The sequence below is a fragment of the Macrotis lagotis genome, chromosome 3 (genome assembly GCF_037893015.1).
Source record: "Macrotis lagotis isolate mMagLag1 chromosome 3, bilby.v1.9.chrom.fasta, whole genome shotgun sequence".
Taxonomy (NCBI): domain Eukaryota; kingdom Metazoa; phylum Chordata; class Mammalia; order Peramelemorphia; family Peramelidae; genus Macrotis; species Macrotis lagotis.
In genome coordinates, this window is record NC_133660.1 from 125,687,980 (window position 1) to 125,976,337 (window position 288,358).

A 288,358-nucleotide genomic window follows, 5' to 3' on the forward strand; every position below is an offset into this window, starting at 1 on the left:
CCCCCCCGCTACTGGTCACTCTCCGAGGCCCTCGGGGTCCTCGAGGCCGCTAATGGCGGCCGAAGCCGCGCCGCCGTCCCTGCCCCCCGCCCCCGCCGTGCGGGCCGGCTGTGGCCTCCAACCGCCTCGGTCCGACAGCCCCCGGGGCAGCCTGGAGCGGCGCAGCTGCCGAGGCGCGGGCCGGCCCGGGGGGCTGCTTGGCGGGCCTCGCTTGTCCCCGCCCCGGCCTGGACGGAGGCCCTGGCCCCCTTCCGGCCTGCCCCTCCCCTCCCCCAATAAAACTGCGAGGCTGGGGGGGCATCCAGTGACATCCAGCGGGCGGCTCTGGAAGGGGCAAGGGGAGAGGGGCGCGCTGGAAGGCAGCTCGGAACTGACCCGAACTGGACCTGAAGATGCCATTTTTTTTATTTTTAATGATTTTATTTGTTTTGAGTTTTACAATTTTTCTCCCAATCTTTCTTCGCCCCCCCACAGAAAGCAATCTGCCAGTCTTTACTTTGTTTCCATGTTGTGCATTGATCCAAATTCAGTGATGGGAGAGAAATCACATCCTTAAGGAAAAAGCAAAGTATAGGAGATCAGACAATAAGATATTTGTTTTTTTTTCCCCTGAATTAACAAATTTCAAGATGCCATTTTTTTGCATATTCCCCCCAAAAGGTAAAAATGAATGATCCCTCGCAAATAGTGGAAGCATCTCTTTTTATTGGAGTAAAGACCTTACAGATCTGCCCTTCAATAGAAGTATAGTCACCTGAATGTGATATTCCTATGACGGAACCATGGATTCAAAGAAGCGCCAGTTCTATAATACAGTCCGCCAGGGATCATAAATCTAGAGCTAAAAAGGGCCTTGGATGCCATCAAATCGAATTGTGTTTTACAAATAATCAGAGGGGCAGAAAGATTAAATGGTGTGTGGGGCCGCTAGGCGGCTAAATAATTAGATTCAAGGTGATTTGGGAAGGGAAGGAGTTAATAGTGGGTAGAGAGATCCCAGAAAAAGCCACAAGTTAGCCCTTAAAGTGAGCTTTGAAGAAAGCAAGAGACTTCTTTAAAGAGTTGAAGAAATGCATTCCAGGCATGAGGGCAAGCCTGTTCAAAGACAAGAAATCGGATAGTGTAGATGAGACAATGTATATATCAGTTTAATTGGACTGTAGAGTTCTAGAATGAGAATGGCATGTAATAAGCCACAGACTGAAGACAGGTTGGTAAAAGTGATCAGAATTTTGATTCATTCTAGAAAAGAATAGGGAGCCCCTGGAGCTTCTTTAGCTAGAGAGTGACAATTCAATCTATACTTCTGAAGTATCACTTAGCAAGTGGTTAGAATATGAAATGGAAAGGTGAGATCTTTGAGGCAGGGAGAACAAGGAAGTTATGTTATAGGACCAGTGAGACTAGATGAGATCCTAAACTAAGGTGGTCATATGAGCTGGAGTAAAGAGGTTATGGAGATGTTTGTCCTTTATCCGTGACATCAGAGAGATGATGCCATGACAAGCACATGAATTGGACTGGGGGTGAGGGGGAGTGTACCTTTCTAAATCACTAGCTTCACTTTGTCCTCTGGAGCCATCTGATCCAGTGTCCTGTTATGAATCTGGACGACTGGAAATGGCTTTGCAACTTGTCCAGGGTCACACAACTAGTATCTGAGGCTGGATTTGGTCAGTGCTCTATCCACTGCACCACCTAGCTGCCCCTATTTATAGACAAAGAATCAACAAAACTTGACAACTGTTTACATGTGAGGGTTAGAGGAAATGCAGTCAAGTGGCAATTGTTTATGTATGAAGATAAAAGGAAATAAAGTCCATGATGCTCCTAGTAGACTAGGAATATCTGCATTATAGTGTTAGCTAGCTGAAGCAATTGGGGTGGGGGGGGGTGGGAAGGGAGAAGAGGCTGGCTCTGGACCTTGGATAAGTCAGCCTCTTATCTGCCTCAGTCTCCTCAACTGTAAAATAGAATAATACACCTATATGATGACAGGGTGGTTGTAAGGATCAAATGAGATTTTAGTTCTTAGTACAATGCCCACATAGGAGGCACTAAGTAAAAATGCTTGTTGCTTTTCATCTAGATCCCACCCCTTTAGCTCTATCATTAACTAGTTTGACCCTAAGCAAGTTATCCACCAAATCTTTGGATTTCATCTATAAAATGAGCATCAGAAGTGAACAAGTAAGTTGTCCCTCCCCATCTGCCATACTCCCAAATTCTTAAAAGAATCAGATTAAAATGTAATTGGAAAACGTTTAATAATAGATATTAATATATGGCCAGCAGGGAGCCTTCTGTATGGTTTAGTGACCCCTATTTCTATTGGAATCTGATACCCCTGAACTAGATTATTATACTTTCAAAATCAAACATTGTATAATTCCCTTACCCTAAAAAACTGAATAAATGTTTTAATATATATTATGTCTTGTCTTTGACCTTTTTTGTAAAAGATAACTGCTTAGTATTTGGTCAGTATTTGTATCTGCTGTTACAAAAAATATTTGTCATCACATTACATTTCTTTTTTCTCCCTGGAAACTTAACCTAGATATATCCTCCAGGTTGAGATGAACAAAAAGTAGTTCCATCCAGGAATCTAGATTTTAAAGAATCTTAACACCCTCTTAGACAGTGTCCTAAAAGACAGACTTATGCTGCTTGCTTTCATAGGAAAAAGATGTCATTCCTGATTCAGAGAGATTTAAACCAGAGTTGTCAAACTCCAAGACCAGATAACTAACATAAGGATCCCTGCAGCCTGCATATTGACCTAGAAAAACATGAACATAATCTTGTATTTTTATTTCATTAAATGTTTCCTAATTTTAATCTGGTTCAAGCCCAACTCAGGAGTATTGCCAACCACAATGCAGCTTAGTGGCTGTGTTTGACACTTCTAATGAGCATTTCATACCTTGTGTACAATACATCCAAGAAAGAGGGAGAGAGATTTTTAGATGGAGTAGTTCTTAAAGGCAAGGACATATCAGTACCTAGTCATATGAGGGAGTGTTATTTTCCAAACAAAGGCATTAATGTTCAGTTAGTTGACAAATTAATAACATGAAGTATTCATCCCCAAAAAGGAATTAGAAAACTACCCAAGATAAAGGACTATCCAGAACAACTGTAATCAAAAAGTCAAGACCTGAAAACTAAAAGAAGAGAAAAGGAGGTGGGATTGGGGCTTGGAACAAACCTAAGGGTCAATCCTCTAGTCTCTTATTTCCCAAACTCTGTTACATACAATGCAAATTTAGGATCCATGACACATAGTTGATATTATCCCTTAAGGAAATTAAATCTCAAGTACATGTCAGAAATATCAAGTTTGGGGCATGAAAAATATCTTCCTCTATTTGGAACTCAAATTTTCCTAACTTGTGTTTTCTCAGTAGTATTTTTACCTTCCCCAACTAATCTTTGTGTTTTCTCAATTCTTTTCAGAACATCCAAAGTCTTTCATGGCTACTTTAGTTTGAAAAACTTTGGTTTGATGCTTTAAACCTGTGCTAAGGTATTAAGGAATATACTGTATCTCAACTGTATGTAGTTATATTTTCTCGCTTTGTAATAGATCTCAGCTGTTGACTTTTACAACTATATTCTGGACTGAAATGATCTAAATTAAAGGAAGGACTATAAATGGAGAGAAGAAAGGGTTGAGAAAGTCCTGATACCGGGAGTCTGATATTTGACAGAAAAATTTTCTTCTGGGGGGTGGCAGTAAAAAGTGAATAAGGGATGACTCTGTGGGAGGGAAAAGGGTAAGATTAGAGGGAGAAATATCAGCAATGAAAAATAAAAATTTCAAAGAATTTGAGAATTACTGGGAAAGGATGAAGGTTTCATTCCTCATTTAACAAGTGTCAAACTAACCCTGTGGAAGATTAGAAACCTTCATAAAAATAGAATTTTAGAGCTAGAGAGGACTTTGGAGATTATAGTTTACCCTGATTAATATTGTAATACATTATGGGATTTGGACAGGAAAATGCAACACTGTATCTGAAAACACTGTGTGCTCTAAAAATACTGTGTACTGTTAAAAGGCTTTCTGTACCAGGCAGCAATTTTTGCAATTTTCATTCTTTTTCTCTTAAAAGGAAAATTGAACCAATGTAAAAGGATTTTAACCTAATAAGAATTAAGATTCTGTCCTTCAATGTAACTTTTAATAACTTGTAGTTTAAGTATTTTCCCTTCTCTATTTCCTTAATCCATAATTTGATCTGAATATGCCTTAAATCATCTTACTTTTTATCTTTTGCTGTTAAATAGAATTTTTGCCACCATTTGCTTCAGGTAAGATATTCTTACAATTCAATATATCATATTCCCAAAATTTTGATCACCCAAACCTCTAATACTACAAAACTGATAATTAAGCAAATTTCTATTTCAAGAAGTTCCCTTTATAAATAATAAACAAAAATCTAAATATAAAAAAATGTAATTGTCAATGTCTGTTAAATGAATTTTTCAACTACTCTATTGAAAGTATCCTTTGAATTTGGGTTGTAAAATGATATGTTTTTTTTTAAGTGTTACAAAAAGGTCTTTATTTGTTCTACATTGCTCTAATTTAGGATGAATCTAGAAGACTTAGGAGATTTGGAACTGGGAAGGGACCTCCGAGGCCTTCATTTTACACATGAAATTGAGACTCAGGGAGATTAAGTAATGTATCCAAGGTCACAGGGTAGGAAGCATCAGGGTGGGATTTAAACCTAGGTCCTCTGTGTCTTGAGCTGATGGGAGTTCTTTCATTGTACCTTGCTGCCTCCCTAAAGTATAAACTGTTAACAATAATCATAGTAAGTTGCTCCCCACAGGTAACTTGAAGCAAGAAGAGAGTCCCTAAGTGCAACATTATCATGTATTCCCATTTGTAACATGAGTAAGGGGTCCTGATGACTAATAATAATAATAATAATAATAATAATAATAATAATAATAATAATAATAATAATAATAATAAGGATATAGCCTCCCTGGAAAGGTCTGGGGAACTAGGTTTATTTAGACACTAGAAATCCTTCCAGCTTAAAGCAGCTCTGCCTCAGCAACATACAACACCTGTTCCCCAGTCCTCTCCCTGCCTAAGACTTTTATTTCCTTGGCAACTTGGATTAGTCTAGGACAGGAGATTTTTTGTTTGTTTTTGTTTGTTTGGGGTAGTTTTTATTATAAGAATGTTTACTTTTACAGATGGAATATTGTAACTCACAATGATGAAAAGAAACAAAGCTTTATAAAAAAATGTTACATAAAAATCAATTTTTTGCCTGAAACTTTGAATTCTGGTTAATGCAGCATGCCAAAAACACAACAGCATCTCAAAAGGGTTTTTTTTTTTGTAAATAGTATTTTATATTTCCAAATTACATGAAAAGATAGTTATCAACATTAATTTTTGAGTGGCCCTTCCTGCCCCCTATATCACCAAATAATCTGATATATGTTATACATATGCAATTTCAGAAACATTTCCACATTAGCCATATTATGAAAGAAATAGGACAAAAGAGAAAAGTCACAAAAACACCAAAAAGTGAAAATCTTCATTTTGCATTCAGAAGCAATACTTTCTCTGGATGTGAATATCATTTTCTGTCATGAGTCTTGGAATTGTTTTGGATCATTGTATTGCTAAGAACTTAATTATAGTTGATCATCCTGCAATGTATCTGTTGCTGACTATGATGTTCTGTTCTATTCCACTAAGCATCAATTCATGTAAGTTATTACTACAGGTTTTTTCCTGAAGTCCACCTGTTCATTTCTCATGACACAATAGTATTCCATTACATTCATATATCACAACTTGTTCAGTCATTCCCCATTGGATGAGCATTCCCTAAATTTCCAATTCTTTGCCATCACAGAGTTGCTAGATTTTTGTCTATGTGAGTCCTCTTGCCTTTTTGATCTCTTTAGGATATAGATTTAGGATATAGCCTTTTAACAGTACACAATATTTTTAGAGCACACAGTGTTTTCAGATACTGTGCTGCACTTTCCTATCCAAATCCCATAATGTATTACAATATTAATCAGGGTAAACCATAACCATCTCCCCCCACAGGTCCAGTAGTAGTGGTCTTGCTGGATCAAATTGTATGCATAGTTTGATTGTTCTTTGGACATAGGGCAGGAGTTCTTAACCTGGGATCACTGAATCTGCAAATGTGGATGGAAAAAAATTTACATCTTTATTTCAATTTTATTGATTTTCCTGTGTAACCCTATTTATTTTATGCCTTAAAAAAATTATTCAGAGCAGGGGGTCCTTAGGCTTCTCAAGACTGCCAAAGGGGACCATGACACATTCAAAAGGATTAAGACTCCTTGGTCTAGGAGGTAATTGTTTAGATTTATGTGCTATCTTGCTTAATGGAAATCCAAATGGGCTGGGAAAAAAAAATAGTGCTGAAAGGGGGAGTGTGTCTATTTTCCATCTCTTCAAAGCAACAAAAATTCTTCCAAACCTCTATTTGCTCCAATTGCATGCAAAAAAGGCTTCAAGTGGGTGGACACTAACTTTTGTCAATAAAGCATTAAAAGTCTACTGTACTTTAGGGACCATACACTTGATATCAAACACATGAACGGTAAAAGAGTACAAAGTACAGTCAAGAAATAAAAGAACCCTGGCTAGCCCACCAGAGGGACAGAGCTTTTCTGCCTCATCTTCTTCATTTCAGACTGAGAAGGAAGTGAAGTGGATCCAAAAGAAAAGACTCCCATTTGTGGGGAATAGTCTGACCTATCAGCCTCCCCCACCCTCACCCTCACCCCTGACTCTTGGTCAGTCTAATTTAAAACCATTTTTGAAATTCTGAACTTAAATACCAAATAAAATGAGTATTTCCATATAGATTGTACATTCGACTATGGGTCTCTTTTATGTACATTACCTTAATTTTTTTTTTAGATTTTTTTCAAGGCAACGGGGTTAAATGGCTTGCCCAAGGGGTAATTATTAAATGTCTGAGGTTGGATTTGAACCCAGGTACTCCTGACTCCAAGGCCGGTGCTCTATCCACTGAGCCACATAGCTACCCTACATTACCTTAATTTTAAAAAATTAGAAGAGCAATAATAACCTGTCTATAGCACTCACTCTGTCAGGTACTCTGCTAAACACTTTAAAATTATTTCATTTGAGTCTCACAACCTGTAGGGATTAATATTATCTCCATTTTACAAAGATTAAGTGACTTACTAAGTATACAAAATAAGTATCTGAGGACACATTTGAATTCAGACCTAACCTGAATCTCAATGCACTATCCATTGTACCATCCAGCTGCTGCAATTATATTAATTCAATATGTAACTTCTTAAAAAAGTTTTTGAGATTTTTATTGATACTTTATTGGTATTTATTGGTATGTACTTCACCATAGTTTCCTATGCATCCCCTCCCTAAGAAGTTTCTCATATGACAAATAGAAATTTTTTTAGGGAGGAAAAGAGAAAATCATCACAACTGATTGATACATTGAAAAAAAAATCTAAAAACATATAATTCCTCTGGACCTCCCAACTCTAGAAAAAATAGGTTGGACCACCTTGTGTCTTTTTAGTTCAGTCCCACTTGATCCTCATAATTTTGTTATTTTTAACTTAGATTGTTTGTAGGTGGTTATACTTTTCAACTTCATTGTTGTAGTTATGATTGTACTGTTTTCTTGGCTCTGCTTACTTTACTCTGCATCAGTTCATATGGAGTTTTCCATGCTTCTCTGTATTCCTCATGCATATTTACAAAGTGTGAGGTGAAATCTCAGGTTAATCTGAAATTTCAAAGTTTTCCTACTTGTCTGTTATTTCTTTCTACTCCCCAGAAATCTTGACAAGAGGGTTGATTCTTAGCTTCCTTCCACTAGCCTCTAAATAAAAAAAAACTTGAAGTGTTTTTTTTTTGTTGTTGTTGTTTGGGGGTGAGAGGTGGGGGTGGAACGAAGTAGAGAAGTATCCTTGGGACCAAAGCCCAGGACCACAGCTGACCTCTGGCACAGTGTACAAGTGGATTTTCAGGCTGCTTCTCTTTCCCAGAAATCTCTCACACCACAAAAAGTTCCACTTCATCAAACTGGTGAATTCTGGGACAGTTTCCTTAGTTACTTCCTAAGTCTGATGTCTCCATGGCAATGTTCACAGCTCAGTGGCCCTGGAGATAAAGAGTTACGCCATATTACAAATCCTTTTCTATTTTATATGTCAAGTGTCTGTTAGAGAGGAATACAAAAGACAAAATAGATACTTTTGAATTTCTAAAATTAAAAAGCAAACAAAGGAAGGGACCACTGAAGGACTGCCTCACTGGGGCCCCACTTGGGTCTTGATCTGAAGGAGGACTCTGGGGGTTGGGAGTATATTAGAGTTAATTCTTGAGAGCTTTGGATTTATAAATAAATTCTTTTATTTGTGTCCAGGTATTTGGAGGATTTCCCCTTTAACTTAACATTTTTGTTTATTTTCTCTTCTTCACACACACCCTCCTACCAGTGTGAAAAAGGAAAAGGAAAAAAGAAAAACAAATGACAAAGATGGATAGTCAAGCAAAAACAAAAAACAAAAACAAAAACCCACCGCAACTGTAATATATAAAAATATATGACCCATTCTATACTTAAGAGTCCTTGCCAGAAGGTAAGGTGGGCAACAAGCATTATCTTAGCTCTAAAGCCCCTCCCCATTCTTCCAGTATACAGAAGGGATCTCTGACAAGCAGGAAAGGAGGAGAGGGATGAAGGCACAAGAGCTGGGGGTGGAGTAGAGAAGTCCTTAATCCTCTGGAATGAGGGATGGCCACAGCCTTCATCAGTCCTGACACCTTTTAAAGCTCCTTGTCTTCAGAGGGTTGATGGTAGCCTGTAAATTGTTCTCCTGTTTGCTCCCATTTTTCCTGTAATCCTGTTTGTCATTTCCTACATCACAAAAGAATTCTGCTACATTCATGTACTGTCTGCACTTCTTTGTCACCACAAAATGAACTATGATAAATATGTGTCTTTTCCCTCCTTCTTTGATCTCTTTGGGATTCAGGCCTAGAAGTAGTATCATAGAGCAAAGTGTATACATGGTTTAGTAACTTTTAGGGAACAGTTCCAAATTGCTTTTCACAATGATTGACCAATTCACAGCTAGCAACTCCTACAATATGTGTCCTATTCCCTTTTTCTTTGTCAGTTTTGCTATTCTATTGCTACTTTACAGAATTTTAAGGAAAATGTTTTATAAACTATGAAGATCCATCACATATCAACTACAGTCAAATTTTGCTCTGTTACTACCCTGCTTTGTGATCTTGAGTAAATTATTTCAAATCCTTGAGTCTCAACTTCCTCATCTTTAAAATTGGATTTAATTATTCTAAATGTCCCTTTTAGTTCTTATATTTTGTGTCTTTCAGCCTCATAATGTTACTGTGATAAAGTGCCCAAGAAAGATGATGATGAATCTCACTTTGATATTTTCTAATTAAAAGCACCATATAATTAAGCACTCTGTGAGAACCTTTTACCTAGAATGTAAAGAGCTTTTTTAAAAAACTGTTGTCTGTGTAACTAGTCGTAAAAGCTGTCAGATATATTTAAAGGTGCTTTGTATTTGTTTTCTTAACAAGAAGACAGGGAAAATTTGTGACTAAGTGTTCTGTTTTTCAGTTTGTCAAGAAAAGAGAAAAATCATACTGAATGTCTGTGGAATGGGAAACCAATCCTTGGAGGCCTGTCAGAAGAAAAGAAAATGGGGAATTAGGAAACATCCTGGGGTTTGGCCCCAACACCAGCCTCTCTCTCTTTTTCTAACATTATTAGATCCCTAGACTTTGCTCTACTGGAGCTTAGTCCAAGACCAGGAAATCTATGCCAGTGGCTCAGAGCTTTATGATCTCATCAGCTCCCATGGGTTCAATTATCATCTTTAATACTGATCATTATAAAAATCTACTTTATCCTGCCCTAACCTGTCTGCTGACCTCTAGTTTCACATCTCCAACTACCTCTAGGACTTTTGAATGCAATATCCTATAGACATCTTAAACTTTATATATTCAAAAGATAACCAGAACTTATTATTTTCCCTCATCAAAATACCCCTCCCCTTTTCCATACTTTCCTATGGAGTTCAAGTTCACCCCCATCTTCCCAGTCAGTGATACTCTCAACCAAGGTGTTACCTACTGACACCCCAAATCCAATCTGTTGCCAAGGCTTGTCAACATTTTTCCAAAGAAAAAAATCCCTTCTCTGCTCTGATCCTTTTGCATTTCTAAAATTAAAATACAAATGAAGAGAACACTAAGGCTTCTTTCATCCTTGGGGTCAGCTCTGCAGAGGACTTTGGGGGGAAAGGGGTACACTAGAGTGTCTTAATCCTTGAGAGTTTGGAATTAAATCTTTTCATTTATAAATAAATTCTCTTTTTTGTGTCCGGGTACTTGTAGGTTTTTTTCTCTTTAACTTAAAAATTTTTGTTTACTTATTTTCTCTTCTTCATACACGCCAAGGTGAAGTTCCCAGGGCTCGGAGCAGGGTCCTCATCACCTCATCCCTAGTCCTCCTGCCTCCAGCCCCTCCCACCTGTGCACCCCCCCTTCAGCTGCCAAAGGGCTCTCCCTAAAGGAGTGTCCCCCCCACAAGCAAGTCAGCTCTGGGAGCTTCCCTCAGCCGCCCCCCTCTCCAGGAGTCTCCCCCTCCTCATTTCCACCTCTGGTCTCCCCGGCTTCCTTGGCTCCCGGCCAAAGCCTCCTCTTCCAGCAGAAGCCTTTCCTGATCCTCTCTAATGCTAACACCCTTGCTTATCTCCAATTAGCCCCAGAGGCCCTGGTTGGGGCTCGGTGGTTTTCCAGGCGCCTCCCCCCCACCCCCACCTTGGCTTGTCTCCCATCTCCGGAGCCTACCTGTACCTGTCCCAGAACAAGCTCTTCAGAAAGGGGATGCTTGGGGCGGCTAGGTGTTGCAGTGCATAGAGGACCAGTCCTGGAGTCGGTAGTACCTGAGTTCTAATCCAACCTCAGATACTTAATAATTACCTAGCTTTTTGGCCTTGGGCAAGACACTTAACCCATTAGAGGCTGCGAACTCCTTGAGAAAGAGGTTGTTTTTCTCATTTTATATCTATCAACCCTTGAAAAGTTCCTTAAACAGAGTAGGTGTTTAACAAATATTTGTTTAATTTATTGTTGACTATCCTCCCCTCAGCTTTCCTGGACTGATTTTTGGCAGGCATTTAGATTAGATGAATTCTAAGTTGTCTTCCAGTTCCAACTTTTGAATGCAAAGAGCATCATTCCTTAAGAATGTGTGATTTAGAAAATTTTTTTATTGCTACCTTTTGTTTTATATCTTCGTCACTCCTGGGCATATTGTGCCTCTTCTCCCATACCTTCAGTCTTAATGAGCCTTTCCTCATAATAAAGGAAAACAGTAAAACAAAACTAAATCTCTTTCTGATTATACATTCTGTACCTGGGGCAGATGGAAGAGAGGAGTTTCATCTCTTCTCAGGAGTTAAGATTGGTCAGGATATTTACTCAGTATTTTAGCTTCCACATAATACAGAACAAATGTTCCTAGTTGAAAGCGCATATACACATAATATAAAATAGTTTCTCCACATTCTTAATATATAAATTTACTTCAAAATGCATTAGTAGCTATATTTTTCTTCTCAGCTAAGTTAATTCTTTTCTAACTCAGAAAAAACTCTGATAGAAAAACAGAGATAGGAACTGGATTGATGAAATTACTAATTCAGTGCCCATAGGAGCACTAAATTTAGATTCAAGAATCTACTTCCTCTAGAATTTAAAACTAAGATTATGTTGAAAGAGCAGAAATAGATGTCACAAGTATAAGATTCTAATGAAATTTGTGAAAGGAGAATTAGAATATGAAGAGGAAGAAAGAACCAAGGATAAGATATAAAGGACTTTGATTAAAGATAACACAAAATTTTGGAACTGGACATATATTTTGGTAAATATTTGTGAATATAATTAGATTGTGTTCAATGTCTAGAAACATAAAGTACAATCAAGGAAACACATGATTAGCTAGGAAGTCAAAACACAGGCCAAAAATCCGAGTTTCATTCATCTGGAATTTTTTAAGCTGGTTTGAAAAAAAAAAATCACCAGTACTGGAATTAAACTCTTTTTAATATATCCATTTTCAATTTTTTTCTTTTCATTCTTTTCATAGTATTTGCTTCTAATCTTATTTTTCTTCTTTACTCCTCTCCCACCCACCCTAGTCTCTTGGAATCAGCATCATTAGGACAATCATCCAAAAAACTGGCTAGTCACTGAGGAAGCAGAGTTCCACTTATGGCAATGGATTAAACAATCAGGTGACAGAAGGCAGACAATATAGGATGTATAGTGAAAATAAGTTTTATATATATATATGTATATATATATATGTGTGTGTGTGTATATATATATATATGTCTATATTTATGTCTTTGACATGTTACTATATCATTATGATGAGGTTCATAAATCCACAAACATTAAAACTGGACCTTAGAGATTATTTAGTCTAATACCTTTACCTACTAATCATGCACACTATTCTTCCTGTTGCAACACTAAGGTTTGTTCAGCTCTAAAACATTAAAGACTGTGAGGAGAATGATGACCCAACCATCAACTGTTTCTCAGGAGAATTAATCAGGAGAATTAATATTATAGCAGCAAATTAATATTATAGTAGCTTTTTGAGATCTCAATTCTACTTAATTGTAAACATGTTTCAGTTCCATTTTAATATAATCCAGGACACAATTCTTGTATTTGTACAAATGCTCCTCATTAGTGGACTTAGTCATGATTCCATTCTAATAATTTGCATCAGGGGCAGAGTTGCCAAGAACTTGGGGATGAAAGAGCCTGTTCTTTGGCTTCCAACTTTGGAGAGAAGACAGGGTACTTCTAGATTATTCAGGGAGAGGTGCCTGGAAGGAGAGAAGGACTTCAGGAAGAAAGCAGCTTATGGAGAAACTGCCGTTCTCTCCATGGATGAGGAAAGTCTTATTAAATACCAGGCTGACACCCACAAGGTTGCATTAATTCAAAAATGTTTTTTAGCATCTAAAATAAATACAGACAACAAGACAGAAATGTTTCAAAAGGGATGAAAAACATGAAGAAAACAAGAAAATAAATATGAGAGAGGATGAATGAATGAATGATTAAACAAAGTTCTGTGCTAAATGCTGGTGATGAATAGAAAAGCAAGATAGTCCCTGCACTCAATCACATTCTTTCAGACTACACATATGAAAAAAACAGTCAGATGGAAAGGTCCCACATTCATTAGGGTACAACAGCAAGCAGATGGTAATACTTCTTCTTTAGTGTCATTTCCACTATAAAATCATACCAACTTATGATGTCAAATGATTTAATAGTGCCAAGGATTTTGGTGATAAAACTTCTTTTTCTGGCTCTTCAGCTATTGTGGCATAGAGCTAATAGAAGCAGTTCCCAGATAACATCTCAGGATGTTCACTGAGAACCCTGGAGTGGAAACATTGCTATTTCTAAAACTCTTGGATCCAAGGTCTTTGACTGTCTCCATCAGGAGTGAAAGCTCAAACCTGAAGAGAAAAAGGAAGCCTTTACCAAGATGTTTCATTCTACAAAGACAGGTATGGGGGGGGAATCAGTGTGGTATATATAAATGGAAAAAGCATAAACTCTGCAGTTAAAGGAACTGTGTCCAAATTCTATCTAAATGTCTGTGGGCAAGGCACTTGACTTAGGCCTCAGTCTCCTCTAGCTATGGAAGTGGAACCACTTTAATATTATTTGATTTTCATGATATGATAATCATTTTATCATTTTAGATATATAAGGTGGTTACAAATTCCAGAAATTCAATATGTAACTTGATCTTTTTTCCCTCTTTGGACAAACCACCCTTGTTTCATTTTTTTTTTTTTTTTTTTTTTTTTTAGTTTTTGCAAGACAAATGGGGTTAAGTGGCTTGGCCAAGGGCCCACAGCTAGGTAATTATTAAGTATCTGAGGCTGGATTTGAACTCAGGTACTCCTGATTCCAGGGCTGGTGCTCTATCCACTGTACCACCTAGCTGCCCACCTTGGTTCATTTTTAAAGTTTTGCAATTTTATTTCTTTTTTTAAGTTATAATTTTTAATTATTTATTTATTTACTTTTTTTTTTTTTTTTTTTTTTTTTTTTTTTTAGGGTTTTTGCAAGGCAATGGGGTTAAGTGGCTTGCCCAAGGCCACACAGCTAGTGTCTGAGGACAAATTTGAACTCAGTTACTCCTGACTCCAGGGCCAGTGCTCTATCTACTGCAACACCTAGCCACCCCCCAATTTTTAATTATTTTAAACAAATATAAAACAAGAAAAGGAACAACATTGCCATATACACAGCAGAACATAAAGGAATTTGATAGAGAATGATAAATTCCATTTCAAGAAAATCTATATAATAACTACTACTTATTGTTTTCAGGGCTACTCAGTTTTTCTTTGCTACTTTGTAGGTTTTCTTTTATTCTCTGTGATATATTTTTATTTATTTTTTTTCTCCTCCCTCTAAAGAAGGCTACAATTTTAAAAATATTTTATTTGTTTTCCAATTATATACAAAAGTAGTTTCTACCTATCATTTTTGTAAGTTTTTATATTTTACAATACCCCCTCTTCCTTCCCTCCCCACCCCCACAGAAGGCATTTTGATAATCTTTACATTGTTTCCATGCTATACATTGATTGAAATTCAATATGCTGAAAGAAAAATCGTATCCTTGAGGAGAAAACAAAATATTAGAGATAGCAAAATTATAAGACACTTTAAAAAAATGGAAGGAAATAGACTTTGGTCTTTGTTTAAACTCCACAGTTCTTTCTCTGGATACAGATGGTATTCTCCATCACAGGTGCTCTAAAATTGTCCCTGATTATTGCATTTATGGAAAGAGCAAGTCCATTAAGGTTGATCATCATCCCCATGTTGCTGTTAGGGTGTACAATGTTCTGGTTCTGCTCATCACACCCAACATTGGTTCAGGCAAGTCTTTCCAGGCTTCTTGGAATTTCCAGCCCTCTTGGTTTCTAATAGAACAATAGTGTTCCATAACATACATATACCACACTTTGTCATTCCCCAAATGATGGACATTCATTCAATTTCCAATTCTTTGACACCACAAACAGGGCTGTTATGAACATTTTTGTACAAGTGATGTTTTTACCCTTTTTCATCATCTCTTCAGGGTATAGACCCAGTAGCAGCATAGTTGGATCAAAGGGCATGCACATTTTTGACTCCCTTTGGGCATAATTCCAGATTGCTCTCCAGAAAAGCTGGATCAGTTCACAGGTCCACCAACACTGTATTAGCATTCCAGATTTCTCATATCCCTTCCAACATTGAACATTGTCCTTTCTAGTCATATTGACCAATCTGATAGGTGTGAGATTGTACCTTAGAGCTGCTATAATCTGCATTTCTCTAATTAATAACAATTTAGAGCAATTTTTCATATGACTATGGATCACTTTGATTTCCTCATCCTCATTTGTCAATTGGGGAATGGCTTGTTTTGGGTTTTTTTTTTTTTTAACAAATTTGACTCAGTTCTCTATATATTTTAGAAATGAGTCCTTTGTCAGAAATACTAGTTGATACACCCAAAGGGAAACAAAAATGTGCATACCCTTTGATCTAGCAATACCACTACTGGATCTATACCCTGAAGTGGTATATATATATATATATATATATATACCTTTAATTTATAAAAAAAACTGATATCTTATTGTCTGATCTTGCTATCTCTTATACTTTATATTTCTTCCTTAAGGATATGATTTCTCTCTCATCACATTCAATTTGGATCAATACATAACAATGTAAAGACTGGCAAATTGCCTTCTATGGGTGGTGGGGGGAGGGAGGTAAGATTAGGGGAAAAATTGTAAAACTCAAATAAAATCTTTAAGTACAAAAAAAGAAATACTAGTTGAAAATTGTTTCTAATTTACTGCATTTCTTTTGATCTTAGTTACAGTGGTTTTGTTTGTGCAAAAGCTTTTTAATTTAATGTAATCAAAATTATCTAATTTGTTTTTCATTTTTAAAAATTTAATTAATTTTTTTTGCAAGGCAATGGAGTTAAGTGGCTTGCCCAAGGCTACATAGGTAGGTAATTATTAAGTGTCTGAGATCAGATTTGAACTCAGGTACTCCTGACTCCAGGGCCAATGCTCTATCCACTTTGCCATCTAGCTGCCCCCTAATTTGTTTTTAATGATGTTCTCCATCCCTTCCTTGGTCAATTTCATTTATTTTCAAATTAAATTTATGTAAGAAATATAAAAAAATAAGAAATATAAAAAGATGTAATTATGCACAGAATATGTATGACATGACCATCATGCAAATATTTCTTTAAATGCAAACTTTTTGTTATTAACTCTTAGTAAAGTCAGCATTTAATATTACCACAACTACTCAAAAAATTTTTTGGCTATAATTACCTTTTTTTAATTGAAATTTTATTTTATTTTTCAGATTACATGCAGAGGTAGTTTTCAACATTCATTCATTTGCAAATTTATGAGTTCCACATTATTCTATCATTCTTCCTTCCCTGCCCCCTTTCCACCACAGCAAAAATCTGGTGAAAATTGTATATGTACAATCGTGATTAACATAATTTTATATTAGTTATGTTGTGAAAAAGGAATTAGAACTAAGGGGAAAGAAAAAGCATATTACTACCGTTTTGAATGACGTTTATGTTACTGATTGATTGAGACCCCAAAGTTCTGTGCTATATGGCCCAGAAGAGGGAATTTTAACCTTAATCATTGTATTTTTACAATCAGTCAATCATGGGAAAAGCCTTTTAAAAGTACCATGATTTCTAAAAAGAAATTATTTTGAAGATTTGTGCATTAGGAATATTCTTCACTATAACAATTTAGTGAAAAAGTCAACAAAGAAAAACAAACAGTGCAGAAAACCCTGCAGGCCAGGAGAACTCTCTCACCCAAATGCCTCAGGTCTGGGTCTCTAGTTCAGGCTAAGCCATGGAGGAGACTGGTCTCTAAAGAAGGGATCAACAAAATACCTTAGGCAAAGGTAGTCATTGTACAAGAATGATCAGTGTCCTTTGACTATTTTGATGTGTTTAGCTTGTAGAGAAGCAAGAATTTGTATCTCTTACATTTCTTTCCCACTCCTCCCTTCTCTTGCCGGGAAGGAAAGGAAGAAATTTGGAGCAGATTCAGGCAGAGAGTGAGAGAGAGAGAGAGAGAGAGAGAGAGAGAGAGAGAGAGAGAGAGAGAGAGAGAGAGAACCAGGTTAGAATATATCTATTTGCTCCCTTAAATATTATTAGTCTAGGAAATATAAATTTTAGATTCAAACTAAACTGCTAATCATTCTGCTTTGATAGGGAAAGGGAATCCCAAGTTCTATGTTCAAGGTTTGAAACCTTCATGTTAGATGCCAATTTCACAGTAAAATAATATAAGAAAGAAAAGAAATTCACATATTCAAAGAAATAGAAAAATAGAAATCCCTGAAAATATACTTAGGAATCTATCTATCTATCTATCTATCTATCTATCTATCTATCTATCTATCTATCTATCCACACACACACATATATTTGCATACATACATCAGACAATATAGAATAAAGGATCTCTCCCACTGGGAGCAAGGTAACTCAGTGAGAGAGAGAGAAAGAGAGAGAGAGAGAGAGAGAGGTACTTCATTTAAGATCTAATGCTTTGGGGCAGCTAGGCGGTGCAGTGGATAGAGCACTGGCCCTGGAGTTCGGAGGAACTGAGTTCAAATCTTGCCTTAGACATTTAACAATTGCCTATGTGACCTTGGGCAAGTCATTTAACCCTATTGCCTTAAATAAATAAAATTAAAAAAAAAAACTAATGTTCTTCCTAGCTCAATGACCAAAAGGACTAGGATAATCAAGAAGGATAACAAAACAAAAACTTTTGGTTGTTGACATCCTTGAGCAAGAAGCCAGAACCCTTGTCCCATATCCCACCAGGAAAAAAGCATATGTTCCAAGGGAATTGCTTTTATTTTATACATAAACATATATTCACATACATATACTCTCATGATGAAATGTCCCTTAAATACATAGCTTGTTTCACTTTTTCTCTGTATCCTTAGCACTTAGTACAGTTGATTAAAAGAGAGAAACTAGGAGAGACATTATCAAAATATTAGAAGTTTTGAAGCTCAGATTCTGCAGAATACTACTGCAGTGAATGAAGCAGGCACTTAAGTATGATAACAATGGACAGAGCTCAGGTCTTGACATCTGAAGAACTAGGTTTGGATTCTGGCTCTGCTGAGTTGGGAAAGACTTCCTGCAAAGACTGAATTTTAATTGGAACTTAAAGAAAGCTAGGGAGGTCAGAAGTTGAAACAGAAGAGCACTCCAGGCTTGGGGTGGGGAAAGGGGAGCCAGAGGAAATGCCTGGAGCCCAGACTTGGTACATATTGTCCAAGGAATAGCCAGGAGACCAGAGTCAAAAGGACCTGGATCAAAAAGTACCTGGGAGCAAGGTATAAGAATCCTGGAGAGGTAGGAAAGAGGTTAGGTACAAATGACTTTGAAAGACCAAGTATTTTCTATTTGATGCTAGAGGCAATAGGGAGCCATTGGGGCATATTTGAGTAGGGGATGAGCAGAGTTTTGCATTTGCTTTCCCTTAGTCTGTCTCTGGTGATAGTCATTTCAGTTCCCTGATATTACATGGGAGTATGGCCTTAGTATTGTACATGTGGATTTCATCTGCATGAACATCTTAGAGTCCCCTCCTGTAAGGAAATAGTAATTAAAAATTGAGGCACCAAGACCTTTCTGAAATAAATTAGTGTAATTTTTCCTGTAGGAGCAGAGAAATCTTTAATACATCATCTGACTACTAATGAATGGTCTCCTAGGTCCACACTGTTATACTTTGTGCTACTTATGATATTATTTTCATCATTTTTCAACTTTCAGACTTGCAGAGTTTATGCCTGAGTTTTATTCAGAACTTAAAAGAACTGAACCTGAGATTTCAGAATGATGCCACCAGATGGCAGCAATAAGTGCAGTCATGGACTAAAACTACTATAGTGAATGTAGGATCATGGGATTTAAAGGATAGAAGAGGCAATAAAGACAATGCTGTCCAATCCCTTGAATTTAAAGATGAGACCAAGAGAAATAAACTGTCGAGGTAACTGAGACATAGTATCAATCTTTTCCCATGATTGACTGATTGTAAAAATACAATGATTAAGGTTAAAATTCCCTTTTCTGGGCTATATAGTACAGAGCTTTGGGGTCTCAATCAATCAGTAACAACTTGAAAAATTCAAAATACCTTTCTGAAAAAAACTACATATTTGTAGCATAAATGATAGCCACGTCAAAGAGCCCGTTCTTTGGGGACAAGTACACAAACCTAGTGCTTTAATTTCCCTGGCAAAATGTATTTGTCTCCTTCTCATATGACATTTGAGATTCATGGCTCTTGTTTTAATTTCATTTTAAATGAGAACACAGACAAAAGGTGGCAGATTAATATAGTGGAAAGAGCATCAGTTATTGCTGAAGAATTGATTATATTTCTTAAAGCCATCCTAAAATTACAAAGGCCATGAGAGGTCATTTCTTTGATATTACCAAGTGAAAGATTAAATATCTTAAATCACAGTGGTGATGAGTTAGAAATATTGGTCAGAGTCTCTATTTAAAAGTTACTTAGAATTTTGGATGGCATGGATTGCATGATCAAAGTAGGGGGTGAAAAATACTTTGGGAATTTTTTAAAAGGTAGACACAATCTGATCTTAGAGGTATAAGGCTAGATTAGATGTCCCTTTGAAGACTCTCTTAGGTTTATGATTCTATGACCAAATAAGAGTACTGCTTGAGTTTATTTCATTTTCTCAGTCATTAATCTCATGTAGTCTGGTTTCTAGAGCTTCTACATTACATGGGCACAAGAGGGAGCTCTCCACTAAGCAACAATATTCTCTCAAAGATGAGAAAAGTGCCATATTAGTAGTTTATTTTATGTCTTGAATTTTTTCTATTATACTATGACTATCATTGCTTTAACCTCTATATGTATATAGTCATATGTTATTAGAGCTCAGAATGACCTTAATTTAGGCAATTTCCTATTTTACAATGAGGAAATTGAGCCCTTGTTCTACCCAGGTTTTAGTGGCTTATGCAAGATCACATAGCTAGCCAGTAATAAAGGAAGGTCAACTCATTATCTTCAAGAAAGCAAACTAATGAGAAATAATAATAAAAATGTAAAGAAAAGACTTTTTGGATCCTAAAGCTAAGTAGATCAAATTGGGTTTCTTATCCATCTGAAATCTTGTCTTTATGTGTGCCAGCTGTTCTCCGTGTTGAGAATGTATTCTCTCCTCCTCTCCCTTCTGGAATCCCTTGTTTCATTCAAGAATTAGTTGGATCAACTTTCTAGAGCAGTTCCAGCAAATGGCAACCTAGCTCCGGGGGGGGTGTGTGTGTGCCCCAATGCCTGTTTTTTGAAGGCCCATAAGATAAGAATGGTTTTTAAATTTTTTTTAAAGAGTTGAAAAAAGTCAAAAGAAGAATAATTTTTCATGAAATTAAAATTTCAGGGTTCATAAATAAAATTTTATTGGAACACAGTCATGCTCATTCATTTATGTATCGTCTATGACTGCTTCCTACTAAAACAGTAAAATTGAGCAGGATAGAGACTGTATGTGGCTCTCTCTCATTTCACATAGATGTTCATGAAACATGCAATTATAATCCAACAGGATTTATCTCCAAACTGCAGCATTTTATTTAATTTTTATTTTTAGTACATATCCATTATGTCAAAACAAGAGGGGGGGGGGGAAGTTTGTTTTTTAAAGCTCATGGCTGAGATTGCAATTTTTCTTCCTCAACCACTATCTAAAATTGAATGACTTTGGAAATCAGTTATTGCTGAAGAATTTATTATATTTCTTAATAAAGCCATCCTAAAATTACAAAGCAAAGCAATATTTCTATGCGAAAATTAAATTGTAGTAAGTCAATTTAATGACAGTTAACTTTGTTTAATCACAAATAAATGTCAAGTTTATTTATGCACTTAAAACAAGAAATGAGTTCTCTATTCCCACACAAATTTATATAGTATATATATATCTTCTGATCTCAAACTATAGTTTTAGCAGAATTTTTCAGAGCTCAGTTTAAAGAAATTGTCATATTTCAAAATACATTTAATTGTGCAAATGAGGAACTTCTATCCAGTCTTCAAATGGAAGTTATTAATCTGCTATATAATGACATACTAAAGGGCAAATATTGAAGAAAAGCATCTAATGGAATTTTATGAATGCCTGATAAGAGACAAATATGTTCAATTAAAATCAAAAGCTCTTAGATATATATCTGTCCATGTGAAGATCCTTTCAAAGATGAAACATAAAATCTCACTACAGATCAGCATTAACAAATGAACATTTGCAATTGATTTTGTTAATAGAAAACACTGACTTTGAACCCTAATTAAGCAAAATGTTATTCCCTTCCCAACATAATTTGATTCTTCTCATTATTAGACCTGTATTATCAAAACTTATACTTCATTATTACTCTTATTATACTTTGAATTTCAATAAGTAAATAATAAAAATTATATCAATAAAATTGTGGAAAATTCATTTTCTCTCCTGTTATATACACCATATTTCCCCATGTATAAGACGTACCTTAATTTTGGGGCCTGAAATTTGAAAAAAAATTACATAAAGTTATTGACCTCAAGTTTTATTCATGACAAAATTCATGAAACTCTTCATCACTGTCAAAATAATCATCCATTAGCTCATCCTCATCTGTGTTGGATGCTGAATCCAAGTGCCACATTAGTAGTTTATTTTATGTCTTGATTTTTTTTCTATTATACTATGACTATCATTGCTTCAATCTCTGTATGTATATAGTCATATGTTATTAGAGCTCAGAATGACCTTAATTTAGGTAATTTCCTATTTTACAATGAGGAAATTGAGCCCCTGTTCTACCCAGGTTTTAGTGGCTTATGCAAGATCACATAGCTAGCCAGTCTTGGCAGAGGCTCTGACTGCTCTCCTGCCTGGACTCTGGTCTGTGGCTGACCACAAACACTCCCTGGGCAAGTCTGGTGCGTGGACACATGCTTAGTCCATTTTGTTTCATGAACCTGAAGCACCGATTGTGTCTCCTTTGAAACCAGTTGCTTCTTTTTCATCAGCAATTCTTCTTACCTCATACTGAACCATCTTTGGGGACACAGGATTTCCAATGACTCTTTGCTCTTCAATCTATCTCTTCAATTCCCTCTCTAACTCAGGCCATTTGAATGACTTGCCTCTCATGGTCTTCTGCCATGTTTTCAAGAGGGTTTTTTCTTTCCATAGCCAGTCTCAGGTTGTTTTCTCAGCTGGAGATCAAATTGATGTTCAGTAGCTTAATTTCCATTCACTTTTGCAAACTGGATCGCTTTGAACTTGAATTCAGCACTGTACAAAAATCTTTTCTGAACCATTTCTGGGCAGAACATGGCAAAACATCATCTAATGTACTGGTAACAAATACAAAGCGATAAGTGCAAAGACAACAAGCCCCCCAAAGCGGGAAATGACTAAAAAAATATACAACCACTGTATAAGATGCTTCTAGTTTTTAGATCCCCAATTTTTCAAAATCAGGTGTATCTTATACATGGGGAAATACAGTTAAGTACCTACATAGTATCCTCAATTTTGTCTCTTGTCCCACAAAACCTAAAATAATTACTATCTGGTCCTTTACAACAAAAGTTTGCTGATCCTTATTCTAGATGATGCTTTTCCTAATTTCCCATCTATAAGTGCTCTCTATTCCCCAGTTATCTTTATCTTTATATTTCTTTGTATTTTATATTATATATGTGTGTGTGTGTGTGTGTGTGTGTGTGTGTGTGTGTGTGTGTATGTATATATGTATGTATATACAGATTGTTTTCCCCAATAGAACATAAGAATCTTGAAGTCAGGGAATTTCATTTTTGGTTTTGAATCATTGGCATAGAGCCCAATATCTGAAACATAATAGAGATTTGATAAATACTGACTCTGTGAGAAGATTGATAAATCAGTTTTTGACTCCTCCCCATTCATGCTAATAGTAGTATTGTATTTAATGGGAGGCAACTGAACAAATCTGTAGAGGATCAGTGTTGGAGTCAACAGATTTAAGTTCAAGTCCCACTTATGACTTGGACAAATAACCCTTTTCCAAGTTCTTGGTATCTAAAATTATTACAACCCAATTGCCCATTTTGAGGAAGAACCCCAGCCAAATTGCATTCCCTACATGTCTCTGCTCCAGACTCTCCAGATTTCCCTTCCATGCCCACCCTCCCACATCTAGCCTTTATCAGTTCTCCTTTGCATGTTATCTTTCTCCATTAGAATCTGGGATCCCTGAAGGAATTGTCTTCCTTTTTGCTCATGTTTGGATTCGCATGACCTGGTGAATAGTATTTCATATATGCTTGTTGACGACTGGTGGAGGGAATTTTCACAGAGTATTCTCTTATTCTGGTGAAATTGTTGATCTCAACCAAAAAGCCAAAATCAAATAATTGCCCTGCCCCAAACATTCTTCTAAATAACTCAGAACAATCCCATTAATGATTTATTCTTACAAAAAGTCTATGAGATAGATAACAGAAAGATATCAGCATTTTTACAAAAAAAAAATTGTCCTAGTGCCATGAAAAATTTCAGAAAGGAATTGGTTTCTTCAATTAGTGTATTTACCCCAACAAAAATAATTTGTTCTGCAAATACTGTTGTGTTATTATGTAAATATCTTTACCCTTTGAGGGATAAGAACCAAAACCAAAACTAAGACAGACTCCTCAAGGAATTTACTCATCCGTTGGGGGAGACCCAACTGGTATTATATTAGGTAGATATGAGAAGTGCACCAGAGATAAGGTTTAGGGAAATTCTGAGCATCCTTGATTGTCAGGAAGCATCGTATTCAATGAAGGGATTCCAGAAGCCAGACAAACAATCAGAGCTAGATTTCAGGAGTATTTCACGTATAAGATAGAGCAGGGTGGACTGAATGGATAAAGGGCAGAGAAGTCAGACGTGAGAGGATGAGAAGGCTGCTGAGGTAGTCTAAGGAAGAAATAATAATTACTAAATTACTATTAAATAAAATAGCCATTATTATCATTATTATTATTGCTACCATTTATCTCATTATACTAAAAACTTTATAATTATTACCTCATTTTCTCCTCCCAACAACCCTGAGAGGTAGGTGCTGTTATTTTCCTTATTTTACAGATAAGGAAACTGAGGCAACCAGAGGTGAAGGCTTGCGCAGGGTCTCATAGTAGCATTTTCTTTTAGATTTTTCAAGGCAATGGGGTTAAATGGCTTGCCCAAGACCACACAGCTAGGTAATTATTAAGTATCTGAGGTTGGATTTGAACTCAGGTATTCCTGACTCCAAGGCCAGTGCTGTATCCACTCTGCCACCTAGCCGCCCCCCATAGTAGTATTTGAGATTGCATTTGAACCCAGGTCCTCCTGACTCCAGACTTGATGCTGTAGCCACTGTGCCAGGAAGTGGCCATGCCTGCCCATAGAGGTCTCCCATTGCATCCAGAGTCATCCCCAGTTGTCCTGGTTCATATCTGGTCACTGTTTTCAAATAGCTTTGAAGGAAAAAGTGAGGTTAGTGATCCTGAACAATGCCCCCCACCCCCAACTCACCTCTTGTTGCAGATGACAATTATTATTGTCATCTTAGAGATAATCGTCATCTTAGAGATAATCCATAGTAGAATGACTTGCCCTAGCTCTTTCAGCTTGCTGCAGGCACAGAAACCTGGTCAGAACAGGATGATGGACTGTTTCAACTCCTCTGATCAGCTTTCAATGAATTCTAACCCTTGGCCTCCCCTTGTCCAAATCTATTTCTGAATAGTTCTCAAAATATACTCTCTCTCCCCCCTCTGATCAGACTCTTCACCCCTCTTGAGAGTATGCCCTCTCCTGGAAAGCCTCTCCTTCATACACCCCAATCCAGGCAATGTAGTGGGGCAATGAAAACTGACCTTGCAATCAAAAGGAGCCTTGTGGTCTAGACCTAGCTCTGTTCTAAGCCTGTTATGAAGATAAAAAGGAGGCAATTCAGTATATATGAGACCTACTTCATGAACTATAAAGCCTTATATACATTAAACTTGTTGTTCTGACTTAATTTTGAAATCTGAGATCCAGTCCTTTCTCCTCTGTGATACCTTACTGCTACCTTTCCTTGTTGAGCTGCCTGTCATCTGAACTTCCTCAATAGATGTAGTCTCTACTTGATACCTGTAAAGCCTTATAGAAAGGATAGCGGTTATTGGAGCACAATCTGATGTCTCTGCATAGTTCATCATTCCTTACCAGAAAATGTAGACTGCATCACATCCTTGCTTTCTCATCTAATACAATTCTTGTCTCTGCCTTTCAGGACTGACAGAGGCTTGATCCAAATATTTTAGGACACTTCTTTTAGAATTAGTGGATACCAGTGACTTGCCTTTTATCTTTGATTCTTTGCTGTGAGCCTAAGAGTGACTTCACTGGGTCAAAGTGTATGCACATGTAATAGTGTCAAAATCCACCAGAATTCCCCCTTCTCTCCACCTCCTTCCCTGTTCCTGTCAAAGATAAGCAAGTTCTTTACCCAAAAGGCAGGAAGTTATCCTTGAGAGTTGATTGGTCAAGAAGCCTACTCAAGCTACATCTCCCTTGAAGCATCTCATTTGACTAGCATCCTCATTGCTTCATCATATTGACAGAGCTTAGCACTGGCCCTGGAGTCAGGAGTACCTGGATTCAATTCCAGTCTCAGACACTTAATTATCTAGCCATGTGGCCTTGGGCAATCCACTTAACCCCATTGCCTTGCAAAAAACCTTAAAAAAAAACATACTGGGGCATCTAGGTGGCACAATGGATAAAGCACCGGCTCTGGAGTCAGGAGTACCTGGGTTCAAATCCGGTCTCAAACACTTAATAATTGCCTAGCTGTGTGGCCTTGGGCAAGCCACTTAACCCCATTTGCCTTGCAAAAACCTAATAAAAACCCCATATTGACAGAGCTTTCTGGTCACCTAAGAACCTACTTACAAATAGTCAGGTTCCATCAGTAGATATCTCAAGGCTGTGGAGCTACCCCAGCTGCCCCGTTGAATAGATGTTTCCCCATGGAGAGACAAGGGAATCACATCTACCCCACTGCAGTTCTTTATAGAACATCCTTTCTATGATACTGTTAAGTATACTTTCTTTTAATAACTACTAAACAACCTACAAATGTTTCATTTTCTTCTAATATAGGACCTAAATAGAGGATTGGTTTGGGTCAAGGTTGCCTACTACAACACAATTGAGTGACATAATTCCAAAACACTTTATGGAATGGTTGAACCATTTCTTAACTCCAAAAAGAGTGTTTATATGTATTCATTCTCCCATGGCACTCCACAATCGCCACTTTCACTAATATGAAGGGCATGAGCTGGGTCATCAGAGGAGTTCTAATGTTTATTTCTCTAATGGGGCATTGTTTTTAAGTGACTATTGACAGCTAGAGCTTCATTCCTTAATTGGTAATTTATATACTTTGATCATTTAATTATTGGAGATTAGCCTTCCTCTTTTGCATATTTGAATCAGTTCCCTCTTTAAACTTTTAGAAATTTGCTGCAAGGATTTTTTTCTTAGTTAATCTTTTTCATTCTAATTTTATTTCTATTGATTTTGTTTGGGCAGGTTTTCAGCCACAATTGTCATTTTATCTTCAGGGTCCCTATCTCTTGTTTGGTCAAGAATTCTTCCCATATCCACAGCTGAAACAGGTATAAATCTTCTTTGAGTCTCTAGTTTATTTATAATGATCTTTTATATCTAATATGATCTTTTATATATAAGTAATGTATATGTTTGATGTTCATTGTAATATATGATGAGAAGTTGGTCTAAACCTCATTTTTGCTTGACTACTTTCTAATTTTTCCAATAATTTTTGTCAAATAGTGAGACTTAGAGAAGTAATTGGGGTCTTTAACTCTTTGCCATTATGTTTATTTCTGTATCTTATGTACCTATTTTCTACTTTTAAACCCCAGTACCAAATATTTTGATGATTAGTGTTGTGTAGTATAGTTTGATATTTGGGATTACAAATGAACTGTTTTCCCTTACATTCATTTACATGACTGGCTTACATTCTTTTCTGATCATACATTTCCTGGATGCTTTCTATGCCACTTTAGGATGTGAAAGTATTGGTAAGTTACTTCAGTATTTATAATCATAAAGTATCTATATTCTGGGTCAGGGAACAGTTTTAGATTGTTAAAAATATTATACAATACATTATCCACACACTGCTAACTCAAGATGAATTAAATGAGAATGTGATAGGGAGGACAAGAGACATTCTTCATCTTCATTTGGTTTCTCTGGATTGATAGACTTGGAGTGAAGCTTGGCCTCCTTGAGAAGGAGTTTGGATACCATTGGGCTAATTGCACTAAGCCTTGGGATTTTAGAGAGCCTTCTCAAGGAGAGCAAGTTTCACTCCAAGTCTAACACAGATGATTTGGAATCAGGTCTTCAGACAACAAATTCAGTGCCCTTTCTATATACCTCCCTGCTCTCTGTTACAATGAGAATCATAAGACCTTTTATGCCTACAGATGACTGATTTCCCTTTAAGCACATCATTTTCTCATAGGATATTTCCCCTTCAATGCTTTCCTCCTGGAAGAAAGTATTATAGCAAAAGCCTGAAGTTGCTTCCAGCAGAAAGCATGATGGATTTGGAATCAGAAGACCTGGCTTTGAATTCTACTCCTTCCTGTGTGACCCTTCATATTATCTTCTATGGGTCTCAGTTTCTTCAACTGTGAAATGAAGGGGTTGAACAATAGGGCTTCTAAGTTCTCTGCCAGCTTTCAACCTATGATAATATAGGAAACGCACCCAATTATTTCTTAATATTGAGAAAACACAATAAATAACAACACAATTTTGCAATTATTGCTCCTAAAAATTTTTAAATCATATTTGGAAACCTATACAAAATATGAGAAAATATACAAATATATGAGAAAAATGGACCATTATGTTTTCTACATGACTGATTATACAATTTGACACACACACACACACACACACACACACATACTCCACTTACTGAGTCATACCAAAATATCTTGTAACACACATAGATCTGGGAATCAGGCACAGAAAGATAATTTTGTTCATCATTGTTGGCAAGAAGATCAAGTTATCCACACTGATATTCATAACTTCTATCAGATGAGTCAGGCAGCCTCTCACAAAGAGTAAGAACCATCAGAAGAATAAAATCCATCACTCTTCCCAATAGTCAAACTATCTCATGGAAACACATGGAAGTCACACAAACCAACCCTCAGGATCCTGAACAAGTCCACATTCATGCTTCTAAAGTGCTATTTTAGTGTAAAAATTGGATGTTTAGAATCCCTCTAAACCAGTACATACAAGTGTAATTTGTCAGAGGCAGCAATTTAATAAAACAAGAGTAGTAAAATAAAAAATTTAAAAACCTGCTCTTTGTCCAAACACAGATTAGAGAAACAAGCTTAGAAACTTTGTTTTGAGTTTTTTACAGTTTTCCATTTATTTTAATAATCTTTAAGAAAAATAATTTTGCTTAGTGTTAAAATGGCTAAGTTTAGGGAAGTATTACCAGATTAGCTCAACAATAAGGAATTTTAATCTGTCACTCAACCACCTTTTAAAATATATAACATTCTGAAGTTGCAGTACTCCCATATTTCAGTGAACAGGCTAGTTCTCCATGAGATTTCTCTCAACAAAATAGCAATCAGAAGTTTTGTTTCTACATCACAATCAGGAAAGATTTATTTCTTATCACAAAACATATTTACATTTGAATGCCTAGAATATTCATGAATTACATGGCCTAACTTTACCTTCAGAAATATAGAAAAGGAGAGAGAATTTTGGAAGTAAATTGTTGCTACATTCTACTTCCCAACTTTTTAAGGTTTATCTTACAGAGCGCAATCACACCTCCCTACAAACCAACAACCCTCAGAGATACTGAGACAAAATAATGAACTGAACAGGCTATTGGCCTTCTTCAGAATGGCAATCCTTATATAGATTTTTATGGAGGTAATGTTGATACATCTGTAAATATATCTATATGGTTAAAGCAAAAATGCCAAATTTTGTTAGTAAATTGGGTCAAAGTTCATCGTATCATAGCTGTGAAATGCAATTTTTCTGATATCATTAACAGTAGCTGTTAAGGGAAATTATATGTATATATAAATATATGAAATTATATTTATATACACATGTAAATACATGTACATACACATATATTTATACATTTGATTTGTTCATTCACATTCATATTACTCATCACTACTTGGTAGGCCTTCTCTTCCACTGTCAATGGTCAAGTCATAAAACTAGAACCATCATCCCAGCTCTCTTGTTTCTGAACATTAAAGGTTTTGCACAATTCTATAAAATACTTATTTCAGCACTTTCAAGGAGGAAAAATAAGGAGTGATTAAGTATGTTTAAAAGAGTTGGGTTCATTCTACTTCATGTCCTAGATATATTATGTAGCCATGAAATCTTTTAAGATTCAACAGAATACAAAGGGAGAAGCATGGTAACTTGGGAATAAAATTGATGTTATATTTTCAACTTCCTAAAATCCACAAATATTAACGTCTTTCAAAAAATCCCTCTAACTTCATTTTCCCTATGAAGGTAAAAAATACCAGGTCAGGGAGAATTTTGATAAGAGCTATGCCCTGTGTCAAAGTAAATCTGGTCTGTTATTATTTCTGTTGTGTGTAGTTTTTTTTTAATCAGAAGTCACAGGTGCCTAAATACATACATATATGTATATGTATGTATATATAAAATTATCTATGTACCTCAGAGTATCTGCGTAGTATTCTCTATTCTGCTCACAGTTGTTCATTTGGTATTGATAGATTTATATGTAAGTGTATTTGGCTAGAATACAGAGAAAAAACATTACCAACAGCTTAAAAACTGTACTAAGAGATACCCACTATGGGTTCAAATAGCTTAAATCCTTTGAAAGTCAGGAGAATAAAAAAAAATTTGAATTTAAAGGAAAATAAAAATTAAGTTTTGAAACACTAGACTCCTTCATGAAGTGTAGTAGTTGCTTAGAAAGCAAGATGCTAACAAAATTATTTTTAATGTTTAAAATACATATTTAACATTTTATGAACACCAATCATATGGAAAAAAAAGACAGCTCAGATACCCAAAGCCAGCACAGTGTTCTTGGACTTCCACAATACCACTGTTTGATTTAGCACCAGACTCACTTTCCAGGAGAATTTCATCTGTTTTTCATTTAATATTGGCAAGAAAATTTTCAGTGAATGTTAATTTCCTACAGCAAGCTGTCTTTCTAAAATATTTCAAGTACCAAGTGTTCATTCTGCATGATGGGAAAACCTCAGAACTACAACCTGCTGGGAGAGCTCCACTCCTAGGGGAAGCAATGAATAACTTGTCAAAGTTATGCAGAAAAGAAACTATCATATTTTTTCACCATAGCTTGAGATACTAGATACAATTAAAAAAAAATAACCTACAGTTCCAATTTCTCAGTTATCTTTAACATCTCCTTGAAAATCTACCAAGCAACACAATTTAGCATTGACACAGACCAACTAACTATGCTTGGGCAGTTTAGGCACATTTTAGAGCACTTAGCCTTTATTTTATATTCCATGTCAAAACAGCTTAACACATCACTCTTGAACAATCTGATTTATTTTTTAAAATAATGATATAAAATATGTCCTGGTTTTAGTTTTTTGTGTTTTTTTCCCAAAAAGAAGCAAACATTGAAAACATCAAAATGTTACTAGTTCTACAAGCCACCTTATTAGGATAATTTATACACCATGGATGGGGGGGATCCACTAAAATGATTAAGGCCAACATGCTAAAAATCAGGACACAATAGTTTAAGTAGGCAACTGTCAGAGGTCTATCTGGCTGTCAGAAGGGAGAGAATTCTTACAAGTGGGGATTTAGTCTTCTTCCTTCCTCTATGTTAGTACATTTTATTTCATATCTACTAGGCCTTATATACATTGTTAGATAAAGATTGGTAGTTTCTTCCTGATAACTAAATCATGTTTCTAGACCACGGCAGATTAATACATTGTAGTCTGATTTTAATACCACCATCTTGGTCCAAGACCAAGTTTAAGATGAGAGACAGTATTATTCCAAAGTTCTTCTGAACTTTGCTCTCAAGAACACATCTAGTTATGGATGATCAAAGCTGAATTCCCCATTCTAGCAAGTCATGTTAGATTGAAGCTCCAAGTGTATCTGGAATTGGGGCAGTGAATAAAAAATCACAGTACAAAAAACCTTTACATACTCTACTGGAACAGCAACAGGTGTCACACATGGCAATTACTAACATAAACAGCATCTGTTCTTTTAAAAAATGTATATATATATAATATATATATATATATGAAATATCAGTTGCATAGGGATTTAAATATAAGGCCAAGAAGAAGATTAAGTAAAATAAAAATTCATAGAAAGGGCACTATGGTGTCAAAACATAGTTATTTCCATTCATAGAATAATAAATCTGTATTACTGTATAATTAAAAAAAATCACAGTATGTTACTAGTACTAACAGTGAATGTCAATCGTCCCATTAATTTCAAGTTGGAAACCAAATACCAGAACTTCTAAGTAAGACTAAAAGCTCACTGTCTAAACCTGATGAGTGTGATTAGCACAGCAGTGCTCCGTACGTACCTGATTATTTATATATTTTCTACCTTTTGTAAATAATGTAAAGATCAATACATGTTAATAAATGTGAATCACAACATTACTACATGCCCTCAGTGGTCTTCAGGCTAACTTGATAGTTAATTATTGAGTCTTTTAAAAGTGCAAGATCCTACCCTGCAGAATCTTCACCCATGAACCCCAAACACTGCCATTAACAAAAACAAAAACAAACAAAAAAAAAAACAACAGAAACTTCACTGCTAAACTAAATGTGTCTAAGGAAGAATAGTAGGTCCTAAACCCAGAATGGTCTGTTATTATTAACTTGTAGCATATGTGTTAGGAGGGCAAATGGTAAGCCCCAATTATGCTTTGGATTAAATTAAGAAAAACAATAGCAAACTACTTAGTTTCATGTAGTCAATTAAGCTGTGAATCTACTTCTAATGCACTTTAAAATGGACAAGTGAAGTTTAGACACCAATTTCCACTCTATTTGTAGCTTAATTAGCCTAGGATTGTTATTTAATTGAGAAAAAATGAGAACTCCCAAAAGAACTGCATTAAGTTACATTATTTGGGAATACCTGAACCCATATTTTAACTGAAAAAGTGCATAAATATAGTAATACTACAAATGTATTAACTGGAGAACAAATGTTTCTCTGGGAGCTAAACAATACTATTTTTCTATGTTATTTACATCTTGTAATTTGTTCAGATACCACAAAGCACCATTTGGGGTAATCAACTGCTTGATTCTATCTGAAATGTCCATTGACTTCAACTCCATTCATTTCAAGCATTTATCCAGAGTCGAACAGTCAAGTTCTCTTCAGTCCAACACTGCTGTGGATGTGGCTCTGTACCATCTGTTACCAGGAATTATCTTGAGAATTCTACTTTCTTCTGTTCTTGGAAGCCAGCTGGAGGAGTGTCTTCATTTGACGCTCTTGGTTGGAGTTTCAGATTCTGTAGACTGTCTCCCATCGGTCCAGGCTTCTCGGGTGCTCTTCAGTGCCAGCGTCTTCTGTTGGTCAACCACAACATAGTCTACTCTTTCATCAGCTACACTGCTACCGGAGCCACTGTTCTTTTGCTATAAGGCAGAGAAAGAAAAATAATGAGAAAGAGAAAGGTGAGGGCCTAACAAATAAACACTGAGGCAAAGAGCAAAACAGGGTCATCCAATAGAGAGCCTGCTTTAAGAAATGAGACAAATTACTATAGGAAGACTAAATACATTCTATAAAGGCACTGATCCCAAGCAGTTTGTCCTGGGCTCTTCTCCATATTTATCAAATGACCTTCTCTATCTCTCTCTTAGATACCCCCTTACTACTAGAGTTATAGGAATTCAATTACATCCAACAAAAATTTGTTACATATTTACTAGGTGTAAGGTACAGCAACAAAATTCTGGTGATATAAAGCTAAAAATAAATATCCCTTATCCTCAAGGACCTGGAAAGGGAGGGGAAAAAGGGAGAGAATAATGACTGGAATACCTGACCATCTACCTATATCAAATACTTATAATTTTTATCAATCAATTAACAAATATTTATTAAGCACATACTATATATCAGGCAATGCATCAAAATCAAATATGAAATTTCTAATAAAAAATAGATGGACAAAAGCACACACATATTTAACCCATCTTATGCTCATTGTTAACAATATCCCTTCAAGAGAAATGTGTCTCTTTTTTTCAGTTTTGCAAATTTTCTTCTTACTAGTATATCAGCTTCATTTACCTTCCGTGGTGGTGTTGATTTTCCAGAATCTAAATCTAGGTCTAGGTATTCCACTTGTTTGTCTCCTTTAGGCTTTACCATTGGACTGCTTCCTCCATCCAGGCTATTGCTGCCAAACAAATTCTGAAATTAAAACAAAAAAATCATTAACCTTAAGCTATTTTAATGAACTCTAACTTAGTATAAATGATTTGTTCTAAGGAGAAAAAGATGAAAGAATCATCTTGGTAATCCACATACATTTTAAAAGCTTCTCATTGATGAAGCAAGATGTTATAAACTTCAAAATAATAATAATAATAATAATAATAATAATAAATAAACAACAAGGTAATTTCATTAATATGTGCTTGTGACAATGACAAAGAGAAATTTAAAATTCAATCTCAGTTCATACTTATGTTGGCATATCAAACTGCAATCTCTGATGTCTCATCCTCCTTTTGGTTTTGTTTTTGGTCCATATCTGGGTATTTTATCACTGTCAGAAATTCTCTGTGTCGAACTCCTTTTTTTTTAAAGGTTTTTGCAAGGCAATGGGGTTCAGTGGCTTGCCCAAGGCCCCACAGCTAGGTAATTATTAAGTGACTGAGGTCAGATTTGAACTCAGGTACTCCTGACTCCAGGACCTGTGCTCCATCCACTCTGCCACCTAGCTGCCCCTCAGTATGGAACTCTTAACACCACCTCCTCCTACATCTCAACCTCCTGCTAATGATGATGATGATGATGATGATGATGATTAGCAACTTATTTGTTACTTATTGTCCTGGTGTTATCTGGGGCTACTGAAAGGTTAAATAGCTGGCCCGTTGTCACATGGTGGTAGGTTTCACAGAAAAAAATAAAATATAAGCCTTCTTGTACCACACTGTTCCCTATCCTTTCTTAACATTAATGTTATGCAAAATAATTTTAGTGAGGGGTTGTGCCCATCAACTAGGAATGGCTGAACAAGTTGTGGTATGTTTGTAATAGAATACAATTGTGCTATAAGAAATGATGAAGAGGCTGTTTTCAGAAAAACCTGGAAAGACTTATAGGAGCTGATGTAAAATGAAGTTAGCAGAACCAGAAGAACATTGGATATAGTAACAGCAATACTATATGATAATCAACTGTGAATGACTTAGTCTCAGCAATATAATGACTCAAGTCAGTTCCAAACAATTCACAATTAAAAGTGCTATCCAAATCAAGAGAAACTGATGGGATCTGAATATATATTGAAACATTTTTTTCATGGTTTTTCTGCTGTTTTAACTTCATGGCTAATATAGAAATATGTCTTGCATGACTATATATATGTATAATTATATATTTAATTGCTTGCTTTCTGAGGGAGTGAGGAAGAGAAGGAGGGAAGAAAACAATTAAAACATGAATGTTAAAAATTGCCTTTATATGTAATTGGGGAGAAATATTATTTTAACAAAAAGTAATATAAAATTTAGCCACACTTCTTTGGATCATGATTTAATTCTGAAAAGGACCTAATAAAGCATGTATTATAATCCATTCTATAGTTGAGGAACTAAAGTACAGAAGTGAAGCAAGTTGGCTGAAGACACAATAGCAGAACACTTAGGCTCAGTCTCCAAATCTAGACTCTATTCTGTCTCTTATGGATTTGTCAGCATTTAAGAGCTAAGAGACCTGAGAGAAATTAACCCAAATTTCATAGGAGAATCAGTGAAGACTAGGAGCAGGATATAATGGGAAGAATATTAAGACTTTGAGCCAGGGGACTTAGGTTGAAGTCTTGGAGCTGCTACTTATTTTGTGACCATATTCAGGACTTTTAATCTCTCTGGCCTCAGTTTCCTCATTTGTAAAATGAAGGGCTTGTATAAGATGACCGACCTCTGAAGCCTCTTCCAGCTCCAAACTCTGGCTTTGACTAGACCATGGGTCTGCTAACTCCTACTCTAATTCTCATTTATACTACTGTCAGATTATATTGCATTTAGTTTTGATGCTTGCAAAGTAAATGATGATAACAAAAATAAGAAAATCTGTAGAATTTTGGTGAGTGAGTTTGTGCAAAGGGCTATTTTCTCTATTTGTTGTTTCCTTTGCATAATATTGCATTCTTGCATAATATTGCTTGAGGAAATGTAATATTCCAACTGATCACTGAAAGAATTTATGCTCTGAGCTTATTTGATGGAGAATATTTAGATTCACAGTATTCCATAGTCGAAGAGAGACCAATTCAATTTAAAAGGAAGTGAAAAAAAGAGTATGAGTGCCTTCAATCTACAAGGAATTGCAAGGTTTTGTAATACAAAGATAAAACAGGGTAAAGTCTTGACTTCAAGAATCTTTTAGCTCAATATATAGTTCATTTAGTGAATTCCTCTGTCTTTTAATCAGTTCTATACCCCCCCAAATCATATACTTTTTTTTACTCTGGTGGAATATATTTACTATTTTAAAAGGTATGGGTGTTCTGTGTTTAATAACAATCTATCATACTTGGAAAAGTTTTAATTGATAAGTAATGTTATTCTGTGAGAAAAGCATTGGATTTTAGTTTGGAGGGCCAGGATTACAATCCCAGCTCTACCTTTAGTAGTCATGTTAGTGACTTTGGGCCTCACTTTCTAAATATATAAATTGAGGAGGTTGTAAGTAAGGAGATTGGATTTAAATGTGAGTCTTGTTCCAGGCTTGTTCCCAGTCCAATAGAATAAGATCCTATGTGCTCTACAAACTGAATTATTGGGAAGAAAATAAAATTACTAAAAAGGATCTGTTACACATGGTCAACTAATCAAAAATTTAAGGATAATCAAATAATAAAGGATGCAAAAATTCATAATTGTATGCTGTTTGCCTAAGTCCAGACCAGCTCCCAGATGAATCTCTGGGAAGAGATGTAGTAGGAATACAGTGGGAAATACAATAAAATCTAAAGATATCAATAAAAACTTATTTTCATAGAACATCCTAATTTCCTGCTGCTTCTATCTTGATGTTCTGTATAATGTTACAGGGCCTCATTTCTCATTGTTTACTCCCACAATAGGAGTTTGTATTATATTGAGGCTCCAAACACATGTTAATTTTCTTTTATGGAGGGGCAGGGGTCAGAACTGTGATTTCATTATCATAGAGAAGACTTGGTATGGAAACTCCCTCCATCCCCCATCCCCACACTTCAGCAATTTCTCTGTAACTTCACAGAATGGAAGATTTAGAGCTGGAAGAGGTCTTAGAAACCATCTAGTCCAAACCCCTGATTTTTCAAATGAGGAAACTGAGGTACAGAGAAGTTAGATGATTTGTCCAGCATCACACAGGGAGTAAAAACTGAGATTTGAACTTAGATCTCTAGCTTCAAATCCAGTATTTTTCTACAGCACCATGTTGGAGACAAAAATTGACCTCAAAAGTAAATTAATTTGGGGTAGCTAGGTGGTGCAATGGATAGAGCACGGGCCCTGGAGTCAGGAGGACCTGAGTTCAAATTCGACCTCAGCCACTTAATAATTACTTAACTATGTGAACTTGGGCAAGTCACTTAACACCCCCCCTATTGCCTTGATAAATTAAAAACAAAAACAAAAATAAATTAATTTGAGTGGACAGCTCAAGTTTGAGCATAGTGTTAATGAGATGCTAAAAATTATTGTTCTAGTTTAAGAAGAATGAATTCAAGGTCATATATTTGATCTAATGATGAGATTTGGGGTGGGAAGTGAGTTGAGGAGGGGGAAAGAGAGAAATTTACACATCCAATATCAGATTGACAAGAAAAGATATAATAAAAATCTCCTTTAAATTGTTTCCTTCATTCACTTAAGTTGGTATATAAAATGCAGAATTAGAATGGGAATGAGGCCTGAAATTAATTCATTATATATATATGGTTTTCACATCCCAATATATGACTGCTCTGATAAACAAAACATCCCCCTCCTTTTTCCCCTCTCCAGAGATTATAGTTTAAGTAAACTATAAAGATATATTTTGAACCCCCAATATATCACAAGGAGAGTATGTTACCTTGGTAAAAGCACTTACTTTCTTTAACTTTATTGAGAAAATATCCTGCTATTGATATAATTTGTATCTGGAATATTACATTGAATTTATCATTAAATATAAAATTTAATCCTAAAAGATGAAATTCAGAGAGAAGGGGAGAATTTTAATGAATTGCCTTTTCCCTTATATATAATGAAAGGATGTAGGATTAAGTTTGCAGCCTGGGAGAAATGAGTCTTACTTCAATCTGAATGCATTACAAGCAGCACTTATGTGAGAAGAGCTGAGTTCACATGCAGATTTTACTTACTGGGTCTTCACTGGATAAATTTGGATTCATGGGCACATAATTCTCTTCACTGTCATGGGAGTCACTGCTTGAAGTTGTGCTATGAACTGAATCCGGTCTGGGAGACATAGGGAACCTGGAGGAGCTAATCACCAAGAATTATTTTAATAAGAAATATAAATTGAAATAAAATTGCTAAAGAAAAGGAATAAAAATTTTAGGTGTGAACTTCAACTTTTTTGTCCCTGGTTATATTCATCAGAGTTTTATTTATGATCAGTTTTATTTATGATCTCATAAATCTTATGATTTATTTTTAATCCATTAAAATATATAATGAATCTATAGAGTTTAATCTTTAATTAGCCATCTTTCTTTTCACGCACAGAGCTATTTTATGTGGGAACCAAATTATAGGATCATCAGACTGCTGCTGTAAAACTGAGGACCCTAGAAAGGGACCCTAGAAAGTCACTGAGTCCAATACCTCTCTTGACAGTTGAGGAAACTGAGGTACAGGAGTTAAGAGACTTAATTAAGGTTACACAGTTACTAAATCTCTGAGGTAGTACTTGAATCCAGGTCTATCCACTTTGATATGGTGCTTCTATTAATGAAAATTAATAGGAAATATCTACCTGATGCCATATTAACACAACTTCAGTTAAAAAAAAAGGATATTTGTATATTCCTTTAAAAAAAATCCAGCCTATGAAATGTGTGCCTACAGGATATTTGGCTGGGGAAAAAAAAAAGATGAACTGGCCATGTATTGGGAGCAAAAGACAACTAGTGAAATAACTAGATACTCAATTGGAATTCACAAGGGTTTTTAACCAGGGTCCATGGATATATGGAAGGAGGCCCAATAAATTTGGATGGGAAAAAATGACAACTTTTTTTGACTATTTTCTAACTGGAATTTCAATTCCTTTCCATTTTGAATGTAGCCAACAAAACCCTATTCTGAGAAGTGGTCCATAGGATTTCACCAGTTGATCAATGAGGGCAATGACAAAAAAAAGTCAAGGATTCCTGATCTAGAGGAAGACCCTCCAGCTCATTAGATGTTACCCATGTAGGAGGTTTAAGGGAGATACACAGGTTGTATAGACATGGCTGAACTGTACCTCATCACTGGAGGAAATACCAACATCAATGGGACCACAGATTTTTGGAGTGGTAGAATATATTGACAAACCCTTTCAAAAACCTGAACTATGTCAGGTGTAAATGCACCCTTACTTAGTGGTATTTAGTCACACACATATATACACAATCAACAGACAATTCTTTCCAGTATGCCTGCACACATATACAGAGAAATGAATATTTTCATATACACAATCCCTGTGCAATGCTTTTCCTTATTCCCACTTTTAAAGAAGAGCTATTTAACTCTTCTCTCTTCTTCCCATTGTATGCCTGCCTGCTTCTTGGGCACTCCACAGCTTCTAAAAATTACTCATGATCATGAACAATGGAAATTATTCAAAGTAATGCAAATAAACCAAAGACTTACTCTCTAGCAAAACTCCTAGTAATAGGAGATCTCACAGGGGCTTGGAGCTCTTCCCATTCTGGCAATGGTTTGATTTCCAGTGGTGCTGGCTTTACTATATGAGAAACACAAAGAAAGAAAGACAGACAGAAACCTAAGGCAGGGTAATGTAAAACACAGATGGTATTGTAATATTGGAGTATATGTTTTATACTGCATTATACTTCTTAATTAAGCTTTTTCTTCATCAGTTGATGCCAAATACTACACTTGCATTATGGAAGGTTTATTTTTCTTTCTCTTTTAATATATATTTAAAAGTATATTCCTTCCAGAATTTAGAAACTACAATACTAGCTCATTTTTACACCACTTCAAAGCTTTATAATGCACTTTTCTCACAACAGCCCTGTGAGGTGGGTATTATAAGTTTTATTATTCTCATTTTATAGATAAGGAACAGCCTCAGAGAGGGGGAGAGATCAACCAAGACTCAAAGGTGTTAAAATGCAAAGACAGGATTTAAACTTATATACTCTGACCCCAAATCCTAGGGTTCTTTCTCTTATAGAACAATGTATCCAAAACCCAACAGTAATCAAACAACTCTCTCCACTGTATTTTGAAAAGAAACAAAGATTAAGGTTTTAAAATATCACTTTAAAATAGAAGATCTTATTCTGGAGTTCATAAACCTGTTTTTAAAAATATATATATATATTTGTAATTGCATTGCAATAATTTCTTCTGCATTATATTTTATGTATTCAGAAACATTATTTTGAGAAGAGATCTAAAGACTTCATCAGAGTGTCAATGGGGTTTACAGCACCAAAAAAAGGTTAAGAATCTGTTTTAAAAAATCTCAATGAATATAAAATTAATTTATATCTAATCTAAAAAATTAGTGATTCCACTTTAAAGAAGTCAAAGATGTAAAAAATTATTCATCCTTTTCTTGGCTACAAACATTTATCTTAAAACAAATTCACTTTATGAGACATAATAAATTTGCCCACTGTTTTCCATTGTTGAATTATAATGAAATCAATAAATGACAACTTAAGAAAATTAGTTTGATTTATGGGGGATCCTGATTTGCTCAGTAAATCAGAATTCTAGATGGTCTGAAAAACCAATTGACACAGTATGACAGTTTAGAGACTTAATTTGGACATTGCCTCCCTTAGATGATGAAGTCCTCTTTGAATTACAAACAGTTCTTGGTCCCCATCACCAAAATCTTTTCTTACAGTTTTAAAACAAAATGTTGTTTTATTTTTCTTCCAGAAATGATGGGTTAAAAAAAAGAGCACTCAATTGATTCTAATCAGCTATTACTATAAATAATGCCATAGTTCATAAAGTATGATTATGTCAGATGCTCAAATGGGTTCCATAAAGCACATGACTAAGGGTGCTGGGCGAGATGACAAGAAATGAACTATGAATTGCTTCATTAAAATTTTTGAGATAATGGGATAATTTTGCTGATTGCTGTATCTGTAGTAACTTCTGACCTTGTCTTGGCTGAACCTTGCCTTGGCTGAACTTGCCTTCTGAAATCATAATTCCCTCTTAAAAACCTAGATATTGTTATCAAATGAAACCCAGTCATTTTTCAAATACAAAACTCATTAACTCATGGAAGTTGGTTACATTTATGGCATTCTCTAAAGTGTGGCAAATATTAGCAAGAGACACCATTTGCAACAACACATACCATCCACAAGCTTGAGGACAAAAATGTGACTGAAGAAATGAAAAGTAGCACAACCAAATATATCCACTTATTTACTTTTTCAAAACATCAGCCTTGAGCTTTTTGTTTTTGTTTGCAAGACATGAGGGATCATGGATTTAGAGCTGGTGGGGATACTAGAGGTCAATGAGTCAAATCCCCTGGTTTCATAGGTGAGGAAACTGAGGCAGACAAGTTAAGTGACTTGCCTAGGATCATGAAGCTTGAAAGTGTCTGAGGCTGGATTTGAACCAGATCTTCTGAACTATAAATAACCTATCCAATATACCAGGAGTAGTATTTCCTTTATTTTATTATTATTTTTTTAGGTTTTTGCAAGGCAAACAGGGTTAAGTGGCTTGCCCAAGGCCACACAGCTAGGTAATTATTAAGTGTCTGAGACCGGATTTGAACCCAGGTACTCCTGACTCCAAGGCCGGTGCTTTATCCACTACGCCACCTAGTCGCCCCAGTAGTATTTCCTTTTAAGAGAAATTTTTACTCCCTCCCAAAGTTAAATGTAAATAGTTATGTTTCATTTGCAATAGCAGTAATCATAAAAACCTTACCCCCCCATTTTTCCTTTAATGTAATTTTTTTTTCCTTTTAAATCCCAAAGTCCCATACAACATGCGGTGCTAAAGTACATACCCTTTCTTCTTGTAGCAAAGTCACCTATGGTTTGTGAATCAGTTCGCTCTAAACCATGGGGTTTAGGTCTTAAAATTTTGGGACTTTGACCTAATTGGTAGAAAGAAGACTTTCTTAATATGTTGTTCTTTTTTAATGGGAAAGTTGGAATTCTGTAAATAAGCAACAGAACCCTATGCAGAGAGGTTAAATTTCAAAAATATAAGCCCATGGAGAATCTTGCAATCCAGCCATGTCTCATGCTAGGGTAGAGGAAACACCACAACTGAAAGGGGTAATAAGATGCATGCAAAAAAATACATAAAAAGCAAAGGTTATAATAGATGAAGGCTTTTTCATAGACTGGTTAGGTTATTTTAAAGAATTTTGTGGAAAAACCCAACCCCTTTCATGTTAGAAGCTTGTCTGCTAACATGATAAAAAAAGACCCATCACCCAAATAAAACTTCTCAGGGATAATGTAAACACATTTCAATGTCATCATTCCCCTGAAGTTTCATATCTTAAATAAACATACACACACAACATACACAAACATACAACACAAATGCACACAATTCACAAAATCATATATCTAGAGCTAGAAGAGATCTTCAAGGACTTCCAGTAGTACACTCTTTTTTACAAAATGAGATCCTACTCTTCTTACATGTCCCAATTACCCACACTTAGATTCATTTGTTCATTTATTCAATAATCATACCTGTTGTATATAGAACATCATGCAAATGCTATGGGACAGAAACAAAGTTTCAACAAGAGAATCCTTTTCTTCATGGACCTTTCAGGTCAGTAAGGGCCAGATAAAGCTCAATGAACAGACACAACACCAAATTGCTAAAGTGAGTCCAGGAATGAATGTCAATACTGATCAAATATAAAGAAGGTAGGATTGGAGTTAGACATAAAGGATGGAAAGTAACAGTGGCTGTTCTGAAAACTTCATCTGATTATATCTCTTTAACCTGAGTTGGCATTTTTAACCATTACTGTCCCTAGCTTCCCAACCAATGAACTATGTACTTTTGGTGGCCTAACATGAAAGATTCTGAATTCTCCTATTTGGCTTCTACCTAGTAGAAAGTGGATTAAGAGTGGATTCCCCCCCCCCCCCCAGATAACATGACCATATTCTGCAGGGACTCTGTATTTGGTTCATTCATTTGGATCTACTGCTGATAGTTCTCTTTGCTACTTTAGCCACATAAAATTAGCACTGGGACTACCATCATTTCCTCATTTAACTTCTTCCAAGAACCCTGGAGTGAATACCACATGGCCTTGCATTGATTGACACCAAACTTTCTCTATCATGACCTGATGTTGTAAAACAGGGGATTCAAGTCAGTCAGATAAACAAGGATAAATAAGGAAAACTATGAGGCTGAGAAAGTATGAGGAAGAATTGGAAGGGGCAAGTCATATGAATGCCTTCAAGGATAGAACAGGTCAAGACTGTTATATCTATGGCTTCTAAATGTCCCTCTTAAATTTTAGTGATATCATTTCCTTGTCAAAAATCAAGTTTAAAAAAAAACCCTCAAATTTTTCACTGATTTCTATCACATTAAAGATGCATTTCTACAAATAAACAAACTTCCCCAGGATACTGAGTCAAAATTCTGAATAAAGATGGTGACTAGCCATATGGCATACAAGGTTATAAAATTACTGTCATCCCCACATGGCAGTTTATTTTTTTTTACATCATTGTCCCCCCAACTGTTAGATTTCCCCTCTAACAGACACACAGAAGATTTTATGGAATTCTGAGATTCCACATGAAATGTCCACTGACCTTTCATCCTTTTGAGTGTGTGTTTGTGCTTGTGTTTGTGTGTGTGTGTGTGTTTGTGTGTGTGTGTGTAGTTGTCAGGAAAGAGCTAAAAAATCAAACTTTGCTCACACCTAATATTAACTGCAGCTTAAAAATCCCTACAAAAAAAGTTTTGTTTTATCAATTTATGCAACACTTAAGTGATTTGCTCAAGGTCCTAGAAGTTATCTCAGAAGTAAAGATAAGATTTAAGCTCAGTTTCTCTGATGCTAAAATCTGTTCCGTCCAGTATATCACATTGCCTAGGATCTGGAAAATAACAGAGATGGATAAGCACGAAATCAGGACCAGTCTCTATTAAAATCTGATCTAGTTTATCAGTCCCATTTGTTGTGAAATCACACTGCTGTCTTCTTTTAGGTAGGAAAACACTGTTTAGGTTTAAAAATCTAACTCACAATTAGTTTTAAGATCTTAAGCAACAAGGGGCGGCTAGGTGGCACAGTGGATAAAGTACAAGCGTCCCAGACACTTAATAATTACCTAGGTGTGTGGCCTTGGGCAAGCCACTTAACCCCATTTGCCTTGCAAAAAAACCTAAAAAAAAAGATCTTAAGCAACAAAACAGCAATTGATTTCCAATGTACATTATTTTTCCTTTTTCACTAGCAAATAGCACAAAGAATCCTAAAGTAGACAAAGATACTGAAAAATTTGCATCATTTTGCACATATATTTTCAACAGGAGTCAATTACATGACCAAGTATGGGCGAAATGATGCAACATCAAGATTCAAGAGGAGATAAGTGAATTTCAGGCTTTATATAGACTAGATCCTCTGAAGGATGGTCACAGGTTAATCTGGATATGATTATAATTGCTTTTCCACTGAGTCTTTGTGTGTGTGTGTGTGTGTGTGTGTGTGTGTGTTTCTCTCCTTGCCCCTATTACTAAGAAATCTGAAATGTCTTGTCTTCCTATTTACCCCTTCACCAAAATGTTCTATGATATAGGTGAAAATTCAACAGGACAAAGAACAGTAAGATAAGAGGAAAACTGAAAAAACTCTAGTGAGATGTGTGCCACTGACTCCAATGGTGACAACATGTCAAGGAAACTCGGGGGAACTCCCAGAAAGAAGCCTTAACCAGCTGCAGCCTGGCCTAGATGTGATGATGCTGAAGACTGTCTCTGCATTCTGCCTAGTCATGTTTTCCAGATTGGATTTCAGTAAAGAATATATATATATATTACAATGAAAACCAGCTGCTATGCAAAATTGTTATTTTTCAGATCCGTGATTTTGGCTCAGACCTGACCTTCAGTTAGATGTTAGGTGGTAACCAGCTACCAAAAGGAGGAGGCATAAAATCCACAAGTACTCATGAAATCTCAGATAGTAATAAGCCACAGTGACAAATTTAGAACTTGAAGGGATTTTAGAGACCATTTAACCCATACCCTTCATTTTCTGATTAAGAAAACTGAGCTACCAAAGTGACCTGCCCAGGGCCACACAGATAACGAGCTAGGATTTGAATCAGGCAAATCCAGGGTTTTTTCCTACTTCTCTATTTTGGTTCACAAACTAGGCCTCACTTTAAAGGAAATGTACTTGAGCTGACAAAGTGTAACCTTGACCCTAATAAATGAATCTACTAACAGTAATTTTCTATTCCATGAAAGCCCTAGTTTGTCTTTAATTGAAGAAAATAAAATTTGAAGGCAGAGAAGTGCTCTAATTTTAGAAAAGAGAAAGGACCATGGATGGAATGAGGTGGGGGGGAGGAGAAAGGGAGAGAGATTGAGACAGAGACAGAAGCATGTATACATATGTACAAGGGGAGTGGGGTGGGGGGAACAGAACAGAGACGGTTATGATGAAGAAATTTCCACTTGCTCCCTCCTCTGGTATCTTTGATGGAGAACCAGAACAAATCTGAGTCCCAGAAGTCATCCTTTACATTTTGACATATCACATAAGATAACATCAATATGGAAAAGTAAATACAAATGCAATCACAAATCTCATCCATAAAATTCTCATAACTCTGTGAAGATGATACAAATAATCTTCTCATGTTAAAGAAGAAGAAAATAAAGTTCAGACTGGTTACATTTTTTTTTTTGCCCAGGGTCACATAGTAACAATCTATAACAGGGTCTTTAAAGTTAAAGCGGAATGAAAAAAAGAGAAAAGGATAGAAAAGGCTCCTCAAAATAGAAGGTACCCAAATATCTTGTTGAAAATACTGATGATCAGGGCAGCTAGATGGAGCAGTGGATAGAATACTTCCTGAAGTCATGAAGACCTGAGTTCAAATCTGATCTCAGACATTTAATAATTGCCTAGCTGTGTGACCTTGGGCAAGTCATTTAATCTCATTGACTTAAATAAATAAAATTCAAAAAAAGGAATAGTGATGGGGGTGGCTAGGTAGTACAGTGGATAGAGCACTGGCCCTGGAGTCAGGAGTACCTGAATTCAAATCTGGCCTCAGACACTTAATAATTACCTAGCTGTGTGGCCTTGGGCAAGCCACTTAACCCCATTTGCCCTGCAAAAACCTTAAAAAAAAAAGAATAGTGATGAACAAGGAGACACCAAACCTCCTTTATGATTCATTTTAAAGGGGTCTGCTGAGGTTAGCTAATACAAGAATAATTAATTACCTATCACCTAAATCTCTACACTTGAATAGCTGGCAAAACATATGCCAAACATCCAGGGTTATTCGTAGATTATCTTCAATAACTTTATGAATAAAGGAATTATCCCCTGGTGGAAACTAAGAGATAAAATTTTTCTCTAATGAAAGATGGTTCCCTAAACCCTAACTGACAGAATTAAGTAATGGATAATCTGTCTTAAAGGGAAAATACTATATACTAGAAGTAAGAGTTAGTTTAGTATACATCATACTTGTTTTCAACTTGAGAATCATAGATTTTTAGATTTAGAAGGATCATTGTAGAGTCACCTAGCTCAAACTTCCTTGTGTGCAAAGAGGGGAAAAAAACTTCAGGGAGAGGAGATCAATGGTTTGCTCATGGTTCAGTCTGCTATTAATAATGCTAGGACTAGCATCTGGGTCTCCTGCCTCTAGTCTCATACCCCTGTCACTCTATTCCATTTCTATTATCTGGGAAATTGAGTTGGACCTGTAATCTCATGAATTTGGATATACTCTTGGAAAGTGCAGGTTCCACATCATCACCAGAAAAAGCAAAGCAATTATTTAAAAATAATCAGAGAATAATAATCCTTATATGCTAAGACTGTGGCCTTATGATTAGTTTTAAGTACTATCTTTCACCAGAAATAATCCCAAAGTAAAATAGTTTTTGAATTATGGTGCTGAAGAAGACATTTTTAAAAATTTTTTTGCAAGGCAGTAAGGTTAAGTGACTTGCCCAAGATCACATAGCCAGTTATTAAGTGTCTGAAGCTCGATTTGAATTAAGGTACTCCTGATTCCAGGGCCGGTGCTTTATTCCCTGTGCCATCTAGCTGCCCCTGTAGAAGGCCTTTGAGAATTCCTTGGATAGCAAGGAGATCAATCAATCAATATTTAAAGAAATTAAGTCTGACTATTCATTGGAAGGACAAATACTGAAGCTAAAAATTAAATACTTCGGCAGTCCACTTTATAAGCCCAAATGAAAAGACTCATTGGAAAAAACCCTGATGCTGGGAAAGATTGAAGGTAAAAGGAGAAGGTGATTCTTAGTAGAGGATGAGATGGATAGATAGTGACACAGAAGCAATAAATATGAGTTTGGACAGATTTGGAGAGATAGAGGAACGGAAGTGCCTGGTGTTCTTTGGTCCTTGGTGTCATGGATAGTCAGACACAGCTGACAAAAACAAGATAGCTCTCAATTTTGCAATTTTAATAGGCTAGAGCAGAAATAAGCAGAAAACCCTTCTATTTTTTTTTTGGTTTTGCAAGGCAGAGGGGTTAAGTGACTTGGCCAAGGTCACACAACCAAGTGTGTCTGCAGCTGAATTTGAACTCAGATCATCCTGACTCCAAGGCCAGTGCTCTAACCATTGTGTCACCTAGCTGCCCCCAGACTACTTCTCTTAAAGGTTTAAAAACACTTTGGATGTTTACTTCAAATCGAGCTAAGAGCATCAAACTGAATTAAAAAGGAAACCCCACATATATAGACTTCCCTGTTTTGATTCTCTGAAAGTAACAACCTGGCCTGAATGCAAAGGCATGTGCTCTCCAGGTCTACCAAAGAGATTCCTCAAAGATTCCAGAAAACCCTGAAAGACCCTCCAAGTGGAGGGACTGCTGTGAGTCAGGAAAGGGAATAAACACTGCTATATAGTGTATACAAATAGCATATGCTATATACAATCTCTCACCCTAAATCATCCACTTTGACACCAGGCTTCCAGAATCCAGCAACTTAGAAAATAATAGGTCAGTGCATCAATAAAACTTTTCTAGGGATAGTGATGAATAAAGTTCTACATCATGTTACATTAAAAAAAACCCCACAGTTTTTATCTTAATAGCTGCAAAAGACTATTTTTTAAAAAAAAATTTAATTATGGCAATAGAGTTAAGTGTCTTGCCCAAGGTCGCACAGCTAGGGAATTATTAAGTGTCTGAGGCTGGATTTGAATTCGGGTCCTCCTGACTCCAGAGCCGGTGCTCTATCTACTGCGCCACCTAGCTGCCCCTTCAAAAGACTTTAAGGGAGAAAAACAAACTGAGTAAACAAAACACTGACTAATAGTAACTTGTTTGTCTATGTGTCTATGTGTCTGTGTGTGTGTGTGTATACATGTGCACGCTGCAGAGGTCACTTAAAGGTTTCCAAAGAATTTTATAAATATTAACTCATTTTATCTTCAAAACAACCCTGGGAGATAGATGCAATTGTTAAGCCCATTTTATAGATGAGGAAAGGAAGGCAGGAAGAAGTGGATTAATTTGCCCAGGAACACCTAGCCAGTAAATATCTGAGGCTCCATTTGAAGACCAACCTTTAGCTTCAGTATTTGGCCTTCCAATGAATAGTCGGAGTTAATTTCTTTAAATATTGATTGATTGGTCTCCTTGCTCTCCAAGGAATCCTCAAAAATCTTCTACAGGGACAGCTAGGTGGCACAGTAAATAGAGCACTGGCCCTGGAGTCAGGAGGACATGAATTCAAATCCAATTTCAGACACTTAATAATTACCTTGCTGTGTGGCCTTGGGCAAGTCACTTAACCCTTTTGCCTTGCAATAGGGTCCTTCTGACTCTAAGCCCTATCCACTAAGCCATCTAGCTGCTAATCAAAAGGAGATGAATATATTTAGATATATCAAGAAGGACCTTTAGTTTCTAATTTAAACAGTAATGTAGAGAGGTGAAATATCTTGCCCAAAGTCAAGAAGGTACTAATTAACAAAATGAGCCAGAATTTAAACCCAGGTTTCTCTGATTCCAAATCTAGTATTTCTGATACTACTTCATGATTTTTGAGGTTCTTTTTGTTTGGGAAGAACTGTTCCCTGAGTGGGCAAGAAGACCAGAGAGAGGCATTTCAAATGAGCACATCCACATCTTTTAAAAGGGGTCAACTGTCCCTTAGTGGTTTTTTTATCCTAGGATGTTTACAAAATTCCACAAGATTGGTCACTGTGAAAATATGTCACTAACCCAGGAAAATTCCATCAGAAAAGACCTTTCCTCTGTATTATATTATCTACGATGCCAAATATTCAGCTGATTAAACCACCAGCTATTTCTAGTGGGCATTCCAAAAATCAAGAGTGAAGAATAACAGTTGTCAATCTGAAGTAAAAGAAAATCTAAAAAATGAAAACTGAAAACCCACTTATGTGTTCAATTAGGGGTTTTGTTGTGCTGTCATTTTTCAGTCCTGTTAAATCCTTCATGACCCCACTTGGGGTTTTCTTGGCATTTTGTTTGCCATTTCCTTTTCCAGCTATTTTGATATATGAGGAAACAGAGGTCAACAGAGTTAAAGTGACTGCCCAGCGACACACACCTAGTAAGTATCTGGGACTGGATTTGAACCTGGGAGGATGATTCTTCCTGACTGCAGCATGGGTCTGCTGCCCACCTGGCTGCCCTGAATTAGGGGACATGGTCTTAAAAAATGCTCATCATGAACTGATGTTGAATGAAGGGAACAGAAACAGGAGAATAGTGTGCGCATTAACAGAGCAATTATGATGGACTTAGTTCCTCTCATCAGTTCAGTGATCAAGGATAATTTTAAAAGACTTGTAATGGAAAATACCCTCCACAATCAGAGGGAAAAACTATGAAGCCTGAATGCAGACCAAAGCATACTATTTTCACTTTTAAAATTTTTATGATTTCTTTTTCTCATGGTTTTTTCCCCCCTTTAGTTCTTATTCTTTCACAACATGACTAATATGGAAATATGTTTAATAAGTTTGGTACATGTATCAAATTCCTCACTGTCATGGAGAGGGGGGGAGATAGAAAAATGTGGAACTTAAAACAGTACAAAATCTGAATGTGGAAAATTATCTTTGCATGTAATTGAAAAAATTAAATAAAATAATATTAGAAAACAGCAAAATTTCTCCAAACTATAACTACTTTCCACTTTAAAACCTGATTTTAAAACTTCTAAATATAAAATTCTCATTTTATTTACTGTGGTAAAGAGAGGAGGGAAATGAAATGTTCTAACCTATGATTTTATCACTGTGAGGAGCACTTTGTGCCAAGGCAGAAGAGCCAGTTACTCTGCAGTTCTTAGACAGTTGCCTGGGTCGCTCTGAGATTAAGTAGTTTGCCCAGAATCACACAGTCAGTAAAAATCTGGGGCAGGATTTGAACCTGGAGCTTACTGATTCCAAGTTGGAGCACTAGCAATTACTCTATGTTGACTATCAAAAGTATCATTTTCTAATAAAAAAGTTAATTTGAATTCAATAGTTTTAATATACATTCTCCTCAATATTTGTCCTAGAACAAATTTTTATATCAAAGTTAAGCTAATATTATAAAATAACTACCAAAAATTCAGAAGATTCCAAAACAAAAGCTTCCTCATACCTTATTTTATAACACTAAAGCCTAAATATCAATTGAGTTAAAGTTTACATCTGATATAATATTTAGAATAATATGCCATCAGAAAATAAAAACTGGAGGCTAGAAACTCTCTAGACTAGGTTTTTTGATCTATATATTATACAGAAGGATAAAAGGAGTTCAGCTTCCTTTGTTTCTTTGCACACATTTTCCAATTATTTCTGTATCTTTTTTTCAACTGAAGGAATAAGAAGACAAGGATTATTTTGTTTCTGTCATAGTATTCTCAAGATTCAACACATGCTTGATTAGCAAATGACAGATAAATGCTGTAAGAACTCTTCAGACATCCTGATAATCTCATAAATGAGTATGACTAAGAAACAACACCAGTGGACCCAGGCAAAGAGAGTTATCACAGGACAGATGCTACCTCCTGTTAGCTATCTGGAAAGCTGGGGCTCATCACTAGGTCTCAATATTTTGGGCTGTAATATCCTAACCAAAGTTACCAAACCCTGACTAAACACATTTCGTCTTGCATCAAAAATTTTAGTCTCTTTCATAATTTGCAGGATTTTTTTTGTCAGAAAATAATATCTCCAAAATATTTTTCTTCCAATTCAATGCCAGGCAACAGAAACACAGGGTAAAAATCCTCAAAAAAAGTCCTATACCATGGTTGGAGGGGAAAGGAAAACATATACTCTATAAGACACTCATTGATAAAGTTATGCTTAAATCTAGGAAGTTTTAAAACTTTTGTGCTCTCTTCTGGATACAATCACTTCACAAGTATTCTAAAAACTCATTTGCACTATATACTGTAGCAGCTGACTTCTACTGTCCTAAGTAAGCCTGGTGTGTTCCTTTTTGTTAGCTCTTCATAATAAGGGGATAGGAGAGTCATTCACTGAAAATTATATCATGACCAACAGTAACTGCTTCAATGGGTTTCCATTAAATGGGAACTTGGATCACACTTGTTTTCATAGAATAAAGACACTGCCCATACATTTCCACAAAATCAAACTCTGAGTTGTCAGATCTACTTTGCATATTTTTGGATTTGTCAGCTTGGTATTTGTGCTGTATATATATTTGCTTATGGGCGTACTCTCTCCCCTACTGGAGCACAAACTCCTTTTGAGTCGCCATTGTTTCAGACTTCATATTATTTGTTTCTCCAGACCTGGCACCTTTGTTCAATCAGTCTGTCTGACTCTTCATGATCCCACTTGGGGGTTTCTTGGCAAAGATGCTTGAGTGGTTTTGCCATCTCCTTCTCCAGTTCTTTTGATAAATGATGAAACTAAGGCCAATAGCATTGATTTTGCCAGGGTTCCACAGTTATAAATCTCTGAGATCAGTAAGATGACTCCATCTTTCTGATTCCAGGTCCAGCTCTCTGTTCACTGCCCCATGGTTCACAGACAATGCTTCCTAAATGCTTACTCCAATAAGCTTGCCCAAATTTTTTCCATAAATGATAATGAGTAGATTACATAATAAGATTTATGAATCTACCATTTAAAATTTTTTTTCTATCAATGTGTACTTTGTTTCAGAATGTGTTTGGTAACAAATTTTATAAAAGCCTTATTTTAAAATTTCATTCAGTGACAGTCAGCTGTTACTTTCATCATATTTTTCTAGCTCTAAACAGTTAAAATGAAGAGCCATATTTTGGTTTTAGTAGGATAATGATAGCAAAGTTTACTAGATAGAAGTTCAACCCTGGAAACAGGGTGAAGTCTGACCTCTGACATAGTCATACTCATTATAAGACTATAGTAATTAATCTCTAATAAGACTAAAAGTTAAAGGCAAATTGTTGATCTTCATTGGAGTTCCTCACATTGATGTGGAAGACACATCTCTACCAAAATCAAATTTTTTTAGAATTATATAGGAAGACTGTTTAATACTTTGCTAAGTATATTCTATATTCTACTGGCAACTACAGAATAGGCTTTCTGAGTTTTCTTACTATAGAATTTCTGAAATCTATGCAGATGTTTTTAAAATAAAGATAAATATACACATGGGCAAGAAAATTAGAACTCATTTTTTATCAGTTGAATCAATCTGAAAAGGTTAAAAACTTTTTTAAAGAAAGATCAATTTCTGTAATCCCATACTATAAGGGGAAAAGACCTTTGAAGAATAATCTATTCAGCACATCAAGGAGCTACAGTCATTCACTGAATCAGAGAAGCATCCCATTCTCTCCAGTAATATCAGCAAGTGGAATGTGTATAGCCCTTTAAAAGTTTTCCAAGCACTTTAAACACATTAAATAAAATCTGCAGTCCTTACCCTGCAGGAGTTTCAATACAAACACATAAGTAAACACAAAGTAATAAAATGTCATAAAGGGAAACAGCAGCCTCCAGTATGATTGATGCTGATGAGTAAGGCACCTGGACTTAAAGCTTAGAAAGCCTCTTGGGGTACTTGAGACAGTGTCTTGTCTATGATGCCATAGCTATTAAAAGCTGTAAGTAAAACTTAAACACAGGTCTCCCAGCTCTAAGTCCATTCCTCCATCCATTACTTCATACTCCCTCTCCTGTATGATCATGGACATACCCCTCAGCCCTGATTGCCTCAGTTTCCTCATTTGTAAAATAAACTGGAGAAGGAAATGGTGAACACTGGTATCTCTGCCTGGAAAAACCCAATAGGGGGTCGGACGTAACTGAAAAAGAAGGACCAACAAAAACCTCTACCCAGTGCAGCTAATTCCTTGACAAAGTAATTAAAATATGAAACAATGCAGCACACAATGAATGTTTGTAGAGTTCCTGAGTTCTTGGCTAGATTTTAGGGAGATAAGACACAGAACAAAGATCCCTTCATTATTGTCATGGTCAGCATAATAATAGTGGCTAACCTCTATGGAGTACTTCAAATGAAAGCACTTTACATTTACTATCTCAGTGGACCCTCCCAATAGTCCCTCAAGCAAGTGGTACTATTATGTTCCCGTTACAGCTGAAGAAATTGAGACTGGGGTGAACCCAGGTCTCCCTAACTCCAGGTCTAGAATTCTATGATGTCCTTTAGCTGCCTCAGAAAACCATTTTTTTTAAACTTTAAGGGGCTTCAGAAGCTATTTAGTCCAACCTCCTTGTCAAACAAATGAGGAAAATGAATCAGACAAGAGACTAAGTGATTAGCACTAGCACATGGTTGAACAACTTCCTCATCAAGGCCATGTTTTAAACTTAAGAGAATTTCTTTTGTTGTTTTCTTTTAGGTTTTTTTTTTGGCAAGGCAATGGGGTTAGGTGACTTGCCCAAGGCCACACAGCTAGGTAATTATTAAGTGTCTGAGGCCAGATTTGAACTCAGGTACTCCTGATTCCAGGGCCAGTGCTCTATCCACTGCACCCCCTAGTCGCCCGATTTGTTTTTTTGCAAGGCAAAAGTAACTTGCCCAGGGTCACACAACCAGGTCTGAGGTCAGCATTTGAACTCAGATCCTCTTGACTCCAGAGTCAGGGCTCTATCCACTGTACCACCTAGCTACAGCTTTTGTGAATTTTTTTTTTTTATCAAAATTGCTGCAATGATTTGAGTGTTTTTCAAATGTGTTTTACACGTCTAGGTCAAAAGTCAGAATGAAAGAAAAGCTTTCCACCTGTAACACCAACGCAGGCAAAAACAAACAAATAAAAGAACCTTACTATAGTAACAGTTTACCTGATAGGGTTTTAAAAATGATAAAAAATAACATTAAATTATAAATATATTTCTCACTATGATTAGATTCTATACTGGGTTATAGAAAAATGATCTGTAAGTGAATGAAACACTATACCAAGAAATGAATGATCTTTAAATAATTATGAAATTACTTAATTTCAGCCAATCTCAGAGCACACACACACACACACATACACACACACACTCTTCAGGCATTTTCTGTCTATCTTCACTTGAGACATTATCACAGAAATTCAATGCTATTTATAACCACATTAAAAAAGAAGAAGAAGAAGACCATTGCATGCTCTCCTCACCTTTCCTGTCTGGCTTGAGGTTCCTATCAACAGGGGGGGGCTCACAATCTGCCACAGGAACTGGCCTTCTGGGAGGGGTCTTTGGGCTTGACCTGAAGCCCATGTGAGCAGGAGGTGGGACCTGCATTCCAAATGAAGAAAAGTCAAATGTCCCTGGTGTCATTGGCACATAGTTGGCTTCGTGAATTGGCTCTGTAAAACTGCTGGAATGCTGTCGTGGTGGAGAGTTGGGATTCATTGGGACATAGTTTTCATCCAATTCTTCACTGGATACACTTCCTAGTGTTAACACACTTTTGTTTTTCTGAAATGCATAAGACACATGTTTCTTTTAATTAAGACAAAAATGATAGACTGAAATGATATCAGTATGATAAATCCCACCTACTTTTTGGACATAAAATACTATTTATCTACTTATACATCCTTTTACTTTTTAAATCCCATGATGCTAAAGGCACAAAATTTTTGGTGCAGTTGAACCTAGTGAGATACCAGAGGGCCTTTATACTTACAAGGTGGCCATGAAAGCCTTCAAGCGAGCTAGATCTATCGCTTGGAAATGTTCGTGGAATATCATAGGAGTCTTGAGAGCTAGCATCTAAAAGAAAGAACAACAAATTATAAATTCTTCCTATTAGGAGTCATTCCCAGTATTATCAGGAATGATTCATTCTCTTTATATTTAAAAAAAAAAGCCTAAGTAAGATTTTAATAAACTATCTAAGATTCTAAACCATCCTCTAACAGAATGGTACTGATCTGACTGGCATACTCTGAACATCTCATATACTCTTCTTGATTCTAATCACTAGACAAGGAAGCAGTCTAGCAGAGTGGCCACAGTGGCGTGGGCTTGGGGGGGTCAAGAAATCTAGCTGGTGTGTCCCTGGGAAAAGCAAATCACTTCTTGGCACCTGCTACCTCTTTTGCAAATGTATTTACTTGTGAGGGCTTTATTGTCATGATCTCTGGAAGAGTGTAAGTGTCCTGAGGGCAGGAGTAATTTCATTTATCTTGGTATTCTCATTAACACCTATATTGGGCGCTTGATAAATAGGTCATGGGTTTATGAAACTGAAACTGGAAGGACCCTTAGAAACCCTGGAGTTCAATTTCCTCATCTTAAATCTAGATGATCAAACTGAGGCTCCAGGAGACCAATCAGGGAAGCCAAGGCATTGTAAGTGGTGGTGTTATCAGAAATGGGTTTTGAGCTTTGACTCTAGAACTGGTTACTCTTTCTGCTGAACCAAGTAGTTGATGATCATCTGTCTAGAACCTTCACGCATTACAGACTACTGTCTTAAGTCTCGGGGCAGACAAAAACAAAACACTTATTGGCTGTAAATAAATGCCTTTTGGATAAACTTCATAGGATTCATGTACTAAATCAGTATGGTTGTGATTTACATGTAAGAGATCCTACACTGGAAATACTCTATGTTGATATGAACAGGGTCTGCATACTCCTTTTTTCCTGCTTCTAATTCTTTAGGTTAGATAAAATCATGTATATGGAAAAAAAAGTTTAAAAATAGCCACTTGCTGGGGGCAGAGCCAAGATGGTGACAAGAACAGATCATGTCTTAGGTGCTCTCTCATAAATCTTCGAAACTAAAGACTCCAACTAAGTTTTCAAGAGACAGAACCCACAGAGGGACCCAAGGAGGCAGTTCTCCTACTCAAGGTAACCTGGAAAAAAGAGCAGAAAGGCTCTGCTCCCCAGGGTTGGAGGGGCAGCTCGCCAGAGGGGTGGCCCGCCAGAGAGAAAGAACTTCAGCCTCCAGGAGGCAGCCCCAGGGCACTGGGAGCTGCGGCTCACAGCAGCAGAGGAGTTTCCTGACCTATGCCCGGGGAGCACCAGGCATGAATTGGGGGAACAGCAGGGGACCTCTGCCAGAGTGAGCACGTGAAGCCCAGCCCTCAGAGCACACAGCGAGCAGCCCAGATCTAGGAAACAGAAGCAGGCAGAGATGGTAAGCAGGAGCACCCAGGGCATGAGCCCACTGAACCTAGGGAGGGGAGTGAAGAGAGAGACTGCAGAGCTCTGTGCCTGGAACAGGACTCTGGGGCTCTGACCACATTCAGATCCTGATCACAGTCTAGGCACCCCCCTCAGCCCTGTGGCGGGGGGGGGGCGCATATGGTCATTCACAGACCAGGAGGGAGGACAGAGCCTCACACACACTGAGATCCTTGTGGGAGTGTCCCAAAAGCTCAGGAAGCACCCCCAAAACAGGCTTAGGCTGGGAAAATGAGCAAGCAGAGAATAAAGAGGAACACCATTGAGAAATATTTTGCATATGAGCCCAAGAAGGATCAAAACACTCAGTCTGAAGATGAAGAAACACAAGCTCCTGCATCTAAAGACTCCAAGAAAAACAGAAATTGGGCTCAGGCTATGACAGAGCTCAAAAAACACTTTTGAAAATCAAAAGAAGGAGTTAGAAGAAAAACTAGGAAAAGAAATGAGAGAGATGCAGGAAAAACATGAAAATGAAGTCAGCAGCTTAGTCAAGGAGATCCAAAAAAATGCTGAAGAAAATAGCATGCTAAAAACCAGCTTAGGTCAAGTGGATAAAATAGTTCAAAAAGTTATTGAGGAAAAGAATGCTTTAAAAAGCAAAATTGGCCAGATGGAAAAAGAGATAAGAAAACTCTCTGAGGAAAACAAATCCTTCAGACAAGGAATAGAACTCAGGGAGATTGATGACTTTATGAGAAATCAGGACTCAATACTTCAAAACCAAAAGAATGAAAAATTAGAAGAAAATGTGAAACATCTCATGGAAAAAACAACTGATATAGAAAACAGATTTAGAAAAGATAATTTTAAAATTATTGGAATACCTGAAAGTCATGATCAGGAAAAGAGCCTTGACATCATTTTCAAAGAATTACTACAGGAAAATTGCACTGATATCCTAGAAGCAGAGGGTAAAATAGAAATGGAGAGAATCCCCCCGAGAAAGAGATCCCAAAAAACCAACCCCTAAGAATATTATAGCCAAGTTCCAGAACTCCCAAGTCAAAGAGAAAATATTACAAGCAGCCGGAAGGACACAATTCAAATATCGAGGAGCTGCAGTCAGGATCACACAGGACTTAGCAGCAACTACATTAACAGCTCATAGGGTTTGGAATATAATATACCAGAAGGCAAAAGAGCTTAGAATGCAGCCAAGAATCAACTACCCAGCAAAACTGAATGTCCTCTTCCAGGGAAAAAGATGGACTTTTAATGAACCAGGGGAATTTCAAATGTTCCTGTTAGAATGGCCAGAGCTGAACAAAAGTTTGATCTTCAAATACAGGACTCAGATGAAGCATAGAGATTGGAAGAGAAGGGGAAAATATGAGGGACTTGATGATGAACTACATGTATTCCTGCATAGAAAAATGACACTGATAATATTCATATGAACCTTCTCAATTAATAGAGCAGGTAGAGGGAACTTTTATAGTTGAAGCACAGGAGAAAGCTGAATTTGAAGATAAGATATGGGGTGAAAATGGAGTCAATAGATAAAAGGGAAATGTAATGGGAGAAAGAAAAAGGAGAGGGGGAATAGGCCAAGATATTTCATATAATAATATTTTTCTTAATTACCATGAGCTATTGCAATGATATGGAAGGGGGGAAGGCAAGGGGGAATGTGGGAATCTTCGCTCTCATCAGAGGTGGCTAGGAGAGGAAACAGCATATATACTCAATGGGGTATAGGCTTTTGGAGTAAGGAGAGGGGAGGGGACAGGGGGAAGGGGGGTGATGTGAGTGATGGAGGAGAGGATGGAACATGGTGGGAGAGTGGTCAGATATAACACTTTTTTTTTTTACTTCATGCAAGGGGCTGGGATTGGAAGGCCTGTCCGGGACCATAGGGCTAGGTGGATGCTGGGCCTAAGGGGTGGTATGGGGGCTTGGGGCCTCTTGGTCCCAGGGCCAGGGATCTGTCTGCTGCACCACTCAGCTACCCTACAGCAGAGTCAGAGTGAAAGGAGAGAGAAAATATAGTACATGGTAGTGGAGAAATACGAAAGGATGGAGTTGCAATCAGCAATGGCACTGGTGGAAAAATATGGAAGTAACTTTTGTTATGGAAGTAAAGTAAAGTAAAAAAAAATATGGAAGTAAAGAATGTGATCCACCCATGACAGAGTTGTTGGTGTTGGAACAAAGACTCAAGCACACTTTTTATTATTATTATTTTGGGGGGAGGTGCAGGGCAAATGGGGCTGGGTGGCCTGCCTAAGGGCACATATCAGGGTGATTGTTGGGTGTCTGAGGCCGGATTTGGACCCAGGTGCTCCTGGCTCAAGGGCCAATTCTCTGTCTGCCACCAGCCACTCCTACTATCATAACTATTTTATTTTATTTTGGGTCTTTTTTTTCTTTTTTTGGTTTTTGCAGGGCAGTGAGGTTGGGGTGGCTTGCATGTCACATGGCTGGGTGATTGTTGGGTGTACAGGGCCGGATGTGGGCTCGGGTGCTCATGGCTCCAGGGCTGGTGCTCTGTCCATTGCGCCACTGGCCATACCTACAATTATTACTATTATTTTTTATTTTAATTTTTTTCTCTCCCCTTTATCGCTCAAGTGAGTTTATATTTTGGGGGGGGTATTTTGTTTACTCTTAAACAAGAATATTTTATTAATGTATAAAAAACATTGTTTGTACAAAATGAGAATAAATATATATTAAATTAAAAAAAATAGCCATTTGCTTATATATCTATAGTTCTCAAAGTTTCTTGGAATCTCTACTCAATAAGGTCATGCCAACTTCAACAATGATCAAAGCCATGCTATTATGTATGGATAAGGTAAATTTGAGGTCCCTTCCAGGTCTATGTCTGAGATCCTCTGTCCTTAAGGGGATAGTGAAGCCAAAAGCAGAGATATTTCTGTTTTCCTGCTTGTTCCAAGGAAGTCTTCCTGCTACCTTAAGGCCATCTTTGCTGAGGGTGGGCAGTAACCTTCAGCCTTAAATTCACTTGAGGGTTGATTCAGTCACCCATTTCTAGTATTGGGCTATAGTTTAATTAGCAAGCTAAATTGGTATAGCTTTATTTTCATGACTATGATCTTGTGTTAATTATGTACTTCTGCCTATGAGGGGTGTTCACAAGGCAAAGATGTTTTGGCAGCTGTTGATAGCTGGGAGAAGTAGAAAATATGCAAATATACTTTTCATAAGCCTTTATGAATCTGATTTCCTTATTTTAAAGTGGAATTTTGACATTTTTCCACTTAAATTCTGCCCTATTTTAAAAATATATATAAATGCATATAATCACTTAACAGAATAGTATATTGATTCTGTATTAAAACTGTTAGCAGGGGTGGCTAGGTGGCACAGTGGATAAAGCACCGGCCTTGGATTCAGGAGTACCTGGGTTCAGATCCGGTCTCAGACATTTAGTAATTACCTAGCCATGTGGCCTTGGACAAGCCACTTAACCCCATTTGCCCTGGCAAAAAAAAACAACAAAACTGTTAGCAGCCCTATCTGATCATCCTAGGGAAGGAATTCTTAACCTTAATCCATGTAGATAGATTTTGGGGGAGTGAGGTCCATGAACTTGGATTGGGGAAAAAAATTACATTTCTATTTCCACTAAGTAAAACACTAACTGAAATTTACTATCGCTCATATATAGTCAACAATAGCCTTAACTTCCCTCTACTTTGATTGTGTTGTTTTATTAATTATATTAAAAAAGAAGAGTATATACATTAGATTAACTTTTAATATTCTGATAAATATTTCTATATGATGGTTCCCTTTGTAATACTATATTTTCTATTTTATGCATTTGCAAGCATTGTTCTGAGGAAGGGTCCATGAGTTTCACTAGATGCCAAAGGAGGTTGTGACCCACAAAAATTTAAAAAATCCCTGCCTTAGAGAACAACAGATTTAGGACAGGAAAGGGCTTATCTAAAGTTATCATCTAATCCAATCTCCTCATTCTTTAGAGGAGGAAATTAAGACCTTCAAAAGGGCACAGTTTCACAGAGATACTAAAGACATAAGATAGTTGGGATTCAAACTAAGTCTTCTGACTGTAAGTTCAGTAATTTTTTTTCCAATGGCAACATACACAAATTTCTTCAGAAAAAAATAATTTCACATAGTTCAAAAAGAACAAGGAAGAGAGATATTTAACGTCAAATAGGTATGTGTATGACCTTTAGGAAAATCCTTTAAAATGTTACACACTGAAGATAGAATTTAAGATTCATTGAAGAGATTCTATTTATGAAGCAGATTTTACCTTGGACAAAGTATATATCTTCCATGAAGGAGATTTCTGGATTTGGGGGAAGGAAATGTTTAATTCAAATACTGAGTGACCAACATTTTTTTCTTCTATATCATGGGCTTTGAGGGCACTGTTATAAAAGGATGTGGAAAGTGAGACTGTGGAATATACTGTATATATAGGTACAGAAAAATTCATCCATGAAAACATTTTGTGGATAGACAATTACAAGCAACTATTAAAACAGGCTTTGCAACTAGGATGGTTTAAAAACCATGGACCATGATACCTCACAGAAAGGGGAAGAACCATTAAGTTTTTTAACAGCCATCCATGAGCACAGAAGAGGAAACAGGAAGAGCTCTGAGGCTATCCTGATTGATTTTCCTTGGCTGACATGTCTAGGAAGTGGGGGAAAGGAATGTATTCCTGATGAGGCTAAAGAACAATCTTAAAGGCTAAGTTTGAGCAAGGGTTATTAAATTATCACTAGGTCCCCAGCATAGGATGATAACAAAAGAGAAATCATAACTGCTTAATCGTTCTTGAAAAATCAGACCCTCTGAAAAGCCCAGTGACTACCCATTCATCCCAACTGTGGCATACAGAACACAGCAGAACCTGAAAGTCCATCAAGGCTGACCTTTTCGCAATCTGTTCAAATCCACAGTGGAAATGGTATTACTACGAGATGGTGGAACCCCAGCCGTTGGGATAGAGTAACTACTGTCCGTGTCTGAGGCAGTACGGCTAATGCTACATGTTTCCACAGGTGAGCGGTCGTGAGCTGGGTATGGTTTCGGGGGCCGTGGTGGAGGAGTATCTGGGATGGTCTCTAATTTGGACATCTGACCCAAAGCTCCTTCTGGAAAAGTCCTTGGAATCTGGTACGTGTTCCCAGGTGTGGGGGGAATGTCATAACCAATGGAGATATGTCTCATTTGCGTTTCTAGGGATGATGTTCCAGATGGCGTATTAAAAACATAAAGCTCTCCGTCCACCTCAGTGCTTGATGGAGATGCTGTCTTTGGTAAGACGTCTTGGGAATAACTCCGGGGCAGGTTATACAGGTTGGAGTCTATAGAAACAGAGGCAGCTCGGGAGGGAAGAGGGTCATACATGGAGGGCTGCTGCTGAAAAAAGCCGTTCACTGCATGTTTGCTCTGAGAGGAAGCAGAATTTTTATGAGAAGGGACATTATCATTGCAGTCTGTCTCCGAGGAGGTGGATTTTGCCGAATCAGCATGTGGTCTAGATGAGAATTGTTAAGGACAGAATAGATTATTAGTATGGTGAAAGCATAGGATAACAATCAGTTTTAACCAAAAAATAAAACCAAGTAATTCAACAATTAAAATATACATCTTAATTTTTCTCGAGGGCTCAGTTCACTTAATCATAATAACCACATCTGGATCAAACCTGTGCTGTAAAAGGAAGATACTCTTCAGTGACATGCATGATGGTAGTCATTGAGTCTTTGCTAGAAGATGTCTAAAGTAGGGAATCCTACTACTCCCAAGGCATCTATTCTGCCTTGGATAAGTCCAATTGTCAGGAAACTTTTTCTTTTACTCCTAGGTCCTGTATCCTTGGGCCAAAAAAAACCTGTCAATGCTTCAGCATGATGCCTTTGAAATACTAGACAACAAATATCTTGCTCCCTGCTCCCCTTGAGTCTTTTCTTTTGCAGGCTGAACATTCCCAGTTCCTTCATATTACACAGGCTCAAGGCTCTTTCCAATTTTTGTTGTCTTTTTTTGGTTGACTTCTAGATTAATTATGATACAGACACCAGAAAGGAACATTATGTTCCAAATGTGTCCAGACAAGGGCAATGAGCATAGTTAGGTATTAAATGAATGAAGGAGCAGTTGAATTGAGAGGGCATGAAATATTCAACCAGTACATAATAAAACCACTACAAATAACAACTCCAAAGGCACCCTCTTAGGTCTTCTACCTTCCCTGCCATCCTTCATTCACCCAACCTATCCCACAACTAAACGTAGAAGGTCTAGTACACACTGTTTAACATACATACTATCATCTCCTCTAAGAAGCTTTACTGGATAATTTTACCCATTTATGTCAAATCCTTTACCTGATAAAGTTAAAAATAAAAGAATGACATAGTTTGGTTAGAATTGGGATGAGCTATATAGTTTGATGGATTTTGTGTTTTCATCTTTCTATTTTGCAGTAACTTCCCTTCCCTGGAAACCAGCCAATAATGCAAGTACCATATGGGAAGAGAATCCAAAATCTTAGAAACTTAATTAACCACCTCCATGTCAAAACAAATCTTAAGAAATGGAAATTACTTTCTTCACATCATACCTTTTGTTTGGACATGCAGAGAAACGTTCAGCTAAATTAGGAATTGAAATTAAAGGTGCTGGGGCTGGGGCAGGGGGAAGGTTTCAAACAGCTTTCACACACAAGTCAACACAAAACTAATGGCATTAACAAAACCCATACCTTTCAGCTGATAGCTGAACAAGATGCACTCACCATTTGCTTAGAATGAATGAGAACCCCTGGTGTATTTTAATGCAAGTACTTCCTGAAATAACTTGGGATAAATTTTCTACCTCCATCCTCTTTGACCTCTCTGTAACATTTGATACTTACTGTTAACCATACTTTTTTGGTGGAAAAAACCACCCAAAACTTTTCTCCCTTGGTTCTGTGACACTTCAACCATCCTGTACTTTCTCACTCTTGCTTGTCTCCCTGAGTGGTTTCTCTTCCTTCTCTACGTCCAATTGTACAAATCCCTTGTGCCTTGGTCATAGAATCACAGCATTTTAGAATTGGAAGGAATCTTAGAGATAATCTTGACTCTTCTTTTATAGAAGGGGAACCTGAATCCCAGAAAGCTTAAATGAATAGTCAAGGTTACAAAGTTTTGTATCATGGGGATGACAATTAGCTAACATTGCATTTATTTATGCTGATAGTCATAGCTGATATTTATATATCACTGGAGTTTGCAAAGGGTTTTGTACACATCATCTTATTTGAACCTTTCAACAGTCCTTTCAGGATGGAACTATAAAATTCCACCCATTTTACAGGTTTGGAAACTGAAGTCCAGAAGTCAAGTGGCTTGTCTAGCATCACAAAACTAATGTTGAATTTAGAATATGAAATTATATGTTTTGATCCTGATTTTAAATATAGCACATTTTCCACTACTCTTCAGAAACTTATCAGTTACCTTAGTCACAGGAGATAACAAAAAGTTAGTGGTAGTAATGAGACAGTTCAGTCCTATAGAATTTCCAGTTCAGTTTTTCCCCCATGATTTCAGGTTTTCCCTGTTACTTGAGAGGCTATAGTACTAAAGAGCCAGAAGAAGACTTGATTTGAAGAAATCAGACTCCAATATTTATTATTCATGCTTTCTATTCAACTTCACAAAGTTGCTGTGAAGACTTGTTTAGTCATTTGTCAGTCATATCCGACTCTTTATGACCCTTTTTGAGGTTTTCTTGGCAAGGATACATTTCCTTGTCTAGCTCATTTTACAGATGAGGAAACTAAGGTCAGCAGGGTCAAGTGACTTGCCCAGGGATTCAAAGCTAAGTACCTGAAGCCAGTCTTGAATTCAGGAGGATGAGCTGTCCTGACTCCAGGCCCAGCGCTCTATCCACTGTGCCACCTAGCTGCCTCTTTCTATGAGAACAGTACTCTGTAAATCATAAAGCATTTCATAACTTTGAATTATGGTTACTCTTCTTGCTGTGTTTTCTTTTTCCTCATCTTGGAGATGGTAGAATACAATGGAAAATACTCTGACTTAGGACCCAAGAGAACTAGGTTTTCAAATTTATAGCTGTACCTCCTAAAAGGTTGGGGGCTTTAAAAAATCATTTTCTTTTCTCCTCTATGAAATCATAGTATTAGCATAATGGGCAAGACTTCTTAAGCTTTGTGGTATAGTGAAACCTAAGGATTCTTTGCCAGAATGTTTTAAAATATATAATATCGAACAGATAAGATTATAAAGGAAACCAATTAAACTGAAACAGTTAGCAGTAACTACATACATAAGTAAATAAATATATTCTTATATATTTATTTTGTATGCATACATGTATATATAACTGTGCATATATATGTGTACATCTCTCTCTCTGTCTCTTTCTTTCAGACACTGTACTAAAGACCTTACAATTATTAACTCACTTGAACTTCACAACAAGTCTGGGAGATAGACGCTATAGTTATTCCCATTTTACAGATAAGGAAACTGAGGCAAAGACAGGCTAAGTGACTTGCCCAGGTCACAAGACTGGTAAACATTAGAGTCTAGACTTGAATTCAGGTATCCCCTGTGACATCTTACTTTCCTATAATTTACTAAAATATTAAAAAGACAAGACAAGTTCATGTGCTCTAGGGTAAAACTCTCCCTCACCAAGATGATCTTCAAGGTCCCTTCTAATTCTAGGTCATATCAGAGGCATCCATTCTCATGGATTCAGCCACTAATCTAATTCTTCATCCCACCTCACCCAGTTCCATTCTTGCTAAAATCTAACTCATTAATTCCAACTGCCCAAAGGGTATTTACATGTGGATGTCCTTCTATCACCATAAAGTCAACACCTTCCACATAAATTTGTTTGCTCACTGTCCCAAGCTTCCTTATTTTGATTCAGGGCAGCATCATTCCTTGATCCTGTAGGCTTAAAGCCTTGGAGTCATCTTTGACTGTCCCTCTCTTTTACTCTACAGCTATCCAGTCATCAAGCCTAGGCACATTCTTCATCCTGACAACAGATAAATAAATACAAAGGTGAGCTGGAGTTAACCTGATCCTCCTTGTAAGAGCTAATCTTTAAATTTTCTGTGTGAGCATCTTAGAAACCATCAATTTCTACAAATTAGGGTTTGATTTGATTTGCTGGTGATCTAGATTTAATTAAAATTAAAGGGGTGTGAAAGGGTGTTGTGTGTGTATACCTCCCATCCCCATGGACAGTTGGTTGTTAAATATTTATCAGCTCATCTCTGCAAACACTGTTTTCATACAGTGTGTCAACAGTTCTCTAATAGGCAGCAGAGTAGAATTTAATTCATAGGATCACAAGTGTAGAGCCAGAAGAAACTCAGAGGTCCACCTCAACACTATGCAGGTATATGATGATTCTGGGGCAGAACCAGGATTTAATCCAATTCTTTCTGTTGAATGTTGATACTTACCAATTCAATTATTTCAACAAATGTAATTCAATAAACTATTAGGAAACAAGACCCTGTTGTGGGACTGGATCTACCAAGCAGTCCCTCCCCTGAGGAAGCTAACATTCTAGCAGGAGATATGCTCTATAAAGATAAAGCCAAATCCTTTGATCACAAATCTAGAGCTGGGAAGGAACCTCAGAGGCCATTTAGTCCAACTTCCTCATTTTAGTAAAGGAAACTGAGGCCTATGAGTTTCAATGACTTCCCCAGCACCCCATGGTAAACATCAGAGACTGGATACAAAATGGTCCTCTGACTACAAGCAATGCTTTTTCTCCCAATACCATTTTGATCTTCCATCCCTATCTTAAAACACAAGTGTCAAAATACTCCAGGGCTATTTGAGGCAGAAGAGATCACTTTTGGCTGAGGGAAGAGAAGGGGCTGGGAAAAGCTTCATGGAAGAAGCAGAATCTGGGTTGAGTCTGGAAGAAGAGCATTTCAAAAGGTAGAAATGAACAACTATTCCAGGCAAGGAGTAACAATCTATATAAAAGCAAAGAGGTATGAGGATCAAATTAACTAGGGGATTTAATAATTAGCATTTACTTAATTTAATACATTTGATTATGAAAAGCATTAGATATAAAATTAAATCAGGGAGCAGCTCGTACAGTCCAATTTATCTGGAAAAGTGTATGTAAATGAGAAAATTATTAAAGAAGACTAGAAAAGAAGGCTAGAGAGGGGGGAAGGGAATAGGATTTATACAGTACCTACTATATGTAAGATTTTTTACAAATCTTATATCATTTGATCCTCACAATCCTAGGAGTTAGGGGCTATTTGCTGCTATTGTTGTTGAGTCATTCAATCTTTTCTGACTCTTCATGACCCCAAGGATCAAAGTTTGCCAGTGACATCCATGGGATGTTTTTGGTATAGACATTGGAGCCATTTCCTTCTCCAGCTCATCTGACACATGAAGAAATGAGGCCAACAGGGTTAAAGTGACTTTCCCACAGTCACACAGCTAGTTAGGGGTCTGAGAACAGATTTGAACTCCAAACCTGGTATTCTCTCCATTGAACTACATAGATGCTTCAGGTGCTACTATTAGGAAACTGAAGCAGACTGAGGCAAAAAAGAGTTTATGTGATTTGCCCCCAGGGGAACATAACTACTAAATATCAGAGGTGTCTGAATCTTGGTCTCCTGAACTCCAGGCCCAACGTGCCACCGAGCTATCCGAGACAGACTGAGGGAGACCTTAAGCATTAGGATGATGAGGAGTTTTGACCCATGCATTGCAAAGATTATTTTAGCAAATGGATAATGAATAATAGGTTGGGAAGGGAAAAGACTAGGGAGACCAAAAAGGAAGCTATCTATGGAATAATGATCAAAAGGCAATTTCTACCAGAGCAACACAGTATGGTAACAGCTGTGCCTTCAGTGATCAAATGAAATAAAACATGCAGTGCTTTATGAATCTTAGAGAGCTACGTGAATGTGAACTGTTATCGGTCAAGAGATGACTCTAGGTAAAAGGCAAAATGTAGAAAAAAATTTGTAGCAGTCCATCTAAAAAAGTCAACAACAAAGAGAGACACTCCTACTTTTAAGAGGAATCTTGGTTAGTTATCAAGGCAATAAAGTGGAGATGTGAAGTCTTAAAACACGCACAGCAAACAGTGCAAAGTCAAGTTAGAATGTTTATTATTAACGCGTGAGATTAAAAAAAAACTTTCTTCTACAGGCAAAATCCCATCACAACAAATACAGAATCTCGTCCTCTGGAAAGGGGAGCCAATGCTTCCACGTCTCCATGAAAGGCCTACAAGCAAGATCTCTGTAGATCTCACTGTACACTTATTACATACTCATAAATCTACACAATGGATCTAAAGAATAAGATCTTTGCCTGGTCCTCACTCACAGGATAATCACATACTATAGAGAAAGAACATGTTTGACAACTTAATTACCAAGTGCTGTAAGGGAAGAGAAAGGAGTCAGTCCTGAGCTCCCTCTTCATGGTTCTTTTTTTTTATATCCATCATCACATCAGTGTGGTGGGTTGGTTAGGAAAGTTGGGCAAAACTGGGTTCTGGAATGGGCTAGTTACCCTCTGTTTTTACAGATTATTGAACTGAACTGGAGGATGGGGGTGGGAGGTTTAATTGCCCCCGAGATCACAAAGCAATCTTGAATTCAAACTCAGATCCTCTGTAAATTGAACCATTTTTGTTGCAAGATTATGGAAGGAGTATTATATAGATCCTTCAGGATTTAGATGATCATCTCATTTGAGCTTCATAATCACCTTTCAAAAGAAGCTAGTCAGCTACTGACTCATCCATTCTCCTTAACCCTACCTCTCTCAAACATACCACTTACCTACACGGATTACCTAATATGTCGAACCAGGAACTATATGAATAGATCCAGGACTACTTTTTTTTGGGGGGGGGGTAATAATTGGAAAGGCTCTGAATCCCTCCAACTTTTCAAAATCATAAATTTTAGAACTGGAAGAAACTTTCAAGGTCATCTAATTCAAACCTCTTCATTTTACAGCAGAGGAGGGTCAGAGAAGGTTTCTCAGGGTTATTTGTGATTGTCAAAATTGGGATTTGAGTCCAGGTCTTTATAACTACAAGTCCTCAGACCTTTCCTTTGTACCATATTCTACCTCCTAGATTCAAATTCATTCTCCCCAGTCACTGAGATGAAGGAAATCTAAAAACTTAAATTCAATTCCAACTCAACAATTTGAATGTCCTATGACCTTTGTTATGTAGGGATTTTACCTGTCGTAATTAATTCCTCACACACACACAGACATCCCACTTCCCCCAAAGAACCACAGAACACCAACACTCACAGCAATGGGATCTTTTTGCTTTCAAAGTCTTCAAGAAGCAGATATTCCTCTCCTTCTTCAGAAACAAAAGAGGACCCTTGGCTGGTTTATAATCACATAAGAAATGGAGCAAGATCACCATTTACACATCAGTGAAATCTCGTAGGCAAGTTAAGTCTGCAACAGAGGCTTTGTATGACAACCTGCAGTATACAGCTTTCTGACAGAGCCTTGTGAAATGAGCCTGCCCCCTGCAACCCATGGGTAAGATCTCTCCTATCACTTTCCTGCATATCCATTAACCTCATTATACTATGTGATTCCTACAAAGAAAGTGGACCTCCAACCTTGAGTTGTAAAAACTATAAACATAAAATTATTTTTAAAAAAATGATGAGGAAGTGCAAGATTTTACCTTGTGGGTTCAAGCTTCTTGCTTTGACAGTTGATGAGCAAGAGGTAGTCTTGGGGATCATCCTGAATAGGAAGAGGCTCCAGGTGTGGTGGTAAGTTAATTAGCTGATAAGGAGGAGGTAGAGTACCAGAGGATGGCTCCATCTGCATAGAGGGTGGTGATGTACTTACAGCTAAAGGGAAGTCAGTTGAGGGCTGCAAAGGGCCAGGTGGTTTCACAGGATCTGGAAAACAAAACAGAAATATCAAGTGGTAGTCTCTTGTCTTATTTCAAGGAATTTTTCCTTAGCATTATAAATCTAGATGAGACAGGTCCTCAAAGTTTATATTGCCTTCCTTTTTCCTTAGACTAATGAGGAAAGAGAAGTCCAAGAGGCAAAGTGGCCTATGCATAGTCACACAGGCAGTTGGTGACTTAGCCAAGATTTGAATCCAAATTCTCAGATAGGAAAAATAATCAAATCAATTAAGTATTTAAGTGCCTACTAAATAGGTACTTAATAAATTCTCTAAAGAAACTAATTTGAGGGGGCAGCTAGGTGGCGAAGTGGATAGAGCACTGGCTCTGGAGTCAGAACGACCCGAATTCAAATCCGGCCTTAGACACTTAATAATTACCTAACTGTGTGACTTTGGGCAAGTCACTTAACCCAATTGCCTTGCAAAAAAATAAAAGAAACTAAATTTATCTTTAAAATTTATTATAATTTTAAAATCATTTTATATTTTAATAATACAAATTTATTATAAGGTTATTAAAATTATTTTAAATAAATTTATGGCTTAACAAAAACTACAATTATAAATAGTTAAATCAATAAACAAGTATTTATAAGTATTGATTATGTACCAGAACTGGGCTAGTAATTGAGGAGACAAGTACAAAGGATGAAACAATCTCTTCCAAGGAGTTTGAATTTTAATGGGGAGGGCTAACAAATATATATATACAGAAATATATGCAGTATAAATATAAAGTGAATAAACACAAGTACACACAAAAGTATACATTGCAAAGTTATTGAAGAGAGAATTCTAGTTGTTGTCTGTCCTTTGTTTTTGAAGAGGACCAATGATTTCACCCATGATGTCTTGAATTGCTCATTAATTGGTTTTAAGTGAGGTAGAGTTGCACAAAATCATCAGCCTCACTCTCTCTTCCAGAACCATTAAGGTCCAGGGGCAAGACAGAACTCAGGATGAGTGGTGATGAGCAGAATGCAGTGGATGACCTTGACACTTCTGATGTCTGTACAGGTCCACAGTAACTGCTTCAAACCCCTTCATGGCCATTAGAACAAACTGGTTCCATCTGCCCATTCACATACTTGGACATTCTCATAATTCATTGATGGGTTTGAGGTCTCTTCAGCTTTTATGGTGAGATGGTTTTATGGGGATAGGGCCACTGGGCATGCTATAGTTTCTTGGAATCACAAGTGAGAGTTGGGTGAAAAGTGAACATCAAAGGTGATGAGCAACTTGGAGAAGGGTTTGGCAGTCCTCACACCAAAGTCCTCCCTGAACACACAATCTATCTCCACACTAGGAGTTGGGGAGATGAAGAAAGGCTTTATGTAGAAGATAGTATCAGAAAAAATGTGAAGAAATCTATGAGATGGAGGAACAAGAATATGCAATCTGGTATTGGGGATACTGGAAAGAATCCAAGATGGAAGATGAAGTCTCGTGTGGTAGAAACAAAGAAAAGGGCAGGATGGTCGAATCATAAGTATGAGAGGGAAACAATGTCCAATGAGGCTATACCTTTTTCTTTGAACTCTAATTTTCCACTATCTTACATGAAAAATGTGGCATTTATTTTTGAATCTTTTCAATATTGATCAACCATACTTATTTTTTTCTTCTTTTTTTGGGGGGGGGTGGTCTTAAAAGTACAATTTGTTATAGGAGATGGTTTCTATGGGGGGGCGGAGATTTTAAGTGAAACTGGTGTTGTGAAATCAATACATCATTAAAACATCTTTTTAAAGAATGGAAAAATGAAACATGTTATCAACAACCATATTAAAAAAACCTCTAAGACATTAAAAATAAAAAAAATTCAATAAAAAAAATCTCTAATGTTCCATCTTCCACCTAGCAGAATGGTAAAAATGACAAAAATGGAAAATGACATTTTTTGGATGAACTGTGAGAGATAAGGCACATTAACATTATGTTAGAGAACTATGAAATGATTCAACTGCTTTGAAAAGCAATGTGGAAGATAAATCTTCAAAAGTCACTAAACTGAGCATTATGCTTTGACTCTGGCCCCACATATCCCAAGGATATATAAGACAGTAAAAGGACTTATGTGCAAAAATATTTATAGCAATACTTTTTATAGTAATGAAGAACTGGAAACAAAATCACTGTTAATCTATTGGGGAATAAAGAAATTATGATCTATGAATGTAATGGAATATTACTGTGCCATAAAAATGATGAAAGTGTTAACTTTAGAGAAATCTTGGAGGTTTCAAATAGACTGCTACAGAGTAAAATGAGAAGAATCAGAACAACTTAAATAGTGATAACATAAAGAAAAACACCGAGAAAGACTCAAAAACGATGATTAATGCAATGACTGCTCATAACTTCCACTTGGGGGCAGAAAAATGATGCTGAGAGGGGCTTTCTGAGAGATTTATTTCCATACATAGTTTTTATGAATTTGTTTTGAGTGATAAGGAAGGTCCTTTTGGGGGAGGGGTGGAGGAGGGGTACTATAAAAGAAAAAGTAGTTAATAAATAGTTAACAATACACAGAAGAGAGTAGAAGGAAGTTCAGAAGGGGGCAGCCAACAACAGCAGTGCTAGTACTACCAAATCAATTTTGAATCATAAAAAAAAAAATCACCAGCTGCACATAATGGAGAGTCAGAATCCCATTTGGAGTCTTCTTTTGTTTGTTTTATAAGGACATGTTCATGCTTGTTGATATTTGTCAATTCATAATAATTCAAGGGGGGAAAAAGATCTTATGAGCTCTGTTTAGTAGAATAGTCTAGATTCTTTCTAGTAAGATAAGCAAAGTCGAACTCCTAGCATGTCTCACTCCTACTTAAATCCTCCATTCTCATAGTTTAAAATAGTGCCAATATTGTTCTAGATAATTGTATTGCTCTTGATTACCTCCTTGCATCTTCAGGTGGTGTTTGTGCTCTAGCCAACACATCTTGCTGCATGTATGTTAATAATTCCTCTAAAGTGGAACTCCATACCAAGAAAATACTGCAAGAGGCATCTTGGATGCAAGATCTCCATTCCATCTTGAGCTCCCCTTCTTCCAGATCTTCTTGGGGCTCCTGGTTACTCTCCTTTCTGAGTCCCTTGATTGTTCCATTTATAATAATTGTTCTTCTGCTTAAGTAGGCCCTTGCCTACTTAAACTCCTTGTCAAATTTGTCTCCTCTAGGATTCAAGCCAGTAACCTCAATCGAACATCAGCCTCTACAGCTAGTGACTTCAGCAGAACTTCAGTCTCTATCTGATCCTGATTGCTCACACCCCTTGGATGCCACTTCAATCAAGTTTTGTCTGCACCAATATTCCCTCTCCAAATGGTCCCCTAATAGTTTAGTTTAGATTAGGTAGGGAGACTGCTATACCCCTCCTCAGCTTTGAAGAAGTTCCAGAAGATGGACCTTCATCCCAATTCCCCAGAAGAATCTGGGTCCTTAATAATTTAAGGGGGGGATTATAATGCAAAGAAACTGTGGGCATAGGGGGTGAAGAGATCAGCTGGAGACAAACTTTGTAAATCTTTTGTTTGCATTATAAAGGGAATCTTCCTTCCATTTTCATCTAATTTAGACCACACCTGAGGGTCTGACCTTCAATGTGAATTGCACTGTTTTTCTGGGGCAGCCAGGGAGCACAGGCCCTGGAAGACCACACAAAAGAGATCCCTCCCCAAAAGGCAAAATCACCAGTGAGGAACTTGGGTCACTCCCAGGTCACCACCCCCTTCCATGGACTCTGGGAGAGAACTTAAGGAGAAGGAAAAAGGAACTCAGATCCACAGTCTTCTCTTAAAACTTTTCTATGCCTTTCTTAATATGCTATAACTTCCTTTAATAAATCTCTATTTTCTTTCCAAAACCTGTATTCCTGAGTCTGAGTCACGATTTCTTGCCGGGCAGAACTGAACCCAAGAAACAAATCAGTGGTTACAAGCACTGCACTTGACCCTGAGATTATCCTACACATTTTTCTCTCTTTTATCTAGTATTTCAGCAGTTTTTTCTCTTAAATCACAGGAAAAAAAATTTTCTTAATGCTCGGAAAGCAAAAACAAAACTTATTTCCACCTATGGAGGAAATAGTAGAATAGTCTAGATTCTTTATAGCAGATGAGCAAAGTCAAACTTCTAGCATGTCCCTCCCTTCCTGTTACCTATAGAGGAAGGTACCCCACAAATGAGTTACTTTTTTTTTAACACAATCTTAGCATTTGTATGACCACAATGTCATTAGACCAAAGGCCTACCACTGGAAAGGACCTTAGAGATCATCTTGTTCAAACCCACCCCCTTGTATTACAGATGCTAGTGTCAGCTCTGCCTTCTCCAGGTAGAAGACAGACTGCTATAACCCTTAAGCTAGCAACTCTCCCTCCCATGTGGAAAGTTTCTAATACCAAAACTTTTATAATTTGCAGGATTAGTCACTTGACACCTTTAAAGAAAAATCCTTTTGCTGATGCCCCACTGTGGCATCGATGTGAACTGGGTTCTGAACGATGATGCCAAGGCAGTACAGGTCCTGGCAGGTTTCACCAGGCTGGCAAGATGTTAAGTATGGATCAGGATAGAGACTAAGTATCTGCTGCCTTAAGGTTTAGACTACCTAAGAAAAAGGCTCATAAGGAGACAATTGGCCACCAGGTTTTGAATGTAAAGAAATGGACAAAGCCCTTCGGGAACCTACTAGCTTTAAAATCTATGATCCTATGCCCATCTACAAACATTGATTCTACTGCCCTCTTACCCTGGAATACTGATTACCCTACCATGTCTCGTCCCTTGTTTCATTGTTGAGTTCCTTCTTTGACCTTCATTTTGAGGACAGACGCAGGCCCACCATGCTTCATTCAACATTATGACTTTCTTGGACTTCACCACCATGAGAAGGATGTTGTGAAAAACTGCCCTCTCACCTGCATTGAGACCAGTTCTCCACATGGAACCTTCTTCTCTCATCCCTTTTCAGCTCCCTTTTATATGCTGTGTTCTCTCATTAGACTCTAAGTTTCTTGAGGGCAGCATTTCTTTTTGTTTGCATGTGCATTCCTTTTTTATTTATTTTCATCTAAACCACATGTATTTCTTCCCCCATTTCCTAAGATATCATTAAGGGAAACTGCTTCAACCCCCAAATCCTCTCCCTTCCTGTTACCTTTATTTCTCTGACCATAGCTGTGCTAGACCAGCACCACCTTTCACTGGAATACTGGTCTGAGATTTCACAGGAAGTTGTAATTAGAAAGATCTTGAGGCATGTTAAAATGACAGATGGTTCTCCCTTCCCTCTTTTCCCCTTATTTCTAAATAACCGAGTGGGGGAGGATGGGGTGAAGGGACAGAAGATTCTGCTCTCCTATTACAGGAATAGAATGTATTTGGGAAGGAAGGTGATACCTCTTTAATGGAAATGAATATTTTCCTTATCAGAGGCAACTGCATATGCATTCCCAATACTCAGCATTAGCACAGAGTCTAACAAATAGTAAGTACACTAGCTACCTGACGACTTATTAGTGCTCTCTCACTAAGTCCAATGACCAACAATTAGGGCAAACTGTTAGAGGAAAGGAGACACACCCATATTGACATTTTTGCTGTAAATGACAGTAGAAGACAAAGCTAACTGGAAGGTCAACTTCCAGGTTCCTGGGAAGAGATGAATAATAAGAGCTGACAAAGAGAGGTTTTATTGGGCTTCCAAAGGAAATAAGAAGAATCATTTCATGAGATACTATAATGGTCATAGTAACCAAAAACCAAAGAGAAGAACTTAATAAGAGCATACATACTAAGTCATACAGATGACTTGCTGGTATGCATATATGTGTGTGTGTATACATACACACATATGTGAAGGGAATTTTCACACCAGGAAGTTCCAACACTAATTAGAGCACAAATTTTGACCAAAAAAATATAATAAAAACTATTTTCATCAATGATAAAGGCAGAATCACCACATTTAAATACTAACAAAAGGAGTTATTAACTTGAGAACTGTGAAAAAAAAACAAAACCTGATAATGATATATCAACATAATGAGTTTTCTTTGTAATCCTATATGTTTTATTTAAACATTATTCTGAGAAGGGATCTATAGGCTTCTCCAGAAATTATACATCAAAAGATTAAAAAAACCCTTTTCTCAGGATTTTGATTGAGAAGACCCTTGGTCTTCTATATCAAGTCCCTTATTTATTTTTTTTAAAGAAACAGAGATTCAGGAAAGATAAGTTCTAAGCCAGTTAATAGCAGAGTTCCCTTTCTGCTACAATATGCAAAGACACTTGAGAAGATAAGGTCAGAAAAGAGCCATCAAACTGGACCAAAAGGTATCTGTGATGGAGAAGATACAACGCCTTGAAAAGATACTCAAGTGATCACATCTGAGATGTCTCCTCAAACTGGGTAAAATTCCAAAAGAATGAAAAAGATTGTTACCCAAAATAGGAAACAAAGAAGATATTAGCAATTACTAATTTAGTTTTCTCAACTCCATAAAATCTTTATGAGAATAGTCTATGCATATATCAAACTTATCCATGATGAAAACAGGAAAGGGAACAGACACATGATATTCCTGTAGAAAAATCATATCTTAACTGGCTGAGATAAGAGAATACAACAGTACTCTGGGTCTATTGCTTGCATATATTAAAAAGGTACTTAATTTTTTATTTGCTTCATTAAATATTTCTTAATTATATATTTCAAAATTTGAACATTCATTTTTTAAAATTCTGCATTCCAGGGCAGCTAGGTGGTGCAGTGGATAGAGCACAGGTCCTAGAGTCAGGAGTACCTGAGTTCAAATCTGGCTTCAGACACTTAATAATTGCCTAGCTGTGTGGCCTTGGGCAAGCCACTTACCCCATTTGCCTTGCAAAAAATCTAAAACAATAAAATAAAATTCTGCATTCCAAATTCCTTTCCCACCCCTTTAGAAGACAAAATATATTGATTTTACATGTGAAATCATACAAAAAAAATTTCTCTAAAGTGCTCATACACAAATACAAGAAAAATAAAGTATGAAAACTGCTTCAAACTACTCAAGAGTTCATTAGTTTTCTTTCTGGAGGCAGATAGCATTATTTAAATCATAGGTCCTTTGGAATTTTCTTGCATCATTATCTTAATCTGAATAAACCAAGTCAAAAAAGATATTTTAAAAAAGTAAACTCAATAAAACAAAACATTTGTGTCTTGAAGGTTCACTTCAAGCAAGGTATCTCCTGTGATAGACATATAAAGTTATGGAGATAACTTTAAAATGCACCAAGTATTGACATCAGACAAGACATTACAGGGAGACAGATGTTCACCTTAAAAATTTGTCTGTGCCAGGAAAGAAATCTTGTGTAGAATCTAAATTAAAGATTTCCCTATTGATGGTTGGGTTCTCCAAAAGCTCACAAATGTCACCGTGGTAATTAGATTAGTTGCTAGGATGCTACAAAATCTCAGTGAAATAACCTGTCAAAGGAATGATGATATAACCATACACATTAACACACCAAAGTCTATATTAAAACCAGACAATAAGGTAACCAAGAAATAAGTATAGTAAGGAGATTGGGCTGGGTAACATTTGAGAAGCTATGATGCTCTCAATGATTTCAACCTACCCATTGCCATGAGCCTATCATATTCTCTCAATGATGCTATATGATTATAATTCATGGAATACCATAATTAAGGAATAAGGTACTTTAATTAATACAAATTAAGAAAGGTACTTTATAAGCCTTTAAGTGGCATATGGGCAGCTTGAAGGTGAATGGAGAGAGCACCAGCTCTGAGTCAAGAGACCTGGGCAAGTCACTTAATACTGATTGCTTCAAAAAGAAAAAAAGGAAATTGTGAATTGTTACCATAAAGGCATTACCCACAAAGATGAAATCACCACTCCTCAAAAATATGGAAACAACTTGTTAACACTCATGTCCTTTTGGGAAGGCAATATTTCCCTCTCAATCTCTCTCTCTCTCAATCTCTCTCTCTCTCTCTCTCTCCCTCTCTCTCTCTCCCTCTCTTTCTCTCATTTCTATTCTAATAGTGACCAGATAAATGGATATGGACAAAGTCCAATTTTCATACCCATTACGCATCCTTAATACTGAAAGAAAAGCCATTTATACTATAAATATCTGCCTTTGATAAGATTAATTTCCTTTTTTAAAATCAGCCTGTTCTTCCTTTTCAAGGGTCAGCTTTGCAAACCTGTACAGAACAATTTATTTTAACTAATACAATAAATCCTTTATTAAGTTCTAGAATAGTCCTGTACTTCCTAGATAGATAGAGATCCCTACCACCACCCCTTTGTTTTAACAGATAAGGAAAATAAAGCCCAGAAAAGTTAACTGCCTTGGTTGTAATCTTAAGATAGTAAGAGGTAGAAAGAACCAGGATTCAATTCATGTCTAGGCCCTCAGATTCCAAATTCAGTATTTTTTCCACTGCTAGCTCTCTCAATTTCCTAAGATCACAGTTCTGTATAAAGGCCCCTCCAACAACAACATTTTAAAAATAAAGGAAGATTAAAAATGAAGCCATCCATAATTCTCCTAAAAGTCTTGATATGAAATAAAACTTTCTCTCCTTTACAATAACATGAACCAACCTAAAAAGCGACAAGGCCACAAGAATTTTTCAATTAAAGGTTTACCCAGCTGATGTCTGGAGATGAGAGCCTTTAGCAGTTGGCACACAGACTGTTCATTCCCCAAGCAAATGGACCATTAAGAGAATTCTCCTCCTGATGCCACTAAACCAACTCGAACTCCAAGAGGAGGCTTTTTGTTGCTGCTGCTGTTTTTATTGGGATTAATTCAGGCAGAAGAAATATCCAGTCTGTACTTTTTCAGCATCATCTACTCTTTCAAATAGATTAATCCCTTCTTTTCCCTACCACCACCTTCCTCTGTGGCTTCCACATGGAAGATAACAAGCATTTGAATATCCTTTACTATGGACTAGGTACATATACATTAATAAATATTCTCTCATTTGAACTTCAGAATGACCCTGCAAGGTATCATTCCATTTATAACTGAGAAAATGGAGGCAAATAGAGGTTAAGTGACTTGCTCAGGGTCACTCAGCCAGTGAGAGTGGAAATGATACTTGAACTCTGGTCTTCCTGACTCCAGATCCAGTGGTATGACCATTGTGCCATCTCTAACAACCCCCATACACAGTGTTTAAGGATTTACAGGTTTCTTTTCACACAACCTAATGAGGAAGGTGGCTAGTATTGATCTTGCACCCCTCCATCTTTTATCAGGATCCATGATTTTTTGAGGTAGAGAATGCTGAAACTCCTCTCCAACCATGCCGTGTGAAAGCTGATCTGTAACTCGGAGATTCAGAAAGATTCCTGGGGCACTCAGAGCCCCCAGTCTTTTGCTTACTAAATGTTTGAGGGAGGACCCAGCCAAAGCCCAGGGCATCTGCTCAATTCAATTGAATAAACATTTATTAAACTTCTGGTGCCTACCTGTGCTAAGCAATGAGGATACAAATAAGAAAAAGAAAGACAGTCCCTGCCCTCAAGCAGCTTATTCTAATAGGGGAAGGCAACACTCCTTCCATTATGCCTCTGTTTCTTCTCATTGTTCAGATGAGAAAACATGCAATCTGCTTAAACCATACAATTAGAGTCAGGGCCGGGACTCAAACTGGATCTCCCAGTCTTTTCAGTATACCATACTGTCTCTGTAATAATTCAGAGATCGATCTATACCCACACACTCACATCCAAGTACAAGCATATGCATGCATATATGTATGAGTATTGTACATTATATATGACAATCATAGAGCCACAAAAATAATACCCACACATAAAAATATATGCATATTTACACTCACACAATATATAAAACCTCTATATATCTATATATCTCTAACCCATACTTTGATCTCAAAATTATTTTATAATTAATTATATATCACATTTAATCAGAGATCCACAAAAATAATACAATAATCCACAAAAATAATGTATGTGTGTGAGTGTGCACAGTTTGATTGCTAAATTGTTTTCCATACATATATATGAATTGCACATCTCCTTGACAGAAAAACCATTAAATTTCCCTAGCTAACCCAAATCAGTATTCTAGGGTCCAGAAAATACTGTACTGGGAACCCTGTTTCTGCAACACAACCTCATCATAACTTGGGGAAAGTAACTTCACCTCTCAGTCATACAATTCAAGTCTAATGGTTTTAACTTAAGACATAGAAAAGTTTATATCTTTTTAACTGATGAGACTCTGATTATTCTAGGTCACATTTATACCATGATAGTCATGAAAAGGAGACATTCAGATGACAGAAAAATCAGTAGAATAGTTAACAAATTGTATAATCTCAGTACTGTAATCCTTCCTTAAATTAAAAAAAAAATCACACATTAAAAAGCATAGTTGTATAAACAAAAACAATTTGCAGCACCTAAACTGGTCTGAAAAGAGCTCATAGAAGCCTTCCAGGTGAAATAATTTGTTCAGATTACTCATTTCTCTTAAGGCATCACAGAATTTTTAAACTGAAAGGGATCTTGGGGGTCATCTAGAAACCCTGTGTTTAAAAAAAAAAGTCTCCTTTGCAATATACTCAACAAAGTTTCAGCTAACTTTTGTCTGGATACCTTTAATGATAGGCTACCCCTACCTCCATCACAGCCCTTCTATATCTGGATAATTCTTTTGGAAAGAATTCAAATCCTTGAAGATAACTATCATGTCCTCCTCACGTCCTTTCTTCTCCTGGCCAAATATCCCAGTTCCTTCAACTCATACATAAATGAATTTAAGATCATATTAGTTGCCTTGACTGCTATATCAAAGTGTTAACTTACACCGAACTTGGTATAACTATTTTTTAGCCTAACAAGAATCAAATTTCAATTAAAATATAGATACATGGGGGAAAATATACAATCTTATTTATAAATAGAATAAATCATTCCCTGAAAGTCAAAAATTATATTTGGGAAATGAAACTTGTAATTCATTTTATCTTGCATTGGAATAGGTGATATTTAAAAACAGTAACAATGGGGGGCTACCATTACATTTCTAACCAGTTAAACTGAAAAACATATTGATACCCTGCCATTTATTACTACACCTATGTGACCCTTGGGTAAATCATTTCATCTCTCTTGTCCAATTCTTTCATCTTTGGGTATTTAGTATATTTAGTACATTTTTATCTGAGCTAGTCTTCTTTATTAGCTAGTGATTTATTTTGACTTTCATAAACCCAATCCAAGACTTGGGATACTGTTATAGTAAAGATTTCTAACTGTAAAAGTGAGCTTAAGTAAGTGATGGAAAAATGTCCCTACATTTGGTAACCATGGTAAACTAAAACTTGCACACGTAGATCCCATTTTGGTAGAGAACTTTCCCAAGTAGAAAAAATATTTGGATTCATTACATTTTATTGTAATTTTTTTCTTTCACATTAATAGTTTTCTTCGCAATATAGCTATTAATAGTTTAGTTTGCACGCTAAAAATATTAATAAGATTTTTTTCTTTGTAACTTTTACAAGAAACTGAATGGGCATCTTTTCTGCTCAAATCCTCAGTCCCCTTCTTTTTTGTTAGGTTTTTTTTTTTTTGCAAGGCAAATGGGGTTAAGTGGCTTGCCCAAGGCCACACAGCTAGGTAATTATTAAGTGTCTGAGACCAGATTTGAACCCAGGTACTCCTGACTCCAAGGCCGGTGCTTTATCTACTACACCACCTAGCTGCCCCTAGTCCCCTTCTTTTTAAAATTTTTTTATTTATTTAAAGCAATGAGGTTAAGTGACTTTCCCAAGGTCACATGGCTAGGTAATTATTAAGTGTCTGAGGTCAAATTTGAACTCGGGTCCTCCTGACTCCAGGGCTTTTGCTCTATCTACCAAGTCAGTTAGCTGCCCACTCCTGAAGATAATGCCAGTAGGTAACAAATTTGCAGGATAATTATTAAAATCAAGATGCAATCCTTAAGCCCCTTCTGAGAGCCTGTCATTTGCAGACTTCTTTTCAGATAACAACAGCATTTATGTGAGGCTATTAAAGGTCTTGAATTTGAGCTAAGTCCAGATTGCTCAAAAGATGAATCATGAGTTCAGAAAAGATTATGAGTTTAGTTACATGTACCTTGGCCAATCAATGCTCTTGAATTTTCTAGGCTGGATGAAAATCAAGATTCTGTTGATAAGCTACATCATACCTTTTTTTTTTTTAGGTTTTTGCAAGACAAACATGGTTAAGTGGCTTGCCCAAGTCCACACAGCTAGGTAATTATTACATGTCTGAGACTGGATTTGAACCTAGGTACTCCTGACTTCAGGGCTGGTGCTTTATCCACTTCACCACCTAGCCGCCCCTACATCATACCTTTTGACAAGGCACAGAATCTGCTGCCTCCTCAGTAAGATAAGGGGGTTGGGTGAGAAGACTTCTAAAGCCTCCATCTATAGTTAATGAATTGGTCAATGCCTATGGAATAGCTCATCTCCCAGAAATTCTGCCTCTAAATGAATGGTCCCCATGATCCAAGACATAGGCCCTGGGAGAAGAAGAAAGGAAAACAAAGAAAGGTAGTAAAGAGATGGGCCTGGCAGAGCTTGGAACCTATTAATGAGAAAAGCACTGGAGTTATTTGTAGTAAGGGACAAAAAAAGGTTCCCCTACTGTATTGTCCCCAAGGTCTGCCACTATAAACCTTGCCTTCTGCACAAACCTAAGGTGAGAAGGGAAGACATAGTTACAGAAAGACTGGGATGGTACCAGTCAGTAGCTCGCAAAGAAAGTAAAAGGGGGTGGTGTGAGAAAAATCTCATGCCGTGGAGGCTGCAAACTGTTTTATTCTTATGACTTAATTCTAGTAAGCAGCAGTGATGCCAATACCTGATAGTCTCATACCATTGTATAGTCATAAAAGACTTTACATCCATGTATTTACTTGATTCACATCAGTTTATTTAAGGGGATTTAATGCATCAGAATCAACATATGAGTCAGCACAAATCTGATCAAAGGCAATTATTTACCTAGCTCTCAAAGAAGGGCTTAAGAACAAAAAAAATGTCATTGGGAACAAAAGAAAAAGAGAATGAGGATAGAGGATAGGTGAATGCATCCTAGGGACTGTGTGAGTAATATGCTGTCTGTGATGTAACGCCTTCCTAAACACTAGAGTATTTATCAACTTAAGTTCATTGGACCTGAGAAGTCATCATCCAGTTCAATTCCTTTCATTTTACTGATGAAGAAAATGAGGTCCAGGAAACTTAAGCTACTTATCCAAGATATACAGTTGAGATTTGAATTCTTGTTCTTGGTCACCAGGGCTAGAGTTCATTTGACTATTCTATATTATCTCTTTAAAAAATTATCTCATTATTTAAAATACCATCAATTCTCCTTCTAGATTGATTCACTGTAGTACATAAAAGTTCTCTTCCAAATTTATTTTTGTATAGAAATATTTTGCCTCCCCCCCCAACTTAAAAGTCATACAGCAAATCCATCTTGTGACTCTTACTGGTAGGGGTAGAAGTACAGAAACAATGGAGAAAGAAGACATCATTCCACAGCAAAATAATCCCTATCTGCTGCTGCTTCATTTATTCACACCATGGGAAATTCTCTACTTCTTACTGCCCTGCTAACAAATTGTAAACATTATTTTTATCTCCCCTCTATGCATAAGATGCTGTTATTGTATGAATAAATTAGGTTGCAAAAATTCATAGAGGATTTAAAATGGATAGGTAAGCCCTTCTTTTATTTTTCAGTTTTACTGACATCTTTTGTTCATTCATAAGTTATTTCCAGATAAAAATACTACCATTCCGGTAGCACTTTAAATGCAAAGTACTTTACAAATACTCTCTCCTTTTAGACTCACAACAACCCTGGGAAGGTAGATGCTGTTATTCCCCTTTTACAGATGAGGAAGAAGACAAGTGAAGTGACTTGCCCAGAGTCTCCTAGCCAGTGTCTGAGTCACATCCCTGCTGACCGTCCAACCCCTCCAGGTACTCCTCCCTAAACAATGCTTTTCCTGGTAACAAAGAAAAACAGTTCACCCCAAGAGACTTGATATATTTTTTTTATTTTGTTCACAATGTGAACTACCAAAGAGAACAAAACCAAACCATTTTCCATGATGCTTACTTTAAGTGAGGAAAGGCTAACTATGAAAAGAAATCCCCAAACTCCAAAATCAACAATGTCTCATAAGATTCTCAGAATAATGTAATACCAAAAATAAGATGAAGTGATTGATTATCTTATAACTAAATCCTCCCTGAATTTTTGCACCAGACCTCTTATATGTACAAAAGGGATAACAATTTTAAAAAAATTCCTATGTGTTGGCTCATGGAATGCACCCCTGGTCCATTTTTTTTTTTTGTTTCAGAGCTGATGTGTGTAAATCTACCTTGCTTCACTTCACATATCTGAGTAGAACATCCTGAGACTGGACAAAACCTCTGTTCAAAATTAAACAGGCTTGTTCGTTGTGGCAAAGAATTGGAAATCAAGTAAATGTCCTTCAATTGGGGAATGGCTTAGCAAACTGTGGTATATGTATACTATTCTATTAGAAACCAGGAGGGACAGGATTTCAGGGAAGTCTGGAGGGATTTGCATAAACTGATGCTGAGTGAGATGAGCAGAACCAGAAAAACACTGTACACCTTAACAGCAACATGGGGGCGATGATCAACCTCGATGGACTCACTCATTCCATCAGTGCAACAATCAGGGACAATTCGGGGCTGTCTGCAATGGAGAATACCAGTTTGAACAAAGACCAAGGACTATTATCTTTAATTTAGAAAAAAAAAACCTGATATCTTATTATCTGATCTTGCTATCTCTTATACTTTATGTTTCTTCCTTAAGGATAGGACTTCTCTCTCATCACACTCAATTTGTATGCCATGGAAACAATGTAAAGACTGGCAAATTGCCTTCTGTTGGGGGGAGGGGGAGGGAAGTAAGATTAGGGGAAAAATTGTAAAACTCAAAATAAATAAAATCTTTAATTTAAAAAATTAATTAAAAAAAATTTAAACAGGCTTGAGGGTAAAAATCCTGCTTCAACTTCCAGGATCATGAGATCCAGCTGGCCTGCCCACATTTTGGAAGTGGCACTCAAAGTTGGTCTAAGCCTGGCCAGTCTACTGCTGCTTTGGATCAATGCTGGCATCAAATTTCTGAGAACTAAATGCTCAGCTTGGGGGTACTTCAGTCTGTTGAAAACTTCTCACTCTCCTATCAGAAGGCAAGGAGAACTTAATTGACACCCATTAAAGGCCCTGTAGACTGCAGGAGCAAAATGATAATTGAAATTTACTTAAGAAGTAGATAATGACTATTAGAGAAAATCTCATGAGTTTTCTTCTGATGGAAGTAGATTACTAAGTGAAGAGTCACAAAAACAATAGGAATACTTCCCTCCTCCCCATTCCCTTCCGATTTATTCAGTTTTATTAGCTTGAAATCAATTGTACTTGGCATGCTCTATGTCTGCCTGGGTTGTGTGTGAGAGAAAAGAACTCTCTAAAATAAATCAAAATAAGTTTGTAATAATGTGTTTTTTTTTTAAGTGTAAAAATCTTGGCTTTCCTTGCAGAAATGATGCAAGTGACCAATATGCTTATTTTTTGTAAGCTCCAAAGTATTCAGGCACAATCAACTAAGCTACCATATAACTAACCCTGTTCCTGTTCAAGATGATGCAAATTTGTTTGGCATCCCAGTAATTCTCAGGATTCTAAGGATGCTTCCCATGAGAAATTGAAGAATCTAAGAATCCTCCATTTCCCCCTAACTCCACTAAATGTCCTTTTCTCAAAAAATTAAATTAAATTGAAAGAACAAGTGTCGCACATCCTTACAACTAAAACACAACCTGTTTTGTTTTGTTTTTTTAACATTAATAGCTAAAGAAGGAAGGGAGAAAAATGTGAAACTCAAAATCTTACCAAAAAAAGAATGTTAAATATCTTTGCATGTAGTTGGACTAATAAATAAATAAATTTCAATTAAAAATAATAATAGCTAGCATTTATATAACATTTCAAGATTTGCAAAGGGCTTTACAGAAATTATCCCAAATACTATTCTAGAATCCTGGAAGGTAGGTACTATTATTATCTCCATTTTGCAGATTGGGAAACTGAAGCAGACAGAGGTGGAGTTTTCCCAGGGTTAAATTGCTCATAAGGTGGTAAATACATGAGATTGCATATGAACTCCTACCTTCCTAATAAATCCAGGTTCAGTCTACTTCCTACTGTGAACCCTAAACTGAGTCATGTAGCTACTATTTGGGGAAAACTGAGGTTAAGGGTGAGTGTGTGTGTGAGAGCAACTTAAGAAAACATTTCACCAAGACTGGTTTGTTTGAACAAAGTATTTATAAGAGATTAATGTATAAAAAAAGATTGGGAAGAGTTTTAAATGCATCAAGGGGAGTTTGTGCTTGTTTCTGAAGTTGTAAAGCTGGGGAGTGTCCTGGTCAAAATTATGCTCCAGGAACCATTTTGTTATCTGCGAGAAAGATGGATTGGAAAGGGAAGAGACCTGGCTGAGTCATTTCTTACCTGTGAGGACAATATTTTTTTAAAAAGTACTATTTAAAACTGATGAACAAAAAGTCAGTCAATAGGACTAAACACAAAGTATTTGCATTTTCAAAGGAAATGATCCAGAGTAACCCAAAGACTCTTCAACTGATTCCATCTCATTCCAGGGACCACTGCTTTAATGCAATCTAATTAAAGCTTTCAAGTGGAAAATTTCTCTTCTTTTTCTTGCTAGTAAATAATTCTGGGAAGAAGTGAAAAACACTTCACACAGTTCAAGTGCAGGAAACCCTGAAGTGATTGTTTGACAGAAATATATTTAACAGAATGATGATCAACAGAGAGACCAATACTACAATATCCAAAAGGGAATGAGGAATAGTCCAGCATTTATGATTCTGACAAGTCCTTGCTGAGCTAGTTGTCCAGTGGCTAACACTAGAGAGAAATAAGACCAAATCCAGAGTCTGTTTACATTGAAGTTTGGGAGAACATGGAGAGAGAAGATGGAGAGACGGAGAAAGAGGAAAAAAAAGAGAGAGACAGATAAATAAAGACACAGAAAGAAAAGATGGAGACTGAGGAGAAGGGAGAAGGAGAAAGGGAAGGAGGTGGGGGGGAGAGAGGGAGAGAGAGAGAGAGAGAGAGAGCGAGAGCATTAGGAGAGACCTGAATCATCATCAATAAATCATGGAGTTGCTGGGAAGATAAAATGGGCAGCGTGATACAGCAGGGAGAACCCTGATTTGAAGACAGACGAAACTAGGTTCCAATACACTTTTTTGCTATTTATTACCCTTACGTTTAGCAGGTAACCTAACCTTTCTGGACTCTCAGTTTCCTCAGATGTAGAGGTGTGATAAGACATCTCCAGGATCCCCTTTAAGCCCGATTCTGTATTTTGTTATCAATGAAGGCATTCTATGAATGAAAATGTTATTTTTATTAATAGAACAATTTAAATATGAGTACCTTTTTACCACAGAATTTATACATGAATTTTTCAGGAGCTCATTGTATGAAGAACTACACCTGTAATTTAGTAACTCTGCTGAGGTTGTTATCATCTAAATTGGTGGATCCCACTACTAACCCCAGGCCCTTAGCCCCAATGGCTTGGAGCCTCGGATGATCAGGGAGTTCCAGGCCTTAATAATGGAGTTTAGTGGCTAAAATTACTGAAAGAGTTTGATCCTCTGGCTTTGTCCCAGTGCAGTCCTAGAGCACAATGTGTAAGGGAAAGTGTTATAATGAGTCTGAAGATGTGAAACTCTTGCTTGAGGTTTGTCTACTGGGACCAATTTCTGTTCTCAAGTTCAAAGAGGATAATACTCAACCTACAAGCAAATAGTGGAATGGAGAGAGCTCTGGACTTAGAGTGAGGAAGATCTGAGTTTAAATGCTGATTTAGATACTTACTAGTAAGATGACTTTAATTTTATTTTTATTTATTTATTTATTTTAGATTTTTCAAAGCAATGGGGTTAAGTGGCTTGCCCAAGGCCACACGGCTAGGTAATTATTAAGTGTCTGAGGTCGGATTTGAACCTAGGTACTCCTGACTCCAGGGCCAATACTCTATCCACTGTGCCACCTAGCTGCCCCATAAGATGACTTTAGACAAGTCATTTAACCTCTCAATTTGTAAATGCAAATTGAAGTGGCTGGGAAGGTCATATAAAATAACATATATAAAGCAATTTGTAGAACTTTAAAGTACTATGTAAATGGTTAGCCATTATTATTATTAGCTATAATAATTATTATTTAAAACCATTATTATGAAGACAGTGCTCTGTAAATGACAAAGTCTGTGTAGCAAGCTAGATGGCTCACTATTAGAGGACCAAGTCTAGAGTCAAGAATCATCTTCACCAGTTCAAATATGACCTCAGTCAACGATTGGCTGTGTGACCCTGGCCAAGTCCCTTAGCCTTGTTTGCCTCAGTTTTCTTGTCTATAAAATGAGCTGGAGAAGGAGATGGCAAAAAAAACATCCAATACCTTTGTTAAGAAAACTCCAAATGGGTTCATGAAGAATTGGACACCATTGAAACAACTGAAGAACTGCAAAAAAAAAAATGCTATCCCTGTGGTTCTAAGTTAGCATGGAATATCAAATAGGGCTCTGGGTCACACATGTATTTGATAATTTTAGGATACCCTCGGTGTAACCCATAAGGCTTCCCTTGCTCAAAGAACTCTGCCCCCACCTTACTGAATCAATTTGGCTACAATTCAGGAACAATCCATCTGCAGACTTCCCAGAAAACACACACACACACACACACACACACACACACACACACACACACACACACACACACATCACTCCCTTTATCCTTCTAAATACAAGACTTCTTAGAAACTTTACATAATCTCAACTAACTGTAGCTGGTAAACAGGGAACACCAGCCAACTTTCCAGGCATTCAATCATATGGGGAAATAGCAGGGTCATAATATTCTAAAAAGTTTCTGGAACCAAAATTCAGGTCAATTCCACTACCACCACCACCTAGGCCCTTTCCTTTTGTTTTAAAGAAGAAACTAGTTACTCTCATAGGGAATAAGATTAGTTATTTTCTTAAAATTTAGCATCACAGCTCAATCAACTCTTTTGAGGTCCATTCTTCCCCGCCCCCACAAAAAAATTCCATACAAACCTGAAGCATCACACTATGGGAACCTAAATGATTTTAGGAGATTTTCTAAACAGTTGGGAGAGTAGTCTCTTGGGGCTGAGGGGGGAAGCCTCAAATAGATATGAAAGTGCTTAGTTGCCCCCAGATCTTCTGAAGCAACTGGATGATAAGCAGATAGTCCACCAATGGAAAGGAGAATAAAATGTTGATGTGAGACATGATTCAATAGTTTGGATGAGATTATAAAGGACATAAATGACTAAGCTTTATAAAGCGTAACAGATAACTCTGGGGGTTTTAATCTGGGATCTGTGAACTTGCTTTTAAAAACGTTTTGATCACACTTTCTGTATAACTGGTTCCCTTTGTAATCCTATGTATTTTATTTTATGCACTGAAAAACATTATTCTGAGAGGGGTCTCTAGACCTTACCAAGTTGTCCTGGGGTGGGGGAAGGGGGTGTCTATGACACAAAAAGACTAAGAACTCCTGGCCTAACCATTGTTAAAAACAAAACAAAACAAAAGATCCTACAAAGTCAGCAAAGAAGCACTGACTGCAGATGGTTTTAAAACTGGAATTTCCACTTGGCTTCTATGTATCCAGTCCCCACAAAAGTCAATTACGGTTATCTACCCTTTTAATTGAAAGCCATCATATGGTGAAAGATATTTTATATTAACTGTCACATTCCAGAAAATCTAAGTCTATGAATATAATAAAACATTATCATTTTAGAATAATTAGCGAAGGTAATAACTTACTAAAAAACACAAAAAACATTCAAAGAAAGACAATTTTACCTTTTTTGTTGTTGTTGTAAGGCAATGGCATTAAGTGACTTGCCCAAGATCACACAGCTAGGTAATTATTAAGTGTCTGAGGCAGGATTTGAACTCAGGCACTCCTGACTCCAGGACCAGTGCTCTATCCACTGCACCACCTAGCTGCCCCAGTTTTATCTCTTTCTAAGGCAGAATGCAATGCTAGGCTAGCCAAGGACTGGCAAACTATTTCTTCAGGACTAGTTTTTAATGAAGAGATAAGATAGGGTAATGTAAGAAACTTCTGGGATGAGGAAACTCTACTAATTAAGAGGGTTAGTACTTTTTCTGCAATGTATCATCTGAAAGAGTAGTCCAGAGATGACTAGACTCAAATACCAAGTATTCTTCACAGTTAGAACTTGAACCTTTAATGAAGTCAGATCAAGATGGACATGGACTAACAGATTTGAAGTGGTCATATCAATGGCAAAGTAATTGGTTGCTTTTAAAATGCTCAAAAAGAGTTCCTAGTGTAAGTAAAACCTTATCTATAGTATCAATTTTCATAACAACATCCCCCCCTTTTTCAGAGCAAAAAAAAAAAAATAAACCAGCTCAGCCATGGTCTCAAAATTTACAAATTCAAAATAAATAGAGTCAAGAATCATGTTGTACAGCTTCCTATTTTGTGCCTCCCTTGATAATAATCAGAGGGTTGAACAAGTTCCCAATTAACTCATTTTTCAAAAGTTCATTTCAATTTTGACATATGCATGGGAACCAGTTTTGTCAGAGGATAGTAGACCTTAAAGGTACTTTATTCTACGAAGTCTAATTTTTTTATAGTGAATAATAATACACACATATTTAATTAAGTTACATAATTACTAAGAAGTAGATAACATTACTTATTAGGGAGGGTCCCCCCACCCACCTCTCCAGTGCAGAGAAATAGCTCTGAATTTGGAGTTGGGGTTGCTGTCTTGTTACCTGTGTGATCTGTTTGTGCTCTTTTGGCCTCATCTATAAAAGGAGGGAGGCTGGACAAGAATTCTCTTCCAGTTCTAAAACTTTGATCCTATGTGGTTCTAACAGACCCAAGTAGGGTTGAAGGTCAAGGACCATAATCTTCAAACCATTCTGATTGTTCTCTTTTCCTATCTATATTCAAATGCTAAACAAATTTCCTAATATTTTGTAGTTTCTCTGATTTGCCCCTTCTTTGCTCCTCCCAAAGTCATTCTTTTGGTGCAAGCCCTGATCCCTTCACACCTGGAATTATTCAAGTTTCCTGGCTGGTTTCCTTGTTTCCAGTCTCTCTATTCTATTTCAATCCATATAGGGCTGGCAAAAATAATCTCTCAAAGAACTTCATCTGTTTTTTTCTTTTGTCCTCATCTTGCTCCCTCTGTAGCATAATTATTTATTACCATATTTTCTCCTTATTATATCTTTGTCAGTATCCTCAGAATCTAGTTTTTTTGGTGGAGGATGAACAATGCCATTTTAGAACTGCTTTGTAAGATTAAGAATCTCCATTTTGACTATGATTGCTAATGAAGTCTTTAAATAATCCAGGTGTCCAATATGAAGTTTTCTCTGCTCTTTTGGAAATAATCTTTGACTATCAAGCCTGACAAGTTCCAGAATATTGCTTCTAAATATGGGAACCTAATAACTCATTGGTTATTTTTCCACTGCAGAAACGGTTGAATATCTAAGCTACTAAAGGGTGAGATTCTTCTTAAGCTCTCTGGGAATTCAGGCAGGGAAATTGTCCTCTCATGTAATAGCTGGCTTCAAGAAATGTTTGCACCACAGACAAAACCACTGTAACCGAGATCAAAAGAAATGCAGTAAACTGGAAAATAATCTTTACAACTAATGTTTCTGACAAAGGACTCATTTCTAAAATATACAGAGAACTGAGTCAAATTTTAAAAAAAGCATTCTCCAATTGACAAATGGTCAAAGGATATGCAAAGGCAATTTGCAGATGAGGAGATTAAAACAATCCATAATCATGAAAAATTACTATAAATCATTACTTATTAGAGAAATGCAAATTAAAGCTTCTCTGAGGTACCACCTTACACCTCTCAGACTGGCCAATATGGCCAGAAAGGATAATGATCTTTGTTGGAAGGGTTGTGGGAAATCTGGGACACTATTACACTATTGGTGGAGCTATGAACTCATCCAACCTTTCTGGAGAGAAATTTGGAACTACGCCCAAAGGGCAACAAAAATGTGCATACCCTATGATCCAGCAATACCACTACTGCATCTATACCCTGAAGAGATGATGAAAAAGGGTAAAAACATCACTTATATAAAAATATTTATAGCAGCTCTGTGGTGGAAAAGAATTGGAAATCAAGTAAATGTCCTTCATTTGGGGAATGGCTTAGCAAACTGTGGTATAAGTAAGTCATCAAACACTATTGTTCTATTAGAAACCAGGAGGGATGGGAATTCAAGGAAGCCTGGGGGGATTTGCATAAATGGATGCTGAATGAGATGAGCAGAACCAGAAAAACACTGTACACCCTAACAGCAACATGGGGGCGATGATCAACCTTGATGGACTCGCTCAATACATCAGTGCAACAATCAGGGACAATTCGGGGCTCTCTACGATGGAGAATACTATCTGTATCCAGAGAAAGAACTGTGGAGTTTGAACAAAGACCAAGGGCTATTACCTTAAATTTAGAAAAAAAAAACTGGATATCTTATTGTCTTATCTTGCTATCTTTTATACTTTATGTTTCTTCCTTAAGGATATGATTTCTCTCTCATCACATTCCATTTGGATCAATGTATACCATGGAAACAATGTAAAGACTGACAAATTGCCTTCTGTGGGGAGTGGAGGGAGGGAAGTAAGATTAGGGGATAATTGTAAAACTCAAAATAAATAAAATCTTTAAAAAAAAAGAAAGAAATGTTTGCACCAAATATTTATCAATCTATTTAAGAACAGGAGAGCAAGCAAATCTCAACACTTTATTTCAGGTTTTTAACTCATCTTCTCCCCTTTATCATTCCCCAATATGTCACCTCTATTCTCAAGCCACATCAAATTTCTTACAAGTTACTCTTTTGCTCACTTTTCCCAGGAAACCTATGCTAATGTTCCTCTTTTTTACCTGGAATGTTTCCCCTCTCCATTAATCAACTTCTTTCTAAACCCTTCTCAAAATTCATTTCTTCCTAGAAGTCTTCCCTTATGATGGTCCAATCAATTCTGACGCCATTATGTCAGGGTATTCCCACAGGAATGTGGGAATAATGAAGTGGGGAATGCTCAGTATGGAAAATTCCCCTACCTCTACAGACCAGCTCCTCAATTATAAATTTCAGTCATAGCAGGATGTCTGGGGTACTGAGAGAGAGAGAGAAAGAGAGAGAAGAGAGAGAGAGAGAGAGAGAGAGAGAGAGAGAGAGAGAGTGACCTGACCAAAGGGACAAAGCCAGCATGTTAGAAGGCAAAACCTAAATCCTCTTGATTCCCTCTATCTACTGTACCACATTGTTGCTCTTTCTTAGACTGCTTTGGAATTATTTATTTGTTTCCCTTGAGTATATCTGGTCTGATCAAGCAGATCTGAACATTTTATATGTTAAATCTTTTCTATTCTTTCTAAAGCAGTTAGTGTTGTGCATATACAATTAACAAATTAAAAATGAAAAAAAGTCAAGATATATAGCCTACATCTTCCTATTTTAGGTTTCATTTGATATTAGTAAATGGAGGTTTAAAGAAGTTATCTCCCTTACTACATTTTTCAAGGATTTGATTATGATTTTCACATGTGCACAGTGAGAAAGAAGCTGTGTTCTATCCAATGCTATTGAATACTTTTTCTATCTTCATACAGTTTTTCAATTGATCTGTAATTTTTTAAGTTGATTATTTCAAAACAGAATTTCTCTGACTTTCTGAAACCTAAAAACTTATTTATCTCTATAGTCACAGATATAGGACTAAGAGGAAACCCAGAAGACATTCAGTTCAACCCCTACAGTTTACAGATGAGGAAAATGAGATGATAAGAAGTCAAAAGATCTGTCTGCTCAGAACTTCCACATCTTTATGATTTCAAATCTGACCTCAGGTACTTCCTAAGTGTAGGACCCTGGGTAAGTCACTTAACCATGCTGGTCTCCATTTAATCTGTAAAATAAACTGGAGAAGGAATTGTCAAACCACTCTGGTATCTTTAGTAAGAAAAACCTAAATGGGGTCATGAGGAATCAGACACAACTGAAACAACTGAACAACAACAAAAGTAGCCCCTCAAAAGTGCTAAGTACAAAAATGAGGCAAAAGGCAGTCTTCTGCCCTCAAGGAGCTTACAATCTGATGGGATGTGTTTTTCCAATTGTATCATGATGCCTCATATAAGCAGGTAATTTTGATCCTGACTGGGGATCCTCTCCCCACAGAGAGACAGCCTGACTAGATGAATAGTGTCACCCTTCTATGAAAACCTACACTTTCCTGGCCCTGTAGTCTTTCAGTATCCCAGGCAACTAAGACAACATAGATGAGTTATATCTTTAGATAACTGTGTGGTTTCCCCTGCATAGATTAAATCACAGGCCTGGCTCAAAATATTTCTCTCATTAAAGAGTTAGGTACCTTTCCTAATGTGTTAGGGAAGGGAAATAAAAAGTATACAATTTATTTAAAACAAGAAATTATTTTCTGGAAATTCTACAAAACACAGTAGGAAGATGTCCCAATATCTTAGTTTACATTCAATTCATGAAACTTGGCACACTTACCTTCCTCTGTAGGGTTAAACCCACAGATATCACAAATACAGCGCACCCACTTATTCATCTCTTCCTCACTGTCTGCTACCAAGTAGAAGATGCGATCGATGGTGTTGATATCAAAAATGTAGCTGTTTTCAAATTCCTTTTTGTTGAATGTCAATCCGGCATCTACTTGTTGACATAAGTTTAAGTCAATAATCCGGATGGGCTTTTTGGCATGATCATTTTTGTAGTATTCCAATACATCTGGATCTCCTGTTAAACGGCCACTTCGGAGCACAAACCACCTCCTCTTCCATGCCTATGGAAGAAATCAAAACATGCATTGAAAATGCAGGAATTAAGAATGATTTTAAAAATAAGACATGAAAAAACAAAATGTAAAAATAAGATGTAGCAAAACAAAATTATTTGTCATTATGAAAGGAATTATGAAAATATAAATACCAAGTCTTTGAAATTATTATGCTGTTTTGATAGGTCATGTAGTAGAATGGTCAGCACAAAGAGTTCATGAAATGTTTAGATCAATTTTTGTTGTTGTTTCATTTGTTGGGCTTTTTAAAGTCTTCTCTGATTGTGACTCCATTTGAGATTTCTTGTCAGAAATACTGGAAGGGTTTGTTGTTTCTTTCTCTAGCTCATTTTTACAGATGAGGAAACAGGTAAATAGGGCTAAATGATTTGCCCAAGATCACACAATAAATTTTCTGAGGCTGGATTTGAACTCAAGATGAGTCTCATTGCTTGACCTGGAACTTTATTCACTTTGCCACCTAGCTGGCCCATATTTAAACAGATGCCACTAATATCTTGCCTTACCTGGCTTTCTTTAGGACTTACCACAAACCCTACTTTCATAACAGGCCTTTGGAGAATGTGGAATCCCCCAGGGGAGGACTTATGGGAAGCCATGCATGAGATTTGGGCAAGCTAGGTGGCACAGGGGATAAAGTGTGGAACTTGGAGTCAGGAAGACTCAGATACCTACTGTGTGACCCTAAGCAAACGACCTCACTCTTTCTGCCTCAGTTTCCTCATCTATCACATGAGTTGGAGAAGGAAACAGCAAATCACACTAGGATCTTTGCCAGAAAACTCCAAATGGAATCACAAAGAATCAGACTTGACTGAAAGATCATAAGGACAACATGGACAAGATTTACACAGGATGGCAGGCATGGATCTGTATCAATGGAGAAATGAACTAGCTCCCCAATCCACAGTGTTTTCTATAAGTTATTGTGAATGTTGTTCTCTTGGTTCTGCTCACTCCACTCTATATTGGTAAATTAAAATCTCCCCATGATTCTCTGAATTCCTCATATTGTTTGTTTCTTACAGCTCCTAAGTATCTGAGGCAGGATTTGAATTCAGGTTTTCCTGACTCTAGACTAGTTGACCAACTATCTGCATTAGGAAGACAAATCTGATATATAATATAAGGAACTGTTTCTAGGACCCAGACTAAGACCAAAAATTCTTGTCTACATAAGTTCTCTAGAAAAAAAGACCACAGGGAAAAAAAACAACAAATGTTGTGAATCTTCAAAAGCACCTCTTCATGTCTAAACTGATAAACAAATAATCAAATTATTTAGAATATCTGATTGACAGTCTCTGAGTGTGGTCTCCAAGAGCTTTCCTTTCAAATTCTTGGACTTTGTCTCAAGCTATTTTGACCACTCACAGATCTTTTCCATTTACTTTTGAAAAATTCGCAACCAAGGTTCAGAAGTTACTAGAAGTCTGATTTTTAAGTTGAGGCAGGATTGGTGGAAGAGACTGCTTCAATACTTTTATCTTTCAAACAAATACTGATAATAAAATTTTGTAGTAGGGCCTCCCCTCCTCCATTCAGGTCCAAGTGTCCTGGATTTTAAACTTAACTTAGCACTCACCAAATTTGTAACCATGGACAAGTTAATTAACTTCTCCTAATGTCATTCCCCTAAAAAACTGGAAAAATAATAACTGAATTATCTGCTTCTCAGGATTGGTGTGGGGAAAGAACTTGTAAAGCTTAAATATGAACATACTGACTTTTCCTAAGAACTTTCTGGACACTGATAGTTTCTCAATAAGTACAACACTACTCTTTGTTATTACTTCATGTTATAGCATATAAATCCTTGCTTTTCCCCTAATGGCTCTGCTTTCCCATTGACAGGGAAGCAGCTTCATAGAGCAGAGAAACTCAGCCATACACAAAATTAGGTAGCTGAAGCAGTAGCGGATACGGTGGGATATTGGATAAGTTTATTTCAATAAACATAAATTCATTCAATAAACATTCATTAAGCACCCATATAACAGTGCTAAGTACTGAGGATACCAAAAGAAGCAAAAGACAATCCCTGCCTTCAAGGAGCTTACAATCTAATATGGAAGACACATGGAAACATATCTATATGTAAAGCATATGTAAAGTATATATAAAACGGGGGAGCTGGGTTGCATGGCCTCTGAGGTCTCTTCCAGCTCTACATCCAGGATCCTAGGAGCTCATACTTCTTTAAAAAAAAACCAAAAACCAGTATTTACAAAACTTCTACAAACCCAAGACTCAAAGAGTAGCATGTCCAAATGGATGAGAGCCCAAGAACAGACAAGCATGTGTGGTCATCTCAAGTATTCAATGACTGTACATTCACAAGTACGCAGCCAGAGTGAAGATGACCAAAGCAGGAAAGAATGGAATCTGTCTTTAGGCTACAGTGGAGACTTGGCTCCTGCCCCTTTCCCTTCCTCTTCCATAGTGTTCAATTTTAAAGGGCATTTGAGAACTCAACTCAATGATTAAGAACAAAAAGAGACTAAGAGAAAGGGAATGAGAAAAAGGGAAGGCACACATACATACACACACATAAACACAGAAAGGTGGAGGCACTGATTTCATAGGCTGGATTGGTGAGTGAACATCATATGCAGAATGAGCTTTCTACACAGGAAATTACAGTCCTAAAATATTGAATTTAGGCAACCGGCACCTGCTACTTTTTTGGGGAAGAGTGGGGGGGGGGAGGCACACAACGCAAATGAGAATGTTTGTTTCAGTCGCATAATGAGTCACTCTCATTGAATCTGGCACCAACGAAACTAGAAAACAAAAGCAATTACATAAACTACACACTTTAATAAGGCAGATACAAAGATTCTCTGGATCACAGTACAAAGCACAATTTAGTAACCGAATAAAGCTGGATGCCAGACAAGAGAACTGACCTCAGCACCCGGGCTAATCACAGTACAAAGGCTTCTCTATGTTTTCAAAGCACAAAATGAGCCCACATAAATCACTCTTTGTTATCTGAAAATATCTGGGATTCTTAAAGCGTGTTCTATTTTTAACCTTATTGCACTTGTCGCCCCAATGAAAGCTTTGGTTGCCCCACCAAGTCTACAGTAGCAGGGTAGAAAATGCCTCTCAAAACAAAAACCCTGAATAAATTTGGAACAAAACTTCGCATGCGAAAGTCCACTCTAACCCTTCACTTTCATTACGAAAAGAGATGTGTTTGGGACAAATGGGGACAAAAAGCTGACTTTTCATGTATCTAACTACATTTCTAGTGGCTCTTCATTGTTCAGAAGAGACACGACTCCTCTAGGGATCCAGCAAAAAAAAAAAAAAAGACATGAATTCGAATTCCACCTAAAGACATTCACAATGTATAACCCTGAACAAGTCACAAAACTTCCCAAATCTTAGTTTCCCAACTAACCACAAGGAACAGAATTATATGTGCTGTGTGGAAATTGCTGGGTCAAATTTAGGTTTAGAGTAAGGAAAGTATCAGATGAAGAGAAAAACTTACTAAACTAGCTGCCTCCAAGGGAAATGAACTGTCCGTGAAGGTAGGCAACTTTCCCATCACAGTACGTCTCCAAGGAGAAGGCTGTATGATCACCTGGTTAAGTTACCAGTCTAATCTCCGAGGAAATTAGGAGATTGCATGATATATTTTTTAAATAAAAAGATCCTTGTTTCTGAATTTTCATCAGCCTTTCTTAGAACTTAGGCAAGCTCCTCTGGCTGACTATACAAGGTTGGACAGACTTGCTGGGTGAACCTCTTCAAAGGGTTTATCATTTATTTTACAGAAAGGATGCTCAAGGTACCCTAAACTAAAGCAGCTTACAGAAAATGAATCATAAACTTATTTCATAAATCATCATTCAATGCATCCTTCTATTTTCTATGTCTTCTGTGCTGTAACTGAGGAAAATTCAAGAATTAAGTGTTTTTACTCTCCTTTATTTCTTATATCTTTAGCAAAGAGATGACCAAAAGAAAGGAAAAGCAAATATATTGTTTTTTTTTTTGCAAGGCAGTAGGGTTAAGTGGCTTGCCCAAGGCCACACAGCTAGGTAATTATTAGGTGTCTGAGGGAATTTGAACCCAGGTACTCCTTGACTCCAAGGCCAGTGCTTTATCCACTATGCCACCTAGCCACCCCAACACATGCTATTGTTATAGTTGTCTTCAGTTATGTCTTGACTCTCTGTAACCCCATTTGGTGTTTTTTAGTAAAGATAGTGGAGAGGTTTGCCATTTTCTTTTCCAGTTCATTTGGTAATTGAGGAAACTGAAACAAATAGGATTAAGTGACTTACTCAGGATCACACAACTAGTAAGTGGCTAAGGATGGATTTGATCTCAGGAAGAGATGCCTTCCTGACTTTAGCCCTAGTGCTCTATCTACTGTGCCACTCAGGTGTCCCACTTGGAAAATAGCAGTTATTTAATAAATGCTAGTTGAATTAGATTAAATTGACAATATAAAAGGGGAGGCACACAATTCTGTTTCTTCAATGATATATTTATAGAAAGATAGTTTCCTTTTGAAAAACATAGCCTTCTTTTTTTGTTATACTGTATCTCCCCTCACCTCTTAGGAATGCTACTGACTATAACAAATCCAAAAGAAAAAAAAAAGAGAGGAGAGGAGAGGAGAGGAGAGGAGAGGAGAGGAGAGAGAGAGAGAGAGAGAGAGAGAGAGAGAGAGAGAGAGAGAGAGAGAGAGAGAGAGAGAAATAGGGTAGGGAGTCTAGGAAGGAGCCTTGGGAAAGACCTACAGTTAGGGAACAGAACCTAGATTATGAACTGACAGAGGACTGAGAAGGATCATTTAGAGAAGTAGGAGAATATCAAGAAAAAAAGGGGGATTAAGAACATGAAATATAGTAGATGGGTGCAGAAGGAAGAGGGCTGAGAAAAGACCACTGGATTTGTCAAGGGACTGTTGGTAACTTGGAATGGTTTCAGTTGAATGATGAGATCAGAAGCCTGACTGTAAAGAATTAAGAAGGGAAGGAGAGATGAGGAAGCTATGAGTGTAGAGATGTTTTTATGAGTATCTAATAGAAAAAAAGTAGGAGAAGTTGAAGATAATAGTTTGAGTAGATGTTATGATTTAGTAATGTTTTTAAAGATGGGGGAACTTTGGGAATATTTGAAAAAAGAAGGAAGGAACCAGAAAAGAGAAGTTGAAGACTCAGGGTGGGGAAGACTGAGGTTGAAATCTGCTGGAGAAACTAGAAAATGATCTTAGCAAGGAGAGGAGTGAAGGGGGAAGGTGGTTAGACTCTTTTGAGATAAAAAGAGGGCAGAGAGGAAGTCTAGGAACTCAAAATTGAATGACTTCTTATAAAGTAATAGATTACCAAAGAGCAATTATTAGAAAGTAATAGAAATAATGTTACAAAGTGATTATTATAAAGTAATAGTTTTATATATATATTATATATATATATATATATATATCAGCTACCTACCTATGCAAAGAACATTACATAATAATAAAGTAGTGAGCTGTTCCATTACCATTTCTATTTAAACCCCACTGAAAAATATTATGGTGATAAAAAAATAATGAAAATGAAACATGGCAGATTGCTGAGCTAGTACTCAGATCTCATCTCTGACATGAGCTTTGTGATCCTGGGCAAGTCATTTATCTTTTATGTACCTTAAACAACTCTACTATCTATGTCACCATGGGGGAGATGAGATTCCATATGTAGGCACATATTCATAATAACAACTCACCTTAAATGGCACTAGAGTAGGTTACAAAGCACTTTCCTCACAAACACCCAGGACTAGAGGGAAAAGCCTTTACCAGATTTAACATTAAATTTTGTTCTCACTTTCTATAGCAAAATTACTGGAAGTGGAGTAGTGATGAATGTCCTAGTGATAGAGTACTTATTTCTATTATGAATGTGATAACTGATTTTGTCCTTAAGCCAATTTAACTCTTTAAAATTAGATGATAGTTTAAAATATAATTAGAATTCAGAAGTATTTTGAACAAGCTGTATAAATTAATGATTTTCCCCTTCTTTTTTTGAAAATACCATAAAACATTATAACAATTTGAAAATTAATAAGCATATTTAGTTCATGGGACCTTTTGGAAGAAAGAGAAGATATTCACACTTCAATTTTCAAGTTATAAAAGCTCAGCATGTGGCTTCACACATCATAAGGAACCACAGCTGATAGGAACTCCTCTTAGGATACCATTTCACAATAGAGTCAACTCTTAATCAGTACCAAACTATAGCTAAATATAGTATCTGTTGGAGATTTCAAAATTATCTGGTGAACTGGAGTATGTAAAAAGACAAACTGTCTAAGTCGACTGAAATGAGTCTAAATGCTAATGTTTGGATCGAAATGGTTAACCAACACAGATGGATGGAAAACAAGAAAACATCAGGAAAATCACAGAAAGATTTTCCTTGATGAAAGCTACTGAGTCAGAACCAAAATTAATTTGGACCTGATAAGCCTGAAGCATTTCCTGTGTTCTAGAGAGTTACTCCAACCACACTGGATCGGTACCACTATAATTGAATAATTGATCAAAATGCTATTTTTCAGGAGAAATTAGAAACAAACTATAAAAAAATGATGATGAGATTTTCAAGATAGGGATTAAACAATAAGTTTAATGACTCCTTGTTGTGACTTTTGTGGTTTTGGGGTGGGAAGAACCAAAGCTGATGTGACAACTCATCAATAATTTATAAGCTGCCTGGGGGCACTGAGGATTCCACTGTTTAACAGTGAACAGATGTCCTGAATAGAGACAGAACTTGAATGCAGGTCTTCCTCATTTCCAGACCAGTCCCTTAAACAGAGGACAAGCTACCTACTGGTTTTTTTGGTAGAATTAAACATTTGAAAATCGCTGTTCTCCTAACTCCTTGTGACATTTATTCAAGTACTGAGCTTCAGTTTCCTCATATATAAAATGTAGGGATTGGATTAAATTATCTCTCAGTTTCCTTCCATCCCTGACTTTGGATTTTGTAAAGTAGAGAAAAATAAATTCCACAAGTCTCGACTCCCCCCCCCCCAAAATCTAAAATCCAAGTTCTATTTGATTTACAAGGCAGTGAGCTACTGGAAAGGGTTGACAACTTTAATTAGAAAGCAAAGAATTGGGGGTGGGGCAGTAAAACTGGGTAAAAGTCAAACTGGTCTCTCATTTCTTGTTCAAATGACCCCATCATACTTTTGTTTGAAAATCAAACAAACAGAAAATGGAGAAAAAGGTATTTTTAGAAGCTTTAAGTATATACCAATAAATTATCCTCTCAATGGTCTTGACAACTAAGGAATTAACTGTACTTTTTGTCTGAAGTATAAAAATATAGAATCTTTACAGAAGTGGCTCAAACAAATATCTGTTTCTGTTTTAGGAAGGGGCTTGAGGGGAGATAAGGCAACAAACCAAAGAAAAATAGGAAATCTCTCAAACAAAGGGACAGACATTTCCCCTTGGGCTTTTCCCCCTTACAGTTCAATAACCATAATAATCACCTCTCAATACATTTCTTTCAAAATCACTTTAGTGAACAAACCATTTCATATTTTGATATTAAGATCATCGATTTAATCCAATCCAACCAACCTACTGTATTCCAAAGATACCATGCTTAGCAAAGAAAGACAGAAAGAAGAACAAATGACAGTTCTTGCTTTCAGGTAACTTATATTCTTTTGGTTCCACAAGCTGTATTCCTCTAAAGTTCTGTTTATTTACCTGTAATACTATTTTTCCATAATCTTGTCAGAGGGAGGGAATTGATATTCACTCCAAAGTAAGAAAAAACAACAAAAGTATTTGCTTGAACCTACTTGACTTGTTTTCCAGGAAGCCCCATCTTTTCTCACTAAGCAAAATAAGGAAAAAACAGGCTCAGTGGAAGTTTCCACTCTCTGGCTCTATCATCATGGTCATCTGTTCCAAACACACACAAGTCTAAAATTTCCTGTTTTCCAACTATTGTCACCATTTTCTAGCCTTGCACTGTAAGTTCTAACTTTAGCTTAGTTATATAAACAAAAGAAAATACTAAGAATAATGCAGAACAATGTTCAGATAAAAGTATCCCCTAATTCCCCACAAAAACCCACTTGGTATTTCACAGTCCCAGAATACTAGTTTTGTACATGTTGTTTGAAATAAAACCAATTAGCCAGAGCTAAAGAAAAAAAATCATTGAACTTTCATGGAAAAAGTCAAACCTAATTCATAGGTCTCATAGTAGTTTGGAGGAAACGGTTTAAAATTACCATGGAGGATGCTGGCAAATCACTCTTTGAAAACATTGCTAATTGCAAGTCCTGGAATCAGCACCATGTTAAAAAAGAACAAACTTTGTTGTAATTAGAATTCTAAATCTATTGGAACTTTGTTATGACACAATTTTGGGTAGAAGGATTTAAATGATTTAAGTTTTTCATTCACCAATCATTTATTAAGCTACTATGATGAGCAAAGCCCTAGGTCTAGTCACTGGGAAGATAAAGACAGGAATGAATAGTCAACTTCCCCGTCTCAGGATCCTTCAGGGTTTCCCTCTTAGATGTAGGATGTAGGAAAAAATACAAACTTCTCTGTGCAGAAAAGCTATGCAGCTATGCAGGCTCCAACCAATCTTTCCAGATTTCTTTCACAACTGCAGCTTGAGCAGAGCTGGTCTAACTGGTTCCCAGAAAAGAACAGTTCATCTCCTGTATCTTGGTCTTTCCAAAAGCTTCCCCCATTTAAGGAATGCCAGTCATCACTAGGAACCCTTTCAAAGCAAAGCTAAAGGGCTTTCATTTTTATACCACCACTATCATCTCCCATGGTAGTACACTGGATAGAATGCCAACCCTGGAGTCAGGAGGACCTGAGTTCAAATCCAGCCTACAATAATAACCATGTGACCCTGGGCAAGTCACTTAACCTGGCAGAGAGAGAGAGAGAGAGAGAGAGAGAGAGAGAGCCCATGTCTTTCCTCAAGGAGAGGCAAATGACTAAACTGTGAAATGAAGAGGATGAAATGGCAGAGAAACTCATGGACATTATTTCTTATAGTCTTATAGGAGAGGAGAGAATAATTCCTTAGACTATGCAAAGTCTGCAATCTTTAGGAAGAGACTGACTTGGATGACTTTTAAGGTCCCTTCCAAATCTATATAAAATTTTACACTTCAGTGATTCTAGGCTAAGCATCATTAATCTCTGTTCTTCATCATCTCACCATTCAGGTATTTTCATAGCTTAGAAAACCTGTAACATCTGTCTCACTCATCTTAAAATTTATGAGTCAGGAATCATCTGAAACCCTAGGAGTTCTCTGGTCAATACAGACTGGAGTTAACCCAGGTCATCTCGACAAGGAGCAGGGGCATGGAAAAGTGAATCACAGGATTATCAGCCACTGTAGAAAAGGCAAAATCTCTCTTTCAGGAAACCTAAATTCAGAGGACTTGGTTTGAGCCCTCACTCTATTACTTACTACTGGCATGATCCCAGGACCAATCAGGAACAGATCAAAGGATCTCTGTAAAAAGAGGTTAGACCTTCCTGCTCATAATCCAGGATTCTGAACCTCTAAAAGAACCAACTTCCAATCTGTTTTCAAGGAGTGGGTGAAAAGACTTTCCTCCCATTCTACCCTGCAACATACCAATAAGAAATAAAAATTGCATTTCATTCCCAGGATCATTGTGGTCTATCAATAGATGGTGTGCTGGGTCAGGAATCTGAGCAGATCTGAATTCAAATCTAACCTCAGACACTTAATTTAGCTACATGCCCCTGAGTAAATCACTTGACCTCTGTTTGCTTCAGTTTTCTCATCTGTAAAAATGAGGATAATAACACCCATCTCATAAGGATCAAATAAGATAATAAAACGTGTCTGGCACATAGTAGGTACCATATAAATGTTAGCTATTATTATTGTTATAAAGCTTGTAACTCTTAGTGCTCTATAAATCCTAGATATTATCATCTGATTTAAACAAAATTGATTTTAATAGTTCAAATGCAGTTTATCAATTTAAGATATTTTGCACATGATTTTATAGAAATGAAAACATCTCCCATGAAATTATCAAATTTTTCTATCAACCTTTCTAAATTCTACACCTTTTAATTATTCTACACCAGACTTTCTGGATAGAAGACAATCAAATTCTGGGTTACAGTCAGTTCCTCACAAAAGGCAAGTAATTACCTTCTTTTCCTCCCCAATAAACAGACACTCTCTACATCACTTGTGGCTTCATATAAATTGAAACACAAAAATACTCAACAATAAAAAAATGGGAAGAGTAATGAGGCAGAGAACAGAAGAACACCATTTTTGAGATTCCGTATTTAAATTTATTGGGATTAGTCAAAACAATGGTTCCTGTTATTTTTCTGAAAGTAAAAAACTATACTCCTCTAACACAAGGACAAAGAGTACAAGGCAAAACAAACCAATAAACAAATCAAAACCCTCTTAAAATTCTCCTTTAGGCAGTCTTCCAAAATATCAGAAATCATTCATTCCGGATGCATCCAAGTTAAAGCACTTCAATAAGTAAGGAAAAAAGAATCTCTTCCAATCTGAATCCTAAATTCTGGGCAAGGCAAAACAAACAAACAAACAAACAGATGTACTCACTCTAAATAATGAAATGAATAGCCTCCAGATACATAAAATAAAACTTTGCACCTAATTCCCAGGTTAAAATACTAAACAATTTCCAGTAAATAACCAGTTCTCCTCCCACTTACCCAGTGGGAGTGGGAAGGAGAAACCAGTTTCCTTTTAAAACACTTTCTTTTGGAAAAACTCTTTTCCTTATATAACAAGCACAGATTAGCTCCAGCACTGAAGAAAAAGTTGGTGACTAGTTACCTTTCTCTGTTTTCGACAAATCCAAGCACAATCCTGCCCATCTCTATGGACAGGTCTTGTATGAAAATAATCCTGGCTTTCTTTTTCCTGTTAGCTTTCTATCCTCCTCTACACCACCCAATTCTACTAACCTTTGACCAACAGGAAGTAGACACAATAGACTGAAAATAACATCAATTATAAGGTTAAAGTGTGATTTAATACATGAGTAGTGGGTGTAAAGGATTGGAAGAATGGAGGGGAGACAGACTATAATTTCTTGCTTGTGTCATCAAAAAAAAGCAAGAAATAGGATTTAGAGGGTAAAGGAATAAACATTTATTAGCTACTTACTATGAGCTAGATATTGAGCACTTTATAAATATTATTTTATTTGATCTTCACAAAACCTGGGAATAAGGTTTATTTTCCTTATTTTAGAGTTGAGAAAACAGAGACAGAGGCAAATGACTTGTCCAGGGTCATACAACTAATAAGGGTTTGAGGCTAGATTTGAACTCAGGAATTCTTGCTCCAGATTTACTGTGCAGCCAAGTTTCCCCAAATTTTCAATGGTATTCTCAATGGTATTAAATGGTCATAAATGTAAATCAAAACTCTCACTGAAAATAATTTTCAAAAACTCATATAATTAGAGTACATATACATATTTCTCTTCCAAAATTCTCCTCAAAGGCTATGCCAACAGAAGGCAAGGTGGATTACCATCTGGAAAAACTTCAAGGATGGCCCAGGGACAGACTGTATGATTGCCTCCTAAAGATGGGATTACACAAATTCAGGAAGATTCAACATTAGGATGGCAATAAGATATAAAGTGTAGGGAGGGGACTTAGGGATGAAGAGACTGATAAAGTGAGGAGAGGCCAGGTGATGGAGCTTTGAATGACAAAAAGAATTTTATTTTTTTATCCAGGCCTTAACAGGAAACCACTAGAGTTTATTGGGTGGAAGATGGGCAGACTCTATTTTAGGGAATGAGTTTAGAATGAACTACAGAGCAAAGGGATCAAACCTGCAGATCAGAATCCACAAGAAGCCAGATCAAAATGTAATTGGAAAATATTCAATAAAATTTTAAAAAATACAATCCGATGCAGACAATGTGAATTTGTGGTATTCTTAAGTCAATATGGTGACCACAAAGATCCATTCCTATTTGAGGTCCACATCATTGAAGAAGAATTAAGCAAGGACGCAGAGAGACTAAGTATAAGGTTATTACAATAACACAGGTGAGATGAACTAGGGCAACAGAGAAGTGAGTGAAGAGAGGGAGAAATATTTAACAGATGATATAAGACTTGAAAATAGATTGGAAATGGAAGATGAATGAGTAAGGAGTTGAGGATGATGCCACAGTTGGGTGCCTGAGTGACTGGGAGGATGGAAATTCCTTCAAGAGTAGGAACATTCAAAAGAGGGGAGGATTTGCAAAGTGGAACATGTTGAATTTGAGATTCCTAAGAAACAGATAGCTTGAGGGGCAGCTAGGTGGCAAAGTGGATAAAGCACTGGCCCTGGAGTCAGGAGTACCTGGGTTCAAATCCGGCCTCAGACACTTAATAATTACCTAGCTGTGTGGCCTTGGGCAAGCCACTTAACCCCGTTTGCCTTGCAAAAACCTAAAAAAAAAAAATAGACAGCTTGAGATAGATGTCCAAAAGGCAGTTGATGATATGAAGCTACAGCTCAGAAGAAAGAACAGAGCTAGAGATTAATAAATATAAATGTAAACACATATATTTATATGTACACATATATATATAATAGAATATATAGAACCATTGATAAAGAGATAATCATTAAATCCCCAGGAGCTGATGAAATCATAATCCAAACACCACAGAGAGAAAAGAAAAAAGGGTCCAGGACAGAGACCAGGAGAACATCCATCTGCAGTTGAAGAGCAAAGATTTAGGTGACAATGATTTGGTCATAACCTCTTTCATTACACAGATGAGAAAAAAAACAACTCACAGATGATTTAACCAATGTTATCTAGTGAGTGAAGGAGCTAGGATTCAAATTCTTGATTCCTGAGCCCAGATTTAGAGCTCTTTACATTGCACCACTTATATCTGGGTGTGAAATTATGTGTCAATGAAATTGCAGAATCCTAATGAATTACTACGTAACTTGGATGAATCTGGAATTTCATTGATGGTATCCCCTCCACCAATGCAGAAAACAATTCTTCCATGTCCTCCCATATACCCACTTCCACAGATGCTGGGGGAGTGGGGATGGGGAGAAGACTTACTATTAAATTACTTTGCCATTTAACTTTATTATAGCAGAAAATGCCACAGATTTTTAAAAAAATTAATTTTGACAACATTTTTGGTATAACATTGCCTAAATGCCCCCAACCCCTACATGCTGTATTTCTCCTCCTTCCTCCTCAGACCCATCCCCTTAAAACAAAGTTGTTATTTTTTAGGAAAAAAAGAGGAAGAGAGAAAAAAAATCAGTATAACTGATCAACATAAAATCTGACAATAGTCAATATTCAACACCCATAATCTTTCTCCTCTTCCACATATATCTGCAAAGGAGGAAGGGTGGGGAAAGAGGCATTCTTCTTCAGGCTCAAGATTATATTACTTATTCTTCAGACTCAAGATTATATTACTTAAATTCTGCAATATTTGGTTATTTCATTTTTGTTTTTGTTTTTGTTTTTTAACAGATGGTTTTTAAAGTGTTCCTCCATTTACAACCCTAAGTTGATGAAACCTTCTATAGTCTGGTTTCTTAAAGACTTTGCCAGCAGAGTACAAGGACAGTAAAGTCCTACTGATTTGATTTTGTAACCTTAATCATGAGATTGGCAATGGCTGAGCTAAGGAAATCCATACAGACTCACCTTCATAAGTAGACACCTGAGTGCTTCAATGGATAGAGAACATTTGACTTGGAGTTAGGAAGTCTTCAGTTCAAATTTGCTCTCTAATATTTAATAGCTGTGTGACCCTGGGGAAGTCAATCAACCTCTCTGTACTTCAGTTTCCCTGTTTATAAATAGGGGATATTTAATGATAAAATGATATAATATTTATAAAGTCCTATATAAATACTAGGATTACAATAAGTATAGCCACCAGGTGATTTTTTTTCCTATAACATAAAAGACATTTATTAAGGCAAATTCTAATTTATTGGAAGGAATAAATATCACAATGTTTTAGAATAAAGTAAATATTTTAAAAATATTAAACTCTCAAGCTTGGTCCAGATTGTCCCTGAAATCAGAAAATTTGAGACAGAGTACCAACCCAATTACTCAGCAGCTAGGTGACTTTGTAAATGTCATCAACCCCTCTCAGGCCTTCAAGGAGCTCAGATGTAAAATGAAAGTATCTAAAGAAAATCTCCACTAAGTTTCCTTCCAGGCCTACTATTCTATGATTCAATTAAGTCTGGGAACTGACACAGAATCCAGATTTCAAATTGAAAGGACACTTATAAATGATTCTAGGTCAAGTCCTTCTTGTTACAGATGAGAAAACTAAAGTCCAGGGAATTTAAATGACTTGAGTGTCTTTATACCCAGCAAGTAAGTGACAGTCTGGGATTTGAATCCAGGTCCCCTGACTCCCACACCAGAGTTCCTTCCTGCCATCTGTGGTCAGAGGCTGACAACAGACAGCATCTGACTCGTCAGCCTGAGAGTTCAGTAAAGTCTGCAAATACTAAAAATAACTATACAAACATGTTTATGGCATTTTAAAAAACAGAATCCACAGTGTCTTCTAAATATAACCCTTGTATACAGCACAGGGACTGACCTGGGGTTTTCAGGGACGTCAGCAGGAACCACTACTCCCACACTTTACCACAGATGGATTTTCATGTCAAATAGCAGCGCTGTATTTTAAACATATAATTGCTGATATTTAACCAAAGGGAAGTGGGATAGGGAGTTTGGGGAGTGGGAATGGGAGGTATCTCTCATCCCACTTAGTCTGGGAGCCTCCAGAAATCACAAAGCCCACCAGTCCCTTGTGGCTTTCTAACACTGATGACACCACAAAATAACGGAAGGGGGATATCCTGTCTGAAAGTTTCCATTCAACGGATGCACTCCAGAGGGTCCCCTTCCTTGTACACAGAGCAGGCGATGCTTCTGCAATAGATAAACATAAGAAAGGAAGCCAGTGATTCTATGTGTCACTGAGCACAATATTTTCTTTTCCAAAAGGTGGCCCATTCACTGAACAATTTTAATTGGTGGATTTCTGATGGCAAAAGTGTTATTATTTATATTTAGAATCTAAGAGTTATCCCAAACAATGTGGGAAGGGGAGAATTCATACTAACATCAAGAACCTGGTCATCTGGTAGACACATAGTGCTCTTATTAAAAAAATCCAAAAGAATCTGATCTAGAAGGATTCAAAAAGTTCTTTAAGATCCCAGGCCAACACCAGTCATGTTGACTTTTGTCCTGCCTTTGGACTTCAGTGACTCTGGAGGAGAAAGTGAAGCTGACAGCTTTGTGCAGCAACTCTGCCTCACTTAAATTCAATGCATGGACAAGTCAAGAAGACATCACTCCATGATGTCACTGGTCTTCTTTGAGAAAGAAAGACAAGAGGCAGCTAGGTGATGCAATAAATAAAGCAACGACCCTGGAGTCAGGAGCACCTGAGTTCAAATCCAGCTTCAGACACGTAATACTTGCTAGCTGTGTGACCATGGGCAAATCACTTAACCCCATTGCCTTGCAAAAATCAGGCAGAGACAGACAGATAGACTGACAGACAATGACAACAAGAACTACAGAGTACAAGGTTTCCTTCAAAGTAGGTCAGATCTTCCATCAATCCTTTCCAGATAGATAATAGACCAACGATGGACAGAGAGAGAGAATGAGACAGACAACAGGTGGATGCACAGACAGACAAATTGATGGTTGGTTGGACATAAAAACAGAGAGAGACAGGGAGGATGGATTTTCAGATGCTAGAGTTGGATAGACACACAAGTAAATGGATAAAGTGAGATGGATAATGGATGAATAGATAACAGATAGGTGAATAGTTACATAGACAGATATGAAATATTTATCAAACTTTCACAATGTGCCCCAGTGCCAGATACAAAAATAATCCAGAGAGTCCTTCCTTCAAGAACCTTACTCTTTCATGAGAGAAAACAACATACAAAAGGGAGATGAATGTAATGGAAGGGGGGGAGAGAGAATCTGGGCAATGGGGTTGGAGAAGTCGGGGAAGAGAACCCACTCAGGGGCAAGGAGGCTACTGAAAAGGTGAAGAATGAGTTTAGTCAGGGCTTATTTTCTTCAGAATCTTAGAGTGAAGGCTTCTCTAGGACAGGAAAGAGACTGGTGAGAAGACAGAGATGTCTCAAATGTAAACTGAGTCAAAATAACTTTGTAGACACTCGTTTTTCCATATCTCTAACACATACCTGCCATATCTCTCCCCACACTCCCAGGAGAAAGCAAACCCTCTGTGGAAAAAGGTCTATTTTTCATATTCAGAATTTTACATAAGGTAGGAACTTGGTAAATAAATGCCTTGTTAAACTGAGAGTAACACTATGATGAATCTGAGTCAACAGTATGACTACTCCTCCTTCCCCTACTTCTATTAGTGAAGATATGAATCAATTGGTACTTTCTAATTCTAATCTAATTTTTAATGATGATTTTCCACAAATCTTTCAGAAAATATCAAGCAAATACATTAGAGGCTTAATACCTAGGTCATTTAGGATATGGTGTTTGTTAGTTATCTCTGGCACTATATGACAGGATTACTGTACTTTCTGGTGGTCCATGTTATTTTGTATTTATGTCATATAGGATTATTGCTTAAGGTTCAAAAGAACCAGGTAGTTCATCTAGTCTAATCTCCTCATTTGAAAATTTTGGAACCCAATTTAGAACTCTTTTTTTCCTTATTTATTTATTTATTTTTATTTAAGGCAATGGGGTTAAGTGACTTGCCCAAGTTCACATAGCTAGGCGATTATTATATATCTGAGGCCGGATTTGAACTCAGGTACTCCTGACTCCAGAGCCAGTGCTCTATCCACTGCACCACCTAGCTGCCCCCCGATTTAGAACTCTTGACTCTAGATCTGAAGCTTCTTCCACAGCTTCTTCCACTGTACCAAACTGATGCTAGTCAATCACTACTGGTAAAAGACTTTGGTGAATTATGTCTATCATAAGCCTCAAAGTCCTACTTGTGTCATGGAGATGACCACTCAAGTCCCTAAAGGTTTCTCCAGAAAAGGGTAAGCTTGGGGGGAAGACTCCATCATACTGGAGAGTCTTTTAAGTCTCAACCTAGTCATCAAAGGCTATCCAAGGACTGGTCAATACAGACCTATTATCAATATTGGGAGTCACTAGGTGAAGTAGTTGGGTGAAACAATGGATAGAGTACTGGTCTTACAGTCAGGAAAACTCACCTTCCTGAGTTCAAAAATGTTCTCAGACAGTTATAAATGTGTGACCCAGGGCAAGTCATTTAACCCTATCTGCCTCAATTAACTCATCTGCAAAATGAGCTAGAGAAAGAAATAGCAAAACTACTCCAGTATCTTTGCCAAGAAAACCCCAAATGAAGTCCCAAAGTACTGGACAAATTTGAAACAATTCAACAACAACACCAGGTGATTGTCTTCTTTTTTAATCTTGGAGATCTATGAAAGAGATAAAGATACTGATATGGATGAAAAGAAAAGAAAATGACATTTCACCCTTAATATGATGAAAGAAAAAAAATTTCTTAGTGTTTTCCAAAAAACAAAGGTCAATTTTCAAATTCAATTGGAAGTACATAAATAACAGTACTGTCCTCAAGGAGCTGACATTCTACTGGGAAAATACATGTAAATAAACATGTACAAAATAATTTGAAGAAGTCATTAACATAAACAACCTAGAGGATCAGAAGGTTTCCTGAAGATGGTTCCAGAGCTGAACTTTGAAAAAGTTAAGGCAGAGGTGAGTCAGGAAGACATCCAGATATGGTTCACATAACTCTTACAATGGCATGAGGATGGGAGATGAGATGTAGGATTTGGGGAACAAGGAATGGAATAGGTTGGTTAGTTTGAAGACAGGTCTGGTGGGAGCCAACTTACATTGGCTTTGAGGGCTAAGCTGAAGTTTGAATTTAATTTTTTTATATTTTTATCCTCAAAACAATAAAAAAACACTGAAGATTTTTGAGAAAAAAAGAGGCAGGGTCAGACCTGGTCTAGACTTATTGTGCCTTTGTTGTTGGGTTGTTTTTCAGTTTTGAGACTCTCTGTGATACATTTGGGGATTTCTTGGGTAAGATCCTGGAGTGGTTTGCCATTTCCTGATCATATGAGAGATGAAGAAACTAAGGCAATTTCAGCCTCAGTTGAGGATCACACAGCTGGATTTGAACTCATGTGGTTTCTTCCTAACTCCAGGTCCAAGATTCTATCCACTCTGCTACCTAGCTGCCCTGGTTGTGACTTCTCCTAGCTATCATTCCCCAAATTAATTTCCACAGTGGAATATATTCAGTAATGCTGATCCCAAAAACTGTAATGTATTTTCTGATGATGAATAATGCAAGATATGTCTCATGATAATAATGTCAGTTTATCACAAAGGCCCAACTTTAATTAAGTTTATTTCAAAACTGGCCCCATTATGTCATGTCTGATTTGGGATAATGTAGAGAACCAATGCTCTAAACAAAAAAAGGAAATAAAACAAAAGCTTTTAGGCCTTTCTAAAGCATCCTAACTCTACTTGCCATTCACTCACCAATTCTCCATAGAACAGTCCCTTAAATCTGACTAACAGATGAGGGATTCATTCCAGGGAATTTTTTCCTGGTGCTTTCAATTCAAAGTCTGGCAGGAAACTTGAGGAAAGGCTCACAACTTACATTCTTGCAGCTTAGCCAATGAAATCCTTTATATTTTAAAGACTTAAAAAAAGAAAAGAAAAATGCTTCATCTACTTCCAGAGGAGATAAAGTTGGAAGGAATGTTGAAGTTCATTAAGTCCCATGATGCTCATTTTATAGATGAGGAAGACACTGCCCAGAGGAGGAAAGTTATTTATTTGCCTGAGGTCATCAAGTATAGGAGCTGCTAAGATTCAGACCATACTCTTCTTAGACACGACACCACATCCAACATCCTTTCTCTCACTCCATAGCTATCTCAGAAGTAAGGAACTCAAAAATTGGGGAGGGGACCAGGCACAGAAAGTAAAATGCTTTTGGCACAATTATACTAATTAACTTTACCCTTTTTTGTTTGTTTTTCTTGTTTTTAAATTTACAAGGCTATCATATGGAAAATGGATGATTGTAACACTGGAAGGAGATTTGGATTTAATTTATTTAGGAAGCTGATAAAGGAGGATAAAGGCAGAGAAGTACAAACTACCCATTATGTACCAGTCAGAATTAAAAAAAAAAATAGCTCATTTGATCCTCACAAAACCTGACTATTAATAACTCCATTTTATGGTTAAGGAAATTAAAACAGAGGCAAAGTGATTTGTTCACCTAACTTTTACTTTGCTCAAGGTCAAACTGCCAGTAAGTTCCTGAGATCAAATCTGAACTCAGGTCTTTCTGACTCTAGGCCCAGAATTCTATCCATCAGATGCCAAAACCCTTTTAAGATAAGCATCAGACTGAAATATATCTTATGACTTGGGGGAAGAAGGTACTCTATCCCAACTTGGACTTGAAAAATCACCATTAGGCTTACAAAAATGATGCAAAAACATAAGAAACTTTCTGGTCTTTTCTCTGAGTCTAGTATTGTGGCATAGATCAAGAGGCAGGCTATCTGATCTTATCATGAGGGATATCCTTGGTTTACTCCTTGATCCACCCTATTCTAAAGCTCTTGAAATGCTAAAATTCACCTTATAGGGGACATTGCCATTATCTGCAAATATTTACTGAACATGTTATAAATATGTTTTGGTTTGGGGTCTTTGCATACACATCACTTTGCATAGGGCTTTGTTCATAGTAGGCATTTGATATTTGTTGAATTGAAACTAAAAGAAAGGCAGCCAAGCCCCAAGTTTCCACTGTTTTATGAAGTAGCAAGATGGTGCTAGAGATTAGTAAGTATTGCAACAAGAAATTTACTGAAGATAAGAACTTGAGAGTAAGTACTAAAAAGGCTTTTGGAGACCATCTCATCCAACTTTCTCATTTTATAGTTGAGTTCAAGAAAGGTGAAATTATTTACTCAACATTACACAGATAAGTAAATAATAGGGCAGAGATTTAAATCAAGTCCTAAGAGACCAGATCAAGGGCTCTTTTCATTATACCTGTTTTTTAACCACAAAATAGAAGCCTAAATGACTGTTCAAGTTCTGCAAAACTGCTTCTAGTTAAAATATAGAAATCAATGTTAATTATTCTTCGATTTGTATATAGCACAGTAGGGTAAAACACCGTGAGAATCTCCAAAAGATTTTTGTTCTTCAAAAAAGTCCAGAAGGGCTTTCAAATAGAAGGGAATCATAGGGGGGGGGGGGGGGAATACAAGAATGGCCATCAATATCATTAAGAAAAGATCTTGGATTTCATTTTGTTTGTTCCCCAAGGACCCCCTAATAGAACTATTAATTACTATGGAATTATCCTGAGCAAAGTCAGAGAGGAACAGAGACCCAAAGAATTTGAGAAGCAATGCTCCACTGGAAAATAGTAATTGCCACAGACTATCTTGACCCAAAGACAAAACTAGCTCCCAATCAGTAATTTCCATATGCACCAATGACTATTTTATCCCTAATGTTTTAGAGAAATAGATGCTTCTATATTGCATCAAGAGAAGAAACTGATCTTTCCCATTACTAGAAGGGAAGATAACAGAATCAAGGGGCAGGTGGGGAACTATGAAACTCTACTGATTGATGCTAGGTATGGTTAAAAAAATACTATATGCTCTCTCTCCTGTTAAAAATATAACTTAAAATATTGCTCAATTTAATGACAAATGACAATTCCAGAGAACTGAAAATCAAGACATCTTGCCTGAGAAGTGATGGTTTCAAAAATGTAGAATGATATATATTTGTGAACATGACAAATGTGGAATTTTTATTTTTTAAATATATTTTAATTTAATCTCAACAAATATAAAGTTTTAGGGGGGGGGAGTCTTAAATTTAACATTAATTGCCTACTACAAGTCAAGTCCTGTTTGAGACCACTGTGCAGATGAACAAAAAAATCCCTGCTCAAAAAGGAGTTTATGGGGGGGGGGGGGGCAGAGGAGGGGGTATTGGGGGAATATTTTACAAATGCAGACAAATAAAAATTATATACACAAAGTGTTGCAAAAGAATGAGGCCTATAATAAGTGATACCAGAGTTGTGTTCTGAAGGAAGTTAGGAATTCTAAGAAGTGAGGGTGAAGAAAAGAGTACAGTCCAAACATGGGGGATAATTCATGCAATGAAAAGGGTGGGACAGGTATAAAGTCCTCTACAGGGAAAAGATAGAAAAACATAGAATCAGAACTACATACATTCTAAAATATTATTGCCATTTTGCCAAAATAATAACAATATCCTTCTAACACAAAATTGCAACTGCTACAGTTCAGTACTAAACTAATGTTCACTTTTTCTTCCTCTACCCAGTTCTTCCCTCCTTTTGACCCATGACATACTTAGGTAAAAAAGCTGACCACCATTAAGCATATAAAGTGTGGTCAATAAACAGAAAAAACTACCTTTAGAAAAAAAATAGCTATCTTTATTTGACCCTGGTTTCTAGGCTCAAGTGGTCAGTTTATTTTGTTTCTTAATCTCTAGAGTCACAGTATCCCTTATTTACTATAAACAAAATTATTTCCAGTAGAACTTTCTGGATATTTTCCCATATCTTACAACTCAGTTCCAAAGTACTTACAAGTCTGAAACTCCTGCTAAATCAGTGAGAATTCAAGGAACTTTATGAATATTATATATTATATGATTATATAATCACTTAATAAACATGTATTCTATGCCATTCTATGATATTAAGGCACTTTAAACTGCACCTTTCAAATTGATGTGATTTGTTCAAAGGGCTTGCTAAATTGTCATTTTTACCACCTTTTATAAAGCTTTGTTGCTCACAAGAAATATATATATATAAATATATATATATAAATATATATATATATACACCTATATACACACATATACATCATAATTGGATAGGTTTCTATCCAACTGTGTCAATTTTGCTAAGACTTTTGTTTTTCCAAAGCAGTCATTATTGCCCTTCCTCCAGTCTCCCTTAATATTATGTCATTAAGGTAGTTTTTTTGGCATTTTCAAGTCTGATGCAATTAGTAATATCTATAAATTGGATCAATTGAAGAACTTTACTGTTCCATCACCCCCAAGGAGTCACTAGTTCAAAGACAACACATGTATGATGATGGTGGAGGTAGCTAGAAGTTTTGAATGGCCCTTAAATAAACATAAACCAAAAGCTAGACCATCTCAGGAATCTGGGTTTCCTATGAACTGTTGAAATCAATGAATTTGAGATGAATAAAATGGAGACCCAAATAAACATAAATCAAAAACTAGATCATGTCAGGAACCTGTGCTTCCTATGGACTGTTGAAATCAATGAAGTTGAGATGAATAGAAAGGTCAGTACAAAATGAAGAGGTGGCATGTAAGAGACAGATAACTGTTACCTCAAAGCTTTGTACTTTTTGTAGTCTATGTGTGTGTGTGTGTGTGTGTGTGTGTGTGTGTGTGTGTGTGTATCCCCAACCAACCAGAACCCCTTCTTGCTTATAGCACTTCAGAGAGGTCATGGGGCAGAAGACATGCATTCAATATGAAATTTTATTTTTTTTATTTGGACTCTGCAAGACTTTTTCCATAGACATTGGCAAGTTCTCAGGTGGCCACTTAGGTCTCTGACAATTTCAGGTGATAACAATAAACAAGCAGATGGTTGAACAAAATTATCTCCACAGCTAAATCTGTCATAGTCTTGCATAATTTTAATGCATGTGTAGGAGACACCTTGTTTGCATTATCATCAGAACTCTGGCATAATCTAAAAAGCAGCCTGGAGTCTAAAGTTTATGACTACATCTCATGTGTGTTTGCATTGCAACACGAAGAACAATGCTATGTCAGCATATGGCTCACCACAAGCCCTTTTAAGAAGGAAGCAACACAACTGCTGAAAGCATGTAGGAAAAAAAGTATTTATTTAAACACCTTTTTTGTAAACATATAATGATGCCCTTTTAGGATGCAGCTTTCTGTTTCTCCTCTTCAGAATTCTGGCCTTTATGATTAAGCTATGACTCTAGACCACATTATGCAGATTCAGCAACGAGGGAAACACTCGAACTTGTCAGATGACCACTGTTTGGTGTGACACATCTCTAAACTTTCTACAAGAAGTTCAAAGAGAAGCAGATTTCATTTAAAGGATGTTACAAAATCAAAACTGTGGGACAAAACGAGGTCATTAGTTCATCAGGAACCTCCTTCCCAGGCTTTTTACAGAAGGAGAACTCTGGTCCAGAGAGTTGTAGGCACCTACCCAAGGTCACATTAGGTAACAAGAAACAGAGCTGGGAATGGAATCCACATTCTTTGTCTCCAAATTCAAGGCTTATTCTATAATACCCCATTGCCTGCTAATTTTATAGTTTCTAGTCTAGTTTCTCATCTTCTCCTGTAACTCATTTTCTACCCCACTACATGATCTAGCCCAATAAAACAAATTGGGGTGGGGGGGACAGGAGAAGGAGGGGGAAAAAGAAATCTAAATGATATAGCAAAGTTGTATATAAAATAGATAGGCAGTTTCATACGCAATCCTTTTTTTATTATACTATAGAATGGCAATGCTTATCGTATTCCATAAATTAAAATAGATAAATAAAAATTTAAAAGAACACAAGTCTAAGAGGGCCTCTTTTAAAGCTGATGGATATGATGCATATAATAGTAACAAGGTTTTAGAAGGCAGGGACTGTGTATATTGTTTTTATCACAATGCTATATACATTTATAATTTTAAAAAAAGCTGAATTTTCCAGGCTATATAAGTGAATATGGATTGAATTACTTTAAGAGGTCTATATTGTTACACACACACACACACACAGAGAGAGAGAGAGAGAGAGAGATCCCCTACAGAAATCAAAGGATCATAGCTGTAGAAGTCATTTAATCTAGTCTCTTCATTTAACTATGAGGAACCTATCAGGAAGTAAATTGTCCTAAATGGAAAAACCAAGGGGTGGGATGCTAACCTTAATTATTTGGTACTTAATCTAGTGCTCTTAGGCTAACTGAAAGAGTCAATTTATTTTTAAACTTACACCATTTAGATCATTCTCCACTTAGTCTTTCTCTTTAGGCTGAATCTTGGGATGGAAGTGACACTGGGTACCTGAAGACTATGCCAGCACCACACAAGTTCTGGCAGTTCTACTGGGCTAAGAAGGCTTCAGGAAAAGGCCATGGTCTGGCATCTGAGGATGAGTTTGACTAGAAAAAGGATGATTCTTTAGAAGTACTCTCCAGCACTGGCAAACTGATTCAGATAAATTGCCAGCAGTATCAATGAAGACAGACATCATGCCAAAGAGTATTTGAATCTTAATTATTAATATAATTATCATCAAAATGAAATTAAAATTTGCTATCAAAGAAGATTTCTTCATCTAGCTAAATAAACATATCTTTGAATAAGTTACAAAGAAATAAAACAAAAGGAAGATACACTATTTCTATATTTGATTTAAATTAAATGCATACTGAACTAGAGGCTCCCATATGTAGAGGCTACCTAATTAAGAAGCCAGTACCCATGGGTGATTATTCTCTCTACTCAGGCAGATTTCAGAAACTCTCCATGGATTAACAGATAGTCCCAGAGAGTAGTCATAGCAAAAAAAAAAAAAAAATGAATCACTTGATGGCTAATCTGCTTGCTAAGTGAAGGTCGCTCTTTTTTGAACTTGACGAAACTGGTCCTCCAAAGTCTGAGAGGACAAACACTGTCATTGGGCCCACTTCCTAAAGCCCTTCTGGCTTGAAAAGAATTTCTTACTGCCTAATTATAGGACTTATGTCTATAACATCTATAAATGATTTGCATACAACATGGAAGTTGAATATTTTTTCCTTTTAATTGTTTCTTTGTAATTTGTTAAGTAATCTGAATATATTTCTAAAACTTGCTGAGGTTTGTGCTCCTCTAACAAAGCATTTAAAGAGCCAAGTGTCATTTCCAAACTATCATGAGGCAGCAAAAGTCCTATTGGTTATTTGTTTGCTGCAAAAATTAGTATAATTTAATTCAATCTAAACGAAAATCAAATCAGTACAAAGCTCTATTTGGGGAATACTGTTTACATAAGAAATAAGGCTTTATTTTCATTTTTAAAAAGTCATCAATGAAATAAAGAGATTTTGTGTTTCATAGCTTTTAAAATAATTACAAGACAAAAGAGAAAAAAGCTAGAGATCTAGTTTTCCAAAATTTGAATTTTATGACCTGGAGCAGAAAAATGAGTTCAGAGCAAAGAGAAAGACTACTGTACAGGACAAGTGCAAGGGGAAGCTTACCTATGCCATCTTTAAGTCTAGACAGGCACCTTTGAGGACAACATCCTATAAAAATAAACATGAAAGTAGGAAGACACTGAAGTCTTATCAGCATAAAAGTAAGGCATGGCAACAAAATAGTGGAAAAAAGGAAATAATATATGTGAAACACATTGGGCAAAAATAGACACTCCACCCAAAAGAATTGTGCTTTCAAGTCTAGTTTACGACTAGTTTCTTTCTGAAGGAATCTGGTTCTATAAAAATAAACATTTAGTGGGCTGGACTCAGTATTAGGGAAGCAAAAACAAGCTTGTTTTTAAAAAAGTTTTCCTTGTGCTGGTTTAGAAGTTGTCCAAGAAATTAGGGCTTAGACTATTGAATTGAATCAAATCAATCTTGTCTGTGGTAAAATCCTCATAATAAATAGTTGAATGTAAGAATGAAAATGAAAGTTTCAGGCTTAGGAGCAAAAAAGTAATAAAATAAGCAGAAGACCCAATAGAAGAGCAATAGATCCTTGACTTTATATGAGTCCCATATAGCCATTTAAAGAATCATAGATTTAGAGTTGTAAAGAGACTTAAAGTTGATCTAATCCAGTCACCTCCTTATACAAATGAGGAAAGAGAGGACCAAAGACTTTGCCCAAGGTCATACAGAGAATTAGATTGGATCTTCTTTCTCCACATCAACATGCAATCCAAAACTTCAGAAATCAATTACTGAAAAAAATAAAATAATTATTGTGTGGGATCAGAACCATGTGTTACTGGAGAACAAAAAGGATTTCATTTGCTCTTCAAGAAGAGGGGCCAAACTCAGTAACATGAGTTAAAGCTCTAGAAGGAGTGCAAAGTGTGAGGTGTGCAGGCCCCAATTATCCTAGACCCTAATGCAGTCCCAATCCCGGGCCTACTACCTATTGGCTAGATAGCTGGGCTCACAATCTTTCCTCGAGTATGTAGCCAATAGGTGCAAAGCGCCATTTGCATATTTATCCAGATTTAGCTTTACCCTATCAAAGGGAGATGATTCTGTATCCTTCCATATATGGGGTCAATCAGCACAGTGCTATATAATTTTTGTTACCACCTGACCTTGGGGAAGTGGAAACTTTGCAACTTGTTGACATGGCTTTGGGGAAAAAAAAGAAGACTCATTGAAACCATTAAGGGAAGTTTCACTCAGTTATAGTCCCATTCATTATCCAAACATAAAAAAAAATAGGGAAAGCAGATTAAAAATATATATCTTTAGATTCCCCTAAGTAGCTTCTCACAGAAAAACTAGAAATTGTTGAAGAGACACTAGATATAACACAGGAGACACACACACACAAGTATATGTATATATGTGTATTTGTATATATACATATTTATCTATATTCATATAGATAGTTATTATAAATGAATGAAACATAAATATGTCTGTAGGTTAGACAAGATAATCTCTAAAGTTGAGCTCCAAATCTATAATTCTATGTTGAAATTCCATTATGGCACAAATAAATGGTATCACTCAGATCACCGAATCTACAGTCAAAAGAATTATATCTGAATCTTGGTTCTGCCATACTGTATTATCGTGGCCTTAAGTTTCCTAATCTATAAAATAAAGGGATTAGAGGCAAATGTCCAAAATCCCTTCCAAATCCAAAATCCTAGGAGATGTTTTACCCAAATCAACCATTGTTGTCACCCAGAATAATAAGGATTTGATTTTCTCTTCCGAAATAATTTTTGTATCACTCACTGACAATCTCATTGTGCATACCTGAAAAAAATACAGTATGACTCAACTGTAATGTACCACCTCTATAGTTCTTTAGGGAAAAAAGACAGGAGTCATTTTAGTTTTAATCCTGTGAGTAAAATTGCACTGTTACTCAACTATTCTGCAAATTTAATGTTAATTCTGGCTTTTGTTCTTCTTGATCCTCCTCTTTGGTATCCATAGCTTCAAGGCCAGACCATTTCTACTCAAGGTAAGTTTCCATGAATGATGACAATAGAGGGAGCATCCAAGGTTGGGACTTCTAGGAATGGGTAAAAGTTCTGGGTAATATCAATGGATAGCAGTAGTATTTTTCAAACTGAGCTGCAAATACTTAAGGGGTGTGCTGGAATACATTAATTCTGGTCAAGGGTGCTCAATGGATAGAGCACTGGACCTGGAGTCAAGAAGACTTGAGTTCAAATGTGGCCTCAGACACTAGCTGGGCAAATCACTTATGTCTCCTATAATTTCCTGAAGAAAGAACAAGCAAATCACTACAGTAGATTTATAAAGAAAATCCCACAGATAATATGGTCCATGGAGTTACAAAGAGTTAAAAATGGCAGAACAAAGGAAATGGATTTTTTAGTGTGTTGTCTTCCCCCATTCAACTGGAAGATCCTTGAGGGCAAGAGTTATTTTTCTTTTTCTTATCTGGATTCCCACAATTCTTGACCCATTGCAGTTGCATAATAAACGTTTATTGGTTGATTGATAGTTAGTACTTAATAAATGTTTATTGAATAGAATTTTTGAGGGAGGAAGAGAGTGATACTGAAGGGTAGTACAGCCTTGAAATTTAATCTTTTAGGAAATTTATAGCATAGAAATTGCCTTTACCTAAACTGTAGGTTTAGGTATTATTCTGTAACATGGAGCCCTTATAGTGACAAATTTACATAGAAACAGGAGTGACCAAATCATAGAGGCTCTCTGCCTGCATAATGATTTAGAAAACCACATATTATTGAAGTGAACAGAATCAGATCATGGGACACATTAACAGCAATATTATAATGATGATCAACTATGAATGACTTGGTGGCTCTGATAATGATCCAAGGCAATTCTTAAAGGATTCATGATGAAAAGTGCACCTCCAGAGAGAACTGATGAAATCTGATTGCCAACTGAAGTTTAATTTTATCACTTTCTTTTTCTTGCCTTTTTTTTCAATATGACTAATATGGAAATATATTTTGCATGATTTTACATGCATACTTGTTATCATATTGCATGCCTACTCAGGGATTGGAGAGGGGCTGGAAGGAGAGAATAGGGATTTCAAAATTTGAAAATAAGCTAAAAAAAATTTTTTTAAAGAAAAAAGTATATTATTTTGAGATGAAATTGTACAAAGCCATTAAAAGGCTATGCATGCATTGTACCTCCAACCAATACATATTCAGAGTCGCAGATTTCCTACAAAATAAATTAATAAACCAAGAGAAAAAGTATATTAACATTATCTATCTTCTATTGCATTTTTAGTTATCTTGTTAAATATTTTCATTTTAATCTGGTTCAGGCTCCACTCAGGAGCCTCTTGATTCCATATGATCCTTGATATCTCTGCTTTAGAGATTGTCCAAAACATTGAAAGGTAAATTGTCCATGCTCACATAGTCAATATGGGTTAGAGGCAGGACATTAACCTAGGCCTCTCTGACTCCAAAATTGTCCCACTATTCACTAAACCATGCTTCCTAGAATAGTATGAAATACCGCAAAGATACACTGGGAAAATTTCAGAACAAAACAGGTAATTAAGTCTAATTTAATATTCCCAAAATGGTACCTCCTAAGTATTTTGATACTTTTTTTATTGGACCTATAAATAAAATCATATTTTGGACTGAAAATTTTGGAGAAAAAAATGCTGCTAAGCAATGAAATTGCCTCTATTGAACTACCCTGATAAATCAACCTAATAAAAACCTCCCATAAGGGAGTAAAACCAAAACAAGACCTCAAACTATAACTGACCAAATTTTTTAATATATATTTAAAATATTACCCTTCTGTTCCTTATCTTTACAAAAACCCTAATCTTAAGGCCTTTTGTAGTAAATATTAGGTTAAAAACTGGAGAATCTAGTTAAAAGCTAGAGTATCTAAAAATATACCAATATATATATATATATATATAAATCTGGAAAGCTTACATTGGTTCAGTTTAATTTTAGTCTCTGTTCTATTTTTTTACCCAAAAGAAAAATAATTTGTAAGAAATATTGGCACTCTTAAAACATTTTGCTTAAAATGTGCCTCCCTCCTTTTGTATGAGAGGTGAGAAATATTGTATATGTGGTCAGCCATGTGATCGCTGTGCTGTTTTCTTTACATGTTTTCATCTGTCACAAAACAAGGTTCATTGGGAAAGGGTTGTATTTGGAAATAACTGATGTAAGAAATAAAAAGTATCAATACAATTAAAAAAAACTACCCTATGCAGCACACTGTGCTTAAAAGCATACAAACTGATAATATTCAGGGCAAGATTTCAGAGGAAAGAAAAATAAATCTCAGTTTTGAAATCTTAGCTGATAGGTATTGATGATGTCTAAAATTTCAAAGGAAACTGTGACCTGGCAATGGTCCTTCCACAGTCACACAAAACGTACTTTAGAACATTAGAGCTACCATTATTCTTTACCCCATCTATCCCTCAAGGCAATGAAATCTTCTATCCAGAGCTTAATCATGGATCCCAATGACTGCTTATGTCCTATCTCTTTGAAAGCTCTGGAATGAAACCTTGTCCTCTTTCAACCAGCTAATGAGATGAGGTAATCAATGTGTGGTTTCACAGTGTAATTTCAGTGGCAGCTCATCATTCCTGTGGTCCCCTGACACCCCCAAAGTACCCATCTTGAGCACTGATCTGAACACTCTAATATCCATAAAAGGAACAAACCACCCAAGCACAAAGATGTGAAGGGACACTGGCTAATTGATTACATTCCATTTAGAGGGGAAAAAACATGTTTCTAGAGCTTTCTCACATGGTCTGTGCAGTTTTATCATATTTCTTTAAAGGGGGGGGGAAGGGAGTAGGAGATGGAACCAGAGAGAAGATTCACAGAAGAATGATAAAGATAATTAAGTACTTAAAGGAAATGCCCACTGATTAGTGTGAAGGATGAAAATGGTTGGAAGGTACTGAGTTGATTTAAAACTGAAGAGAAAGACAAAAATGGAATGAACTTTGGTTAAATGTATGTCACATGTGGACATAAAAACATCAGCATAAAATTAAAGGTACAAATAACAAGAGAACAGTGTTCCAGTGAAAAAGTAGAAATTAGAGGACTGGGCAGCTAGGTAGCATAGTGGATAAAGCACCGGCCCTGGAGTCAGGAGTACCTGGGTTCAAATCCGGTCTCAGACACTTAATAATTACCTAGCTGTGTGGCCTTGGGCAAGCCACTTAATCCCCTTTTGCCTGCAATATCACACTACTAGGTCTTATTCCAAAGAGATGATGAACAAAAAAGAAAAAGGACCTATTTGTACGAAAATATTTATATCAGTTCTTTTTGTGATGGCAAAGAACCGAAAATTGAAGGGATGCTATCAGTTGTGGAATGGCTGATCAAGCTATGGTATGATAGTGATGGAATACTAAATGATTAATAAAATGCTTTTTGAAAAACTTGGGAAGAATTACACATACTGATGCAAAGTGAAGTGAGTAGAACAAGGAGAATATTGGACACAGTAATGGCAATACTGAACAATGATTAAGTGTAAAGGACCTAACTATTTTCAGCAATATAATGAAACAAGACAATTCGGAAGACCTTGTGATGTAAAAATGCTCTCTACCTCCAAAGAAAGAACTGATGAAGTCTGAGTGTAGTTTGAAACATACTTTTTAAGCTTTCTTTATTTTTCCTGGGATTTTTTGGTATATTTTCTTTTTGCAACATGGCTAATATAGAAGTGACTGAATATATATAATCTGTAGCAAATTGCTCGTCTACTCAAGGGAAGAAAAAGAGAGACAGTGGAAATTTGGAACTCAAAATTTTTTAAAACAAATGGAAAAGTTATTTGCACATGTAATTGAGAAAAAATTAAATTTAAAACTATGTAAGTATGACCTTGAGCAAATAACTTAAGCCTCTAGACCTCCATTTTTTCATCTGGAAAATGAGGACTTTTGACTAGATGTCCCATAAGGTCCCTTTTAGCTCTGAACAGAGCACCAGGCTAGACATATCCCACCCCCCCAGTAACTTTTCATATACTTAAAATTGTTCCACCTTGGACTTTTCTTCTTCGCCTTAAATGAGGAGTTCTTAACCCTAAATTCTAAATTCTATTATTAATACCATTTCTTTAACCCCTTTGATAAGTCTGATAAAACCTATGAACTCCTTATTAGAAGGATGTTTTTAAATAATTCAAGAAAATGCAAATTTTTAGTTAGTTAAAAAATGGAATGCTTGTTTCATTCAACTTCAAAGACCCCCTGAAATCTTTAGACCCCTTGAGGATTAAATCCTACTAATGGGGCCCATATTACCTACCTATCCATTATATTGAATATCAGAGAAAAATAATTAGACTAAAGTAGAGAGATGGAATAAATAGTATAGAAAGTCTGATGTCCAGCCTGAGGCAAGCTTCATACCATCAGAAACTTTTTATATATTGATTTGGATTGGATAATGTAGTTCAAATGCAGCAACAATTCCTTCTTAGATTTGGTCTTAAATATTTAACAACCAGTTCTCTAGATGTTTTAAATGCAAGTACAACACATTTTAAGAGTTTAGCTACAAAACAATCTACAAAAAAAATCAATTCTTAATATGCAGAATTTGTCAGTTTCCAAAAGATATATGTTCACGCTGAAAATTTAACAATCAGGTTTTAGTTATGGTCCCTATGGCAATTATCATAGAAATGAAACATTCATCCAACTCATTACCATTTGTCACCCTTTAGAAGACAAACTTTCAACATTAAATCCCAATATGGCCAAAAAAAAAAGCATATCTACATCAATCATGGCAGCTTCTTCTGAAGTAACATTGACAGCAAAGGGGTAACTAGCATAGCTGCTGGTGACTCTCAACTCAACTCAACCAATTCATTTGGTTGCTGAGAAAAGTTTAGTCAGTCCACAAGTCAGGTAAGGATTCAGCTAGAATCCAATAGTGACCACAGTTAATGCTTTATTTGAAATCCTGGGAAAGAAGATGTCATGAACACAAGGAACTGCACCACCACAGCCCTTCCCTAGTAATTCAGGGCCATCTGCTAAAGATCCCTGCTGCTATTTTCAGGAATGAGGCCATGGGTAACTTATAAAAACAAAAACAGATGCCTGCTATTGAAGACCACCTCATTACCAAACACATGAAAATATACACAATCAAAACAATATCCTTGTCAAGCCTGAAAGTACTGAGGAACACTTGTTATTTCCACACAAAAATTCACATATCAGGTAAAGAATCACACTAACAAATTTTCAAAAAGAAAAAAGTCAATAGCTTGGAAGACTTAAAATTTTTTTTCTTACTTTTATTTCCTTAATAATTTCCCAACTATTTTTTTGGCTAAACTTCAAAAGTTGATTTTGAATAACAAACACAAAGAGCTTTTCTCTTCAATGTAGAAATGAGTTTACTTCTCTTTTGACTTCTTTTGAAAAGGCCTGAGAGATTAACTAATATATTTATTTACGTGTTTTGTCCTCTCATGTGTTCCCACATAATGTTTTTGGGAAGGAAAATAAAGGGAAATATTTTCTCTACCTAATTTCCCCTTTCCTTTTCACTTATTTTTCCTAGGGTTTTTTGGTTGGTTTGTTTGTTTTGGGCTTTGAAAAATGACTATTCTCCCACTAGAGACTCCTCTAAGCTGACTGAGTTCCAAGTCATGCATAGGGTTAAATTTGCAGAGTCATTCATTCTCTTTCTTCTTACCTTTCATCACTATATCTTCTACTTTCCACTTCGGGGTTTGAGATTGTGGTGCTATCATCCAATCTAGTCAAAAATGGTGCATTCCAGTAGTCTGATCCTTCCTCCCAGCCCACCTGAGTCCCAAACTTAAAAACTTGATTGATTTATCCTCTGTTTGATTCCATCATTAGCTCATTATTATCAATTATGATTGATTTTTATTTTTCTAAGTGAACATTGCTCAGATACTGGCATGCATGAATGGACAATATACTTAGTTCATATGATCCTAGAGTGGGCTTGAGGATGGACAAATTAGATCCAATTTTAATTAGAAGAGATGAGATAGATTGTACTATGGAAATTGTGCAGTACATTTAATGATACAAAACTGGCAATTGCTGCAAAAGCCTGAATTCTACCTATAATATCTGCATATCATGAAACACCATCATTTCAACAGAACAAAACTTGTCGAGGTCCCATAGAATAAAGGAAGGTTGTTTATTGGAGGTAAATGGATCTATCACTAACTATGACTTTCATTCAAAAAACAGTATGAAATATCTCATGAAAAACAGATAAAAGTGGAAAGAGAGATGAATTGGTCATAAATCAAATACTAGAGATTGTCTATCTTATCTGAACCACCATTTTAAGTTTTGCTTATTACTGTCAGTTTGTCTCATCATGGCAGAGATGACCCTGGGTTCTAGACGCCTATGATAAAAGGATAAATCTTGGAAAGTTTACCAAACTGGAAAAGATTCTAGTACTGTTCCTACCATAGACTGCTGAAGACCAGCCTAGTTAATCATACAGAGGTGCAAGACCAGTAAGCTACTACTACTTAATGGTGATGATTCTTGGACTATAGCAACCCATGGAACAAAGAAAAAGAAAAGGATCAAATCATATAATGAGGGGAAAGGATGACAGATGGATGGATGGATGGATGGATGGATGGATGGATGGATGGATGGATGGATGGATTCACACTGGAAACCTTGGAATACTCAAAAATCTAGTGTAAGTGAAAATCTCAAGTAGCTCTTGAGTTTCCTCTACTGACAACTGACAGAAAGTTATGAACAAAAATCACAAAGGATAAGGATTCATGGATAGGTTGCAAACTATTCCAATGGAAGGAGAGCCTTGATTCACTGATGCATCACTGTCTGAATAGTGAATTCCTAAGAAATATACAAAACTCACCCTTATGAGCAGTCAACAAAAAAAGTCTTTTGGATGAACGTTTGTTTTAAAGTCAAGATCTGCTGAACCTTAGCTCTATATCAACACAATAATACTGAAACCGTATGGAAAATTTGTTCAAAATGAACTAGTTTCAGTGGTTTCAAACAATGTGTTTACTATGAAATAAATCTATGCAATAATTACACAATATTGGGGGAAGGGAGGGGGGTTTCCTTTCAGTACCACAAGTCAACACATAAACATAACCCCCTACCTCCCCACCCTCCACACACACTTTTTAAAACTTGGAAATAGGCTAGTTACTGAGAAATAGAAAAAGAAACAGAATATGTTATTTTGTCTTTTGATTCCTTCTACTTTTTTTCCAGGTATCTTTTTACTATGTTGGGATGCTCCTTCAGCAATATATGGTAATTCATTGTTGAGAACCACCAAAGATATTAAAAGTACCAATAGAGAATATCATAAAACATAATTTTTTTAATTGTAAATTGAATTTAAAAAACCAATAAGGCATGTTTGGAAAATTGCCAAGCAAGTTTTAGACTATGATTCTCATCAAATATTATTGTACCAAAGAGAAAGACAACTATGGAGAATTCAGTGAAACAGGATAAGATTTGTTGAAAGTAATGAAGAGTGAAGAAACCAGACCCAAAGGAAGAACTTGCCCAATGACCAAAGAAATACAAAGATACAGATATGAAAACAGAGGAGTTGCAATGAAAAACAGAGGAGTTGCAATGAAAAATCTCAGTCCTGGAGACTAAGTAGAAAAGGTGGTGGAGTTCAAGAAAGGAGACTGCAGTTAGGTTCATGGGGATGGTTACTTTTGCTTGAATATTGTTTTAAGGGATTAATTGAAAAGGTTGGGGGTGGGGGGAAGCACTTCCTAAAGGGGAATGATTGTGGTGTGGAACTTAACACAGCAGGATATTTCAGTTTGGGGACCCCTCAGCTTTAAATAATTACAAGTTCATGAATCCTCAGAAGTAAAAGTCCTTGACTCCCTAGGGTCTTCTGTCTCACCTGGGTGACCTTTGGCAAATCATTTAATTTCCTAGGACTTCAGTTCTGACACTTTTAAAATGAGGGGATGGAACCAGATAGACTGTCAGAATCCTTTCTAGCTCTAAACCTGATACTAAGATCCTTTTTAAGATGCCAGGATTCTTGGGGGCAGTTAGGTGGTACAGTGGATAGGGCACTAGGCTTGGAGTCAGGAAGATAGGAGTTCAAATGTGGTCTCAGAAACTTCCTAGCTGTGTAACCAGGCAAGTCACTTCCCCCATTTGCCTCAGTTTTCCCACCTGCAAATTGAGTTGACTTAGGAAATGGCAAACCACTCCAGTATATCTCTCCCAAGAAAACCCCAAATGGGGTCACAAAGAGGCTAAAAATGGCTGAAAAACAACAAAAGATACTTTTGGCAGAAGGAACTGGAGGAAAGGGGCTGTGATATATCTGAATAATATTAGTATCCATCTAGTAGCCATCCTATGTCTTAGGGGTTAATAGCTTGATTAATAATAACTGACTATGGGACAGCTAGGTAACATTGTGATAGAGAATCAGCCTTTGAGTCAGGAGGACCTGGGTTTAAGTCTGGCTTCAAACACTTACTAGATCTGTGACCCAGGGCAAGTCAATTAACCCAACTATCTTAAAAAAAAATAGATGGCAGCAGATACAGTGCAGAAGCTGAATTCAGTAGAACTTAGTTTCAAATCTGTCCTCTATGGCATAATACTTGTGCAACATAATGGGTCTTTTTCTGTCTGAGTTTCCTCATCTGTAAAACAGGAATGACAAAAGCACCTCTCTCCAAAGCTAAGATGGTTAACATGTTAACAAGTTAACATAGTTGTTGTGAGGAACAAATGAGATAAGTTTAAAGCACATTATAATCCTTAAAATGTAGGCTAGTTTATTGAATATAGCTTGTTGAACTTAAATCTTAAGTTTAAACAGTTGCTGGCCCTACGAAGTCTATCCAGAAAACAGTTTTTCTACCCTTTCTTTATTAGGATGTGAGACACATTTCAAATTGATGTGAGTAGAAAAATAAACAGGGCACAAAACGAAACTGGGCTAGCCATCTGCTCTTCAAAACCACTGCCAGATTTACAGGGTTTTAATTAACAGAAGATGAGTGAACACGACATGTCCTTTGCCAGGATAGAACAATTATTTTACTATGAGGATTTGATCCAGTTTTCAGTTTTTTTTTAAAGGTAGGGGGGAGGTCAGTGCTCATTAGAGCAAACCATTTAAGCTAAAACAAAAGGCTATCTTTGATACCTGCCTATCGCAAGATCAATCTGTGGGAATCGTGGTCTGTTGTGAGGGCAACTGCCTGGAAAGCTGCAATCTCTAAAAGCATCATTTGGAAAAAAATTTTCAATTCTTGGCTTTACCAAATGGAAGGATACTGACCCATATTCCCAAGAATTTATGTATAGTGGGCTCAATTCATGTTCCTTTTCAGGCTTCTTCTTTTAGGAGTCATCCTAAAATGATGTCTTGATTCATGACGTCTTGATTCATTTTTGCTCCTTTCAAGAAACTCATCAAGATGCCCATATCTGAAGGCATGAAAGGGCTGCTTTGGTTCTCAAGAAACCAAGTAAAAAAAGTCATTATCTTACACTGAAACCTAGATACTAATCACTCTGAATTGCTTTCTTTTTCCAAAGGTATAATCTGGCATCGAATTTCTTCTCAACTCCTGGCCTCTATTTTCTTGGATTCCTCAGTCAGTCCTTGGTCGGGGAAAAAACTAAGCAACCAGGGGAAACATTCATTTTTTTCTGGATTTATCAGAAAAGTGACTTGCACATAGTAGGCACTTCATAAATTATCTGTTGCTTAACTGCACTTCTACAGTAATGATACTCAAGTTTAGAAAGTAAAACACCTCTTTCTTTTTTTGCTGTTGCTTTCTCTGTAAATAAAATATTGAGATCTGTTTGTTTTTGGTTTTTTTGGTTCTGAACTAAGAATCTTATCTCTGTTTGGGGTGTCTCATCATGGAAGCCCTCTCTAACAGACAACTCATTTTTTCCTTACTCTTAGAGTCACCTTCTCAGGATGCCAGCCAATTGGCAAATGACACTGTTGGCCCCAAGGAGAGATGGGTAAGAGTATGGGAGAGTGGCCGACAGAGTTCCATCATCAGAAGTGAGGAGGAGGAAGACCCAAAGCTGAAGCATCAGATCACAGAATCTCAACACTAGAAGGGAACTGAGGGGGCTAGCTAATTCCATCTGTTCCTGAGTTTAAACAACATCATCAACATCATCTAGGTTTCCCTTAAAGTCCTTCAATGAAAAGGAAATAACTAACTCCTGACAAGCCATTTTAGAAAAGCTTAAATTCATAGGAAGTTTGCCTTACTTTTCTTTCCCTTTCTGAGCAAGCCTGTAATTGCCTCTTAACAACTTCTACTCATTGCTCCTCATTCTGCCCCCATTGGCCAAAAGGAATAAATTTAATTTCTAGCTACCTTGACAAAGGTCACAAAGTTAGCCACACTAGCCAGGGAGTATAAGAATTAAAAGCAGATTCATTCCAGATTGAACAAACTCAGGAGTGACCAATAGGGTTATAAACCCTTTCATAATCAGCAATCACCCATAACTGGATTTCAGCTATGAACCACTCCCATTGTTGCCTCATTTAACTAAAGTTGAGCTGGATACAAGGGAAACTGCCCAGTTGATAATACAATCAAACAAAACCCCAATGAGGTCAAGGAAGATCCATACAAACAAAAAAAAAATTTGTAACAATAATTTATTATAGGTGCAAAGAAATGGAAGTAGGTAAAGTGGATACCTAATGCTTGGGGAAATGGCTAGGTATATTGTGGCCTAAAACAATATTAATGGAATCTTAACTTTGGTATCAGTGTCTAATATTTAAAACCCAGAGAAACATTAAACAGAGCAAAATGGAAAGAAGCAACAATGATGATGACAATTATATAATGAAAAAACAGTACTGAAAGACTTCAGAACTCTGATCAATACAGTACTAATACTAGTTAGTACTATGACTTCAGGACAACAATGATGAAGCATGCTTCCTATCTGTTGGCAGAGATGAGGTGTGGGCTACGATGTCAGAAGGAGGCATGTATTTGCAGACATGGCCAATGAGTTTTTTTTTTGACTACTTTTATTTGTTACAAGGAAGGGGAAGTCTATCTGAAGGAAGTCATGAAATCTTTGGAAAGGGAGGGAGGGAGGGGGCAGCTAGGTGGCACCCTGGATAGAGAACATTGGCCCTGAGGTCAGGAGGAACTGAGTTCAAATTTGACCTCAGACACTTAATAATTACCTAGTTGTATGACCTTGGGCAAGTTACTTAACCTTTGCAAAAAAAAAGCCCTCCCCCAAAAAGGGGGGGAACAGGGAAGGAAGGAAGACAGCAATAAAATTTATAAAAAGAAAACAGCATCCAATGTAAACCGTTTCTGCCAAATAGCACACATAGGTATTAGAGAGAAAAGAAGACCGTATTGGCTAATATGAAGGAAAATTGAGTAAAAGAAGAATTTAGAAGGAAAAAAGAAAAAACTATATTAAAAAAAACACCAAATTTTTACCATGGGCAACTATTCCCAGGGACTAAGTTTCAAGGCCTCATCCATATCATTCATGTGTCTATGTTTAAACTTATTTGTTCCAGAATAACAATTCTAAAATAGGAGATATTTTGCTCACACTGTAATGGTAAATTATGTCATAGTGATTAAACAAACAAGCCAATTTAGAATTAGCTTAACCACTAAACTATGTGAACAAACTATATATGAATGGGTTCTGCACCCACCTGGGAAATCAGTGACACAAACCAGAACACAGAACAGAGATTGATTTTCTAAATTCTTATGATTAACTTTAAGCACATGATGCATGATATTTACCAGTCTCTTCAGGTGCCTAAGGTCACACAGCTAGAATATGTGGAAGACACATTTGAGCTCAGATCTGCCAGACTTCAGGCCCAGTACTTCACTGCTTATTTAGCCAATTTTCAGTCCTGTTTGACTCTTTGTGAATCTTTTGGGGATTTTCTTGGTAAAGGTACTAGAGCAGTTTGTTATTTCCTAGCTCTAGCTTACTTGGCAGAAGAGAAAACTGAAGCAATCAGGGTTAAGTGACTTGCCTTGATATCTAAGTGTGTGAGGCTGAATTTGAACTCAGGTCTTCCTGTCTTTATGGATCACACCATCTAGCAGCCTGGAAGCTGTTATTATCTTTCTGTTCAAAGTCTCCTTGTAAGCCTTTTTAGTTTAGTATACTTCTTGCCTGGGGCTTATGTGAGTTTGTTTCTCCCATCTCTACTTCCAAGTAATTCTCTTGAGGGTGTGGATGGTTTTGTCTTTGTCTTTAAATATACCCCCTCCCACCCCACCCCCCACCTCCAAGGATCTAGTAAGTGATAGAAAGCATTTTAAAACATACTTGTTGACTAACTGGTTGATTACTATTCCAGAATACTTATTATGCCAGTTGTAACTCTTTAGGGGGGTCATCTTTGAACAGAAACAGCAACATTTTACTGTTACATCAGACCTCTGGTGTATCATTAGGAGATATTTGTTGTGGATTAAGTGAAACTCTTCTAAAGAGAAATTGGTCTGAATTATAGCCAAGTAAATAGTGAGTCAGGCTCTCACACGAAATGAATTACCTAGATCTACAAAATGGAAGGTCTATACTAGATATACTCTAAAGTCCCTTCTATTCTAGATTTAGTATACTATGATACCTTTGAAAGGCTATATGACTACTTACATGGAATTTTTTTGCCTGAACTGTGGTAGACCATTCCAAGTTCATAAGGGTCTGATCAGCCACAGTCGGATGCACTATAATTTGTTTTTAACATAGTGATGTCAATTTGGTCTTCTTCAAAAACGAAGGATAAGAACCAGAACCTATGATAATCCTAGAATAAAATAAAACTCATGGTTTTTTGGTGGGAATTTTAGCTACAAGAGAACCTAAAATCTTGCATCAATTATTTTAAATAATACCTGACTTTCTGATCCTAACTTCCCATGCAAGACCGTTTAAGAAATATAGTTCTCATAGCTTCCAGCAGACAAGTACCGCCTTTCTTCCCTCTATACAAGGGGATATCATAAATATCCATCCAAACACATGGTCCTACTTCATTGGGTATACTTGCATTGTACCCACTTGGCTATTCCCGGCACCGTACTGTTTTTCTTGTCCTACATAGTCCCTGGTACTAGAGGCTATCAACATCACTGCACTGTGACCTAGAAGTTAAAAGGATTCAGCAGTTGCAGTAGCTCTATCAAGAGCTTCATAATAGTTCAATTTTACCTCCACTAGAATTATAATTACAGATAAACTTGGCCCCACTTCCTAACCACAGGAGAGGTAATACATAAATTAGCTTGAATTTTATATTTTGCTTTAGATAGATGGTATCTTCTATAACTTTGCGATACAATAATGTTGAAACTAGAGTAATAGTGTCTTACAAATTGACTAATTACTACCGTTAGATTTTTTTATTACATTAAGACAAATTAATATACAATGTTTAAAATAAAAAGTATAGTTTATTTATATCAAAAAAGTGATAACATCCTCTACTAAGATATATCAAATTTGGGTCAAGAATAGCTATTTAATATGATTATATATTACCAAGAACCTCAAATGGGAAATTTAGCCAATTTAACTGGGACATATAACTGAAAACTGTGTTGAAGGTAAATGATTTTGTGTTGAAGAACAGGAAGCTGGGTTTTCTCTATACCCAATGAGGTAGGACCATGTGTTTGGATGGATATTTATGATATCCCCTTGTATAGAGGGAAGAAAGGCGGTACTTGTCTGCTGGAAGCTATGAGAACTATATTTTCCTGCCCTGGGTCATCAGGCAGGGGAAATGAGGAAGAAGTTGCCAATCTGTAGCTTTCTATTTTAAATAATTATTCTTGTTTGGGTCTGTTGTATCCATATTGCTTAAGGATTGCAAGGGAGCAAAAAAACAAAAAGATTGCAAGTGAGCTATTAGCACTTTCCACTTTCTATAACTGCATCCTTAGGTAAAGTCCTGACTACCCTACTCTAGGTATAGCTCTGATATCAAAAGTCTGTATGATATTCATTAGAAAGCTTTCTTCAAGGGGCGGCTAGGTGGCATAGTGGATAAAGCACCGGCCTTGGAGTCAGGAGTACCTGGGTTCAAATTCGGTCTCAGACACTTAATAATTACCTAGCTGTGCGGCCTTGGGCAAGCCACTTAACATCATTTGCCTTGCAAAAAACTAAAAAAAAAAAAGCTTTCTTCATAGTCTTTACTACAATTGAAAAATAGGACTGCTTCTTAAAATATAGTGACAATATCTAAATTTCAATAACTTAAGCATTAAGAGAAACTATCAACACAATTAATTGAAAGTTAACAATTCTATCACTTATCTCAACTGAAATGGGTACTTGGAAAACAGGTCAAGGAGAGGCATAGAGAGGTGAATATGCACCTTTGACTGCATTCTAAAGCCAAATATAGGTGAAGTTTACCGTTTCTGTTTTTGTTTTGGCTATAAGCTTTATCCCTCTGAAAAATTTATGCTATATTATTAAGGTATAAGAAAAATGTCTAAAATCCTTATAAAACACCCAGTCCCTTTAAATAGTAAGTATAGCACACGTGCGCGCGCGCTCGAAGCTAAAGCCAAAATAAAATCATGGTCTATTCCCCTGTGGGAAGGACTCAATCCATTTGAATTACAAGTCAAAAATTGCAAAGGGAATCAGTTGCAAAACTGGAATTCTTACTTAGCCAAGTAACAAAAGTTTGAAACCATGTGTTTCTTCTCAGACATTGCAACGCAAGATTGGGGGTGGGGGGTGGGAATTGATCAATTTAGCCAGGTACTATCTCTTCACTATAGGTCTAGAATCCACTCTGGTCTTCACTTCTTCCTCATAAAATTCCTAACTCCCTTCAGATCACTACTCTGGTGTCACCTTTTACACTAGGTCTTTCCTGATGCCTTGATTCTAAGTGCTTTTTCTTCTTTATTTCATTTGGTACAATCTTATCAGTGCACCTATAGTATTTTCCTCTTACTCCTCCTTTCACCCCATTCTCGGGAGAAATGAAACTCCTTGAAGGCAGGGACTTTTTTCCTTCTTGTCCCTGAATTGCCATTGCTAAACCTGTGTCTGGAACATAGTAGGTATTTAATGTAATAAATTTGTGGAATTAAACAGAAAACTACATTTCCCAAATCAACTTCAGTTGCATTCTGTTTCATAATCATTGGAGAAAGGAAACACCTCCTCCCCCAAAAAAAACCAAAAACATCTGACCTCAAGGATACATTTTTTGTGGCTATGTAAGACTTAATGCTTAATATTTTCTCTATGGAGCTCTTTTAGTATAAAATTGTGACAATAAAACTGAAGACCCTAAGAGAAGAGAAAAATATAGAATCCATAGGAAAATGGGACATTATTAAGAAAGTCTAACCTTAAATCAAAGCCAATTTAACTGAATTTAATAAAATTGTCATTGGTAACACCAAATAACTTAAAGAAGAATAATTATTTGCTTGACAAACAATATCAATTTGCCAAACCAGGGAGAAATCACTGAACAAGTATTTTTGGTGCCTATTAAGTCTCAGACACAGATCAGGATGCTAGAAATATAAATGTAAAATCTTATTTGTAAGATGTTTATAATGAAGAGGTAAGGGAAAAATTATTAGTAAAAGGAAGCAAAACATGACCTTCATAAAATGACAGCATCCTCAAACTTAAAAAAATCGAATAGCTTGGTAAGTTCACCCATTTAGCAGTTCTCTTCAGTGATGCAAACTGCAAAGTATCCAAGATCCCATTGGTGACTGTGTCTCCTGGAACCTTCCTTCAGGTAAACCCACCTGTCTGACCATCTGTCGTCCTTCCACTCCTTCTTCCTTCTCTTCAGCCTTTTCCCCAAATGTCTGGCAGGTTAGGTACATGTCCTAACTTTCCCTCCTATCCCCACTAAAGTTCTAAATTCTAAAACTAATCAAATCAATTCTGCCACTGTCCTATCTAGAAGTCATTCATCTACCTAGAGTCCATATTTTGTAGTTTAGGTGTTTTTCAGTTTTCCAGTTCTCTAAGACCCCACTTGGGGGGTTTTCTTGGTAAAGATCCTGGAGTGGTTTGCCATTTCCCCTCCATTTCATTTTACAGATGAGGAAACTGAGGCAACCAGAGTTAATTAACTTGCCTAGGATAACAGAACTATAAGTCTGAGGCTGGATTTGAACTAAAGTCTTCCTAATTCTAGACCTAGCATGCTATCCATTGTGCCACCTAGCTGTCCACTTCAACTACTTACCATAGTAACAGAAAATAACTTACAATAATAATAGACTGGAAACCTTTGATCCAATTTTCTAAAAGAACTTGATTATATTCTCAAAGTGGAAAAGGACACAAATTTAGAATATAAAATAACAGATTGAAATAGCCCTAGAAGAGGCCTTCAGAGGTTCTATCTCCTTAGTTTATAGATCAAGAAATTGAGTACCAGAGACTAAGTGACTTTCCAAGGAAATAAAAAAGTATGTAGGAGAGTTTTATCCTCTCATTCCAATCTCCAATATGTGAAATACTGCTTTCTATCATTATTAGTAATCTAGAACAATTTTGAGTAACAAGAAGAGTCTAGAATAATGGAAATCTTAGAGGTAGAAAAAAACCTTTTAAGACTTTAATCCTAAACCATACCCAAAGCAGAAATGTTTCCTTGAAGATCTCCAACAATCAGGAACCTGTTATCTCAGTAAACATTTTTGGACAACTCTTGTGGTTAAGAAATTTTTCCTTCAGCTTAACTGAAATTTGCCACTAAGTAGTGGCTACATAACCATCTTTATTCTGACCTAGTTGAGGAAGTCAAATCTCCTTGTCCTTTGTTAACCCTTAAAATACCAGACTAATATAATGGATGAGAGTAGGGTGGGGGGCTCAAATCTTATCTCTGATTAATCATTCCCAAAACTGGCTTGACCTCTTCTTCCCTCCCCTTCTTTGGAATTCCTAGAACCTGTCAGTGTGCTCCCTAAAAGTACAGAACTTTTAAAATATTCCAGATTTGGTCTAATCAGGGTAGAGGACAGCAGAACTATCACCTCCTTTGACCAGGATACCATGTTTCTTTCTGTTAAAGTAGATTAAATTACCACTAGGTCTTTTTGGCTGCCAAGTCACATCCTTTGCAACGAATAACAATACAACCCCTCTTAGATAAAAATGTCTATTCCCTTCATACTACACTTTGCCTCAGTTCATAGAAGTCTTTCCAAGACCAAGAGAACAATACACACAATTACTATAATGATGTAAATGGAAAGAACAAATATAACATTATCAGAATCAAATGCCGTGAAATTATAATGGCTAGGCATAGTCTATATACCAAAGAAAATATACCAGAAGATATCTCTCTTCCCATCTACATTTCTCTAAAGAGATGTAAAAATAATATCAAACTTTTTAATATGTTGGTTGATTTTTGCTTAATTTTTTCCCTTCACATAAGAGATTAAATCTTCTGAGGAAAAGAGCAACAAAAAATCATGAAAATATTTTTCTAAAAGTCCATATGGATGGATTCATGAGAATTTTTTTTGTACACTTTATAATGAAAGCAAGAAACATAGTCTAGATTGTGTTGCCAAAGATTTGGTTGATTCACCTCTTCGGTGCTTATCTCACTCTCTGGTCAGAGTCTCAGCAAGGCTTGGGATAATACTGTGGATGCCCAGGACAAGTTGGCTATCTTTGCTGAGAATATAGCAAGAGACTAAGAGATGCAAGTTTCCAGCTCATTATGTCTGTAATATCTAGCTAAATTCATTTCTATAACAAGATTGCAACCCTAATTCCAGTCAATCATCTCCTAATCAAGAGAAGAGTTGGGAAAATGCAGTAGATGGATCAGTACAAATTCAATGGGTGAAAACCATCTGAAAGTCATGGTGAAACTTTATATTATATACACTGTTTTACTATTGCAGTATAATTTACATAATGTATTTCATTCAGTAAATTTCTCTATCCAAGTATTTATTTCTAGTATCTATAAACTAAATATCCCTATCTGCATTCCTCTTTCTTAATATAAGCAAATATATATATATATATATATATATATATATATATATATGTGTGTGTGTGTATGTGTGTGTGTATGTATGAGTCTATGTATATGTGTCATATGTGTGTATGAACCACTTAAAGTAATTTCATGGTGAAATTTTTTAATCTTGGTGAAATTTTTTAAAAGACAAAGATTTCTTTTTTAATTCAAATAACTGAATTATTCTCCTCAATTTTCTTATGTCTCAAGTTTTTATTTTCATATGTAGGGGTGTCTGAAATTGTCTACTAAGGTAAAGAATGACTTGATTCACCAGCTTAAGTAAGCTATCAAAATCCAAATTCTTGCTCCTCAAGGGCAGGAATTCATTATTTTGTTCTCATTTTTCCATTCCTAGTCTAACACATTACTTTACACATAATAGGTAGTTGATAAACACTTGTTGAAATGAAATGAAGTCAAAGTGGTGACAAAACTATATATTCTTTGATCCAGTAATACTACAGCTAGATCTATGCTCCAAAGAGATTTCAAAAAGAAAAGGACCTTTATTTACAAAAATATTTACAACTCTTATTGTGGTGTCAAAGAACTGGAAATTGAGGGGATGTGCCCATCAATTTGGGGAATGGATGACCAAATTACAGTATAAGAATTTAATATACCAAAATGATGAAAGGGAAGATTTCAGAAAGACATATGAAGATTTGAACCAATGCAGAGTGAAGTAATCAAAACAAGGAGAGCAATTTATATAGTAACAATATTAAAAGACAACTTTTAAAGACTTAAAAACTCTGATCAATGAAATGATCAATCTTGATTCCAGAGCATGCTGTGCTCTTCCTCACAGAGATGTAATGGATTTAAGGTACAGAATGAGACATACTTTTTGGACATAGTTGATGTGGGAAATTTGCTTTCCTTGATTAGATACCCCCTCAAAAATCTGTTATCATATATGAATAATTTGTTCTTGATAGCAACTATCTCAGATCTCTCTAAGGAGAAAAAAATTCTATGAAAGAAAGGAGTGGGAAAGTTAAAAACCTTGGTTACTGAAAGAGGGAGGGGGAACAAGAGTATCACAAGACTGTGACTCATAGAACCATAGATTTTTAAAACTGGAAAGAACTTCATCTGATCTAACTCTTGTTTTTCAGAAAAAGAAACTAAGGCAGGGAAAAGTTAGGTAACTCGCTTCAAGAATTACAGCTATTAAATTCAATAAACACTAACCATCCAATATGGGCAAGGGCCATGCAAGATGATAAAGTTTTAAGACAAAAAAAAGGAAACTGTCCCTAGGGAGACCCATAGGCAAAATATAGGCAGTCAATTTTCAAAGCAGAGAACAACACCTAGCAAAAACAAGGCTAAAATCTGGGTCAACTTAATTTCCTTCACTGTTTTATGTTACCCAGATCTTTTTCTTTTTTTAAATTAATTTTTAATTAAAGATATTATTTGAGTTTTATAATTTTCGCACCAATCTTACTCCCCCCCGCCACGGAAAGCAATCTGTCAGTCTTTACTTTGTTTCCATGTTGTACCTTGATCCAAATTGGGTGTGATGAGAGAGAAATCATGTCCTTAAGGAAGAGACAAGAAGTCTAATAGGTAACAAGATCAGACAATAAGATATCTGTGTTTTCTAAATTGAAGGGAATAGTCCTTGAATTTTGTTCAAACTCCACAGCTCCTTATCCGGATACAGATGGCACTCTCCTTTGCAGACAGCCAAAAATTGCATTGTTGCACTGATGGAATGAGCGAGTCCTTCAAAATTGTTCATCACCCTCATGTTGCTGTTAGGGTGTTGAGTGTTCTTCTGGGGTTCTGCTCATCTCACTCAGCATCAGTTCATGCAAATCCCTCCAGGCTTCCCTGAAATCCCGTCTCTCCTGGTTTCTAATAGAACAATAGTGTTCCATGACATACATATACCAGTTTGCTAAGCCATTCCCAGCTCTTTTTCTAAATAATGTTTATGATGGGGTGGCTAGGTGGCGCAGTGGATAGAACACCGGCCCTGGAGTCAGGAGTATCTGAGTTCAAATCTGGCCTCAGACACTTAATAATTACCTAGCTGTGTGGCCTTGGGCAACCCCATTTGCCTTGCAAAAACATAAAAAAAAAAATTTGAATCTAAATAATGTCTATGGCATAAAATAAATACTAAAGTTGTTAACTCCTGTTTCTTCTACATCCGAATTTGGAAGAAAGGTAAAATAGGATTGATGATAAACTCTAGGAAGACTGCAACTGATACTTCACTTTATAACCTAAGTTCAATTTACTATACATATTAGGGCAGGTAGGTAGGGCAGTGGATAGAGCACCAAGCCTGGAATCAAGAAGACCTGAGTTCTAATCAGAACTCAGACATTTTACTAGCTGTGTGACTCTGGGTAAGTCATTTAACTCGGCCTCAGTTTTCTCATCTGTCAAAGGAGTTGGAAAAGGAAATGGCTATCCACTCTAACACCTCTGTGAAGAAAATTCCAAATGGCATATTGAAAAATAGGACATGATTCGAACAACTGAAGAAGAAAATGTTTCCTGAATGAAGGTAGATAGGTGGTAAAGGTGAGTGACAGGAATACTCTTTTTTTGGTGATAAGTTCTATACCCTGCTGCTGCCTCTTAAAAACAATAAAGCATTTGAGACCTGAGTTCAAATTTGACCTCAGATACTTAACAATTACCTAGCTGTGTGACCATGGGCAAGTCACTCTTAACCCCATAGCCTTAAATTAAAAAAAAAAGATGTCATGTCCTTGAAAGGACACTTCAAAGTAACTTAAATGAAATCCATTACAACTAACAACAATAATAATAAATTATTATTGATAAAGTACTTTTAGGTTTACAAAGATTTTGTATACATGATTTAATTTAATCCATTAGTTGCTACTCAGGAGTTCAAAACATTAACATAGAAAAAAATCAAAGGATGAAGAAGATCCATTGTCCATTATGATGCATGGACACCCTAAAGTGCTTATCTTCTGGTGCATTCATCTCAGACAAATGCTATATATATGAATTATGAGCTGAATCCAGAGTAAGAAGTCAGTTGGGCCTAGCAAGAAGTAAGTTAGTTTGTCTTTAGAAAATTCAAATTCTGCAGTGATTTTAATGACCCAAAAGCAACCCCTTGGAACAAAGGCCCATGTGTTTTACTATCAGTTATGGAACTTCAGAGCCTCCAAAGAATGTAAGCTACAGTACACCCAAAAACAAAATACAGGCTTGTAGAAGGGGCTGTACTTGCAATTAAGGAAGAAATGGAGAAATGACATAAAGAAAGCCTCAAGAAAAAAAAATATATATAAAAGCAAAAGGAAGAGTTGAAGATGTTGTCTATAAGGCTAACTAAAGAGCAGTTCATATGCTCCACTAATATCATGCAATGTTGAGATCTAGAATAAAGCTCTCAAAACACTGGATGGACCTATAGCTCTTGAACCTGAGGGTCTGGTTGTTGTTGAATCATTTCCATTTGTGTCCAACTCTTTGTGACCTCATTTGGAATCGATATCTGGGTTTTTCTTAGTTATCAATTCACTTCACTAATACATAGTGAAGTAATAACATTTCATTTCCTCATCTGCAATATGAATTTGGACTAAGCTAAATTAGTTTCTTCCAGTTCTAAAGTTTTAAGATTTTCCCAATCAATTTTGTAGACAGAGTCAGGGATAGAAACTTAATCTAATAACATGATTCTTAATCTGAAGCTTTGTTTAAAAAGGTTTGCTGTAAATTTTTAACACACACATATATGAGATGATCCTCAATTTAGGAATTTATGATTGTTCTTTGTTCTTTACCTGTGAATGATAAGCATTTCTGGTTGGGCAGTCACCTTCCTAGCAATGAGGGCCACAGGGATTCCCCTCTTCTACCTGTCATGACTCCTTCCCAAAGATTCCTTTTGCCTCTCCCCTACCAGATGCCATATATCTCTACCATTTTGAGTCACCATCAGGGATCCCTAATCCCTTCCTACAATTGATATGAGGAATTCCCCTCCACATCTCAGTACTAGCTACCTACTTAGTTACCTGAGTGGTTTTGTAAATTAGACAAAAGCGGACAGAGCTGTAGATAATAAACTCTTTCAATTGGAGGGGGGCTGTTTGCCTTTCAATTAGAAGGGGGATAGGATAATAATGATAATAATATTCAGCATTTTTGCTTAATGTTTGCAAAAGACTTTATAAATATTATCTCATACAATCTTGGGAGGCAGATTTTATTATTGCCCTCATTTTACAGATGAGGAAACCAAGGCAGACAAATATCTGAGGCCAGATTTGACCTGATCTCAGTTCAGCACTATACTTACTGCACCACCTATTTGCCTAATAGACATCCAAAAAGCAATCTAAAGTTAAGGAGCAAATAGTCCCAGACCCTTTCTACCACTTCACAGAGACAACCACCTCACCTAATTTTTGCCCTATCTTCAAACTCCCAGTTCAATTCTATCCAGTAGAAATTGAAATTCAGTCCTAAAAGAGTACTGAATTTTTTAGCAAGAAAACTTGAGGTTTTTCGTCAGCTTTTTGAACCTGAGCAAATGATTTAACATCTCTGAGTTTAATTTATAGAACAATAATATTTCTCTTTCAATTTCAAAGAAGACCATGACATCAGGGATGTGAGGCCATGACAAGCACATGAACTGGATTTGAATCTTTGCTGTGCTGAGTCACCAGTCTCATTTTCTCCTGCAGAGTCATCTGGATCCAGTGTTAGATATGAATCAGGACCACTGGAGATGGTCCTAGATGTGAAGCAATCACAGTTAAGTGACTTGCCCAAGGTCACACAGCTAGTAAGAGTTGTTTCTAAGGCAAGATTCTAACTCCTGTTCTCCTGACTCAAAGGCCAGTGCTCTATCCACTGCACAACCTATCTTCTCTATAAGAAGTCCCAGCTCTAAATCGAGGATCCAAGAACACACCCACTATGCTTGCACAAAGATAAAAAGGAAAACCAAATAGTCCCTTCCCTCAAATAGCTAGGAGAGTGTGATTGTGGGCTGGGGACTGAACAATGATAATAAGCCAAATCTATCAGAGCTCTGGGACAGGTTAGTCCCAGCAGAGGCATCACCTGCTAAGAATTCACTACCAATCAGAGTTTAATTTCTAGCCTGAGTAAGACTGAGTCAGATGAAGAACTAAAAATATGAGTCTGATAGATTTACTTTATTGGTCCTTACTTGCTGACAAAATCAGGAAGCTGGTGTGAGATCAGGGTTTGGAAGAAGAGGAGAGGTTGAGATAGTCTAGGAGACCATAAAAAAAGAGACAATAAAAGTGCTAAATAGAATTTTCTTTTAAAAGAGAGTCTGAGAGAAAGCTAAATGAAGGCTAGTGACAAACTCAAAGGCAGATTACAGACAAAACTTGCTTTGAGGCGGTTGAGGAAATTTTGTTGCCTGAGTGAATGCATTTATTCTATTCATTCCATTTGTGAGCCTAAAGGAAGCTTAATAAATATGGCTGATGGGCACAGATCAGTGCTAGCTCTGCATCTATATCAAGGAAAAGGAAAAACAGGAAGAGCTGGAGTGGAATTAGACATTACAACAAACCAACAAATCCTTTAAAAACCCTGAAAGGTTCAAAAGTCCCTTTAAGCCCTCCATTCGAGTCTCTTGCTCCATCCTCTCTCTTATCATTATCCTGTTTTTCCTCAACAGCAACAATTCAACAGCAACAACAAAAATCTATTGCTTATCCTGTTCTGCTGAGTTGTTCTTCCTGATTTATTCAATTATTAATATTGAAACCTGTTGGAAGGCTCCACTGTATTGTTCCTATTTTTCTCCCCTTGTTTGTAGACAGTATTTTTGCTATTGTTTGAGTCAGACAGGCTTTACCAGCTGACCTCAAACCTGAGAGGCCACTTATAAGAACATTTCTATGGAAAAATATACTTCAAGTTACATAAATCAACTCATCTGGGAATACAGCTTATTTGTAAATTGGAGACTGCTTGTATTTTGTAGTCTAAAAATACATTCAATAGCAAAGAAAAGTGTTTTAAGGTTTTAATTTCACTTTTTAATCTCATTTAAGCACACACACACACACACACAGAGTCTGTTTTTATTAAGTAGCATATAGAGCAAAGCATTTCACTGGAACAGAAGAGATTTCATCAATCTCCCACACATTCTGGCTGTTGCTTATATAAAGAAGTGGGAAAGTCCCCTTCTGGTCAAAAACCATGCCAAGACATCTGACATGCTCATGTCTGCCAGGACATTGCTGTCAGAATAATTGACTCTTAATACAATTTTCAAATAGCACGGTATAATATTGCAAGCAACCCAAAATGTCAAAAGGGATTTCTTGACTGAACAATCCATTTTTTGTAGTCCTTCAAAAGCATCCCACATAAATTAATTCTGAGAAAAAGCATACCTCTCTCAAATTACAAGTCAACACTCAAAACTGGAACAAAGAATTTTCAGGAATGAATTACCTATTTCTCTGTTTTTCAACAAACCCTTCAAATGTAAGGTTAAAAAGTTTCTACATCAGCCAATGGAGAAAGTTTAAGAAGGAGTTCAGGGAAAACTTTGAATAATTATTCAAAAACAATAAAATTAAGAGATGATTATTACAGATTCAGGCCATTACAGTAGGAAGTGACTTTCCAGTCCAATTCTCTCATTTTATAGATGAGAAAAACTGAACTTGAAAAGGCAACATTAACTTAAAGCCAAGAGAACCAGGGTTCCTAACTTCCAAGTCCACACTCCTCCCCCAGGGACCTAAATTCAAATGTGGCCACAGACACTTAATTTATGTGTATATATATATATATATATATATATATATATATATATATATATATGAAACAAATGATTTAGTCTCCATAAATTTACTTGCATTCATATTAGGGAATAAACAAACTAATGTATAAATTAGATTATTTAGGTATTTTCTATACACATTTGAAAGGAAGATACTGTCAAAGAGGATCTAGGTCAATTTAGGAATACTTGGGTTCCAATATTCCTGATATTCCCTAATTATCCCTAAGGCAGGTAGGTGGATATGTGCTGGGAATCAAGATGACCTGAGTTTAAATTCAACCTCAGACACTTACTAGCTGGATAACTATGGGCAAGTCACTTAGCTTCTGTGCCAGTTTCCTTATTGTAAAATGGGAATAATAATAGAATCTTCTTCCCAGGGTTGTTTTAAAGTTCAAATGTATAATAATTGTAAAGTGCTTAGTCCAATGTCTGCCATAACACAGGAGTTACATAAATGTTAGCTATTATAAAGTGCTTACCATAGTGTCTAGTACATAGTTGGTGCTATTTAAATATTAGTTATTAATTATATGACTCTGGAGAGAGTCATTTTAACCCCTCTGAACCCCAGAGGGTTATGGGTTATCTCATAAATTATAGACTAATTGAAGGCTTATGTGCTACATTTACAATAAACCAATTTTAATAAGAAATCAATGGAAAAAAATGCATTCTGCACATTTCAGCCAAGCTTTCTTGCAATGATGCTAAATGAAGGCTATTGATGGACCCAAAGTTTTTTAACATTCCAATAACCTTCTAGTGATGTCATATGTTTGTAAGCCATGAAAAATATGTTCAAGAAACAACTGAAGGTGAGGATTATATAAAGGGCAATGTAGGTGTGAGTTTGCTTCCACATATTACTAATAAAAACCTATAATAAAGAAATGGTAGAAGGGCGGCTAGGTGGTGCAGTGGACAGAGCACAGGCCCTGGAGTAAGGAGGACCTGAGTTCATCCAACCTCAGACACTTAATAATTATCTAGCTGTGTGGCCTTGGGCAAGCCACTTAACCCTATTGCCTTGCAAAAAAAAAACTAAAAAAAAAGGAAAAAAAAAAAGAAATGGTAGAAATTCAAGTCTGAAAAGCTCCCAACTGTGTCTGGGACAAGATTACAATGTATTTGGGAAATGCTTAACAAAAGAAATGAAAATGTAATATAATATAATTATAAGTCGCTATAAATCTCACAGGGAGTCATTTCTATTTGAGATTGATGTCACTGATGCAAGGAATGACAAGGGAAGAGAAAGATAATTGGAAAAGAGTGCAAGTGATTTGTATAGTTCATAACTGTGGGATAGGTTACATATTGCACTAGTGGTCAGACCTTGCAGAGACCTCTACAGGAAAGCCTCCAATATATTGCTGGGCAGATCTCCTAAAGATATGCAAAACTCCATGAATGGGTTATATTGAATAAGTTGCGATCTGCACAAATGAAATCACCAGACCCACAGAATTTCAGAGTTGGGAGAGATCTTTATGGTTATCTAGTATAATCCATCTCCTAAAAAGAATCTTTACTGCAACTTAACACCCAAATGCTTTTGCCTTTGCTTAGGGACCTAAATGAGGTGGGGGATCGAGGGAGAGAATCTACCACCACTTCACTACACAGTCCAATCCACTTCTGAGCAACTATAATTATTATTAAGTTTTTTTCCTTAAATCAATCCCAAATTTGTTTCTTTGCCACTTATACCCAGTACTTCTGCCATCTGGGGTCAAGCAGAACAAATATAATTCTTCTTTCATACAACAGTCTTTCAAATTCTTGAAGACAGACAATATGTCCCCTGAGAACTTTTATCTTTAAGCAAAACATTCCCATTTTCATGAATGGATCCTCATGCATAACCTTGAGGCCCTTTTCCATTACACTGTGGATGTTTTCTATTTTTCAAAGACTCACCAGGGAAGAGTAAAGAGAAAAGAGAAAATTTTCTTATTCTTGGAAACTATGCCTTTCAATGTAGGTCAGGATGGCATTAGTTTTTTTCAACTGCCATATTACAGGGGTGAATTATATTATTCTTAAAACTAGATCTTTTACCAAAAAATGGCTTATTACTCATAACTCAAATCTTGTGCTTATAAAATTGGTTTCTGAAACCCTCTACATTTATTCCCCTTAAATTTCATCATATTAGATAAAATTTGCTATTCTAGCTGGTTCAAAAAGAGCATGACTGTCATCTAATATACTAGCTACTGTTCCTAATTTTGTGTCAACTTCAAATGTTATAAAAATATAAATATATATGTATGTATGTATAATTGAGACCTTTGTCCAATCAGAATTACAGTTCCATTGACATATACAAGTGGCTTTACCCAATTTCTCTTTTCCTGTTGTACACTGATTCAGAATAGCACTAAAAAAAAAATCTTTAAATGACACAGAGTAATAGCAATCCAAACAGCAAGATGCTCAAAGCTTTAGGATTTTAAATTGCCTAATTTAAATCCTAAGAAGGTCCATCACTTAATACATAATTTTTGATTATGTACAACAAAGACCTTAAAGGTGTTTTTAATCAAAAGATACAAAGTGTAAGAAACAAATTAATTACTAAGCTTTAAAGTGACCACGTAATATGACAGCTAATATTCCACTTGCTACTCTTCTTTGTGGAAGAATGTTCCTATTATGGCAAGAACACAGAAACACAGATAGATACAGACAAAGACATGGACATGGACACACACACTCTCTCTCTGTCTCACACACACACACACACATATATACACACACACAAACATACAAACACACACATACACACACACAAACACCATCCCCTACAGAATAACACAGTCTGGAAAACTAAGTTATTTCTCATACTTAAGTACATTTTTACATTTTAAAAGCTTATTTTTTGCCTAAGTCATTACCCAAAATCTTGTTAGGTTCCTTAGAATACAATTTTAGAAGATTTCCATCAGACATAACTTCCATTAATATTCCATTTGATGAACTTATTTTCTCTTTGTTTTTTATAAAGTCCAACATTCACCCTTAGAGTTGCTACACTTGCTGCCTGGCTTTGGGTTCTACTATACAACCAAAACTACCCTCTCTGAAAGAACACCAATGATCTCTGTAAACTTCAGTGCTCTTGTCTCAGTCTTCTTCCTTCATAACTTGCTGGGAACAGTTAATAAAATTGCCTAAAGTCCTCCTTCTAGAGACAGGCTTCTCCTTGAGTTTCTATGACACTGCTCTTGTCTCCCTTGAAGGATTATCATCTATGTCTTGCCCCTTATGGTGGCCACCAAGAACTGCCCTCAGCACTCTTCTTTTCAGTTTCTTAGCTCATTCTGTGATCTCATTAGCTCTCAAGGGTTGAAATGTTATCTCTATGCAAATAACTCCCAAATCTACTTTTACAGTCTTTGGAGAGCCAGCATCATATTTTCAACTGCGTCCTGGACATCTCATAAGGATCACAATTCCAACACATCCAAAACAGAACTCATTATCTTTCTCTCTCTCTCTCTCCTTCTCATCCTAACTTAACTTCCCTTGCAAAGGTGAGAGGTTCACAAGTATGGAATATTACATATATTTTCAGACTTTTTTGATGTATTGAATGATTTTATTGATTTCCCCCCTCTTCTTCCTCTTTTCTCTAAAAATATCATTATGTAGATATGACTCTCTGAAAGGGAGGAAGAAGATGAATATTGAGAGAAATTTCGGTGATTCAAAAGCAAAAAAATCAACAATATATCATTTATAAAATAAATTTAACATATTATTTTAATAAAACATTTAAAAACTGTTTTAGGTATAAGTTGCATACAAGTTGAATGTAAGCTTTGGGGTGAAGAGTTGCTCTTTATAGTATTGGTGCCTAAGCACCAAGTCACTAGGCAGTGACTTGCATGTAGAAAAGCATTTAATTTCTGCCAATTAAATTGAATAGAATAATGTCAGATGAAATTCATAACAGAACTACAGAAGAGAAAATATTCAAATCAATGCCAGATTTGAAAAAAACAAGAGCATATTTTGTTGACAAAACCAAACTCTAACATTCCCACAATAACTGGCACTAGCCATTTTCGCCATGGCAGAAGTACCGCAAAGCAGATTCTTTCCCTGAAACCTTATCGAATGATTTACCCTTCTGCCAGCAAAGGCAAGAGCATCTCTGATGCTTAGGATCCAACTCAAAGTCACTTAAGCAAAACAAGTTAGTCATGTTTGCCCACATACTGAAATTTTTCCTCAATTTAGAAGCAGGGAAGAATAGCTGGCTTCAGAAACTTTCCTAGTAAAAATCACATAATCTAGCTAAGTGAGGCAAGTGTATTATCATAATTGATACCAAATTCTTACATGGCAACTAAAATCCTCCCTACAGACAGAAGAAGGAACAAAGAGAATGTTCTTGGTCAATGGGACCAAGAAGAAAGAACTGGTTGGAGATGTGCAATTGTTAAGAACCGTAGGAGAAAGGGACCATGTGCTTCAATCATTTTTATTAGCAAAAAATGGCCAAATATGGTTCTAAGTATGAAGGGAAAAAAATTTCAACAAGTTCAGAAAATACAGGTGCAATCCCATGGCCAAAAAACAATCAAATATAAATAAGCTCAAGAAAGTTAGAAGAGGAGAAAGATGGAAAAGAAGGAGAAAACCATAAGATGGCCACAGGATGCAGTCTTTAAATCTTTAATCTCCAGAAAAATTATTTCCAATTTAGAGAAATATGCAAACATCCCAGCTGCAATAGCTCAAAGGAATCAGACTCTGCAGAACAATAGATACAATTATTAGCAGAATCCAGTGAACAGGTTTGAAACGCTATTAAATCTTCTTAGTAGTGAGAAAGGAATCACATAATATCACTACTAAGATGGATTTCCATAAAAGTGCTTTTCAACATTGCAAGAGAAGGTTTAATGATGTCAGTAGATTGGGAAATGATTGTGGTATGAAAACAAAAGGTATCCATCAAATTTTTGAAATGAAAAATAAAAAAGATAATGATTTTAAAAAATTGAAATACTATTTTGAAGTTTGTTTTTTTTCAACGAAAACCTTTTACAGTCTGTGACTTCTTGAAATTATTATACAGCTACAACGTGTCATATGCTGTTGGAATATAAGTGCTAAGCAGATTGGTTTCCTGTTCAGTCTTTAATAACTGCTGACCAGTTCAACAAGCACTCGCTCCGGCTGGAGATTCATTCCCTCACAAACAGGAAACAACTTGAAGTTATCAGTAACAGGATCACAGATTTAGGACAGTTAAGAGCAGTTAGCAGGAAACCAGGAAACCATGTACACACTATGCTCTTTCTCCAGATGTCAGTCTATGAAATATGGCTGTGCTGCTTCTCTTAACTTATTTTAAAGATTGGAATCTTACTTTAAGATCACAAAAACTACAACCTATTTCTCACCCAAGACTTCCTTTGCCCTAAAACTCCTGCTGGAAAATCAAGTATTTTTGTTGCTTCCTTGGATCCTAGATAAATGTACAGAGTAAGAGGGAAAAAAGTGAATTAGCAATTTATCTTTCACACAAGAATCAAAAAAGGGGAGGAATCATCTTCTCTTTCACAACTGTAGACAGAGGAGCAAAAAAGTAAATTATCATTTTGTTTTTTATGGATATATACTGAATAGCAAAAAAACCCCAAATTATCATTTAGCACCAGCCTAGAAGTTTTTACTTTCCATCACAAATATTAAGCAGATATCTGAGACAGTGGGGAATCACAATAAGAAAAATTTAGACAAAGGAAGACAAAAGTGACAATAAATGAAACTGCTACAAAGGTAAGAGAAAAATTTTGCAAGTTGAACCAAGAATTAAGAAAAAAGTTCCACAGGGATCTATTAGTTACCACACCAAGCATAACTCCTGCATACTATAATTAAAAGGTAATTAGCAGCTTTTAAAAAACAAAATTGAAGCATTTATGCTAATTAGCATATTTACAACAAATAGAGACCATAAAATAGACCTTGTAACCAATAGTGATTAGTAGGTACCATAAGAAGGGTATGTATAACAAAAATTTAAGTCCCATTCTTACCTCCCTCAACAAGTCTTCAACCTGCTTTAATTTAATATTGTTGGTTTTTCCATTTTACTAATTTCTCATCCCCCCCCCACTGTCTAGTCTAGAAACCAGAAGATTCTCCTACAAAAATAAGTTTTCTCCTAGTGACAGAGAATTGAAAGAACTCATACCACAAGAAATCATTTAGGGGCTTTCTCCTTTTCTTTACCTTTTAATTATGGAAACTCCCTTCTGTTTGAGGAGACAAACATCCCAAAATCATGTTGGCTTCTGCTCCCTTGCTTCCACAAAAGGACCACCAGTCAACAGCTATTGCTTATACTTCACTGTCAAAATAAGAGTGATTTTGATCTGTGGGTGTGGTGGAAAAGACCAATATGGTGCCAAAGTTCTGTGACTGCACAGGACGATACCACCCACTACTCTGCAACTGGAGACACCATTTGAAGAAGTTTTCTCAGATGACAATTCTACCTCTATGACTTGTGGTTTACCCAAGACACTGTTCAAAAGCCAACCCACTTTATTCTCACTGGCTTTTAGATCACTTACTCATTTTTCCCAATTATATGCAAAGATTAACTTTAACATTTATCTTAAAAAATTTTTAAGTTCCAAACTTTCTCCCCCTTTCTTTATATCCCTCCTCCCTAAGATGGCCAGTGACTTGACATAAGTTGTGAAAGTGCAATCATGTAAAAAAAAATTTCCATATTAGTTATGTTGTGAAAGAACAGACCAAAAAGGGGGGGAAAATGACAAAAAGATGAAGAAAGTACAAATAATTGCTTCAGTCTGCCTCGTCAGTTCTTTCTCTGGACAGCATTTTTCATCATGAGTCCTTTAAAATTGTCTTGGTCTTGCTGAGAGTGTAAACCTTTCAGGGTTGTTCTGAGGATCAAATTACATGAAATTGTATGTTTTACATACTTTGTTGACCTTAAAGAACTATTGAAATATTTGTTTATTGTCATTATTACAAAGATGAATAAGATATTTTTGATTTCAAGAAACTCACAGTCTTGGATGACAGGACAAGTATACTCTAATATAACTAATGATAGATGGATTAGACTATTGTGAAGACAAAAGAGAACCATAAACTACTCTGAGAGCGGGAAGGGTGCTTCTTATTTAGAAATTAGGGATGAATTCATTCATATAGGGTAGAAACTCCATCCACTAAAAAAGCCTCACAAGTAGTACAAGGGAATGAAGTTGGCTGAAGTATATTGCTACAAATCCACTTCTTGAATCTGCTGTTTTAGCCTGGGACTCTTTTTTCTCCTGTTTACATGATACTGTTGAATGTGTGGGAAAGAGCTTGCTTGCTCTATCTAAAGGGTAAATTCCCATGCTGTTTGCAGGTTTTAGCCTTTCATTAAGCACTTCAAAGATAAAACTACTTTCAATCTTTAGACAATGCAACAATCTTTAGACAATGCAACTATTTAGGAAAAAAGATTGAAAACTACTTCAGACTTTTCAGGAGGACAGACTGCTCTTGGATCTGGAGTAGGCTCATGGAAATTATATTTGGATTATTAGATAATTCAAGCAAATTAGTTTATTCTTAAACTCAAGGCCTTAAAAATATTTCAGACTATATTGAAACACTGAAGTGCAAATACAAACTTATATTATTATACCATTCAAATTTAATCATAACAATCTTTCTTTTATTATTATTGTTATAATGATTTTGGTTTTTGTGGGGCAATAGAGTTAAGTGACTTGTCCAAGGTCATACAGCTAGGTAATTAATAAGTGTTTGAGTTCCGATTTGAACTCAGGGTCATCCAAGTGTCTGAAGCTAGGGCAGCTAGGTAGGATAGAGCACCAGTCCTGGAGTCAGGAGGACATGAATTCAAATCCAATGACTTAGACACTTAATAATTACCTAGCTGTGTGACCCTGGGCAAGTTACTTCATCTCATTGCCTTGCAGACCCTCTTCCCCCAACCCAGAAAAAGAGTCTGAGGCTGGATTTGAATTCAGGTCTTCCTGACTCCAGAACTGGTGCTCTTTCCACTGTGCCACTTAGTGGCCCCTAGCCTTCCTTAATTATTGTTTGGGTATGCAAATAGATTATTTGCTTATGTCTTCCTAACTGAGTTGAACTGGAATAAGAGATGAACATGACTACTTACCACAGCATTGGTAGCCTAGACTTTCCTCAGATTTTGGACCCCTGTGCAACACTGGGGCTGTCTATCTCTCCTTCATGTATGATTCTTGTACTTGGCCTTCCAAAAATCTGTGTAGATGATCTATCTATAGGTCATTTATTAGGGAGGGGTTGGGTTTTTTTTGTAAGACAATGGGGTTAAGTGACTTACCTAAGGTCACACAGCTAGGTAATTATTAAGTGTCTGAGGTCAAATTTGAACTCAGGTCCTCCTGATTCCAGAGTCAGGGCTCTATCTACTATGCCACCTAGCTGCCCCATTAGTTCTTTCAATGAGGTACAGTATTTAGACAATTGTTCATGACCTACTATTCTTGCTCCATGGCTTTGCCCAACTGAAAAAGAGAAGATTTATAGGATACTTTGATCATTTGTTAGCACTTTTAATGGGATGCAGAATTTCAGTTGACTGTTCATTATCTATTATTCTCACTCCATGGCTTGGCCCCACTGGAAAAGAGAAGATTCATGGGGCACTATGTTTTTTTTTAGTTAGTTCTTTTTTTGTTAGTTCTTTTAATGGGCTATAAAATTTGGGCTGACCATTCATTACCCATATTCTCATTCCATGACTTAAGCCCATGTGGAAAAAAGTTTTTAAGTATTTGAAAAGTCATTCTGTGAAGGAAAGATTTTACTTGTTTTATTTGACAGCAAGGGACAAAACCCAAGAATGACAAGTAGAATTTGAAAAATGGACATTTTAGATTTGAGATCAAGACTATCAAAGTATCCAGAAGTGGGCCATGCTCCCTTGAGAGGTTCCACCTCCTTGGAAGTTCAGACAAAGACTAGATGACCACTCAACTGACATATTACAATGGAAATTCTTTCACCACCAAGATTCCTTCAAACTGGAATTTGAGCCATTCAATCATGTTTTCTGATCACATATAATGTGATGTAAATGACATCCTTTATGCTGCCTCTTACACCCGGTATTCTTTGGTGATATGATACAGTCAATTACACCTCTTTTTGCAGCCCATTGTCCACTGGGCAGGTGAATTGTATGACAATGGCAATCTGTGAAACCCTGAGCATCACCCTTGGTTCTGTTAGGCCTGCCTTATGGCAAAGGGAATGAGTCTTCTAACTTTGGAGTGGTCCTGGTTGTAGCAGAATTTTCCTGATCTGATTGTGAAAGATAAGGGGAAACCTATGTGGGGGGTTGTTGCCTGATGAACTGAAGGCAAACAATTGTATTTCTGCATGAGGGCAACAAGGTGGATTTGAAGATCGCAGCAGAAAATATTGTATAAAGTAGAATTTTGGAAGATAAGTTAATAAAATATAATCACCCTTTGTGCTTGTGTGTGACTGTGCGGTTTTTCTGTGGGGTATTTGTTGTTGTTTTTGGTCTGGATCCCTGATTTTATCTTTTGGGAACTCCCCAAATGGAAACACCCATCACCTCCACAGATGCAGATTGGCAACTCAGCTTTGATAGTTTTAGAGATTGCCTGGAACTGGATACAATTAAAAATCTTTGCCTTTGGTCCCACACCTAATATATATCTTATATGCCAGAGACTGAAATCAACTAGGGCTCACTCCCCTGGACGGTCACTCGACCTAACTCTTGAGTTTACGAATCTGCTTGTTTGGGGACTGGCTGAATGTGATGGAGTTCTACAGTTCTGTAAAAAATCATAAGTAGGCAGATTTCAGAAAAATCAGGAAAGACTTGCATGAACTGATGCTGAGTCAAGGAAGCAGAACAAGAAGAACATTGTATACATGAACAGCAACACTGTGTGACGATCAACTATGGTGAATTTAGCTCTTCTCAGCAGTTCTGTAATCAAGGACAACTATAGAAGACTGGAAATGAAAAATGCCATCCACATTCAGAGAAAAAATTATGGAGTTTGCATACCAAAGCATGCCATTTTTACTTTTTAAAAACTTGTTTCATGTTTTGTTTTTATTTTAATCATGTTTCCCCCCTTTAGTTCTCATTCTTCTGTCACAACATGACTAATATGGAAGTGTTAAATATAATTATTCATGTATAACCTCTATCAACTTACTTACTGTCAGGGGGAGGAAGGGGGGAAAAGGAAGAACAAAAAAGTAGAACTCAAAAAACTTACAAAAAGATGAATGTTGAAAACTATATTTGCATATAATTTAAAAAATAAAATAACATTCAAAAAAAAGAGGTGCAGGGGCAGCTAGGTGGCACAGCGGATAGAGCACTGGCCCTGGAGTCAGGAGTACCTGAGTTCAAATCCAGCCTCAGACACTTAATAATTACCTAGCTGTGTGGCCTTGGGCAAGCCACTTAATCCCATTGCCTTGCAAAAAAACTAAAAAACAAAAAACAAAAAAAAAAAAAAAAGAGGTTCGGGGTGGCTAGGTGGTGTGGTGGATACAGCACCAGCCCTGGAGTCAGGAGTACCTGAGTTCAAATCCGACCCCAGACACTTAATGATTACCTAGCTGTGTGGCCTTGGGCAAGCCACTTAACCCCGTTGCCTTGCAAAAACTAAAACAAAACAAAAAAAACAAAAACAAAAACAAAAAAAACCCCAGGTCTTCTAATTTCAACTTTGGTCATTTTTAGTCAAAGAATTATTGAGTCCTAAAAAATTTAGAACTCTACATTCCAAGAGCTGGGACTTCAGAAATGGATCCTTTCAGAAAGAAGCACAGACAAGTGAAATAGATTTGAAAGTAATGCTTAGAATGCTTTTTTTTTTTTTTGCAAGGCAATGGGGTTAAGTGGCTTGCCCAAGACCACACAGCTAGGTAATTATTAAGTGTCTGAGGCTGGATTTGAACTCAGGTACTCCTGACTCCAGGGCCAGTGTTCTATCCACTGCGCCACCTAGCGAACCCTTATTATATGCTTTAAAAAAAAAAGTAAATAATATGAAATGGAGAGTGATGGTTTTAGACAGAATTCTCCTTTTGTGTTCTGTTGTGTGTATGTGAATAGTTCTTTTGAGGATCTACATTCAGATTTAAAAAAAAAATTAAAGAAAAAAGGGCAACTAGGTGGAACAGTGGATAGAGCACTGGCCCTGGAGTCAGGAGTACCTGAGTTCAAATCCAACCTCAGACACTTAATAATTACCTAGCTGTGTGACCTTGGGGAAGTCACTTAACCCCATTGCCTTGCAAAAACCAAAGAAAGAAAAAAAATAAAGAAAAAGGGAAAAATATTTGGTTTCTTCAGTCATAGAGTTCAGTCCAGTTATTAAAGTCTTATTGACAACAAAGGCACACTAATGCAAAAACTGTACATCAAAGAAATGTAATCCAAATGCCATTCAAACTTCCTTCTTTTGGTAGACAGGTGAAAGACGATGGCAATAAAGGGCAGACATGAAAAACTCATTGGTTGTTTTGGTCTAACTGTGTTTTGTTTATTTCTTTTACAAGGAAACACTTTCTTAAGGTGATAAGAGGAGATCTAGAAATGAATATGATATAAAATCAAAAGGCATCAGTAAAAATTGAATAGAAATGACATATAATAGGAAACAAAAAGTGTTATCTTGGAGGTTCAAGGCATAATGCTGTTATCAATCTGAGGGGATCCGGGGGAAAAGTGAAGACTTCCAAGAGGAGGTTGAGTATTTGAGTAGGTTAGACTATAAATGGTGGGTAAAAATTCAGGAGTCAGAGGAGGAAAGAGAATGTGCCAGATATAGAAAATAATGTGAACAAAAATCAAAAACAGGAAGGCAAGAGCTGAGGGCTATCCAGAAGTACCAATCTTCTCAAAGTAGGAAGATGCTTCTGAATTTGTCATTGGACAAAAGACATATAAACACTCGATAAACCACCTGGATCTCAACTCTTGATTCTATACCTATATCCTATTTAATCCCTTCATTTTTCACTCTAAAATGGAAAGTAGAATTAAGTAACCATGTGCATGGTTCATGTGCCATCACTCTTGACAACCTAAATTATTAAACCATGGCTTCTCACCCTATTGATCATAAAATAGTTATCAAGTATCAAATTGTTTTTGTTTTGTAGGGCCCATTAGAGTTTGATAACTGGAATTCATTTTAGAGTATCTGGTTTGTGATAAGATTTTTCTTATGATTAGTATCAAGTTATTTACTTTTTAAAATTTTACTAATGAAAAATGTTATCCTTCCTCTTGATAATGCAAATGAATTAAAATTGCTTGCCATTAAATATATGTATACATATACATATTTATACATAGATTCACAAGTGAGGTCTTCTTCCCATGTGTGATATTTTGTATATTGGAAATATATTCCCCCCTTCCAACAGAATCAATATTAGTATTCAAATATAGAATCTCAAAAGAAAAAGGAATTCAGTTCCTTCATCAGAGTGCCTTTGAGCCTCACTTGACAAAGAGTACAGTCAAGACTATCGTCTGTATACTAGCTAGGCAATTTAGGAGTAGAGGTCTCAGAAAACTAATGCTCGAACAATTAGCTTCCATCTGGAATATTTATATATTCTTAACAGTTCCTTGCTTTCTCTGGCTTTTATTCTTAAAATCAGTTAAGTTATAAATAGAACTTCATATAAAGTGACCATTTGTGTCCACATAACTCTAAGGCATGTATAATACTTTGTGACCTCATTTAAGTTTCTTGGCAAAGATATTGGAGTGGTTTGACATTTCCTTCTCCAGCTTATTTTATAGATGAGGAAACCGAGGTAAATCCAATGAAGTGACTTGCCCAAGGTCACACAACTATTAAGCATCTGAAGCCAGATTTGAAATGAGGGAGATGTCTTCTTGACTCCTGGTCAGGCACTCTATCCATTGTGTCACCTGGTTGCCCCGAACTTAGATATAAATAATTTCCTACTTAAAGAGCTAAAGGGGGGGGAAATGAGGATGAGAGAATATAAAATAAAAATGAAGACTTGATTTATAATTGCAATCCTCTATCTCTAAATGTATGATACTCAAAAGAAAGAATATTTGATAAATATTAAGGCTGCATACTAGTTTACATCTATTATTCTAAGGAATATATGAAAAGAGAGAATAAAAGCTGATAAAGAACTTGAAGAAATTCTCAGGAAATGTCTTCTGATCATCTCTTTCCTAAACAAGACTGGAGAATGATACTCATCACAACCTTCCAGAGAAAGAAATGTTAAAAGGTTTTTGTTGTTTGTTTTTTTTTAAGAGAATGGTCCTCTCTTTTATGTCTGCTTTATAAGTTCTAATATTGTATCTACAATCTATGCTTCACTTTATATAAGCTTCAACAGAACTGTAAGCCTTCAGGATATAATAGGCGGCATTATTGTATCATTTTAAGTTTCCTAAAGTGTTTTCTCTTAGTTTGTTGGACTTAATATGCAAATGTAATAGAAAAAGAAACTTGTTGATTTTAGATTAAAATAATACATATGTGTGTATACATAACATGTACACTAAATATATATATATATATCTTTACACTAAATATATATCTTTAATGCTATTAAAGATTAACTACCAATTACAATTAAAATGTAGAAAGCTATTAAATTATCAAGTAGTCATCACTTAATTTTTTACTTAACAAGACATTCATAGTAAGAAATGATCAGAGAATTATAGGGTTTTGAGCTAGAAGAGACCTCAGTGCAATCTAACCCTTTGCCCCCATTTTACAATTAAGGAAACTGAAGTCCAAGAGCTAAAAAGACTTGCCTAAGATCACCTAAGTGGGAAGTAGTAGAGTCAGAGTTGAAACTTACATTCTCTAATATGAAAACCATGACTCTTCCCACTTCTTCATGCATCCATGATAAATCTATAGTTATTACAGAATCAAAACATACCAAATCTCCATCCTAACTTTGGTAGGTAATGATGATTCATTTTCCTCCAACAAATGGAGGCTTCAATGAAAACTAAATTATCTTTCCATACACTTATAAAAATGCTTCCTCTTTTCATTTTTATAAAGATGAAACAGTAATAAATATTGATCAAAGCAAGTTAATCTGTATCTAGTTCATGTTAATAATTCAAAAGGGGTTTTTTTCTGAAAAGAAATAGGTGAAGATCTTTGCCAACTCTTGATAATAGTCTCCTTTTTGCCAATAGAAATATTGAGAGAACATCACCTGTTTGAATTAGGTTCCTGTATTAAGCAGCAACACCAAGTAGCACTTAAAAGATCACAGACAGAGGCTAATTCTTGAATAATTTAGGTATGGCTTTTCTAACAAAATTGAACAGCTTGTCAAATGTGGGTTTCCAATTTCCCATAATTACTAGGACTAAATTCCAGCTAAATATTGATTTTATATTCAGTGAAGCCGCTAAAATGACTGATATGAAATCAACAAGGTCATAAAATTTGTTTTTTTTTAAATCCCTTTCAAGTAAATTATTTGTAAATCAAATAACCACCAGAACTGAATCCAATATCAATTATGTATTTCACTGAGTTCTGCTTACTAAATAGAACCTCAGTGGTCTCAAAGAGTAGGTTACATATCTACCCACAACTTAAGTTCACTGGCATACTGCTCAGGATTTTGTTGTTAATTTGTCCCCCCAATGGAAAGAGGGAAGAAATCTTGTAATAAGAAAGCTAGTATTTTAAAACCAGTTTGAAATTGATTACCAAAGCATATTTCCTGACTCAACTTTACCCACCAACACAGATGAAAATTAACAGAAGTTAATTAAAAGAAGTTTCTTCTTCTTTAATTACATGTTAACAATTAAAATTTGCTATTTTTACAATTTAATTTGTTAAATTTAAGTTCCAGATAAGTCTCTTTCTTTCCCTCTCCATCTCAAACTGGAGAAAGTCACAATTTGACACAGATTGAGAAAGATATGCAAAACCCTACTATGCATACTTCTATTTATCAGTTCTTTCTCTAGAAGTGGACAGCATATTCTATCATAGGTACTTTTGTAAGTATTCAGAATAACTTGGTTGGCCATGGTTATTCTTAGCTATTACTATATACAATGTTCTCTTGGTTCTGCTCATTTCACTTTTCATTATTTCATGCAAGACTTTCCATGTTTTTCTAAAATCAGCCACCTCATCATTTCTTGTTTAGCCATTCCCCAATTGATGGACACCCCCATAATTTTCACTTCTTTGCCACAACAAAGAGAGTTCCTATAAATATTTTATAGCATATAGTTCTTTCCCTTTTCTCCTGATCAAACTTGGGAAACAGACCTGATAGCAGTATTCCTGGGTCAAAGAATATATAAGTTTTAGTACCAATTGGGCATAAATTCAGATTGCTCACATGTCTAAGTTAATGTTTGAGGTTGAATTTGAACTCTGGTCCTCCTGATTCCAGGATCAGTGCTTTATCCACTGCACCACCTATCTGTCTAGCTCCTTACTGCATTGAATCATATTAAACTACCTATTTAGAAATATTAGCAACCTTATATTGTGGTTCTTGCTACTTGAAGCAATAACTATGGAATTAAGCCCTTACTCATGACTTCAGTCCAGGACTATATAGTAATAAACCTACTTATTCCAAGGACCATTCACCTTCTTAAAGATGTCCCTGTAAGTGAGATCAGGTTATACTCCAGTTCATTCCCATTTCTGCAGCAATGGTAAAAAGGCCATTTCCTCCTCTCCTCCCTTCAGCCTCTATTAACCACAGGTTCTCTAAATCTAAACAGGCTGAAACCTGTCTGACATAGAAGAAGAATCATCTTCGGGACACTTCCAGTTACAAGTGACTCATGGGAACTAAAGTTGCTCTTCTATGTCAGGGATTTGCAGTAAGGCTTTTTTTTTAATTTAATTTTTTAAGAGTATATATCTTTAGAGAAGTTGGATTGGGGAGTCAAAAAAGTCTGGCCTCAAATCTCACCTTAGGACCCATATTATCTGTGTGAATTGTTCAGTTCTTAGTTCTGGCTCTTTCCTCTCTTCCAATTCAACTCTATTTCAAGTCCCTTGCCCCATCATCCTAGGGCAGATGAGATCTTGTCAAACCCCAACAGTGAATTACTCTCACCATCAGTCTTCTTCATACCCCTACAAGGGCTCTGAGCCAGAGGAAATCACATAACCCTATTAAATGGGTCCACTACATATCTATGTCACCTAATCTCACTTCAGGAGGGCTATCAGTGCCCTTCACCAAATCAATCTGTTAACCCCTCTACAAAAGCTGCTTCAAGTCTAACCTGCAGGGGTCCAGCCCTCGCGGGGTCCTTGGAACCTGACAGAAGGGATAGAGTTGGCAAAATGAGTTGAGTTAACAAGTGGGTAAAGGCAGGAGCAGGTTGACTGACTATCAGCTGCTTAGATTTATTTTTAAAGTCTCAGAATCATATCAAACAAGCAAACTAAAATCATTTCCTTGGTTACAAAAGTGTTAAATTTTCATCATTAATCATATAGTTCATGTGATTACAAGTTTGATCATGTAGCGGTTACAAGTGTGATTATCAATCATGTACTTAATTTTCTTGTCCCTGCTCAGACCATGATGACCTCAACCTGCCTGTTGCCTAGTTTGCTGCTGCATAGTAAAGTTATTAATTAAACAGAACTTTCCTTATAATAATCTTTGATATAATTTGTTTAATGGAATGCTTTTATGTTTTTGTGTCGCATATGTAATGTTTTTCGATATGCTCCCTTGACAACCTATAGTGAGGGTAGTTATGTTTGTCCACCTGTTCGTTGATTCTTTCAATAACCAATTTTCCTTTCAGCCCTTGTTGGTAGATGCTACGGTTTCTATGACTTTTTATTCTTTCCCAATAAATAAGGCTGTTAGAGTTCACATATTGGTTACCTATACTAACTATTCTCTCACCATCTTTATTCCTGTGTATGATAAGGAGGGCAAAACTGTTAATTTCCCTGGAATTCTATCTGACCTATCTTGTATCTGGTTTCCCTGTATATATTCTGACGTCTCCCTGGAACTCCCAGTGCTGTATCTTCCAAAGATTTTATAATGTTGAAGCCTTTTGTATGCCTCAGGGAGAGGCAGTCCTATTAAATTTGGACAGAGTTCACAATCTGTTTTATTCAAGAAATTTCTCTGAAATCCTTCCTTTAGAGTCATTCCACTATTAGGATGAGTAAGTTTTGCAATCAATAATAGTCCTATAAATATGGGTATACATGGAAGCCCTATATATATTGAAGAAGGAAATGTTGCTCCAACAGGCAGTGTGACTGCCTTGAGTCTTCTTGCCACGACTGTGTCAAACAGCTTAGAGACCATGGCTCCCAACACTAACCTCTCCTCAAGTCTCCCATAGCACCTCCCCTTCACTCTAGGAAGACATTTACATCTTGATCCTACTTTGTTCAAACATTTTTTCCAATTTCCTTTCCTTTATTATAGTCTCAGATGAAGAGGTGGACATCATTGCCAAGGAAAATTCCTCTGAATATACCCCTTATTTTATCCCTTTAAGTCTTCCCTAGCATATTGTACAACACATGAAACAAACACTAAATAATTTCCATCTCTCATTGTCTACTGACTCCTTCCCTGCTGCTTACAATCATGTCCGTGTCTCTCCTACCCTTAAAAATCCAAATCCTACCATTTCTGCTAGTTTTGGTCCTATATCTCTCTCTCTCTTCCTTTTCTGGGCTAAACTCTTTTCAAAAACCCAGCTACAACCAGTTCCTCTATTTCTTCTCCATTCATTCTAAAGTCTGGCATCCAACACCATCACTACACTGAAACTGCTCTCTCCAAAATTACTGATAGTCTCTTAATTCTAAATCTAATGGTTTGACATTGTTGATCACTGCCTCATGCTGTGGATTGCCATCTTGTGGAATACCACCTCCACTCTTAGTTTTTATGGACTTCTCTTTTGGGAGGTATTTATATTTGTGAGCAACTCTTTACATTAGAAGCATACAAAAAATAAAACTAGAAGAAAAATTTCAGACAAGCATCTTAAAAATATTCTTCACATCACTATAACCTTTATCAAACCAGATATAGATGCACTGGCATTGAAAATATCTCAGTGTTCTCATTAAAAATGGCATGTTCTTATTTTTTGTTTAAAAATGATTTATATACTCATTTTTTTATTAATTATACTTTATTACATTATTACATTTTATTCTTATACTCATTGATAATATAAGTTTCATTGTAGCCATAAATACAATTAAATTTTATGTGTGGCCCTTGACAAGTTTTTGTTGGATAATGTGACCCAGAAGAGCTAAAAAGTTGGACACCTATGCTCTATATAATCTCATTTGGTGATATCAGCTCCTATGTGTTCTTTTAACATAACTATATAAGAAAATCCCAGAATATACATAATCTATTCTCAATCTACCTCCTGATTTATATCCTGCAACTGCCTTTTGGATGTCTTCAAGTAGATGTCTCCTACTCACCTCAAATTCAGCAAGCCCAAAACAGAATTTTCCTTCAAACCTCCTTTCTTCTGCAGTTCTCTGTTATTGTTAAGAGCACTCATTCTGACAGCTCACAACCTTCTGGTTATCCTTGATTTCTTATCTCTCCAACCCCATACATCTTATCAAAGTGTCAAATCTTGCTATTCATACTTTCCCAGAATCTCCAGCTTATATCTTTTCTTCACTCACATAATATTCACCCAAGTTCAAGTCCTTTTATACATTTCACTGGAAAAACAAAAGTCTTCTAATTGGTCTCTCTTCTTCAAGTGTCTCCCAGCCACATAACCAAACATTACATCATACTAAGAAATATTGAGTGAGAAGAGCTTTATAGGTAATATCTAATAATCCCACCCATTTCACAACATTTAATAAAAAAATTACTTTATAGATGAGATCAACCTCATCCTGTTTGTAAAAATCCACTTTTCCAGGCTTTTCAAGCCACCATTTATATACATCATAAAACGTATTTTAGATATCTCTAGGATAATTAAATGAAGATGCTTATAAAAATGGAAACTACACTTTTTTCCTACTTCAGGTTATCCTTCAGTTTCATTTCTAGTGTCATAATGCACTAGAACAAAAAATATTTAACTGGGATTCAAGTAATATGATCTCTGTTCTGGGACAAACTCTGAGTAACCTCAAAAAAATCTGCCACATTGGGCAGGTTAGGTGGTACAGTGTATAAAGAGTACCAACACTGGAGACTAGAGGACCTAACTTCAAATCAGACCTCAGACCCTTGCTAGCTGTGTGAACCCTGGGCAAGCCATTGGACCTCATTGCCTCAAAAAAATCTAACAACAAAAACCATATCATTTTCCAACTCCCTTTTTTTAAAGAAAAATAAGCACAACTTAATATTTTAGTCATTGGCAATAAGGAAATGGAGATCAAACAATCAAAATTTGCCCTAGGTTACACAGATAATAAATGCCAGAACCAAGATATGAAATCCTGTGTCCTTCCCATTGTGCCATCTCTGGACCTCAGTTTTCTCAGATGTGATATGAGGAGACTAAGTTGTGAACTCATCCAGCCTTTCTGGAGAGAAATTTAGAATTAATGCCCAAAGGGCAACAGAAAGGTGCATACCCTTTGATCCAGCAATACCACTACTGAGTCTATACCCTGAAGAAACCATGAAAAAGTGTAAAAACATCATTTACACAAAAATATTCATAGCAGCCGTGTTTATGGTGGCAAAGAATTGGAAATTAAGTAAATGTCCTTTAATTGAGGAATGGCTTAACAAACTGTGGTATATGTATGTGATGGAACACTATTGTTCTATTAGAAACCAGGAAGGATGGGAATTCAGAGAAACCTGGAAGTATCTGCAAGAACTGATGCTGAGCGAGATGAGCAGAGCCTGAAGAACACTGTGCACCCTAACAGCAACATGGGGGTGATTATCAACCTTGATGGACTTGCTTATTCCATCAGTGCAACAATCAGATAGAATTTTGGGGGTATCTGTGATGGAGAATACCTTCTGTATCCAGAGAGAGAATTGTAGAGTTTGAACAAAGACCAAAGACTATTACCTTTAATTAAAAAAATTATCTCATTATGTAATTTTGCTATCTCTTGTATTTTATTTTTTCTTCCTTAAGGATATGATTTCTCTCTCATCACATTCAACTTAGATCAATGTATACCATGGAAACAATGTAAAGACTAACAGACTGCCTTCTGGGGGGGGGGGGAGCAAGATTAAGGGGAAAATTGTAAAATTCAAAAAGATGAGGAGACTACGGTTTAGCTTATGTGTCTTTAGGATCCTCTTTACAGTTCTAAAGATTCACAGATTTATGGTAATTTTAAATATGATTTATCCGGGAGTTTCCATTCATCTGGGAAAATTCCACCATCTAGGGTCCAAAGTTCTGAATATTTTGCAAAAAAAAAAAATGGTGAGGTATGATGCTGGGCAAGTTGCTTAACTGGGCTCCTGCTTCCTTATCTCTAAAATGAGAGTGGACTAAAGGATCTCAAAAGTTCCTTCCAACTATAAATCCTATAGTCTTTGCCTCCACAATTAGGGATTGCTCAGCCACTTCAGTGGATAGTTTTTCAAATTATTCTACTTTACTACTTTCATGCACTCTATCAACCAGTCAAACTGGCATGTTTATTTCTCACAAAATGGCACTGCATGTACCATCTTCTGCTCCCCACACACCCACCCAGACTCCTCATGCCTAAAATTCAGACCTCCAGACCTCAATTTCTTAGGTTTTTGGTTTCCTTTAAGGTTCAACTGTAATAAGCAACCTTCTACACAAAAACCCTTTTCTGCCCTGACCTTCCCCTTTATCCCCCACCCTCAAGTTGCCAGCACCTTCCGGTTCATCATCCCCATCTAAACACTGAATTACCTTGTATTTACTTTGTTTCTACATTCAAATGTACATGTAGTTTCCTGGAGGCAGCTTCATTCCTGTCTTTGAACCTCCAATCTATCATATTGCTGGGAACACAGTTTGTATTTAATAGATGTTTTTTGAGCGCCTGAATTGTAGAAGATGTCTCTTGCTTGACAGGTTAACAGTGTGTCTATTATCATTGTTTCTAAAATATCATTTACTAACTAGACTATAAGGGTCTTTTCTAAATCTTGTATTTGTAAATTTTGTAGCCAGAGTCTCTAGTGCAGTATTTTGAACTCTACAATATTCCCAGGAATTGGAGATTGGTCTATGATGCCATGGTGCCACTCAGAGGCACCTGGGTGACAAAACTGATAGAATACTGGGCTTGGAATCAGGAAAACCCAAGTTCAAATATGGTCCCAAAAACTTACTAGCTGTGAGAGCCTGGGCAAGTCACTTAACCTCTAGCTACCTCAGTTTCTTCATCCCTAAAATGTGACTGATAATAATCAGTTAATATTTAATAATCACCTACTATGTGCCAAACACTAATACACTAATAATAGTATATATGGTATATGGTATGTATAAGCCTGTCTAAACTACAGTCCTGAGACAGACTGAAAACTTTTCCCTGCTAAAATTTTTATCCCCACGGGGGTACCTTCCTGTATTCATATGATGGATTCTAAAGGATCTAGAAAGATGAAGGACTTGAATTGAGGATGCATTTAAATTAGTGCCTAATAAATATTTGGGGAATAAAAAATGTGGGGAATCCTGCCCAAAAACTTTCAATTGAAGTGGAAACTGAGAAAAAGGTAATGGGTATGGTGACATGGTAGGTAAAAACCTGAACCATAACACTGGTTTCAGAGGCTGCTACATTTTTAAGCCATCTGTAAAACTCACTCAAAATGCCTGGCACTAAGATGCTAATTGTTTAAATACAAGATACTATGAGTCTCTTCTGTGATCTGAATGTCAGAAGAAGCATTTTTACTCAATCATTTTGGCTGAGATATACTTTCTGTCCATTACAGGAAAATAATAAACTCTCACCACCTGAACAAGAAGAGGCTGGGGAAGCAAGAGCACAAAAGGAAGTCCCCCAGGACAGCCATCAGATAGTGGCATCATCAGCCCTAAAAGTGCTCCTGAACTTCTTATGCTATTTAAATGCTATCATGCATTTACTTAACTCTGCAATTTATAACTAAACCTACCCAACAGGACTGACCAGTTTGGATTATACAATATGTAAACAAGTCTAAGAGCCAACCCAGAGTAGGACAAGTTAGAACATTGGTTAAATTAGTTAAACCTCACTATACCTGAAGTAGCCTCTTCATTCCTATCACTTCCCATCACACTTTGTAACCAAAATAATAGATTATAAACATTACACACAATCAAAATTCCTTAGGAATGACTTGGAACCACCACGAAGCAGACTAGAAAAAAGGCCATTATTCAAATTTAACTTGCTTTAAAAAAAAAAAACCTAACATGAAAATAAAAAAAAAATAACATTTGAGCATAAATTCTCAAAGCACCCTACAAAAAATAAACTTCTTGCCACCCACAGGCATGCTAGCCTGGTGTAAATGTGGGCCCTGGGCCAGGAGTGCTGAGGTTAGTCTCAGTTTCACTGTATCACTAGGTAAGCTCAGTAAGTTGTTTTAGCTTCTTGCACTCACCTGTTTCAAAGTGAAAGCTCTTTATCTACCACCCCTGGGAGGCAGTGACATCATCCTCAGAAGCACTAAATAATGAATACTGTTAGAATGGATGTTTCAAATTTACTGCAATATGAACAGTCCAGTGACACCTCCTAAGTGATGGATAGAACATTGTATTCCAGTACTCCAATGGGTTGATGTTCTCTTCAATGACTTCTGTCCTCCAAAGCTGCATACACATCCTACCTGTGTCTGCCCATCATGAGGGACTCCTGTCCAGCTCTATGACTCTACTTCCCAAAAGGGTCTGTCCAAATAGGCTATTTTTTTTTCCAATTTCACAATTATCACAAAAAGCAATAAGTAGAAGTGCTAATTAATAGCATATTATTGAGGCAGCTAGGTGGAGCAGCAGATAAAGCACCTAGCTGTGTGATCTTGGGCAAGTCACTTAACCCCATTGCTTTGAAAAAACCAAAAAAAGTGTATTATTATTATTATTATTATTATTATTATTATTATTATTATTATTATTAAAACTAATCTTAATTAGGTATTTATAAGGACAGTTAGGTAACTTAAGCAGATGGCATACCAGATCTAGAATCTGGAGACACTCATCTTCTTAATTTCAGGAAAACCCCCACAAAGGGGTCATGAAGACCTGGACAAGACTGAAAACTATTCAACAACAACAAAAGTTTTATAATCAACCAAAAAAAGTGTTCTTAACAGAATCAACCTTTTCAATTAGTCAACACTGGATAGGTATTAAATCTAATACAATATTAGTAGAATAATCACAGAAAGTCATCCAGCGCTCCTCATACTTTAACAAATTCAATAAAAACATTATATTTGTATGTTCAGTTTTAAAATCTGGTTAAAACTGAAAGTTTAGCTTAACCTACTTGATAATAAGAAAATAAGCATTTTTAAATACCTACTGGGCAAGGCACTATGATAAGCAATGGTAATACAAATACAAAAAAAAAAGATAGTTTCTGCCCTCAAGGAACTTGCAGTCTGATCAGAGAATGTAACACAAAGAAGGAAGCTGAGAAGTGAAGGATCCATTGGTACTCTAATGGGGGAATGCTGTCATAGTCTAGAAAGTAGGATGGATACAAGATGGGAGGGGAATGCGGAGTCTGGTCAATCTGGGACTCTCTTCAAAATAGAAGCCTGGCAGGAGCTCATCAATAGGAGAAGGGGGCTGGCATGGGGGATAGATGTCAGGATGAGGGGGTTCCAGACACAGAAGATTTCTAGAGTGAAATTATATTTCATAGAACCACAGATTCAAAGTAGGAAATGACACTCTGGGATCAACTAGGACAGGGATTTCTATGACCAATGACTATTAATTTGCTTTTTAGAAACAATGCAGGGCCTGGAGTCAGAAAAATCTGAGTTCAAATGTGACCTCAAATACTTACTAGATGTGTGACCCTAGGTAAACCCCTTAGCCTATCTCAGTTTTCTTATCTGTAAAAGGGTACAATAATAGCACCCAGGTAGTAGTAAACATCAAATGAGATAAAATATTTATATGTAAAGTGCTTAATAAAAGCTTATTTTTTTCCTATGTTTCATTGTAACAGGTTTTCTTTTCTCACTGTATTATGTAATTGGATGTATTTAGAGAGACATTATTCTGAGAAGGGATCCTTCATCAGATTAAAAAAAGGATCTGTGACCCAAAAGATGCTCATTGGTCCAGCCCAACATTTTCATTTATAAATGATGAAATGGAGGCCTACAAAATGAAGGCCGCACAGGCAAAAGAAGCAGTAGGATCAAGATCTAAATCTGAGTCTTCTAACTATAAATATAATAGTCTAAGTCCTCAATATATGACACTCTTAATAACAGCAAAAAGTTAGAAAAAAAAATCTGTCTTTACTCTGTTTTCAATGCTCAAGATACTTTTTTTTAAGGTGAACATTTCATTCCATAGGGGAAATTTTATTCTTCTCTCAAAATGTCTTCTGAATTTTAAGGTTTCCAAGTTTAAGAATGGTCTTAGGTATTTTTTCTTATGCTTGTTCTTTCTATTATAAATCACACATGAATCAGTTGAGTAGAACCCACCCATCTCACCAATTATGAAAGGTACACTCCTATGGTGAACACCCACCCTTGTAACTGGCCCCAGACCCAAATTAGCAACTTATTATGTCCTACTCTCAAATGCTCCCACCACACCAGGAAAGCTTGTGAAAATAAATAAATAAATAAACAAACAAACAAACAAACAAACAAATAAATAAATAAAATTAGATGGATAGATTCCTTTTCTAAAACATACCAAATGAATTGAGACAAACATCTAAGCAAACAAGCCTCATCTTCTCATCCTTTAATGCCAACCTGAAACTGGCTCTGTCCTGAAATGAGTCATTACTAATGAAGAAAAATATTTAAGCAGCACTGGCCCATTCCTATAACCTGGACTTGGTGTTTGGATCAGATAAACAAGGAGCAAGATCATAGCTATTCCTTACAAAACAGAAAAACAATTCTGGAACATTATAGAAGGAGCCACAATGTTGGAAGCTTAGAAATAATGATACCCATGACTTAAATTGGGCTAGCACTGGTGTGATCCAAATATCTATTAAGTACTGAGTACACAATACTATAGCAGACTCAGAGGGAAACAAAAGCACAAAACATTTTTTTAAAAAGTCCCTGACTGGGGCAGCTAGGTGGCATAGTAGATAGAGCACCTGCCCTGAAGTGAGGAGGACCTGAGTTCAAATTTGACTTCAGACACTTAATAATTACCTAGCTGTGTGACCTTAGGCAAGTCACTTAACCCCATTGCCCTGCCAAAAAAAAACTTAAAAAAAAAACCCCTGACCTTGGGAAGTCAGGAATGATTTGCATGAACTGATGCTGAGTGAGATGAGCAGAACCAGAAGAACAATGTAATCCTAATAGCAAATGGGAGTGATGATTAACCTTAATGGATTTGCTCATTCCAACAGTGCAACAATCAGACACAATTTTGGGGTATCTGCAATGGTATCCAAAGAAATAAATGTGGAGTTTGAACAAAGACCAAAGACTATTACCTTTAATTAAAAAAAAACCTGGAATCTTATTATGTGATTTTGCTATTTTTATACTTTATATTTCTTCCTTACAAATATGACTTCTTTCTCATCACATTCAACTTAGATCAATGTATGCCATGGAAACAATGTAAAGACTAGCAGACTGCCTTCTGTGGGGGTTGAGAGGAGGGAAGCAAGATTAGGGGGAAAATTGTAAAATTCAAAATAACTAAAATCTTTCTTTTATGAAAAAAAAAAGTCCCTGACCTCAAGGAGTTCTATTGGCTAATTTAAAGGGGGTACAGATGTGATGTAGCAAGGGATAAGAAAAGGCAACTCAAGAACCATGCTTGTTTGAGGTGCATTTATGAATAGTGAAAAGACTTTTATAACTAGATTCATGAAGAAATGAACCAGAAATATATGCAATATCTACAATAATGAAAAGGAAAAGAAAAATAAAGTTGAATGCTAAATAATTGTAATAACCAATCCTGGCCCTGAATAAGAGAAAAAGAAGCACTTCTTTCTTTTACTTAGAAGTAGGAGACTTTAAGTATAAAATGATGCACACATACTATCAAACCTGTGCTTGTCTGGTTGGTTTTGATTAAAAATAATTTTTTTACAAAGGTTGGCTCATTTTGGGTGCAAGGGATAGGAATAACTAGAAGTTACTGTGTCGGAAAAAAGATATAAATAAAACTTATTGTTTGAGATATTCCCTATATCTAAACATATTTAGAGAATAAAGGGTGAAAGGAAGAGAAGAGATACCCTTGAGTGCTATATTTATCTCAGATTCACCAATAATTTGGAATAAAAAAGAGAGCTACAATGATGGATCAGCCCAAATGATGAAGTAAAAATATTCTAAATTTTTCCTTCTTTCCTGCCCTCTATACCACCTGTACAATAGTCTCAGCTCAACTTAGCCTGCCTCAAGAAGAGATATAATACAGACCTCCTTTCTTCGATGAGGTGAGGTGCTATGGGTATGGAGCACTACATATAATGTTGGACTCAGTTGATACATTGGTTATTTTTGCAGAACCATTTATTTCTCCATTTTTCTTTGTTATAAGGAATAGTTCTCTGGGGCAGGGAGGGGGCAAAGATACACTGGGAAATAAAGATATCAGAAAAACAAAAAATAGCAATAAAAGTTTAAATTTTTAAAAAATTAAAACCTTTCCCTCTCCCTTAATCATAATAGCATCTTCAGCAAAAGAAATTATTGATTTGATGAGCCCATATCTTTATAATCCTTATCGTTAATCCTCCCAGAATTTTCCAGGGACCCATGGCTCACTTGGACCTCCTCCAAAGGTTTTGGCTTCAATAACAGCCATTCAAATACGGTTATTCACAATATGCTAATGAGGCCAACATAAAACTTACATCACTTAACCCCTCCCTTTCCTTGTGAGATCTAACCTGTGCAGGTTAAAAGAGATGAGCCAAACATTCGCTGCTGCAATTATTGTTTGTCTGAATCACTGCCAGCTCCAAATACACATGTAAGTTGACTGGTTTTGCACAAACGTATGTCATATACAAAAACAGAAGCAGCTTCTCATCTTCATGCTCAACTGGCTCCTGGCCCTTATGCTTCCTTCTATCAATATAAAAGTATTAATCATTAACAATTTATACTCCTTAAGTGCCCCACATAGGGCTATAGGATTTGAAGGCTATAGGAGTTGAAAAGAGCCTTTAAGGTTGGTCCAGTCTCTACATTTTACAGATAAGAAAACTGAAGTCCAAGAAAGTTAAGTAATTAACTAGCTCAAGGTCAAAGACTTTATCCTATGGCAGCATTAAAACTCAGGTCTCCTGCCACCAAATCCTCCATCTTTTAAGAACCCAGGGAAACAGTTGAACATTTCCCTTCTGCAAATGAAGAAACTAGAGTATGAAGCAAGGCAGAACACTGGAAAGAAAGCAAATTCAGGCTCAGAAAGGGTTCCTCAATTGTCATCTGTGTGACCTGGAGAAATGGCCTCTATAGGCCTCAATTTCCTTATCTGTAAGGTGAAGGTATTCAAGCAGGTGAGTTCTAAGATGGTAATCTGCAACTCTATATCTGTGATTCTATGTCCTTAAAAAGAAGACAAAGAAATGTATAAAAGTGATCAATTAATCACTAAAAGGAAGCTATAAGGTCTAACACTTTCATTTTACCAATGCAAAAAATAATCCAGAAAGGGAGATGTTTTTTCAAGGTAAGAGAGGTAACAAGTGGACAACACAGACAACAATTTGCACTCCCCAAATCACTGACACCCCAATCTACCTATGGAAGAGAGGAAGTGTGTTTCATCATCAGTTATCTGGAACAAATCAGAGATACTGTGTCTAATCTGAATTCTGATGCCTTTTAGTCCTGCTTTTCATTTAGATTATCAGGATCATTGTTTATGTTGTTCTCCTGGTTCTGTTTTCTTTGCTACTATCAAGTTTTCAAAAGTCTCCCCATGTTTGTCTGAACTTCTCATTTTCATCATTTCTTACAGGTTTCATTTCCCTGACAGCCCAATAATATTTCATAGCATCCACATACCACAAATTAGTTTGGTCATTCATTTCAACAATTCTGCAAGCATTTTATTAAGCAACTATCTGCTAGTCACTGTGCTAGAAATGAGGAAACTTATTTGAAAGATGGAAAGTTATCTCTAGCCTCAAGGATATAGGTACAATCTATTGACCCAATTAAAGGCTATTCATTTTGTATTCAGTTTTCTGCTGCTGAAAAAATCTTAAAGATTTTTCCAGGAGCAGCTAGGTGGTCCAGTGGATAGAGCACTGGCCCTGGAGTCAGGAGTACCTGAGTTCACATCCAACCTCAGACACTTAATAATTACGTAGCTGTGCAGCCTCGGGAAAGCCACTTAACCCCATTGCCTTGCAAAAAAAAAAAAAAAACTAAAATAAACAAACAAACAAATAAATAAATAAAATATTTATATAATAAAAAGAATTAAAAAAAAAAGATTTTTCCACCAACAATCTCCTTGGAAGCTAGGCACCATTCCTGGGGTCATGAAGCCCTGAGTTTAAAGATAGCCTCACATACCTTCTAGTTGTGTGGTCACTTAACCACTACTTGCTTCAGTTCCCTCATTTATAAAATGGGCATAATAATAGTATCTACTTTCCTGGGTTATTGTGAAGAACGAATAGATAATATATATATAAAGGCATAGTGCCAGCACTTAGACAACACTATACATCTTAGTTATTATGAGCATCATTATCATCATCATCCTTGTGGAGCACTGCCCATTTTCTGCAAATTCCAAAGTTGGGTTTAACAATGATTTACATTCCTAGGAAAACTAACAAGATTTCTTGTTTGGGTTATGCAGTCAGGATTTCAGAATTTAGGCCATAATATTTTAGGGTCAGTGGAACATAAAATTCCACTTTTCAGGAAATCTATTGATCTTATTTGTACATAGTTCTTTGCATGTTATCTCTTCCATTAGACTGAGGTCAGGGACTATTTTTACCTTACTTTGTATTCCCAGTACTTAGCATATTTGCCCATATATATAACAGAAGCTTAATAAATGTTTACTAAGTGAATTGTTGTCTTCCTTATTAGAATGGGAGCTCCTTGGGTTACTGTCTGGTATACAGTAAGCATTTAATAAAGGTTTGACTTGATATGAGAGGCAGTGTGGTGTTCTGGGGAGAAGGCTATCCATAGAATTAGGAAGACCTGGTTCAAGATCTGCCTCTGACACCTAACAGACTGTCTGACCATATTTGTCTGAATTCCTTATATCAAACCTAAAACTCAAGTTTCAAAAAATAATTAAAGGGACAGGGAGTAAAAGTATGCATAGATTAGATCCTTCCTTAACAGTGACTCATTCTCACCTAGTCAACATTAAAGTGATCCCTCAGCTTGGGATTCAAAAGGCATTTCTCCTCAAGGGCAGAGGGGAAGGAAGAGGTGTGGGATTTCCAAACTTGCACACACATAGGATCATCTAGGAGGATCAGGTGAGCAAATCCCACAGAACTAGCTGCCAACTACTGTAAAAGAAGCAAGCTCTGATGAGCTCCAGTTCATCCTCTCCAGTCATCAGCTTTTAATTTTTCTCTAGGAGTCGGTGAGGTTAGGCTAAAGGGATCTGGGCAAATTTATGCTATTTCAGGGTCATGAGGCACAACATAAAAAATACTGCTCCTGTCTAGGTGGTCTGAATTTCTGATTTTAATTAGCCCAGTGTTGACAGCATATTCACTATCAATTTTTGGTTGCAGTTTTGTTTTCAGAATTAAAATTAAAATCAAGGGCAAATGAGATAATATATGAAGTAATATGTAAATGTAAGTTATTAAAGCTAAAGAGCAACATGTAAAACTTGCCTGTGATATACTGAAAATGACAACTTATATTTGGCAGATACCAACAAGAGAAGGAATATGGAAAAAGGCTTATCTTCTTCAGGAATATATGACTTAAATTTTAATTCTAAATAAGAGTATAAAAAAGAAACATATACATAGATGGACATAAGAGGCAACATGAAAACACAGATACAAGTCCTACTTCCTAGTAGTACCTATTAACTTGGTGACCACAACACACCACATAGCCTCTGAGTGTCCTAGACCACTCTAGAAGACTATATGTAATAGAAAGAGTTGCTGATCTGCATTGTGAAGGGAATTTCCACAGTGGTTGCTTCCTCACTCTGATGAAATCTCAGGTCTGGACAAAAAACACCATTGAAACCTCTTACTCATGACCACTTCCTCTAGGTGTAATAGAACACTGAATTTCAAGGAAGACCTGAATTCAAATCCCAACCTTCCCACAGATGCCTCAGTTGGCAAAATAATGAGCAGCTCTTTCTCAAAAAAGAATTGTAACACCAACTCAGGAGAAATTTAAAATGTAAGCCTGGTACATTTTTCTTTTCAATAACAGTCAAAAAGACCCTTATGGTTTGCAAAGAATTTTGCATTTATCATTTCATTTGATTCTCCCAGAAATCCTGTAAGTACTATTCCTGTTTTACAGATGGGGAAACTAAAGTAAAGTGACTTTCTCAGTTACACAGTCAGTAAATATCCAAAGCAGGTTATGAATTCAGGCCTTCCTGACCCTACGTTCAATACTCTTATCTACTGTGAACAGTACAGACAAAAACCCACTATCAAAGATGATTGGAAGACACTTGTAGAACTGCATAAGTCTCTATAAAAAGGCTACTGCTAAGAATTGTAGGATCACAGGATTTCAAGAAAAACAAACATTTATAAAACACCTACTATGTGCTAAGCATTTTGCAAGTATCATCTCATTTGAGAGGGTCACTTGATCCTCAAAACAAACCTGGAAGAAAGATGGCTATTATTATCTCCATTTTTCAACTTAGGAAACTGAGGCAAATAGAAGTTTCATCATGTGATTTATCCAAGATCTTACAGGTTATATTGGAGGCTAGATTTGAATTCCTGACTCCTAGCTGCCTCTGGAAATCTAATACTTTCAAATATTAAAAGAAATTGAGGTTCAGAAATACAGGACCCTCAAACTCCAAATGGATCTTTACACTCACTACCTCACAATCCTTTTTAGACACTTTTTCTGTTTTCCTTAGTACTCTACAAACTAACACTCACAAAGAATCAAGACAATTCTTAATTCTTTACACCGAGCTCTACCTTCTAGTCAAATATAAGTAAATGGAAAGTTGTTATGAGGCCAAGAAATGGGTACTATACTCTAAATAAAATGACATTACTAATAACAAATTATTGTCCACAATAATCATTTTTAAAATCGTTTTCAGTAGATTATAAAAAAGGGTAAAAAAAATTCCCTGGGATAACCCAGTATTTTAAGGTCCTAACTATTTCTCCAATACCTACAAATTAGAAGAATCAAAAAATTTAATTATATCATTCATGCATTTTGCTGGATTTTTTTCTATTTTTCTTTTTTCTGTTTTCTAAAAAAGAATTCTTTGTTATAAGGGACAGTTTCTGGGAGGAGGAAGGAATAAAGTGAGAAACAGATAAAGTTGAAGCAAAAGATATCAATAAAGGATGATTTTTATAACTAAAATAATCTAATTACCTTATTTGATTCTAATACACTCCAATAATAATGAAAAATTCAATAGTACAAATGAATTTTTTCTTGTTGCAAATGATTACTTAAATAGAATGACTATCCCTAAAAAATTATTCATACTTTTCCCAGCAAAATCCAAGCCTCTGATGGGTACCTATGACTAAGTGACATTACATAGCTATATGTGTAGAATACTAATGCTAATATTCTAATTTACAGGAAAAAAACAAAATTTAATTATAAATTTTTTTAAATCTTATCATTTAAGGAGAAAAGAAATCTATTAAGTTAAAACACTTTCATTTGAAAAGAACAAAATATTAAGAAAAGAATTGCTACCTGAAATGAAAATATTAAATCCTGAGTTCTAGATACCAGGGCTGGAAGACACAGGGTCTGTTTCTTCGTGATTAGTTGAGGGAGGGAAAGCTTCCAAGTCTCCTACCTCAATTCATATCTGAAGAGGAAAGAAGAACTCCAACCAGATTCTGTGGCTATCCTTACAGCAATGAGAGGGTGTGGTGCAGATACTCTGCATAATAACAGTAATAATACCATATACTTATGTAGCAGATATAAAGATTTCATGAGATCACAAGATACAAAAGGGAGCTTAAGATATCTAATCCAATGGATTCTTCAATGAGAATCATGGAAGAAAGAGAGTAAAGAAGAGGTGATGGGAGGAAACAAAAAAGGAAATTTAAAGTTCCAAGGAGTAAAGGTTTCTGGTCTTTCTATGCTTCCAGTTCAGGTTCAATAGGAACAAGGAAGTCAAGGTTTGAGAAAAAATAAAATAAAGTTTGTCACACCCTCTTCATAATTGTTCTACTTTGAGGTCTGAAGAGGGAAAGGAAGCTTTTTTTTCAGGAAATACTTTGGATGCAGTTTTGATCTATTCTTCTTTGAAATGGGTGTGGGAGAGGTATCAAGTTGACAAACACAATATTTCTTTAACTTTGAAAGAAAGTTTGAAAACTTTGCTTTTCTATTATTTTAATTCAGCCTACACATTTCTCATATGAAGGTACTAGACTTACTTATGATATCCCCAGGGAAAAAAAGAATCTAAAACTGAACAGAGTTGAAGGAGGAAAGAACAAATCCAGGAAAGATGGTTAAGAAACTGATTACTGAACTTATTCCTAAAGGGAATATATTCCTACATGGCAAAATTTAATATTTGATCACAGTTATAAGAATCAGACACTGTTCTGTTTTAAAAGAATTTTTTAAAAATTAAGTTTGGAATTATGTCAAATTATTCTCTTATGTATCCCCACCCTTTATGTTCTGGCCTCCTCAAAAATCTTCAGTCACTCCTGATTGCCTCCCTACCTTCCTTCAGAGTACCTCTCTAGTGCCAGTTCCTGAAATAGGCCTTTCCTCAAGCTCCCAGTTTTTAGTTAGCACTCTCTTAATCTTGAAATTACTTATTACCTTTCCATATAACTGGTACTTACTTGGCTAGATGGCTTATTTTCCCAATAGAATATCTCTGTAGCTTCAGAATCTATCATAGTGACATACACAATACTTAATCCATGTCTATTGAATTCAAATAATCTCTTCTCTTCAACTATAAGTCTTGATTTGGGGAAATTTATCTCTTTTTTCTAAGAGAAAGGAATTTGTTCAATTGTTTAAAATTTCCTCATTAGAAACTAGGGATCTTTTAAAAAAATCCTTCCATCTCAACTTGTGCCATCTGAATATATCCCATTTTGGAGATACCTCCAACACCAGTCTTATGATCTTTATCTAGAGAACCCAATCATCACAAAGAACAATTAAAAAGATGAAGGTACACACCCATTTTAAAAACAGTAACTTGATGAGAGCATGAAACTTAAGTTCTCTCCATTCTAAATCCTGGGTTTCCTGTTCTTCACTTGGCTCTGGACTCTCAGGAAGATAAAACCCTGCCTTTTAAAAACAATCAATGCATTAGAACTGTAGGACCCAGAACTGGAAGGGTAATGTGAAAAGTGTTTGATCTGTAGTCAGAGGCCTAAGGTTTGGAAAGTCTCAGATTTTCCTTCAAGGAAGGCAGGGATTTCTAAAGATCAGGAAAAGAGGGAATATATTTCTATCATAGGGGCTAGTTTGTGCAAAGATCCAGATTTGAAAATGGAATCGAGAGGAAGAAGAGTTTACAGGGTATTTGACTATAATGGAACTTGAGGAAAGGGGAGTACTGTGAGGTGCAACTAGAAAAGTAAATAGGGATCATTCTATCAAAGGTTGGAGTGTTTTTATTCTATCCTAGAGGGGAATAGATTTCCATGGAAGTAGGAAGAATGGTGATAAGAGGAAAATTTGACATAATCCCAAACTTAATTTTTATTAAAAATCTAAGGATGGCAAAACTTTGAGAAAGTCACTATCTCTATGGGTTTCACTTTCCTCATTATTAAAATGAAAGAATTGGTTGTGATGACTCCTAATGTCCCTTCTGCTCTTCTCATTTTCTGAAGAAGTCAACAGCCTTTGTTGGCTTCCCTTCCTTCCAATTCCCCCAACACCAGACGCTTCCAAATAGGTTAATTCTCAAACCCTATGAAATGAAGAGACTACACATTTCAGGACAACTATCAAAGATATAACAAAGATCTGAATATTTTTAAAATGCACATCAACCAAATGAATTCTTAGATATCAGTATAAATACAATATGACCAGCTGAGAAATGTAGTTCTTGCCGGAGTTATAGATGAACCTGCAAGAGGACTGATTAAGAAGTAATTTATTTTTTAAAAGTAAACAAACTGAAAGGCTTGCAAACAATGAATGGTGAGATTCCAGCCAAGAAGTAATAAAAAGCTTGAATAAGTGAGTCAGTAACCCCCTGAGACAACACTAGTTGTAGTCTTATTAGGAATAGAGATGACAAAATGAGTATTCTGTTAATGAGATTTAAATTACAACAGATCATTTAGGAGAAGCTACCCCAATAATGCAACCCCTTGCAGTAGGAACTATAAGCCAGTAAATAACACCAGCTGTTTCAGTCCTCAGCATCCCCAAAGACAGAAAACTGAGCTTGTCTTACCAGGAAGATAGTGCAAGTCTGTCTCTGAATTAAATCCTTTAATGGAAATCTAGGGCCACAAACAACATAGTGTAGGTTGAAGAAGCATGTCTTAGGGGATTCATCCTGGCCAGAGAAGAGAAAAACTCATTGAAAGACACTGTGCTGGCAAACTGCTGTTCATTTATACAACTATGGTCTAAAATCATAAAGAGTTCATCAATCTCATGAAAACACACACACACACACACACACACACACACACACACACCTTTTAAATGTCATCCTACTACTAAGAAAAAGTGTTTTAGCACAAAAATCATGAAGCTTTATATTGCCAGGTATATCCCAGGTATATTAATTCTAGTATTATTGCAATGAACTTATTATTAATCACCATCTGTTTCACTAGTCAAAATAAATGAACACAGTCTCTAACCATTTTGAACCTTTGAGCCAGCCATTCCAATCATGGCCAAATAGTTTTGGGGCAGGATAAAAGGTCCATATGAAACTAATTATTCAAAGAAACACTCTTTTGAGGTAGCAAAAGAGGGGAATGGTTGAACAAACTGAACTATATGGAATATTACTGTACCTTAAGAAATAATAAACCTAAGGACTTCAAAAACTATGAGATGTCACAAAAAAGACATAATATCGATTTAGAACTGAAAGGGATCTTGGAGGTCATTTGACCCAAACCCTTCATTTAATAAATGAGGAAACTGAGGTTCAAGGAAATTAAATGATCTCCCCAAAATTACAACAGACACTAGGATGCAAACTGAAGAATCAAAAGTAAGACAAAAATAAGCACCATGAAAATAACATAAATAACAAATAAAAGGCAGTCTAACTGATGACCTGACAGGAACAACCCCAATCATGGAGAACTGGTAACTAGATAAACCTAGTAAGAGAGATTGAGGGAGTTTGGAGCTTTGGATGTAAATACAATACATACAGTCAGGTGTAGTCACTATCAGTTGGTTTTAATTAAATGGGTTTTTTCCATTTCAAAGGATTCAAAGGAGATTGAAAGAGGTAAATAACTGAGGTAAAACTGAAAAAGGAAAAAAATATTTAAAAAAAACTCCAAAGTACACTATATTAAAAAAGTTCCCTAATTTTCATTTTTTAGTTTTCTAATTCACATATAGAACATGGGACTTTTGTTACTACTAATAGAATACAAGCTCTCCTTTACTGCTGAAGTCCTGATATTGGCAAAATTTAATTTTACAAAATAGAGCAAAATTCTCCTGGCACCTCATAAATGCTTAATAAATGTCTAATTAACCACTCAGGTGGTGGCTAATGAAAATGAACAAAGAATGTCTAAGGAATAAGCATTTTAGGAGCTCTCTCCAAGCTGCATGACACGAGATTAGAACTTCTGCTGTTGTTTTTGGCTCTTTTGAAAAACTAGTTGTGTGACACTGGGCAAGTCATTTACCTTTCAGAGTCTCCATTTACTTCATGTAAAGAATGGAGGATTAGACGGCTGCCCCTCTCAAGTCTACTGGCTGCCTATCATACTAGATAGATTTTTTTTTCCAATTTGTAAACAGAATAAAACTTTAAATATATTTGAGTTGGAAGAATGAGGGTATTTCTTTTTTTTAATTTATTTTTATTAAAGATATTGAGTTTTACAACCCCCCCATCTTACTTCTCTCCCCCCCCCACGGAAAGCAGTCTTTACTTTGTTTCCATGTTGTACCTTGATCCAAATTGAGTGTGATGAGAGAGAAATCATATCCTTAAAGAAGAGACAAGAAGTCTAAGAGGTAACAAGATCAGACAATAAGATATCTGTTTTATTTTCCTAAATTAAAGGGAATAGTCCTTGAGCTTTGTTCAAACTCCACAGTGCCTTGTCTAGATACAGACGGCACTCTTCTTTGCAGACAGCCCAAAATTGTTCCTGATTGTTGCACTGATGGAATGAGGGAGTCCTTCAAGGTTGATCATCACTGAATGAGGGTATTTCAACAGTCTCAGTAAGCCTGGACTGGCACTATAAAAATCACTGGAGGTCATCACCTGGTGTCCCCAGATTTGTCAAGCTCTCTTCTGGGTGACTTGACCATCTGATGTTTAAAAGTCAGAATAGATTGCCTCTATTATGCCACTAATGTTAATTATATTAATAGATCTTAATATTAAGCCTCTAAATTATCAATAAGATGAAAGCTTCTGGAGGTCAGAAACTATTTTGTCATTTGGTTTTTGTACCTCCTGCCTAATAAATGCAAGCTAAACTGAATTATCAGCTTACTTATCATATTTGGAGACTAAAAACTTTTTTTTACGTATTTGACCCACAATCCTGTCTTCAAAGAAGAAAAGACATGAAGGGGAACATCCTCAAATACACGTCATATTTTCACTTCTTTACTTATATGACAATAATAATACAAGGGGTCCCCAAAAGTCTTAATGCTATTCAAGCTTAAGACTGCAGTAAGACTTTTGGGGACACCTGTATAACTCACATTTACCAAGCACTCTAAGGTTTGCAAACACACATTTTTTTTTCTCATTTAGTCACACAATCCACAATCTTTTAAGAGGTGGATTCTACAGGGCTATCATCAAGTTATAGGCAAAAAAAAAAGAAGCTGAATCTGTGAGTTTTGGTGGCTTTGATCACAGTCACACAGCTACTGTGGAAATGGAACCAAAGTCTGTCATATGAACACATGAGGACACATTTTTTACCCATTGATAATCTTATTCCCAAATATTTTAAATTATGATGGGTTTCAATGTCTCTTGCCCTTTCTCCAAACCTCCTTAATCCTTGGACTTGATCCTCTAGCCTCCTACACAACTCAGGGTCAATTATTATTTTGCCAAAGGGAAAAAGGATTCAATTAATACCTCTCTGACTGAATGAGGTAATCATTCCTCAAGAAGCTCTACACAACACCTTTGGAATTCAAAACAGTGTGGCTTTTAAGTCAAAGAGTTTCTCTTCCAGTATAAAAGATGAAAGCATTTCTCTTTCATTGATCAGATGGCCATACAATGTGGCTATCTTCATCTCCCCCCCCCCCCCCCAAGCTTTAATCGCTGCTACATAGCCATGGATGGAACTGTGCCCCGGATTTATGCTGACCAAGCATGGCAGGCACTTAATTCTTTAATCAGGTAGTCATCTAAGGGAGGAGCTCAAAGAGTCTGAAAGTAGTCCAACCACATTTCCTGATACAGGAGTAACTTAAAACTGTCTTTCGGGAAAGAAAGAGTTCATATCGTGGGAAGAATGCATTCCAACCTCAAAGTGATTATTGCTGCTATTCTTAAGCAACAGAGAAATAAGAGTTCCATTTTGTGTCTGGGTTTTGAAGCTGTGGAAGAAGTATTATTTGATGACAAAGACAGCTGACTTGGGTGGCAGAGGAAGAGAAAGACATCAGTGGAAAGGGAACTGGATTGGACATCAGAGGACCAGAGGTTCAAATCCTGACTCTTCCAAGTACTTATAGCTTAATTTTCTCATCTGGAAAATAAGGAGATGAAAAATATGATCTCTTCAAGATCTATGATCCTAGAAAGAAGGAAAGAAAAGTCTAAAAGAGGAACCATAAGAGAAAAGAGTACTATCTCAGCATTTTTTCCTCCTGAAAATTATTAATCAGTCAATAAACATTTATTTAGCTCTTATAACCCTAAGTTTTGTGGATATAATGAAAGTTCCTGCCCTCAAAGAGCTTACAGTCTAATGGAGTGGATCATATATAAATAATTAGGTCATACAAATGGAAAAGGAAATGGGATGGGGGGATGGGAAGTACCTGGGGGGATGGGAAGTACCTAAGAGCAGACTAGTTTACTTCCAAAACTTCAAATTGATTAATTCTATTTTTAACCTTCCCAATCACATCTTCCATTCAAGCATTAACATCCAAATGAACCATTCAGCACCAGAATGGACACATTTCCCTCTGAAATTGAAAGTGGAATTTTCTGGGTTTTTTTAAAGAGGGACAATGTATCAAGAAAAAAAAATTTCCAAAAATTTTAACTACAGGAATGGAAGCAAAGAAGAATAAATAAATGAAGGAAAAGCAAAACAATGAAGAGAATAAGTTTAGTATTTTTCTTCCCTTCCAAAAAATCTGTATTTTTACATTGAAAATAACTCTTTGGTCCTACAAGATCTTGTTTTTAATCCATAAAACAATGTGACTGCTTGTTTTTCTTTCCCCTTTAGAGGCACTATTTTTAAAAAATTCATAACACAGGATGTACCTAGGTCAACTATGAATTCAGAAAAAAATAGTTTAAAAGTCAAACAACATAAGCAATACCCTTCATCCTCTTTACTGTTCACAAGAAAGGAAGAAAATCCACTTCAAGAATTAGAAAGGAATTTTCCAAGCAGAAACAACTTAGAAAAAGAGGACAAGGAATAACAGAAATGCCATATTTTTCATACAGCAACTCACGTTTCTCAAGAAGTGTTATTCCTTTGAGACTTGGATTCCTTCTGAACTGTGTGCCTGCTACTACTCTGCTAAACTAATACCACGTGGAAAATTTCTGATATAGATAAAACTGCAGGACAGGGCTTGGCAGTTACAAGTTGTAATCAGAAGGGTTCAAGAACTAATGTAGAGGAGATAACAACCAAACATGTATTTTACTGCAACAGTTTAAACTTTTCTTTTTCTTTTTCTTTTTTTTGAGTCGAGGAAGCCAAAAACTTCTGTAGAAATTTAGGCTTCACCATGATATGCACTCTGCAAGAATTTTGTTTTAAATTTTGGAAACAAAAGATTTTTCTGTGATTGAACAGGAAAACTGCTTTTAACAGAAAAAAAAAATCCAAGCAAAATAAGGGAGATACACAGTCCGTTTCCAATTATCTAGCAGCAAGTTTCTACATACTTCTTCTACTAGTCTATATTTAAATTACATTTAAAGATAAAAATGTTTAAACAAAAGATAAACTGGTCTTAGTTGGTTTGAGTTCATAATTTTTTAATTCAGATATCTTCAATTAGAATATATGATGGAATATATATATACAAATCTATATGAAATTCTTATATCATTTAAGGATATTAAATAAGATAGTGTATATAAATGATTTGCAAACCTTAAAGAAATTTATGATATTCTCCTCACTAAGTTTTTCACTTCTACATTCACCTCAAACTCGTATTTTTTTGTTTAGGTTTTTGCAAGGCAATTGGGGTTAAGTGGCTTGCCTAAGGCCACACAGCTAGGTAACTATTGTCTGAGACCAGATTTGAACTCAGGTACTCCTAACTCCAGGACCAGTGCTTTATCTACTGTGCCACCTAGCCTCCCCTCAAACTTGTATTTAAAAAAAAACCCTAACAAAACCCTATTCATATCCAACCTTCTGACTTCTATAATTTCATAGGATTAATTAGAACTGGAAGAAAATGTAGGAATCATCACCATCTTCATTTTAAAAAATAATGTAAGGATATACAGTCAAGAGTAAAGCAATCTCCCCTTTCAAGACAACATATAAAAATATGTCTATATATAATACTAAAGGAAGATACTAACAGCCCACTCCTTCATTTTAAAGGGGGAGGGGACTGAAAATCTCTTAATAAAAGAGTAAATCAATCTTACATATCAAATGAATAAACAAACAAAAAAGTGGCTAGTATAATTGTCTATTTCTTAATGTATGTAATGGAAGGGAACAGTAGCATAGGGTTAATAAAAATAATGGCTAAATAAATACTTAGTTGCAAGAATTGGATAAACCAAGACTTGAGAGACACAGAAATGAGGCAGGGGTCCAAGGTCAAACAGCCAAGTACCATTTGACCTATACTTGGTTGATATAACCAGAAGACCTTAAACTTTCTACCAAACTGCTCTGTGTCTTAATGCAATCCAGTGGTATTCTCATTTCTTCCTTAAATGACATTTGCAACCAGGCTAAAATGGCTTCCAAAGTCCAGAATAAGACACCAGGGCAGCCAGCCCTGGTCCTTCCTGGATTAAACTCAGAAGCAACGAATCAAAGCCTCCTTTATTCTGACTCCACAGCACACTACGTTCTCTCTCCTCTCTGGTTGTCAACTAACAGCTTTGCCCAAATGAATTATTTCTTTAAAAAACAGGCATGGAGAAATCTTAAACCCCACAAATCCTTCAGAATTCTCACAGCCCAGGTGACCAAACAAAGTTTATTTTGTTTTTGCTTGTTTGCCCTTTTTTTATTCCTTCCCAATTTGTTACAGAAAATTCACTTGGTGTCAAGTTTCAACCTGGAGAGAGAGGTCAGGGCAGATATACAGACTCCTGATAGGACAGGTTCACAATTGATGTCCAACCTCAGTACAGAAAAAGAAACAGGTTTTAAAATTCCACATGACTATGAGAATGAAAATGGATTTTACTAAGCCAGTTCCAGTCCCACAGTTGCAATTATCTATTCAGTATCAACTTCAAATTCAATGTCTTTAAAAAAAAAACCAAACAACTGAATGACTCCTATTCTTCCTGATTTTCCAAATTTCACAGGATTTTAAGATTTCATTAGAGGAAATCTTCAAGTAAGCTATCTCTCTGTTTTACCTAATTCTTACAGATTAAATGAATTGCCAAAAATTAACTTTTGACTGGGAAGCTATACAGGAATCTTCCAAGTCCATACTGAAAGCTCTACCCACTCTTTCTGTAATGTATTTCTGTACTATCATTTTCTATTCTGATCATGCCCACCAAGAACACTCCCTGAAAGAGACTAACCCAGTCTCAAATAACTCCATTCAATTCAATCTTACACAACAAGTATATAATTTTTTTTTAATCAGCTACTGTCCTCAAAGAGGCTGCATTCTTCTGGGGGCTGAGGAACACAGACATTTAAGTATAAACAAGATTATTTCAGAAAGGAGAAGGCATTAACAGCTAGAAAGGATCAGTCTCTCTATAGAAGGTAGAACATATCTTGAAGGAAACTAGTTCTGGGAGGCAGTAATATTGATGGAATACAATAAAGTCATGATGGACAGCCATGGAAAACTGGACTTGAAATGATGAGGAGCAATGAAGTAAATAAAGTCACTCTTCTGTACTGTTAGGATAGTTATTTTTTTGAACCACTTATTTGGCAATTGCCAAATTGTCTTGTGAAATCTCTTTTATGTTTTGTTCCAACTGTTATTTAATTCCTATATTACTTAAATGTTCATGAATTTATGCCTCATCTATCTAACAAGATTTGTTGTTGTTGGGGCAGCTACATAGCGCAGTGGATAAAGCACCTGCCCTGGAGTCAGGAGTACCTGGGTTCAAATCTGGTCTCAGACACTTAATAATTACCTAGCTGTGTGGCCTTGGGCAAGCTACTTAACCCCATTTGCCTTGCAAAAACTTAAAAAAAAAAAAGATTTGTTGTTGTTGTTCAGTCCTGTCGGACTCTTTGTGACCTCATTTGGGTTTTTTTTTTTTGACTGATACTGGAATAGTTTCTCATTTCTTTCTCCAGCTCTTTTATAATTGAGGAAAATAAGGCAAACTGTCCAAGGTGACACTCTGCTAGTGTCTAAGATGAGATTTGAACTCAGGTCTTCCTGATTCCAGGTCCTACTTTCTAGCCACAGCACCACCTACTGTACTCCTAAATAGATTCCAAGGCAAGGACTTGGGTCTTTTCAAAAGAACCCAAGTGGAAACAGTGAATAGAGGACTGGGACTGGAATAAGGAAGACCTGGATTGTGTGACCTAGGGCAAATCATTTAATCTCTTATTTTTCTCAGTTTTTCCATTTGTAAAATAGGAATAACAGGAACCTACCTCCTAGGGTGTGGTGAGAACAAAATGAGATAATTATTAGCAAAGCTAATAAGTAAAAAATAGCTTAAAAGTAAAACTTACAACTCTATATAAATGTTATTATTATTATGGGGTCCCCATAAGTCCCTTCAGTTAAATATCTGTTGGATTTTTTCTCCATCATAGTCTATCCAAATATTCAAATGACATCAGGTTTCTTCAGCTTCAAAAGTCAAATATACTCAGCACCCCTTATGTGTTACAACAAAAGCCAACAAGAAAAATGTACAATACTGAAGTACAGAAATAATGGAATTTAAATCAAGAGATCATTCAGTCTACCCTCTTAACAATGGTACAACTGAGGCTGATTAAGATTAAATTGTCTAATATAATGGCAGAACTATAGTCATAGGTGTTAAAAAAATATAAGACTGACAATATTGATTACTTTTTTTAAAAAATGAAAATAACATATAAGTATATTGATAGTAGTGTCTTTTGAGTGTTACACTGGGGGTGATATTTGAGGGTTAGACTAGGGAATGTCCTCCCCAACCCCACCCCACCCCCTTGCTGGAGAGGAAGGGAGAGGATGTCTTGGACTGGACCTTTGACATGGGGAACTCCCAATACAGACAGAAGTCAACTTATCTATTAATTTGCAGCCTTAGACAGTTGGGGAATAGGAGTAGGGGAATGAGTCCAAAAGATGAAATAATATCACCAAGATCACAGAATTAGCATGTGTCTGAGGCAAAACTCAGGTAGGCCTTTCTCTTTCTGGTCCTCTGTATCCATTAAGCCAAGACAAGGGTTGTTTTAATTTTAATATTTTTATCTCTAAGAGTCAGCACAGTGGCTTATGTGATATATGTTCCATAAATATTTGCTAACAATGACCTTAGGAACAGTCAATTCACCTCCGAGTCTCAGTTTCCTTATCTTCAAAATGGGAATAAAAATACCTCTTAACTCAAGTTTCTGTGGTAAAATAAAACTTTTCTTCCCTATAAATTGAGGACTATATAAATGTGAGTTATTATTGTCTATGTGGTGAATTTCAATGTAGACCAAGGGTTGGATTTTGTTTCGTTTTTTATTTCAGCTTTTAAAATTGGTTTAAGTTAGTTTATTCTTTAAGTGTCCATTCCAGAAACCTCTTGTGGCAAAACACACACACTGAAAACACCAGTTCAGCTGTCAGCTCTATTACCCAAGTATGATTGTAACGGCTCCTACTGGCATAGTCACTGAGAGACAGGAGTTTCCAAGAATTTCATTGAATTAAAGTACTATAAATTTAATTACTGCTTTCAATCCTCAACAAACATAATCACCCATAACCATCAAATGTTCAGAAACAACCTAATTGATAAAGCTTAACAAAAACTTGCAATATCACAAATGGTATTTTGATTGGCAAAAAATAGTCTTTAAAAGAAAAATGACTAAAACAACAGCACTGCTCTACAAATAGCACACCAAACTAAAAAAGCTTCCAAAAGCTAGTCCATGATCTCAAAATGCCAACTTTCAGATGTGAGGATCTGGCAAATTTTATATGAGATTTTGGGTAATTTATCCTTAACCTCAGGAAGCAGAATATAGTCTGTTCCAAAAAAAAAAAAAGTCTGACAATTACATAAGGCTTTAGAGTTTGCAAAACTCTTTAATAGCAATAACAACAGAACTTCTTATGTGCCAGACACTGTGTTGTTATACTTTCAGTGTCCATTTACAAGTATTATCTCATTGGATCCTCAGAACAAACTTGGGAGGTAAATTCTATTATTATTCCCATTTTATAGAAATTGAAGCAGAGGTTAAGTGACCAATGTCACACAGCTAGTGTCTGAGGCAGTTTGTGAATTCAGGCACTAAACTACCTTCACATATTTTTATCTCAAGTATGCCCCAATTATCACACCATTAGGCAATTATCACCATGCCCACTGTACAAATAGGGAAGTTGAGGTTTAGAGGTTAAGTGACTAGCCCCAGATCACACAGCTGTTAAATGCCAGGGACTAGATTCAAACCCACACTTCAGAGTTTAACCTACAGAACCAGATAGCCACTGAAAAGTAAAGAGAAAATAAGACAACTAGAAAATTAATATAAAGTAACATGAACTGCTTTCTGATAGTTACAGTTTCCTCGATAGTAAAATGAGCTCAGGTTGAATGGTTTCTATGTTTCCCCTTCCAGAGACTTTGACTTATGACTTATGAGTCTTAAAATAGTACTTTTTAAATTAATAATTCACTTTATGGCTCCCATCGATTATAATCAAGGGTTAAAGAATCTCTTGAATGCTAATGGCAAAATCAAATTTGAAGCTCATGAGGGAAGAGAGAAAAATGGAGCTGCCAGACACCCCTCCCTGGCATCCCAAATAGGGGCTTTAAAAACAAACAGACAATACAGTGGGAGTCCAAGGATACTTCTTAAACCTTTGCAGGGCTGGTATGTGGTCAAGCACCAGGTGTCAGACATGTGCCCCTCCCCTCTTCCCCCCCAACACCCCCCCCCAGGATATTTCTGTTTTCAGGCATACTCCCTGGGCTCAGACAAATTTGACAGCTGCTATGCAGACAGAACCCAAGCTGGGTGCCCAATATAAACCCCAAGAAGTGGCTTGGACCCCATTCTTGGACCAACTGTCAGTGAGCAGGTCTCTGGATCCTGGAGCCAGAAGTGAATCCCTCCCCCCCACCCCACCCCCACTGTGAGTCCACACCTGCCAAAGCGCTGACAGTTGGTACTAGGAGGCAAGGTATCCAGGAGGACTCCTCTGCAGGTGGCCAAGACTAACCTCCAAAGTGCAGACTTAAATATTACCTTACCCAGAATTTAAAGACCTGTTCAAAACATCATGCATGCTCTCAAACAGGATTACATGATGAGAAGGTGCCAAACTCAGAGGACTGGAAAACTCCTTCCATCTGGAGTCAGGGGACCTACATTTGAATTCTGACTCTGATAACTCCGTCTAGTCAGATCACTGAGAATCATTTAGGGCTGAAATAGAGATTGTAGCACCCACTGAGGTCAGCCTTCTCATCAACAGATGAGGAAACTGAAGCAGAGGAAAATCAAATTACTTGAAATACTTTGAAACAATAGTGGTGAGATTAGAATTCTGATCCTCTGATATTCTCTGATATCCTCTTGGGGTTTTACTTTCTTCTTCTGTAAAATGAGAGATTTGGAGATGTTCCCTAGAATGCCCCCCATTCTTTTTATAAACTTTTAAAACCCTATAATAAAAACCTCTTTACATAACATCATAAAGAAAAAGGATTCTGTTGATTTATCTGAAAATAACATGGGAAAGTTTTACCCAAAACCCTCCCTGTGGAGAAGGCTAAGGTTTCATTCTTCAGAACCCTGGGTGAAGTTAATCTGTGCATGAATGTCATGGGAAGAAAGATTAAAAACAAACAAAGGTTTAATAGCCAACATAGTCAGGAATATAGTAACATGGTAAAGGAGGAATGGAGATGTTAAAGAGTTTTATCTTTTAGAAAAGCCAAGAATGGAACAAATAAGAGAAGACTTTGACCCTTGGAAAGACACAGGAATTCAAAAAAAGAAAGGAAGGAAGGAAGAATGAAGGAAGGAGAGAAAGAAAGAAAGAAAGAAAGAAAGAAAGAAAGAAAGAAAGAAAGAAAGAAAGAAAGAAAGAAAGAAAGAAAGAAAGAAAGAAAGAAGGGAGGGAGGGAGGGAGGGAGGAAGGAAGGGATAGATAGATAAATAGATAGATAGATAGATAGATAGATAGATAGATAGATAGATGGGGAAGGAGGTCTCAGCTGATTACAAGGAAAACTCTGTTTATTGAATATCACTCTTTAATTAACAAAGAAAAACAATACAAAAGGGGCTTGAATAAACCTTAGGAACACACCTCAGAATCACTTTTTCCCCTTTAAAAACAATTAAAATTACTATTTACCCTAAACATTAGTGCTCAACCCCTCTAGCAAAAACTCTGAGCTTGCTCCTCAGGGGAAGTAGAATGTAAACTCCTTGAGGGCAAGATGATTTCTTTGTCTCAGAAACCCAGACCAGCACAACACCCTGCACCGGGTATTAACTTAATGAAAGCTTACTGCATTGAAGTGTGGGTTTCCACCAGGTAGGAATCTTAAATACCAATTAGTCCAACTCTTTCATTTTACACAAAAGGCAACTGAGGCAGAAGGGAGAGGGGAGGTTAAACAGTAAGAAGAGCACACATAGTAGCTGTAATGAGAGAACTGGGATTCCATTCTAGGTTTTTGGACTCCAAATCTCTCTAGTTGACAGGTTTCTTTCCTTCACTTCCAAGCTGTCTCCACAGAAAATCAAAAGTATAAAACTGTGAACATGCAATGTTGTTCTTGCACCAGCTTACCTATAACGTCATTCAGAAAGCCAGAATGTTCCTTTTAAATTTTTTTTTTTTTTTTTTTTGCTGCTATTGTGGTATTATTGTTGCTGTTATTCAAAGACAAGAATTCATCTTTGGAGTTCAGAGTTCTTTATCAGGTGCCATTCTGTTGACAGACACCAAGACCAAAGAATCAATAATCTGGGAATAATGAAACTTCTACTCAACCAACATGAAGCCATGGTTTAAAAATAAGGCCGGATTGAAGCTGGAGAAGTATGGAGGGTGGATAATAATAGCTAACATTAATATAACACTTTAAGATTTGCAGATTATTTGACAGAGGTTATCTCATTTGATCCTCAAAATTTGGCAAATCAGACAACATAGCTAAAGCCTTCTAATCACTACAGAAATACTAGCCATCATTATCAGAAGAAGACTATAGTACTAGTATAATTCCCCATTTTATAGAAAAGAAACCTGAGGCTAAGCTTAATTAAGTGACTTACTCAGGGTCATGCAATTATCAAATTCTGGAAGCAGAATTTGATCCCAAGACATCTTGACTTAAACACTATTACTCCCCCCCAATACTGTCTCCCTAGTCAAAATGACTTCAGTTTGAATTGAATCCCCACTTTCATACCTATTAGCTGGAGGCAAGTCATTTAGCCTTTACCTACAAAGTACCTCAGGCTTATCTAAATCATAGACCAGTTGTCATCTGCTACCCCATTGCAGTTCTCCCTTGACTTTTAATCATAATCTGCATCAAAATCCACCTCCTTATCTACCCTGTCCCCTCAATTCCTAGTATCATTTTACTGCCCCAACTTTTGTATAAGCTTTTTTTTTCCTTTAGGATAGATGACATTTCAATTGACCGTTAAGGTTTACAAAGTACTTTTCCCCTCAGAGACCTGGTTAAGTAGGGAATGCAAATAGTCTTGTTATTCAGTTGCTTCGTGAACCTATTTAGAGTTTTCTTGGCAGGAATACTGGTGTGATTTGCCTTTTCCTTCTCCAGCTCATTTTACAAATAAGGTAACTGAAGCAAACAGGGTTAAATGACTTGCCTAGGGACACACTTAGTTTCTGAGGCCAGATCTAAACTCAGGAAAATGAATCTTCCTGACTCCAGGGCTGGTCTCTCCTATCCGCTATCTAAACTAGCTGCCCCACAAAAATCAATTATCTCCATGTTATAAACAAGGGAAATGAACCCAGAAAAGCAAAGTAATTTGACCAACCAAGGTTAAAACCAGTAAGTGTGAGTAAGCTCAAAAATGAAATCCAAGGGTCCAATACACATTCTGTTATATTACATTGTCATAAGATCTCTTCAACCAATGTCTCCAACCTTCATTTCTATCCTATGGGTCTCCCTGGCATTCTTCCAGGGTCTGAACATACAATTGTAGGCATTCCTCCTAGGTAAAGCCTTCATCCAAATACTTCAATCAACACCAAGCTCTTTTTCACTTCTAGTTCTAAGATCAAGTCTGGGGTCTCTTAGATTATGATGGTGGTGTAGATATGTGACTGAGGTTAGAACATTTGAAGAGCCGGTCCCACTAATGGTATGGTAAACAACGACTGTGTGTGTGTGTGTGTGTGTGTGTGTGTGTGTGTGTGTGTGTGTGTGTGTGGAGAGAGAGAGAGAGAGAGAGAGAGAGAGAGAGAGAGAAGGAATACAAAACAAAACAAGAAAAGACAATGCTATAAAGTACCTTGACCATAAAAGGCATTTCAAAACTATTGAATTTTGGTGTGCACAAATCATACTGGATTAAACATATACTGATGTGTTATATTTCACTATATCCAGCAATTTTTCAATTTTTCTCTTTTTTCTCCCCAAGGGAACTTTAATTGGCTTGAGGACAAGGATCCTCTATTCTACTTCATCCAACAACAAAAGCCTGAAGCTACACATTAAAGAACACTGGATGCATCACTGCAGAGTAGATACTGGACTAGCCTTGAGTACCATTGCTGATCTTGAGCAAACAGGTAAGTCACTTAACCTCCATGACCTTCATCTATAAAATAAGGCTTATATAATGTAGTGTTTCACTCACCAACAAACAGACTATATTAAGAAATAAGACAACTATCTGTAAAGATATCACAAATCAGTAAGACTCTAAGACATACATAATGTATAAGAAAAAAAGAAATCCATTCTTCATTCTCCCTCACTCCACAGTTCTAATCAATTCCCAAGTCTTGTATCTTCAACCCCAAAACATCTATAATTGTTAACTCTTTCTCTCCACTCATCTTGCCACCTTGGTTGGCACCCTCAACCCCTCTTATTCAGGCTATTGTGAACAGGCTCCTAATTAGTCTTCCTTCTTCAAGTCTCCCTCACTCCCCCAATCCATTCTCCAGTTTCCATAGTAGCATTCCTAAAGCAAAAGTCTGACCACACCACTCCCCTCCTCAAATTTCAGAGGCTCAATATTGCCTCTGAATCAAATACTTCTCTGTTCTGCATTTAAAGCTGGTCACCCCAGTCTACCTTCTAAGCTTCTCCCCTACTAGATTGTGAGCTTCTAGAGAATAGGAGGCAGCTGTCTTTTGCCTTTGTATCCCAAGCACTTAGCATTAGCACTACCACATTAATAAATGATGCTTAATATATTTTTCACTGCCAATCCACTCTTCACAAATTCTATAGTTCAGTGAAACTGGCCTTCCTGCAGCAAGTTGGCACATAGATCACCCTACTTCCATCTCTATATTTGCCTGGAATGTTGTTCTTCCTCCCCTCTCTTCCTCTTGGAATGATAGCAATGGAGTAAGGAAGAACTGAGTTCAGGTCCTGATTCTAATGCATATTAATAGTCTAATGAAGATGGCCAAATCACTTCACCTCTCTCAGGGCTCCCACGCAATTTTCTAACATTATAAATCACAGACCAAGAACGTTGTCACTAGAGGTTCCTTTGCTGAAATCATAGATCCAGACAAAAACAAAATGAAGTTCAACTGATTTCATGGGATTATTTTCAGCATATTTGAATGAATTAATGCAAAGAGCTGCAAATACAAGGTCTCATGTAAGGCTGTGTGTTAAAGTTAAAAATTTTTCTCCTGGTTCATAATGTATTAGATTCCTTACCCCTAGGGGATAGAACCATTTATTCTCCTCTATGCATTCTGGCCTCCAGGGAGCCTAGCTAGTATAATGTTCATTTCAAGATGGCCATACATGTTAACCAGACAAGCAAAGCAGTGATTTAAACTCCTGGAGACAGTAACTGTTTCTGTGAATACCCTTCTTTCATCCAAACTGTTTAAGAAAGTCAGGTCACAGCTACACTTAATGATATGGACTGTTCTTCACCCTGTCTCTCTATCTCTGGAACATACTACCTGAGTCACACTCCAGACTTGAGTTTCACCAATCTGTAAAAGGGAGTAGCTAGGATCTGGGCCATTGACATAGCAAACTCTCTCTACCAATTCTGGTTGACACCTTTTTACAGTTTTCAGTCTTACCGAGTTGTCTGGGGTAGAGTGTCAAACACAAAGGCATGTGGCTACCTAGTGCTTGCAAATCAGATTAAAATGGGAAATATTTAGCAAAATAAATAAAAATACAATCCATATATGGTTGAGGTTTCAGTCTTGTTTTGACTCTCTGTAACCCCATTTGGAGTTTCCTTGCCAGAAATACTGAAATGATTTGCTATTTCCTTCTCCAATTCATTTTCCAGATGAGGAAACTTGAGTGTCTGAGGTCAAATTTGAACCTAAGTCTTCCTGACTTCAAGTCAGGCACTTATATCTGCTGAGAGTACACTATGGATAACATTAAATATGTGATTTTCTAAGTTAATATGTGGCTAGCAAGGATCTTTATGTTTTTAAGTTTGATATCACTAGAATAGAGAAAAGGGCGACTTATCCAAAGGCACAAGCCAATATGTATTTGAGGTGAGATTGTAATCAAGATCTCCCTGGCTCAAAGGAGCCAGAATATTCACTGTTCCAAGTCTACCTGAAGACAAGTTCAACTAAAAGGATCTCTAAGATTTCTTCCAGCTCTAAACCTTATAATTTCCTATTAAAAAATGACCATTCAAATCCTTAAGTTTGAGATGAAAGCAAAATCTTCAAAAATGAAGAAAAGGGAAAAGAGACTAAGGAGAAAGTGTGGCATCGAGCCTTTGTTAAACAGTAATTGATGCTTACTGATAAACAGAGTTCTAGAAGAAAGCAAACCAAAAACTCACTGATGAGACCTTGGAGAGGTTGAGTTGGGCTGCAACTTGACCATTCTGAGTTATGTAAACAGTAACCTGAGTTGAATTCTTATCCTTTAATCATAAAAAAGATAAACATCTATCAGGAGGCACAGGTGCCCAATACAAAAAAAAATCTGATCTCTGAGGACCGGTAAAAAAAACTCATAGGAACATTTTAATAAGAAAAGCATATGGCTAAGACAAAAGTGTCATCCTTTTCCTTTTCAGGAAGCAGTGGTAGAGATATCAATCAGTTAAAAAAAAAGCTCCAGGAAGCAGGATCCTGGAACTCCTTGAATAGGACGCAAATCTCAAGCTGGTTCTTTCAAGGAATTGTTTTTCCAACAGTCCTAAAGCTTCGGTTGAGGGAACAGTATCTTCAATAGTATCAATTTACAAGGGATACTGTTTTTAATCTGCTCCGATGCCCAGAGAGAGAAGCCCGGAGAGATCTCGGTCCTGACATCAGCAACCCTTCTCCTACGTGACTTGACAGCGCCGCGCGTCTGAGGAGCCCTAAACACCGGCCCTTCCCGGCGGGAGGGAATTAATCTCTGCAAATCACTATCGCTTTCCTTGGGAAAAAACCCCCCACAAAACTCCCCAATTTCGATGTCACCTCGATCCTGCGTTTCTATTCTGCAAATGGAGGGTCCTACGGAAACAATCCGTCTGAAATACAATTCCTGGATACTATATCCCCCTAAGATTCCCCGTCCTCCCTCCTTCTCCCCCCCACCACACCCCGCCCCCCAGACTAAGGAAGGATCCAGCAGAAAAACAGAAGAGGGGAGAAGAAAACGGGGGGGGGAATGCAATTCCTGGATACTATAACCCCCTAAGATTTCCAGTCCTCCCTCCTTCTCCCCCCACCCCAGACCAAGGAAGGATCCAGCAGAAAAGGGGAGAAGGAAACGGGGGGAATGCAATTCCTGGATACTATATCCCCCGAAGATTCCCCGTCCTCCCTCCTTCCCCCCACCCCACCCCCCAGACCAAGGAAGGATCCAGCAGAAAAACAGAAAAAGAGGAGAAGGAAACGGGGGGGGGGGGGGAGTAGGAGAGAATCCACTGAGAATTCCAAATCCTTTTTGCTATAAAGGGGCGGGGGGTATCATCCTACTCGTACTGCCCTAAGGTTGCAATCGCCCGCTCTACAGAAGGGCTTTGCAGCGGGGGTGATAAAAACACGGCACACAGGGTTTTTGTCTGGTTTTTCCTCCGGGTCTGGGTCTGCCGGCTTCGGGGTTCGGGGCTTTACCCCGTAAATGACGTAGTCGGGAAGGAGGGAGGAAAGTTGCCGGAGAAAGTCTCCCGCCCGTGTGCGTGAGTGTGTGCAGAGTGTGGACCGCGATGTGTGAGTGTGCGTGCCGCGGAGGGGGAGGGGCGCCGGCGGAGCCCCCGGGGGGCCCGGCCGGGGTGGGGTGGGGGGCCGCCGCAGGTAGAGCGCCCGCCCGCGCCCGACTTACGTAACGCTTCAACTTCTTCTCCGGGGGGGATTTGCGGAGCCATCCCGAGCAGACCACTTCGCCGCCGCTCATGGCGAGCGGGTGTCTCCGGCGCGGGCCGAGCCTGGCCAGGTGCGGGGCGGGGGCCGGGCCTCCTGGAAGGGCCCGGCGGCGAGGCCCCGGCCGATGCGGAGAGGAGCGGCTCTGGAATGAGCCGGGGCCGGCCCTCCCGGGCGCTGCGCTCGTTCTCGGCCTCCCGCCCGCCCGCCCGCCCTTTCCCCCGCCCCTGTCTCTGCTCCCGGCTCACACGGACATGAAAGGAGGCAGCCCCCACCCCGGGCGCGCCCCGCTCCGGGCTCCGCGTCTCCCCGAGCCCGCTGGCCGCCCCGCTCGCTCCACCCCCCGCACTCACACTCACTCACACACACTCACAGGCGTGCACAAAAGCAGCACCCCCCTTCTCTCGGGGCGCCCTGCCTCCGCACCCCCCCGTCCACTCCTCCCTCCCCACTTCGGGGAGGGCGCCCCGGCAAGCCGAGAGCGCTCGGAGGGGGCTTTGGAAACCGGGGAGCCACCAAAGTTCCACTGTCCCAATGCGGGGCCCCGAAAGGCCCCGGAGTGGGATTGGCTGGGGAGGGGGCGGGGGAGCCTCCCTGCGCTCGCCTCCGGTGGAAGGTGGCAGAGTGAGGAGGGGGCCCGCGAGTCGAGCCGCGGCGAGACTCTCCTCCCTCGCTCCCTCCTGGGAGTGGATTCCAGCGCCCGAGCCCTCCTTTTTCCTCCAATTCCCCCGCCCCTCCACTTTCCCTCCCCAGATCCCGCTCCTGCCCAGGAGTTGGTGACAGGTTGGACACACACTCCCCCCACTCCACTCCGCCCCGAGCCCCCAATCCCGCCCCTCCCCCTCTGGCTCTCCCTCCCACCCCCTGCCTCCTTTCCCCACTCCCTCTTCCTCTCTTTCCTCCTCCCCTTTCCCAAGTTTGGCCCCCGGTGGCTGTTTCTCCCTGTCCGGACCGAGAGGCCAAGACTTTCCCTTGAAACTCAGCCAAAGCCCTTTCAGCTCAACAACAAGGGCAGAGCAGAGACAGGAGGGAGGAGAGGCACTCTGGGATCTGTAGTCCGGGAATGGCGAGATGTCTGTTTCCTTTCCTCCCCACTTCCCCGATGGGCAGAAGGCGACTTCTAAGGGAGCCTTTTCTTTTTCTCTTCTAAGTTGGAGGCCAGGACCCAACAGGCAGGCAGGCTCACTGAGAAAGAACAGTCAGTGATCCGGGAGGAGAAGGGGTTGGGAGAAAGAAAACCCTAAAATTAAAAAAAAAACAATCTGATCTGGACTCTGTGTTGCGCCAAGTTCTTTTTTTTTTTTTTCATAATATGGTTGAAAGGAAGTTTTGGAATTTTCTCAGGGGAAGAATGTGCAGAACGGCCCAGAGTAGGTTATCCGAACTGTTGGGGGCTGGAGTTGCTTCCAAATTCCTGCCGTTGGGTGGGGGTGGGAGGGATAAAATAGAAAGAATGAGTCTTGCTCATTGCCAACAACCAGAAGAAATAAGATGCCTGGTCGAAGACCACGGATGAGAATTTTTTTTTAAAGTTTTTGGAGGGAAAGAGTAAGCTAATTTAAATTGAACCAAAATTAAATTGAAGAAAAATTTATTCCGGTTGATTGAGCAGAATCTTAGAGTTTTATTAGAGTTGGAAGAGAAACTTCTTCAGTCCAATAATTCACAGCAACGATAAGTGTTTCCTTATGTTGTTGTGTGTGGCAGGAAGATGGAAGCTTTGGAATCAGGAGAGAGACTTGGAGTACAAACCTTGCCTGTGACAGTAGCTACGTGAGCCATTTCTCTCATCCGTAAAATGAAAATAATAATACCTGTAGCACCTTCAGAGGGCTGGTGGAAGGATCGAATGAGATCATGCATGTAAAGTTATATACAAACTTGAAAGTGATAATTAAAGGTCAGCTATCATCGTTTCAGTGACATTTTGTGGTCATTCACCTCTGTGATCTACTTCTGCCCCTTCTTTTTGCTTGTGCTGGCTGAGAGCCAATTCCTAAGTTTTTGAAAGAACGAATTGTACCTTATGTTTATGGTTTGGTGTTAAAGTCCATTTCATAATAAGGTGTTTTATTTTGTTTTTCCTGTTGTTAATACCCATAAGCCTGGCTTTTAAAAACTTTGAAAATTCCAGCTCATATGACATGAACTTTCCCCAATTTATTTTTGTGGGTCTTGAAATACAAAGCATTTAATGAAATTTAGAATTGTAGATTTGGTCAACCAAGAAGTATGTATTAGGCATCTATGCCAGACACTGTGCTGGAGGAACTAAGAATGCAAATGTGAGAATGGCCTTGCCCTCCAAGAGCTTAAATTCTAAGGGAATACAATATGTTCATAAATAAGCAAAAATAATATAGAGGCTAGACCTGTGATTTCATTGGGTATGGAAATCATGGATAAAGAACCTCTCTTTACCAATGAAGGTTGGCAACTTCTCTGCAATTTATAGAGTTGCCTACATGACTTGCTCACTTGTTAAGTGACTTCTGGAAACACAAAGTCCCCCATTCAGGATTACAGTCAGTGTTGTCAGAGATAGGATTATCTCTGGCTCTGTTTGCCTTGATCCACTGGAGAAGGAAATGGCAAACCAAGCCAAGAAACCCTTGAGTACATTATGGTTCAGGGGGTCCAGAAGAGTCATATAACAACAATTCCTGGTTCTGAGACCAGCTAGACCTCCTTACTTTCATCTATAAAGTGTATATGTAAATATGTGTTTATGTGTGTATAATCTAAGGGGTAGTTGGGTAGAGCACCAGCCTTGGCATCAGGAGGACCTGAGTTCAAATCTGCCCTCAGACACTTGCTACTTGATTGCTGTATTACTTTGGACAAGTCACTTAACCCTGATTTTCTTGCATTCAGGGCCATCTCAGGTTATTCTGATCCACACGAGACTTAGCACAGCATCCTGTCATTTATATCCAATTCACATGCATGTCATGGTCTTCTTCAAGAATGAAGGACAAATATATATATATATATATATATGTATATATATGTATATATATATGTATGTATATAATGCTTTGCCATTGCCATATATATGTGTGTGTATATATATATATATATATATATGCATATATCTAGATATAAATTAAATAGGAAGTGGTGATGTGGAACCTACTTGAACGGACACTGGGGTGTTCAGGGATAGTCTCTTGAAGATGTTCTCTTAGAGACAGAAGTGTCAATATTGTAGATCCTCATACATTTAATGGAACTTTTTAAAATTCATACTCTGAGCAAGATACTACATAAAGCTGGGTATGAGAGATGAAAAGCAAGGAGTTTAAAATCGATTAGAGGATGAAACTGAAACCCATAGGGATTAAACAATTTTTCCAAGTTCACACAGTGACAGAATTAGAAGTCTAGAATTCCCACCTTCTGATTTTTATTCTGATCCCCAAAATCAATTCTTCACATTGTCTCTCAGAGCTTGGTATTTCTTCATCCACAGGAGAAAGACATTAGAGATTACTACCTTTGTGATCTTGTGTTAGCTACTTCATTTGTCTAATTGGATCTGCATTTTCTTATATGTTTGAGTGCAAGTTTGGACTAAATGACCTCTAAGGACCCTCCCATCTGTAATTTCCATGACCTGGCAACTTTGAGATTCCATGCTGGTAAACCAAAACAATTTTTAAATTGTGCATAAAGATTCTTGCTAGAAAATCACCAAGTCTGGAATTATGCAAACAATCTCTGTCCTGCTTGGTCTTTGTCCATACATAGTGTACAGTATTTTTGCACCCTAAACTCTGGGAACAAATGGTGAACAAGAAAAGTGGATGGAATGGGGGGGTCTGAGCATATAAAGGCAGAAGAAGAACTTTACAACATGAAAAAAAAAGACTTCTGCTGTATTATGAACTGTTGATCCCCTAATATTTTATGGTTCCCAAATGAAATAAACTCATTCCATTCTACACACAAAATTTAAAGATTAGTTTGAGAGGCAGCTAGGTGGTCAACCACAGACCATAGAGCAAGGAAGAGATCACATAAAGCACTCAGCCTAGTTTTCTCTTGAAAGGGGATCTACTACTTCCAAGGGTTAATATTAGAATCAAATAAGAGAATATAGAAATAGATATTTATATATGAGTAGATACATCTGTTTCTAGATATGATGACTATATATATTTCAGTTTACTTTCTCTTTGTTTTCTCAGCAAACACCTCATAGATCCATGGATCAAATTTAAAAATACATTATCTGTGATTTCATATATGAGTGAAGCTCCTCGTGAAATGACACTCAAAATTTGTCCTCAAACTAGCAGCTCTAGATAGATAGATAGATAAAGATTAATATTCATGGATAGAGTGCTCTGCAAACCTTAATTTTTATATAAATGGAACCAACCTCCCTTTTTTTTTTTTAGTCCCCTTATTGTGAGCTTTCAGTTTTGTGTTTATTTATTAGGGGACAGGCTATCCCACTCCCTCTCTCACCCTAAGTATAATCCTTAAGGGCAGGGACTTTTTTGGTTTAGCATCCCTATTTCCAAGGAGAGTGAATTTAAAATAGTGGGTAAAATATTTGTTGAATTAATGGAATTTGTTTGAAATAGGAATTAACTAATAATTCAGTTTATTGAATTAATCTGCATGGAAAATATCAAATTCATTTGCATTTTTCAAGAGTCTCACTTCTTTTCTTAGTTGATATTTTATTTTTCAATTACTTACTATGGTAGTTTTTCAACATTAATCCATTTGCAAATTTACAAATTGCACATTTTTCTACCACCTTCCCTTCTACCTTCCTTCCCTGTGGCATTGAAGTATCTGGTAAAAGTTGTATATGTACATTTGTGCACATATTAGTCATTTTGTATAATAGGAATTAGTACTAAAGGAAAAGAAAGAAAATCATGAGAAAGGAAGAAAAAAAATAAGCAAAGTTTTTAAAAACATAGTATACATTCAGAATCTGTCTTTTTCTCCTCTGAATGCAGATAGCATTGTCCATAACAGGTCTCCCAGGGTTGTTCTTGATCTCCGAACTGCTGAGAGGAGCTGCATCCTTTGAAGTTGATCATCTCACAATGTTCTCTTGATTCTGCTTCCTCCACTCACCATCAGTTGTGTAATTCTTTTCATGCTTCTCTAAAGTCAAACCACTTTGTTATAGAACAATAATACTGCATCTCATTCATATATCATAAATTGTTTAGCCATTCCCCAATTGATGGGCATCCCTTCAACTTCCAATTCTTTGCCACTACAAAAAGAGCTACTAAACTATTTTTGAACTTGTGGGATTTTCCCCATTGTTTATGATTGCCTTTTAATATAGACATAGTATTACTATTGCTGAGTCAAAGGGTATGTGATCTGTTTGCTCTTTGGGCATAGTTCCAGAAAGAGTCTCATTTCCTTAGATTGAAAGACAAGATCATTAAAAAAAAATTTATTTCAATTTTTCAGACATTAGCATAGCAATATTTGGAGGAGAATCCCTCATTTATAAAAGGGTTCTCAGGTCAACTATTTCACTAGTTAGTCATGCTCACTCTGCTATTTGCCTGGTTTTCATACTTAAGCTTATCATCCTGAGCTCTAGGTAATCCAAGGTTATGTTTCTTCAGTTTCTTCTTAATAAAATTTCAAAATAACTAAATCAATCAACTAAAGTCAAAATTCCTGTCAGTTCATCAAATTTGATTTTTATATTTTTAATAAACTGAGAACATTTTCTAAAAAAGTTACTTATACCTTTCCATATATTAAATCCCTTAATCTACTATGATTAAATAAATATTAAAATCATTGGATATAAATTTTATTATCAATGATCAAACAGGCATAGGTAATTATTTACAGCATTTTAACTGTGATAACAATCCTAACCAGAGTCATAGCAAACCAACAGTTTAACTGCAGATGACATTAATTTACTTCTGGATACATGATTCCAACATTTGGTTCATTCAAGATACCATTTAAGGTTTTCACAAATAGTTTTCATCCTCTTATCAAAATAAAGGTTAAATGGTTTGATCAAAACAGAAAGTATTTTCCATTCTCCTTGTTTGTTTTTATCGGTTTCTCTCATGGTCATCTTCATTTCTCTCTCTAGGATTACTCATAAAATTATCTTTATAATGTTTCTTCATAAAAAAAGTTCTAAAAAGAAATTTCACTTCATCTTTCTTTTCCTTCTCAACAACTCCCTCAGATATCCTTTATTATTATTCAGTAATTTTAGTTATGTCATACTCTACATGACCCTATTTGGGTTATCTTGGGAGAGATACTAGAGTGATTTGTCATTCCTTCTTTAGTTCCTTGTTTACTGAGGATTTGAGATAAAAAGATTAAAATGACTTGCCTAAAATCACACAGCTTGTAAGTGACTAGGCTCAGTGTGAACTCAGCACTCAAGCTATTGTACCTCCTAGCTACCCCTCATATATCTACACGATCCACTTTTAAAATATATTGTCCCTGACTCCACATGTAAAGACTCCTATGAAATGACAATCAAAACTTTTGTCTTCAAACTCTGAGTCCTGTTTTTATGTAACATTCCATTGATTGTGAAACATTATGAATCTAGTAAATTAGAAGTAATATTCTAACCATCAGAGATAGATGAACTTTAGAGATCATTGATCTAGTTCCCTTATTTTACCATTGAAGAAACTGAAACCTAGAAGGGACTTTCACAATATTTTTTACTTAGACAATATGGTGGAAGATCTTGAATTATAATCCTGGTTCAATCTAGAGCCCGTTTTCAAGTTAATTATGGAGGAAGGGGTCAAAGGATTGGAATGGATAGTTACTAATAATATATTTCTTTAAAAAAATAAAATTTGACATTTGCACACAAAATATATCCAGATTTCAAAACATTAGCATTTTCTCATGAATTTTAAATTTCATACTCAGAAATACCTTAAAATTCAAATATTTCCAAATTTACAGAGAAGCTGACCTTCAATATGGAAAGTTAGACTTGTCAGAAGGATCTAGATCTCTCTCATATTTGGCACTAATTGTTAAAGAAAAAGGAAGCATAAAACTGGAAATAAGATTAAATGCATACATACATCACAGTTAATGGCTACTTTTCTAGGTATGAATTGTTAGTTTGCTAGCCATTAGTCTATTCTTAATCTTGTAAATCACATGTAAATACTATAAAGTTATTTCCCAGGATACATTTTGGTTGCATCCTTCATGGAGACTATCTCGGGGGGAACAGGAACAAAACATCAAGGTGCAAGATAAAGAAAATATACTAATTAGATTGTAGAGTCATTGAAGTATTGAAAAAAATATTCTATTTAGTGGTCTTTTAAGAAAGAACTTGACAACATGGGTCCTAAAAGATATATTTGAAGGAGATAAGAGTTGACTTTTTTCCCATCCTGGGAAAAACTAGTGAACTGCCAAGGAACTGGTACTTTTTTTTTTTTAGGTTTTTGCAAGGCAAATGGCGTTAAGTGGCTTGCCTGAGGCCACACAGCTAGGTAATTATTAAGTGTCTGAGACTAGATTTGAACCCAGGTACTCCTGACTCCAGGGCCAGTGCTTTATCCACTGCGCTACCTAGCCACCCACGAATTGGTACTTTTGAGGTGCGGAAGGTACTTTATGCTTTTTGTTACTATTATTATCATTATTATTATTATAATTATTCATTTTTATTCTGAACTTTATCACCAAATGAATATATATATATGTAGTAGAACAGAAAAAGAAAATTGTATATGAAACTGAATCTCTACTTTTAAAATATATAAGACATTTGGTGCATGATTTTCAAAGCTATTCTGCTTTTCTATGATTCTTCCTAGATTTTCTTCTCTTTTATATATTTGTGTGTATGTGTATACATGCATATTTAAATGCTTTATGAGGTTTTTTTTGCTCTGTCTTTTTTCTTTCTTTTTTTTGGTTACCCTAGATTTATCTCTTAGTTCTACTTATTTTGTTCTGAATCAATTCATCCAGCTTCTCAGATTTTTTGAAATTAACCCTTTTCACATTTCTTATGGTGTAATAACATCCCATTACATTCCCATACCATAATTTGTTTCATTCCACAAAAATTAGACATTAACTTCATTGCCACTTCTTCACTACTATAAAAAGAACTGTTATACATTTTTTTCATAGACACATGTCCCTTTCCTCTTTCTTTGATCCCTTTGAAGTATAGACCCTGTAGTAATATTGATGGATCAAGGAGTATTACACATATTTTGGTGACTTTTGGAGAATAGCTCCAAAATGCTTTCCAGAATGGCCAGAACAACTATGCATTAGTGTGTATCTGACCTCCCTTACTCAAATAGTTGTCATTTTCCTTTTTTGTCATCTTTGCCAGATTGATGGATGAGGTAGAACCTATCAGACTGCTTAAATGTACATTAATTATTAGTGATTTGGAGCACATTTATGTGGTTTTTGATAGCTTGAATTTTTTTCCCTTTGAAAACCACCTATATGTATCTGTTGCTTGTTTTTTTTTTTCTATTGGGGAATGGCTCTTATTCTTATATATCTTTGATAGGAAACTTTTATCAAAGAAACTTGTGGCTAAAATTAGAGTTAGAGATTTCCACCTGATTTCCATGCCACAGACAGTGTCAGAGAAAGGGGTTTTGGTTGTAAAGACAATTCTGGTTGCAGCTCACATGATATGGTGAGAGTTGTTGTGAGAGAAGTTGGTACCTTCATCTACTATGACATACTTGACAGCTGTGAACAGAGTGTAGGGAATATCTCATCCTTCGTGAATTTCCAGGTAGCCCAGAGAAGATGCTTTCCCATTCTCCCTTTCCTTTATGTTCAAGAGATTGAATATATAATACAGTCTTTTATGCTTTAAAGCTATTTAAAGTAAATAGCTTTACTGAATATAGTAGTACTTTTAAAAGTCAGCCCCCTCTGGATAAATTCTGTTATATTTTAACTGGATTTTAAAATTCATATATAACTTCTTAACTGCCAACAAATACTGCAGAAGGGATGAATGTATTTGGTATTAGTATTAAAGAGATACAAAAAGGAACAAGGTTTAAACTCTGTTCCAAAAGTGTCTCCTGTGTGAAAACAGAATTAATTAAATTAAAAAAAGTTATGGTTTTGATTTATTGACTTTAGATAAACTTCCCCCCCAAAACAGAACTCAATTGGATCCTAGAGTTTCTTTTGCCCCCAATCTAAAAATGAGTCAAAGAGTCATTTTGCTATTTGGAACAATGCTAGGATATTCAATCAAATGACCTTACTTATTTCTCCCCTCCAGTTCCCATGCATATTCAAGAAAAAAAAATAGAAAATTATCTAGTGGAATGGAGTTGAGAGCAGTGACTAGGGAGCAGAAATTGCCAGGTGTAATGAGAGTTCTAGCAATGTCCACATTTCAGAGGTGGGGGCCAGAGGAGGTAGTAGTCTTTCCTTTTTGACTTTACCTTCATGCTCCTACTTGACAGGTACAAATGTTACGATTGTAACCTTTACTTCTCCAAAGGTATAACCTTAAGATATCTTCACCCACTTCATGAAGGTGAAGGTCAAGTTGCCTGGGCATATGATTCTACCCCTAAGGAAAGGACAACTTATATAAATTATCAAAGGGTCACAGAATTTCAAACTGTCAAGGACTTTGGGTATCACATATTTTAGCCCCCTCACTTTATAGAGGAAATACTTGATTCTAAAAGAAGTAAAGTGACATAGATAGCCAGGATCAGAACTAGGGTTTGTTCCCAGGTTGTTCCATTTCCAAATACATTATTCTTTCAATTCTAGTACACTAAATCTATTCCTCTTTGACAAAGTGCTTGGTCACTCCCTTGGATTAAGAAATAATTCCAGAAAGTCTCTATTAAAATGTTACATAAGAGGAGATCCATTATCAACTACTAATCTTTTAGCATTTATTATTTTAACAGATTAGCTCTAGTAGGTACATTTTGAAAGAGAAATGATCAGGTACTGAATGTGGTACTAAGAAATTGGGATACTTAAAGAAGAGAGAATAAGTCTAGAGATATCACCCTTACATGAGACCTTTCCTGATCCCACAAGCTGTAATCATTCTCTCATTCTTAAAAATAGTAATTTCCTATGTAACTTGCATTTAGATAAGTAGCATAGGAATAGTGAACTTCCCATTGAGTCAGGAAGACCTAGTTTCTCATGTCCTTTGACACATACTGACTGTGTGTACTTAAGGAAGTCACTAAACCTTTAAATGCCTCTCAGGCATCTCTCTATGACATATTTGCAAAAGAGTTGCTAATCTGCACTGGCAGAGGACTTTTTCTAAATGTGAATCCCCTACTCCCCTGAAATCACAGGTCTCAATTCCACTTTCCCCCTCAAAAAACAATGTGTAATTGAATGTGTGCATGTATGACCTTAAACTTCTTTATCTTAATTTCTTCATATATAAAATTAAAGGTTAGACTAGATGACCTTTATGATTCCTTCTAGATCTATATCTATAAACTAAGTTATTCATTTTCTATAAACTCTTTGATGGCAAAGATAATTTCATTTTTGTCCTTTTATATCCACTGCTTGGCACAATGATTCATATACAAATAGGCACATGCTTATTGAACCTTGTTAAATCGACTAAATTAAACTTATTAAAATGTCTTATACTATCTTCTGCCAATAGGAGGCAAAACTTTTCCCTATTTTCTGACAATATGATGTTTATTTGAAGAGTCACAAAGAATCAGCAAAGAAGTTGAGTGCCAGGCTCTGTCCTCAGCACTGAGAATGTAAAAAAAAAAAATCAAAAGACAGTCCCTTCTCTCAAGGAACTTAGACTTAATGGGGAAGCCAACATAAAACAACTATATGGAAAAAACTATATATTGGATTAATTGAAAATAATCAGCAGAGGAAAGGCACTAGAATAAAGGTGTCTTAAAAAAGGCTTCCTTACTGGTGGGATTTTATTTGGAATTTGAAGGCATAGGTGATGTAGGGTTTTGAAAACCAACTAGATGATTTTATATTTGATCTTAGAAGTCATAGGGAGTCACTGAAGTTTATTGAATGGGGCTGGGATGGGATGTGACATAGACTTACATTTTACAAAGTCCACTATGACAGCTGAATAAAAGAAAGATTGGAGTAGGGAGACATTTCAGGGAGACCAACCAGCAAGCAGCTGGTTTCAAAAGGACTCACATAAGAATTCATTGAAAACTCACTTAAAAAGAAATTTAAAGACCTATAATGTGGAAAATGTGAACATAGTCCAGTTTTTAGATCCAAATAAAAGTATAAGAATTTTATCCAAGATCTTTCTTAGCCAGTGAGCCAATGAGAAACCATACCTGAACTAACTCAGCTAATGACTGATCCATGAACCCTATGTTCATGCCTCCATCCCTTTTTAAAGATTGAGTTCATTTTCCTTAGAGATACTGTGTATATGCTTCTGGAGTGAAAGGGAAGAGGGAATGTTTTGTATTAACCATTTAAAGTTTGACCCCATTCTCCCTAGAGACTGAATATGTGTAAAGGAGCATTTCTCCAATGTGGGATATGTTTTATAACTTCTATCTTTGCTTCTCAGTAAATATTCTTTTATAAAAGATAATTTATATCAATTCTTTAATCAGTTTTAGAAAGAGCAATATGAGAAGTTTTGAGGGCAATAGCATAAGTAACTCCAACTCCTCAATGTTTCTCAGGGGGAAAAATAGACACTTTCTAGATACCCAATCCACTATGATGTAAGAAGACTTGATTTCATGTGTCACCTTTGCCATTTGTTACCTATGTGAGCTTGGACAAATTACTTAGCCTATCAGGCTTCAGTTTCTTCAACAGTAAAATGAAGGCAATCATTTAGTTACCCTCCAAGATGGCATCCATATTGAATTAAATGGTCTCTAATTGTAAAATGAGGAAATTGGATTAGATGATCCCCAAGGTGGACTCCAAGTTGGATTAAATGACCTCCAAAATAAGAGAGTTGATTTAGATGGTCTCCTTGCTAAATTTTAGGCTATTATATTTGTCACTTTCTTCTTAGCAGTCTCTAACATCTTTCTTGAAGTATAAACTCAAGGTGGACTCAATGTTGGGTATAATCAGAATTCACAGTCCATATTTCTCTTTATGCCCATTTCAATAAGATCCAAATATGTCCTTTTTGATGTAACATTAATGGTAAACTTTCTGAGGGTTTGACTTTTTAAAACTAGAATGATCTTAGATAAAATTCTTATACTTTTGTTTGGATCTAAAACATTGAATATTTTCCACATTATAGGTCTTTAATTTTCCTTTTAAGTGAATTTTCTATTAATTCTCATGTGAGTTCTTTTGAAAGTTCATTTTAGTTCACAGCAGCTCTCTCAGATTATTCTCAAAGCATCTACGTTAGTGTTATAGTCTGTTGGTTGAAAATAAATGGGCTAGATTAAACCTTTTAAATTTTCAGTGAAAGAAAATTAGCACCTCTAAGGGAGTTTCTATTATGAGTATGCAAAAATGATACAGAGTGCTTCATTTAGAGTCATAGGCCTGGTGTTAAAATCCTGGATTCCGATTCACTGCCTGTGTGAATTTAGACAAATCTATCTCCCTTGACTTCATTTTTCTCATTCACAAAATAAAAGGATTGGACTATGTGATGACTAGGTTTTTTTCCTAACTGTGTATATGATCTAAGTAGGAAAGAGGACTCATTTCCTTCATTTTACCACTAGCATAACTTTAAGATCCAATTAAAAATAATAATAATAATAATAATAATAATAAATGCTTTAGGGGCAGTTAGATGGCACAGTGGATAGAGCACCTGCCCTGGAGTCAGGAGTACCTGAGTTCAAATCCCACCTCAGCCACTTAACAATTACCTAGCTACGTGGTCTTAGAGAAGCCTTGCATTTTGCCTTGCAAAAACCTAAAAAAATTTAAAAAAATAGATGCTTTATAGTATTTTCAATTTCCAGATAGTTCTGTGAGCTACTGGGATCGTATAGGTCTCTTAAAGGGGAAAAGAAGGTCCCTTGACTGCCTATGGGCTCCTGTTGTGAGTCTTGACTGTGTTCTTATTCTTTGGATAAAACCTTTATCCAAGACTCATGCCCTATAAAACTTAGTGCAGATAAAGGGAGCTAGCTTTACTTTGGGGGGATATAAAAAACTGACTCCCAGATGGGACAAAGCAAACTCCAAAAATTGATATGTCTCCAAAGTGTCTCTGGACTTCTGATTAGGAGAGGATCTTTGGTAAAAGGGTTACACTCAAAAGAATGCCACTGAATTTTCAATGAGTGTATTTGTACTTCAGAAATTAGCAAATGCTACAAATCTTAAAAGTGAGGTTTGGGACCTGGTTGTTAAATATTAACCTGCATACCTGCTTACTTTTTTTTTGTTGTTGTTGTTACACTTTGAATAAGATGGAACTTGTTTCTATCCCTCTACCTCTTGCCTCTAGCCTGAGGTTATTACCTCAGGCACAAGTAAGGCTTTCTAGATACCTAGACACCCACCGAGGGAAGCTTTTCCTTGCAATTTAGAGAATCATTTGATATAAAACTAGAAGAGACCTACAATATCATTGTTCAAACCTCTAATTTTAAAGATACAGAAACTGAGCCTCAGAGAGGTAAAATGTCTCATCAAGGGTCACACAATACAGCAGGACTTAAACCCATTTGTAATGTCTTTTTATCTTTAAAGGTTTCTGGTGTTGACCAGAAAGGATAATGATCATTGTTGGAAGGGTTGTGGGAAATCTGGGACACTATTACACTATTGGTGGAACTGTGAACTCATCCAACCTTTCTGGAGAGAAATTTGGAACTATGCCCAAAGGGCAACAAAAATGAGCATACCCTTTGACCCAGCAATACCACTACTGGGTCTATACCCTGAAGAGATCATGAAAAAAGGGTAAAAACATCACTTGTACAAAAATATTTATAACAGTCCTGTTTGTGGTGGCAAAGAATTGAAAATCAAGTAAATGTCCTTCAATTGGGGAATGGCTTAGCAAACTGTGGTATGTGTATATCATGGAACACTATTGTTCTATTAGAAACCAGGAGGGATGGGAATTCAGGGAAGCCTGGAGTTATTTGCGTGAACTGATGCTGAGTGAGATGAGCAGAACCAGAAAAGCACTGTATACCCTAACAACAACATGGGGGTGATGATCAACCTTGAAGGACTCGCTCATTCCATCAGTGTAACAATTGGGAACAATTTTAGACTGTTTGCAAAGGAGAGTGTCATCTGTATCCAGATAAAGAGCCATGGAGTTTGAACAAAATTCAAAGGACTATTCCCTTTAATTTAGAAAAAAAACAGATATCTTATTATCTGATCTTGCTATCTCTCTTAGACTTTTTGTCTCTTCCTTAAGGATATAATTTCTCATCACACTCAATTTGGATCAATGTACAACATGGAAACAAATTAAAGACTGACAGATTGCTTTCTGTGGGGGGAGGGGAGTAAGATTGGGGGGGAAATTGTAAAACTCAAATATTATCTTTAATAAAAAAAGGTTTCTGTGTCATCATAGAAAAAATTAAATATACTTTAAAAAGTCTAATACAGGTTTATTTTTAAACATCTCACAACATCTTTAATCTAGTCACCACTTATAAATCTTTTATTTTTAGAATCTAACATTATAAAATTATAATAATGATAATTATTCTTAAAATTATAAAAAGAAAACATTAAAAAATTTCATGAATTATAAACTATATGAAACACTAGCAAATATAAACTAATTAATAGGAAATAAATATAAGAAAGACTGATAAAATAAACAAAATATTTTGAGAAATAATATATTTCTTCCAAAGAGCATGAAAATATTAATCTTAAATATCGACTGAACTACTTCAAAAAAGTGAGAGGGACAGGAATAGAAAAGCAAGGGAAAATAGCTTGTGAAATAATTACCTCCTAGGGTCATAATAGTCACTGAAGAGTGGCAGTGAGTAGCTAGAGGGCTGTTCCTGAAGTCAAGATGACCTGGGTCTGAATCCTGCCGGAGACATGCCCTAACTGTGTGACCATGGGCAAGTCACACCCTCTCAGTGATCAGGCCACTACCTCAACCTCTATGTTACAGGTGAGTTGCTCATCTGCATGGAGATAATTGTCACCCCAGACATTCCCTAACATCAATAAAACCCCAGATTCATAATAAATAAAAATAAAATCATAATGTGTTTGACACAGTTTTGGAAACATAAAGAAATTCTGTAAAATTCTGACCTAGATAAATATAAGGACCTGTATTTTTTTATATTTATTTCTAACACAGAAAATTTCATTTCCTGTGATGTAGACTAGGTGAAAGTGTGAATTCTCATTCCATATATAGTAAAGTTTGATTTGTTTGGTTATTTTCAGTGGTGTCTGATTCTTTGTGACCTCTTAAGAGTTTTTCTTTGGCAAAAATACTGGAGTAGTTTGCCATTTTTCTTCTCATTTTCCAGATGAGGAAATGGTTAAAGAAAGTTAAGTGACTTGTCTAGGGTCACAGAGCTAATAAGTGTCTGAGGCCAGAATTGAACTCAGTAAGTTGAATGTCTTAGACTCTAGGCCCAGCATTCTATTGCTGTGTTACCTAGCTTCTTGACAGGACTATGTATAAAACTTACATGAAGTACCATTGTATGTAATTGGAAAACAAATAAAATATTTATATAATTAAAAAACTAAACTTAAAATGAAGGTCTGAGAATCACACAATCTATTAGTTCAAACTGGATTGGAACAAGAATTCCTCCACATCATAAATGACAAGGGGTAACTAGGTGGTACAGTGTGAGTATAGACCGAGGTGTCAGGAGTTCAAATCCAGCCTTGTACACAGATCAGCTGTGTCACCCTGGGCTAGCCCTGATTGCTTCTCTCTCACCCCCCCCCCCAAAAAAAAAACACACAAAGGGACCTATAACCTTTGCTTGAAAAGAGAGAGACAGACAGGCAAAGACAGAGAGGTAGAGAGAGAAACAGAGAGACAGAAACAGACAGACATAGAGGAGAGGGAGACAGACATAGAGAAAAAGAGAGACAGAGACAGACAGAGAGGAGAGGGAGACAGAGAGAGGAGAGGCAGACAGACAGAGAGACAGAGACAGAGAAACAGAGAGACAGAGACACAGAGAGAGAGATAGAGAGAAAGAGAAAGAGAGAGAACAAATTCAACCTTTCTTCCACATGCCAACCCTTGATATATTTGAAAACAGCCACTGTGTCTCCCTCCAGTCTTCTTTTCTGCAGTATAAATATCCCAGTTTCTTCAATCGATCCTCCTAAACCATGAGCTCCAGGCATTTAACTATCATGGTTACCTTCCTTTATACACTCTCCAGTTTATTAAAGTTTTTCACAAAATGTGGCATTGAGAATTGAACACAATGTGGCATTTGTGGTCCAACAAGTACTGAGTACAGCAAGACTATTATTGCCATTGCTTGGTGGCTGTTACAGTCTAATAAAGGAAAAACTTTCATTCACTACTTACAGCTAATTTTTAGATTAATTTGGGGTTTCAGTCAGGTTTTTTTTTTCACTTTATTATACATTTTTAGGCAGCTAGTTGGTGTAGTTGATAGAGTGCTTGGCTTAGAGTCAGGAAGTCTTGATGCAGATCCAGGCTCAGACATTTACTAGTTGTGTGACTTTGGGCAAGGCCTTTAACTCTACTTGCCTCATTTTTCTCAACTGTAAGTTGTCGATAACAGCAGCTTCCTCAAAGAGTTGTTGTGAGAATTAAATGAGATAATATTTGACTATTGTTATTAGCCTGTTATTAACTTATTATTTCTTAACTCAATGGTTAGCACATAATAAAAGCTTATTTCATCCTTCCATTGGTCTGGGTCACCATACTTATCTGTTATCAAAATTGCATTAGCTTTCTTGGATACCATGTCATAGTATTGATTTATATTGAGCATTTAGTGCCCCAGTCCCTAGATTTTTCCAGATAAACTGCTAACCATGGCCTCCCTCAATTTGTATTTTTGTGGCACTGATGTTTTGACATCATACTTGAATTTCATCCTATTTAGATTCATGCCAGTGCTCTATTCTTTCAAGATCTTTTTGAATTCTGCTTATTATTAGCCATCTCTCTCGTTTAGTGTTGTCTTCATCTTTGACAAATATACCATTTTCCCTTTATATTACTCATTGATAAGAAAAAAAGAATCACATTAAAACAGCATTGGGCCATTGGGTCACAAAGTCACTCCAGTAGAGATCTTCTTCCAAGTTGACATCAAAGTGTTGATGACTAATCTGAAAACTGAAGCTAAGAATTTTTATACCTCTGACAAGAGTTTTAAAAAATATCTTCAGCTAGAAGGGAGATGCTAGACTAAAGGGATTAATAGTGGACAGTTTCTTGGAGGTCATATAGTTTCTAATCCAATCCAACAAGAATGTATTAGGCACTTACTACATATGAGACACTATTTTAGCTGCTGAAGAATAAAAATTTAAAAAATAATCCCTTCCCTCCAGGATCTTACATTGTCTTGGGGGATGCAACAGGTAAACAAATACATACATAATAACTTTAGGAGAAAGTACCAACAACTAGGAAAAAGGAAAGGTTTCTTGTATGAAGCAGTAGTTGAACTTAACCTTGAAGGAATCTAAGAATTCTAAGATAAGGAGATGAGGCAGAAATTCATTCCAGACCTCAGAGACAAACTGTAAAGACAGAGAGAGAAGATGAAATGATGTGTATGGAGGATAACAAAAAGGCTGCTGGGGAGTAACAGGGTGGGATTATGTTGGAATTGTGGGGGGGGGAGAAAGGAAGAAGTACCACCACCTTGTTGTTTTCTGTTCTAATTATTTTTCCTAATTAGAAACTAAGCTCAATTGTTTCTATCTGATGGAGCAGTAAAATGTTTTCAACACCCTGTAAATTTCAGTTTCCTTTCACAAAACTCAGATCATCCAATCCTAGTTCTGTTTCTGTTTTAGAGGTAGTATTATTAGGATTCTTAAAAAATTTACACTAAACCAATTGAGCACTTTAAGATTCCAAGTACACTAAGAAATCTTTAGGCAACACAAATTGTTTTCTGGAGTTCTCTATAAATTTAGATTGTTAGATATTTATTATAGTATTATTAGATATTTCCCCCAGAAGAACCAGTCATAAGTATCTAATATGATAGATATTTTGACTCATTTTGAATGAATCTTCAGGTTTTTTTGGTTTTTTATTTTTTATCGGCAGAACTGAAGGAGAGATTTCATAGCATGAAAAACATCATTATGCTTCTTTTCCTATTCTATTCTATTCTTATTGCCCAGCTACTATTTAGTATTTAGGACTACTTTTTAGATTAATCTGATTTTCAGTCAGTCTTTTCAAAATTTGTTTCTAATTCATTTCTAATTCATCTGCGGAATGCAAATATATTTTCCTTTGGGGAAAAGTATTTATTAAACCAAGAGCTAATTTGTTCTTTGGGGTTTTTATCTTGGCTTCTCCTCAGGTCTCTGGATGTTCTCTCTATCCCCTAGAAAAAAGAGTGGTAGGAGTGGAAAATAGGTTGATGAAAACTCACACTTACCCCCCAATTCCAGAAAGGTAGACATTCAGTTATCCCCTATGTCTCTAGTCTGTGGAGCTTTTTCCTTTCTTAGGTTCAGTTATAGGTTCTACCAACTTGATTGAGTGGAGAATTGGTCCAACCACCATGAGTAGGCTATGAGTTATGCACTCAGTAATCCACTTCTTAAAGATGAACCACCTCCCTTTGCAATGATGCTACACTCATTAAACAACTTTGTGACTTCGGTTTGATTTCTTTAATAGGCTTCTATATTGAGAAGATCAGCACATCAAGTTAAAAAAAACAATGCTTAAGCCCTTGTTATGCCTCAAGGACATCTCTAAATGCTGGGAGAAATAGTACATTTAAATAAGGCAGTTCTTTGTCCTCATGGAGCTTGCATTCCGGTAGTAGAAGACACAACTGGGGGAGAATTATTATTCACTCACCTTGAAGAGAACACTAGAAAGCTGCAAAGCAAAGTATTCTTGGGTATCTTGTAAAGGGAGAGGTCAGTGAGAAGTTCAGGAAAGAATTTCTGGCAAAAACCTAGTTTTTTAGAATTAGGATTAGAACCAAGATAAGGAGATTACAACTGTGATTTCATTGGTATGGGGAGCTCCTTCTAATAATGACAATCAGTAACTTCTAGTTTTTGAGAGTTGCCTGTGAACTCTTAGAGGCTGGGTAACATATACAAGGGATAGATTAGAAATGGAAATCAGCCCAGGTCTTTATTGTACGAATAACTCTCTATCCAAAGTTTCACACTATCCTTCTATGATAGGTAGGGTTGTTGTTATCCTTGCCCTTCATTCTCAGAGGACTATGACATCAGGGAGATGATACCATATCTTGCAAGTGATGGGTAGGGATTCAATTAATAAAGAACATGAATTCTGACATTTGAAAGAGCATGAGCAAAGACAGAAAGAAGTTTTGGGGGATATAGAGTAATCCAGTTTGACTGGAGTAGAGCATGTATAGAGTAGAATAACATGTGATAGGGCTACAAAACTTAGCTATGTTAGACTAAATACCAGGCAATAGAGAACCATTTAAGATTGTTTCGAGCAAAGGATTGAAATATATATATATATATATATATATATTCTGGTACAATTTGAAGAATAGATTAAAGTTACAAGAGTTTGACCAGGAAAATGTGTGAGGTGGCTCCTATAAGCAGATAGGTAAGTATGTAAAAGAACAAAAAAGAGATTCAGAAGGAAAAACAAATAAACTGGAGAGTTTTGAAGCTAAAATTTGAATTTATTTTATTTTTAAAATGTAAACAGAATGTATTTGAGATAAGAATGGACATTTATATAGTGCATATATATATATTATATATATGTGTGTGTGTGTGTGTGTGTGTGTGTGTGTGTGTGTGTTTAGGTTTTTGCTAGGCAATAAGGTTAAGTGGCTTGCCCAAGGCCATACAGTTAGGTAATTATTTAGTGTTTGAGGTCACATTTGAACTCAGGTCCTCCTGACTCCAGGGCTGGTGCTCTATCCACTGTGTCACCTAGCTGCCCCTATAGTGCATATATTTGCCATGCAAAGTGCTTTTACAAATATTATCTTATTTGATCTTCATAACAACCCTGAAAGGTAGATGTTATCATTATCTGTATTTTAGAGATGTGTAAACTGAGGTAAACAGGTTAAGCAACTTGCCCAGGATTACACAGTTAGTTCCACTACTGCATCTAACTGCCTAGGTGAAACCAGAGGTCTCCATTATCTATTTATCTGTCTATTTACCTATCTATCTGTCTGTCTGTCTATCTATCTATTTCATGATTTATAAAACTTGAGTTCAATAACTTTATGTAATACATTTTTTTTTTTCAAATTTCAGGCTCCAAAATTAAGGAGCATCTTTTACGAGGTGAATTTGGGTGTTGAAAAAATCACTGTCAAGGCCACATAAGATTTTAAAATGGGATGTGTAAATGATTTAATACCAGGAGAACAATCAATACCATACTTTTTATCAAGGAGAAAAAAACAAAGACTTCATAATCATATCATTAGATGCAGAGAAAATCTTTAATTGTACTTTAGACAATTAAAAATAGAGGAAGAGAGGATCTACAATAATAATAATAATAGCAACAACAACAATAGCTAGCATTTATATAGCTTCTCTTCTGTCCCAGGCATTGTATTAAGCACTTTACAACTATGATTTCATTTTATCCTTACAACAACCCTGGGAGGTAGGTGCTATTATTATCTAAATTTTACTGTGGAGGAGACTGAGGCAAACAGTTTAAGTGAATTGTTCAAGGTCACACAGCTAGCAATTGTCTGAGACTGTATTTGAACCCAGATCTTCTGACTCCAGTCCAACTCCATCCATGGGACTGCTGACTAATCTTTCTCTAAAAAAGAAAGCTAAATCTCAAACAATTAATGGTTATTATATATAGAAACAGTAAAATCATTTACATTGAAATGCGATATTAAACAGTGATATCTAATTTTGGCACTGTTATTTTACATATGGTTAGAAAATTTACAATAACTATCAGGCATGAAAAAGAAACCAAATAAATAACAATTGACAATGACAAAGTAAACTATGTTTATAATCAACATAATTGAAAAGTCTTTCAACAAAAAATTAATGAAAGTGATGCAAAATATTAGTAAAATAGTAGAATTTAGGATGATCTTATAAAACCAGGTATAATTTCATACACCACCACAAAGAATAGAGAGAAACCAATTGCCTGAATTCCTTTATACTCTCAAGAAAATACATCAAATATTTAGGCATTAACTCATCAAGACATATAAAACCTATGAAACCCTTTATATTCTCAAGAAAATACATCAAATATTTAGGCATTAACTCATCAAGAGATATAAAACCTATACAAAGACAGCTCCAAATATATTTTGAAACAAATATGGAAGAAAGGAATCCAGAGGGGCAGCTAGGTGGCGCAGTAGATAGAGCACCGGCCTTGGAGTCAGGAGTACCTGGGTTCAAATCCGACCTCAGACACTTAATAATTACCTAGCCGTGTGGCCTTGGGCAAGCCACTTAACCCCATTGCCCTGCAAAATCTAAAAAAAAAAGAAAAGAAAAAAAGAAAGGAATCCAGAGAAACCTATCCCCAACTCATGATTAGATGAACATAATGAAAATTACAGCATTTCCAAATTAATTTACAGATTTTTTAATATCAATAGGTTATTTCATATAATTAGAGAGGGTAATAACAAAATTCATATGAAAATAAGGACAGTGGGGCACTGGATAGAGCACTGGCCTTGGAGTCAGGAGTATCTGAGTTCAAATCTGACCTCATATACTTAATAATTACCTAGCTGTGTGACCTTGGGCAAATCACTTAACCCCATTGCCTTGCAAAAACCAAAAGAAAAAGGACAAAAATATTAATAAAAAACAAAAAGAAAAAAGAAAACAAAGAGACCCTAGTACACTTCTGATTATAAAAACATATTCTAGATTAATAATTATAAGAGAAGCAGGTCAATAGAACTGAACAGAAAACTCAAAATCATATGATTATTAATGTTTGATGAATTCATACTAAAAAACCTGTGGTATGTTTTCATAAAAATTGTTGAGGAAACTGGAGAGTAATATAGATAAAAATGAAATTGAATCTAGATCTTATCATTCTATACACTAAACTACTTCAATTTTTAAAAAAAACTCATAAAATTGTAAGAAAAGAAATAATAACTCTAGAAAAGTTTTTTTTATCAAATAGAAGAAATTACTTGAGAATCATGACATTTTGAAAATAATAGAATTCATTACATGCTTTTTAAAAATTGGGGCACATTGATGGTGTAATGGATAGAGCATCAGGCCTAGAGTCAAGAAGACTCATCTTCCTAAGCTCAAATCCAGTCTCAGACACTTACTTTGGACAAGTCACTTAACCTTGTTTGCCCCCAGTTTCCTCATCTGTAAAATGAATTGGAAACCATTCTAGTATCTTTGCCAAGAAAATCCCAAATGGGGTCATGAAGAGTTAGACATGAATGAAAACAACTGAACAACAAATTCCAAAAGTAGATAAAATGGAAATCCAGACTTTCAAATAGAATTCTTTTTCTGCAGAAGATGGAAGTGCTCTTTTTTTTGGTATTTTAGTAAGTTAAAAAAATTAATAAAAGAAATCATTGGAGAAATGTTATGGTAAGATACAAGCAGTGTATACTATGACACTGGGGATGTCTTGTAATTAAGTAATATGAAGAACAACATTAGAGCTATATTTTTTGATCTGGAATAATGATTTCATTAGTGTCCCAGAATTCTTCCTTCCACCTAAGCTGATAAGGAATTATTCTAGATCTTATCTGAGGATCCTGAGAGGTTAAATAATTTGCTCAGGATCTGTATGTATTGGAGAATCAGAATTCAGTCTGTCTTCCTGACTCCCAGGCTGGTGTACTATCTGCAGCCCAACACTATCTCAGTTATGTACATGCCTGGGAAAAAATAGTGAGTCTATTGTGTAGTGAGTGTGAGGGCTAACAAATGAATTAACACTATTTTGGGTAGGGGGAAGGTTATTTTGACTTAGAAAACCACAAATTAACATTTATGTTGTACTGTAAATATTGTTAAACATTTTCCAATGACTTTTCATTATGATTCTGGCTGCATTGGAGAGTTTTTCCTGGCTTTTTGCTTATGGTCTGCCTCCTCTACTCAAGTAGTTCTAAGATTCTAAGTTACAAAAAGTATGCAAACCTACACTGATAAAAGGAGTTTTCTTATCTGAGAAATTCCTGCACAAAGGAAATCAAATCACGGATTAGTCATTTTTCCTATATAACATTTGAGTCTTCAACAGTCTCTGAGGTGGAAACTACAGCAATTATCATTTTATTTATGAGAAAACTGAGAGATTTAGTGACTTAACCCTATGAGACAAATAACTCATGTCAGAGAGAGGATTTGAACAACTTTTCCATGTCAAGTCCAGAATTCTATCCACTGTTCTATTCTGACTCTGAACAACTCAGATATTCAAATTAAAGCACAACAAAAATCATATTGCTTTACTTTTATTGTGGAAGGAATAAATGGGAACTAGAGCAAGAATACAGATGAGTTTAAATGCATGTTTGAAAAGAAGTGATAATGGGAGGTCCAGATCTTCATCTAAGAAGATTATATTGGCTTAATTCTAACTTTTGAAGAGCCAAGAAATATATACAGTTCCTTTCTCAAAGGTAGAATACTGTAGGAAAATAGCTATATCCTACTTGCCAATTTTACGGCTTTATTCCTTCCCTTTTAAAACAGAGATGAATAAATAATTTGGAAACTAAAGTCAGGAAAATACTTGGGAAAACAAAGAACTGTGACTATTGGACTCGTTATTTTTTTTTTAATGCGCCATAGATGTGAAGGTATTTGAACAGAATGTAATTGAAAGCGATTAGGAAAGTCACTGATCAATTTAAGGAATTCCTCACCAACCTGATGAGATTATGGGGCATGGACCATTGTCTGGGCATGTGAAACACCTCTCCATGAAATATGAACCTGCCCATATTCTGTACTAGGTTAAGTTTCAGAGACTATAGCTACCTCCTGATGATCAACTTTCTAAGAATAAGTCACCCATCCCTACTATCTATAAAAGTGAACTGAATTTTGAGCCATAAAATTCAGCTTTGTACATTTATACTCCCAAGATCTTTAGGTATTTGCCAGGAAATATTTAGGCAACAACATTCCCCTCTCTACTGCCTTTCTTCTTCCTCCATTAAACTTATGTCCATTAAGGAGTCTTCCTTAATTTATGAGGCCCTTCCCTATAATGACCAGGAGTTAGGTCCTCCTAGAGCATATACTTAGTTGCATGGGGCAAAACTTATACAAGCAGCCAACAGACTGGGTCCTTCTCCACCCCACCCTCCAGTCACTCTCTTCGGGGAAATGCAGAGTCTGTGGGTGTGTCCAATACCTGGGAAAACATCAAGAAAAAGAAAAAAAATGGCTCAATACAAAAGTTTTTACTAGCAATTACTGCTCTCTAAAAATGGAATGAGCTTACTCTAGAAAATAATGAGTTGCCCATTTCTGGAAATCTTCAAAAGAAGATGGCAACTTTTTTGAAATGTAGTAGGCCATTGAGACTATTCCTGTGACTTCATTAACATGGTAAATAATTGAATGAGGAAACCCATATGAATGAAGAGGAGACACTTTGCAATTTATATTTTTAGAGTAGGGGTTATTAAGCCTTCTTATGACATAGGCCCCTTTGGTATTGTGGCAAAACTTATAGACTCCCTTCTTAGAATAATGTTTTGGAACAAATGAAATAAACCAATTATCTCAATATAAAAGATGTATTTCAGGGATTTCAGGTATAATCTCTGCCCCACAGAGTTGCCTAGAGAATGAAAGGTTGTGTCAAAAGCAGGGTCTGAACCTAGGTTTTCTTGATCCAATGCCAGCTCTCTGTTCACTTGACCAGGTTGCTTCACTAAGCACAAAGTGGACTGAATGACCTCTGAAGTCTCTTCCAACTCTGAGATCCTATGATTACATTTGGTAATAGGGAAGGCATGTAAATGCTTGCTAATGTTGACACCAATATATGTGACTTAGCTCTGCTCCCTGGAACTTACCCCACAAACTTCCCTATTTCATGGTAAATATTGCATGTCTTCCTGGCTTAGAAATCCCATTTAATGGGGGACAGGTATTTTGAGTGACCCTTCCAAAACCCAGAGATTGCAGATTGCACCTTTAAAATACAGGCTTTTTGGAAAGGTGTCGGCACAGTGAGTGTTGTGGCTTCAGGGGATTTAAATGCGGAGGGGTATGCTAGGCTTGCATTTTTCATTCATCACAGTATTGGTGCCAGACATCTCTTCCTGTTAGTCATTCAGTCAGGATTACTCAACACATGCAGACATATGATTGGCTGCAAATTACAGAGAATAGGATCATCACCAATGCAATAGCAAGAGCTAAAAACCTTGGCACTGGCTTTTTGGATCATTTCTGAGAAATACAAATGCCTAGGGAAAAAAACTCACAGGTTTATATAGGAATCAAAGGTTCATCCTAGCATGGTGGGAGAGGGGAGGCTCTTTTAAAGCCTGTCTTTATTTATTTATCTTTTCTTTAGCATGCTTCAGTCTGTATTCAATCAATATCAGTTCTTTCTCTGGAGGCATATAGTATGCTTCATCATTAGTCCTTTTGGGATTGTCTTGGATCATTGTGTAGCTGAGAATAGCTAAGTCATTCACAAATCTTTATCAAACAATATTGCTACTGTGTACAATGCTTTCCTGATTCTGTTCATTTCACAATGCATCAGTTCATGTAAGTCTTTCTAGGTTCTTCTGAAATCCTCCTGTTTGTCATTGCTAATAACACAGTTATATTCCATTAAAATCATATATCACTAGAGAAATGCAAATTAAAGCATCTTTGAGGTACTACCTCACACCTGTCAGACTTGCCAATATGACCAGAAAGGACAATGATCAATGTTGGAAGGGTTTGGGGGAAATCTGGGACACTAATACATTGTTGGTGGAGCTGTGAACTCATCCAACTTTTCTGGAGAGCAATTTGGAATTACACCCAAAGGGCAATAAAAATGTGCATACCCTTTGATCCAGCAATACCACTACTGGGTCTATACCCTGAAGAGATCATGGAAAAGGGTAAAAACATTACTTGTACAAAAATATTTATAGCAGCCCTGTTTGTGGTGGCAAAGAATTGGAAATTGAGTGAATGTCCATCAATTGGGGAATGACTGAACAAATTACAGTATATGTATGTTATGAAACACTATTGTTCTATTAGAAACTAGGAGGGATAGGAATTCAGGGAAGCCTGGAAGGATTTGTATGAACTGATGCTGATCGAGATAAGTAGAACCAGAAGAACACTGTACACCCTAGCAGCAACATAGGGTGATGATCGACCTTAATGGGCTTGCTCATTTCGCCAGTACAACAATCAGAGATAATTTGGGGGTACCTGAGTTGGAGAATACCATCTGTATACTGAGAAAGAATCGTGGAGTTTGAACAAAGACCAAGTCTATTATCTCTAATTTTTTAAAAAAAGTTATCATGTTATGTGATTTTGCTATCTTTTATGCTTTATTTTTCCCTTAAGAGTATGATTTCTCTCTCAACACATTCAATTTAGATCAATGTGTAGTATGGAAACAATGTAAAAACTATCAAATTGCTTTCTGTAAAACTCAAAAATAACAATCTAAAAATTCATATAGCACATCTTGTTTAACCATTCCCCAATTGATGAGCATCCCTTAGATTTCCAATTCTTAGCCACCACAAAAAAGAGCTGCTATAAATACTTTTGTATAAATAGGTTCTTTCCCCTTTTTTGGATATCTTTGGGATATAGTCCTAGGAGTGGTATTGCTGAATCAAAAGATATGCACAGCTTGATTGGCCTTTGAACATAGATCTAAATTGTTCTTCAGAATTGTTGGATCAGTTCACAGCTCCACTAATAGTGCATTAGGTATTTCAGTGCTCCCATATGTCTTTCTCTCCTTTTTAAAAAAAAATACTTTTATTGGAATTCATTTGAACATCAGTTATAATTGATGTTGGTTAGCAAGAACCATTTGATATCGATGATGCCCAAACCAAAACAGTGACTGGACATGATAGGGACCAGTAAAGAAAGTATAGAGGTGATGTTGAGAACAAAAAGAAAGAAAATGGGGATGGGATGGGGGCAGGGAATGATGCTAAAATCGAAAAAGGATATAGCCTGTTAGAGATTGACTGATGTAAAACTAGGAACAACAAAATATTTTACAAAATAAAATTTATTAAGAAAATCTTAGTGAGATAAAGGACCAGAAAGTAGAAGGCAAGAGAAGGAAAGAGATGGGGAGAAGAGGAAACAGAAAAGGTGAAGAGATTACATGGATGAGAAAGTTGAGAGGAATAAGAGAATTCAGCACAACAAAGATGCAGAAGCCTACACTGCCCAAATGGCATTAAAGTCTTTCTGAGTGATCTCATCATAAAACAAAACATGCTGGATCCAGTGTTCCACTTTCCAATAAAATTTGATTTTTAAGAGGTAAATAAATAAACTCCCTGGGAGAGTAACATAAGGTCATTTGAAACCCCACCTCCTCTCCACTCCCCGCAAAAAGATTACCAAAGAAAAAGAAAAACCCTAAAGATACCTACACAATTTCATTTCCAGAGTTCATTGTTTTAAAAAAGGAATAAATTCATTTGACAGTAGGAGGAAGGGGGATAGAAAAAAGGGAGAGAAGATGATTGGTTTCATAACAGCCTCTTTCTTCTACACAGAGACTGCTGGGAGAAAGGAGGAGAGGAAGAAGCAGACATATGACAACCTCCACTATTGATTGGAGTGTGGGGTACATCAGGGGCAAAGAGGACTGAAGTCTAGTCTAGTTTTCTGTGGAGGGCCTGCAATGATCCCTGAGTGACTGTGATGGAGGCCACTTTTATTTAATCAGCAAATAATTAATTTAGACTTCTAATGAAATCAGTCTAGGATTATGAATTTAGACCAAATAATCAAAATCTTATTTTAACAAGTGAGAAATCTGAAACTCCAAAGGAAAAGAACATTGACTCAAGTTTTTTAAATACTAGGCAACAGTGTCAGATTGTGATACTAGTTTCTTTGGTTCCAAATTCAGAACTTTCCCCTCTACATTATTGAAAACAAATGGATGAGTTTAAACCAAAGAGGAATTGTAAGTAAATAATCTGATAGTATTTCAAGACTTTTGTCTTGACTCTGGGAAGTCCCACTTAACTCTGTTGGTTTGGTACTCTACTGAGAAGAAGGGTCAAACTTTCTATATTTCTCAGGGAATCAATAATATTTTATCCCTTAGCTTTGCCTCTCCCTGGGTGGTTATGCTTGTTAATCAATGGGTGGTACCTAGTGTAGATTTAATAAATCAAGATAGCTTTGAATTTTCACCAACTAGAAACCCATCCCGGCCAACCCTTTAACTTTAGTATGAAGAGGAAGTTCATAATTTAGGTGAAAACTAAAGACTACTGGCACTTAAGATCAGAAAAGAGAATTCTTAATACTTGAGATGCCTTAACGTACTGTCTACCCAATAGCTTTGAAAGGTAAACAGACTAACACTAATATGTGTATTGATGTGTTGTTTTTTTGGTAGAATTGTTGACGTTTGATAATAAAACTCTCCTTCCTGACTAATCTCAAAAAAAAACCCATCTCCTCCTATATGACAATCTGAATAGCTCTGACCCCCCATCTCATCTCACTCTTGAATCTGCTATATTTTACTGAGCTATAAGTCATGGTGATTTGATCCTGCTATAAGCATAAACCACTCATATAAAGATGTAGATTTACTTGGATACAGTATACAGTATTTTCTTCTTTCTGCATAAAATCAACAATTGGAATAAACAATACATGATAGAACATCTACCATATAGCTATATTTCCACAGCATCTCCTATTTTCAAGTCTCCTATAAACAGTATATGAGGATGGCAAACTTACAAGTTTTAGGAAAGAACCAGTTCAGTTGCTCAGTTCCCTTATGGCTATTGCTCTTGAGAGTAAACAAAGGAATATGAAAAATACAACACAGTTCTAAATTGATATTTGATTCATGGATATCCGGTAAAGTCAGTTTTTTAAAGGATTCAGAAGACTATGGCCTTGACTTCTCTGACTACTGAAAAGTGAGAACTTTCCTGGCTCAGACAGAAGCCCCTGAGATTGGTCCTTTTTGTGTGCAGTCCCTGTCAGGGACTTTCACTTGTGTGTCTTGATGGAAAATCATCTAGAGTCATAGGATCTGAATTGGATTCCCAAATTTTGTAGCTTACTCTCTCTGTAGTCTTAGGCAAGTTAAGCTCTTTCCCTTACAATATTCTTTCCAGTTCTAAATCTATATACGTCTAATCCTCTGCAGTTATTCTTACTGTAGCTAGCTGAAGGGTGAAGGGTTAAATTGAGATCTTCCTAGCAGCCATCATCGTCCAAGAAGAAGGAACTTCACAAGCACAATGAACCAGGGCATGATTGTTCAAGACTTGTTCTGGGAACACTGAGCCGAGGCATGATTAATCAAGACAAGTTCTGGAGCAAGGAGTGCTGGGGAACATTCCTAGTAAATATGTTTTGGGGTCCTCACCTGGGGACTTGGCCTGTTCTTAGCTATTAACCACAAGACATCTGGAGAAAGTGATTGTACTCAAGATCTGAGGGTGTTTTAGTGGAAACTCGTGGATCATTGAGTTCAATAGAGAATCCATTGATCACTAAATTGGATCTGTGCCACTTTTGTTTGAGTACTATAAAGGTCTTTCTTGAGAAAGTAAGTACTTGGCTTTGGAAGTTCATCCCTTCAGAGAAGACACTGCTGAAGGCCCTTTCCCATTGAGATCTTGGAGACTGTGTCTTGATATCTTGGAATTTCCCCAGCCAGATTTCCAGGTTTGTTGGAACCTCCTCAGTTGGATGACTATTCTTTCTCTTTTATCTCTTATCTCTCCTTTATCTATGCTTATGTTTTATATATGTGTGTCTATAATCTTGGGTTATAATTTTGGGTTATAAGTATGCTATTCATTAAAATTCTGATTAAAGACTCAAAAGAGAAAACATGTGTTATTAACTGACCAAATTAAACCGACCAAATTAAAAGTACAGCATGTAACCTTTTTCATTATACTAACTTACTATTTTGGAGTAGTTGAGTAAAGGGGAAAAATTTTAAAGTATTTAATTAATAGTAAATCTATAGGGTGGCTAGGTGACATAGTGGATAAAGCACCGGCCTTGGAGTCAGGAAGTACCTGGGTTCAAATCCTGTCTCAGACACTTAATAATTACCTAGCTGTGTGGCCTTGGACAAGCCACTTAACCCCATTTGCCTTGCAAAAACCTAAAAAAAATAGTAAATCTATTCAGGAGAAATCTAGATGACTCAGTTGGTAAAGCACTGGACTTAGAGTCAGGAAGAATTGAGTTCAAATCTGACCTCAGATACTTACAAACTATGTGACCCTAGGGCAGATCATTTAACATCTATTTGCCTTTATTCACTAGACAGTGGTCCATAGGTTCATGAAGAGTTGGATATAGGGGCAACTAGATGGTGCAGTAGATAGAGCACTGACCTTGGAGTCGGGAGTACCTGAGTTCAAATCTAGCGTCAGACATTTAATAATTACCTAGCTGTGTGGCCTTGGGCAAGCCACTTAACCCCATTGTCTAGCAAAAACTTAAAAAAAAGTTGATATAATTGACTGAACAAAACTTATTCAAATTGGAGCCTCAGATACTTAATAATCACCTAGCTGTGTGTCCTTGGGCAAGCCACTTAACCCCATTGCCTTGCAAAAACTAAAAAATAATAAAAATAAAAAATATTCAAATTAAATTATGTATCTATACTATATTACCTCCTAAATTGTAAGGTTCTTCAGCCAAAACCATAATGTAATCCTGACAATAATTAGCACATTTTCATACTTGAGACTGCTTGATGATGGCACATAGAAATAAACAATTATATTATTATTCAGTACTACTTTGTGGTACATTATAGCTAAGCCTGTGTGTATATATATATATATATATATATATATATATATATATATATATATATATAAAGGGAGAAACTAGGTCTGAGGAAACAGCTAAGATTTCATGGGGGAGATTCTTGGACTGAATTGTGGATAGAATTTTAAAGGAGAAGTTTTTAGCCTAAAGGACAGATAAAATTAAAAACCATTGGGAATTGGGGACAGTAGCCCTGCCTTCCATGAAGGCAATTAAAGCATGAAGGTTTCCTTGTTTCAAATATTAGTTAAGGCTTTGCATTGTAAATGTGGGATCAAGTAACTCTCTAGACATATAAAGTCACATGGCTCAGGAGGTATAGTGCTTCCTCAGGTCCAACAGTTGTACCAGTCACCAAATGACATCTTTAGAGGGACATAGAAAATCAGGAGAGGTCTTGGCAGACTAATTGCACCAGAACTGGGTCATCATGAACCAAAACCAAATCTATTAATATGTATCCTTGTTCTGTAGTCAATACCTATGTCCTTATAAACCAAGTAAACTTATTTTTTTTTATATCACCTTCCCTTCTTGTGTTGAACCTATCATTTAAGTCATCCTAATACTTAGTTCTATAATCGTAGCAGATTTTGTCATAGAATTGGTTTGTGAAATTGTGAAATGGGGCAGAGACACCTGATTCTTTTCTTATGATGATAGCAGGAAATAAGCTTGCAGTGCCTTCAATAAGGCACTGAGAATATGGAAATAGCACGGAAAATAGAAACAAACAGAAAATGGGGCAGACATTATGGGGTCAGGTGTTTAAGGAAAACAGGCAGTATGAGGAAGAGGATGAGGAGAGGAAGAGACACAGAGAATCACTGGGTGTAGTAATCACTGGGTAATGGATTCCATTAAGAGTGCTTGGGGGGGGCGGGGGCTGGCTAGGTGGCTAGGTGGCGCAGTGGATAAAGCACCAGCCCTGGAGTCAGGAGTACCTGGGTTCAAATCCGGTCTCAGACACTTAATAATTACCTAGCTGTGTGGCCTTGGGCAAGCCGCTTAACCCCATTTGCCTTGCAAAAAAAAAAAAAACTAAAAAAAAAGAAGATGGATGCTTAAAAAGCAATTTAGGGCGGCTAGGTGGCGTGGTGAGTACCTGGGTTCAAATTCGGTCTCAGACACTTAATAATTACCTAGCTGTGTGGCCTTAGGCAAGCCACTTAAGCCCAGTTGCCTTGCAAAAAACCTAAAAAAAGAAAAGGAAAAAAAGAAACGAAGAGTGCTTGGGGACAGGAATTTGAGGACTTGTTTTTATAGGATTTTCTGTTGGGAATGGAAGAATTCTTATCTGTGAAAAACATTGGCCAAATGAGGAAAAAAATCCACTGAATAAAATAACTTCTTAAAAAATAGAAGTGTCCAAATGGAAAAGAAAGTACAAAAGTTAACTGAAGAAAATAATTCCTTAAAGATTAGAATTGAGCAAGAGGAAGCTACTGGCACAATGAAACATCAAGAATCACTCAAACAAAATAAAAAGAATGAAAAATAGAAGAAAATGTAAAACTCCACATTAGGAAAAACAACTGACCTGGAAAATAAATACAAGACAGATAATTTAAGAATTATTGGACTACCTGAAAGCTGTGATTAAAAAAAAAAAGAGCCTGAACAGTATCTTTCTAGAAATTATCAAGGAAAAACTGTCCTGATATAAAGTGGTAATTAAAAGAACCCACTGATTATCTCCTGAAAGAGATCCCAAAATGAAAACTCCAAGTATTGAAGTCAGTTGCCAGAATTATCAGGTCAAGTAGAAAATACTGCAAGAAGCCAAAAAGAAGTAATTCAAATACTAAGGTATCAAAATCAAGATTACACAAGACTTGGCAGCTTCAATGTTAAAAGATCAGAGGGCTAGGAATTTGATATTCTGGAAGACAAAGAATCTTGGATTACAGCTAAGAATTAATTACCCAGAAAAACTGAGCATAATCTTTCTGAGGAAAAGATCAAAATTCAATGAAATAGGCAACTTTCAAACTTTCCTGTTGAGAACTGAATAGAAAATTTGACCTTCAAATACAAGACTCAAGAGAATCATATAAAGATAAGCAGAAAAGAAATGAAAACATGGTTTTGATCAAAGGTAAACTTTTTATATCCCTATATTTGTAGTTCTTGAGACCTATATCTCTATTAGGGCAGTTGGTAAAAGTTAAAATGGGTTTTATTGACTTTGATGTGAGGATATTAAAAAAATTAAGGAATAAAAAAAGGATTGTTCTGGGAGAAGAGAAAAGGAGGCAGAATAGAATAAATTACATCATATGAAGAAGTTCAAAAGATCTATTACAGTAGAGGAAAAGAATGAAGAGATGAGCATTGTTTGACCCTCATTCTCATTTCACTTGACTCAAAGAAAAGAATAAGATATACCATCAGTTGACTATAAAAATTTAACTTATCCCATAGGGAAACAGGGGGTGAAAGGGAAAAGAAAAGGGAGTAAGGGATTGGTAGGAGAGAGGGCAAAGGGGGAAAAATGGGAAGAACTGAAAGAAGAGAGGGCAGACTGAGGGAGACAGTGGTCAGAAGCAAATGTTGGTAAGGATGAGCAGGGTGAATGGAAAGAGAAACGTATAAATGATGAAAAATAAGATGGAGAAGCAGATAGCTGAGTGGATTAAAAACCAGAATTCTACAATTTGTTGTTTACGAGGAACACATATAGAGAGATACAGAGTAAAGGTAAAAGTCTGGGACAGAATATATTCTGCTTCAGCAAAAGTAAAAGCAGAAAGCATAGCAATCCTGATCTCAGACAAAGCAAAAGCAAAAATAGATCTAATAAAAAGAAATAAAAAAGAAAATCATATCTTGCTTAAAAGTAACAGAGATGATAAAGTACTATCCATACTAAACATATATGTATCAAGTGGTATAGCATTCATATTCTTAGACAACTTAAGTAATTCACAGGAAGAAATAGCAAAACTATGTTTGTGGGGAAGGGGAGGAAGACTCAATCTTCCTTTTCCAGAACTATATAAATTTAACCACAAAATAAACAAAAAAAAAGTTAAGAAGGCAAACAGAATTTTAGGAAAGTTAGAGATGATAAATCTCTGGAGAAATGAATGGGGATAGAAAGAAATATACCTTTTCTCAGCACCTAGAGGAATATACCTTTTTTCAGTACCTAGACAAAAATTGATCATATATTAGGTCATAAAAATCTCACAATCAAATGCAGAAAGGCAGAAATATTAAAGGCATCCTTTTCATTAAAAGTACATGTCGTAACTGATGCTGAGTGAGATGAACAGAACCAGAAAAACACTGTACACCCTAACAGCAACATGGGGGCTATGATCAACCTCGATGGACTCACTCACACACAATCAGGGACAATTTGGGGCTCTCTGCAATGGAGAATACCATCTGTATCCAGAGCAAGAACTGTGGAGTTTGAACAAAGACCAAGGACTATTACCTTAAATTTAGGAAAAAAACTGATATTGTTTGATCTTGCTATCTCTTATACTTTATGTTTCTTCCTTAAGGATATGATTTCTCTCTCATCACACTCAATTTGGATCAATGTATATCATGGAAACAATGTAAAGACTGACAAATTGCCTTCTGTGGGGGTGGAGGAGGGAAGTAAGATTAGGGGGAAAATTGTAAAACTCAAAATAAATAAAATCTTTAAAAAAAGGTACATGTCATAAATGGCTATGGAAAGAAGAAAAATTAATTGGGAACCAAATAATCTAATCCTATTGAATGAGTAGGTCAAACAACAACAAATTATAGAAATAATTGATAATTTCAATCAAGAGAATGACAATAATGAGATAACATAACAAAATGTATGGACTGCTGCAAAATCCAACAAAGTCTAGCAGTAAGAAATAGAAAGAGAAATTCCACTAAAAATACCTGTAGACAATATAAGGAATTTGGGTGTCTACCTACCAAGACAAACCCAGAAACTCTATGAAAAACAACTACAAAACACTTTTCACACAAATAAAGTCAGATCTAAACAACTGGAAAAATATCCATTGCTCATGGGAAGGCCAAGTTAATATAATAAAAATAATAATTCTGCTTAAATTAATTTACATATTTAGTGCTATACCAATCAAACTAAAAAATTATCTTATAGAGCTTGAAAAAAATGACAAAATTCATCTGGAAGAACAAAAGGTCAAGAATATCAAGGGAATTAATTTTAAAAATTAATTTAAAAAATTTGTGATGAACAACTATGATAGACTTGCTCTTTTCAGTAATACAGTGATTCAAGACAATTCCAAAAGATTTATAATGGAAAATGCATATCCAGAGAAAGAGCTATGAAGTCTGAATGCAGATTGAAGCATACTATTTTCACTTTTTTTACTTTCCTGTGATATTTCCTTTCTTCTTTTACATCATGATTACTGTCAAAATATGTATGTGTGTGTGTGTGTGTATATATATATATATATATATATATATATACATATATATATATATATATATATATATATCATGATTATGTATAACTTATATCAGCTTGTTTGGTGTCTTGGGGAGGGAGGGAGAAAAAGTTTGAAATTCAAAAATCTTATAAAAATGAATGTTGGGGGCGGATAGGTGGCATAGTGGTTAAAGCACCGGCCCTGGAGTCAGGACTACCTGGATTCAAATCCGGTCTCAGACACTTAATAATTACCTAGGCTGTGTGGCCTTGGGCAAGCCACTTAACCCCATTTGCCTTGCAAAAACCTAAAAAAAAAAATCAATGTTGAAAACTTAAAAAAAAGAAGAAAAAATAACTTAGTTGCTGTGTGTTTTAGGGCAAGTCACTTCAGCATTTTCCTGTTTCTTCATTTGTAAAATGTGCTGGAAAAAACTGGCAAACCACTCCAGTATCTCCAAGATAACCCCAAATAGAATCATGAAGAGTAATGATTCAACATCAACAACAACAAAGAGAAACAATTTTGTGTGATTCTTTGTGCTAATGCTAGGGAACAATTACAGAAAAGAAAGATAATCCCTGTTTTCAAAGAACTTAAAGTTTATGAGAGAAGTTAAAAGGGAGCGACAGATGAGGAGAAAATATTACAGAGAAGTCTTAAGGGGTACAGCTGCAGGAAAATGAACGTATGACTGATCTAGGCATTGTCCTTAAAACAGGATTCTAGAGGAGTTCTCCAGTCTCCAGTCAGAGCATTCTAGAGTCCAAGGATAATGATGATATGTGAGTTACAAGGTAGATCTTGCAGAATTAAATGCATGATGGAAATATCTAAAAGAAGGTATCCAGTTGAGCTTAAATGTGTAATAAATATATTGTAATATAATCTTAAATTTATAATAAAGTTCACATGTAACTTTCAAAGATGTCCTGCTAATCTGTGATTTCATTTGTTCAACAATCTCTCAGTCTCTCTCTCTCTTTCTCTCTGTCTCTCCATCTCTCTCAGAATAATATTCATAATCCCTTTTCTATTGCCCCTTTAGCCATTTAAAAGAAAAGAAAAATAAAATACTTTTATCAAATATGCAGAGTCAAGCATAACAAATTCCATCACTGACTATGTCCAAAGAGCTATGACTCATTTGGCATCTTGAATCTATGACTTCTCCATCAAGTACTCTCTGAAATTGTGGTTGGTCATTGCATTACATCTTTCAAAGTTGTTTTTCTTTACATTTCAAATGTTATTTTGTAAATTGTTCTGATTTTGCTCACTCTACTTTGCATCAGTTTGTTTTTGGTTTTTGTTTTTGCGAGGTTTTAAGGTTAAGTGACTAGCCCAAGGTCACACAGCTAAGTAATTATTAAGTGTCTAGGGTGGGATATGAACTTGGGTCCTCAACTCTGGGGTTGGTCTATACACTACACCACCTAGCTGCATCAGTTTTTTGCATCAGTTTTTATAGATCTTCTCATGGTTCTCTGAAACCATCTTTTTCAATTTACATAATGAAATAATATTCCATTGTAATCATAAACTATAGTTTTTTCAGCTGTTTCCCAACTGATAGACATCCATTTTTAAGGGGTTTTTTTTTGCAAGGCAATTGGGTTAAGTGGCTTGCCCAAGGCCACACAGCTAGGTAATTATTAAGTGTCTGAGGCCAGATTTGAACCCATGTACTCTTGGGCTGGTGCTCTATCCACTGCACCACTTAGCCACCCCTAGACATCCATTTTTGCCACAACAAAGAGTTGTTATTAATATTGTAAAACTGTAAATATTGTAAAATCTAATCTCTGATATTGCTAGGTTCTTTACATTTCAAATGTTATTTTGTAAATTGTTCTGATTTTGCTCACTCTACTTTGCATCAGTTTGTTTTTGTTTTTTGTTTTTGTGAGGTGTTAAGGTTAAGTGATTGATATTGCTGATATTGCTAAGTTTAGCAACTTCTGGTGTGTAATTCCAAAGTGTTTTCCAAAATGATTGTATTAATTCACTACTCCACAAACAACTTATGACTTCCAGTGTTTGTGATTTTCCTCATTATTTTTGCCAATCTGATGGATGGAAGGTGGAATCACAAACTTGCTTTAATTTGCCTTTCTCTATTAAAAATTTAGAGCATTTTTATATAGTTATTGATAACTAGACTACTTTGGATCATTTATCAATAAGGAAATTACTTTTTAAAAATATGAATATCTTGAAATGAAATTTTTTTCAGAGAAACTTCTTGTGAAGCTTTTTTTTCCCCAGTTAAATTTAGTCATCTCTATATCTCCCTGTAAGTGCTTTTGACCATCACATTCTCTGGTAGTAGGAAGAAGAATTTTCTCAATTTTCTCCACAAAATATTCCTTGATAAAGTTTGTGTCTAGACAGAGGGAAAAGTAGCATAGGTATGAGTGCCATGTGACATCTTCCTTGTAAAAGGTAGCTTTGAGTTTTTATTTGACATCCTGAACATCATCAATGACAAAAGATGGAAATAAGTCAATGTTCAAGGGACTGGAATAAAATGGGTACGTAAAACTGTTAATGCCAATAAAGATTAGTGCACTATTACAGATAGCAATTTGTACTTGTGCGTAGAAAGTCAGAAAAAATGCTTGTGCCCTTTAACCCAGAGACTCCCCTTTTAAGTATGAATCACCTGATTCAACCATTCTGGAGAGCCATGTAGAACTATTCCCCAGAGGGTTATACAACTATAAAACTCTTTGATCTAGCAATACCAATTTTTTTTTTTTTAATATTCTAAAGACATAAAAAGGGGGAGAGGGGATGTTGTCACACCTTTTTCCCCTGGTTTGCCGCGTGGATCCCGTACAATGCCCGGAGTCACAGTGAAGGACGTAAACCAGCAGGAGTTCTTGCAGGCGCTGGCCGCCTTCCTGAAGAAGTCAGGGAAGCTGAAAGTCCCCAAGTGGGTGGGCACGGTCAAGCTGGCCAAGCACAAGGAGCTGGCGCCCTATGACGAGAAATGTTTCTACCCCCGGGCTGCCTCCACCGCCCACCACCTGTACCTGCGCGGCGGCGCCGGAGTCAGCTCCATGACCAAGATCTATGGGGGGCGCCAGGGAAACGGGGTCATGCCCAGCCACAGCAGGGGCTCCAAGATCATGGTCCGGAGGGTCCTGCAAGCCCTGGAAGTCCTCAAGATGGTGGAGAAGGACCAGGATGGGGGCCGGAAGGTGACACCTCAGGGACAGAGAGACCTGGACAGATTTGTGGGACAGGTGGCAGCTGCCAACAAGAAACATTAGGACACACCACATAAGATTCATTAATAAATGCCTTGTTCTTCCTAAAAAAAATAGTTGTCACAGTTCTTTTGGTGGTGAGAAAGAATTGAAAATCTAAGGGATATTCATCAATTGGGTGATGACTAAACTAGCTGTGGTATGTGATTGTGAATATGATAGAATCTTACTGTGCTGTAGGAAAGGACAAGCAAGATGGTTTCAGAAAAGTCTGGAAAGATTTACATGAACTGATGCAAGATGAAGTGAGCAGAACCTGTACATAGTAACAGCAATATTATATGATGAAGAACTATGAATGATTTAGCTATTTTCAGCACTACAATCATCTAATACAATCCTAAAGGACTAATAATGAAACATACTATCTGCCTCCAGAGAAAGAACTGATATTATTAGAATATAGATTGAAACATGTTGTTTCACTTTCTTTCTCTTCTTTTATTCAAGTCTTTTTGAATAAATTGACTAATATGGAAATGTTTTGCATGATACAATGTATAACCTATATCTGATTATTTACTGTATCAAGGAGAGGGGAGGGATAGAATTTGGAACACAGAATAAAATTATATCCATTTTTAAAAATTATGTTCTACAAGAAAGTCAAAAATAGAAGAAGAGATCCCTTTAAAAATTAAATACTCATCATTAGAGAAGTGACTTTAAAAATGATACATTAAGGTAATGAAGAGACCATCTAAGATGGCAGAGCACAAGGAGATAAAACAATCGATTCTCCCCTACAACTCCTCTCAAAGATCTAGAAAATACACCAGACTAAGTCCTGATTGGAAAATCCAGGAAACAAACTATTTTGTCTTTGAACTAAGAATAATTTACCCATAAAGATTAAATCTAATCCTACAGGGGGAAAATAGATCTTCAAATAAAAAGACTTCCAAGCATCTCTGATGAAAAGACCAGAGTTGCATAGAAACTTTGAAATACAAACATAGGAATCAAGAGCATAGAAAGATAAATCAGAGTGAGCAATCATCAGGGACTAAATAAGGATAAACTGTTTACATATAAATACAAGAAAATGATGCATGTATTCCCTCAGAACCCTATCATCATCCAGGGACATAGAGGGAGACAGAGGCCCGAAAATGGTTTTGGTATGTTTTGATGATATGAAAAGAAGAGGGAATAAACTAAGAAAATAACACTGGAGGAAGGGGTAGAAGAGAGAGAAAGGGTGGGGAGATTATCTCATAAGTAAGGAAGAAGGAGATTGGAGAAAGGGCAACATAGAAACCTCACTTTCATCTGAACTATCAAAAGAGGAAGGAATTTGTGCACAATTGTTCACTCAATATGCAAGCAAGAGGGAAAGAGAAGGAATGGAATAAAAGGGATGGTAGATTAAGGGGAGGGTTAATCCTAAGCAAAATTACTCTAAACCACAGAAAGTGGATCTTGAAGAGGAGTTTATTTTTTCTTTTTTTAATTTATTTTTATTAATGATATTATTTGAGTTTTACAATTTTTCCCCCAATCTTGCTTCCCCCCCCCCCCGGAAAGCACTCTGTCAGTCTTTACTTTGTTTCCATGTGGTACCTTGATCCAATTTGGGTGTTATGAGAGAGAAATCATATCCTTAAAGAAGAGAATAGAAGTCTCAGAGGTAACAAGATCAGACAATAAGATATCTGTTTTTTTCTAAATTAAAGGGGATTGTCCTTGCACTTTGTTCAAATTCCACAGCTCCTTATCTGGATACAGATGGCACTCTCCTTTGCAGACAGCCCAATATTGTTCCTGATTGTTACACTGATGGAATGAGCAAGTCCTTCAAGGTTGAACATCACTCCCATGTTGCTGTTTGGATGTACAGTGTTTTTCTGGTTCTGCTCATCTCACTCAGCATCAGTTCATGCAAATCCCTCCAGGCTTCCCTGAAATCCCATCCCTCCTGGTTTCTAATAGAACAATAGTGTTTGCTAAGCCATTCCCCAATTGAAGTACTGGAAGAGGAGTTTAAAAGAAAGTATAAGAACCTAGAATTGCACTCTCTGGGATATATTACACACACACACACACACACACACACACACACACACACACACACACACCTCTCTAGGGTATCACCATACCCTAGTTTTTAAGAGGACTATAATCCCAAGGCAGGGAAGTGGCAGTCATTAGATGTTGGCTGGGGCCATTGCCTATTCATACATACATTCAAACAGATAAACTCACATGTGCTTCTATATATTCACAAACAAACATACACATGTGTGCATACATATTCATACACGTGTATATGAAGGTGCAGTAGCCCCCTGTTGACGCTTGCTGCTGCCCCACCCCCCAATTCCCGGTTATAGTTCTCTTAAAAACCAATGTAAGCCGGGGTGGCTAGGTGGCACAGTGCATAGAGCACTGGCCCTGTAGTCAGGAGTACCTGAGTTCAAATGGGGCCTCAGACACTTAATAATTACCTAGCTGAGTGGCCTTGGGCAAGCCACTTAACCCATTTGCCTTGCAAAAAAAAACCAAAAAAACTTTAAAAAATCTCCAATGTAACCAACCTCCCTGACTCCTTCAACAGTCTACACTCCTTCAGAAACATTTAATCACATATGAAATGGAGTTAATAGTCATAAAAGCAAAATGCATTAATACAGCACTTTTTTAAAAATTTGAAACTATTCTATTTTTAATACAACTTTAAAAAAAGAAAAACTAAACTTGGCATTAGATTATCAAAAATAATTAAATAAAATTGGATGCTGTAAGATTTCATATCCTAGTTTGTGAACTTGTCTAGTAATTAAGTTCCCTTCTTAACTGCTGCCTTAGGCAATTCCCTGAGACTTATCAAATAAGTTGTTAGTCTTGTTTCTCTAAAGACCCTATACCTAAAGATCTGTGATCTTAGAGTTGTCATCTAATAAATTTGTGATCTATTGATGTTTATTGACATCATTGATATACTATTGACATCATAATTTATAAAGCTGATTTGGTAGCAGGTAATTTGATGCTAGCTCAGGGTTTCTAAATTGCTGGCTAAAAGTTTATATATACTGGGGACCTCCAAAGTTAAATATCAGACAAATAGGAGAAATTTGTGACAAAATTTCAGTGATTCTTTTTGTTTTTGAAAAAAATGACTCTCAGCAATGACTCCTCTTCTAGCCTCATGCTGCCATGCTTCTGCACTCTAACCTCCATCTCTAACCCAACACTTGCACCTTCTTATCAGGAGAGTTCAGGGCTTCTGATTGCAGGGGTGCATTCACTATATGTGCTCTGGAGAGAGGCTTAACATATCATTCCGGGGGGGCAGCTAGGTGGTGCAGTGGATAAAGCACTGGCCTGGAATCAGGAGTACCTGGGTTCAAATCCAGTCTCAGACACTTAATAATTACCTAGCTGTGTGGCCTTGGGCAAGCCACTTAACCCCATTTGCCTTGCAAAAATCTAAAAACAAAAAAAAACAACATATCATTCTTCTGCCAACATTATGTTATGATGCTTGATACATATGCTTCTTTCTCCCCACTTCCCCTTCTCTGGTTCTGAGGTGGGGAATTCAGATTGACAAACACCTTTCTCTGGTCCCCACTTTCCTGTGTTTGTCATCCTCTATTATGACGATGTAAAGTCTTATACATTTTTCTTTATGGCCAATATGGTGATTTATTTTGCTTATGTTTGTTGCAGGTTTTTTCTTTTTTTCCTGTGGGAGAGAAGGAAAAAAATGCTCATTGGTTGAAAAAAAATTTAATAGCATATAAGACCCTTAACAGGGTAGGACAGTCTTGCTTGTTGATCACAGTCCCACCACACTATTCCTCCTACAATTTCCAAACCAGACCATATCATGCCTTCCCTTTTCTCCTCCACTTTTCTGCTCTAACAACAAGAAAAATATTTAAGCCACAGAAACTCTAAAATAGCCACCCTTCTGTTATATATGTTATCTTTTCCTATTAGAATGAAGTTCTTGAGGGTAATGACTATCTTGCTGGAGGAACCACACAACTGGAAATAGAAGACCAGGTGCCACTTTTGACCTGCATTCAGCCACATTTGGCTTAGACTCAGTTCTTTGTAGAGGAAGCCAAATCTCTTATTAGGAGGCAATATAGTTTTCATTCTCACATTCTTTTGTCTCCTAACAAACTTCAATGTTAGCAATTCAGGATGGTTCCAATTCTAGTAAAAGTTATGACTGCTAGCTAGATCTTCCCAAAGAAAAAAAAATAAATGTATCATATAAAATAGTTCCAGTATAGTTTGTCTATTCTTATAGAGAACGCAGTACAAAACCTAGAAGAGTCATGGTGTGCATTAACAGAATCATTTAATGTAGTCTGTTAATAACTGTAGTTAAATCTGATCAAGACAAAAGTTTGACCTGGAAAGACTTACATGAATTGATACTGACTGAAGTGAGTAGAACAAGAAGAATATTGTACACAGTAACAGCAACATTGTACAATGATCAACTATAATAGACTTAGCTTTTCTCAATAATACAATAATCTAAGACAATTTCAAAAGACTCATGATGGAAGATGCTATACACATTCAGAGAAAGAAGTACGGAGTCTGGATAAAAATCAAAGCCTACAATTTTCACTTTCTGTATTTTCCCCTTTTTGTGTCATTTCTTCTTTTTTACAACATGACTAATGTAGAAATATGTTTTACATGATTGCCTATACATAACCCATATCAAATTGCTTACAGTCTTAGGGGAGGAGGAAAAAATATGGAACTCAAAATCTAATTTAAAAATGAATGTTATAATTGTCTTTACATGTAATTGGAAAAAATAAAATGCCATTTAAAATGTAGAAAAAAATTGAAAGATTACTAATTGTTTTCCAATTCACTTTGCTTGGCATTACCCAATCAAACTCCAGTACCAATTTATTGGTATAACAGTCAGACTACTCTTTCTGGAAGCCTCTCCCTGATATGTATTCTTCTGCCATTACTGTAGATATTGTTTCTGCCACCTTGCCAGGAGACGAGGTTGTCACTGAGACCTTTGGATATGCACAAGGTCATCTGTGCAAAGCCAGGAAACACAGAGGATCTATCTTAAAATGCTCCAAGTACTCTCCCAGCTTAACCATTTAAAATGAATATGCAGCTGTCTAATCAGAGTAAAAACCTTTTTTTTTTTCCCCCTTGGCAGACTGGCCTGTGCAGCACTGTCCTAAATAGCTGTCAGGGTTTCTGACTCACCAGGCCAAGAGGAGAGCAACCTCAGATTTGATTGCTCTCATGCTAATGTAAATGTGCTAATGATGCTGTTCTCCTGGCTTGGGACCATAAGATCTGATACTTTGACTTTAAGGCTTTTAAATGAAAAATGCCTGTGTGGCATTTTCATGACATCAATTTTCCCATCAAATCACTTAATATCCATATTCATTCAGCTTTAATACTGCACCAACTGCAATAGTATATGTATTGGCATAAAATTAAATAAGTGAGCCCCAGGGTTGGGGACTGTTGGACCCATATGGTAGAGTAGAAAGGGACAGGCTGGGCTTGGACCAGCCATGGTGGAATGGGGTACCTTGGGAGGTTGTGGCCTCACTCTCCCCTAAAGTCAGAAAAAAAAAGGCCACTTGACCATTAGTTGGGTGATTTCTTGCGTGCAAGGATGATTTATTTTTGTCTTTGCATACTCAACACCATACTCTGTTTTCAGTTTCTAGTAGGCTTTCAACAATTTCTTCAGATACAGGTGCTAAGTGGCCTCTGGTACCTGCTAAACTCTTAGACTCTGTAACTAAGTTAATATACTGAGGGTCACAGAGCCAGTTAAGAGCTATAACTAGCACACAGGTCTCCTAATTCTTTTTCTCTGAAGCCTCTTTCTAGCTTTGGATATCTAAGAAAAAGTTCACCTGCTTCTAGGTGAATATCCTCTAGGACTGACCTTTTATAAGTGAGTAATTTGTTTTTTTTCTGATCAAGTGCCAGTTTAGTTTTAGAGCTAAATACAACAGAGAATTATTAAACCATTATCTCCATTTACTTTTAAGTAAATTTAAGTCTTTTAAAAGTCAAGTCATTAAAATTGACTTCTTGTTACTTTTTAATTTTTTTAATACCTGAAACTTTCCAACAAACCTTTCCTGTCTCCCAAACTTTTCTTTGTTACCAAAAAATAATAAACTGAAGCAATGAAACAAAATGAATAATGATAGCATCTGACAGTAAACATAATAATTCTTATCTGTCTCATACAAGGTACTCACCTTTCTGATGTTTTCCAAACTGTAATCCAGCCTCTGGAATCTTGCCCACTACTGATCAAGGGAAACTTGTTTGAATGAAGCAAAAGGCATGAGATTGACCATTCTATTTTTAGGGAGAGAATATTAGTTGAGAAAATTATACCTAATTCCCACCCCCCCCATTGCTTTCTTTGGGCATGGTTTTGATTCAGTACAAACATTTTGGTTCAATATCACTTTTCTGATGACTCAAGGGTAGTAGCCCATTAGTATATGCTCACCAGTTTGACTCTTTTCCAAAAAATTCGGTTTACAAAAAATATCATCACAAATAATGAATAAGGTAAACATATTCATCAAGCAAGTAACAAACAGAAATAAGAGAAATTCTACAGATTAGAATACAACAGGAAAGACACAAAAATAGAAATAAGGGATGTCTCCTGCCTAGAGTAAAGTCGGAAGAGTAGCAATAACCATGTGAATCTTTCTTGAAGAAGGAATGAAGACTGTCTCTCCTTTACAAAGTGAAGACTGTCTCTCCTATACAAAGCAGGTTTGTAGAGTCAGATCATCACATTCTCTCTGCCAGGTAGGAGAGTCTCCCACAAAATGATCCAGATTGACTGGAAACTTGGTTCCCAATTTAATGGAATATCATTATACCACAAGAAATGACAGAAGATAATTTCAGAGAATAAGGGTAGTATGAACTTTTTAAGAATGGAGCAGAACTAGGAGAGTAATAATATAAAGAAAAACAATGTTGAAAGGCAAAAATTCCAATAAATGCAGTGATCAGTCCTAGCTCCAGAAGTCTGATGAGTCATGCCTCTCACTTCTAGGTAGACAGGTATGGATTAGAGGTGCATAATGAGACTTATTTTCAGATACAGACAATGTGTGAATTTGTTTTGTTTGTGTATCCTAATTTGTTATCCTGGAAGGCTACTGTGTCCTGGAGGGAGTTAACTGAGTAAAAGGGTGCAAAATTATTTTTAAAAGATCATCAATTTAAATACATTTTTAATATGAATCTAAATGTAAGATTTTATATGGTAGATTCAGAGTTAAGAATTTCAGAAAATTCTCTGCACTTTGAATTCTAGATGTATTACTGCCTCACTGACTTAGAAGGGTATTACCAACTATTATACTCACCTCAAAGTACTGTTAACAAAGGGGACATTTAGACAATCTTGCCAAATAAAATTCATAAAAATGGTTTTTTACATACAATATTTGGGACATTGGGAAATGAAAAGTCTTACTATGAGGCCCCTTTTCTGTCAACTACTCCATTCTTTCAAGGAACAGTGAAATTCTGAAAGACAATTCTGTTCCCCTACTTCAGTTTCTCATAATTAATGAACATTTATTAAGTGTCTTCTATGTACTGTATTAAGCACTGGGGATACAAATTTTAAAAATGACAGTCCTTGCTCTCCAGGACCTTACAATCTACTGGGGCAAGACAATAGGCAAAGAAGAAATTTAGAAACTGAGGGGATGGGTGGGAAAGGTACCCAACTTGGGGGGATGGTGGAAAAGTCAGAGAAATCCTTAAGTAGTTCAGTCAGGTGAAAAATGAGATACTTGAGTTGAATTCTCTCCTTATGTGGAGTTTTGGGGCTCAACTTCTGATCAGAAAGGTTGAGGACATAGTGATGAGGAGGAGCGTCAAGGCTGTTGAAGTATTATAGATCTCATGCTCAGCTCTGACCTGCCTCCTACAGTTCTCATTTCCTATTGTCCACCCTTCTCTCAGTGCCATCTTCCCCAGTCTTAGCTTTATCAGTGTTTTCCTGGATTTGGCTTTACCTTATATCTGGTCCACAAAAGTCAAACCAAATCCAGGAACACATTGATAAAACTAAGACTGGGGGAAGGTGGCAAAGAGGGTGGGGTGGACAAGAGGAAAACAGGAAGATTAGCTGCTGGGGAGCAAGATATAAATATTGGGAGCAGAGTTCCAGGGGAAAGGCCCCCACCTTGCTGCTATGTCCAGAAGTTGAAGGTCACGATTCACCCCCAGGACAGATGTCATGAACTGAACTAATGAGAGGGGAAGGACATCCTTCCCTCACTTTTTGCCCTTTTCCTCTTGGCTTCAAGAAATGGACCTGGCAGTTTTGTGCTTGGGTATCTAAGAAAAAGTTCACCTGCTTCTAGGTGAATATCCTCTAGGACTGACCTTTTATAAGTGAGTAATTTGTTTTTTTTCTGATCAAGTGCCAGTTTAGTTTTAGAGCTAAATACAACAGAGAATTATTAAACCATTATCTCCATTTACTTTTAAGTAAATTTAAGTCTTTTAAAAGTCAAGTCATTAAAATTGACTTCTTGTTACTTTTTAATTTTTTTAATACCTGAAACTTTCCAACAAACCTTTCCTGTCTCCCAAACTTTTCTTTGTTACCAAAAAATAATAAACTGAAGCAATGAAACAAAATGAATAATGATAGCATCTGACAGTAAACATAATAATTCTTATCTGTCCTTCATTTGTCCTTCTCTATTTCCAACTGAAGTCAGGATTCCAGGTGGAATGTTGGAGCAAGCCTGTCTGGCAGGGAGGTCTAGAAAAGCAAAGGTTGAAGATGGAACTGGGGAATACCTTGAAAGATGTGGAAATGGAGCTGTGATCTATAGAACTGAGCTAACATATGAACCTAATTCCCTTTCCCTCCCTTGGAGCCTGAGGTGATACAAGGGAAGAGAAAAATTAAACCTTCTTCATATCAGGAGGATAAGTTTGATTATTTGCATATATATATATATATCTATCTTATGAAATAAATCTTGCTTTGTAAAAGATTATATATATATATATATATATATATATAATGCACATATATATATATATGAAATGAATGTTAGTCCATTATCCTGAGTATATTCCACAGAGAAAGAAGCTAGTAATATCTATTTCCATTTTTAATCATCAATTATCATTTAATCATTTAATCATCAATCCAGATTGATCCGGAAAAATTTCTCAGATGCCTATTCAGCAATCAAATTAGGAATTCAGCAATAGCAGCAATAGGATCTTCTTGAGTTCTTAAAAGGCATCAAATTAAACTTATTATGTAACCTGACTTTAGTTCTCAGAGGTGAGGATAGAAGCAAAGCTTATTTATTAAGGGTCCCTATGATGGATAAGATGATGGAAATGCTACCATTTTCAGAACAGGAAACTTCTTATTTATATTTAATTTTTTCCCCACTCAACAAGCATTAATTTTTTTCTCCCTCCCTCATCCTTCTCTTCCACCTCTCCTACCACCTCTACTACCCCTGGAGGGGAAAGAAAAAGAAAAGCCTTGTAACAAATATGAATTGTCACACAGAAAATTCCTACATTGGTCATTTCCAAAACTATCCGTTTGCTGCATATTTATAATCCATCACCTGTTTATCAGCATGTGGGTAATATTCTTCAACAGTGGTCCTTTGGAATCATAATGAATCACTGTCTTGACCAGTCTTTCAAAACTGTTCATTTTCACATGGTTGTTATTGTATAAATCGTTCTCTTCTTTCAACAGATCAGGGAACTTTTTACAGCCCTACTTAAAAAGTAGGAGTTCAAAGCTCTGATGTGCTTAGGGGTTGACAGCCTTCCAGAAGTGGGGTGCCAAGTTGCTGTTCTTACCTAGGAGGAATAGAAGGGTTTGTACTATTCAGAAGCACTGAACCAAGGAATTATTTGCTAGTCATTTACAGCTTTGTGTGAACCACTTTAACCATAAATGGTTTCCTCTTAATATCCAATGTGATCTGAGAGGGATAGAAGGTTTCTTGGTGGAACATAGAGAAGAAAAGATGTTTTGATGATGAAAAGGAAGTGGAGAAAGGGAGAGGTGACTGAGAGGGCAAGTAGTATGTCAGGAAGGGCAAGCCTGGATGAGATGCAGTAATGGAGAGATTTAGACAGAATACAAACAACCTAAAGAATCTCTAAGAGAGAGAATAGGAGGTGAAAGAGGAGAAAACCAGGTGGGCAATAAGACAAACTTCTCATATTTTGCTGGTTTGTCTAGGGTCCCAATAATTGTCATCAAGCTGTTTACCTGTTTCTTATCTTATTCTCTATCTTTAGAAAAAAATTGTTCTAAACTTAACTAATACTAAATAGTCATTTGCATAAACATAGTAGAACGGGGGGGGGGGGATTGTATTCAAAACTGCAGGTCTTTATTATGTACAGCTTATTTTTCTTTTTAAGTATATTAGTAAGCTTACTTAAAGGTTTCAAAGTTGACTTGATGGACTATATTCTTGCTAACGATAATAATGAAAATACAGGGCAGCTAAGTGGGGCAGTGGATAGAGCACCGACCCTGGAGTCAGAAGGATCTGAGTTCAATAATTACCTGTGTGATCCTGGGCAAATCACTTAACTCCATTGCCTTGCAACACCCCCCCCCCCAAAATAAATAAATAAATAAATAAATGAATAATGCTGAATGTAATAATAGCTAGCATTTATTACTATGGATCAGACACTATGATGAGTGCTTTATAAATATTATCTCATTTGCTCTCCCCTCAACCTTGGGAAGCAGGTGCTATTTTTATGCCCATTTTATAAATGAAGTAACTGAGGGAAACAGATTAAGTGACTTGCCCAGTGTTACAAAACTAGTAAGGTTTTGTGGCTAGATTCAAATTCAGTTCTTCCTGACTACAGGTCCAGAACTTTATCCACAGCACCAGTTAACTGCTTCTGTTACACAATGAATTTTCAGTCATATCCTACTCTTTCTGGCCCAGTTTAGGATTTTCTTAACAGAGCTACTGGAGTGATTTGCCATTTCCTTCTCCATTTAGTTTTTTTTTTTTTTAGTTTTTTTTTTTTTGTAAGGCAAATGGGGTTAAGTGGCTTTCCCAAGGCCACACAGCTAGGTAATTATTAAATGTCTGAGGTCGGATTTGAACTCAGGTACTCCTGACTCCAGGGCCGGTGCTCTATCCACTGCACCAGCTAGCCTCCCCTTCCATTTGGTTTTACAGATGAGAAGACTTACCCATGAGCACACATTAGTTAAGTATCTGAGACCAGATTTAAACTCAAGTCTTCCTGACCATACAAAAGCAAGACAAATTTGCACATTGCCTCTTTGTGTTTCATTGTGCTCCTTCATTTCTTTCTTATGAGGTAAGTGGATGGCATATTCTGTCATCAGCCCTCTAGAACTGACTGGCCATTGTATTGATCAGTTTGTTGAGTTTCTCCTGAAATCATCCATTTCATCATTACTTATGGTACAATATTATTCCATAACTGTCACATGTCATAATTTGCTTAGATCTTTCTTAATGGATGGGCATGGATGAATGCATTCTTTAAAACTAATGAATGAAGTTATAAGAGTGAAAACATTACAAGGTGAAAACAAAAATTTTGCTCTGGTGGGTAGAGGTTCTTTTTCAGAGATAGGGAGTTCTGGCTCCATGTGCCCTGTCTGATTATTCTGCCTTCATGACCCTGAAAAAGTTATCCTGTTAGGGTTCCCAGGTAGTAATCTAAGAATTGTCTGTTTCCTTTGGTAAACCACAGGTCCAGATTTTATAGTAGATTTTATTTTTCTTTTTTCCATTTTTTCTATAAATAAAAAAGGACTTAACATTATTTTCTTTATTCTTTAAAACATTAAATTTTGTGGCACTTCAGAAGATTTTTTTAACCTGTTAAGGAGTAAGGGAATATATCAAAATTGTTTACAATTGTGTTTTCCTACAAACTGAATATTTTTTTCAAATGAATGGTTAAAATTTGTATTTATTTTTTAAACCACTTATTTATATATTTGATCATTTATTCATTAACAGCCCCATATTCATAATTTCATGTCTAATCATTTTTCTGTTCTTATTTACATATGTAAATGCTCAATGTATTTGGTCATGCTTAGAATTAATTTTTTAAGTTTAAACAAACATAAAAGAAGATATATACATATATATATATATATTATATATATATGTATATGTATATGTATATACAGAGAGAGAGAGAGAGAGAGAGAGAGAGCTGGGGCATTGAAATCACTGGCAGATATAATTGCCAGAAAGAAAGGGATCAGAATTGAAGAGTAATTTCTCCCCTAAAGATCTCAGGTTGTTAATCTTTTACCTTCTCTCTTCCCTTAAACTCCATCATAGGACTGAAACCTTTTCCTCTAGTCATGGGAAATGCATACATATACACATTTTTTTTAGTTTTATTTTTCAACTTTGTCTCAATCTTTTTTTAATCAATTTTTTTTCAAATAACAATATTTTAACCCCTCTCCCCATGACTTGTCTTACCCACTGGCAACAACAACAACAACAAATGGAAAAGGAAATGAAAACTGCTAAATAAAAGTTAAAAGAAAGCTTGCAATAAATACATATGCATATAGTCAAGCAAAACAAATTCTCATATTGATCAGTTCTAAAATATCTATCCCCTTCTGTAATTGAGTCAATCACCTCTTTATAAGAAGATGAATAACATGTTTCATCACTGGACCTTTGGAATCATGGTTGATCAGAGTTGATTAGTATTATCTTTCAAAGTTCTTTATCTCTGTGCATTTATTTAGTTTTTTTTAATTTGCAAGGCAATGGGGTTGAGTGACTTGCCCAAGGTCATACAGCTAGATAATTATTAAGTGCCTGAGGTCATATTTGAACTCTGGTCCTCCTGAGTCTAGGGTCAGTGCTCTATCCACTGCCACCAAGCTGCCCCTTCAAAGTTCTTTATTTTAATAGTGTTGCTATTGCATAAATTGTCTCCTGATTCTGCTCACTTCACTTTATATCTGTTCATATAAGTCATTTCTGGTTTTTCTGAAACCATCCTTTTCATCATTTCTTAGGGTACAATAGTCTTCCATATATTCCTTTACCATAATTTGTTCAGCCATTCCCCAAACCATAGATTACTCCCTTACAGTACTTTGCTACTACAAAAAGAGCTACTTATAAATATCCCCAAGTCAACAGGTATGCACAGTTTAGTAGTTCCAAATTGCTCTCTGTAAAGGCTAGACCAATTTACAGCTTCATCAATAAAGCATTAATATGTCTATTTTCCCAGTCTCTCCAATAATTGTCACTTTCCTTGTCATCTCTGCCAAGATGACTGATTATTAGTAATTTTTTCCATTTGGTAATCGCTATCTTGGATTTCTTCTTTTGAGAACCTTTCTTTGTTTTTAAATGTTTACTCTGTGGCATTTGTTAGTTTACTGATTGGGAAAGCAGGGGGCTGGAAGCAATTGAGGGGAAAAGAGAAAAGATAGAAATAGATCTGACTCTGGGTGGTTTACAAGTTTGACTCTAGTTGTGGGCTTGGAACTAATAAAAGGTTCAAAGACAGTTAAAGATCCACCTATGCTACTCAGAATGGAGAAAAAAGTGTTTATACCAGGAAACTAATCTGGGAAACAAGTTAGTAGAATGGTGAAGGGGGAAATAGGAGTGCCTGGACAAACCTGATCACCAGATCCCACCTTCACTTTCCTCACACACCCACATACAACTGCTACACAAGCAAATGATTTCTTTGTGGTATGAATTTTCTTAGATTTATTGAGGTTCTCATAATGGTGGAAGACTTTCCCATACTCATTACATTGAAATGGTTTTCCCATAGGACAAATGTATAAAAATGCTATAGAGTAGCTATCTCCTTTGACTAAAAGGTTACTAAAAAAGTAACATTTGTTACTTTTATGCCATTTTCCCCAGGATGAATTTTCTGATGTTGAATAAAGAATTATCTTTGGTCAAGGCTTTCTCACCTTCATGACATTAATATAATTTTTATCTAATATGTATTCCCTGAAACTAAGTTTGATTTGAGTGACAACTGAAAGTTTTCTATAAAGAGATTGATTCTCTTACATTTCATTTACACTTAATCAGGTCTGAAAGCTATTTTTCCAAGTGTGGTAGCCAAGAGCTTAAAGGAGGTTGAAGAAGGAACAACATCCCAAAATTACTATGATGGAAAAACAAAAGACATCAAGAAAACTTATTTTATCAAACAAACAAACTCCGAGTTTTGGAATCAGGGGTGATGAGTTTGAAGCCAGAATCTGCACTTAAATGTGTAGTTATGTTAAATTGTCTTCTCTTTTGTCTTAACTCAACCCTTAAGAAAATTGAGGACAACAAATTGAGAGAACTTTTTTGTAAAAAGTCCATTTTTATTACCTTGGGGGCAGATCTCGCCAATTTCTAGCATTTTTTTTTGTAGTTTTATTTCGATCCAGATTTTGACCCTGTGTCTATTCCAGACACTGATTTCTGCCCATAGAATTTACCTCTATTTCCTGTTATCAGATTGTTAATCTTGGACCATTGCTCAATTCTTCTGAACCCTTTCATCAGCAGTATCTCCCCTGCTATGATTATCCCTAGACTGCCTCAAACAAACCTCATGGATCCATGACCCAGTGGCATCAATCTTAAATAAACAGGGGAGAGGTACCACTAAAACAAGCATTGGGATTCCTGCAGGTGCATGTTGACTTAGAAAATCACATATTAGCATAATCTATATTTTAATGTAGGTAAATAGGTGCCACAGTAGATAGAGCACTAGGTTTGGAATTAGGAAGAATCATCTTCATATGTTCAAATTCAGCTTTAGACAATGAACTGAAGAAGGAAATGGTAAGCCATTCCGGTGTCTTTGCCAAGAAATGGGGTCATGAACGGTCAGACATGACTGAAAAATGACTGAAATATTTTAACATATTTTAATTGTTTTTTAAAAATATTTCCCAATTTCATTTTAATCCAGTTTGGACCAAACTATTATAGGCTTCATGTAACTCATTTAATATCTTTGTAGTATTTTCCATCAACAGTGTACTAATATTCCATCTTGTGATAGGTCTATTCGTTGCATGTTTTTTTTAATGTAGAAAAATGAGCTCTGGACTTACTCTCCCAATCACCCACTATCCTGAGTCCCCTGGGGTCAGGTCCTCTTGCCTCTTGGAGAGCAGGTTCCTCTACTGTAAAGGTTAAGGAGTGGTCCAGAAGCAAAAGATTGAAGACTCTTAGATTGAGAGAAAGAAAAGATCAGAACAAACACCGTCATTTTGTACATGGGGAAAACTGATATGGAAAGAGGGTAGTGACTTGTTCAATGTCATTGCCAAGTCAACTATTCAAACTCAGATTTTTCTTTTTTAGGTTTTTGCAAGGCAAATGGGGTTAAGTGGCTTGCCTAAGGCCACACAGCTAGGTAATTATTAAGTGTCTGAGATCAGATTTGAACCCAGGTACTCCTGACTCCAAGGCTGGTGCTTTATCCACTATGCTACCTAGCCGCCCCTAAAACTCAGATCTTTTGACCCCAAATTTCATGCTTTTTTCCATTATGCCAGGAGAGATATAGAATGATGACCTGAGGGCATGGAAGGGTCAAAGGAATGTGGGGGGTTTTGTTGTTTTATTTAAGAATTGGGGAGACACAAGCATATTTTTAGACCAAAGAGAAGGATATTGCAGAAATCAAAGGAAGAGATCTTGGTGTCACTTTGTCTTTAACCCTTATTTTATAGATATGGAAAATGAAGCCCAGAACTTGTAGCTTATCTAAGATCATACAGGGAAGGCATATATCTTTATCTCCAAATCAAACATCCTCTTTTCATTGTATTATCCTGGTGGAAATATTGAATATGCACGAGAGAGCAATGGAGCAAAGTCTTGGAGGAGATTGGAGGGAACAGAAGAGCAAGCATGCCTTGGAAAAGAGAAGTTCCAGGGAGAAAAGGGAAGGCAGGGGAAGGAAAAGGAACTTAAAAAGTGTCAACTCTGTGCTAGCACTTTTCAAATATCCCATTTGGTCCTCACAATAACTTTGGGAGATAGATATTATTATTACCCTTATTTTACAGCTGAAAAAAACAGAGGCAAGCAGAGGTGAAGTGACTTGTTCAAGGTCACACAGTTAGTTTTTGAGGTCACATTTTTATTCAAATCTCTCTGACTCCAGACCCAGAGCTCTATCCACAGGGCTGCTGCCTAAGGACATGGAAAGTTTTAGAGAAATGGAAGAAATGAGTTCATTCTCTTAGTAGACAATATCTAAAGTCTACTGGACTAGTTGGAGAACAAAACTAGGAAAGGCAGATTTGGATGCTTTGAGAGTGATTTCTCATTAGGTTCCTGCCTGATAAGGAATGCAGTGAGGTGCTTCAAGAGCAACCAAACCAATTTGTTGATTTACTTTGCATAACTGTATTTGTTAAAGAGGAAGGTAGGAAGGATAAAAGCATTTATACTAAACATTTTACAAATATCTCATTTGATCCTTACCTCAACTCTGGAAGGGATGTCCTATTTTTATTATCCCCATTTAATGGTTGAGAAAATGAAGTCAAAGTGAAGTGACTTGTTCGTGGTCACAGAGCTAGTTAGAGACAGATCAAATTTGAACTCAGATCTTTCTGACTGCATACCCAAAGCTCTATCCACTGTACCATTTAGATTTCATATTTGGAGGGCAAGGTTGGGGATGGGAGACAGAGTTAGTGGAAAGAAAGGAAAAAAGAGTGTTAATAAAACTCTAAAAATACTCAGGAAAAAACCTCAGAAGGTGACCACAAAGAGGACAATTGATTTGTTTTATATGTGGGTACATATTTAAAGAATCAATTTGTCCAAGCCAATGGCAAAACAGAAATCAAAAATATACATATCAGACAATAGAATGAAAGAGTTCTCCTAACTATGCACCCCAAGTTCACAGGTTCATGCACAATTCCTCTTTTTGTTCTTCTTTGTACATTGTGAGCTTCATGTTTGTTGATGTTTGCCAAATTTATAGTTTGGTTTTGACTTGGACTTGTGATTTCATTAGTCTAGATAGGAAGCTCCAGAGAAGAAACTTCCCCTCCCAGTACAGATAGCTGCTAATGTACCTTACATGGTCTTTGATGCTATATGCCTTGGAGGAAGGCAGCAAGTAGGAATGTAGGAGTGTCATACCCCCAACCCCAACATTTTCAAGTGCTGTGGAAACCAGATTGAAATGTAATTGGGAGGTGCAGCTAGGTGGTGCAGTGAATAGACCACTGGTCCTGGAGTCAGGAGGTCCTGAGTCAAAAGTGATCTCAGATACTTTGGGCAAGCCACTAGACCTCATTGCCTTGCAAAAAAGAAAAAAGAAATGTAATTGAGAAATATCTAACAAAATTAATTAAAATATAATAAAGTATACATACAAAAATCATTTAAAAACCCATTAAAATCTAATTAACATCACATTTTGAAACTAAGTCAACTAGTGGCCCCCATTTCTATTTGAGGGTGACAGTACTAGTCAAATGGACAAAGAGCTGACCTGGGGAGTCAAGAAAATTTCAGTTTAAATTCTGTCTCTGGCTGTGTGAACTGACTATGTGTCACTCAATTTCTCTGTACCCCAAACAACATTCTAAATTCATAAGAAACACTTTTTTTTGGTAAAAGGAGAAATTACAAAATTTACTCTAGTTAGCATAGACATTCTTTCTCCAAGCTTATTTTATTTAGGGATATAAGGCCCTGGAGAAATTTTCCTTGCTAGCAGGACATTTCCACAAGATATTTTGATCCTCTCTAGAATTACTGCTGGAATTTTGACCCTTGGTACTATATGAACCCCTCAGGCTTGCACTGGGGAATCTGATGGATTTCTTGAGCTCAGAAGTTCTGAGCTCCAGAAGGCTAGACTGATCAGTTCACCAAACTAAGGTCTGTATTAAAATGGTAAAACTTGCCCTCCAATTATGAAATCTAGATGGCTGTGTAACCAGGCTGTGAAAGGAGAGAATTAACATAGTTCAGAAATGCAGAAGAGGGGCGGCTAGGTGGTGCAGTGGATAGAGTACCAGCCCTGGAGTCAGGAGTACCTGAGTTCAAATCCAAACTCAGACACTTAATAATTACCTAGCTGTGTGGCCTTAGGCAAGCCACTTAACCCCATTTGCCTTGCAAAAACCTAAAAAAAAAAAAAAAAAAAAAAAAAAAAAAAAGGAATGCAGAAGGACAAAACTCTTGTACCAGTCTGAGTAGGACTGGGCCAAGATGAGAAAGCCCAGTCTTTTAATATGTGCATATATATATATATATATATATATATATATATATATATATATATATATATATATGTATGCACACACACACACACACACACACACACACACACACATCATTGCTTGTACTCACAGCTGCTACGAGTTATATGTGCTCCTTAACTGAAAGTCATTTGAGGTAGAGGAAAAAATCCTTAGCTTTTCCACAAGTGCCTAATGCATTATGGAATTAACTCCAACCTCTCTCACTAGCATAGTTGAAAGCATTTTCAAAGCAAAAGTGCCTAAGATTTACTGTAGTAATTGGTTTCTGTGGGATCGTAGAGCTTATTTGCCTACAGCACTTGCTCAAGGGACAACATTTTCAGGTCTTTTAGTCTTCATGCCCTATTGTTCCAGAAGCTCTAACGTCATAGAATCTTGGAAGTAGAAGAGATCCCAATAGCATCAATTCAACCCACATCAGGACAAGAATCCTCACCACAATATGTGAAGAAATTCAGCAAGAAGGAATCCAGAATCCAGGCTGGGGTAGAGGGTGGGGTGGAGTGTGATTGTGATCTCCCTTGAGGGCAAGGTCTTTTTTCTTTTTGTCTCTTTTTGTTTCTCCAGTGCTTAGCACAGTGACCAATTCATAGTAAGTCCTTAAAAAATGTTTAGAGATTAATTGAGGGGTGAATGAGTGAAAAGAGAAAACCGGTTAAAGGATGGTAGCTAAGTGATTTGCCCAGGGTCACACAGTTAAGAAATGTCTGGAGAAAGACAAACTTAAACTAAGCTCAGAGCACTCTTCATTATACCACTTGGCTGTCTCTACTTTGATGAGGATGGTGTTGGTGATGCTGATGTTGAGATGGTGGTGATGGTGGTGGTGATGAAGATGATGATGATGGTGATGGGCTGTGAAAAGAGCACTGGACATGGAGTCATATGGGTTCAAATTCTACTCTCCACAACCTCCTGGTCAGTCATTGGCAAATCACTTAATATGATTGATCTTCAGTTTTCTTATTGTTCGATGATTTTTGAAATTTCCTTCACCTCTGAACCTATAGACTAGCTAAACACATGCATATTTATAATTGTTTGTTGACAAATTAATAGTAATCTGCCTTAGCAGTTAAGAAGACCTGTGTTCAAATCCTGACTCTGATACCTACTAGATATCTAGACAAGACATCAGATTTCTAAGTAACCAAGAGTATAATGTGCAGGGCAGGTATAGGTGTACATTGATGGAGGGAGTTCCTTTGGGAGAAGAGGTGCCCCCTAACCCAGGTCCAGTTTATTATGAGTCAAGCACCTCAAACAATTCTGGGTTTGACATTATCTTGTAGAAAGAACTTGCTGTCCTTTAACAACAATCTATTCTCCTTATATAAAATTGGGATCACTCAAGGAAAAGAGCATTAAATTTGCAATCTGAGCCGATTGGGTTCAGATCCCACCATTGCCTCTTAATAATAATCAAACTCTTTGGATCTCAATGTCCTCATCTGAAAAAATGGAGAGAATTGTACATATAGTAATTATATACCAGGTTCATTGAGGGAATCAAATAATATGAATGTAAAATGCTTTGTGAACTTTCAAGCCCTGTATAAATGTCAACAATTATTACTTATCAGGACCAAATTTGACTTGAAGTCAGTGCTTCCTCTTTCTCCTCCCCCTTCAGAAAATTTTTATGCTCTGAAATTTCGCAATTTCTTCATGCTATTCACAAACTATGCAGAACCCTCATAGTTGAACCATAAACATGATATTGTATGCCTTCCTCAACCTTAAGCAATAAATTTACAAACAGGAGACCAGGGTTCATATGCAGGTTCTGCCCATTGACCCTTGGTAAAGTCACTAAATGGTGAGACTCAATTTATTAATAATCTATGTAAGAGTTTAAACTGTGGACATTGGGACATTGGATGTATTTAGACAAAATCTGAATGCCTCACTACATATATCCAAGGAAGACTGTAATTTCTACCTTTGAGTTTAATAGGAGGACTGTGACTTAGTTCTCAGGCCTCTGTTCTCCTGTCTCCAAAAGGGAGACATGACCTAGAATTATAATTATTATACATTAGAGATTTGAAGTCTAGAAGTACAATGTTTTTTTAAGAGGTCTGCTTCCCCTTGTTGCTCTAGTGAGGATAGTAACAGCTTTCTCTTGGTTAGCTTACTTTTTTTGTCACCAAATATTTGTTACTCAAAAGACAATCATAGAGGGTGAGCAAGCCTTTATCCAAACCAGCAGTAAAATACATATTGGAAATGGATGCATAAATGAGATCTTCAGCTCTGGAGCAAGAAAAAAATAATCTCAGCTCAACCAAGGAAAGCATGATCTCTCCAAAGAATGTCACTCCAATAATCTCTGGAGATGGCAGTGATAGGGATCAAGGGACATTTTGGGAGACTGACTTTCCTCATTTGCCTATGGGTTCCAGGGATTTCCATTACCCATTGCAAAGTTTACACCTTCTTTTTCTCATGGCTTTCTCTAATCATCCTGATCATTATCTGACCACTGGACCCAGATGGCTCTGGAGGAAAGAATGAAGGACAAAATGTCCTTAGTGAATTTTTATTCCTTTTTCCTATGAGTCTGTAATTTTTTATAAGCACAAAATGTCACAGTTCAGGAGTCTTTCAGTCAATCAGGAATCAGAGAATCTCAAGGCTGTCCAAGAGCATTCTTACATCTGTAAAATGATTAAATTGGACATGATGAGCTCCAAGGTTATCTTCCAAATCTAAAGGTGTCATCCTCCTGAAGGGTACTAATACTGCACTCCTCTAATAGTGTACTCTGTTAACTGTCATACAAGTCATATGAACTTTATCAGCTTCTCCTACCAACGACAGCACTTCTGAGTGAAATGTTCTGGGGAGGAACAGCAGTTCTGTTGGAATGACAGTGGATGTCCCCCTGTGCCAGACTCATACTTACCTTGTAGAATCTTGATAACACCTAATTCTTTTTGTAAGTTGGCATGTTTCTGAACTTGGTCAGGCAAAAGACTAGATAGCAATGGGTGATCTGTGAAAGTCCCAACTGGCTATGATTTCTTCCACTTCTCTCTGCCTCCTTTGTCTTTCTTCATTTGGAAAAGGCAGTATTTCTCATTGACAAGGTATTATAATAATAGATTTATTTCCACCCTGACATGTAACATTGGGTTCTAACAGAGAAAAGGTGTCCAGAGTTATTGAGAAAATACTATACAATTTTTTACCTTTCTCCACTCCTTGGAGTGCTGATAAATAGCTGATTTTTTCTTTGACCTGGAATAGAGTTTCTTTAGGGTGGGGAAAATAAACAAAATAAGAGTATATACTCAGATATTTTTCAGAAGTATCCAGAGTCTTCCCACTATTCTATCTCAAACTCAGAAACAAAATGGTTTTGGAATTATCAATGACCCAAGAAAAGTTCAGAATTCTTTCTAAACATCTCTCCCTCCCCGCCAAGCTAAGGTTTCACCACATAATTCAAAACTAATCAGCAGCTGTGTGACAATAAAATAATCCATAGACTCAAGTGGAGTTAGATTCAAATTCTAGCTCTGGGAAATGATCTTTGGGGGCAGAGCCCAGATGGCAACAAGAGAGTATCCTCTCTTAGGTGCTCTCTCATAAAACTTATAAACTAAGGACTCTAACTAAATTTTCGAGAGACAGAACCCACAGAGGGACCCAGTGAAGCAGTTCTCCTACTCAAGGTAACCTGGAAAAGAGCAGAAAGGTTCTGCTCCCCGGGGTTGGAGGGGAATGGGGGGGGACCTCTGCCAGAGTGAGCACATGAAGCCCAGCCCTGAGGGCCAAGGCAGCTCAGATCTAGGAAACAGAAGCAGGCAGAGCCTGTAAGCAGGAGCCCCCAGGGCATGAGCCCATTGAGCCCAGGGAGGGGAGTGGAGAGAGGGACTGCAGAGCTCTGTCCTCTGCCCCTGGAACAGGACTCTGGGGTTCTGACCACATTCAGATCCTGATCTAGGCCCCCCCATAGAAGAGCAGGGCCCCCCCCCACCTCAGCCCCATGGCAGAGGGGAGCGTATATGGTCATTCACAGACCAGGAGGGAGGACAGAGCCTCACACACTGAGATCCTTGTGAGAGTGTCCCAAAAGCTCAGGAAGTACCCCAAAACCAGGCTCAGGCTGGGGAAAATGAGTAAATAGAGAAAAAAGAGGAACACCGTTGAGAAATATTTTGCCTGTGAGGTCAAGAAAGATCAAAACATTCAATCTGAAGATGAGGAAGCACAAGCTCTTGCATCTAAAGACTCCAAGAAAAACAGAAATTGAGCTCAGGCTATGACAGAGCTCAAAAAAGACTTTGAAAATCAAATGAGGGAGATAGGAGAAAAACTGGGAAAGAAAGGAGAGAGATGCAGGAAAAACATGAAAATGAAGTCGGCAGCTTAGTCAAAGAAATCCAAAAAAATGCTGAAGAAAATAGCCTGCTTAAAAACCAGCTTAGGTCAAATGGATAAAATAGTTCAAAAAAGTTATTGAGGAGAAGAATGTTTTAAAAAGCAGAATTGGCCAGATGAAAAAAGAGATAAGAAAGCTCTCTGAGGAAAAACAAATCCTTCAGACAAAGAATAGAACTCAGGGAGATGGCTGATTTTACTAGAAATCAGGACTTGATACTTCAAAACCAAAAGAATGAAAAATTAGAAGAAAATGTGAAACATCTCATTGAAAAAACAACTGATATGGAAAACAGATTTAGGAAAGATAATTTTTTTTTAGGTTTTTTTTTTGCAAGGCAAATGGGGTTAAGTGGCTTGCCCAAGGCCACACAGCTAGGTAATTATTAAGTGTCTGAGACTGGATTTGAACCAAGGTACTCCTGACTCCAAGGCCGGTGCTTTATCCACTACACCACCTAGCTGCCCCTTAGGAAAGATAATTTACAAATTATTGGAATACCTGAAAGTCATGATCAGGAAAAGAGCCTTGACATCATTTTCAAAGAATTACTACAGGAAAATTGCACTGATATCCTAGAAGCAGAGGGCAAAATAGAAATTGAGAGAATCCACCGATCTTCTCGAGAAAGAGATCCAAAACAAACTACCCCCAGGAATATTATAGCCAAGTGGAGCTGCAATCAGGATCTCACAGGACTTAGCAGCAACTATATTCAGGGCTTGGAATATAATATACCGGAAGGCAAAAGAGCTTAGAATGCAACTGAGAATCAACTACCCAGCAAAACTGAATGTCCTCTTCCAGGGAAAAAGATGGACTTTCAATGAACCAGGGGAATTTCAAATGTTCTGTTGGAATGGCCAGAGCTGAACAGAAGGTTTGATCTTCAAATATAGGACTCAGGTGAAGCATAGAGATTGGAGGAGAAGGGGAAAATATGAGGGACTTAATGATGATGAACTGCATGTATTCCTGTATAGAAAAATGACACTGATAATACTCATATGAACCTTCTCAATTAACAGAGCAGGTAGAAGGAGCTTTTATAGATGAAGCACAGGAGAAAGCTGAATTTGAAGATAAAATATGGTGTAAAAATGGAGTCAATAGAAAAAAGGGAAATGTAATGGGAGAAAGAAAAAGGGGGGGAATAGGCCAAGATATTTCATATAATAAGATTTTTATTTATTACAATGAGCTATTGCAATGATATGGAAGGGGGAAGGCAAGGGGGAATGAGGAAATCTTCACTCTCATCAGAGGTGGCTAGGTGAGGAAACAGCATGTATACTCAATGGGGTATAGACATCTGGATTAAGAAGGAGAGAGGGGGGACAGGGGGAAGGGGTGGGGATGTGAATGATGGAGAAGAGGATTGACCATGGGGGAAGAGTGGTCAGATATAACACATTTTCTTTTTTACTTCCTGCAAGGGGCTGGGATTGGATGGCCTGTCCAGGACCATAGGGCCAGGTGGATGCTGGGCCTAAGGGGTGGTATGAGGGCTTGGGGCCTCTTGGCTGAAGGGCCAGGGATCTGTCTGCTGCACCATTCAGCTACCCTACAGCAGAGTCAGAGTGAAAGGAGAGAGAAAATATAGTACATTGTAGTGGAGAAATACAAAAGGAGGGAGTTGCGATCAGCAATGGCAATGTTGAAAAAATATGGAAGTAACTTTTGTGATGGACTTATCATAAAGAATGTGATCCACCCACGACAGAGTTGGTGGTATTGGAACACAGACTGAAGTACATTTATTATTATTATTATTATTATTATTATTATTATTATTATTATTATTATTATTATTTGGGGGGGGGGTGCAGGGTAAATGGGGCTGGGTGGCAGCCTGGGGCCACATAGCAGGGTAATCCTTGGGGCTGAGGCTGGATTTGGACCTGGGTGCTCCTGGTTCAAGGGCCAATGCTCTGTCCACCACCTGGCCACCCCTACTATCATTATTATTATTTTATTTTATTTTGGGTCTTTTTTTTCTTTTTTTTGGTTTTTGCAGGGCAGTGGGGTTGGGGTGGTTTGCATGTCACACAGCTGGGTGATTGTTGGATGTATGGGGCCAGATTTGGGCCCGGGTGCTCCTGGCTCCAGGGCTGGTGCTCCATCCACTGCACTACTTGGTCGTACCTACAATTACTACTATTATTTTTTTAAATTTTTTCTCTCCCATTTACTTTATTGCTCAAGTGAGTCTATGTTTTTGGGTGGAGGGGTACTTTATTTACTCTAAAACAAGAATATTTTATTAATGTATATAAAAACATTATTTGTACAAAATGAGAATAAATATTTAAAAAAGAAAAAAGAAAAAAATTCTAGCTCTTTCTTGGACAGATTAATTTACCTTTTGAGACTTAATTTCTTCATCTTAATATTAGACTGATGAGGGGGGTTAATCAAGATCAGAAGTTCTTAACCTTTTTTCCCCTGTATGATTGGTCCCTTTGACAGCCTGGTGAAGTCCATGTACTCCCTTCTCAGAATGTTTTAAAATGTATGAAATACTTTTAGGGAAATGGGGGGACATGAACTCAAGGAGGAAATTTTGAGGAAAATGGGGAAAAAAGAGGCAATAAGGTGAGGGTATAGAATAAGTGATAGGCTGCCTAATCAGGGATGTGATGGTGGTGGTAAAAGTGAGGTTCTTACTATGGGATGGTGCCCTCTCTACCATCTGTAGAAATTGGCATTATTCTAGAAGTGATGGTCAATGAAAAAGTGGAGTCCTTGAGACAAGTTCTACCAGGTGTGTCAAAAACTGCCTAGAGAGGAGAATTTCCAATGGATACATTAGAAGCTTGGTTGCATGAGGATTTTGGAGAGGGGGTAGAGACTAATTAATTATAGGGACCATCAATCAGAAAATGAAGGCATAAAGTAGGGAGAAAAAAAGGATGGATAATGAAGAGAAAAAGAAACTACCTGGAAAGAGCCAGAAAAAGTGAAATTTGAAAAAGTAATGAATTAGACTAGCTAAAGGGGAGAAAAGGAAGGGAGAACCTACTTGATTAACTGAGAGATAAAATTGGGGGAGAATTAGATCTCCAGATAAAAGCAGGAAAGAAAAAGGAACTAATAAGCAAGACCCTATCAAGAGGCACAACAAAGGGAGGAGATAAAAGATGAGGGGAAAGAGCAAGTGAGAATAGGGTCATCTTAAAAACCATTAAGGTAAATTAACTAAATATAGTCTTGTATTTACAGAAGGGGGAAAATACTCTTGTGTTTACACTAGAAGTTGGGAAAAATCATAACTTGGGGAAAAAACCCTAATATTAGAGACAAATATAAACCTAACACATAATTTATCATTATTATTATTATTTAGTTTTTGCAAGGCAATGGGGATAAGGGACTTGCCAAAGGTCACACCGCTAGGTAATTATTAAGTGTATGAGGTCACATTTGAACTCAGGTCCCCCTGATTCCAGAGCTGGTTCTCTACCCACTGCACCACCTAGCTGCCCCCTAACACATAATTTAAATGCAAACTGATTAAACAGTACAATTAAAAAAAAATCTTGGAAAAGAAAACAAAATCTTAGAATCTTTTGCTTATAAAAACATATAAAAAGCATAAATGTACACAAAATAAAACTGAGGGGATAGAAATAATTTATTATGAATCAAGTGAATCCAAAAAAGTTTACAAAGCAAAAACATTCAAAAAGATAAAAAGGGATAAACAAGGAAACTGCATTATGCATAGTCAATAAATCAATATTAATAATAAATTTAGATTCTCCAAATGTTACAAAGTCTACAAATTTATAGAAGAAATATTATCTGAGCTTCAAGAATAATAGATGGCAGCACAATAGTGACAGAGGAATTCAATATTCCTCTCTCAGTTTTAACTAAGTCTAATAGGGAAAAAAGTGAAAGTAGGGAACTGGAGAAATTAGAATAAAAAGACTTAATGACACCTTCTAAGTGAGAAAACAAAAGAATATACATGTTTCATCATCACATGAAGCTTTTATAAAAATTATAAATTATATGTAATATATAAATATACAATTATAAAAATTAGGGTACAGAGATATTACAAATAAATGTGCAAGACAAAATATAATAAAATACTCAATGATTTAGGAATCACAAACAAAATGATAGACCTAAATTAAGATTTAACAATAAAATCTTAAAAACTGAGTGAATCAAAGAATAAATCATAGAAACAATAATTATGTGAAAACATGATAATGACAAAACAGCATACTAAAATTTCTAGGATGCAGCTAAAGCAGTCTTCAAGAGAAAAATCATATCACTACAAACAATAAAATAGAAAAAGAATTAGTGAATTGAATATGCAACTTTTAAAATCAGATAGCCAACACACACACACACACACATATATGTATATGTGTGTGTGTGTGTGTGTGTGTGTGTGTGTGTGTGTGTGTGTGTGTGTGTGTGTGTGTGTGTGTGTTGAAGACAAGTGAAATAGATTGAGAGTTCAATTAGATTAGGCTGAGTGAAGTCAGAGCTAACTTGATTGAATAAATCCACATTAAACACCCTCTGTAGACCAGAGATTCTTGTTTTGTTTTGTTTTGTTTTGTTTAGGTTTTTGCAAGGCAAATTGAGTTAAGTGGCTTGCCCAAGGCCACACAGCTAGGTAATTATTATTAAATGTCTGAGGTCGGATTTGAACTCAGGTACTCCTGACTCCAGGGCTGTTGCTCTATCCACCAGGCCACCTAACTGCTACAGACCAGAGATTCTTAACCATTTTTTACTGCTGTCCTACTTCCCTGTGTTTTTTTCTAGGAAATGTCAGAGCATCGAACTCACTAGTTTAATGACCCATCATTAAGTCATTTCCACTCTTTTGAACTCAGTTTCCTCATCTGTAGGATGAAGATTGGTCTACATGAACTCATAGGTTCCTTCCAAATCTTGACGCTGTGAGCTCTATAATAACTCAAGAGTTACAGCATTTTGGTGTTCAAAGGTTCCTAGCATAGTGGACTTCAGAATTTTATCCATGAATCCCCTTTATATTATACTAATTTGCATTTCTCTTCTGAACCTGGAATTGTCAAGAATTTCCTACTTGATTGTACTCCGACTAAGAAAATCCAGTTAGACACAAATGAGCAACCAACCAAATCCTCAAGAGGACTGAAGAAGGGAGTATTACTCAAAGACCCAAATTTCAAATCAGTTATTTTCAAAAACATCTTAGGGCAAGCAAATGGGAGTAAAAGATATGGTTGAATATTTCCTCAATACAAACGTTCAACCAGCGACTTGGAAGTCAAGACTCCTCAGCACCTCTAATTTTCTTTAGGTCCCTGGCTTAAAAACATATTTTATTAATATCTGTTGTTTTTTATACTACTGTCACATTCCAATAACTGCCCCCCCAACCTAAATACTTATTTACAAAGAAATAGTTAAAACAAATTATAAAGACAATTGCATTTGACCAAATATGTAACATTTTGCACCTATATTTCACCATCTCTCTGAAGAAGAGAGAAGTATGTTTCATTATTGGTCCTCTGGAATCAATTGGGTTACATAGGTTTGAAACCAATTCACATTTAATCTGAATTGTATCCTTTAATGATACTTTTTTATTTATATTCTTAAGGCAATGTGATTAAGTGACTTGCCCAAGGTCACACAGCTAGGCAATCATTAAGTGTCTGAAGTCGGGTTTGAACTCAGGTCCTCCTGAATCCAGGGCCAGTGCTTATCTACTGCACCACCTAGCCACTCCCTTGGCTTTCATTTTTAAAAAATCATTTAAAATTTTTAGATAATGTTCTTCTGATGACTTTCATCATTTAAATGGTTTTTAAAATAATGACTTTCAAATCCATCCAGGGATGCAAAAAAAAAATTATAAAATCAAGCATGGGTCTATATGAGAAAACTTCTCACTCTCGTTTGTTTGGTTTTTGCCTTTTTTTTATAATAGAAGGGGGGAAAATCATAACTTGGGAAAAACCCTAATATTAGAGACAAATATAAACCTAACACATAATTTATTATTATTATTATTTAATTTTTGCAAGGCAGTGGGGATTAGTGACTTGCCAAATATCACACAGCTAGGTAATTATTAAATGTCTGAGGTCGTATTTGAACTCATGTTCCCCTGACTCCAGGGCTGGTGCTCTACCCACTGTGTCACCTAGCTGCCCCAATACTTTCTTTTATCATTGACATCATATGGCAGTTTCTTAATTCTGTTTTCTTTATTGAATCATTTTGTACTATTCTTCCCTCTTTTGATTTTTCATATTCATCATTTTAAAAAAGCACAATAGTGCTCTGTTACATATACAGCTAGTCTCTGATCAAAGGGCAGTCATTTTTTTTTATAGTTTCTTCACACCACAAAAAGTGTTTCCTTGATTTTTTAAATATCATACAGGAATGTTCTTCCTGACTGCCTCTTTTGGAGGATAATTGCTCTGTACTCTTAACTTTGCTAACTTACCAGTCTCTTAGGATCACAGCTATATAGCTGCAAGGGACTTGAAAGGTCATTTTGGCCAATTAGCCCTTCAGGTTCCGAAAAAGCCAGAAGACTTGTCCAAGGTCATATAACTAGTAAGGAATAGAGTTGGAATTTGAACTGAAGTCCAAATATTCTAAAGTTGTTACTCTTTGCTGGTACCCTTTTACCTCCAAAAGATGACGAACTCCTGATATCTATATGCACCTTATTCACACAGTGTTGGAAAGTGTCACATTTGCAAAATAGTTTTGAGATCCTCAGATAAAAGTTGCTTTGTAAGATTTTTAAAAAAATCTTGTAGTTACAAGCCTTTAGGCTCAGGCAACTATTGCAGACAGTCTGAGTCAGCATTCTTCAATATTTTTCAATGGTTATCTCTCTCACTCTCCTGGTTATTTGTTTTTTCCCTTTTAACTTGCTTCTTTTTTTCTTTGAAATCTTTGAAACCAGAGCCTGGATTATCCATTTATCAAACTCATTACCAGAATCTTATCAAGAATCTCCAAAGGGAGCTTTTCTAACTGGTCCTGGTTTCCTGCCTCTTTTAGGTTACTAAAGGTCAAGAAAACAAGCAAGTCCTGAAAGAGATCTCCCAGCTGGGGGACTGGGCAGCTTCCCTCCATGTGAAAGTGGAGGATTCAGTTAGTAGGAACGGAGTGAACTTTTCAATGTCCTTCTCTATTTTGGAGAAATCAGACCTAAGAACACCTGGACATTTAGGCAGGAACTGACAAAGACAGAAAAGGTTTTCAGAGCCAGCATTTGGAGGAATTACACTTGGCTTTCTTTCTGGGTCTGTTTAGAGGAGGGAAAATAACTAGAAAAGACCATCTTAACCCATTCTGATTTAAATCATTTCCATTCTGCTAACTTGTCTAAATGAGACTGCTTTATAGCACTGTTTCTTTAGAAGAGGGGAAGAGGTGCATTGGAAGATTTGGTAGAGGAGACGCCCTTAAAACCAGCCCCTCTGGCTTTGGCAAAGAATAGAAAATGTCAAATGTGGCAGATACACAGGTAAAAACAGATTTTTTTTCCCATGGAAAGTCTGTCTTGTCCTCAGGCTGCTGAAGTAATTTTTCTTAGGTAGAAACAATTTAGCCAAATAAAAGATTTGAAAGAAAACTCAAGCTTCTTGAAGATTAGGCAATAAATAAGCTTAGTATCCCCTGTAGTACAAGGTAATCACACTCACAGGTGGGGCTCCTCAGAGGGTAGTTAAGTTCAAGGATTCTCTCAAGGTTCCATCAATAATCTTCCCCTCTTCCCAATCTATTCTCACATTCATAGGTGAGGTTCCAGAGGATAGCTGAGTAATGTCCTTTTCTCCTGCCCTTACTCTCACACTCACAGGCTGGGTTCCAAGAGACAAAACTATGATTTCTCAAGGTTCAAGGATTTAACTGAGTTACTATGCTTCTATTACCTTGTGACTCCCCATTGATAGGAGCCTTCATAACAAAAGATCACCTAAATAATTACTTTTTTACAAAAGGGATCTAATTCATCAGTATAATAAGAATAGTTGTTTAAAACAGAGTCCTTAGGAGAGTGAGCTTAAATTTTTTAAGTACAATTGTAGTGAGGCATGCCAATAAAGATGATGAAGATGATGATGATGATGATGTTTATCCTTTGTTCTTGAAGACCATGACATCAGATGATCAGATGATGCTAAAACAAACAGATGAATTGGATTTGAGTGTCACCAGACTCACTTTCTCCTCCAGAGCCATCAGATTCCAGTGGACAGATATAAATCAGGATGATTGGAGATGGCCCTGGATGCAAGGCAGTCAGGGTTAAGTAATTTGCCCAAGGTCACACAGCAGTAAGTGTCAAGTATCTGAGGCTGAGTTTGAACTCACGTCCTCCTGACTCAGGGTGCTAGGTGGTGCAGTCTAGAGTTAGAAGGACCTGAGTGCATGTAGCAAAATGATACCTCCCATTCCTTGTCTGAAGTCCTTTTCTTCCTTCATGGAGTCCCCATTAAGTTCCTCCTAGGCATGGCTCTCTGTTGGACTCTAATAATCAGTGCCTCTCTAGCATTCCCAGCTGTATTTCTCTCCTCCATGAAGAGAATTACATTTTCTAAAGCTGTCACAATCTTAGACAAACTCTCTCTTTTTTGTATTAGGCAAAAGTATAGCCATTGTTGTCAACCACTACCATTCTCTTGTCCCCTACTATTACTACAATTACATTGTGATTCCTTATGGGACTTCTGGATCTCCTGAACTTAGAAAGTTGCCTGGACATTCACATCTTGGAATATTCATTTGCCTGAGATCAAGAAAAAAATAAATGCAAAGAAATGGAGATTACCATGTACTATGAAGCTAGAAGCCCCCTTGGTGGGAGGTGGGATGAGGGGAATGAGGAGAGAGGGTTGGATATTTCCTCCAACTAATTCTGAGCAATCCTGATTCTTCAGGAGCAAGCTATCACTCTCATATCTTCCCAGTACTGAAGCAGCAAACTCTGATCCATCAGTTCTAACTATACAACTGATGGAAGTCTTTTTGTCATCAAGTGTAGTGAAAGTCCCTCGCTTATGATTGGAAACTGTCTCCCTAATATGTGTGAACTGAAACCAAGCAGGGATATCTGTGCATATTCTGTACAACTTCTCAGAAAGGGAAAATCTGAACAAACTCTTTATTACAGGAGAATCCCTTGGTCCAATTGGGACAGAAAGGTGAAAAATAGAATCCGTTCCTAAGTTCTGTGTGAACATGGTCTGTCATCAGAGGGCTAAATCTTTGGGAAGGTGGGTGAGACAAGCAAATGTCATCTCTGCTCATACACCTTGCTCCATTTTCCGAGGCAACCTTCTCATCTTAAATTTCCCCTCTTGTACTTATCTTCCTGATCACATTTTCTACCATACCAATGCTGCAGAGCAGGTGGATCCCTCCTCAAAATCCATTCATCTGGCCATTGCAGAGTAACCCCAAAATGAATGAACAGTTGCATGTCTGCCAACCTTGCGACATCACACACCAGTTTAACCCTTAACTTAATTAACTCTACTTTTCCACTAAGTGAAGTCTCACAGAATCCTGGAGTTTTTTGTTTGTTTGTTTTTTAAAAAGCTATGCATATAGGAATTAGGATCTTTATTTTAAAATGTCATATGACTCATCAAAATTACTACCATTTATTGTCTGCAGCATTAATTGCTATTTTGTCACAGGACTTTAAGAATAGATTTTAAAATTTCAGAAAACATCAACTACTTTTCAATATATTTGCTGTTCCATTCTTAGTAGACATCAACATTGTTGCTTGCAAACTTGCAAATAGAATGTACAGAGTTGATCAGATAAGCAACTCATTCTGGATGTCCAGCCTTTTAGCTCTTTTGGACATCACCCAAAAAAACTTGTCAAGGGTTGGGGCAGCTAGGTAGTGTGGTGGTATACTGACCCTGGAGTCAGGAGGACCTGAGTTCAAATTCAGCCTCAGACATTTAATAATTACCTAGTTGTGTAACCTTGGGCAAGTCACTTAACCCCATTGCCTTGCAAAAAACAAAAATAAAATAAAATAAACAAAAAAAACCCTTGTTAAAAGTTGCATGTAGGATTTAATATTTATTTATTACTACAATGTAGCCCATATTACCAATGAGTATAATAATACTATGTAATAATGTCTCATGAATGGACTTTAAGGGGCACTTGCCACTGGGTGCACCCTTTGGACATCTCTGCAGAGGAACCCAAGTTCCTTCCCCAGTCAGGCCTTTTGATTTACATTTGAATTGATACAAATCTGGATCCTTTGTCTGTTTTTCCTGAGAGAGATTCTCCAAAACCTTTCTGCCCAGTGCCTAAAGATTGCCTGGAATCATCCCTGATCAAGCCGACTTTCTTAGGGAGGATACAAAGATCTAATCTGCCACTGGCCAAACTGCAAGCCCCTCAGCAGCTACCCAAGTAGAAGGTGACCTTCATTTCCTACTTAAGGAAGCAAGTTCCCCATTCAGACAATGGTTTAAGTTAAATCCCTGACAGTACTTCAGAGTGCCCCAAATTCTTTTTGCAGTGAGTAGAGGACATTTTTGCATCTTCCTAAAATAAATTGTTAGTTTACTTCCCCATTCCTCTTTACCCCTTCCGTCCCAGATTTTCCATTGTCAGGACCATAGGTGTTGGTGTATCATGGAAGATAGTTGTATATTTTTTGGGTGTCACTAAAGCAGGACTTTATTTTGCTTAGCTATGTATATTTGTTATAAGGGATTTATCTTTCTTTCTTTCCACAGGAGGAAGATGAAAGGTGAGAAGAAAGGCAGAAAATAGATTTTTGTTCATTTAAAAAATTATGTTTAAAAAATAAGTATATTAAGTTTCTAGATTCATGAGATTTTGTGATATATTTGCACCTTTCTCATTTTCTGTGGTGAGATAAAGTCTGTCCCATACCTGATACTGTTATTAATTTTGTACATGGGGTGTCTAAGTGGGGACCACTTTTCCACTGCTGGGAAAATCTAGATATTAGTCATACCTAAGCTTTGTTTAGGGATTTTCCCAGAAGATGATTCTGGATTATAGGGTATAAACCAAAAAGAGACCCTTGTGGGTCAGTCCCTAAAATTAACACTAATCCAAGTAAACCCAAAGATCATGAGGAAACCTGAGTCCTGGCTGCCTATGAATCTTGTTTATATTATATTATATTATATAATATGTTTATTTGGTATTTATTTCCTAAAATAGAATGTAAACTACTTTAGGGCACAGATTTTAATTTTTGTATCCTCATCTCCAAGCCCAGTGCCTATCATAGTTCAAAATAAATGCTTCATGTTGTTGCTGTCATTGGCTTTATTTTTTTTTTTAAGATTTTTCAAGGCAATGGGGTTAAGTGGCTTGCCCAAGGCCACACAGCTAGGTAATTATTAAGTGTCTGAGGTCGGGTTTGAACCCAGGTACTCCTGACTCCAAGGCCAGAGCTTTATCCACTGCACCACCTAGCCACCCCCCTGTCATTGGGTTACATATAATGGCAACTGCAGGTAGCACAAATGAAAGAACTCTGGTGGTTCCATTTGAGGCAGAACCAAGGAAAACCTAAATAGAATGAACTCACCATATTGTTCCCATTCTATCCTTGAAAGTCTTCATAAAACCATCTCTCCGGTGGCAAGTATGTTAGATGCCTAGACATGAATGACTTGAGGACAAAGAATATGAAACAAAAGTTTTGTCTCAGGCAAGTAGCCTGAAATTTGCCTTCAGACTTGGATTTTGTGTTCTTCCAGGTAGAGACCCTGGGATCCCAATGTGAGTTGAGGTACAGCAATGGGGTTGGGCCAGGTCAAGCCTGGCTGGGGAGGAAGTGAGTCATTGGACTCTATTCTTTCTTCTGAAAAATTGTCAAATGCTGAAAATTTCAGTTCCCTCCAGAAAAACTCTTGTTGTCCCAACCTAGTAACAGTTCTGAGTTAAACAAGTTGATGTTGCCACTGTTATTATGAAGATTGTCTTAGAACAAGGAATAGAGCAGGAGTACTCAAAATAAACTATATACTCTGAAAATTGATGGGATTTCCCAGAATATTTTCTCTCATGAGGATTGTTGTATGATCCAGTATGCTAACTCAGCAGCAGGGTTCCTGTGAAAGGGAAGGAGGCCAGCTGAAATGAATATAAAGAAGAAAGCAAAAAGCAGATCCTTCAAAGGCGTTTTGCAGTAGCTTCTTTATTCCATTTCAGCCTTGCACATTTGAAAATGCATGGACAGATTTTTATTATTATTATTATTGTTGTTGTTATTGTTATTATTATTAAGAAACTGTTATGACTGAAATTCTAATGGTTTATCTTTATAAAACACTTTAAGATTACAAAGAGCAAAATGTGTATTATTCTTTCACAGCCATCCTGTGACATAAGTACTGTGAATATTATTAACCCCATTTTACAGACTTGGAAACTGAGATTTGGTTAAGTGAAATGATTTTTTCCCATAACATAAAGCTATAAATTATCAAGGACAAGACATGAACCCAGTTTTCTCCTGACTCTAGGCACAGTCCTCTTTCCTCTACAAGTCTCCAGTAAGAACTCAAGTATTTTTCTCTTCTGAATTCTTTTGACTCCAATAACCAAGCATAAGATTGACCAAAACTTATAACTCATTCAGAAAAATAGTCACATTGTCTTTATACTTATTTTGACTTCTTCCTTATTAAAGACTCACAGACAGTGTAGCTATCATATATATGTATATATGTATATATGTATATATAAATGATTACATATATATACATTCATATATATGTATTTGAACATATGGTCTATCTATATATTTATCTATCTAGGCTACAGTAATCCATGAAACTGGCTACCTAAGTAAGAACAAGTTCTTAGAATCATGGGATCATTATTCCAATGTTTTGATAATGAAATATCATTCATTACAGGGATATGGATTTAGGGTACAAAAGGAGACATGTATGTTTAATATACATCTCTTTTTTGCCCTAAATGTACATATTAGGGGATGGGTGGTGAAAGGGAGGGGGAAAATTGGATTTTGTATGCTTTAAATAGAGATGTGGTTGGTAGTCCAGATGTGAAATTTACCCCTTTCAGAGGTAGAAACTATCTTATTCATTTTCCTTAATTGTTTTTTTTTTGTTACAAGAGTCAGCTGTAAATGTACTGTAGAAACAAAACATGTCAATAAAACTTAGAAAAGAAGATTGGTATGGAGACACACACACACACACACACACACACACACACACAGAAGATCATAGGATCAGAGGTCTAGAGTTAGAAGGAACCATTCAGTTCAACCCTCTCATTTGCCAGGTGATGAAAGATAGAAAAGTAAAGAAAATTTCCCCCACACAGCAAGTGGCAGAATTAAGATTGTAATCTTCATAGATAGAGAGACCACCTAGATTTCTGGTGGGTTTCAAAAGGATTTTGAATGATATCATGTGTCATTTGAAGCTCTAAAATCAATGTAGGTTAAATAGAGTGAGAGAATAGCATGTGGCAGAGGGAAGTCTGTGTGATCTGCCTGCAAGAGCATTAGAGGGAAAGAGTTGCCTCCATAAGGAGCAGCTAAATTAGAAAAAAACAAAAACAAAACAAAGCAGTGGTGGGGAGGAGAAAACTGTGAACTTTGGGGGTATCTAAACCAGTCAAAGTATTATGAAGTATTCCTTAATGATGACATGACATCAAACCAATGTACATTCTTTTAAAAGTGCTTAAATATTTATTAAAGTCCTTTTAATTTCTACAAATCCCTGACTTATGTCTCATTGTAGTATGAGATGACCTTTGTTTAGCAGAATGTAACTGGGTTGTAAAGAGTCCAAGTATAAATCCTAGCATCAGGTTTGGTCAACTTCCTGAGCACCTGCCTAGTCAAATACAGAGAAGCTTGTCACTCATCAACTGGTCTCTTGTTGATCACATTTTTTGGCCAGGACAATCCATAAAACAAAAAAAAAATGCAATGTCACCCTCAGTGATGCATTCTCTTCAAAAGAGAGCAGGAGGTGTTAAGAATTGCACTATTTATAAACCAACAATAATTTCACTGTTGTAATTCTAAAGATGAGGTGCTTGTCCTTTGACCGGTGGGTGACTGGACAGCCAGCCTGAAGGATGACACCCTATCAATCTTATCATTCTCATTATTTGTGAACCTAGAAAACTAACAGAAACTGGAATTAGAAGGATATCTCACAGATTCTCCTTGGTTAGGCAAACAAAGGAGTTAGCTTAGTCAATGTTATTCTCTGGACAAAGCAATGAGAAAATATTATTTTATGAAATACTTGATCATCCAACTGAGTTCACAATGAGCATTTGAAAGAAAGACCTCCGTGAAGATAATTTATAGATTATGTGGCAAATATTTATGTAGAGAGTGAGGAAAAAGAAAATCTCTATGAAGAACTTGGTAAGAGCCAACAAATTAAGTTAGCAGAGGATGAAATATTCAAGGATTTCAATACAATGGTGGACATAGGGAAGAATGATGAAAAATATAGAAGGAAAGAGAAAGAAGGGAAGGGAATAAGTATATAGAGTGGCCAGGCTCTGTGCTAAGCACTTCACAAATATCTCATTTGATCCTTACAATGTCACTGTGAAGTGGGGAGCAGCTAGCAACAGTCATTCTTTATACAACACCTGTTATGGGTCAGGTAATATACTAAGTGCTTTTCTACAAATATTATCTCATTTGCTCTTCACAATAATCCAGGGATATTATTATTCTCACTTAATAGGTGAGGAAAGTGAAGCAAACAAAGGTTATGTGATTTGCTTGAGGTAATGCAGCTATAAAGTGTTTGAGACTATGGACATGGTAAGCACCAAGCATCATTATAAAAATGAAATATATTATATTCTGATAGATAAGAAATAACCTGATAGAAATATAGAAGTTATTTATGAAGCAGGTCTCTCTCCATAGGATCAGACCATGGACATAAAAATGAATCTGACTTTTTAGAAAGAATGAAAATGAGAAGAGGGTACAGCCTTCAATGGAGGCAAATCCAATATGACTAATATTCCTTGAAACATATAATTGCAGAAATAGCTTTGTTTGGTGACCTTGTGATTATAAATATCAAATGAGAGGTCGCACAGTGAGAGGGATGCTTGTCAAAGATTTTTGATCCTGTTGTGGAAGTGTAAAAGTAAAGAATTCAATTGGAAGAGACCTTCTCTATAGTTGGGGAGGTCCTAATTTTCTTGTTAGCAGAGCCTTCTAGTTTGGGGTGGTTTTTTTTGTTGTTGTTGATTTTTTTTGCTAAGTAATGGGGCTAAGTGACTTGCCTAAGGTCACACACCTAGGAAAGTATTATATGTCTGAGTCTGGATTTGAACTCAGGTCTTTTTGCCTGCAGGGCTGTTGCTCTATCCACTGTACCACCTGGCTAACTCCTGCAGTGCCTTCTAAAGGAGCTATGTAATTGCTTTAGGAAAAAAAAGTTGGTTAAATTATCAATAAAGTGAATAAAGAATGTCTATTGTCCAAAATAATAATATGCAATTGAATTAACCAAAATACTGGACCATGAGTATATAGCTCTTAGGCTGACAATGAATAGGAGGAGATCAAGCTGATGACATTAGGGATTTCAAACTTTTAATAATTTATCAATTAACAAGGACTTTTAATAGTTCCACATTTCTTACTGAAATAGATATCTTTTCAATATCAACAATCATTCTTATATTACTAAATGGCTCTGTCAAGGTATCTCACTAGATACAAAGAATGAAAATTGCAGGTCACCAAAGAGTAATGAATAGCATGTGACCAATAAAGAATTATTCAGAACAAGTCATTTAAAGGCTATCTCCAGAGAAATGTATTAATGGAAAAGGAGATGAGCCAGTAATGTACCGAGCGAGCAATAACTAGCAGACTATCACCTACAGAGTATTTCTAGGAGAAAATAGACCAGAATGAGAAGACATTGATGGGTTGTTATCCACTCTATTAGAAAGAATAACCACAACAGTGAGGTCATAGTTCTGTTGACTTTTGTACATGTTGTTACCTGTCCCTCTCCCAGTAGAATAAAATGTAAGTTCTTTCAAGGGTAGGATTTCTTTCTTTTTGTCTAACACCAGGGCCTAGAATAAAGTGCTTCTTTAATAAATGCTTAATGAATTGAATTGACTGAGCAAAGTGAATTTCTATAAAAATTCATACTCCTTATACTGAATATTTCACAGGTGACAAAAATTTGTTGATGTGAATATCCCACTGTGTACTAACAACATTGAATACCAACTTCAGAGTAGATGCTCTCTGGGATGTCGTCACTTAAGTTTTATCCCCCCAAGGAGTTTTCTCCTCCAAGTTGCCTAAGACTTGCAGATGTTATCTGAGTGGAATCTTGCTTTTCACAGAAACCAATGAATTAAATCCACATCATATCTGTTCCATATCTCTTAAAGAGCAGCAGGGTGGAGCCTTCCAGGTATGGTAGTTCATCTGGGAGTTGTAGTATTAACCCTCCTCAACTCATCATATTGGCAAGTGGTTGTGCTTATCTCTGAAAGAGAGTAAAAGGAATCTTGACAACAGTAAAGGTATTAAGCTGTATAATACTAATACTTTTTATTTCTACAGGTTTACAAAGTTCTTTCCTTTTAAGAACCCTAGGAGTAGAGTTATGAATCAATAAGTATTATTATTTCCATTTTAATTATGAAAAACTGAGGTTAAGCAATTTTGCACATAACTACAAAGTTGGAATCAGAGCTAGAATTTACCTCCAGTCTCCTGATCTCAAGACCAGTCCTCTTTCCATTGCTGTAGCTGTTGAAATGAGAAGTCATGTTTCTATAATGTTTTAGGATCTGAAAACCCTGTGACGAATAGTTAGGGCAAAGGTTATTCTCACAGTTTTACTGTTAGAGAAACTGAGTCTAAAAAACATTAAATGAGAATCATACTGCTAGGATTTGAAACCAGATTCCCTTTTTCAAGTCTAGTATTTTTTTCTTTATGCCAGGGATTCTTAACCTGGGATTCATGAATTTCTGGAAATAAATCACAGGGTCCTGTGAACTTGAGTAAGGGAGAAAAGTATATCTTTATTTTTCACAAACATTCAATAGAATATAACATTTTCTTCAATTATTTAAAACATTCTGTAAAGGAGCCCATAAGCTTCACCAGACTGTGAGATAGATCCATGACACACAAAATGGTTAAAAACCTTTGTTCTGTCCCAATAATGAATGGCAAAAAAAAGAGGCCTAATGGAAAGTGAACCTGAATGAGTCTTTGCAAGTTTTCATTTGAGATTTCAAAAATAAAGTGTGCCCATTCTTCTCCTGACTGTCCTCCTGGTACAATTAGGGAAAGGTGATAAGAGCTTTGTCCCAAAAATAGAGGGTATGAATTTTTAACACACATATGCTTTTCAAAAATGGCAGAGATTAGCAAGAACTAAATAGATGTTAACTCGTAATACTGAATTAAATTGGGAAGCCATCCCAGTATTGTTAATAACATCCATCTGTGATTCATTATGGAGGCAGGAGATAGTTCAGTGGATGGCTCACTGAGTCTGGAGTTAGGAAGACATGGGTTCAAGTCTGTATTCAGACATTTACTTGCTGTGTGATCCTGAGAAAATTACTTAACATCAGTTTGCTTTAATTCATTGAAGAAGGAAACAGCAAACCACTCCAGAATCCTTGCCAAGAAAACCCAATGGACAGTATTGGTATGTTATGGTCTACCTTGCCAAGAACAACAACAGTGATCCATTGAAGTAGCTATTTTTTTTCTGCTTAAATGAATTTGAGTTAATTTCTTGTTTTATTTTCACATCATGCTATTTTGAGAGGGGTGGCTAGGTGGCGCAGTGGATAAAGCACCAGCCCTGCAGTCAGCAGTACCTAGGTTCAAATCTGGTCTCAGACACTTAATAATTACATAGCTGTGTGGCCTTGGGCAAGCCACTTAACTCCATTTGCCTTGCAAAAACCTAAAAAAAAAAGTATTTTGAGGTCTTCATTTTGTTCCATTTTCTTATCAAGGGAACCAACTAGGTTCTTGCTATTCCACCAATTTTCAGGACTAATGACTCTGACTCAATGAGTGCCTTCCATTTATTTCACTTTTTAATTGTATAGAAGGCATGTCTATATCTCCATATTTTAATCCAATTATCTTGAATCTAATTTTGAGGACTAATTCCAAAGAATGTTCTTTGGCAATGGACCTTTTAAATTATTCACAAAATATTTCAGTTTATCCTTCCTCATGGGTCTTTTACTCCAAGATGTCATCTGGGAAGGTTGCTGATATCTTTAACTAGAGTATTGTTTATCACATGGATGTGGGGAAAGTGAAATTGAAAATATAATTCATGTTTTCCCGACAATGGTTCAGGATTCCAAGAAGTCAGAGCTCTCTTTTCTCCTCTCAACTGAGTTCCACTTTTATTATCATGTGTCTTTCATTTTTAAATGGAAAATGGGACAAAAGGGTTTTCTATAGAGGAAAAGTTCTGCATTTTTAAAAAAGACTCAATTATAAATTTCTGATTTGGCTTTGTTGCTGCTATTATAGATAATATTATCCATTTTCCTCTTCTGTATCGTTTTGCTTGATCAGATGTGAATTTTCCAGATAACTGAAGTTTAGTCCTTTAATTGGATTTAATTAAACTCAACAAATATTTATCGAGTGACTACTATGTACAATTACTAAGAGTCAGCTTGATGTAGCCTAGGGAGGACTGATCTTGTAGGTGGGAAGTCCAGGGTTCTAGCTTTGACTGTGACACATAGTAACTTTGTGACCATGGGAAAGTCAGAGAAACTGAGTGCGCCAGCTAACTCTGTAAAACTAAAATAGAAAACAGGTGCTGTCTCCATCAATGAAGGAAGTTCCCAAGCCAGTTAGGAGTTCTTCCACTGATGAAATTGTATATTGAACTCCACTCTCCTGCTTGGGTCTCCTAAAAAAAAAGGGTAGTCATTGTTTTAGACACTGCTGAAATTGCTGTAATAAGTAGGAAAGGACCTTTGCCCTGCAGGAGTTTAGGATTGCATACCAGTGATAAGCCTAGAAAAATACTGATAATACTGGCTCAAATATTTTAAGTGTTTAAGATAATGGAGGTGCAGCCAGGTGGCAGAGTGGATAAAGAACCAGGTCTGGAGTCAGGAAAATTCTTCTACCTGAGTTCTGACTTCAGACATTAGCTGTGTGACCCTGGGCAAGTCACTTCATGCCATTTGCCTCAGTTTCCTCATCTGTAAAATAAACTAGAAAAAGAAATGGAAAACCCTTCCAGTATCTTTGCCAACAAAACAGATCATGAGGAGTTGAGCACTACTAAATAACAAATTCTGATGGATAAGTTATAGAAATGCTATTATATTAGCTTGGGGAGAAATCTTTATCTTCTGTATACACGTACATGATATTTATTTTTTGAACGAGAGAGTATGAGATGAAGAGATAGTAATATCAGGAAAGTACTCTCTAGAGGGGTTGTTCCTTCTCACCCATTAGATTTGTAAACATTAATGGAATAAAGAGCTAGATTAAGACTTACATTTTTGAATGGGCAGTTAGGTAACACAGTGGATCTAGTGCCAGCCCTGAGAACAGGAGAACTTTTTCAATCTGGCCTCAGACACTTATTAGCCCTGTGACCCTGGGCAAATCTGTTTACCTCAATTCCTCTCCTCTGTAAAATGAGCTAGAGAAGAAAATGATGAAACCTTTCCAATATCTCTGCCAAGGCAATCCTAAATGGAGTCCCAAGAAGTTTGAAGTGACTTAAACAACTTAACAACAAATACATTTCTGGACATGATCAATGTGGGAATTTGCATTGCTTGACTATCCATATTTATTACAAAGGTTTCATTTATCTTTAATGGAATGGGGAGATGGGAGAAAGAGAATTAAATTAAGTTAAATTAAAAATAAATGCTTGTTAACTGAATAAAAATAAAATAAGTCAACATTTTCTAAAAAGTTGTAAGTTTGGGGATTCTGGGAAGATGATGCAGTAGGTTAGAAAACTCCAAACTCTGCAGATTTACTCCACTTTCAAGTCAAAAAAAAATCACCGCAGGGTGAAAGTGGAATAAATAGTAAGAACAAAGGTTGCAGCAGAACACTATCCCTTCTGGGAAAACCAGAGAAGATATGAAAAAATGATCCCAAGATAGCTTCCTGAAACAGCAAGACACAGCCCTAGGCATAACCAGGTCAATGAGATAGTCTCCACCTCAGTAACAGGAATTTTCACCCCCAGGGCAGTGTGGGGAATCAGGTACCTGAACTGGGAAAGAGAAGGAACGCCTGTTGATAAAGAATACTGGGTCAGCTGTACAGATGAGTATGGTCCTGGACAGAAGGAATCACCACACTCACCATCAGTTAGAAGCAGTGTTACTAACTGATGCTGTAAGGAGGTGACCCATATCTCAATCTTTCATATAGGTGGTTCATATATCTAAAGTATAGTAGGGTCAGTATTATTTGCAATGCAATTAATTATATGAATAATTTAATTTCTATTTTTGATTCTATAACAGATAATTGTACATCTTCTTAATGTAGGAGACTACATATATTGGAATATGCTTAGCTGCTACCACTAAATGTGGTAGCATTTTCTTATGGCCCAAGCTGTCTGGGAGTTTAGGTTTCTAAAGTTGTATGACGCACATGCATTTATTCACTTACTGCCCAAACATACACCAATTATTTCTGTGGTTGGGTTGAACTCTTGGCTTTGGTTTTTATGTTTTGCTTATTTCTTTGTTTTTCTTTTGGGGAGACAATGTGAATATCATGGGAACAGAAATTGGACTAGTCACAGACAGTTGGAGACTCTAAGACTCCTCATTCATATTTTTGAGTCTTAGGAGGTTTAACTTCATTAAAAGAAATTTGAGATGAGCTTTGAATGAAGAGAAGGAAGTTGATTCACTGATGAAAGATGGAAGTCCATTTCAGGCAGATGACAGAAATGGAGGTTGTTAGAATTATGGCCAAAGAAAATACAAATTCTAGAATGGGAGAAGTATGTCTGCTGAATGGTTGCATTAGACTGGAGGGGCTGATTCTGCAAGTTTAGGAATCTGAAGATGTCTACTTTCCTGCAAAGTTATGTAATACCTAGAGACTCTCATCCATTCAGAGAACTCTCTGGGCTGACATTTACTCATGATCTCCTACCAATGAGTTTATCTATATAAAGTCAAAGAACACTTTAGTTCAAAGAAAAAAAAAACACAATGAAATGACAGAACAAAATATGTGATAGGAGATTCCCTCTATACATACAAGGTTTTACTCTTCTATGAATTAACACCACCTGTGGAAGGAAAAATATAGACAGAGATCCCATAATGCCCAGTAGAGAGCAGCATCATGACGTCACCTTAGGAGAGCCACTATACCTGTGGAGAATTGGAGGTGGGTTTTGCCCTAGTAATGGCCATGCCTTGGCCCCTAGTATTCCTTTTGTGTCCTCTGTACTTTTTCCTGGGCCTTATTCTCTACATGTTTGCCTCTCATTGATGGTATGGAACCTATGAGAGAATGTAGTTTACCTTTGCATAGAAATAGATGTGTTTTTTTTAATTTAACTTCCTCTGTTATTTAATTAAACCAATTTTGTTTTGAGTGTGTCCTCTGTACTTGGGAAAAAAATAAAATGAAATAAAATAAATGCATTGGTATGGAGCTCATGAACTATGGTTTTGAATGGATGCTAAGTATCTTGAATCCAGGTTAGGGAGTCCACAAGTGAGACAGGGAACTCTGGTGACTCTATTTTCTGGTAGTTCTCTGGAATATTTAACACTGATGCTTTAGCACAGACAAGACCAGCAGAACTATTTTTTTTCTTTCCTAGGTTATGATTATACAATAGGGTTTTCTGATGGACTTTCACAATTCAGATCTGATTTTCTTCTATTGCTATGGTTTTTGTGTGTCAAATTGCCATTTAAGTATTGTTCTTCATGTTTTGTGATTGAGTATGTAGATAATTAACTTCAGTTCTCATATAAGAATGTTGGGGGGCGGCTAGGTGGCATAGTGGATAAAGCATCGGCTTTGGAGTCAGGAGTACCTGGGTTCAAATCTGGTCTCAGACACTTAATAATTACCTAGCTGTGTGGCCTTGGGCAAGCCACTTAATCCCATTTGCCTTGCAAAAAAAAAAAATCCTAAAAAAAAAAAGAATGTTGGGAACATTGAATCAGATAGTGCATGTAAAGCATTTTGCATATTTTAAAGTATAAATGTCTAATCATCACCATCAAAGAATGAAGCAGACTTTTCTCTACCTCCAGGAAATTACTATCTTTTTCGCTGTTGTTTTCAGTATTATCCTGATTTTAAGACTCACTATTTGTCTTAACCTGGGCTTCATTTTGATAGGTAACTGTTGGGGGCGGGGGGAAGAGGCTTGGCGGTCGCTTAGCGGGGGAAACATAATCACCTTATAAGGGAATGTTACAGAACTCGGCCCCTCATTGAGTAAGAGTTCATGGGAGGGAGGACAGAGGGGATAAAAGTGTCTGCTGAGAGGTTGGGCGGGAGAGAAGAATAAAGACTCATTATCCACCTCAGGCGCTCTGTCTGGTTCTTCCCCCATCAAAGAGTGGGGGCCGGAGGTACCCCGAAGACTCATCATGCGTTGGACTGGTGAGTAAGAGGACGGACTAGCATAAAGAAGCCGGCGTTGTAAATAAAAACCCGGCAAGTGGCACCCGGAACAGGGACCTGATTTTGCTAGGGAACGTCTGAATCCGCTGGTCGGATTCTCCAGACAGCCTTGGTCGTTTCCGACCGGGAGGAAGGAGAGGGTGTTTACTCTCAGATATTGCCTAAAGGACATATCCCTACTGTGTTGACTATGCTTCCTTTCTCTTCCCTTTCTCCTTCTGCTCTAATCACGCTCCTTGCCGTGCTGGCCTGTCTGATTGTGCCCTGCTGCCTCCTTCTCTTTTGCCGAACGGGAACTTTCCAGTTCTGCCACCTGTTAGGATTGCAGCCTCGGCTAGTAGACAGCATGGGGGGCCGGAATAGTATTCCCGCCTTTCAGCCGGAGGAGAAAGGGGTCGTTGCAGCGCAGCTTTATAAACTCTGCGCTAAGCATGGCTGTAAATTACCTATCAAGACGTGCCGTGCTTTTGTTGAGAATATCTGGAACATCTGCCCTTGGGTGCAACATAGTGGGATCCAACCAGGTAAATGGAAGGTGGTAGGGCAGCAGATGGCCTCCTATAATGACACCTGCCCGGGAAAACTGACCCCTGAGGATTTTACAGTGTATAAGATAGTGGATGCAGCCCTGCATCCCCAGAAGGTGACTTTAGCACGAACAATCAGCACTCAGGTGGGTAGCTCGTTGGTGGGATCGGATTCAGAGGGCTCAGAGGAAGAGGGAAGGCCACCCCCTCCCCTGTATCCGTGGGAGGAACTTAGAAGAAACAATGGGGGAACAAGGGGCCCCCAGGGAGAAGAAAATGCCGCATGCCCCTCCTTACCGAGACAGAATGAAAAGGGGGAGGGCGATGAATGTGGCACACTTAGAGATTCAGGGCCGGAAGTTTCCGAGTGCGGGAAGGGAGGGGTGCAAACAGTCCTCAGGGGTGGCAGGAAGAGGAGCGTGAGTAGGTGGGACCGGGAGGCTGCTGACGAGGAGGGAGAAGTCCGCGCTGATTGGACAGCTGCCGCGCCCCAGACTTGGCGGCCCAGCCAGGAAACAGAGGCAAAAAATCCCCCATGTTCCTTGTCCGCCCTTCAGAGATCCCCTCAAGGGCTCCGCCCATCCGGCCTACTTGCCACCAGTGCCTCCATAGCTATAGAGAAAGGGGAGGAGGTGGACTGGGATGACTGGGGCCTCTACCCGGTATTTACGGACCCCCTTACCAGAGCCCGAGACTACCGCCCTGTCCCTTTTAAGATGCTTAAGGAACTTAAGGAGGCCGTGACTAAATACGGCCCAAGCTCCCCTTATGTAAAAAGACTGATGCAAAACCTCTTTGCTACGCACCCTTGGACCCCTGCTGACTTTGACGAAATTGCAGCCACGTGCCTAGATGCCTCCTCATATTTAGCTTTTAAGGCTCAGGCCCGCAGAGAGGCCTCTAAGCTGGCAAAATCCCGGGGTTATACTCCCCTGGATTTAGCCATTGACCTCCTGTGTGGAACTGGAGCCTATACTGACCCTGCTGTTCAGGCCCAGTATGGCCAGTTTGAGCTAGAGACTGTTAAAGAAACACATGTTGCAGCTTGGGATAAGATTGGAGCCATGAAAGGGGGGAGAGCCACACAGAAGTTGGTTGGGCTGAAGCAGAGAGCAGATCAGACACCCCTCTCATTTGTGAACGAGGTTAAAGAGACAGTGACTCGTATAATGGGAGACACCCCGGGATCTGATCTACTTATGAGACAATTGATTAAAGAGGGTCTTCGCCCCAAAGGGATCGCAGCCATTAGCAGCCTTCCCCCCGACGCTTCATTAGAAGAAATTGTTGACAAATTGCTGGACATGCCCAGCGAGGATTCAATTCAAGCCTTAGTGACTGCCATGGAGAACCGGGAGGATAGCCTCCTGACCGCCCTTCGCGGTATGCAGGTGAGACCCACCTGTTTTGGGTGCGGAAAGCCAGGGCACCTCAAAGCACAGTGCAGGCAGCGGCCCCCCTCCACTTCAGTTCCGACCTGTTATTCCTGTGGAAAGCCAGGTCACATAGCCAGGTTCTGCCGATCCAAAGGGAAGTTGGGAAAAGGGAAAGGGAGGGGCCCGGCCGCGGCCCCCCCCCCCCCCCCCCCCCCCGTGCTCGAAGACAGCGGCCCCATTACTGTGACTATCCCCGTGAGGGTTGACTATAGAGAAGGGACACAGCAGAGAGAGATCGGGCCTTGGGAAACCTCGATGATTCCCATCGAGCTAAATATTTTCCCAGCGCTCATCACAGGGGCTGAGAGATGTGTGGACTTAGTCACCCATACCCAGGTCATTTTTGGTCCCGGAAGTCCCACATCCGTAAGGGTCACAAACCCCCACCCCTTTCCCACCTTGGTAAAACAGGGCCAAGAGGTGGGAAAGGCGCTGCCCTTGCAGGCCCCTCCCGCTCATGTGAACTGGGTCCACCCGGTCAGCTCTGGGCGACCACTGTTAACCGTCACGGTGGAAAATCAGAAGCTCGAAGGGATAATTGACACTGGAGCCGATTGCTCTGTCATAAATAGGGGACAGTGGAGGCGCGAGTGGCCACTCCTACAGAGCCCTCAAGCAGTGACGGGGGTGGGGGGCAATAGATCTGCCATGAAAGCAGCACACGCCTTACGGTGGTCAGCTTTGGAAGAATCTGGACTCTTCACCCCACTGTGCCTACCCGACCTCCCTTATGCATTATGGGGTAGAGATATCTTGAGCCAGCTTAACCTGACACTTGCCACCCCTGATAGCCTGCGGGGAAATTAATTGGGGCCACTCTAGAGATGAGCTTTTCCCCCAGAATAACATGGATTAATAAGAAACCTATTTGGGTTGAGCAGTGGCCCCTGACAAAAGAAAAGCTCATCGCCCTCACAGACATAGTAATGACCCTCCTGCGCGAGAACAAAGTGGAACCGTCCCTTAGCCCGTATAACTCCCCCGTCTTTGTCATAAAAAAGAAAGGGGGGAGTTGGAGAATGTTGATTGATCTTCGGACAGTAAATGCCAACATGGTACCCATGGGGACCCTCCAACCTGGTCTCCCTATGCCCACTGCAGTCCCGCAAGGGTGGACTATTATAGTGATTGATGTTAAAGACTGCTTCTATAGCATTCCCCTCCACCCGGAGGACAAAGAAAAATTTGCCTTTTCCCTCCCCGCGATCAATTTCCAAGCCCCCAGTAAACGTTATCAGTTCACCGTCCTACCGCAGGGAATGGCCAATAGCCCCACCCTGTGCCAGCTTTACATGGATACTCTGCTACATCCTATCAGAAAAGAATTCCCGAATTGCATGCTCATACATTACATGGATGATATCTTGATTGCAGCACCTTCTGTGACGGGGGCTCGGGCTTGCTTGCAACGCACCACCCATGTCCTCCGCAAGAAGGGGCTTCACATAGCCCCGGAAAAGGTACAGATGGATTTCCCCTATGATTACTTGGGGCATAGGATTTTTCCGGGAAAGATGAGTAGGGCACTTCCTCCGATCAACGTCGAGGGATACACTACTCTTAATGATTTTCAGAGGCTTGTTGGCGCCATACAGTGGCTGCGTCCCGCTATGCCCCTCCCATCCTCCTTAATGCAACCTCTATATGATGTCCTTAAAGGCGACTCCCATCTGTCATCCCCTAGAAGTTGGACCCCCCAGGCAAGACAGGCGCTCTCGGAAATTTTCCACAGAACCTCTTCCTTCTTGGTTCAATACGACCCGGAGTCGCCTGTCCTCTTCCACACACTGGGGGACAGTTCCCTGGGCTGGGGATGTTTATTCCAGAGACATGGATGCCTTGAATGGCTATACCCCGGGATCACTAAGAGCATCATCCGGGACCGGTGGGAGGCCCTGGCCTTATTTTGCCTTCAGGCCT

At 36.8% G+C, this 288,358-nt stretch overlaps 1 protein-coding gene, 1 long non-coding RNA gene and 1 pseudogene across 5 annotated transcripts; 1 reads left to right on the plus strand and 2 right to left on the minus strand.

Moving 5' to 3' along the window:
- Nucleotides 1-22,811: 22,811 nt before the first annotated feature.
- GAB1 (GRB2 associated binding protein 1) lies at nt 22,812-200,183 on the minus strand. Of its 4 annotated transcripts, XM_074229232.1 has the most exons (12): nt 200,071-200,183; nt 94,598-94,892; nt 69,524-69,746; nt 69,130-69,210; nt 61,690-62,297; nt 55,293-55,378; nt 54,778-55,081; nt 41,930-42,019; nt 39,559-39,652; nt 38,058-38,181; nt 33,755-33,877; nt 22,812-33,093 (listed from the first exon to the last, which is right to left on the minus strand). In XM_074229232.1, exons 1-12 carry the CDS (start codon nt 200,140-200,142, stop codon nt 32,935-32,937), a joined length of 2,259 nt encoding a protein of 752 aa, XP_074085333.1. In that variant the 5' UTR covers nt 200,143-200,183; the 3' UTR covers nt 22,812-32,934. The 4 variants fall into 4 exon arrangements, with proteins under 4 accessions (XP_074085333.1, XP_074085334.1, XP_074085335.1 ...); XM_074229233.1 differs by lacking the exon at nt 69,130-69,210 and having other exon boundaries at nt 22,813-33,093; nt 200,071-200,181; XM_074229234.1 differs by lacking the exon at nt 41,930-42,019 and having other exon boundaries at nt 22,813-33,093; nt 200,071-200,181.
- On the minus strand, nt 170,526-192,472 carry LOC141517833 (uncharacterized). Its single transcript, XR_012477005.1, has 2 exons — nt 186,639-192,472; nt 170,526-182,304 (listed from the first exon to the last, which is right to left on the minus strand). It is a non-coding gene; the product is annotated as an uncharacterized LOC141517833 (long non-coding RNA).
- A 37,721-nt stretch (nt 200,184-237,904) lies between the features above and the next one.
- On the plus strand, nt 237,905-241,637 carry LOC141516229 (small ribosomal subunit protein eS19 pseudogene; annotated as a pseudogene).
- The last annotated feature ends 46,721 nt before the right edge of the window (nt 241,638-288,358 follow it).

What these genes read in the sequence shown, in the direction of transcription:
- GAB1 (XM_074229232.1), bottom strand. Translation starts at nt 200,142, where the DNA reads ATGAGCGGCGGCGAAGTGGTCTGCTCGGGATGGCTCCGCAAATCCCCC. An exon ending in TTTGAACAGATTGCGAAAAG is followed by an intron (nt 55,379 to 61,689) that starts GTCAGCCTTGAT and finishes TCTTTCTTTTAG; the next exon opens with ATGCTAGCTCTCAAGACTCC. An exon ending in AAGGCTTTCATGGCCACCTT is followed by an intron (nt 55,082 to 55,292) that starts GTAAGTATAAAG and finishes TATGCATTTCAG; the next exon opens with AAAAACAAAAGTGTGTTAAC.